This window comes from Megalobrama amblycephala, linkage group LG2 (assembly GCF_018812025.1).
Source record: "Megalobrama amblycephala isolate DHTTF-2021 linkage group LG2, ASM1881202v1, whole genome shotgun sequence".
Taxonomy (NCBI): Eukaryota; Metazoa; Chordata; class Actinopteri; order Cypriniformes; family Xenocyprididae; genus Megalobrama; species Megalobrama amblycephala.
In genome coordinates this window covers 31,306,899-31,561,171 of record NC_063045.1, presented here as the reverse complement: position 1 = coordinate 31,561,171, position 254,273 = coordinate 31,306,899, and the positions used below count along the sequence as shown (strand labels likewise).

The following is a 254,273-nucleotide window of genomic DNA, read 5'->3' as shown; positions in this document are numbered from 1 at the left end:
AAATGTCTTTGGACAAATATAGATTTGGGCTAAGCCCCTAATGTTTACAATGTCTGGCTCCGCCCCTGTCAGGTAACAAAACTGACAAAAAATAAAATCAATTATTTCACCCCAATGATACTAAGTAAACATGGACTGACATTGATTTTACGAAACATTTTCTCCGCGCATGCGCAAACTGAAATTTTTACAAAGTCTCACTCCAGCCAAAGTCCCAAAGTTGGCAACCCTGCTACTGTACTTTAAATTCAGACTTAAATACAGAGTAAATGTACAAATATTAATGTATATATTTTCCAAATTAACATTTCATATAACATAAAAATACAAACAAACAAGGTTAACTTGCTAAAGATATAAAACTAACATTACATAGTTTAACCATACATATTTTGGTCCAGTGTCCCGTCGTCGTCGGCAGTGAACGTGTTAAAACCCAATAGAAAGTCATAAAACTTTAAAATGCACACACAAACGTCAACTGTCAGCTGTCTGTCACACAGCCGCTAGCCATGTAACGACGCTCGGCTCACTGTTGCCATGTCAGGGATTGGGATACTTTTACACTTGTGCTGTGATTACGCTACTTTTGGGATGGTTTTGTTGCGCAGACCTGGCAACCCTCCACTCCAAAACCCCACCCCTTTCATGCACTTCGAAGTGCGCGGCCCCTGAATTGGGACACAGCTTCTGTTTTGATGGCCGTGTCTCATTCGAGACTTGGAAGTAAACACCCACTGCTATGATTGGGTAACAGTTTTGCATATTAAAATAATTTTCAACGTCCCCGCCATTATATATGTGGAATTATTTTGAAAACTTGAAAACCACTTGAGAAATGTATAAACATGTATACAATTTTCCCATCTCATGATTTTCCTTTTATAGGGTTTGGTCTATGTATTAATTCTCTCTTTTGAACTCTTTTAGTATTATTGTTTCAGGGTTGCATACTATGATTAACTAAAATCACATTGGTAGCATGTTTGGTATTGATGGACTCCAACTTTCATTTCCTATCTGGTAATATATGTTACATGTTGCTAACTCTGTGACACAATAGTATTATAAGAATCTAGAAGGTTCTTCTCTCATACATCCAATCCTATATCTTATGCTAATATCTAACTAGAGAACAAAGACTTGTAAAAAAGTTCCCTTAAGAGGGTGTGATATCTTCACTTTAAATTGACTGATCACAGGACCACAGCCCCCTTCTCTTATTTTACTGAAAAATGCTGATGTGAAGATGATGCTGTGCTAGAAGCTTCTAAGGAACCCTAAGCTTGTGCCAGACTTCGGCCTTGTCCTTCCATTCACCAAAGATCCTCTGAATCCAACTGGTTCTCTCTCAACAAATTGCATCAGGAAAGTTCAATTTAAATGGGCGAGACATGCAAGTATCAAACTTAGTCTCATTATTTGATACATTAAGTATTCTTACTCCCCTTTTAAAAAAAGGGTTTGTTAGAACTAAACTGATGGTTTGCTCAAGGCTGGTTGATCTGCTGAATTTCAAACAATGCAATAACTGTACTCTGCTTTAGCTCTCTCTTTCCCTTGGTAAATTGTATGCATGCATGTGTGTGAATGTTAGAGTAGTTTAAGTGTTTAGTCTAGTTAATAATGTCTTGTTCATGTTACACGTAAAGTTGTTCATGTTTCATGCTCATATATTGGAGTCCCTAATCATGCAGACCCTGACTACATGCTCTGAGTAGCACTGTTCAATAATAATGTTATTTCCCATAACCTGGAAATTAACATTTCTTAGAATTAATAAACAATTAACATTGTGTTCATTGGCCAAACAGGTTAATTGATTGTAATATAAATTTTTATTACATTATTATTACAAGTTAATTTTATTGACTGATCCAAATATTTATAATTAATTATAACTAATTATGATTAATTGTTCAAATTTCTTTTGAGGCAATTTGCTACAACAGCATGGTAATTAATCATCTTTATTTTTATTCCTTACATATTCGTAAGTTATTGTATTTTATTACATTATATTAGTGTTGAAACTAAGATGCTAAAGAATGGTATTTATCTTGTTACATAGTTGAAACATTTGCCAACAATGTCAAACCTTTATATGCTTTATAAGTCTTGGTTGTGGCAAATAAAGTTTAAGTACTTACCACAGTTATAACTGACAAATGATAACTTACAGTGTTACATGTAAACGGAATTATGAATGAATGACCATTGTTTGTCGCACTGTCATTCTTATACTCAGCGTTCATCTTTTTCAGTAAACTGAAAGTAAAGTGAGTACATATCAAACGATCTGTAACAAAGCAATAGTGACAAATGGTAAAAATATTCACACTTATGTGTTGTAACATTGCTGTCAGATCCAGTATAGTCGTCACTGCATCATCTTTTATTTTTAGTCTCTCTGAAAAGCCTGCGTCAAATTGTATCCTGTTTAAAAACAATTCTGCAGTATGAAGCAAACAAATGAACAGTATCCGTACTGATGTGACCTGGAACATTGAGATAAAAATAAAGTTCACCAATGCTTTCTTAATGTTAGGATCACAAGGAAGGCAATGCAAAGACGGTTTTCCCACAACTTATTACTTCAAAACATCTTGTAATCTTTATTGTTTTGTTGCTTTTGCTGAATTCTTTCACACTATGACATCATACTGATACAAAATCCAAAACGAGTCATTTTGGGAGCTTGGTTTTGTAAGGAACTCCTACAGCGGTTCAGACTGTAAGGTTTGCAGAGCGACTGTACATTTCTTGTCTATTACCACCCACTGCAACTTATACCAACGACGGAAATAAGCGCAGTTATAATAGCAAAATATGTGGGAGAGCGTTGCTATAGTGTGACAATATTGTATTGCAATAGGGAGCACATTAATGTTACTAAATCAAAATTAGTTAGCACATCATTTGTAATTGAAAGGGTTTAATGACAATATCTGATTAACCCTTTCGATCGTGAGTTTAAAATATTCTAACTGTCCCCCCAGAGTGAGTTTTTTTAAGGCGACCGTTATTTTAGAACGTTTGCCTTTAATGTTTCCATGGCGACGCGTCTTGCGTGTCACGAGCGCTGAACGCAGCAACAATAACACTGTATGACAGATGGATCGCTATTATTTAGTTTTTCCTTTTATATTTAAAATATTCGCAAAATTGCTTACCATGTCATCAACTATATGATATTCCGATTCTCAAATATGTGTAAGTGAGTGTGCTTTGTCGTTTTAAAACCTTTATAAATGATCTTTATCTTGATCTATAATGCGAGATGGGCGCCGCCATCTTAGTTTGCGCTGCAGTTCACAGAGTCCTGTCAGTCAGATTTACAGCAGGTGAATTCATCAATTTCTCCCGAAATATATGCAAGTAAGTGGCTGGTGAACTGGAAGAATAATAGAGTAAACTTTATAGTTACTTAGGCCCATTATGTGCGTCTGATATGAATAAATGTCGGCAAATTATATTTGTTATTGCTGCTTCCACTGATGTCGGACATCAGTGTGTATTTTATAAAACTCTTAATGTATTGTTTTAATGGTGCTTATGCATATTTAAATGTCTGAAACCTTAAAAGAAACATTATGTGGCTGAAAACGCTGCATAGCTGTGATATATGACAAGAGCTGCGCGCGTCCGTCTCGCAGCCAGAGCGCGAAAGCACAGTTTGAATCTGGCAGTTATGTGACGTCGCTGAACGTTCGAAATCCCATATGTGGGACCGTACGCCCAGGGGCACAGAAATAAAAATCCCATATGTGGGACCGTACCGCTCAAAGGGTTATGGTTACACTTAAAATAATTACAAAATAGATGTATGGGATGATAAAATCATATACCATTAATTGTACACAGCATGTATGTAAAAAGTTACCTGAAAGAGAGCAAGCGAGAGAGAGAGAGAGAGAGGGCAAGAGAGTGCCCAAGATCCAAAGATCCAAGAAAGAAGAGCAGAGTATCAAAGAGACCAGAGCAACAGTTACAATCTTCTTTTATCCCTTCCCTGACCATGTGACCAAAACTCAAATGTGAGACATTCAAACTGACCAATCAGAAGATTAAAACTTCCCCCACTGTACTAAAGGTGTGACCATTTGTAGACCCCCGATGTACACACATCTTGGCCTACAGGCCTTGATCACTATCAGCATCTTTGTGCCTTCCAAATGGCCCTTGTAGCAAGAGAGAGGGGGGTATGAAACAGTAAAGCAAAGGTCTTTGTTCATTTTAAAATACCTTTAGATATTTTCAATTCTTACAGTTTCAATAAAAGCTGTTTTTGGACTAACAAGGAAGTTTTGAATTCTGAAACTTACAGGATATTTTTATAGTAGGCCAACAATGACCCCTTTAAAGTCATTTTTATCCTTCCTGCCAAAATATGGTTTTAATGCCCCCAAATCTTGGAACTTCAAAATAAATTGTTCTGAATTTTCAAAAATTGTTTTTGAACTGAATTGAAAACTTATGAATTGTGACTTGAATCAAGTCTTTTTGTAAAACAAAGTGGCCTCATTTCAATGAGTACAGGAGAAGCATTTTGTCTGTCAGAGTGAACAGCTTGTGTTTGTTCAACTTGATTAGCAGCTGTTATAAGGAGCTTGAACTGCTCTTCTAAGACTACCAAGGTAATATATCTGAATTGTTACATGGGAAAAAAATAGCTATTTAGTGCAGTTTCTTTAAAGATGTTTATTACTGTGGGCATATGTTGGATTAAACCTATAGTTTAAAAAATGCTGTGCATTTTAAGATATCCTCTTTGGTAATAAATGAAAACCACTGGTCTGCAGCATTGATGTGTTCAGTAAATGCAAGCATCTGGTTTTCAATTAGTGGTTTTCAATCCTGGCCCTAGCCAGATGATGGAGCTCTCTCCTAACAAGCTGATGATCTGAATCAGGTGTGCTATGAGAGACAAAATATGCAGTGGTTCACCAGGACCAGGGGCCCGTTCTTCGTACGTCGCTTACTACATCCGAGATCAAATGACACATCCAAGATGATATCATCGTGCTAATCATGATCCGGCTAATTGGGTTCTTCGAACACACCTGTTGTGTATGATTAGTATCGCTGGATTGAGTTATCTGAGATAATTGCGCGTTCATGTGTTGGCTTAAAAGGGGATATGTATCGATAGTAGAAACATTGATCAGCAATGCAGCGATTGGCTGGAGTCAAGACGGCAACGTAATGACTTCATAGAATGAGAAAAGACACCTGACGAAAAACTTGACGAATTTCTAGACATTTATAAGGAAACAGCCAAGCGAATAAATGACAGAAGGACGACATAAATGTTAGATAAATGAAATGTGCACTATTTTTTTTTTTACATGATTACCCAATTATTTAGGCTATACTCACAATTTCTATTATTTGTACATTCAATTTTTTATTTCAATGTTGTAATTAGCAACTAATTTACCTTTGAAGCATATTTGACAGCATTAATTAAAGTTTCTTAAGGGTCAAGATCAAGTTATCTGCATCTCCTGCGCTTCATCAAGCCACTCCCATAATATATGTCGCGGTTCAAATGCACAAATGCATGTATGGCATAGACCTACATCATGTGTGTAAAACTCCAATAAAAAATATTACGTAATTATTCCCTCACGAATGAATCTCTCACAGAGTAAAACTGTCAGTGTCTATATTATGACACTACATGGCATTATAGTGTTATTTGCAAATTTATTTTTAAATCATTATTATTGTCCCTGGTTTACATTAGGGTACTCTTGTGGGAAAGTAGCAGAGGCTGGGACAGACTTTAAACATCACCTTCGCTTAAAAAGATGCAATCTAATCCTGTTTACATGAATGCTCCCGAGCAGGTTTGAGTTTACGGACCTGTTGCTATGACAGCAAGTCTAGGATGAGCTTCGAAGAACCAAACGATCCAAGATCATGCCAAATCGTCAACAATCAAATCCAGCTAGCTGAGTTAGCGACGTACGAAGAACGGGCCCCAGGAGTGAAAGCCACTGCTGTTGTCAAATACAGGACTACGAATGGATATTTTCGGATTATGCTACATAAAGTGTATGGATAACCCACACGAACAAATATGTCAGACCAGGGGCGTTTCCTCCGAGTTGGCAAGGGAGGCAGTGCCTCCTCAAAAAAATAGGATGAGAAAATAATCCATATTACATATAAAACAACATAAATATTACAAATTATGACATTAAAAAGAGCGCAAGTCACGCGTATTTCTTAAGGAACACTGCCCAACAGCAACACCCGCAGGTAAAGTTACACAGAGGAGTCATGCTTTACAGTCTATAGACCCCTTAAAAGTTTGTAAACATTGCAACGTTTCCTGGTGGGCAGGGCTTAGCTGGAGGCAAAAAGAGGTGCTGGACGCAATGTTGACAAGCGTCAGCTAGCATGTTTTAGGAGGGATTTATTAAACATGGATGCAGAAGAAGGTTCGGAACTGTCCGAATATGTACAAGTCACTGACTCTGTGGGACCGTGACAGCTATTTTTGTAAATTAACTTAAGTTTTGGGTATTTCCTAGACAACATATGAATTACTTTTGGGTGGTTCGGGTAATTTTGTCAAGGCTTATTGTCTAATGTAACCTAACGCTGGGCTAACTATGATTATGGCTAGAAATGTGGATTATTTTAAGAGACCATTCAAAGGATGGCACACACATCTATCGCTGTATGTTTGTTTAACATTTAAGCTAGCTAGTGCGCTGAAGGTTGGCTTTTCACCTATAAAACAGAAACTTGCTGATTTGTACTAGATAAAACCAACACACCATTACATATGCATCGATTATTTTACCTGATATGAAGTGTGCACTGTAAACACGAGCATTATTTATGATCATCTCCGTCCAGTCTGTATGCTGTATTGCATTCAACCACAATTGTCTTGATTTCTGTGAAGGAAAGTCTGCCGGGATCTGGTAAAACTTTAGTTTTGAATCAAAAGTGCTGTTCCTTCTATTCTGGCAGCCAAAAACACAAGAAGACGACATTTTAAAGTAAAAACCTCAAATTTTTAGCACGCCTGCTATGAGTTCTTCCTTATGTTTTGCCTCCAGCTAGAGCGGTGACGTCACAATGACGTAGGCGATTAAGAGGTCTATACATGGGTTTCAAAGACGTCACTTCCGCTATGCCCGCCGCCATATTTGGGACCGGTCACAGCTGCGCGCCCTGTTAAAGTCTATGGTGACAGCAGCTACAACTACCAGAGGAAGGCCAACAAAATGCTCTCAGAAAGTTCACAACAAGTTTACAATATATCTGGGATATGTGGTGCTGTTAGCCGTTTCAACAGTCGTCAGAACTACAAATTTATTTGATTTATTTGAAAATATTGTGAATTCTAGTTGCTGTGTTTCGGCGTGTTGTTACAGGATGAACAAATTCACGACACCAGCTGACTACATTACTTAGTTCAAGTACATGCGTGCATGATTTTGTGCAAATATAAGTTGTAATTTTACGTCTATCTTGTATAAATATATATGAATTACCCTATATAGGATGTGTCCCGTTGAGTAAATTAACCTTAGCAAAGCGCTTCAGTTTACCGGTGTTCATTCAGCGCGTGTAGCTCAAATAATAATACTGTTATCAAAATGAGATGATTTGAGAAAAAAAATCATGATCCTTATTATTAATCAAACTATGTGTTGATGAAAATAATACTAGAACAATATAAGAGCTAGGTATTAAAAATAATGCATTAATTTTCTAAAAGAAATATTAAAGTTTTAATATTACTGTGTAACGTAAAACATTTTAATGACTTAATCATTGCTGTTTGAGCTGCGCACGCTGAAGCTGAAGAGAATAAAAAAAAAAACCATAAACTGAAAGTTAATTAACTCAACGGAACACATCCTATATAAAATAATCCAGATATTAATACAAAATAAAAATAATATTACAACTATTTGCACAAAATCACGTACAGATGAACTTGAAGTAACGTCATTGAAACACCGAAACACAGCAAATAAGCCCAAATAATTCACAACGTTATTTTACAAGTAGCCTATATACGATTATAATATCATGTATAAGAAGAAGACAGTCCCAATCATATTAATGTTGTCTTACTTTTTGAGTGCTCGCGCTGAAGCTATAGATGATCATCAGCTCTGTGGGTTATTTACCTCAACGAAACACATCCTTTATGAGAATAATCAGATATAGCTACTTAATAAAATTATTACAAGTTTTACCTGCACAAAATGACGCGAATGCACAAGTGAAGTTTGAACAAGTTATGTAATCAATGTTTAACTCAGTCGACGCGCTCTTACCACAACAACACGCTGAAACAACAACACAGAGAATTCACAACATTTTATTACAGTCGTGTTTTCGTTATAATGTTATGTAAATTACAGTCCCAGCACAGCAGTTATTAATGTTGTGCATTGCTGTTTGGCTGCCAGTGGTGTGGTCCCTTCTGAATGAAGCCAATAATTCTGCCGATCTAACTCCTTTGGGATCAAATAAATTTGTAGTTCTGACGTCTGTTGAAACGGCTAACAGCACCAGATATCCCAGATATATTGTAAACTTGTTGTGAACCTTCTGAGAGCGTTTCTTTGGCCTTCCTCTGGTAGTTGTAGCTGCTGTCACCATAGACTTTAACAGGGCGCGCAGCTGTGACCGGTCCCAAATATGGCGGCGATAGAATACAGTGACGTCACATGAAACCCATCTATAGAGTCATGCCTCCCTTTCCTCTCATAGAAAACCATATAAAATCATCAGACCCCTGGCGTGCGGTGGGTTTTGTGGGAGAATGAATGGGGGAAAGTCACGTGAGAGGAGGCAATGTCTCCATCGCTATGATTGGATGTAATTGGTTATGATTGGATATGATTGGTTTGTGCGATAAATCCGATAAAAAGCATGATGACTGCGGGTTTTTTTAGTGCAATCAGCTTGGTGAAATTAAAAATACAATTCGTGTCTGTGACAGACGGTGTTAATGGAGCATGACTGATGATCCAAAATATCCTAGGTTGACAATTAAAAAGAAAAACCGCAATACACAAATAAAATAAATTGTTTAAATTATTATTGCCTTTAGTTATTATTTTGGAATGAATGTAGAAATGCTTAAAACACTTGATGCTTGATGAGATTGACTTGGTTTTGATAAATAGAACATTACAATTTTGTGTCAATTTTAAGAGTAATGCACATGAATAAAAAAAAAGTAAAAAACATAAAAAAAAATGTGCCTCCTCATTTCAGAACACCTCTGCATGCCACTGTGTCAGACAGACTGTAAAATGAGCCAGGGGTTGACAGCACATCAAAATGGAAACCAGTGAAGACTACAGGAACAGGGAAGGAGAAGTCATACAGGAAGTGCTGAGGCCTAAGGGCACACTGACTGCTTCGTCAAAAGCAGATACTGTAGATCATCTGTCATAAAAGCTCAATGGGAAACAAAGTCGCAGGAGTAAAACACCAGCTCACACAGCTGAATATCAGCAAGACAAACACAGCACCATAGTACAGAGAATTTCCACATTATCCATATGATAGTTGAAGAAAAAATGTGACATGTCAAAGTTGAATGATCTCTGACATAGGCACTACTAAACAAACTCAGACTGTAGCAGTAATAAAACAATTTTCTTATGAGAGCACATTAATGCTAATGCATTACAGGTTAAACAACTTTTCTTTGTTATTTGAGCTCACATGTGTATTTTACAATACAGTTCTAGTCCAAGAGATGACAAAAATAAAGCCCATGGGGTCATCCTTATGAATTAAATACATTTGTTGCAGGGTTGAGGTATTTTTGTAGGCCAAACCCCAGAAACAAACATTTCCGGTTCCATCATCCTGGAGTCAATCCTGGAGTTGTTTGTGTGTGTGTGTGTGTGTGTGTGTGTGTGTGTGTGTGTGTGTGTGTGTGTGTGTGTGTGTGTGTGTGTGTGTGTGTGTGTTGTTTTTTTGTTTGTATGTTTTGTTTGTGTGTTGTTTTTTTATATGAAGTTTTGGTTAAATGGGTTAGGACAAGCTCAAGATATTTTCACTTTGTATTGTACAAAAAAATACATCAGTAATACGCTCATGTGATTTTTTTTTTTTTTAAAGCTTTTACTTGTTAACAAGTGTCTACATACATATTGTCAGGTACATTAAATCTTATCACCAAGAACAAGTAGTCAACTTTTACATCCTTGTGCTTATAATTGTGAACTGTTCTAACTCAAACATTCAGGTAAAATGTTTTTTTGAATAATGATGGAAAGAGTTTATTGTAAACTTAATGACTGTGACAATGAAGTCTATTGAAGTTAATTTTGTGAAGATTGTCATGGTGAACAAAATGTGTAAGAATCATACCTCCAGTTTCACAGACAAGGCTTAAGCTAGTCCTAGACTAAAATGCATATTGTTGCTGTTTTAACTGAAAGCAACTTGCACTGACATATCTTAAAATATGTCAGTGCCATTGTTTTGTCTCAAGATGCAGTAATGTTTTTTTCTATGGCATGTTCATAAAAGCTACTTAAATGCACTAATTGAAGTAAGGCCTAAGCCTGGCTTAGTGTAAGCCCTGTTTGTGAAACTGGGCTATAAAGTTTTGTTAGTCTCAGACCTTATTTTCTGAAATAATCCAAAAGCCAATGGAAAAATCCTTTTGGGTTTTGTTGAGGGAACCAGGGTGATGCAAACTTATGGACTGGACTAAAAATATGTCATCACTGCAGCCCTCTATACACACTCTCACATCATTTCCATATGTTTTGAACATCATGTGAAACCATGTCAACTAGTAATGAGCATTTTTCAAACCTTGCTTCATGAAGCTTTGAAACATTTATGATTCTTTTGTTTTGAATTAGTGGACTGGAGTGTGTATTAATTAAACTTGATTTCAGCAAACGAGGCTTCATTATGTCATACTATTTTGAATCTTGGTTTGAATATGTTCATATGACCAGCCTGTGTAATCACTGACTGGCAAAAGCTTTTTTTTTTTTTCCTTTTTTTTTTTCAGTGGGCACAGATTTCTAAAAGGTTTACAAATCATTATGAATTTATGAATCTGTGAATACAATTAGCAAAACTGAGAGTTTACAAATCTGAAAGTACAGTTTGCAAAAATGAGAGTTAATAAATCTGTTGGCAAGAATTGTTGAAGTAAAGAAACAGTTTACAAATCTGTGAGTATCTGCTTACAAAATCATGTGTGCAGGACCCGTATGTATAAAAAGCAGCTCAGAGTAAAATATTAGTCTTAAGTGTGTCAAAATTCTAAGAATGGCGTAATTTTACTCTTTTTCCTAAAAATATTGAATAAGTGTGATTCATAAAGGTTCCTAAGTGTTAAGACTAGGTTTCAGCTTCTAAATTATTTAAGAGTGGTGGAGAGGTCTCCTAACCTAGTTAGGAGTAACAATATGGCAGCAGAGAGGAGAACACACTTTCCAATAAAAATATAAATGAATCAGTGGATTGACCTGAAATGATGAACAGGTGATGACTCGTTAATCAGAAACCATAGTAACAAATGAGGAGCAGGAAACTGGAACAAAGTAAAACAGGTAGTAGATCGAAACAAATGAAAACAAAACCAAAACAGGCAGTTTGTGACAATTATGTAATTGTTAAAATTCTTTTTGTAACTGACCTAGTGAGAAGCTGAATAACTTTAAATATATGTAATAAAATATGAAATTAATAATTAATAAATTTAATACATTTTAATAAATTTAATAACAGTGAATAAACTTTTTATAACTTTAAATGCAATAATGTATCCCACTCAACCAATCAATGCTCTAACTGTGGAAATAAAACTAGTAATTACATTTTTTGTAACTGGAAAAATGCAGCAGTGCACTGGTGATGACAGGTTTTAGAAAAACAAGTTTTAGAAAAACAAAAAAGCTCACACACAAAAAAAGACACACGTTGACTACAACATAATCAGTTTTTAATATTTCATTGGTCCTCTCGTTCATAATGTGTTCATAATTTCTTTATATTACAGCCTGGTCAAAAATAATGTCTGCACAATTTCATGTTTCATTTCTTTATCACAAATGAAACAATTGACTCCAAGCACAGCTACAATATGCTTACATCTTTAACACATTTAACACACAAATTAACGTTGAAGAAGTCAATTTTCCTAGGCTGGACATTACTTTTGGCCACTACACTATGCACTTAAAAAAAATCAAAAGTTGAGAAAACATAAAGGTTTAGGGCAACCAGCTGCAGGAGATTTTTAAATTCTCGACTTGTTATACAACAACAAGTTGACAAAACTCAAAAATCTCCTCCAGCTGGTTGCCTTAAACTTTTAAGTTTTCTCAACTTTAATTTTTTTGTGTGTGGCAGTTCATTGACTTTCCTACTGACTGTCAAACCATGTGGCAAATGCAAGCCACTTTTATGAGGATTGTGGGCTTTCCTGCAGTTATTGGAACTGTTGAAGGAACACATGTTCACATCATTGCTCCAACTAGATGAGGAGACATATATCAATAGAAAAAGATTCCACACAAATACAATAAATGATTGGTGTCGTGCTGCTGTCGACTTCATGCTTGCAGGCTCACTATTGACTGATTCAGAGGTTGAGGGCAGCCATTTTGAGTTGAAATAATTGTAGCCATTAGTTAAACACTTAAGTCAGCACTTAAGAATAAGTCTTAGACTTTACTAAAAGTTGCTTTTAGCTTCTTTATAAAAGTCTCCTACTCTTAGACAAGTCCTACTTGTAACTAAGAATTTTTTGACACTTAAGTCAAAGCTTAAGTCTATTCTTAAGAGCATTTCTGAGACGTTTTATACAAATGGGCCCAGATCTATAAAGAATTTATTCTTTATAGCCCTAGGAGTGAATGTGATTTTATAAAGTGCAACATGTTTCTGGATCAACATTGTTTATCCTGGAACAACATTTCAATCAACCAATCAGTTTGAGGACAAGTTTACAGTTTATGTAAAATTTAGGCTTACAACCACTTCTACAACAGTGTTATTCACCTATCATTTGCCTCTGATTTTAGGGAGAAGTTATGGGTAGGATTAGGTTTAGAGGTAGGGATAAGGTCAGGACTAAATTTTCAGACAGTAATGTTGTTCCAGGATCAACAAAATATGTTGATCCAGGAACATGTCTTACTTGGCAAAATCAGTGACCAGCACTATGGACACTCGGTATGTTCCCACAACAGCACCAGTAACTAAATACGTTTGCTTTTGTGTGATGCTACACCAAACCCGCTTTAAGAAAGCACAAAGCTGCGGTACACAGGAAGGAGACCAGAGGCCAGTTTTCTTCAGTGGCTGTCACTGGAAGAGAAGCTTCACTGTATGCAGAAAAAACTGCTTTTGTGGGGAAAAAGCTAATCATTTAATGTATTCACAGCCAATCAGCTAATATTTCTTATTAAACATTTATTTTGTACTGTTCTATTTTTAGACTTTACATTGAAAATGATGTTTTATAAGAGAAGTCACAGACAATTTTGCAAACAGGACGGCACTTCTCTTTTATTTCTATGGTTTCCACAGTGATTGTCACACAACTCCGACAAAAATTCAATAACGTAAAGGTTGTAATGCGATTTATCAAGGCACACGTGATCCATATTGACCATTCTGCTTTCTCCAATGGTAGAGCCGTGGAGGTTGGTATCACCCCATAATAAGAACATCTCTGGCTACATTCACATGAAATGTCAGTGTAACGCAGGCCTGCTGCCAAGGGTTGTGCAGTAAACTTCACTCCCCAGACTTCAAGAGCACTGGTGACTGACATTAAGGGCCGCAGGCTTTAGCACAATGCCGCCTCTCATGCTGGGTTTCAGTCTAAGACAACTGCCACTGGAACCACACAAAGCTATTGAATGGCTTCAGAAAATGTAGTTAGATGTAATTTAAAAATTGTATTTAGGGTGGATTTTGGTGTGTTTTTGCTATGAATTGTCAGGGTAGGAAAAAGATCTGCATGAAGAATTTTCATTTTTATGTGAACAGTTCCTTTAAGACTCTTAAAGTATCTTAGTATCTCTTTGTATCTACTTTAACACTGAGACTGAACTCTGAGAGTAACATATATGTATAGTAATGAGAGCTGTCAGGATAAAAAGGAAAACATGTTTTTTGTCTTTTTTCCCATTACAGTTACATTATAATAATGGTATGCATGAAGAATATTTGTTATCACTGTTATTGTATTGTAATATTTGTAAAATCACCATATTGATAGGGGAGGTGTGGGATTCTGCCATTAAAGTTCACATCTGCCTTCATTATATAGTGACCAGTGTGTCAGTGTCTTTTGTATTTTTGGTACAATATATTTTGATTTTGACAAGCATTTATTTAAATGGACTTTTGACTCAAAACCTTACATTTGTGACCTGTGTGACAATTAGTCTCTGTCTCCTCTCTCTAGATAAACAAATATTATGACCAACATTGCTTTTCTAAAAAGAAAAAATATATAGCTATACACTTAGATTTCATCTTAATGTCACAATACAAGGGCAATCTGCTTATGACTCAACTTCTCATTTGCCGGTTTGTGATCCTGCTGTAGTCTCCACCCCTGATCAGTACAAGAGATGGAGCGGGCAAATCTCGCGAATCCGGCTACTCTCGCGATGTCACCAAGCATCGCTGTCCTCCTGCTGCAGTGCGCGTATAAAGCAGCGAGACTCGCGGGCACGAAAGGAGGAGTTGCGGCAAGGTCGCGCAGCATCACGGCGTAAATTAGCCACGGAAATCTCAATTCACGGAGATTATCTGGGTCTTAAAGTCGTTGTGAGCGCACGTACCGGGCTGCGCGTCAAACTTGTCAGGAGTTTTTGACTGGACGTGTTGCTGTTCTCCATTTGCATCCGCATGTGCGCGTCGCGCTGCGGGTTCGGAGGGAAGCACGGCGCGTTATTTTAGTCTTCCTGCAGCATCAGTGTCTGCGTTCAGTCAAACCCATCGGCTTCTCTGCACTTTTAACGGACAGTATCAGCTTTTGGAAAGCTTTTTTGGCTCGTCATGTCGGCGTCACCTCCGCCCTTCGCCGCCCCGGGCGACTATCTGTCTGCACCCGAACCTGACGCGCTCAAACCCGCCGGTCCGACACCGAGCCAGAGCCGCTTTCAGGTGGATCTGGTGTCAGAATCCGCCGGGGACAGTCAGACTCTTGGCACCTCCGACTCATCCCCACCCGCGTACGCTGCCGAGCCGCCGTCCGACGGACTTCGGGATTCTGTAGCTGGCGGCGAGGAAGCCAAGGGCCGGTTTCGGGTTGTGAACTTTGCGGCCTCGAGTCCGGACGCCGCGCCGGCGGAGAGCGCACAGAATGGGGACACGGTGATGAGCGAAGGCAGCCTGCACTCCTCCACCGGCGGCCAGCAGCACCATCACTACGACACCCACACCAACACCTACTACCTCCGCACGTTCGGACACAACACCATCGACGCCGTGCCCAACATAGACTTCTACCGGCAGACCGCCGCTCCGCTAGGCGAGAAGCTCATTAGACCCACCCTCTCAGAACTGCACGACGAGCTCGACAAGGTACAGCTACACCGCACGTACTCCGGACACTAGTGGGTTAGTACCGAACACATAGGCAGACACTTGGTGGGTTGGTACTGAACACACATGCCGGGCACTTGTTTAGTGGGTTAGTACTGTACACCAATACAGACACTAGTTCAGTGGGTTTGCACTGAACACATGCCGGACACTAGTTTAGAACGGAACAAACATAATGGACACTGGTTTAGTGGGTTGGTACTGAACACGCATGCCGGACACTAGATTAGTGGATTGATACTAAACACATGCCAAGACACTAGTTTAGTGGATTAGTACTGAACACACATGCCAGGCGCTGGTTTAGTGGGTTAGTACTGAACGCACATGATTGGCACTAGTTTATTGCGTTGGTACTGAACACACATGCTGGGGTCTAGTTTAGTGGGTTAGTACTGAATGCACGTGATTGGCACTAGTTTATTGCGTTGGTACTGAACACACATGCCGGGGTCTAGCTGAGTGGGTTAGTACTGAACACACATGCCGGGTCTAGTTTAGTGGGTTAGTACTGAACGCACGTGATTGGCACTAATTTATTGCATTGGTACTGAACACACATGCCGGGGTCTAGTTTAGTGGGTTGGTACTTAACACGCACGCCGGGCCCTAGTGGGTTGGTACTGAACACACATGCTGGGTACTAGTTTAGTGGGTTGGTACTGAACACATGCTGTGCACTGGTTTATTGTGTTGGTACTGAACACACATTCTGGGCTCTATTTTAATGGGTTGGTACTGAACACGCATGCCGGGCACTAGTTTTGTGGGTTAGTACTGAACACGTATGTCAGATTCTAGTCACGTCGCTCCCAGTTTTGTATGAGGTACCGTATTTATAAAATGATGGCCAGTAAGACACGGTATCAAATTTAAATGTCTAATTTCTTCTGATATTTGATGAGATTGGTAAACACTAGGTTAAACACCGGGTCATATCAAATGTTTGACTTGGTGAGAAACGTTATAACACTTTACAGTGTCAACACGGACCATTGTGACCTTTGACTTGTGCGCGCAGTGACTGCAGTGCATATAAGGACAGTGATGATGGGAAATGTTATCTGAAGATCAGACTCTTCACTGTATCATTGTACATGTAGTTCACTGTTGTGAAAACACAAGGCCGAGCTGTTTACATTCTTACACTAGACTCAGAAGTGCTGAGAGTGTGTGTGTCTGTTGCTGTTAGTCTTCGTTTCTCTCGTGCAATGAGCCTGTTGTTGAGAAAGATTAAACGGCTTTGTTCTTGAAGTGATTTGTTTGCTATAACAGGTGTAAGTCTGTTTAAAAACCCCTTCATTTGACATGAACAGCAGATGTTGTGCTGTTGTGTCCGTGTTGGTCTCGCAGCCCTGAAACCCACTCTCTGTTTCCTCTGAATTGCCTGGCAGTTTTAGCCGGAGGCATGACGATTTAGGTCTCTGACGACACTGGCTATTATGACTTGGCAGCTTATCTAGTTTAGTGCATTTGTAACAAACTTTGATGCCAAGTTTTAGAAAAGCCTCTTTGAGATGAAGTACATGACGCACAAGTGTTTTAACAGTAGTTTCCACTCATTTGAGCTTTGCACCCGTTCCAAATGGAGTAAGAGAGTTCCTCTGAGTTAAGGATGAAGTTGAGCCATTGAATGATTTTCTTAGTTAAATAAATGGATGTGAAAGATGATGTGTGTGTGTGTGTGTGTGTGTGTGTGTCTATATAAAAAAAATATTAAAATAATGTCAAATGCAGCCTGGAAGAAGACATGTTTTCTGCTATGTTAGATGCATGTACTGCTTAGAAATGAATACTCTGACTGCACTTGTTTTCTATTGCAGTAGTAATTGTAATCATGAGACAGAACAAAGTTGCCTTCTAAAGTGAATCATGGATGTTTTTGAGAGCTGACTGAAATGGCAATTTAGTGTTGTTTGTGAACTCTGGCATCACTAGTACCAGTTCTCCTAGTGATGTGACGAAACCTCTATTGCTAAATATGAAACTGTGTTCTCCTGCATCATTTGTGCTCCAGACATGAATGATTCCTCAAATCATGTGTCTTAAGAGGTGTGCTGTTACTTCACTAAGGGTGTATTTACACGTGGTCACTTCATATGTCTCGAGCGATCACATCACTGTTTAAGCCTTCCAGTCTAGTCAGCACTGGTGGGAGAATGCAGTGCTCACCATCTTTATTCATGAAGGTGATTGGGCGACAAACAATTTTATTTGCAGTGGTTTGCGCATGTGCTTTGTGAGGGGAGGTGCTCTTCTCTAGCAGGCCTTATCTGTGAAGATGTGCGTTGCGATAGTGTTGTGGTATCTGGCTGGCTGGAGCCGTTATAACGTGTTTGCACACTTTTTTTTTTTTTTTTTTTTGTCAAATTTACATATGTAGTTTAAACAACCAGATCCCTTTACACTTAGTCATGTCTGGAAAGCATCTTAAACCACTTCTTGAAGTGCTTTGAGTGATCAAATTGTGTTTTGTAGGGCATTTATACCTGGGCCCAGTTGTTCAAAAGTAATCTGATTGGATTTCGACTATCAGATTGGATCAAATCTTGAAAATGAGTTGTTCAAAAAAAAGGGGGTTCTGAAATCGGAATAGATCACAAAATCCAATCTTTGTTTTGATCTGGATCAAATCGTCAGTTTGTGTTCAAAATATTTTAGTAAGACTGGGATAGCTTTGATCCAAAAATATCAGGATTATCCTGATTCCAGCAGAAGGGTGGATTACAGCAACAAAAATGTAATTTTAACACTGGTCAAAAAATACAACATTTGTATCATGTAATATATACATCATATATAATATAATATAATATAATATATTATATATAAAATATTTTTATTTTGCTCTTGATTAGTTTAACTGTTAAAGTAATAAAGTAGAAGTAGACATTAGGCTTCCTATTAAGCCTTTCAGTACAATAAATTAAAAAGAGCTTGGTGCCATAAAATAATCCCCCAAATGGCTGTCAATATCAAACAAAAATATTTAATTAAGTGTTTTTTTGTAATCGCTGTATATAAACTACATTGGCACAATTATCAGAGATTAACCAGTTCACGAGTTCACACTTGCAAATAAGTCAGATAAATAAATAGTATGCATATTTGGTGTGCTGTCTGAGGAGAGGGCTCCGAGCCAAACCCAGAGTACTCCCCCCATATTCTGGTTAAGGAAGATAACCAGGCGAGTATGAGATTTGGTTAGGAAGATAACCAGGCGAGTATGAGATTTGGTTAGGAAGATAACCAGGCGAGTATGAGATTTGGTTAGGAAGATAACCAGGCGAGTGTGAGATTTGGTTAGGAGGATAACCATGCGAGTGCTGAAAAATTTTGTTAATGAAACATCATTCAAAAGTTGTTTCTAACTGCATACCTTATTGAATGTATTTTTGTTTTTGTTGTGGGTCACATGAGAAGCTACAAAAGTTCTAAAGGCACATTGTGATGGGAGGAAAAATATGAGATGGAGGAAAAATTAATTTTAATGCTTTTGTGTACCCCCAAGAGACACTGTGCTCACTCTGAAAATGAGTTTTTTCGAATGAATGCAAAGTTTGTTGGGAAACGCAAAACTTTTGTGAGAGAATGCAAAAGCATTAGAGTATATAGATTTTCTCTCATTTCATATTTTTTTCCCCCATAACTATGCCCCTTAGAAGGGGTCTGATTGTGTGCTCTGAAAAAGTGTATCTGCATCAGGTTGATCCAGTCCTATTTTGCTTAAAAAAAAAAAAAAAAAAGGGTAAGCTGGATAGCAAAACATGGTATTTCAAAATCTAGACAATTCTGATCCAGATGAAACTTTCTAAACCACTGGACCCTGGTCCTTTTTTGTGAATGGATTGCTATCCAATCAGAGAAAAGAGCCAAGTGTAAACTCTAAGCTGCATTTACACTGTAAGTCTTAATGCACAGATCCAATCTTTTAACCAAATTTTTTGGCCTGCCTAATTACATTTACTTTAGACAACTATTATCTGATATTTGTGTTTACATTAATTCCCGCCCAAAATGATTGTCATAATCGCTTTACTACGCACATGGTAGACCCTCAGGTTTTGAATGGCTGTGCTATTAAAATTATTTATATATTCCATGTCAGGTGGCCATGATTATTTGCCAACATGTTCTGACTGAATGAATATAGACTGAAAAAGGGTAATTTTCATTTATTATCTATGACTAGTTAGACAATTCTGAAGTGAAATAAAGTAGCACGGTAAGATTACATTTATTTGAATGAATTTGAATATGAATGACGAGAGAGAGTATGAAGCTGGAAAGTTATCACCTCACTGCTGAGAAATATGTTTTCAGTAGTGAAGCTTATTTATAAAAGTCACCGAGCAGAGGTTGAAAACCAGCTGCTGAATGTGTGCGTGCGCAATTTCTTTCCTATAGGAAAAGACCTCTAGATATATAGACAAAGTTCCCACCCACCTCAATAAAAAAGCTGTGAGTTTTAGTACGAGCACATACATCACATCTGCTTCATAATACAACATTAAAATGATATCTTTTTATAGGCAAACGTGTCGCCCTCACCTTGTGGTGGCTTGGAATTCCAAGGGGAATCGGATATGCGTTTTTAGACGTAGGTCGGATGTCTAGATATTGGATATGTATCTGATTTAAAACCACATTTGGAAGTGGCTCGGATCTTCTGCGGATTTTTGTATTTACATGTGTGCAACAATTTCCAATCTGTGTCAGATGTGAGCAAAAAATCTGATATTTTTTTTGTGCCAGTGTAAATGCAGCCCAAGTGATCAGACATGCAATTTTTTGTCTCCACTTTCTGGAAGAGAAAACCAGTGAAAAGAACGTGTTGTAATTTGTCATGGCCCTGCAAGCTGATTAAAGCTCTTGTAATTGCACTGAATGTCTGTTGTCTGTTAGTTTGCTCTGTTTTTGTGTGGTTTGTGTAGCAGCTGTTAGTAAATCAACACTCCAGTGTTTTCTGCTGCTATAAATACATCTGTTCAGCTGTTTGTATTGTTGGGAATGGAGTTAAGCTGTGGGGAAACTTAAAAAGCTATTTTCTTCTGTTTGTCCAGTAATGGTTGTCAATTAATCATCTGTAATTCTGTCCAGGTAATCTGAGCAGAAGTCAAGTTTGTCATGTGAAGTGGCTGATGTTATTCCTCTGTTTGTCTGCTTTTTATCAAACCAGTGAGATGGATATTTAGATAAGTGTTTTGCCTTGAAATGTTATGTAAAGCGAACACTAGTAAAGTCATGTTAAAGTCGTCATGCTTTCAGATTGAAGCTTTTTCCTATTGAAGTTACACACTGGACAGCACTGTACAACAAATCCATGACTGAATGGAAAGTGTTTTATTGGCTGCTGGCAGTTAATTTAAACAGATATTGATGTGTGAGCCAGTGAGTCTTTTATGGCTGTCAAACGGATGCTGTCACGTTCGACACTCCAGTCCAGTTTTCCAGTGGTTTCTTTAACTGTTTCAATACTTCATTAGAGCAACACCAACATCCACCAAATCATTTGTTTATTTTGGCTTTGTTCAAAAACACTAAAACTGTTCAGCACTGCACGTTTTCGTAGTGTGACTGAAGTTCGATGGCCACACTGATTAAGGCAGCATGATATTGACCAGCGAGAAAGTCCTGTCAGGACTTATTTATTTACAGAGGTGTGACTGAGTGGAAATAGATGTTGAAATACTGATGCTGTAAGAGACGGACAAACAGAAAGACAAATTTAGTGTGAGAGGATTGTTGGAAATACGTGCCATTGACGATATTTCTGAAAATTGTTACCTTGCGTCTTGCACATATCGAGATACTTTCAAAGTGAAATGTCCAGTGAGAGGCACTAAAAGCGAGTTCAGTTTTATAATCCACAACAGATTTTATTTGCGTAGGTTGTTGTGCATGGCAGTTCTGAATTGAAATGTCTGGTAAGTGGCGCTAAAAGGTTAATCACCTTTGAAAATGACGTACCACTTACACTAAACCCTAAATGTACCCAAAAGTGTTACGAAAGCAAACGTATTTGCTTAAGCAACCATGCCTTGCTTTAACAATTTGTGCCTGTAATAATAATTTTCTGTGAAAAGAATTAAAATTTGTTGCTGTTTTACTTAGTGCTGCCACTAATGACTATTTATATCGATTAATCTAACGGCTATTTTATCGAATAATCGATTGATCTAAAAGACTAATTTCCAGCAAAAATCAATTTTTTTTTTTTTTTTTGGGGAAAAGAACATTTCATTTTAACTTGCAACTTTGGCATTCAGTAGTGTACCATAAAGTATAAATTTGATAATCATATTCAGGACACTCAGTAAGAGCTGCAGCCAGTTGTGGTGAGCAGTCCTCCTTTTGCAGGAATTCAGTCACACAACTTGGCAAACTCTTTTCATATTGTATATGAATAGTATTCATTACCTGTGTATATTATATATAAATTTGTAATTTTAAATGTTATTCATTATGTCATTTATGCCGTTATGTTATTATACCGCCAAGCAATGAAATGTCCTTAAAGGTGCCCTAGATTCAAAAATTGAATTTACCTCGGCATAGTTAAATAACAAGAGTTCAGTACATGGGAAAAGACATACAGTGAGTCTCACTCCATTGTTTCCTCCTCCTTATATAAATCTCATTTGTTTAAAAGACCTCCGAAGAACAGGCGAATCTCAACATGTTATGTAACAGTCGGGGTGTACGCCCCCAATATTTGCATATGCCAGCCCATGTTCCCAACATTATGAAAGGCATTAGACAAGGGCAGCCAGTAACGTCTGGATGTGCACAGCTGAATCAACAGACTAAGTAAGCAAGCAAGGACAATAGCAAAAAATGGCAGATGGAGCAATAATAACTGACATGATCCATGATAACATGATATTTTTAGTGATATTTGTAAATTGTCTTTCTAAATGTTTCGTTAGCATGTTGCTAATGTACTGTTAAATGTGGTTAAAGTTACCATCATTTATTACTGTATTCACGGAGACGAGAGCCGTCGCTATTTTCATTTTTAACACTTGCAGTGTGTATATTGCATAAACACAACTTCATTCTTTATAAATCTCTCCAACAGTGTAGCATTAGCCGTTAGCCACGGAGCATAGCCTCAAACTCATTCAGAATCAATGTAAACATCAAAATAAACACTGTACTTACGCGATTAGACATGCTGCAGGACGAACACTTTGTAAAGATCCATTTTGAGGGTTATATTAGCTGTGTGAACTTTTTTTTTTTTAATGTTGTTTAAGGCAAGCGCGAGCTCCTGGGGTGTGGAGCACGAGAATTAAAGGGCCACACACTCTGATTCGGCTCATTTCTAATTATGCCCCAAAATAGGCAGTTGTTAAATCTATGGGGTATTTTCAGCTGGAACTTCACAGACACATTCAGCGGACACGCCGCGCCGCTTTCATCTTTCCAAAGCGCTTGCGCTCCTGTGGCGTCCGTCATTACTATGCAACCATGATCTGCGCTCTCTTTGATGAAGCATCAGCAAAGGATAAATTGATTTCTAGCCCTTGCATTAGCTTTACTACTAGATGTATTAATGGAGAGAAAAAATAAAAACCCGCTTTGCACAGCTATTATCATCTGTTCGGCTGAGCTTTCGATGTTGTTACAGAAAGGGCGAAGCTGATCGGTTGGTTCTTGTTACACAAGCTGCGGTGGCTCGTGTTGCTTGCTGTGTGCCAGCCACCCACCAGCCGCCCACATTTGAAATAACGAACTTGCTCGCGCAAAAGACACGATATGTGAACATCCCCTTTAGCAGCTTAAAGGACAGTGGATTTAAACATTCCGCCTACAGAGGCTGAGGTAATTTAATGGACAGAAGCACTTATGGTGGCTTTGCCTTTACCGGCGGCCCATCATCGAGCTTGTGCTGCTGTGGTATGCCAACAAAACCAGAGTGTACAAACCACCTTTTTATTATCAGCTAATCTGAAGTACTTCAGACCCCTCGGCCTTTGAAAACTTTTGCTAACAAACTCATTTGACATAGCACTCGACTCCACTTCACCCGCCATCCTTGGAAACTTTGACGTTATGCGTGTAACATTAGCTCACACTAGTGGTGTGGAGGAAACTTGTTATTTTAGTCAATGCGTGAAAACGAAATTTAAAAGGTAAAATAATATAAAATGATCAGTCGATTTAAAAATATTGAAGTCGACTAATTATCAGCGTCGACACAGTCGATTATATCGACCAATCGCGGCAGGCCTAGTTTTACTGCATCTAATGTTCATTTCAGCTGAAAACTGAATTGGTATGTTGTAACGTGTATTGGTACATTATTTGATGAGAAATGGCGTGGAATATCTGTTAAACTGACACAGATCCAGCTCAGGGGTGGAAGTAGCCACATGTGGAAAGACTTTCGTTACGAAGGCAACTGTGGCCAGATGAGCTGAACATGTCTGATCCTGCTGTGAAGCCTCTCTGTGAATCAGGTGATTTGGTGTTACTTCTGAACACAAGCTGCTAAGAGTTTCAGTGATGTGTAACCTGTGGTGTCTGTGCGGGTGGCTGTCACTCGAGTGGGTGAACATCTGTAACCGTTAATTCCACTGCAGCACATTTAGAGCTCCATGATTCAGAATAAATTGAGAATCACTTTTGTTTCAAATCGAGATCATGATTTTCCCATGATTCTGAACGGACAACTAAATGAAATAACAAAATTTACTAGTCTATTTAAAATTGTTTAATTAGAATGAATTATTTAAAAAAAAAATTGAATTAATGATTCAATTACAGTTTGTCACTTGTCGCAAACTAGTGGCCTAACGATGTAATGATACAATCGTTCTATGAAGCGCCAAGTTACTTTCAAAAGGGCATCTGCTGTATTTTGTTCACTACCATAGACATCAGAGTTTATATCTGAAGTCCCGCAAAATAGAAATATCTAAAAATAAGATCAAAGAACAAATAAATTGTTCATCTATTGCACAAAAACAACAAGAACAACTATAACAAAATAAAAACTATTCAAAAGCGCAAGCCTAGGCAGAGTTTCTATTTATAACGTGTGTCTGCAGCATTGTGCAATGTAGCCAATCAGACATATGTGTTGATTTCTTGAATGCAATGGCCAATCAGATGCATTTAAGATAGTCCTCTGGCCGCTCAATGTCTGAGGTTTTGTTCAGTGCTGAATTCTGCATGCTGGCAAATCCTTTGATTATAACAAAGTGTAGACATTATGAAAGATTCATTGTGCAGTCAGCTTCAAAGATAATAATAACGGAGCTTTGGGAGATTGCGATGAACTGATATGACAGCCTTTTATGAATTATTAAGGGAGTGCACTTTGCGCGCATTTTGCCATGCCAAACCATGCACACAGAGGCCTATGCTTGCTTTTATGTTAAATTAACAGTGGTTTGTGAATTTTGTTGCTTTAATAACAAATAATTTATCGGGAGCGTTTATGCTGGAATGTGTAGGTTGTGGCTAGGAGACATGTAACTTCTATTTCTTCTAAATCTATTTATACTTTTATGTGGGCGGGAGCGGGACAAAACATGACTGTTGCGGATGGGAGTGGGAGAAGGTAACATATACTTTTGCGTATTTGTGAGAACGGGACTGAAAAATGGTTAATAGTTGATAAGAGAATCAGTGGGAAGGATATTTTTCATATATTTGTATAATTACAGAATCAACTATTAGTCTCAAAGTCTCAAAAACAATATTGATCCTTGTTTTATTTCTTTGTTTATCCCAATGCCTGCTTGCATCAGTTGATCTATGATAAGGTTTTTGGCATGTTAGATGCTGTATAACCAACAATTTCGCATTTTGTCCATGTGAGTTGCCATAGTTTCTACAAGCGAAACCCGGGGATAGCGCGGATATTACGTCATTGATAGGTGACAATGACAAGGGACGAGCCATTATTTAAAATTGGGATTTCTCTGGATTTACAAATCCTTGGGAACTTTTGGGATAATGCAAGTACACAGCTGCATGAAATATCACACTGCAAGTAGTTTTTGGATTTTATTACAAAAACCTTACAGATTGTGCCTTTTAAAGCATTTCTACAGTTGAAAAAACATGAGAAAAAAAACACTGCTGGATTATTATCATCAATGTTTTTGAAAAGGAACATCTAAAAAAGGAATATGACTTAACCCAATCATAGTCAATAATGTTGTCAATAATATTTTATTTGAGCTGAAAGTGAAGATTAAAGGTCCCGTTCTTCATGATCCCATGTTTCAAACTTTAGTTAGTGTGTAATGTTGTTGTTGTTATTAGAGTATAAATAAAATCTGTAAAATTTTAAAGCTCAAAGTTCAATTCCAAGCGAGATATTTTATTTAACAGAAGTCGCCTACATCGAACGGCTAGTTTGGACTACATCCCTCTACTTCCTTCTTTAATGACGTCACTAAAACAGTTTTTTGACTAACCTCCGCCCACAGGAATACACAAGAGTTGCGTTTGTCGAGTGTGTTTGTCGCCATGTCGTCGAAACGCTGTTATTTTCATCCCGCAGTCCAATCACCGGGTCTGATTCCGGCTCAAATTGATAGGGTAAAATTAAAAACATGTTTACAATAACACTGAGCGCGTGCATCTCCACGTTATGGTAAGAGGCGTGACCTTTCCGGGCAAGGAGCGCTAAGCTGCTGTCGAATCACAACACAGGAACCGCTGGCACAATCAGAACTCGTTACGTATTTCTGAAGGAGGGACTTCATAGAACAAGGAAGTCATCAGCCCGTTTTTATGACAGTGGAAACAGCGGTATACAGATAAGTAAATTATGTGAAAAATACTGTGTTTTTTTACACGCGAAACATGAACACATGTTATATTGCACACTATAAACACAATCAAAGCTTCAAAAAACCACGAAAAACGGGACCTTTAAATGAACAACGGTAAACTGTAGAGCTTTGCTAGAGGGTTAATAGATCAACCAAATGCATCCTATATGACATTAATCTGGTACAACATAAAAGTGATATTGGGTCATTCTGTGTCAAATCAGCCAAATTTCGGAAACTTCCCTGGCTCAAATTTTTTATTTTGTTAATATTATTTCTGCAGAAAGACAAACATAAATAGTAATGAAAGCCCAAATATTAAATGTCACAGATGTATTACTGAGTTGGTGTTAATTTCATCAGACGAGACGAGACGAAATATGTTCGACAACGACCTTTTTTTTTCATGACTAAGACGAGACGATGACAAGACTGCACCACTGTCCAAAAACGCTGACTAAGACTAAATTAACATGCATTATTGTTGATGAAAAAAGACGAGACGAAAATGTTTTGTAAAAACTAAGATAAAATCTCTCTTCATTTTCGTCTACAATCGTCTCTGCTTTTTCATCAGCTGTTACGCCTTTAAAATATTCAGAACGAGTTCGCGGCTTCTCGCTGTTGCTCAAGTTAAGCCTCGTTGAAGCCTTGTTTACACTGCATGCGTGTGCGGCTCGTTACGGCTCCGGCAAGGTGTTGTTCCGTCCTCTGCGCGATGTCAACTCAAACAAAGAAATTTCAAGTTTTTCAACTTCGAATCTCTTGTCGTCAGTTTCTAGTGATGTAAAATATGAGCGGGAGTTTACACAGGGTGATTATTTTGACTTTGTTTTGTATTTGAGCTGCGCGTCTTGGAGGCGAGGAGCCTATCTTTAGCGAAGCGGCGCGTCGAGCCGCTTCTGGGACGCTTCTCAAACGCACCGCGGCGCGGCTGGTGTAAACACAAGCATTGACTAGAGTGCCCGTGTATCAGCTCCGGTAGCCGCGTCGCAGCCGTAACGAGCCGCACACGCGTGCAGTGTAAACAAGGCTTTACAGGTCTCATACGCCTGTGGCTGCAACACGAAACTGCTGAACACACAACACCCAAAGCGAACACGAGTGACGAGCGACGACGACATGCTAGCTTTTGAATTGTGTTGGTTAAAATAAAATACTCTTCAGAACAGGTTAATCATTTGTGAATGTGTTTCCTAAATCAGAAATTGAAAACCAGACACGTTTAACATTTGCATTCAACAAAAATCTTTCAACATGTGTATTTTGTCAGGTAATTATGACATTTAACCAATGTTTGAGATATGTGAAACACTTTTTTTTACTGAAATGTTTATCAGTAATAATCTCAGTAATAATGTGTTATTTAAAAAAAAAAAGACTAGCCTACAATTTTTTGACTAAAACTAGACTAAAATTAAAAGACTTTTAGTCGACTAAAACTTGACTAAGATACCTTGAGTTTTCTTTTGACTAAAACTAGACTAAAATGACGAGACGTTTAGTCGACTAAAACTTGACTAACAAAAAAAGATATGTGAATGACTAAATATGACTAAAACTAACAAGGACATTTGGCACAAGACTAAGACTAAGACTAAATTAAAAATAGGTGATGAAATTAACACTATACTGAGTAATCCACTATTATGTAGAGGGGGGACAAAATGACAATTTTCACCTGAGATTTGGAGCCAACATACAGGGGGTGTAAAAATGAATTTATATTGATGAGATTGGTATGTCTATTAATAAAATCTGTTGATGCTGTAACTTAAAAAGGTACCTTTAATATCCTTTTTAGATTCTGGTTCTTAAACTTTAATTTTGGTATCTTCATTTTAAAGGCTGGTTTAATCCCAGAGATATGGAGATCTTAATGCGGATCTATGAGTAAATTGGTAAATTGTACACATTTTCAGTGGTCAAAAACCAAATTTTGGTCACTTTGCATACAGCTGATACTTTTTTTTATATCTGAAGAACAAATAATGTTAAAAATAGAAATGTATATATTTTTTCCCTTTATCAAAAGAATTCCATAAAACAACTCTCAGAGTACCAAAAATCTACTGAAAATGGTTTAGTTGAGGCACAATACACTTTGTATTTATAAGAATCTATATGTGAATCAGTTTTAGGGATATTTGGAAGAAGGAATAGTTCATTTTAACAGCTTCTGAAGCTACTAAGAGTTCAAATACACAGTATTGTAACTACACGTTACCGCATTGACATCCTTATATCTATTAGATTGAACCATGTAGTGCCTTAAAAATGAAGATTGAAATGAAGAAAAGTTTCATTAGAAAAAGAATCTAAAATGACATTAAGATATTTTTAACACTTCTTGAATTAAAGACATGTAAACTTTGAAAAACTGTTTGTTTTGGCACTCAGAGAGGTGTTGTTGTATTCAATTGTTTTGATAGAGGGAAACAAGATACATTTCTAGTTTTAGTGTTATTTATTCAGACATTCCTCTTTAAATGCAATGGGGCGGTTTCCCGGACAGGGTTTAAATTAAGACAGGATAGGCCTTAATCTAGAATAGTTAATCGTGTCTTAAAAAATGGCTTTCTGAAACACAGATTAAGAACAGATTACTAAAACCTGGACTATGGAGTCCTCAATTAAAATAAACTAGATTAAATTAAACCCAACTGTGCTAATCTGAATTGGCATGAGAGAGGTTGCCTAGAAAACCTGGAATGAACCAAGAAAAGCTTAAAATTGCATGGAACGGAGAAGCAAATCCAAGGAAAACCATGGCAGCAGAAGAAGACTGCAATAATAATAAAAAAAAAAACTTTACTAAACAAGAGACAGTTCTTTTAAAGCAAGCAAAATACATCAACTGTAGGGGAAAAAAGTGAAATGCCTGGAAATCTGTTTGTAATGAATTATATTTAAATAGATGAATTCTATAATAATCCTATGATTATTAATGCTTTTGTTTTGTCCTTTACATAGCAACAAACTAAACATAACTATTTACACATGTGATAATTGGTGGTGGCAGTCTAAACGGTTTGGTTTGATAGAAATTGATTTGGTAGAAATGGGCTGGTTTGAACCATTATTGTGGTTGCTTCATTATATAAAATAGACAATTCTTGTTAGCAGGTCCTCAACCCAAGCAAAAGCTCTACACTTTACCATAATGGTAATCTCCAAAAAATACAAACATAACAAAAACTTTTACATAATAGAACATTAAACAGTAAGAAGTCTCTCCATATTCTCATCTTTCTAAAAAATGCATAAAATAACACTTTTTCAAGATTTACTCTCCCACTTCAGCCCGGTGCAAAGCATTGATGGGAAGTGAAAGTCCTGTTTGATTGGGTTACTTGACTGAAATGCTATTTCAAAATGAAAACTTCAAGAGTTCTAGTAACATTTCAAGTCAATTTAACATGAAGCAATAACATTTGAACCAGAAACAATGGTGTTAAATCAAAATAAATTGTTTAAATAAAGTGAACAGCACCAAAACAAAAGAAAAAGAAATAATGTAATATAAAATATATAATATCATATAATATCATATAATATCATATAATATCATATATATTAGGGGTATGACGAGACTTGAGATTGAGTTGACGAGACAAGATTTTTACACACTATTTTTAAGAAATCCTCATTGGCAAAATACATGACTAGAAAAAATAATCTGCACGTGTATTTGAAATGTTTTAACTAATCATCTTGTAATGAATGTCATTTCAGTTCTACTTTCTGAGTATGAATTATCATATGCAGTAAAAGACAACAATACTCTAGTACTGTAAAAGGTCTGCCACTAACTCAACTGACTGACTTCTGTCCTGTATGATTTCAGTCTCTTCAGACCTTACTGTACATGATTTATGAGCTTCTACAACTTTTGACCTCCTAACTGAACTCCTTTCCACAAACTTATCATAGAAATAAAAACAGTATAAATAAAAATAGTAACACTTTACAATAAGGTCTCCATTTATTTACATTAATGTATTAACCAACATCAACTAACAATGAGCAATATATTTGCTACAGTATTTATTAATCTTTATGTTAGTTAATAAAAATAGTCATTCATTGTTAGTTCATGATAGTTCAGTGCATTAACTAATATTAACAAATTAAACCTTATTGTTTGTGCTTAATAAGATTAAGAGAAAACTGTTATTCATTTTTATGTTAACACTTTACAATAAGTGCAACCATAACTATAATAATAATAATAATAATAATAATAATAATAATAATAATAATAATAATAATAATAATAATAATAATAATAATAATTAATTATTGCACTCTCTCAATATTCAAAGTGCAAATAAGACCAAGTGTTTCTTTGATACAGAGTTAAGAGATGGTTACAACTACACTGCCCAGTCTAAAATAGCTTTCATATTGAGAGATATCTGTATTCAGCAGGGAGCTGCTTTCAAAATGCACGGTATTGAAATCGTGTTTGAATGCGCCCTCTCGTTTTCTTTCACTTTCGCGATCGCGCGTACTCTGTAAATATGGAGCGGCGGTGACCGTTATCCAACTGAATTAAATGTTTTTATTTAAATACAAAGCACTCATCCTAACCACTCTGTCATGGCAATATAACGAGACGACTTTTCGCCTCGATGAGAAATCTCGTCACATTTTAATCTCGCGAGATCTCGTGACACGATAGAAATAATATATATATATATATATATATATATATATATATATATATATATATATATATATATATATATATATATATATATATATATATATATATATATATATATATATGTATATATATGTATGTGTGTATGTGAAATACATGTGTCTTCTTTGAAATACAATGTTAATCTGAAGTTAAACCTGCCTCCTGGTAGGTTTAACTTAAACCTCAATTTAGTCCTGGAGTAGCTCTAGTCTTCCTCCAGGAAATCAGCTTATTAAACTCTGGACTAGACTAAGTCTAGGACTATTTTAAACCATGACAGAGAAAGCAGATTTCTGTTAATCTGTCTTAAAATGCCATTTTATTCCTGGACTAGGCTTAATCTCTGTCCGGGAAACCGCCCCAATAAGTATCAGCTGTGTGCAAAGTGAACCACATTTGGTTTTTGATCACTGAAAATGGGTAAAATTCAACAGTTTGAACATGGAGCTGCTTTGAGATCCCCTTATCTATTGGACTGAACTAAATAGGTTCCTGAAAATTAAGCGTGAGAATCTAATCTAGAAGGATATTAAGATATCTTGAATATTTTTAGAGTTACAGGCATGCAAACTTTGGAAAATTAATATTTATGGCACTCGGACAGACTGGTATGTTCAGGCAATTAAGGTTTTTTTTTTTTTTTTTTTTACCACTGAAAATGTGTACAATTTACTCATGGAGCCACATTAACATGTCCATATCTCTGGGACTGAACCATCAAGGACCTTTAAAATGAATATACCAAAAGGAAAGTTTATGAACCAGAATTTAAAAGGATGTTAAGATATCCTTAATACTTCTTGAGTTACAGGCATGCAAGCTTGAGGCAAAACACACAAGTACACCTACCAATATCTGTGTAAAAATAAAATGACAATGCTGCCATCTTTCTAAAGTCATTTTACATCCCTCTAATTTTGCTCCAAATCTCATTTTGACGCGCCCCCCCCCCCCCCCACACACACAAAATGGTAGATTACTCAAAATACATCTGTAACATTTAATATTTTGTTTCATCACTATTTATGTTTGTCTTTCTACAGAAAAAAAAAAAAAAAACATTTTTAAAGTCACATCAATCATCGTTTTCATGTTGATCATCACTATCACTGTACTCGCTGTCATGAGTACTTGTGCACATCCCTACTAAACATGTCCAAATGTTGTATTTTGGAAATGAGACCCAAGTATTGTGACCTGCAACTGGGGTCTTCTCCCCAAGATGGCCACAGATGTTAAATGTGCTCACATCTATTACATCAGTCACAGGTCCTTGTGGATTGTCAGGTTGTTGTTGTTGTTGTTGTTGTTGTTGTTGTTGTTGTTGTTGTTGTTGTTGTTGTTGTTGTTGTTGTTGTTGTTGTTGTTGTTGTTGTTGTTGTTGTTGTTGTTGTTGTTGTTGTTGTTGTTGTTGTTGTTGTTGTTGTTGTTGTTGTTGTTGTTGTTGTTGTTGTTGTTGTTGTTGTTGTTGTTGTTGTTGTTGTTGTTGTTGTTGTTGTTGTTGTTGTTGTTGTTGTTGTTGTTGTTGTTGTTGTTGTTGTTGTTGTTGTTGTTGTTGTTGTTGTTGTTGTTGTTGTTGTTGTTGTTGTTGTTGTTGTTGTTGTTGTTGTTGTTGTTGTTGTTGTTGTTGTTGTTGTTGTTGTTGTTGTTGTTGTTGTTGTTGTTGTTGTTGTTGTTGTTGTTGTTGTTGTTGTTGTTGTTGTTGTTGTTGTTGTTGTTGTTGTTGTTGTTGTTGTTGTTGTTGTTGTTGTTGTTGTTGTTGTTGTTGTTGTTGTTGTTGTTGTTGTTGTTGTTGTTGTTGTTGTTGTTGTTGTTGTTGTTGTTGTTGTTGTTGTTGTTGTTGTTGTTGTTGTTGTTGTTGTTGTTGTTGTTGTTGTTGTTGTTGTTGTTGTTGTTGTTGTTGTTGTTGTTGTTGTTGTGTTTTTAAATATGCTATTGTGACGTGATCTCATCACAGGTGATGTAGTAGTTTTGGTGTCAGTAGATGGGATGAGGCCAAAAACAACATATGAAATGGCACTCGTCCCCCGACACCTCCTGCAGCATCTCCATAGTGATGTTTGTCTCCTGAATGCCACTAATCTACATGTGTAATGAAGGCAGCGTCCCAGTGGACATGTTACCTTTATCACACCTGAGGTCAGTTTTTGTTTTGTTTTTTATAGTGAGTGAGCAGGTTTTGCCTGTAGTCACCACCATTAGCTTTATATAAAGGACCAGAATTTCTGCAACTAAAAAAAAAATATATATATTTTTTGCTTTCAACTGAAACTGCTTCAATTATTTCTTTTCCAGTGTTCATTTGTGTCTATTTACTTGTCTTTGTGTCCGTTTAAGAATGGTGATGTTGTGTTGTGATGATGATTTTCACCCCTAGTATGACGCCCTGCTAGATAAACGTGCCTGTGAGCGCTGCAGTATGGTCACAGTCTCTCTTTGAGTACTGCAGTATGGTGGCTGTCGTATGCTGACGCTGGCCGTCTGACGACTGTCACTATGTTTCTGCAGGCGACATCGATGAGGTCACATGTCTATCAGATCAATGTCTTCATCTGACGGCTCCAAACACACAGCAGCCTTCCCATCATACCTACCCTGTGCACACTATCATGTGTCTCTGCCGCAGCAGCCACGTGATCTGCATATTACAGTTCCTTCCTTTATTATTCTGAATGCATTCTTGTGCATGAAATATGCTTGTGGTCATGTGCACAGCAGATTAATTTTAACGATAACAATAACAGTACAGCATAAATGAGTACACCCCATCTGAACATAAAAATATATCTCTTAATGATCACTTACAGTTCATTTGAAGGGGGGGGGGTAGGTTTAAAGATATGTAAAGTGGGAGGAGTTGGATCTGGATCCAACCTTGCCCCCTGGATCTCGTGTTCTACAGTAAGGACCATCTCAGAGTATATTATATTATATTATATTATATTATATTATATTATATTATATTATATTATATTATATTATATTATATTATATTATATTATATTATATTATATTATATTATATTATATTATATTATATTATATTATATTATATTATATTATATTATATTATACATTGTAAGGACAAATAAAAATTAATTTAAAAAAGTAATCAAATCAGTTCATAAAGCTAACAATTTAGTTTAAAATGTAATCAAATGAGTTTATGTAATTAAATTAATAAGTAGGGTATACATTTTTACTGTGCAATGAAGACCTTTGAGTTTGTGTTTTGATAAATGGTATTATTTATTATCTCTATTAATCGAAGTACACTATTGTACAATAGTAATATTTATTTCACGTTATACCGAACTTTTATTTTGACAGGGTCTTGAAGACCTTTGACTTCCAGTGTAAATGATGCAACAATTTTTTTTTTTTTTTTTTTTTTTTTTTATAGATGCAAAAAATAGTTTTATCAAATTAAACTGTGAAATGTTCATAAAGTGACTCTAAGAGCAGCTCTGCAGATGAAGTTCATGTATAGTGAGTCAGACAGCAGATCATCACGAGCGTGCTTCAGTATGAGTAGCAGTAGACGAAACTGCGGCGATCATTCATACAGACTTCAGATTTTAATAGCATTCTTTTTTATCTTTAATATTCACAGACACTAGTCATTATCGATATGATTTATTGTAAAGCCCTAATTTTGATTTATTCATCCAAAAATTGCCAAATTCTGTGACGTTCAGCTTTATACAGTAAGTTCCATTTGTGACTAGATTTCATCCGTGTTTTCTGCATTGTGAAAATCAATCATATGGCTCCACGTGGTATTTGCAGTATTAAAGAGAGTTAGTTTTGTGAGTTATTTAATGTTGTGTTATAAAGTTGTTTCTATTAGTGTAAGAAAGGTATGCAGTTAATAGAAGTCTGCTCTCTATACAATCTACATAGCGCTTCATTGGCATTGAATATATACAGCAGCTGTTTCAGCTGCGCACTGGTATGGCGGTTTTTGAAAAATACATATCAGTCTCGAAATTGAAACCGGTTTACCACCCAGCACTATTATGTGTTTTATTAGACAGGTGAATCCAAGTTAAGTCAACCACCTTGTAATATGATATTCTAAAATCAATCCATCTTACTGCAATGTGCGACAAGTGTCTTGTACCAGCCACAGAGCGAACGCACAGAGTAACATTATAGCATAACTTTCAACACACTTAAATGTTTTTCAGTATGATTGTTTTGACCAAGTAAAACATTACCCCACAATTTTAATTCGTAAAATAAAGTCACCTGTATGAGTAGTAATTCAGTACTGGCAGGTATTTCATTAGAGTGAAGTGAAGTGAAATGAAATAATGTGAATTTAAGTGATCAAACATAACTGTAACAACAAAGTTCAAGTTTAGGGGAAGAGATAGGCATTAAACGTAACTTTAATCGTAATAAACATAAACAACAAAATGAAAGAAGCGGCAGCGGCCGACTGCAGCATATAAGCATAATAAAAACAGCATCATAAATTTCCCAGGATCTCAGCCCCACCCTGCTTCATACCACATTAGAGTTGTCAAAAGTACCGACTTCAGTACCTAGTCGATACTGAAATTTCAAAAATGTGACGCTTTGAGCGCTGTTGAGCGGATTCGTAAACGCCTCTGATTGGCCATTGTGTTGACGTGCTCATCGGATATGTCTGTGATTGGTTTCAATGATCAGAGCTGTAAAAATGTTGTAAATGGTCATTAATGACGCTCTTCACCAAGCGCTTACACAAATACACATGGGTGCGTTTGAAAGCAGGCATCTATCGTGGACCAGTCCGCTGATACACGTCTGCTTTCAAACGCTGCCGCTTTCAAAATGCTTTCAAATTCAAACACTTCCATGTGTTTTCAAACACTGCCGTGCATTGATCATTGTAGCCAATCACAGACATATCCGATGAGCGCGTCAACACAATGGCCAATCAGAGGCCATTGTGTGTGGGGTTAATGATCACAATATGTTTTTTGCACAAATGGTCTCAACCCTATGGCCTTTTTAAGAATACAGCACAATTTTATAATTTACTGTATTTTCCAGAAAATAAGTTGCACCTGAGTGCAGGGCCATAGCCAGGGTTTTATAATTACCAAGGTCCCAGTGATGGATGGATAGATGGATGGATGGATTGGTCAAACGAACACGAAACATCAGCACCTGCCATTTTTAAAAAGATGTGTACGCAGCCTGTATATTTACTCCACAAACTAATTCTACAAACGTGAAAAACACTGATAGATGGACCTCTCAACCTTATGCTAAGGAGAAAATCCAGCACGACTTTGAGCGGACCAAGCGAAACATGAATATGTATTTCTGCTCAGCTAGCCACATCAACCACATGGCAAAATCAAATAATTTTTCATATACTTTTTGTATAAAAGTTCTATCAAATAACGTATTAGACGGGACTGTTAAACAGATCGTAACCTAATGAAGAGGGAGAATGCGAGCACAATGTGGCTGAGCTATTCTCATTGCCATCAAAATAAGTCACAACAAGCGCATTTCACGTCACTTCAGAGTTCCTACTGCTGCTGCAATTGCGACCAGGAAAATGGCGCTGGGGAACATCAGTTCTCAGCGATCCACCCTGGTGGCTAGTTAATATAACTAAGTTCCTAGAACAACATGGTGTGAAAGCCACTTTTATTATTACATGCTTGTTTTTATTTTTTTTAAATTATTATTATTATTATTATTTTTTTTTAAAAAGAGGAAACCAAACCAATGTATAGTTGAAATTGAGGCTTAATGATATAGAAAAGCAATAAAAAAAAATCAAAGTTTTTATTTTTATTTTATTTTTACATAAAAATATGGCACGCACTTCAAACAATGGTATAAAGCTATTTAAAACGTCATTCAATGTAATTGTCATAATTGTAATTATTAATTGCAATTACTATTTCAATTGACAATTATGATTTTTTTTTTGTCATTGTGCAGCCCTACTTTGGCTACTATAGGTACTGTGTGGAAAAGCAACCATGGATTTCACTGCTGAGATTCTGTCTTAAGCCCTATTCGGACGGGATTAGTTTAACATGGGGAGGCGGGAGTAAAGTAATTATTACCAGAGCTTCTCTGTGATTTTAGTCCCGTCCGAATGTGCCATCTCAGTAATCATTACGGACAATGTCAGTAAAGATTACGGCGACTTTTACCTTCTGTAAAAAGGTCCGGAAAAATTACCTCAGGTAATACTAATCCAGTTCGTATAGACCCGCTGTAAATATGTACGGTAAAATTCTGCCATTTCCTGTTTAAAAGTAGTTTTCTGCACATTTTTCAAGCATGGAAGCACTTGAAGAAACATTCATTTGTGTTGTAGGTGGTGGGACAAGTCTGTGGCAAACCTCTTTTTTTCTCTTATTTTCTGCATACCATTCAGATCAAAAAGAAGATCGAAGCAATTGTCAGAGGCACAAAACAAATTTTATCTTTAGCTAAGTGCCTATTACCATCATAATCCAATCAGAATTTAATTAATAAATTGGACCTAACTGTTATTTATAACAGTTGTATATAGTTTATATATATTTAGATATGTGTTTTCGCACATTGTATCAGGAAGCAACGTATACCCACATGACGACAGGGAGGTGACGGCAGTGCATAAATCGAGTTACCCCTCCCACTTCTGCTAGTTTTACTGAGATGTCTTTTCCCGTGCGAATTGGCCAATTAATATTACAGACATCCTGAGGTAAAATTGCATTACCCCACCTCCCCATGTAAAACTAATCCCGTCCGAATAGGGCTTTACTGTGTGAAAATAAAATATTCTTGCTTGGCATTTTCCTGCTCTTTTCTCAGCCAAAATCTCTTCTGATGAAATACAAGCTCAAGTGAAGTGCTGAATATTTCAGGGACCTTTTTTATTATTATTTAAAAAAAAAAAAAAAAAAATCTGTATTTTGCTGCTATTTCTACTAATAAATAAATCGCCTCACAATTCTCTCCCAAGTGGTTCCATTGTTGGCAGCATTAAAGAGGACAATATGATGCTATTTGAATTGGTCATTATTTTGTTTATTGGGTGTACTAGATATAAGGGTTCTTATATAGCTGTGTGATTTTAGTGTATTTCTTTCCTTCACAGCAGTGTGTTTTCTTTCCTCCCTAAAAGCCCAAACTTAACTTCCAAAACATCTAGATCAGTGATTGTCGTAAAATACAGTTTACTGTTTCTAAACTGCAGGACGTGTTCTATAATAAAAAAAGAGTTATTAAAACTGCTTTAAGTTGCGAAAGAAATGCTGTTCTCCAAGCAGCTTTCTGTGCACGAGCACCGAGAGTACTGGAACACAGAGGCAAAGTGAACTTATTTATGTCAAAATGCCCGGCTTGGTGAGTATTCGCTTAAACGCCGTCGGTTATGTCTTAAATGAACATAAACTGCTTTTACATTTGATTACTTTGTTAATAAAGACTGTTCTGTTATTTTTATTTATTTCACAGGAATACTTTTTTTTTTTTTTTTTCTCCTAATCACCTCTGTTGCACATAGAGTTTATAGAGTTTAGAGTTTAGAGAATAGAGTTTTCAATTCATGATACTTTCTCATCTCAATTTTTTTTTTTTATATACTTGGCCTACTATTCTTAATTTATTTATTTCGCTGATTAGTATCGTGATCGTATCAGCCAACATTGCTTCCAGTAATCTGTAATGAGCCCCAAAAATTCTGATAGGTGCACTCTTTGTAGATTTAGTAGGATTAATCTATATTTGACCCAGTGCGTTGTGATTGGCCAAACACCAGTCATGTATTGGAAATTATGGCTGCACAATTTATCGTGAATAAATCACACGCAATTTGGCAAAGGCTGTGATTATTTAATGCGCAGCTTGTCAGAGCTGTATGGCTCTGATCATACTCCATCTGAAAGCCAGAGTGCACTCTTGCACAGAAACTCTAAATATGCCCTGCAGTAGAAGATAACACGCATTATATCGCTGTAACTGAATAAACAGAAGTTTTAAATGCTTTGATTAATCATGACTAATAAACACACAACTGCCTTGTTCTGTGTAAGAAGCCACATCTCACAGAAGGATGCTCAACTGTCGTTATGCAGTGAGTTTGGAGTAAAAACATGTTATTAAATGTTGTCTTTTGTTGGACAAGATGTTAATAAATGCTTCTCATATCTGGAAAGATGTTTGACGCGTGTTGCTTTATGTACATTATAAGCGATTGTAACTCTCATTGCTTTCAGATGGATTAGCATTTAGAGCCATACTTCATTGACAAGCTGCTCATAAAAAAAATAATAGCATTTGCGATTTCATAATCGCACTAAGAATCGCGTTTAAGTTCAATGTTATTTTTCGTATTGTGCGATAAATTGTGCAGCCCTATTGGAAATGTAACACTAGGGGTGTGACAAAATATTTACCTCACAAGACCAGATGAGACACGAGAAAATTCATGACTGGAAAAATAGTCTGCAAGTGCGTTTTTTTTTTTTTTTTTTTTTTTTTTTTTTTTTTTTTTTTTTTTTCTTCTTTTTTAAATGTTTTAACTAAACATCTTGTAAATGTCATTTTAGTTCTACTTTCTGAATTGTGAATTGTGTAAGAACTCACATAAACCATATATTGTCATATTTGTTTGTTTATTAATGTTTAATCAATCAAAGCATTTCAATCTTCTGTTTATTTAGCTACAGCAGTAGTGTGATGCCCATAGGGATTTACTCAAATGACGTGCATTATCTTTCTTTGAATTATCGGTAACACTTTACAATAAGGTTCATTAGTTTACATTAGTTAACTACATTAGTTAACTTTGCAGATATTATGCATAAACGGGTACATTACATACTAATGGAAAAGGAAAACATTAAAAAGTATCATATGACCTCTTTAAGCCTGAAAATGATTCACTGGTCTGTGAAACAATTTACGTTTACAGTTTCAACTAAAAACATAAATGCGTTTTGGCATTTACATGACATTGGCATTTTGGAGGCTTGAAAATGCAAACTTTTAAAAAACGATTTCAAAGTGCAAGTTTTTGAAAACGATACTGTTATTGTCTCAGTGTAAACTACAAAAACACAAATTTGTAAAAAAAAAAAAAAAAAATGTCATGAGTATTATGTGTTCAGTCTATAGGCAGTCTAAGTGACATCACCATTTATTGGCCTGGCATGAATAATGCAGCATTTTTAGTTATTTTCTCTGATCCATGTGAACAGGGACTGTTTTTAGTATATATTTGTCATTTTAATATTTAATATTGTCATGTTTATTTGGTAATACAAAAATTAAATCTAAAATACAAACATGTTATTTATTGGGCCTTCACAAAGGTCTAAACCAGTGAGTGTTGCACTTTATAGAACCTTTAATTTGACTAAGTGTCTATACAGAAGTTAGTTTTCATATGAAAGCTCTGAACAATATCTTTACAGTCACAGGTACTTGTGCTGTTAGAGTTGATTTTCAGCTTTTTTTGTTGTTGTTGTTAATTTTTAAAGCTCTTTCCCAGCCCTACTGAAAATGCCACATTCTCCTCAAACCAATGTTTCCATCAAGCTTTTAACAGATCTCTTACTGAAATGTAATACTCCATTTATTTATTTATTCCCCCCCCCCCATCTCTTATGAATGAATTCTGGGAGATGAGCCCTGGCGCTTAATGTGGCTTGCTGAATGAGCTGAAATGGCCGCTGTGGGTTTGCTGGGGGCTTTTCAATCGTTTTCAGTTACAGTTGTGATCAGGCCCGAGTAGATCCAGCAACAATGAGCTGCTTTGTTGAATGAGATGAGCTTACCTCGCATGGCACTGAACTGTTCCATTCACATTTATACATCCAGCCACCAGGAGGAAGGTGGAGAGAACTTTGCCATCTGTAATTTTCAATGCTCTTTTTTTTTTTTTTTTTTTTTTTTAAGATTCAAATAGTGGAATCAAAGCTTAAAGGTGGGCTCAGTATTATTTCAAATACACTGCTTGGAAGTTAGTCGGGCCGATACCGACAACAAATGTGTAACCAATCAGCATTAGGGGCATATGACGGTCGAGGAGAGAGAACGAGCTAGAGGGAGATTTGAAAAATAAGAAAAAAAAAACTGCAGAACGAGAGATGGGACATAATACAAAAGAGCTCAAAAGAATATCACTAGAATGAAGATTTATAGTGGGCAAGCACTTTAGGAACCGCATTTATATTAGAAAAGCTTCCTTGTTGTTCGTTCATTATCTGCACTTTATTTTTCATGAAACATTTTGTTGCGCATCAGCTGTGATAAACAGACATCCACGTGCATTGTGTGCGTTAAAGTTAAACAGTTAAACTACTGCACACTGACGCCTGCTAGAGAATGAGGTGTTTAGCGTCAGTGGTAGTGTATTCGCCTTGCGTGCCAGTAGCAATCAGGCTGGGGTTCAAGACCGACTTGGAGCAGGGTGGGTAGGATTGGAGTGTGAGTTTTGGAAGCGGAGCAATGAAGAGAGGGGTGAGTTTTTTTGGGTTGATTTCAAATATTAACGGTGTTCAACAACGAATTTTAGAAACTGAATTTTGAGAAACCCTACAGCATGCAACGTCAACTGGCGGCCCGCGGGCCAAATCTGGCCCGCCAGAGATTTCCATCCGGCCCCCAGAATAATACTGAATTCAGGAATAGCCTTGTAAGAGGAAAAAGTTTAGGGCTGGTCCGAATACCATTTTTTGATGAACATCGACTATTCGAAGCTTCGGAGAGAGGGCTGAACATATTTTTCTCTCTAATAAAGGCAGGAATCTGTGTCTGTATATCCGTTTGCATTTTTATTATTTCGAGAACCGTTCATCCAATCGACTTCACAGGGGAGTGCAGTGTCGCATTTGGTGCAATATAGATGGACACGCGAGACGCGACACATTCAGAATTAATAAACTTTTAGTAAACTACAGTTAGAGCAGCGCGAGCGGGAAGCGGCGCACCTCAAATCGGGCAGGGCTTATGCTCCGAGAACGGACACTGCACTAGTGATATAAAACGCACACACACAGGTCTGTTAAATTAAGCAATACTTTTAAGGTAGTCTAATAATTTTCTGACTAACAAATTGACACAGAAATGTAAACAAAGAAAAACGAAATTAAGTTAAATTAAAAACGAGATTAATTTAGATTGATAATAACAGGTAAAAATGCTAATACATTTTGTCTATTATTCTATTTTCCACAATGTCAAAGCAACAAAACACAAGCTCAGACATGCACAAACTCCGCTGTTCTGCGCTCTAGCCAGAGAACACTCCCGTTGCTGGAACACGCGTCGGTTCTATTTCTAGCATGCACGCGTTTTCTGCGTGGCTCGAGCGCGCCTGAGACGCGTGTCTCAGTGTGCAAACTCCAACCTGTTAAATATGGGAGCCGAAATAAAAACGGACACGCCACGCAGCTGAGTCGCTCACGCAGCCAGTGTGTCTCCGGCCTTATTCAAGGGGGAATGAGAACCGTTTTTTATTTTTAATCTAACGAAACAAAAAGCCTTCTGAAAAGTAGCTTGTGCCATAGCCTGCCTTCAGTCAAGAATGACGATAAACGCGTTCTCTCATTGAACATCTTTTATTGTTTCACGTGCTCATTTTTTCACAAATGTCAAAATTTTCCTTGCCTGGGATTTGCGCACAATTGCGTGACAGTGATGGACAGCTTGAAAGCCTCACAAATATGAAGCCTAAAATATCGCTATCGGCCCCCTGGTGGCTTGCTGCAGTACAGGTAATATGTAAAAAATAACATAAATTTGGAATTAGAATTAGTATATCAAATAATAACATACAGTATTAGGATACAATTCGAATTTTATTTTATATTACGAGTATCTGGCCCTTACAGTGTCTGCAGTGAAAAATTCTGGCCCTTGGACAAATATAGTTGATGACCCCTGCCCTACAGGTATCTTTACCATGGTTCAAAACGCAATGCATAGCACATTAAAATAATTTAAATTAGAATATGACAAATTGCATTAGTATCAAATCGGGCAGATGCATTGCTGGTGGTCAAATTATTAACGTGGCGTTAAACGTTAAATAATCTCACCCTTAAATAGGCAAAAATTTCATATGTTTGTGAACATACATAGGCTACCTGAAAAAGAAGGGCTTTTTTCTTTTTCGCTTCTCATCGCCAGACAGCTGTTGTCTTTTCCCGGGCATAGTTGTCAAAAGTTGTCAGCCAACAGCAAATACAAGTTGGGGCGGGGCTCGCGTGCGTGCGGGAATGAATGATTGTGTCGTGGAGGGAGGGCGTCTGAACTCGACAAAGCTGACCTGGACCTGATATTTAAGTTTTTTTTTTTATTTTTGTTTTTTTTTATTTTTGTTTTTGTTTTTTCCCAGTAAATATATTTGTTTGACAGGGAAGCTGTGCGCAAACAGGAATATATATTCATTTATTAAAAAAAAAAAAAAAAAAAAAAAAAAAAAAAAAAAGCAACCCAGAAAAAAAGGGCACTTGGGGAAAAAGGGCAGTTGCTCAAGCCCCTTTTTATGTCTATGTTTGCACTTGCCTGCCTGTGTATCTGCATCTAACAGTTTATTGATCATATGTTTCTTCTCCCTTTTAAATTCCAGTTATTGTGCGTGTTACGCCAATTTATAGTCCCTGTGTTGTGCGATCTTACAGTATGTAACCAGTATGATGACATCGTTCAGAAACAGCAATGAACTCCAGCAAGATAAAGTCATTTTATGCACAGCTCTTTATCTACATATTAAGTATTATAATGGGTATATATAATATAATTCAGTGTTTATTTAAAGGGAACCCTGGGTATTAAGACTTTTATGGCCTAATATTAAGGAAATATGTAATAGAAAACCCATGAAAGATTTGTTATTTAAAAAAATCCATATTGTTTTATACATATTTTGGACAGTGGGGCCGCCATTATTTTAGGTGCACAGGACATTCTGCGTCGATGACATCATATGGTTGTACTCGGTCAGGGATGGACAGTATTTATGATAATCAATATTCAAATACATATTTCAAATACAAAATAGTATTTTGTAATTTGTATTTGATAAGGTTGATAAATGGCTTTGTATTTTGTATCAAAATACTTTAGTGTTTTGTATTTTTGTAGTTTTAAAATACTGTAAAATACTTTGTAAGAAGTCTACATGATGACATCATAAAAATGCAGCCTCTGATTGGTTCTACTCAGTGGTTTGCCCAGACTTGAGTTCAGAACAGATGTTAAATTTTGGTGTTTGTTTTAGTAGCCTAGGCTAAATAGTTTACCAATTTACATAATGTTCTTGAAAACTATTATACCGAGCAGCAGCCCCCTATATTTATGATTAACAATCAATTGATTAATTAGTTATAAACTAGTTGCTTTGAATACAGGAGCCATCAGTTGTCTTCTAATGAATGACTTGTTTGTCATTGAGTCAGTGTTGCTGATCCAAAGTAGGCCCTTCGTTACCAAACATCAAATAACTAAATTAGGATACAATTATAAGTAATTTGCAAACTGTTAAAAATTGAACTGTTGGTTGCTTCATCTGTTAAATCCACAATATGTTTCGCTGCAAGAGGTCGCTTATTCAGTCACTTATCCTTGATTTTGTGGAATCATGGGATGTGTTGTTTTCATGTCTACAGACAGTGGAAAAGAATTGGGATGGGACTCGGGCAGAAATCATCATGTTCATGGATGAGATTATTTACGTTACTGTAGTATGAAGCAGAGCAGTGCGAGTGATGTTGGAGCTGAACAAAACCGCTGAAGAGATTGCTAATGATAGATGAGCGCGACACGCGTCTCGAGAGCAGTGAAACTTTTAATATGCCACAGTCGCCATTTCCGCTTTTTTTTTGGTCTAGCGTATGTGGGGTAATGCAGAGCTGTTTATCATATTAGATACATTTGTGTGTTGAAAGTTATGATGATACTCTGTGTGTTCGCTTGGCTGCTGCTATGAAACACTTGTTGCACACTGCAGTAAGCTAGATCGATATTAGTCATGGTAAAACATGGTACTCGCGGTAAATCAAGAAAACGAAATTTAAACAAGAAGCTATATAACATGAGGAATATAATGCGTCGTTGATGTTTTCATGGATTCTACAAAATAAAATGAAATCTAGGGTATTATGTAATTGATAGGCGATGCACGGACATGCTCCGTGTCCTGGTTAAAATTGCATATTTCTCTGGATTTAAACATTCTTGGAAACATTTGGAATAATGTAAGTACACAAGTCAACAAAATGTATAACACTGTTCTAGTGGTTTTTGGATATTTTAATCCAAAAATCCTACTGTACATGTTAACTGGTTGCATATGTTAGATTTATTGATTGACTCAAATAGGATCAAATAGGCCAATTGATGGAAGGTTTGTGAAGAAATTTCATGCTCCCTTGTAAAAGACATTTTTGTAACACAATAGGATCATCTGTAAAAATGTACTTCAGATTTCTTGTCAAATCTATTTGTACAGTCAATCGCAATGCACTTTCGCATTTTAGATGTGTGTTGTTTTTTTTGCGGCATTCACGATGAAAACCAATACTGCCACTCAGTGGGCGTAACCGCAGTCACTCTGGCCGATGCTGACATCATGTGCATACCCTCTATACTCAACTCAAACAATCCTTTTTGTGTTTATTCCTTATACTTGTCAAACAAGTTTAACAGACTGGTAATGTCAACAAATTCAACATATTATTTATCAGTTTTTTGCAATAATAATGAACAATTGTTTTGAAGGAAATCAATTCTGCTTTCTCTGGGAGAATTTGGGACCTCTCCTGGCTTATTATATCTATAGCAGTGGAAAATATCCTCTCAGAAGGGGTAGAAGATGCTTGAACACAGGTAAGATCCCGACAGGTTAATCAGAATTATTTTTTTTAAATCGGTGTGAATGATTTATAAAGACTTGATTCATTACTGGATAAATCAATGTTTTTGAACAAATCTCTTGAATGAATGATTTAGTGACAGATACAAAGACAAATTAAGTCACTTGTCGCCACCTAGTGGCGTAACAATGTAGTTGATCCAATCATTATTTGAAGTGATTTTCAAAAGGTGATTTACTCTACTTTGATCACTACTGTAGACATCATTATCTCAGTACTTCTGTGATCATTTGAATATTTGTAACAGAAATAACAATACTGTGTGATTGAAAAGACTGTTTGTGAAGCTGTTTCATACATAACTGCTCTCTGTGAAGTATTGCCCACACGTCACACCAGAACCATTTTCGTAACCGAAACGTATGATTTTCGCACTCTTCCAGTATTTTTCAAAAAACACCACCAGTTCTGGATAAAAAAAGATTCTTCGCCAACCCTAATAATGACTGTTGTCAAACCCGACAGAAAATTCCTCCATCTGGTATTTGTCAGAATAACAGGTAGTCCTACCCTAACTTGCGTGATTGGTTGGGACAGAAAGTTCATGTGCCAGGCCACACAATTTCCATTTATTCCTTTAGCAGATACTTTTATCCAATACAACTTAGAAATGAGGTACTTCACAAGTAATTTGTCATACAAAAAGATCAGCAGGTGTCATTAAGCCAGGATAGTAGAATTTCATCTGGAGAAAACCTCCTGAAATGTGTCAATGTGATTGTGTAATGTTTTGTGTGGCTTTGTTTCCATTGTGGAGTTGATGGTAAATTGAAAAAGAAAAAAAAAAAACTTTAGGGCTTTACAATCTGTGTAAACGTCAACTGGTACACACAGAGACGTAACATCTAAGTAGCCAGGTGTGGGTGTTCTGCTGTGAAATACAGTAATATCACACTGGCATTGAGCCCTCCGGCCACCATTTTTATTTAAAAGGTTATCCCCCCCAGAAAGTGTGGTAGTAGCTTGATAGATAAACATCCACAGGAAGTCAGCACATTTCTCAAAGTGCACACGTGTGGCAGATCTGAGAGTCGTACTGCTTCTGTTGTGCGTTCATGTGATGTAACGGTATGCTGATCACTTACTACAGGCGGTGTATGCGTATGTGTGTATGATCTTATTGTGCGCTAGCAGACGCCAGTAATAATGTTTCCTGAGCACACGACTCTCACTCTGTGCCTCTGTACAACCTGAACTGTTTGCCAGGTTCTGGACTGCAGCCGTGCTTTTTAAGGGGGGTAACCAAAGTGCTCTCTTCCTGTTTAGAGTGGTTTTTGGCTTATTCCCATGTCAGGCCGAAAGTACATGTGCGATTTAAACGGTAATGAAATGGGTAAAACAGCGACCCATTCACCACAAACTAATTGAAACTGTGGTGGGATTGTTTTCCATGATGCATTTGGGGTTGCATGGGTAAAATGTGGCTTCTGTTTACCCTGGTTAATTATGATATTTACTTTAAGATCAGTCCATCAGCATCCCTCCCTGAGAAAACAACACTGTTTATCTCAGAAGCATTTGAGAACATCAGAGCGCAATATCCTGTTCATTTCCATGGCGAGAGTGTTTGGAAGTACAGTATGTAACGGTCCCTTCAGAGCTTATCCCGTGGCCACATAAGCGATTCATGCTGAAGACACGAGACTGCGGACACTAGTATGTTCCATGCCAAAGCTTAGTGTGAATAGAAAAACTGGTGAGACTTATCGTGAGCTGTGTGTTTGGTGTAAATGTCCCGGAGTGCCTGTCATAGAGAAGTAGTTTAATTTGTTTTAGTTTGCCTAGTGGATCTTGGTGTACTGAACAGACTTGGCATGGATTATGTTAACACATGAATTGTGTTGTAATTCACACACAGCTTTTATAAGCGTAGCATAAAATGGATAAAACCCCAGAAAACTAGACTGTAATAACACTTAAGGTAACATATTACAATCAATTTATGTTAACTTGACTAAAAGCTTAAATACTTTTTTCATCTAATTAGTAACAGGCAGTCTATTAAATTGAAAAACACAAGGCAACTAAAGACTGTTGAACATTTTAGCAATTTCAGGAGCTTCCTAATTCTTTCATGGGCATTATTTTGCCTCTTAAAACTAGAAGCAATATTACCCTTATAGGCATGTATATTAAATCCAAGTAACAATGAACACGCAATGATCAACTGATGTTAATTCAGCAAAAATATGAACTCTGAATTCTGAGCTTAAATTAAAACCAAAAAAAAAAAAAAAAAAAAAGACCGCGCATCTCCGCTTCCTTCCACTGTAGAAAAATTAAGCCATAATCTCCCAGTAGCCTAATGGTCGTTGCCTATTACTTTGTTCGGAGACCGAGTCTGTGCAGTATTGATCCTGAGGTGAAGCCGTGGCATCAAGGTCCAACCCACACTCCTGCTTGCGCAGACTCATTCGCAAGCACAGCTGTCAGTCATTCCTTGCACACCTTTTTTTTATAACATCAAATAACTAAAACCAAACTTACTGGGGAAACGAACACAAGAACATAAGTCTGCTTGATAAGAACTACCTAAAATGATGGAAACCATCTTTGGAAAAAAAATGATTTGAAGTGTAGTTGGATTTTTTATTTATTTTTTTTTTTTTAAAGTTTGGCTCGTATCCCATTTGATTACATTGAGAGGGCGAATTTATGACTTGTACTGAAGCCAGCCACCAATTAAGGGGGCTACCGAAATGCTTTGGCTTCACTTTTCAGGACATGTGCCGTGTGGCACAATTGTTTACCATGTAATTTTTTGAAGCTGCAATGCATGCTGGGAACTTACACAATATTGTGCAAAAAATTGTTCAGATTGCTCAATTTGTAAAGTTAGGACAACATTTGGGAAGTTTTAAGACCAAGTAAGATCTAGAAACATGTTTAGTGTATCTTTAGTTCACACAAAATAATATACTGACTCCTAATAAAAAAATATTTTTTTTAGCTAGTTGGTTTTTTTTTTTTTTTTTTACATTTTAACTTATTGCTATTGGCAACAGCTTTTGCAACTAATCAACTATGTAAGGGTATACATTAGGGATGCACTGAAATGAAAATTCTTGACACGAGATCTCGTCACACCCCTATTATTTAATGTACACGTGAGTGGGGTCAAGTTAAACATTTTATTAAATATTTCTTGCAGGATTTCACTGAACATATCAGACAACGAGGGTGTGCATGCCCCTCATCTGGTGCAGAAAGACGAGTCTTTTTTTCTGAGCTCTGATCTCCTTCTCCTGCGCTGGGTGCTGTTCCGTCTCCATTTCCATGCAGGTTCTTGGCATCCATCGTGGCCTGGATCATTTCTCGTGCGTGCTGCTTTATTTCCGCATCAAAGTAATGGTCTTTATAACGTGGATCAAGTACTGTCGCGATGAAGTGCAGAGGATCCGAATAGATCTCAGTGAAACGTGTGCTGACAGACTCTAAGAGTGTACTTTTCATTGTTTTCACTCCGTGGTCCGTCTCAACCACTTTGCTTAGGAGACGCTTTAGTGCTGCGATTAAAGGAATAACGCCCGCTACAGATGCATCAGAGGAGCTGATCTCGCGGTTTCTGTTTGCGTCATCACAACATTTCGGCCGTATTGTTTCGGTGATAAGTCTTTCGGCCGAAAACTGAAAATGCACTTTTGGGCCATTTTCGGCCGAAATTTTTCAGTGGCCGAATATTCGGTGCATCCCTAGTATACGTACACCTGACCAAAGTTCAATCTTCACTGCAAATGCTCTATTATTGGCATTGGAGTTCATTGAAACTTCTTCACAAAATATATTTTTTAATAATAACAGTAACTGGGAATGTAGCAAAGCATTGCCTCTCTGGAGTTTGGTGTCAATGTCTGATATGAGCTTCTAAGATTAAAGCAGGTCTATGTTTGGTAGATTTCACATCACACAGAAAGAAGGAAGAGAGATGTTATAAAAATGCACTACCGGTCAAAAGGTTTTGAACGGTAAGATTTTTTTTTTTTTTTTTTTTTAATGTTTTTAAAAGTCTCTTCTACTCAACAAGGCTTCATTTATTCGAAAGCTTTTGCAACTTTATAAATGTCTATAATTTTGATCAATTTAATGCAGCCTTGCTTAATAAAAGTATTAATTTCTTTAATTTCTTTCCAAAAAAAAAAAACTCTTACTGACCCCAAACTTTTGAATGGTAGTGATAATGTTACAAAAGCTTTCTATTTCAGGTAAATGCTGTTCTTTTGAACTTTCTATTCATCAAATAATCCTGGGAAAAAAAAAAAAAAAAAAAAGTTAATGTTGAAAACTGTTTTCAACATTGATAATAATAATAAATGTTTCTTGAGCAGCAAATCGGCATATTAGAATGATTTCTGAAGGATCATGTGACAATGAAGACTGGAGTAATGATGCTGAAAATACAGCTTTGCCAACACAGAAATAAATTGCATTTTAAAATATATTCAAATAGAAAACAGTTATTTTAAATTGTAAAAATATTTCACAACATTACTGTTTTTGCTGTATTTTGGATCAAATAAATGAAGACTTGGTAAGCAGAAGAGGTTTCTTTTAAAAACATTAAAAAAAAAAAATCTTCACGACGATGCCTTTTAATACCAAGATGATAATTGGCTCATTTTCCCATGAATGTATTATTATTTTTTAATATTTTTATTGCTGTTATTTTGGTTGTTGTTGTTGTTGTTGTTGTTGTTGTTGTTGTTGTTGTTGTTGTTGTTGTTGTTGTTGTTGTTGTTGTTGTTGTTGTTGTTGTTGTTGTTGTTGTTGTTGTTGTTGTTGTTGTTGTTGTTGTTGTTGTTGTTGTTGTTGTTGTTGTTGTTGTTGTTGTTGTTGTTGTTGTTGTTGTTGTAATAATAACAACAATAACAATAATAACAATATCAACAATAATAACAACAAAAATGGTTATTATTATTGTTATTATTGTTGTTATTATTATTATTATTATTATTATTATTATTAACAACAATAATGACAATAATAACTATTATTATTATTAGCAATATTCTATTCGCAAATTGTCAAGAGTGCTTGTTATATATATATTTTTTGAGCCAAGGTGAAAACAGCATCATTGTTCGTAAGCATTTTTTGTTGTTTCCATAGCACATTAACAAAACATTTTGACAATAATAACAATACAATTAAAAAGTACAATTATTAATAATGTTATTATTACTAAAATTTATGTAGGCCTAATAACAGTCTTTAGGTCCAAATACAGCACACTAATCATTCATAAATCAAAGAAGCTTTAGACACTAAAAAACAAAACTTGTTTAACAAGAAATATTGATTCCTCTCATTTTTTCACTATCATTAATGTATAGTCCACAAAATAAATATTAAGCCAATAAATTAAAATAGTTTATTCTGTTATTAGTATATGTTGAGGTAGATTCAGCTCTTGTTGTGTCTGAGAGAATTAATGTGTTGTGCTGCGTCAGATGCCAAAAGCTCTGTCTGTTTTTAATGAGTAAATTAATAATCGAATAAGTAAACTATTGCACTCCTGCGTGCGATAATATTGTGTATCGGCGATCTCACAGGCTGATGATAGAATGACATGACTGTGGAGCATATCGGCTAACACTAGTGTGGTGGGTCTGTGAGCTGTTGTCATCAGCTGTGGAGCTGTTCCCTGTTGTTTTAGTTTTGTGCCGGTGTGCAGACACCACAGCCACAATGAAGCCAATACATAGTGATGTCAGCAAACTCACTGTATCAATCAAATACATGATCATTGAGAATTTGACCCAGAGACTGCATTTTATTTTTTTTATTGGATGTGTACACAATGTTACATTTTGAGAGTAATGACCACTTTATAAATGTGGGAATTAATAGCCCAACGGGAGTCACTCACACTTTTCCTACCTTGTGATGATTGATTGACTCTAATAAACATAGTAATGTTTTGCTGATTTGCTATAAAAAAACAACAAAAAACATGGATGCCTAAAGTTCAACAAATGTTGGCTATTTTTTTTCATTGTAAACTGCAGTTGACAGGAGAGCTGTTTTATTTTCTTTAAGCCTCTGTGCTCTCTCTGTGAAGCGTGACATAGGGGCCACTGCTAGAACGCAGGGCCAGTGATTTGTTAGAACAGCACCTGGAGGTGAGAGATGCATGCTTTAGATTTCATCCAGATTAACAACTTAACTATTCACTACGGTTTGTTCATACAGATTTAATGTAGATGTGGTTCAGTCTACTTGAAAAGGTAATAAATCAATTGCATAATAAATTAGACTGAATTTTGTAACTATCACAAGCATGTCCAAAATGACTTATTTAATGTTGTTTTACATAGACTAATTCTAATTCTAATTCTAATCTAATGGTTGTAATCTCTTGATTTTCATTTCAGTAAACACCAGGTTAGTTAGGGCAGAACTTGACAAATTACAGCTCATGAGGTGTTTAGAGTTATTAGACATGGTATAGGTCTCGGTTAGGTCACTATGATGTAAAAATGTCTCTCTTTACTTTTTAAATTCACGTCCCTGGTCTTGAATGATTAATCAGTTCATGTTATATCACACTTCATAAGTTACAACTTGTTTACAGCTGTTTTTTTTCGCCTGACATTAAATCACCTTATCTTAAAAGACATTGAATTGTATGCTATACTTTTTGTGGTTTTCATTGAATATCCTGTTTCTCTCATCACATTATGAAAGTGTGTGACAAAATAATAAATCAGAATTCTTTCATCGGTTCCACAGCGGTTCAACACACAGAAGATGCAATCTGTATTGGTATGTATTAGAGCTGCACTGGTCATGGCTAAAAGAATCATGATCTCAATTCAAACACCCGCTTATTTCTAAACGACAACGATTTGGCTATTAAATGTCTACGAAACATTATTAATTCAACTTAATAAAATATATATTTTTTACATATAATGTAGCGTTTAACATTTTGTTAGAACTTAGTAAATAACATGTTATTTAGTTTAGTTGTCTGTTCAGAATCACGGAAGAATTGTGATCTCTGTTTTAAACAAAAAAACAAAAAAGATTCTCAATTTATCCAGAATCGTGCAGCTCTAGTATGTATGAAAGTTAGTTGAGCAGGACTGTTGTCTTGGAGGACAGTGCTGGGGTGTGTGTGTGTGTGTTGTCTAGTCTTTCATGTGCCCCTCACTGAGCCTCGCTGATTCATGACGAGCTGTTGAAAAGCTCTAAAGCTCAAACAAAGCAGCGTTTTCATTTCCTGCCCGTATCCCCCTCTAAAACCCCGTGCCGCTGCCGCTGAACTCCTGTTGGACGCTGTACTCGTATTGATAGATTGGTCAAGTGACGCCCCGGTGCCCTTGCCACATGCCACAGGTACATCACAGATGTATACTTGATAGGGGTGTAACAGTTTTCTGTAAAAAAAAAAAAAAAAAAAAAAAAAAAATTAACCGTACCGTTCTCCACCCACAGTTTGGCACGCACTGACGATGCATATATAATATGGTTTGTTGAAAATGAAAATGCGTAAAACAGACAAATGGAGTTTGACTAATGTCTCTGTCGATGGATATGCATTCTGGCTTCCCAATATGTTACAACAGAGATGATCAAAAAAATGTGGACAGAACAGTCACTCTTTGTATAACCTTGTTCAATAGGAGTGCTGTATGCTCTAATATGACCAGTCATTTATGCCATCGTCACCTGGGGTCCACACTGAGACGGTGTTTTTGTCCTGCGAAAATGGAGCTTTTTGAAAACGCACTCTAAGTGAACGTAAACAGTCGAGAAAGACAATGCATGTGTGCAGTATTGGTGTACTGGATCAGTGCTTTGTCTTAAAGTGACAGAAGGCTAATATTCCTGCTGTCTGTGTTTTTAATGTTAATCAAACAAAAAAGACAAGGAAATCACTCGCTGCTCTTGACTGAATAGCTTTTGTAACTTTTAATAATGATTAAACTTTAATTTATACATTGAGCATTATATGCAATGTTATTTTACATTTGATTACTTTATTCAATTTCTGTACCTGAAATGTACTGTTAGATACCTAAATAACCTAAAAATCACTGTTTATATTATTTGTATCCTTGCTCTATTGTATTTATTTGTGCTGTTGCTTGTAGTTTGATTATTTGTTCTTATTCTTTTCTTTTATTTTGACAGCAGTCCTTTTTCCCCTGAACATAGCACATACTGAACCGTACCAAAACAGTGACCCTAAACCGTGATAAAAACCGAACCGTGGGTAATCTGAACCGTTACACCCCTAATAATTGATGCAAACTTTCCGTTCAGTCTGACTTAATAACCAACTGATGTGTGCTGTGGCTTTCTCCCAATAGTTTGTTTTCCAACTGTGCTCAAAAAATGGTTACAGCCTTGCTTCTGAGTGTTTTTCTTGCTCTACCTGGACAATTCTGAGTTGATGTTGTCTATCAGAAATTTTTATTTTCATCATTTAGCCTTTATTAAAATGTATACTCAGTTTTTACAGTAGTAACAGCTAATGCATAGTTGCCAATTAACTTCTCCTAACTTGGTTGAGATGTGGAGAGAGACTGTGGAGTGAAGTCTCTTGTATATGCATCTTGCATAAAACGGCAGACCTTTTTTCCTTGTCCAGTTCACATGCCTTGTCGATATATTGATTGTCCACTTTTCCTTCCCATATTTAATGCTGAGGGTGTATAACATAGTGGACACATTTACAGGCTGCTCCAGAACAGTTACAACATTGACTTGCTAAAGTGATCTAGATTAGCATTCTTACTATGCACCCTGTTAAGTGATTCTGCTGTGAATTAGGTCACATTATTTGCTGTCATTATTAGTTGTAGAATGGTGTTTTGATTATCATTACCAACATTATCTTTTATTGATAGTGTTATTCGTCAAGAGTTAAAGGTTGTGGTGATTTTATGTGGACGTGAAAAATGTTTAATTCAGTATGTCCTGAAGCCCAAGTCATTACATGTGTAATACAGTATGTCCTGAAGCTGTTGGCCATCAATAATCACCACTCAATGTTACCCATATGAATCCCATCAACACGCACTCATTTGGTCAAGGACAAGTAAGAGGACGTAAGCTTCACATGCCCTTCCAGCTGGAATGAATATCCTAAAGAAATGTGCTGGTGTGGAGTGAAGAGAGAGAGACCCGAATCTAATCCCACATCTGATCATTCTGTTGGGAGTTTTATCATCGCTGATGATATGAGAGATTCTCCCTGTACTGTAGTCTTTAGAACGGAACACTCCCATTGAACCTCATCTAATGGATGTCAATACGGCCCCCGGCTCTTGCATTTGCATCGAATTGATGTTTGCTTTTTCCACAAACTAGTCAAAACCAAAGCTTTATGTTTGCTAGTGCTTTGTGCTGGGACAGGATGTTGTAAACTTCACACATTGTCATTGTAAAGTCTCCCCCGCCTTTGTGTGGATGTCCATGCAGGGTCATTTATATCCCAGGATCTGTAATGGGGCAGCTGCCTTCGTCATGGCATTGTTTCTGTGGAGGAGGGACACTTCCTGTGTTTGACCTTTCACAAACACAAGGATAACTGTGTTGCGGTGAATATATGTTATGGTTTATCTAGTCTTGAAGTCATGAGTATTTTTATGTTTACAGTTCATTTTCATTTGGATCAGTGCAACTTATACATAATTATATCTTCTTTAGACAACAGTATTATGAACCCTATGACATGAGAAAAACTTTTCTTGAAGGTAGCAGTACCAAAATGTTACCATATTTTCAAATATTTTCATCTCCATTTTTATAATGAAAATTATATGATATTGGACGATAAGTGGTCTGTGTTTGAAAATCGCCCCCTATATCCTCATTCACTATTCCCTACATTTACTCCACTAATATAGTCCACATGAAGTAGTGAATAAAAATGAATTCGGACACTGGGTGCGCTGGAAGGGCTGCTGATTTTGCTTAGTTTGAGCTTGCTGTTTAACAATCATTTGAAACTTGGCAAACTGGTAGCTCCAGTATTAATGAAGATTTATCTTGAATTCTGTCATGGAAACTAACACACATAAACCTTAATTAAACAATTTAATAAAGCAGTTCTTTTTTTTTTTTTTTTTTTTTTTTTTTTTTTAAAGACGTTTTTCAAAAAGTGTATATAATTGTTACCTAAATGTTTGATCATGCAGTGCATTTTTGTTTTTCCAATGGGGCAATAGCTTACACACAGCACAAGCTACAGGAATTACAGTAATAATCTTTAAATTAAATTAATAAATTGAATTAAGGTAAGGTAGCTCTCCAGGAGCAGGGTTGGAGACCTTTGGTCTAGAGCAGTGGTTCTCAAACTTGTTTGGTCACATCCCTCTTTAAACCTTTAAAAAAAAATCTACCCCCCCCCCTTTTATTTAAATTGAAAAACACCTGCAATAGTTTCACTTTTTAATGTCATCAAATTATTGAAAAATAACTTTTAGTGAAAGTACATGAGGACATTTAATGAACATTAAAAAAAAAAAAAATCGCGCAATATATCTCCTTTCTTACAGTATCGTAATATATTGCAATATCGCATCATAACCCCTGTATCGTGACGCATATCGTATCACCAGATTCTTGGCAATACACATCCCTAATAATCAATGGCTGCAGTGAGCTCTTTTGACAGCGCCTGCATCACGGCAGCGGAGCGGTGCGTTCACTATAGAGTACCTCAGGTATGACGTGTTTTTTAGCATTTTAGGACTTCCATCGCTTGTGGGTTATAACCAGCTTCATTTTTTTAAATTTTTTTTTATAACCTTTGTGTCTTAAACGGCGGTTGCTAACAAATTTCTAAAAGGGACTACTTCCTTTGGCGGGGACTTTAGATGTCATCATGACAAATGGGACATTTGGACAGCATTTCTCATGAAAAAGTGGATAAGTATTCATACACAGCACAGATCATAATCAACGAGCGTGTTTTTTTTTTTTTTTTTTTTTTTTTTTTTTATAGTTTTTTTTAAAATAAAGTTTGAGGAAGGTTGGTGGTGGTGACATTGAACCGCGAACATGGTGTGCTATAGTCCGTTTATAGCCTACTGTTAGCTTTTTATATGTGACGACTTTATTTAGGCTTCAAAATGTATAAATGTTGTGTTAACTTGTAAAGATTATCTTGACGTGTAAGTGTCATAACCCTTTGTTAAACACACAGCTTATTTTTTGCAATTTTCCAAAAGTCTATTTGAAAAATGCATAGGCCTTCGATCGAGGGAACCCGTGCGCCGCTAACTTCCGGATTGGCCTACAAAAACACGTCATCCCTGAGGTACTCTATAGCAGCTTGTGATGCCATCTGCTGAACAGGTGCTTTTCTATGTCTGGCTTGTCACCATCTGAACAAGTCAACAAACTGAAGAAGAACGATTCAGTGGAATTGCCGTTTAGTGCTGCTTTATAAAGGCAGAGCGCCAACCGCTATTCACGCGCTTGAATGCCATTGCAATTGCTGTTTTCTGTTTTGATTTTGTTTGTTTTCTGCTGATCTCCCGCCCCCCCCCCCCCCCCGCGCCCCGCCCCCCGCAGTACTTGTGCACCCCCCTCTAGAGCGATTCATCAGTGTATTCCATAGAAAAGTCTTCACAATTAAATGTATTAATGCTTGTATTTATCTGTGATTGCAGGAGCCTTTTGAGGATGGGTTTGCTAACGGTGAAGAGTTGACCCCTGCTGAGGAGGCCGCGGCTAAAGAGGCGTCCGAGTCTAAAGGAGTGGTGAAGTTCGGATGGATCAAAGGAGTGCTGGTAAGGACTTGCCTTAAGATGAGTTATCAAGTCAAACACCAAAGTAGAAGTCAGTCGAGTTGTAGATGTATGAAACTTTGGAAATAGAGCATCATTTGACTTGTGAATTATGGCAGCCACTCAAAATCAAAGAAAGGAATGTGGGTGATGAGTGAGATTTTTCTTCTGTGGGTGATAATTGGTCTTTCTATTAGTTTGCTATATCTGCTGCCTGTAGAGACTCATATTAGAGGCTGAATGTTAAATTGTTGTGCTGTTGTACTGTTTACTATGCTAATGCTCTCAACAAGCTGTGGCTTTGCTCAGTACAGACTCTCTGACATGAGTGGGGGGTTATTTGAATCCAGTAAAAGCTTTATGGTTCACAGATCAGCTCTGCTTCTTGTCTCTTGGTCAATATTTTGACAGGTCTTCCTTGTCCTTGAAATTGTCCTCATTTTCACCTTCCCAGTCTTAACATTTGACACCAAACAGCTTCTCATAGTGTCGACAAGTGAAAATTCATTTTCATCCAAAGTGTCTTTCAAACCACGACAGGAATTCATTCAATGTTTGAAAACGTTATGTGTTCAAATGTGTTTAGAGGATTGTTTCGGGTTCTCACTCGACAGCCTTTGCTGTGTAATGTCCATAACCTCAGAAAAAAAATTTAAACTCTTCCCTCAATTAAAAATAATAATAAAAAAAAATAAAAAAAATTGTAGGTAGAGTAAGGCACTTACAGTGAAAGTACATTACAGTTTGTGCTGTTTACTATCACCACAAGACTTAAAAATTGTTCACATGAGACTAGTGTGAAAGAATCACATACTGATCTGTGTAAAGTTATATATAATCTCTGAACTTTGCTGTCAAGACAAAGACAAAACCTTGGCATGATACACCAGAAAGGGACATTATGTACGTAGAGCAAACGCACCCACAGATACAAGAATCCTTACAGTAAGAATCCTTAAATTAGGTTAATAAATTAAATTAAAGCAACACGTAACCAGAAGTTTATTCACCTAGGACGGCAGGCACGCCACTAAAAGATAGATTCATTTAGATCAGGGGTGGGGAACGTTGATCCTGGAGGGCCATTGTCCTGCAGTTTAGCTAATTAAACACCTGAAGCTAATCAAAGTCTTCAGGATTACTAAAGTTACAGGCCGGTGAGGTTTTTTTTTTTTTTTTTTTCAGGGTTGGGGACAATGGCCCTCCAGGATCTACGTTCCCCACCCCTGATTTAGATAAAGATAGAGATATATAAAGATAGAAAATTTAGATGCTTTACAGATTAAAATAAACCACTTTAATATAAAATATTTGTGCTTTTAAAGCCTCTGGAGGTCTGGGAAGGTTTATTTCTCCTTTAAGGGTATTACTGCAACAGTGATAACTCTTTTCTGTTGTAATGGACATGACACCACACATGCTGTCGATAGACCTTAACCCGCAGCTTTCCTTCAAACATGGATGGGTTCCTGTCCAGAGGTCATTGGTCCCGGTGAATGTCATCGCCGGGCCGTGGCGAGATTTGAGAAACGGCTTTGGTCGTTGATGTTTTTGTCAGCATGAGTCTAAACTGCATCCTTCCTCTGTGCAGGTGCGCTGCATGTTAAACATATGGGGTGTGATGCTCTTCATTCGAATGACATGGATCGTGGGCCAGGCTGGAATTGGTAGGTTTGACTTTGGTCGGCCATGTGAATTAGCACTTCAATTCACAAGCAAACTCTTGTGTTTTCCATCGAGCTGCTGTCATTTCTCATGCACATGCTGAATGTTGCTGTGAGGCGCTATGAGAGGTCTGCTGTCATTTTACTGACACCGTACCAAAGAACACTGGAAATATACTGAATATGAAGCCGGACAAACAGCTAGTGTTTAGTGCTATCTTTGATTAAAGATGAGTCGGTAGAGATGTTCACTGTCATTTCACATTTTTATTTCCACAGCGTACTCCTGCATCATTGTTATTATGGCAACTGTTGTGACTACCATCACGGGCTGCTCGACTTCTGCGATTGCAACCAATGGCTTTGTACGAGGAGGTAATTTATAAAAAAAAAAAAAAAAAAAAATGAAATGTGCATTTACACTGCGCAAATTTAAATCATAGATAATTCAGTTATACCACAGGGACCCTTTGAATGGATTTTTGTTTGGATTAAGTTATTCACCATGTGCAAAATGATAGCCTATAAATTTTAATCTTCATTTTGAGCTCCAGTCCTTCTTTATCAGATACCCCTATGGCCAGGAACACCATCTAATCTATCATGACACAATGTGAATTTAATGCTTATATTTCTGTAAACATCCAAATATTGATAATCAATAATTTACTAATTATTTACCCAAATTATAAGAGGGTTGACATGTTAAGCTCATCTTTGGACAGATGACACTTCTTCGGACACAACATCACAAAAATTATGGAAAAGAGGAGACTTTTTCTTGTCCTTGCAATGTTCACATTTTGTTGTTTGTGTTCTGGAGTAGTATGTTCAATAAAAGATAGTTATGATTTTCAGTAAAGCAGAGGAAGCATCAGCTTGGCATGCTACGAATATGCCTGGCCTACAGAAAAGTGCAGTTTGTTTAATCTATCTAATATGGTGTTGTTCATACTATAAAATAGAGATGGTAGAAAATATTCTCTCTTTCTAATGATTCTGGATCGATTCTGAGCTTAGTTATTAATCACAGATGCGCAGCGGCACTGCGTGTGCTGCTTTTCCCCTGGTTTCACTGACAAGGCTTAAGATAGTCCCAGACTAAAATAAATATTTGAGCTGTCTTAACTGAAAGCAACTTGCACTGACATGTGCCATTGTTTTGTCTCAAGATGCACACCATTAATGTTTTTTTTCTAAAACACGTTTATAAAAGCTACTTAGCTGTCCTAATTAAACTAAGGCCTAATCCTGGCTTAATCTAAGTTTAATCTAATAATATATTATTCGAGGTGCCTAAAGATTCTTAAAAAATAAGCTTAAAAGCTTAAAAAGAGCTTAAAAAATAATTGCATATTAAATCGCAATCGATATTGGTAAAAATAATCGCAATTATTTTCCAAAATCGTTCAGGCCTACTATGTACCCTGCTGAAAAATCCAGCATTGCAAAACATACCTTGTTTTTTGTATGCTGGGACCTGCATTGGATGCTGGATGCTGGTTTGCTGGTCCCAGCATAGGAAGCAGGAGTGCTGGTGGACCAGCTACAACCAGCTCAGTTTTGCTTGAGAACAGCTTGACTATGCTGGTCACACTGTACATTCCTAAATGGGTTAACATCCTTATTTGCATATTTGTGGTGTCACTGATTGGACAAACGCAGAATGCAATATGCTTGCATAAAGGCTCTAGCATTGCTCCGGAGCAGGGTTTCATAACCCCAGGTAAAAAGTGGTGCTAACCCCACTTCTAAATTAGAGGGGTACAATGTTCCCTTATCTGGGGTTAAAAGCAGGGTTTAGAACGATGATAACCTAGGGTCAAGTGTAATGTGAAAAGTCCTTTATTGTTCCTCAGGTCTTCAGAGCTGAGTTTTTCCTCATTTTGGTGGTCTTTTTTTGAGCTCCTGGCTAATTGTCTCTAATGTAATTATTTTCACTAAGACTCCTTCACTAAGTCTGAGTGCATGAGTGTGACGACACACCTAACTGTTCTGGCATTAAAGTAACGACAGAAGAAGGTACAGTAAGGTAAACGGCAAATCGCTTCCAATTCTCACAGCATGTGGGGAAATTCAATAGTGTTTTGAGATCTCAGTGTTTTTCTGTCAGGTGATCAAGCAGTTCATTGGCAGTCTGGAAGTCAGAAATGGATAGTTGACCCACTCTGTAGGCCTCCATCTGAGAGACAGGGCTGATGGCACTAGATAACATTTTTGTTTCAGTGTGTAAGTGAAATCAATATTTTTCCATGAGCACCTCAGGCATTAGTTATTAACCCAGTCATGGGAGGGTGTGTATTTGTAGGATTGGGTTTGTTTGAGATGCTCATGGATATTTAGCTGTCACTGTCACTCATAGATATTTAGCTGTCACATTTTCCCACACTCACAGGACATAATATTTACTTTTTGACATATTTCCTTTTTCAGCATTGTATGCAGATTTTTCTAATTTTATGTATGTGCTAATGCTCTCTGCCACTGAGGTGAGTAGCCGTTAATCTGAGATTAGGCCTAATCGTCCCTGGTATTCTAGTAATTTATTAAACACCCTCCCCCACACACTCTTTCATAAATAAGATCTATCTTAAATGCTCACTCAAGTCTTTGCTCATACTCAATCTGTGCTTTTTCATAGGGGTGGGAATCTTTTGGAATCTCACAATTCGTTTACAATTGATTCTTGGGGTTATGATTCAATTTAAAAATTGATTCTCAATTTTGAATTGAATTTCGATTCACTGTATGCATAGATTTGATTTTAGATTTGATTCTAATCTATAAAAATATATGAAAAAAAAAAAACTGTTTCCCCCAGTTGATTTATATTAAATACAACTCATCTGTTATTAAACTCACAAGTAATTAAAGTTTAAAGTTTTGTTGAATTATTATTTTTCAATCTCATGTTATTGTTTTACTTCAAGCAATTTATAATGCCTAAATTTTATTATCTATTAACTAGTCTCATCTTAACTATTTTATTCATAATAAATTACATTTCCTGCCTTTTAAGTTTTAGGGTATTGGTAATACTAGTTTTATTGTTTATATTTGTTTCCCTGGTACCATGTATGTTTATTATATTGCGTTTTTAAGGGGCTTGTTTTGCTTTTTTCTGTGATATCTGGCAACCCTTCACCTGGAGCTTTAATGAAGAGAGGGAAGAGTTCAGAAGTGAATAAAAGGAGAGCAGCAGTATGCAAACTGAACAGAAGCTACTGTTAGTGGAGTTATTTAATAAGGTAGTTTAAATTATACATGGCTTGTAACTGCATTTTTATTTTAGCCAGTGGAGAATGAGATACCGCCACTGCTCAGCCTTTCATATTCGCCTCTCACGGCGTGAGCACTCAAGTGTCTTTTTCATCATTAAATGACCGAACACTAATTGGAACCAGATGATAATCACACATTTTAGAGTTATACATTATTTAAGTCTCTCTCTCTCTCTCTCTCTCTCTCTCTCTCTCTCTCTCTCTCTCTCTCTCTCTCTCTCTCTCTCTCTCTCTCTCTCTCTCTCTCTCTCTCTCTCTCTCTCTCTCTCTCTCTCTCTCTCTCTCTCTCTCTCTCTCTCTCTCTCTCTCTCTTTCTTTCACTTCTAAAAAAAAAATTATAGATTTGGTTTTAATATGGCAAGTTGTTTTAAACAAAGCTGAGAGTACTACTATTATTGGTAACTGAACCCATTATGATCTTATCCATAGGGGTACCTCAGAGTTTGGTTCTGGGTCTCCTCTTCTTCTCAGTTTATACTACAAAAAACACAAGGGGAGTGCTAGAATTAGACAATTGTGGAAGTCTGTGTAGCATTTGTCAGAGTTTTGGGGGCACAGATTGTAGGCAAAGTTGCCAAATGATGCTGGATGAAATAAAATAAAGAATTAAATAAGCAATTTATGTTGGGCCTAGCACTGAACTTGATGACTTTGTGCAAGTGTTTATGTGCACCTATTCATGAAATCATAATGTTATGATTTTCAGAATATTTTGAAAATTCTCCTAATGCAAAGGATAACCAATAAGTCAACATTAAATTGTGTCTTCTGAAAGTTGATCTGTTTTAATCTTTTCTTCAGGTGGAGCATATTACTTAATATCTCGAAGTTTGGGCCCAGAGTTTGGAGGCTCCATTGGTCTGATTTTTGCCTTTGCCAATGCTGTGGCCGTAGCCATGTACGTCGTGGGCTTTGCGGAAACTGTTGTTGAGCTACTCATAGTAAGAGATACAATTATATTCTGTCATATATTGCTCATAATTTATTGCTTTAATATGATGGTGTATAGAATGGTAGATAAAATAATCATATGTGTTTGTGTCTTTAGAATTCTGGAGCACTCATGTTTGATCAAATTAATGATGTCAGAATCATTGGAACCATTACGGTCATCCTGCTTCTTGGCATTTCAGTGGCTGGAATGGAATGGGAGGCCAAGGCAGGAAATTTATTGTGTATTTATTGTGTATTTTCTCTGAAAATTAGCCAGTGCTGACCATTTTAATTCATGATTTGTCAACATGATTTTGTTTCATAGGCTCAGATTTTTCTCTTGGTCATTTTGATCACTGCCATTTTCAATTACTTTATTGGCTCCTTCATCCCTGTTGAGTCCAAGGAGAAATTTGGCTTCTTCAGCTATGACAGTAAGAATACGCACTTAAATTAATCTAGACCAGTGGTTCTCAACTGGTTTGTCGTGGCTCATCATTCACATTGTTTTTATATAACGTAACTACATAATTATCTAACCTTTTTAGCTGGCATCTTGGCGGATAACTTTGGCCCAGACTTTCGAGGAGAAACATTTTTCTCAGTTTTTTCCATCTTCTTCCCGGCGGCCACAGGCATTTTGGCTGGTGCCAACATCTCAGGAGATCTAGCAGTTAGTGTTGCCATTAATGTCCTCACCACATATTTATTGTTCGTCACATACACAGTTCATCACTGACAAGGATCACTGTAAATGTTTAATTTCTCTAAGGACCCTCAAATGGCCATCCCAAAAGGAACACTTTTGGCTATTCTCATAACGGGCCTCGTGTACATTGGCGTGGCCATTTCTGCAGGTAAACCTGCTATATTTCTGTTAGAAATATATATCATATGAAGTACTACTGTATCAGTTTTTTTCTGATATATTAATTGATTTGTTGAAAGGTGCTTGCATCGTGCGGGATGCTACAGGTTTTGAGAGCAACATTACTCTCAGTGGTATTGTAAACTGCACTGATGCGGCCTGTAAGTTCGGCTATGACTTCACTTCCTGCAGACCTACGGTTGAGGGAGAAAAGTCTTCCTGCAAGTTTGGCCTTCACAATGATTTCCAGGTACATCATCAACAGCAGACATGGCCTTTTCTACATTATCACTCTGTTCCAAATCCTAGTGATTTCCCAGAGTAGCATTTTAAGGCCTTGTAGATGTACTGATGTTGCAAAGTCTGTTCCACATGGTAGACAGCAGACTTTGGCCAAAATTAGTGCTCTATGTGTTAGCGTTAAAAATCACTTAGAGGGTTCTATTTCAGTAAGGACATAAACCGCATTTGAGACTCAACACATTAAGATTTGGAACAGAAAGACACTGAAAGGATTGTGAATTAAGGATTGGTGACTGAATGTCTTGTGCTGTAGGTCATGAGTGTGGTGTCGGGCTTCAGTCCCCTCATCACAGCGGGGATCTTCTCTGCGACCCTCTCCTCTGCCCTGGCGTCTCTCGTCAGTGCCCCAAAAGTGTTCCAGGTGAGTGTCTTATCTGCTGCTTCATCGACTCATCTTCGACTCATCTTCATGAAGTCTATCTTGACTTAACAGTAGTGTGTGTTAGCATTAGTATAAGTACAGTTGAGTGGTTTCACTCCAGCGCTTGAATGAGCTCAGTAATGTTGGAACTTGTCTTGCTGATTTGATAGATTTTTCTATTTCCCTCAGGCTTTATGCAAAGACAATATCTATCCTGGAATCACTGTTTTTGGGAAGGGCTACGGCAAGAACAACGAGCCCTTGCGAGGATATCTACTCACCTTTGCCATTGCCTTGGCCTTCATTCTCATTGGTAGGCAGAAATCAACTAATCAAACTGTTTTATTCATCAAAGATGATGTCACCTCACTCTGAAATGAACATGTTTTTCATTTCTCCAGCGGAGTTGAACGTCATCGCCCCAATCATTTCCAATTTCTTCCTGGCATCATACGCTCTCATCAACTTTTCTGTGTTTCACGCGTCACTGGCTAATTCCCCCGGTAAGACATTCTTCCATTTGTACGAGTTGGAAAACTGAACCAGTTGAGTTATGAATTCATGTTGTAGACATGCTGGGTCATGTCTCCACAGACACCAGAGTGTTCAAATATCATTAGTGTCAGTATGGTACATCTCAACCTCTAACACATGTGAGGAATTTTGCTTTGGTTTGTTATGTGCAGAGTAGATTTTAATATCTGTCATTTTCCATGAATGAGTTAAAGAAGGGGACTTGAAACTGACAGTTTTGTTATTTCAATAAAGGGTCAGTGAAATTAGGTGCATAAAGGCCCTTACCTATTTCATAATCACCACAGACCAGTGGTAGTTCGAAGGTGTTAAACAGCCGGAGGTAATTTTTCTGGTTTCTGCTTTGGCAAGAACTTTTTGGCCTGACTTTTGTTTAAAATGTCACACCAGTTTCAGTTTGTTCTTTGATTTTGCCAGAACTGTATAATGGCTTTAACATTCAAATGTTGATCGACCTCAGAAACTCAATGTTTTTTTGTTTTTTGTTTTGTTTTTTTTATATTAGCATATATTTGAAACTGTTACTAAATTATTGTCTATAAAACCTTGATTTATGTGATTTATCATTATTTGCAATAAATATTAAATAACTGCATGAATGAAGTCCTAGGTAAAATGAGTTTTCAGATTTAGCCTTAGTTAGATCTAATGTGACCATATCCAAAAGATTAACAGTAATTAACTTTAGCAGAAGGGTAGAACGATTGAGCTGGATAAATGCAGTCACTACCACAATTTGTAAAAATGGAGAAAATGCAGTGATATGGTCTTTTCATCAGGGGCTTCTCACAGTGTTTAAAAAACTTTGCAAAGTTCCTATGTAAGGAGATGTTTTTGTTGTACTGTAGAGAGTTTTCATTCTTACAGGTGTGTTACTCAACTTTTATATCTGAATGAAAATGAAAGTCTTTTCATTTCTGAATGGCATCATGTAATTGACTGTATTTCTTGTTTTTGAGGATATAATTTTACACATTTCTTTATTCTTTGTGTAAAGAGGTTTGTTTTTCCCTCAATACCAAAGCTCTAGAAGACCAACAGGTAGATATCTTCACTTCTGACACTATATAGTCTCTGCACACAATTGCATGAACATAAAGGGTACGTGTAGATTTCCCACGACACATTTCACAGATGCCATGTAAAAAGCTTTTGTACCCTTTATGTCATGTAGTTTCTGTAGCATTACAAGGTAATCGTGACTCCACTAAATCCCATTACTCTAGTATGTGTCCTGTGTTCAAGAAACCTTCCTAGTTATGGTAACCTCTCATATACGTATCCTAACTGGTGCTAACTTCATTTAATCAATTCTGTTTTCATGCTTTTATAAAACTGTGACATTTCAACTGTATAAACCGTTATGTCTTGACGTGACTGATTTGTATTGTAAAGACTCATAGAACATTGAGAGGCTTTGACACTGTTAACAACCTCGTATGAAATGTCTTGAACAGATCCCATGTCCTCGTGGGCATGAGGACAGCCGGCAGATTCTGGACACTGTTCAGAGATACACGCCGTCCCTTCCCCACTTTCACTAGCAGCTCACAGTTGTCCTATCACACACCCGTGTGCCATTGTTTGTGTCCCATACTGTTACCTAATGTAGCAGAATGGCACAGTTAGCACATTCGTACCACAAAGAACTATTGTTGGTTTTAGCCCAACTATTTGTTCCAATATGTTGGCTCCAGTTGATGGTTGTAATAAGGGTATTTTGACCTTTTACCATGTTGCCAAATCCTAACCCATACTACTGCAGGTACCCTATATTTTGACTGGAGATCTCTAAGTGTATGTTTGTTGGGCAGGATGGAGGCCGAGTTTCAAGTACTACAACATGTGGGTGTCTCTTGCTGGGGCAAGCCTATGTTGTGTCGTCATGTTTATCATCAACTGGTGGGCGGCCCTCTTGACCAACGTCATTGTCTTATCCCTCTACATCTATGTCAGCTACAAGAAACCAGGTGAACATATTCAAGCATCAGTCATATGTTCTTCAGCACAGAAATATTCTAACTAATGCTTCCACGGGTTAATGGGGTTCTTGTTTTGCGAAATTGGCTCTTTATGAAATTGTTGCGGTCTTACAGATGTGAACTGGGGTTCGTCCACTCAAGCTCTGACATATCATCAGGCCCTGACACACAGTTTACAGCTGTGCGGAGTAGCTGACCACATCAAAACCTACAGGTAATAGAGCCTCTGTGTGGCTGTGTGTTTCATGTTTGTTCAACCTGTAATTACTCAAAAACTTTATAAATCACTTATTTCTATAATGTTTCAGATGATTTTTTCCCCTTTTGATTTAGTTTCCTACTGGAAGGCTTGTTCAAATGATCTTGACTCGTTTATGTGCTGGATGCATTCATTATCACACTGAATGTATTTAGGGCTGTTGGTGCTTTAAGGCTGGAATAAACTACATGACTTTTAAAATCTGAAGAGATTTTAAAACTCTAGTTATCGTGCACTTGCTGACTTTGGTTACAAATGAACCAGTGCTTCACAAACCTGTCCTGGGACTCCCACCACTGCACTTTTTTGATGTCTCCCTTATCTAACACGCATTTGATTTAACCAGCTCATTAGTAGAAATTGATTTGAAATCCGTTTGTGTGTAAATGTACATTTTTTTTTTTTTTTTTTTTTTTTTTTTTTTTTTTTTTTACCAACATTTTCCACTTCTAATACTATTACTATTGTAGTAATTAAATATTTGCTTAGTTTTCAATATCCCAGGACAGGTTTGAGAAGCACTGAACTAAACGAGTCACACCCAACCAGAATTTAGGGTCATGTTCTGAACATAACAAACTCATGCTCAGTATTCCAAAGAGATCCATCATAAGATCCATGTGCTTAAGCTCTAGAGATGATGTTTAAGAAGACATGGAGCATATCATCTGATTTAATGTACTTTGTAATCATTATCATTACAAAGCAGTAATGATAAATATAATAAAGTTGATAGCAAAAAAAAAAAAAAAAGAACCGTTTCTAAAACCATTTCAAAGAAATTTTGCTGTGTACCACTTAATTCCATCCAGAGGCTGGCTGTGACCTACCAAATGGTTTTACGCATCGATTAACTGAGCTGAATACTAGTTTGATAGCAAGTTTATATATTGAGTTGATTTTAGTGAGCAGTTAATAATGATCTGTCCCCTAAACCAAGTCATCATATTTACATTTTTTTATATGGACTCAAAAGAAAAGACGCAAGGTAAATGACAAAACTCAGTTAATTGCTGTACATAACATTTGTAAAAATGCAATGCGCATATAATGAATTATTAACTTTACGTTTTTAGATGAAAATTGTCAGCAGTACTGTAGTATCTGGGGTGCTCCAGTAATAAGTGGAGGACAAGTGGAGGATAATAATTCCAAATAATCCTGCACCATGATGAAGCTTTGAATTAAGGCAATATTAAATATTTAAATGTTTAATTCAAAGTATATCTTATGGATAATTTATTCTAATGGGGCCTGTTTGATTTTAATTTACCCCTAAACATTAACTATTCCATTAACTATCAAAAATGTACTAACATATACAGTAATTAATGTGTCCGTTATTCACGCATGAATCTATATGACTCCAGTCATAGGTACGGTTAGCGTTTCACTGTTCTCTTGACAAGTTTATGCTTTGACTAACCATTTTTCATCAAAATCATCTTGAAAATTGTAATCATTGATTGTTATACAAAGTGTCTTTTTTTTCTTTTTCTTTTTTAAATGTTATCAAAATATGTAAAATGATTGAGTGTCTAAGACATGCATGAAAAATCAGAATGGAATTGATTGAGGAAAAAAATAATGTAATAGTGTTTTGTTTCATTAGTTAGTTCATTAGTTCTCTAGATTTACTGTGAGGACTGTGATCTTTAGTGCAACGTCTTCTGATCAGACACCAGATGAAGATGCTTTTGTGTATGTGCTCAGACTGAAATCACATGTTGAGAGCAGAGAAGTGCTACTCGATCCTCCTGGGTCAGAGATTACCGTATTTCTGACAGTACCTTCAAATCAAATGCTTTACCCTCTACATAATCCTGTTTTATTCTTAACATTTTTGCTTTGAAGCTCTCTAATCTGAGCTGGTTTGTTCTGCTCTTGACTGGACTGATGACCCTCGAGGTCATGAGAATGTTATGCACTGCACACTGTGCTGCTTTTGCTTGATGAGTTTATGGCGTTTGTACGTAGCTGTCGAGTGTTCTGTGGATCCTGCAGTGTCTGATGTTTAGATGACATGTGCAGGTGTTGTGTGTCTCTTCTAGGCCACAGTGTCTGGTGATGACTGGAGCTCCAAACTCACGTCCGGCTATTCTTCATCTGGTCCATGCCTTCACCAAGAACGTGGGTCTGATGGTGTGCGGTCATGTGCGCATTGTGAGTACCTCAACACTCGTCCTGTTTTCCTACTGTAACATCTTATATTTGTCAATAAATGGAAGACGTTATGTGTGTTGTTTTAGGAGCATGTAGATTGTTGTGCAGTCAGTGTTTGAATGTGCTTATTGAAAAATTTAATATTTTTTTTTTATATAATACAGTAATATTATTGATTTGACTGCACTGGCACTATTGGATGAGAACTGAACTGAGCTGGACGATGACATCACTGTTTTCTATAGAGCTGCTTTATAGATGAATTAAATTCATTTCATAATTGATCTTTACACAGTTATTGAACTGAATGAATCAACACTGGACTTTTTAGAGCTGCTTTACAGCTGAATTGAACTCAGCTTGCTTGTTTGATGATTATTTTCCTGTTTAACCTTGTGAAGCTGCTTTGAAAAAGTCTCTATTGTATAAAGCACTGCAGTATATAAATAAAGGTGTCTTGATTTAAGGTTCCTTTGGTGTGAATTCAACTTGTCTCTTTCTTTTTGTTTCTGTGCTTGTTCAGAGTTCTCGGCGGCCCAACTTCAAAGAGCTGAACAGTGATATGGTACGCTACCAGAGGTGGCTCCTTAATAACAAGTCCAAGGCATTTTACACACCCGTGGTGGCTGAAGACCTTCGTCAAGGAACCCAGTACCTGCTGCAGGTGTGTGTAATATGTCTTGATTTCTGAGGGTTTTTTTTATTGCCCTATTCACAAAATATTTGTTTAATACTTGCTTATAAAATGTTGCTCACTGCTTCTCCTACAAATTTTGTCCAGTCTTTACCAAAGTTGGCTCACATCATCTGCATGTCAATCCTCACAAAATTACTGCATTTTTAGCGTTTTTGTTGGTCAGAAGCTCATTTGCACCAATTGGCCTAAAATTGGGCTTTTTATATACCCGTCTTTCTCTACATTATTGGACATGCTAACTGTGGCCGTAAATCAAAAAGACTAAATAAACATACCAAATGTTTTATTAAAAAATGCAAAATGTTTGAGAATTGGGGTATAGGAAATGTCATGAGCTCAGTGTAAAAACATTTTTTGCCTATGGAATGTCCTAATAATGAGAAGAGTACCAAAGTGTGTATGTGTGTTTTACAGGCTGCTGGACTGGGTAGATTGAGGCCCAACACTCTGGTACTTGGTTTCAAAAACGATTGGTGTATTGGAGATATAAAGGATGTTGAGACCTACATAAACATAATACAGTGAGTTTAATTTTCTTTTTTGAAATCAATCCACTAATAATAATTATCTTCTTGAATTAGTGTCATCAGCTTCTACTATGCTAATACAGTGATACAAGTGGTTTGTTTGCCTGAAATCTGGTTTCTTGAGTTTTTTTTTTTTTTTCTTTCTGCGGTAGAGAAAGAAATAGATGCAAAAAATGCAAAACGGCTTGTCACTGAGGCAGCTGTACCATCAAAGATACTTGCTGTCAGAAATGTTTGTACACATAGTAGTTCCTTCAAGTGGACCACACCAGTGATGAGCTGTTGCAAGCCTAACAGCACAATGTTTTAACTTTTTTTTTTCTTTTTTTTTTTTTCTGACATTCAGTTTGAGTCATGAATGTTTTTTTTTTTTTTTTTTTGAGGTGCACTTATGTATTTCTAGTGTATGTACATCTCATGAATGTCTGGTAGATGTTTGACCAAATGCAGCTTTGAAGTAAATGGTTTGGGTCTTCCTCCTGTGAGACATTAACGCTTGTTTATTTATATGTGTGTGTGTGTGTAGTGATGCGTTTGATTTTCAGTATGGTGTTGTCATTCTAAGACTACGAGAGGGACTTGATATTTCTCACATTCAAGGCCAAGGTACAGTGCTGTACATTTAGTAACTACATTACATTAACCAGTTACTTTTAAAAATAAGCATATTTTGACAAATGCTTCTGTTTAGTGCTGTTGCGTTATCATGAAGACAGCCTCTGTTAGCTTCAGGAAAATGTGTAATCAGCAGTTCACTAGCTATGAACTACACAAGTAGGATATTCTGTTCCTATGAGAGGGAATGTAAAGGAAAGTATATTATATATCTTTAAAACCTTTAAAACATTGAGATGCAGAGCGTGATGTATATAGCTAGACATGCATGATAGGCCTTTAGTGTTTGTGTGGATGAAATTGTCCATGTAATGAGGTCATTTTCAGTTAACTTGCCATTCACGCTTAATTTGAATTTGCCTTGACCTCAAAGCTGAACTTTCCATTGTCTCTAAAGATGATTCTTCAGGTATGAAGGATGTGGTGGTTTCGGTTGACGTGAGTAAAGACTCGGATGGAGACTCGTCCAAACCCTCCTCCAAGGCCACCAGTGTTCAGAACAGCCCAGCTGTCCAGAAAGGTTGGCACTTTTACATTTCCATATGTTCATGAAGAAGCTCTTGTTTTGAAGTTTTACATTATTTGCACTTGTTCTTCACAGAGTTATGTGTATCCTTTAAATAATCTTCTGTTCTAGAAAATGCTGAAAGCGAAAACGCAGATGAGTTTATTTCCCAGGAGTTTTGTAAAATGTTCCACTTCGGCAGTAGTTGCTGAGAGTGGAAGTCATATGTTGACCTTCTGATCCATCATGTCCCTTTGGGGCCAGTTCTCATCAAAAGCATTTCACATCCCAGTTCATCCACACTCCATGTGTTTTCTGAAATGTTTCCCCCCTACAACACAACAACAACAAAAAAAAAGTGTTCTCAGAAGTGTCCAGGCTGGGAAAAGTGCGAGTGTTTACACGGCTCATGTTTGTAGGTTGTCTATGATAAATTACATGGAGGTCTGAAGTATTGGCCCTCTCAGCACCATCTGACATCGGAGGGCTCTCTGAAGGCTGAGAAAATATGCATAAAAAACAAATATAGCTGCAAGCGGCGATCAAAAGGGGTCAAGCAGATGAGAGAACTTGAGAAAATGACCAGAATTGCCAAATATGAAAGTGCTTTTTTTTTTTTAAAGATGTGCAGCTTCATTGATCGCATGCATTGAGGATTTTAGTGAAGGAGAATTTGCTGAAATTTGGCCAGTCACCAGATGTCCATGTGTACCTATTTTCCTGAATGTGCATTCACAAAAATGTTCTGATCTAGACCACACCTAAAGAGTTCATTGGCTTGTATTTGCCAAATTTCTAAGACAACACTGACAACATAAATTGGTTTCTAAATGCACATTCGATTTGAGTCAAATAAAATTATTTTATTTTTAGTTATTAAAAAATAAATAAATAAAAAATCCTTTCACCTAAAATGGCATTAAACTTAAAGTAAACCCATACACAAAACAACCTGCCCCCAAAACCCACAAAATCACATGAAAATGTCACATAATTTGTTAAAAAACAAAAAAACAATTCATCAATGCAGAACACGCACAGTAATAAGTACACAGTAAGTGACACCATAACATATCCTAGATAGAGAATGAATGCAAACACACGTAGAAACACATACAGTGGGTACGGAAAGCATTCAGACCCCCTTAAATTTTTCACTCTTTGTTATATTGCAGCCATTTGCTGAAATCATTTCATTTTTTTTTTCCTCATTAATGTACACACAGCACCCCATATTGACAGAAAAACACAGAATTGTTGACATTTTTGCAGATTTATTAAAAAAGAACAACTGAAATATCACATGGTCCTAAGTATTCAGACCCTTTGCTCAGTATTTAGAAGCACCCTTTTGATCTAATACAGCCATGAGTCTTTTTGGGAAAGATGCAACAAGTTTTTCACACCTGGATATGGGGATCCTCTGCCATTCCTCCTTGCAGATCCTCTCCAGTTCTGTCAGGTTGGATGGTAAACGTTGGTGGACAGCCATTTTTAGGTCTCTCCAGAGATGCTCAATTGGGTTTAAGTCAGGGCTCTGGCTGGGCCATTCAAGAACAGTCACAGAGTTGTTGTGAAGCCACTCCTTCGTTATTTTAGCTGTGTGCTTAGGGTCATTGTCTTGTTGGAAGGTAAACCTTCGGCCCAGTCTGAGGTCCTGAGCACTCTGGAGAAGGTTTTCGTCCAGGATATCCCTGTACTTGGCCGCATTCATCTTTTCCTCGATTGCAACCAGTCGTCCTGTCCCTGCAGCTGAAAAACGCCCCCACAGCATGATGATGCCACCACCATGCCTCACTGTTGGGACTGTATTGGACAGGTGATGAGCAGTGCCTGGTTTTCTCCACACATACCGCTTAGAATTAAGGCCAAAAAGTTCTATCTTGGTCTCATCAGACCAGAGAATCTTATTTCTCACCATCTTGGAGTCCTTCAGGTGTTTTTTAGCAAACTCCATGCAGGCTTTCATGTGTCTTGCACTGAGGAGAGGCTTCCGTCGGTCCACTCTGCCATAAAGCCCCGACTGGTGGAGGGCTGCAGTGATGGTTGACTTTCTACAACTTTCTCCCATCTCCCTACTGCATCTCTGGAGCTCAGCCACAGTGATCTTTGGGTTCTTCTTTACCTCTCTCACCAAGGCTCTTCTCCCCCGATAGCTCAGTTTGGCCGGACGGCCAGCTCTAGGAAGGGTTCTGGTCGTCCCAAACGTCTTACATTTAAGGATTATGGAGGCCACTGTACTCTTAGGAACCTTAACCTTTTTTTGTAACCTTGGCCAGATCTGTGCCTTGCCACAATTCTGTCTCTGAGCTCTTCAGGCAGTTCCTTTGACCTCATGATTCTCATTTGCTCTGACATGCACTGTGAGCTGTAAGGTCTTATATAGACAGGTGTGTGGCTTTCCTAATCAAGTCCAATCAGTAGCAGCTGGACTCAAATGAAGGTGTAGAACCATCTCAAGGATGATCAGAAGAAATGGACAGCACCTGAGTTAAATATATGAGTGTCACAGCAAAGGGTCTGAATACTTAGGACCATGTGATATTTCAGTTTTTCTTTTTTAATAAATCTGCAAAAATGTCAACAATTCTGTGTTTTTCTGTCAATATGGGGTACTGTGTGTACATTGAGGAAAAAAATTAACTTATTTTATATATTTTATAATGTCTAAACAAATCTAAATGAAAAACCTGTGGAAAGATGTATGCCAATGTGTAAATGGTAAATGATCCATTGAGTAGCCATCTGGTGGCTAACAAGTTTCTTATTTTAAATTTAAAAGTGTTCGTTTTCCAGTAGATGGCAGCAGTCTTTTACTAAACCATGGCACATTTTTCATGCTATCACCATGAATGAAATTGAGATTTTGTTGTTCTTTAAATTGAATTTTACATAAAATGTTACTGTTACAAATTGAGGCAAATAAAAAATAAAAAACATAAATCCCCTAAAACTGCACAACTGTACAAAACATTAATGAAGAAAGTCGTATTAAAAAAATTACATTTTGTTACATATTTTAACTGTCTGGGGCGACCATGAACGTTCCAAGTGTACACCCCAAACTAACAGCGCAAAAGGACTGGATTTCGCTTTTCAGAGCACCGCCTTTAGGGCCCTATAAAATCAGCTTGATTTTTTTTTATTTTTATTTTATTTATTTATTTATTTTTTTTTCCAAAATTCTTGCCGCTGTCAGTGTGAAGGCCCAAATCACTCCCTGAGCCCTTATAATGCTGCGTAGACTTTTGGGTAATAGTCCACTGTGCATACCAGCGTGGCCTCACGAACACCACCTCAATCATAATTGACTAAATCGAGCCACAGAATCATCACGAAAGCTGCTCAAGATCTGGATGGCAAACTGCATGGCCCTCTTGGTTATCCTGTCAACTCATGCATATGAAAGTGTGATGTCATCACTGGGTTTTAATGGATCTGTTTATGATGAGGATAGAACTTTTGAGGTTTCCTCAGCAGGTGACCTGCCTCACGCTCATGTAATAAACTGCAGCAGAACAAATGTCTCTTTGTTTGACTGACGCACATGTTTCCCATTGCAGCAGTAGCAGACTTTAACCCTCTCATGTTTTTTCTAAACATTATCCAGATGAGGATGATGATGGCAAAGCTCACACTCAGCCACTGTTGAAGAAAGGCAGGATGTTTCTCATTCTCATTCTTTGCTCGTTCTGTCTCAGACTTGCATGCACATTTTCTTTGCAACATTTTAGGACATGCTGCTTTGAGTGTTTTCTGGTGGTGTGGCCTCTGACCTTCACATCTAGATGTGTTAGTGTTTCAGCTCCAATGATGTCACTTCCTGTCTGTGTTCTAATACTTGGTGTCTTCCTGCAGGGTTGCTTCTCTCTCCCACTGAAGAGTTTGCTTCAGTCTCTTTCCCTTCTTCTGTCTGCTTATGAATTAATCTGATCATTTCATTTAATGTATTATTTTTGTCTGTCTTGTTCTGGAGTCTGAGCATGTGTTTGTGCCTTCCAGATAAAAAGAGCCCAACGCTTCCTCTGAATGTGGCTGATCAGCGGCTGTTGGATGCCAGTCAGCAGTTCCAGCAGAAACAGGGGAAAGGCACGGTCGATGTGTGGTGGCTCTTTGATGATGGGGGTGAGTTTAAAAACATTTGCAAACTTACAATTTTGATGAATCATGAAATCTGACATTTGGCCACAATATGGTTTGATTTATATTGGAACGATTCATTGTATTTTTCAAAATATGTTGGAAAAACAAATAGAACAAGGAGACAATATACAACATTGAGAAAATATCATTATGCTGTGTGTAGTCTGTGCTGTCACAGTATACCTACTATGGCTACTTGCATACCAAAGTTGCCTCTTTTTGGAAGTGAAAGTGAATGTTATTGCTGAGTAAACTTAACCTGGGAAAGTTGCTTATCTTTCTTTCTGGAATATCTCCAGGGGCCTGTACCATGATGGTAGTTGAACAAACTCAGGGTTATAGGATTAGTTTCGAGTTGACAAAACCAAACCACTCCAATCCGGCTTTGTTGGTACCATGATGCTGATCATCAACTTTCTCTGTCAACTCAGGCTTTGATCCTGAGTTTGTGGAGCGCGTGCACATGAATCCGTGACATCAGTGGTGAACAGCCAATCACATGCCTTACAACAGAGAAACTGTGATTCACTTCTCGTGAGAGAGCCAGCGTGATTCAAAACTCTTTTGCTGAAGATTAAGAGATTGAAGAAAATGAAATGAAAAGTATTTAAATGCATTAATACTGAAAAAAAAAAAAATCTTGCTCTATCAGTGCAAGTGAAACTTGTGAAGTTAATTTATTTAGTCGATAATAGAGATAGAGAGACATGTAAGGTCACATGTAGTTATATTTAAAGTTTATTTTCAGCTTATTTATATTCCATATGATCTGTATATTAATATTCATTGAGATTAAATAATTAATAATTGTTAAAGTAAAATCACTTGTGTAATGGAATGATTTTATGATTTATATAATAATTCAAAGTAATTGTCATTAAAACCAGACAATTTCATCATTAAATATTTGTTTTTACTACATAATGACCTTTAATTTGGAGGAAGAGAAACTGAGGGAGTGACTTTATTGTGTTGGATGTGTCAGTGTCTCAGCTTACATCTGATTGACCCAAATTCGGTTTGAGATCTCTAATCCAGAACATAACCTGCCCTGGAGCAGTTTAGCCGTGGAGTGTGAGTTACTATGGTGATGAACACCGCTAAAAGTCAAGTTACTTTCATGGTACCTAAAACCCAGGATTGGTGCAAACTAATCTGAAATTTACCTAGCTAGCCAGCTAATCCGGCTTCATGGTACAGGCCCCAGGGCTGCCAGTAGGAACAAGCGAGATTAAGAGAGACAAAAATAATATGTCAGATCTTCACTTGTCCTGCCAAACTTTTTACTGGCTTGACCAAAAAAAGAAAAAGAAAAATAGTTATTGTTTTTGATTTGACCCATGCAATTGACCCTTCGCAAAGACCCACCCCCCTTAGTTACTGTTGCTTTGTCCGACAAGCCGTGGTGCTGTCATGCCACACACAGTGAAAAATACATCGCAGAGCAAAGAGGATACTGACAACAGGTCGACAGACAAGACAGAGCAGGTTACTTGTGATATTAAACAAAGTCCCAGCTTTCAAACTGTGTAGTTATTAAAAAAATTCAAACAATAAAAAACGTTTTGTGACTCTTTAATGTGTCGTGACCATGGTCATGACAGATTGCTGTAATGCCTCAGCTCAAGAGGCTCGATCATCTCTTCCTACTTAGTCCATTTATAGCTTCAAATAAACATGAATGAACATGAGAATGAATGTTGTTTCAAACGTGGAAAGACGTCAATATACACAATTTTTCAAGTTTAACTCCACCGAGGTTAATCTTCGAACTACTTGCTGTTTTGTCGGACAAAACAGCGGATGTGGCGTTCTGATTGGTTAGATCGCTTGTCAATCAAACTCCCGGCGAAGGGTCAATTGCTGTTTCCATGACATTAGGAACAGACTGCAATTACAGACTTGTAATTAAAAGCTGCCGCCATGTTAAAATGATAAAATCATTTTGGTAATGAGTAGAGCAAAGAGTAATTTAGTAATTTAAAGCAGTACTATTCACAACAAGGTACGAGAAACCTAAAAACGATGTGACCAAATATGACCAAAATTCATATGAGAATATGAGACATTCGTAATTTAATTTCATGATAATGATATTACGTTTTTATGTGTGTTTTACAGTTTATACATGTAAAAAGTCTCAGTACTCAGCCGGTGTGTTACAGGCAGTTCTGTGTGCGCACTTTGGATGTGCACAAAAAAAAAAAAAAAAAAAAAAACCTGTCAGACAGCATATGAGAACCAAATTGAATTCTCCTTTGCTTGAGCAGTTGAGAATCACTTGATCATTCAAACTGACAAGACTTTGTGAAATAACCTTTGTGTGACAGTACCAGACCAGTGACATTCTGGCAACTCTGCTGAGTGTCTTTGACATTGGCCCTGTGCCAACGAGCAATGCTTAGTATTGAGTCCTGTTTGTATCTTGGTGATAAAAATGGATGTTTATGGATGTACTTTAATGCTAATTCATTAAAAATATATATTAGTAAATTGTATTATTCATATTAAAGTACGTGAGGTGACGCTCACTCATGCTTGGAGCCAGTGGCTGTTCTGTACACAAGCATCGCTATCTTGAACTTGATGTGAGGAGCCTCTGGCAGCCAGTGAAGCAGTAATGGCCGGCATGGCTTGTGATCTTTTGGGCTCATTGAAGACCAAATGTGCAGCTGTGGTTTGATGCCACATACAGGAAGTGTTGGCTAAAAGAGCTTTGCAGCAGTAGTCCAGTCTAGAAATGACAAGAGCCTGGATGAGTTGTTGCATGCTCAGATGGGAAGGGCCAGACAGGGCTTCCTGTTTTACAAGGCAAATCTGTATGAATCATACTGTATTGTCGCATCTTGTCTTCCTTTCCTATTTAACCATTTAGAGCCACTTTATTACTGTAAAGGCAATGTCATGTCTTGTTGATTTTCACACGCAGTCATTGCACAAGCACATACTTGTCATGACAGCAGTAAAGTGGCTTTGCAGCATTTCATTCACACACAAACACTGACAGGTTTGACATGAGCTCAGATTTGTAAGGCAGCAGTACAAGCCTTTCCTTGAGGAACTGCACATCTAAAGCAAAAGAGAAACGTCCCTTTTTTAGGTTACTGTTTTAAAGATAATTTTGTAAAATCAAAATTTTCAATGAACCACAAACAATTATTGCACATGTACCTGTGGAGACACTAACACCTTAAGACACGAACAGTTTACAGGCGGTAGACAATTAAAGTCACAGTAACTTTGGACAGAAGAAAAAGATATCCAGTGTCCCTGATCACCTGTGTGAACATGCTACAGTCTTGCTGCAGGAGGCATGAGGACTGCAGTTGGTGAACAGAGCAATAAACTGCAATGCAAGTAATTTAAGACAGTGCCACAGGGAGACCGTAAAGACAGCTGGTCGTCCTTGAAGTGCCAAACTACATGTAAACGTGCCCCCCCCATACACGTTTAAGATCTTGCAAGTGTCTTGGAGTAAGAGTGCAGGAACATCGCAACGAAAACTAGCAGATCTGCTGCAGTCCAAGAGGACAAGATTCACTGTAGGACTTAAAGGGTTAGTTCACCCAAAAATGAAAATTGTGATTTATTACTCACCCTTGTGTCATTCCACACCCGTAAGACCGAGGTGAAATCCGAGAGGTATATGACTCTTCCATAGATGGCAATATAACCACCATTAAAAAAAAACCCCTAAAATCATTGTGGTTCACGTGAGCAAGCACGACGCATGCGTGTGATGCTGATACAGGAGCTGGCCAATACTGAGCCAGCATGAGGGTGAATAATAAAGACAATTTTAATTTTTGGGTGAACTAACCCTTTAAAGCAGCTTCTGCCACACCAGATACTGATCGCTACTTTTCATATTGACCCCTTGATCAGGGTCTCATTATTCCATTTCTGTTCATCAAATGTCTGTGAAATTTGTTCAGTTTATGTCTGTTGTTGAGTCTTTTTATGTTCATACACATTAACACATTTGCTGGAAATAAGTATAATTTATACTAAAGCAACTGCAATACATCCTCTTCTGCCAGAACAAGTTTACTCTAGTGTGCAATCTCATGTAATTCGTCTGTTTCAGGTCTGACTCTGCTGATCCCCTATCTGATCGCCAACAAGAAAAAATGGAAGGACTGTAAGATCCGCGTGTTCATCGGTGGAAAGATCAACAGGATCGACCATGACCGCAGAGCGTGCGTACTTGAAGCTTCAATAATGCATATAAAATAATGCTGTAAAGACACTTAAAATAAAGACACTTCATTTATATATCAGAATCACAAATGAATATAATGTGCTTTCCTTTTTTGTATTTTCTTTTTTATAGCAGAACAGTCCACATGCATGACACAAATTAACTATAAGAATATGCTTTTCTAAAAATATTTAGACAACCCCCCCCCCCCCCCCATTTCACAGATGTCAGGTCTAGTCCTGTAGAGTTGAGATCACACGGACTAGTGAAAGCAGGACCATGAATCATATTAGTACACCATGTTTCTTTTTGCATAAAGCACATGCTCCGTGGCACACGCTTTGTTTCTTTGAATGCACATGGAGGGTGTGTGTGTGTGTGTGTGTGTGTGTGTGTGTGTGTGTGTGTGTGTGAGAGACAAATGTTTCCCATTGTCCTCTGCAGCTGCTGCCAGTGCCTTTGTTAGCTATAATTAGACGTGTTCCAGCGGCAAGGTCTTCATAGAAACCGTGAGCGGTCTTTCACTGACATGTTCATCTGCACATGTGTAGATTAATTTTCATGGATTTGTTGAATCTGCAAGAACTGTCCTGACACACTGCATCACAAGTAAAAGTACAGTCAGAAAATGTTATAAAACTCATTCTCTCTACCTTCGCATGTAACCTTTCAGGAGTGTTTGAAGAACTATCTGAGCTGCAAGGAAGCAGTGGCAATATTGTGTGCATTATTTATTTTTGCCTGATAAATATGTGATGAGACTTTGTTGTTCTTTCCTTAGCATGGCCACATTGCTCAGCAAGTTCAGGATCGATTTCTCTGACATCACTGTCTTGGGCGACATCAACACAAAGCCCAAGTCAGAGGGGTATGAACTATATAACACTTATCATAAAACATCTCATTTCATAAGCTCTGCTGTATTATTCCTCGACTGCTTCACCGTTAATTGCTTTTTGTTTTTGTGAAATGTGTAATTGCAACTGCATTTGAGGGCTGGTTTTGTATTTGGGGTGTTGATATTTTAATAGCTAAAAGCAAGGGAAAATCCATTCAGCAGTGCATTGATTTTATTTTAGTTTTTTTAATGATTCTGAATTGATCCATGAAAAATCTGAATATACTGTTTAATTTCTAATTAATTTAACTGTAGTTGGTGGAAACAAAATGCCATGTTCTGCCAATTATTATTACAACAACAACAACAACAACAACAACAACAAAACAACAACCCTTGAGCAAGTATCAAAACTTCCATAAACTTCAGAAAAGGCGTATGAACTATGATGCATGAATGTCTATTACTACGCACTGCATCAGTTTGTTTGTTTGTTACTGTTTGTTGAGTCAGGCTCATCTGTCACAGATCATAGTTTAAAAAAAAAAAAACTGATTTTATAATTGTTGAAATCATTTACTGCATTTTGTTTGACATAAGAGTAATCAGAAAAAATCAGATTCATGGATCCGTTTTAAAATTGGTTTGTGATTCCCTATACAAATTGGCACATTTCTGAGACCTAAAGTTCCACTTCAGCTTTCACAATGCCAACCTTGTGTGTTTGTCGTTCAGTTTGACAGAGTTTGCTCAAATGATTGAGCCTTATAAACTGAGAGAAGATGACATGGAGCAGGAAGCTGCTGAGAAGCTAAAGAGCGACGAACCCTGGAGAATCACAGACAATGAGCTGGAGCTCTACAAAGCCAAGGTTTCAACACACACCTGCTGTCATAAAGCACATTTAATGACAACAAATTAGATAATTGATCAAAGCAGAGATAGTGAAAAATGTAGTGACACCCAAAGCACAGCATGTGACAACACGGCATATAAATTTGTTTGTAAGCAGCGGTTACAGTAAGTCACAATTATTTCTGTAGCTCATTTAAAAACAACAGCAATTTAATAAACAAAAAAACAACACTGCTACACTCACATAGGCTGGAAAGAATCAGATTTAAAAAATTACATTTTGGAAGAGGACCTGAAGTGGAGCGGTAGATTATTCCTAAAGTCCTGTTCACACAAAGACGATATCAATTAAGTTTTAATAATCATCCTAATTCTATAGAACAGGGAATAGGGAAGGACGTTTTCACCCACTGGTACAGACTCTAATATAGTTATCATTCTTGGTGTGAATGGAACTAGATCACCAAAAAATGAAAATTCATTTATTTACACACCTTCATGTCATTCTAAACTCTCAGACTTTGGTTAAGTTTCAAAACATTGTTAATGAAACCTGAGGTTTCCGTCCCTCTATTGAAAGTCCTGGTAACCAAAGCTTAAAAGATCCAAAATGGTTATAAAAGTGTCATAAAATGAATCCATATGAATCAAGCTGTATAATCTAAGTCTTGTGAAGTGATATGATCACTTTATGTGATAAACAGATTTAATTTAGTCTTTTATACACATACCTAGAGTGAATCATGTGGTATGGCTGCTGTATCTTTGTCTCAAATGTAGTTTTTTCTTGCTAAATTGAGTCATAGTGGGCCTCATTTATAAAGTGTGCGTGCGTACGCACAGATTTGATCTTAGAGTGTGTGTACGGTTAAATCCACGTCAACGCTCACATTTATAAAAACAGACCCTGACATGGCGCTAAGCACTTTTCCACGTCAAAGACCGAGCAGATGTGCATTTCCTTGTCAGATGACTGCAGGTTTTTGGATATCTAAGATATTCTTGCAACTCGCCATTCTAAATTGAAGGATTTGGACGATGACTGGTGATATTTTATCTGTATATGACATTAATTAGGTGTCGTTTACAACGTGGAGAACTGAAACCATTCAGCTGCGCTCAAGTTCAAGATCATTTGCGATTTATAGATTTCACACGTACGCTCGTTTTCTATGAATCACACGTATGCACATCTGAGAAATGATTGTAAGATCAAATTTAGGATGGTTTCTGTGCAACATTTTATAAATGAGGCCCAGTGCATCTACACATCATTTATTCTATTTAAGTTTACTTTCAAATTCTTATTTGAAGTGTTTTTCTTAGATACTGTAACTTCAGTCTTCCTGCTGATTGTTTTGTTTTTCCTCAGAGTAACCGTCAGATCAGGCTGAACGAGCTGTTGAAGGAGCACTCAAGCACAGCCAACCTCATTGTCATGTAAGTTACAAATGAGAACGTTTCAATGATTTATAAATACGGTCACTTGCCGCCACCTACTGGCATAGTGATTTAACCTGCAATGAGGAAGAAAAAACACAAGACAAGCGGAGTGATACATTGAAAAGTCCCAGTGCTGTTGTACTGTTATATCAGCACTATGCACTCGACCAATCAGATTGAAGAGCCGTAACTAAACTACGTTTCCACTCTATCTGTGCTGAGTTTGAAGTTGCAGTGCCATTCACATAAATGTTTCAAAAACAGCTGTAAATACAAAAGGAGAAAATGAATGGTTATTCGAGAGACTCGTGCATCAGTGCCAGTTTCACCCATGGTCATGATCATGTTTTTTTGAAAGATTTCCTTTTCGTTATTAGGCAGCACTAATATTGTGTGTGTTTGTCCTGCAATAGGAGCATGCCTCTGGCCAGGAAAGGAGCCGTCTCCAGCGCTCTCTATATGGCCTGGCTGGACACATTATCCAAAGACCTGCCGCCCATCCTGTTAGTGCGTGGGAACCATCAGAGCGTCCTCACGTTCTACTCGTAAAAAGCTCACAGAAACGTCTGCCCACAAGAGCACACACGTAATGAGTACAGCACATCTGACTGATGATGATGATGATGATGATGACGATGATGATGACAGTGATGACGAATGATGCTGATAGACGCTTCTCAACAAAGCTGAAACAAACGATGTTCCAGAGCGGTTCTTCCTTCCACGCCGCAGAGGTCAACAGGAAAGATAAACGTTTACTGGTTTATATTGTCTTCAGCTCAAAGGTTTCTGAGCACACATTGTTACACTGATTGTTGTTATCATTGTTATTATTATTATGACTGTCACAACTTTTTGAGTTGTGGATTTTTTTTTTTTTTCTCTTTCTTACTTTTTAATTTGCTCTTTGATGAAGCAATAATCACCTCATTTCTTATTTTCTCACTTTGAAGAAAAACACGATTCTTTGCAACACTTTTATAGCCTTGTGAATGTGCCTTCCTGTGCAATCATATTAAATTCTTAAACTTTTCCCTGACTGCTGATTTATAACAGATTTAGACTGCTTGTTTTTCTTGGGTTTTATATGTAAATCTTCCTTGATTTGATTACGTTATAATGCAAGTGGACTGAGGACTTCACTGCGCAGCATTTGAAAATACTTTTTCGCTTTTTTGTAGTCAGGTTTTAGTCTTCTGTTTCTTTTTCTTCAAAGTTTTCGTCTTCCTTTAAGCATTGAATGAGTTGTGGAGTTTTTGCTCAGCACCCCTCCATGTTCTTGTTACAATGATAGACCTGAACTACGGGGTGATTACAATCATCTTTCAAGTAGTCTAATGTAAAAAGTCAGAACTTTAACAAAACTATATTAGTTTTCCCTTGTGTACAGTTGAACAGTTTTTGGTTTGACAAAGAGAGAGACTAATGGATGAGTGCTGTATGAAGGAAGAAAAAAAAAAAGGCGTCAGATACTTTCAAACAAACAATGAACCAAATAAGAGCAAAGCCCTGGAATCACAGATTCTGCTACAGAGAAGACCTTTGCCTTAACAGATGAAGTGATGATTGTTGTTTTTACTTGTTGTCTTCAAGCCATACTGGCTAGTTATAGATGATAGATAGACAAATGCCTGAATGAGAATGTAATCAGAAAGCTCTCCCATCTTTACACTTTCCTAGTTTTATAAAGCAGTCTGGAATTTTTCCCTGATAAAAACCTGCTCATTTGACCGAACGGTTTTCGCTTTCAAACACGACCGTCCCTCTCACATGTCAAGGTTGGACTGTTACTGTAACCAACTGAAGCTGGGTCTTCCCTTCCTTTCCTTTCAATCTGCTTTCATTGGTCAGTGCGTTTCTGCGGTTAAAGGCCTTAATCGGAGATCCCAAGATAGAAGTTGTAAGAATGTTTTCTGCGTTGAATGAAACTGATTTACTCCTCTATGCAGATGGACTGCGTGCGACTCATTGAAATAGTGTAATCTAAACTCAGGATTGAGTGCCGGGTTCATCTTTAATGTTGGAGACGTCTGACGTCGAGAAGACTGATGTGGATTTCAGTCTGTCCTGTTCCTGAATGTTATTTGTTTGTCCGGTTGGGTCTTGTGATTGAATGCTGGGATGTGACCAGATAATTGTTGTATGGCTCATCATGCCTTAGTTTAAAGGAGTAAATAACTAAAGTGGTGGTCAGTTAGTGAAATGGGTACCCGTTTGCATGACCATCACATTAGCTGCAGTCCAGCTGAATATGAAGCGTTCAGGTCTTGAATTGAATTTGGTTCCTAACACTATTCTGGGTTTTCTAATCATTTGCAGGCGCCGTGTGTTGTGCTATTGCAGGTTCTGTGTGTGTTATATTCATGCAATTCACAGCCCTGCCATTTACCTGAGAAATATTCCATGTGACAAAGTTAGAATAAATATATTCGTATTTATAGTTCTCAATATAAACTAGTATTTAAAAGTACTTAAATGTGTGTGCACCGCATGTTTTAATTTGAAGTGGGTGAATTTAGTGAAGCTGACGGTACAGTCTTACCTGTTGAAAATCTGTTGCGTGTTTGTTTGGGTGAACGAGTGCTGTACAGCCACACCAACGTACAATGACAAAATCACCAATTCAACTATTACCTGTTATCTTGAATGATTAAGACACTTGCATATTATATTTAGATATAAAAAAGAAAGCGGGAAAGTGTGTCACAATCATATAATGTGTGTTTCTCACTGATGTAGAAATGCATCTTGTTGCAGCTGTAGATTACCATAACATGAGGTGCTTTAAAAGTGCCTCTCAAAGGTTCCACTGGTGTTTTCTGTAGATGAAGACTTTTTTTGTGCCCTTGGCATTTCACGTCCTGCAGAATGTGTTGCCAAAGTCTGTTTTCTCATTAGCTTATTGTGTGGAAATGAGTTCACATCAAGGTCAACGAGTTCCAGCTCTAGTTCACACTATACTTCCTTATTAACTTGTAAATATCTTTTAGCCTAACCAGATTAATCAAAGAGTGGAATAATAGCAAATTAATATGGTGAAAAATATTTATTTTGTTTTTTTTCTTTATTTTGTTACAGTAGTTTTAAGATTTTTCTTTTTTGGGTTTAGTCTGCAAATTCTCATCTTTGGTCTCTTTTTCAATGTTTGGTCACATTTATATCTTTTATATGCCTTTTAAAGAAATGCTCTGTTGACCAGTGGTTTGAGTTTCCTGCTAAACCATGAGGGTGGATCTGATTGTGTTGGAACAGTAATGTTTTGATATACTGTACTGTTATTTGTCACATGCTTTTTTCTAACATTTTAACGGTTAAGGGTATCAATGCTTTGTACATCTTTATTGCAATATATAAAAATAAAGTGAAATGATAATCAGTTGTTGCATTCTATTTCTGTTGGTGCATCTGTTGACAATCCTTTTTCCACTGTGTGCTTGAGCACCAGATCCTGGACCTAAATTAACATTTTCAACCTCAGGTACTCCATAGAGACAAAAAAAAATAAATAAATAAAATAATCTCATGGCACTCTATCTCTGCAGTTAAACTGATAATCTTAAATGCTGTCTTTTATATGCATCATTTAAAAAAGACCGAGTCAGTCAAAAGGGGTCTGATGCATCTTGACTGGTTGTTTAATGCATGTATCAAACTGGTGCTATGTTAAGAGTTAATGAGGCAAGACAATCTATGCCCAGTAGAATTTACAGTGTAATCTGCTTTATGCTATTTATAGTAGACAGTTATTTGTAGTTAAACAAAACATGTTACAATGATCTCCAGTCAACCATATTAGACTCAATCACTACAATTGAGAAGAATGAACTATTTTGAGAGAGAGATCATCAGCAGAGTTCGTTCAAAATGTGAGATATATATATATATATATATATATATATATATATATATATATATAGATAAATAAATATAAAATCCACATAATAGCCTTTAACTGCTATGCAAATTCCATACATATAGTGGGATTTTCTGCATCTACTGTATAAAAATAGAAAATATGTCCCCACATAGGCCCCCTGAAGTTGCATAAGACTGTGTGCTTGTATACATGCTTTATAAAGACAGCTGTGTACAATATCATGGGCATTATGTAAACATTTTATGTGAACACCTCAGGTTAGAAATTCAAAAGGCTTAAAAACAATGTTTTATTCAATTCAAAAAATGACAAATGTTTTCTGTGAGGCTTAGCAGACATTTTTATATGAAGCTAATCATATTGTCTGTGTTTTGATCAGTGGTCACATATTCAGACAATCACAATACTACTTTAAGCATCTTAGAGAGCAATTAGCTTATGGTCAGACATGTTCAGACACTCTACTGAACTGTAATGTGGAGTGTCATGTGCAGGTCTGAAGCAGGTCGCTCATCTCTGTCTGTGTCAAAGAGAGCAGAGCTTCTGATCTGCAGTATGTAGTGTCTCATTGAGGACGTCCTGTGTGTGCTGTGCAGGTAACTGACACCTGCACGCTGTCTGATTTGGAAGAATCCATCATGGTTGCCAGCTGTGATGGTGTACATGACATTCTGGATGAGGGGTCTGACAGCAGGCAGCAGCTCCAGTATGGCTGCTTTGGGTTTGAGTTGTGAGCGATTGAGAAATAACTTCAGTGGCTGATCCACATCCACACTGGCCAGACTAACTGCATCCTGTATGAACAAAAGAATATTATATTACAGTTATCAGGTTCAGTGAACGGACATCCACAACATTAATTTAGAAGAGAAATGAAACTACCAGTTCTACACATTTTTAATGAAATGCTCTTATTTTTTCTCATGTCTTTTACCAGTGTGAAGTTTGAAGTATGTCTTCTGACACTTTTCTTCTGGTGTCCATTTGTTTTGCAGCCGTAGCAGGTTTTATGAGAAAGAGCGTTTTCTTCTGATCCAAGCCCATCACCCCCAAAACCAGCAGCAGATACACAATGCCTGCAGGAACAGTCACTCATTCAATATCACTAATGGAAATATAAGACACAAAAAAATGGTGGCTAAATGTATTTCTACCCATGTCATTTACACATTTACAGTTATGTATTTAGCAGACACTTTTATCCAAAGCAACTTAAAAATAAAAAAAGAGGAACAATAGCAATTTGTCAAAGAGCCAACAATATTCATAATATACAATGCCTGGTTTGGCAACTACAACGAGGAAGACTGTTTTCCCACTGTCTGAGTGGGTTGCATGGTGAGAAACTAAAGGATCAAGAACTATTTAAATGTTTTTCATGACAATTTTCTTTCTGAAGTCCCATTATTACTGTCAAAACAAAACAGTTCTTTTCCCTGTAATGCATCAATGATGATCTTTTGTATTATACAAAATAGTATAATAATCAGTAAAAGCGTGAAATAAATTTTTTTAGCAAATATTCAGATATGTTTTGAGCAGGTTTCATTAGAATTGCCCAAAAGTTGCTCAAAAAATACATGGTTTAATAAATTGTATTATATATTACAGTGAAATCCATATTACCTGTCCACTATTCAACTATAACTTGTCTTTTTTAAATATTACACATGACTGTAGTTTGACTGCTGATATGATTCAACTGTAACACTATTTCATGCACATCTCACCCCTGTCCTGCTCTGTAATATCCTGCAGGACATCCGCACACAAATCCACCCTGTGTGTTTGAGCATCCGTATCTGCAGGGGCTCGTGGAGGACACGCACTCATCCACATCTTCACAACTCGTGGACACGGGGTCAAAGGTGAAGCCAGATGGACAGCCACACTTAAAACTGCCCAACGTGTTAAAACAGGAAGCTGAACCACAGTTGCCAGGGTTCAAGCACTCATTGTCATCTGCATTACAGAAAAGGCTCGTAACATGTGTACACTGTAATCATGTGCAATTCAATAAGAATCAAACCTGCCTCTCCCATGTGAGGACCATGGGCTCAATGTGTCTGAAGCACATATGCTAACCACATGACTTCATCAATCGCAAGCCCAAAAATGTAAAAGAAACACCAATGATGGGGAGGGTGATGTATTCCTTTGTTGATGTATTCAGAAAAGTGTGTTGTGTGTGGCAAATGTCCCTAGAAGTAAAACCTTTAATATATTTTTTTTTTGGTCCTCATGAGCAAAACATCTTATAAATCAATTTTTTGGGAAAATGTAAAAAAAAAAGTTTCCTGCGAAGGTAGGTTAAGAAAGAAAGAACCAAACCCAACGATATTTTGTGTGTGTGTGTGTGTGTGTGTGTGTGTGTGTGTGTGTGTGTGTGTGTGTCTGTGTCTGTGTGTGTCTGTGTGTGTGTGTGTGTGTGTCTGTGTGTGTGTGTGTGTGTGTGTGTGTGTGTGTGTGTGTGTGTGTGTGTGTGTGTGTGTCTGTGTGTGTGTGTGTGTGTGTGTGTGTGTGTGTGTGTGTGTGTGTGTGTGTGTGTGTGTGTGTCTGTGTGTGTGTGTGTGTGTGTGTGTGTGTACTAACCCACACACTGGTTCCACTCCTGGTGTTGTGTATATCCCTGTGGACAGCTGCAATGGAAACCACCTGCAACATTCTGACAACCAAACTGACACCTGTGATCACGTGCACACTCATCTATATCTGAGAGAGAGAAACAGCAGAGTCAATAACAGCATTATTGAGCATTATTCATGCATTTCACATAGTATAGTACAGTGCCCCCCCAAAAAAGTATGCTGGCAAGCATGAGTCTTCCCACAGACCACCTTTTCAAGGTTTGGAAAACAGCGTTCATATCATCCAAACAAACATATCATTCAAAAGAAGCTTATGAGTGCACCTTCAGGATTACTAGAAAGCTACAGGTAGGTGAGTTTGATCAGGGTTGGAGCTAAGCTCTGCAGGAAAGTGGATCTAGAGGGTCAGAGTTGCCCCGCCATGGATTAGGATAGGAGTCATATGACTACAGTAATACAGTCATATACAGAGAACATCACGTACAGAGACTTGTACAGTGACTGACTGGATCCAGTGCTAGTCAAGTTGTCCACAGAAGGAACTCTTGGCTTGGCATTTGTAAACAAGAGAAATCTGTCCATAAAGGCTGAAAAGGATAAATAGCATTTTCTTGATCTGCCTGTTTGATCCCAAGAGCCTGTTTAGATAGGCTGTGGATGTGATGCAACAATGATTTGAACCGAAGAGGAGACAACAGGAAGCTTTTAAGTTATTTGTTCCTCACAGATCCCCCATACCTATAAAGCCACAATCCAGGCAGCACCGACAAGAGGTCAGACATCGAGTCCAAAGAGAACTATATTTTCAGGATCAGAAAGGATCCTTTGAAAGGATACAGATTCCATTAAGATATGCGGGATGCAACAGCGAGCATCATATGTCTGCGTTTTGTTCGTGTGCGTATTTGCACTGTAAAAATGCATGACTTTTCTGTAGTAATCTGGGTGTCTGTGATATAAAATACACACATAAGGTGCTTGAAAAGACCTTTCAAATCCCTGTTTGAATATGATTTACACTTGGGACTACCTCGATTGAAATTAACCTGAGAGCTCTCTGGTTACACCAGAAGGTTACCCTGGAGGAAGTAGATACTAGAAGTGAAAGGTGTTGTCTACATCCCATAGTGAGATGGCAAACACGTCAACAAAGTAAACCTTGGGTTATGTTTGTAACCTCTCACCAAAAGATGCAATAGTGATCTTCTCGGAAGAGCTGTAATTGTATGCCATTTTGGGCCTGTGGATTGCTGTAATAGAGCCATTGTGTGCTGTTATTGAAACAAACACATGTAGAGTCAATTATTGCTAGACTCAATATTAAAGAACCAGGTGATTATCCTTCTGTCTCTACTGTTCCCACATCACTGGTTCTGAACTCTGATGACATTTTTTCATATTAAATGAATGACACCTAAAGTTTATAAGCACCACAGATACCACAGATGCTGACCTGGCTGTCAATGCCAGTATCCACATCTGAATTTATAAAAAATCTGTCTATTTATAGCACAAAATTTGGCTAAGACGGCACTTTGATTTTTTTTAATTTTTGTACCATTGTACAACTTTTGTCCATGCAGGTTATACCAGTAGGGTGTTATAAGTAGTTATGAGTGATTCACTGAATCATTCACTCAACACAAAGATTAATTTAGAAATGAAATGCCAACACTGTGTGTTGCTTGGAGATGCAACAGTTGATTCTGCTTTGGCTTAATTTGGAATCAGTTTATCTGAAATGTCAGATACTCAATATCATATTCTTGTTTATACAACTCTAAATATTAAATTGTTATAGTAGTAATTAATAAAGCAGTGCACATTTTTAACTGTGAAAGATGACATGAAAAGCCATTTGCAACCCCTTTTTCTTCTGTAATGTGACATGTCAAGAGTGAAATAGAATATTCAGTGAGGGTAAAAAATGTAGGATGGGACTTCATTCTAAACGTGATGACTTTTATTCAGAGACTACAACATTTCAATCATATACACAAACACAGAGCCGTACCATCACAGTTGAGACCGAGAGAGTCCAGTCTGAAGCCCTTTGGACACTCACAGCTGAAGCTTCCCACTGAATTCAGACAGATGCCCCGCAGGCCACATGGACTCAGCTCTGACAAACATTCATTAATATCTGAGCGAAGACAGAAAGAATCATCTTACCATTGAAAATCACAGGAGGTAACACACACTTGACTGACATACTGATTTTTACTTAATTTACTATGATCATAAACACATACAAGGAAACAAAGTTCACAAGTGTAATATTTGCAAACACTACTTGTGTTTTTGTTAAGTAATGGAGCGTTTCCTTCTTCTGTTGAATTCTAAACATGCATTTCACCTCTGCAGGCCGTATGATGTTGGCTGAAGCCTGCTGGACACTTGCAGGTAAATCCACCAATGGTGTTGACACATGAGAACTGGCAGTTGTGTTGTCTGCTCTGACATTCATCTACATCTATAAATAAAAAAAAAAAAAAAAAAAAAAAAAAAATCAAATCAAACTACTGCTTTTACTCTGATATGGTGAGATGTCCTTGAGATGTCTGACTGCCTTTTAAGAGTCTAAAAAGTCTTACTATGATGGTCAGTAAATATTTTGTGACTGACTATTCTGTCATCAACTAACAATTTACTCCTCAAATTACACCACATGTTCTCTATTACACTCCACACATCCTGGATCAGGCTTTTGTCCTTCAAAGTCGTCCCCTATAGCGCTATATGCAATACAGATTGTTTCAAAGCAGATTCAAATTAAGCTGTAAAGAAGCTCTAAATAAGCCAATATCGTATTATATACAGCTCAAGTTAGTTCAATGTTGATTCAGTTCATCAATTGTGCATAAATACTGTATATACTGCACAATGAACAAGCAAAAGACACAAGATTTTAGGTTTTATATTTTTCCCATCCACGTAGTTTGGCGTCTAAATGGCTAATCATTTCATGGCTTGAGTGTAGAGTTGCAAAAAATATTGGAAGCACATTTCTAACACACTTGAGATAAATATGATTTTGTAAGTCATCAAGTCACCTTTATAGCACTTTATACAATACAGATTGTTTTAAAGCAGCTTTACAGTGATAACAAGAAAATAATGATCAATGATGCAAACAGAGTTCAATTCAACTGTAAAGCAGCTTCTAAAAAAGACAGTGTCATTGTTCAGCTGAAGTCCTTTCAGTGTTGATTCAGTTCTGTTCAATATGATTGTGTAAAGAGATCATTAAATATAAAATGAGTTCATTTCAGCTATATAGCAGCTCTGTAGAAAACAGTGATGTAATCGTCCAGCTCAGTTCTCATCTGATAGTGTCAGTGCAGTCAAGTCAATAATATTGCCGAATATTAAGTGTCCCCAACTAAGCAAATCAAAACAATGTGTTTGTTGTTCAGATCTATAAAGAAAAAATAAATAATGACACACCAAAGCAGAAATGAACAATTACTTCAAACTGAACAGAACTAAACTCAGGAAAAAAAGTGAAATCATTGGTTAGAACTTTTGTATGACTTGCATGGAATACTTCTGAGATCAGTGCCCAAAAGCAAGACTCCTCACCTTTACATGTCCTGCTGTCATCCTGCAGCATGTAACCGCGGGGACAGGAACACGCATAGCTGCCCTCCGTGTTCTTACATATGAAGTTACAGGGTTTTGGGGACATACCACATTCATCAACATCTGACAGAAACACAATTACACAACCATGATCTCAAGGAATAGCAAAATATAATACTTCTACACCACCTGAGTCATCAGGTGGATTTAAAAGACTGACAGTTATAAAGCAGTGCTGAGTGTTTGTGGCCTACCGACACATGAGGTTCCTGCAGTTGAGGCAATGTATCCTGGTTTGCAGTGGCATCTGTAAGAGCCCACGGTGTTGATACACACGCCGTTGACACAAACTCCTGGAATCAGCTTACACTCATCTATATCTGTGGACAGACAAAGAGGTTTACTGACAATTTAAGTCTTAAAAGGATACCCATCATTTGATAATAGGGATTTCTGACATTTGTTTCTCTGTTTCTGCTGTTGTCTGACACTAAAATCAATAATCAAAGAATAATCTCCTTTCATTTCAGGTCTTAAGAGTTTAATTTAATGAGCTAATGACCTGACCTGCCTCCAAGGTGCTGTGTATTTCTTTGGGTTTTCTCAGTTTTAAGTTTAAAGGTACCGTTCTTCATGATCCCATGTTTCAAACTTTAGTTAGTGTGTAATGTTGTTGTTAGAGTATAAATAAAATCTGTAAAATTTTAAAGCTCAAAGTTCAATGCCAAGCGAGATATTTTATTTAACAGAAGTCGCCTACATCGAACGGCCAGTTTGGACTACATCCCTCTACTTCCTTCTTTAATGACGTCACTAAAACAGTTTTTTGACTAACCTCCGCCCACAGGAATACACAAAAAAGGGGGCGTGGTCTTGTTGCGCTCCCACGGAGAAGAGCAAGTTGCGTTTGTAGAGTGTGTTTGTCGCCATGTCGTCGAAACGCTGTTATTTTCATCCTGCAGTCCAATCACCTTTGTTTGGCCTTCCCAGGGACGCTGTACTTAGAGATCAATGGTTACAATTTATGTTTAACTCGGTTCCCGAAAATTATAATCCACATGTAAAACTATGTGCAGCACATTTTGCTGAGGACAGCTTCCTCAATCTCAATCAGTTTAATGCCGGATTCGCACAAAGATTATTCTTGAAAGATGGAGCAGAAGCTGCTGTCGAATCACAACACAGGAACCGCTGGCACAATCAGAACTCGTTACGTATTTCTGAAGGAGGGACTTCATAGAACAAGGAAGTCATCAGCCCGTTTTTATGACAGTGGAAACAGTGGTATACAGATAAGTAAATTATGTGAAAAATACTGTTTTTTTTTACACGCGAAACATGAACACATGTTATATTGCACACTATAAACAATCAAAGCTTCAAAAAAAACACAAAAAACGGGACCTTTAAAGTCTTTAAATCTTTAAAGACACCACTGGTAAGGCCTGTGACACACCAACCAACTGGATTTAATCTTTGGGTCACTGCTTCTAAATCTGTTTTTGTAAAGCTGGTGGTCATCAATGTGATTTTCTGCACCTGTTCCGTCAGTGGCATAGCCATGGCCATATGGGCAGAGTTTCTTGTAGCTGGCAGTGGAAGGCAGAGGGCAGAGCTCACACTGCTCCCCCCAGCCACGGCCTCTGTTACAACAGCACTGAGACCTGCTGACAGGAACACGACTGCTGGAGGACATCTGACACATGGTGTGCAGAACTTCAGTGAAACAAAAGCCTTTCCTGTAATCTGAGAGTCAAACATCAGAACACGAATCAATTCACATCATAATAGAGACTTAATGTACAATATTACAAAGTAAACACCTATCCAGTGGCGTAGCGCATATTGCTGGGACCAAATGTAGAGAACACTAATATTTCATTTGCATGATAAAGTTTTCATAATACACAACACTTTAAATCTAGGGATGGTCAGGGCTGTTGGTTTTACAGAGAGGATGCTTTTTGCCATTATTTTCAATACACCTCAATCCGAGCCCTGCATAACTTTACATATAGAGTCGAGAAAGAGGTTTTACCGAGACATTGCTTGGCTGTAGAGTCAGTTTTGAACCCAGTGCCACATTCGCATGTGTAACTGCCGACAGTGTTCACACATCGGCCGTTCTCACAAACCCCAGGCTGAGTCAAGCATTCATTTTCATCTGTAAAGTGGAAAAAGATTAAGATGAATGAGAATGAGTAAGAGAAACATTCTTTGGTTACACTAGTGGTGTACACTAGTGGAATAAGTTGACATGTAGTTGCAAATTTACTTATAGTGTGCAGAAAGTCCAATGTAGTCCCCTCAGGAGAAATCAATTGTGTGCTTTGTATGGTGGGTAAACACGCTACTGGTTGTGAGCATGATATTGGATTTGTACTTGAATATGAGTAAAGCAGATCGATGAGTACTATAATACTATGATTTCAGACATACTGTTTTTACTGCCGTACTGTTTTTCGCATACTATATAGTAGAGAAATAGGCATATTCAGAAGGAGCGGGACACTTTCTTTGTTTCTAGAATGAATCAGCCGTTTAAACAAATTGCCTCAATGACTCACTCATTAAGACAGTGACTGGCTGCATTCTACTGGTGGTTGTAGTTTCATATTCAAAAATGATAGTTATTTAAATGTATTTACACTGCAAAAAATTTTTTAGATGCAGCTTCTAACAGCCTACAGCCCCGATCGGCCTGACAGGGGCGCTACAGCGGTGAAAAATACAAAATCGTTCATAATTCCTAAAATATTAGGCATAGGTTCGAGTGTGAAATTTCCTGGCGAAAATTTCAGGTATTTTGGATTTTTTGAAAAACCTACTTTTGCGAACTGGTCCTAGGTTTTTGGCCAGATCGGAACCAAACCAGTGCAGCAAGATTCTCTGGAGTCTGATTATCAATATTTATCAAAAAAAAAGTTGAAATTTCGATTCACAGTCTCTAAGGGCCGTCAAAACTCGTGAATGGAATGAGATATTTTCATCAAACTCAGTACACATTTTAGAGGGTGCGGCAACTGGCCGTTTGGTGGTGCTATAACATTGAAATAACTGTGCCTAAATGCCTATAACTATGCAACCATAAATCTCTTTGTCCAAGGTGCCAAGACTACTTTTGAGGATATTCGTGTGTCTCAAACCATGGCTGGCAGCAGCCAATGAAGTTTAAGCAGCTATCAGACAAGGTTAACATAGGCCGATCAGAATGAAACACGCTGGGCCTGTTTGACTTGCGGCCCTAGAGGCCTGTGAGAAATTCGAAATAAATTGTCCACCGGGGGGTGCCTTTGTGTTTTTCAAGAGCGTAAAGGATTTCATATCCCAAGAAGCTTATCTTGACAAAATCCCAGAAAATATAAACATTTTTGTCAATATTCCACACCACCTAGTTTCTCATATCTTTACGTTCAGATTTAACATAATATTTTTTAAGAGTGTTTGTAAAAGTAAATAGCACTGCAGATCAGTTTAATGACAAACTTCTATGAATAGATGGTCTCAGATTTTACCTTGACACACATCATCATTCATCCTGCGGATCATCCCAGCCGGACAAACACACATGAAGGTGCCGATTAAGTTGTTACACTCCATTCCTCTGGAGTCACAGTTATGAAGATCCTCTGCACACTCATCTACATCTGAACACAGAGAAGCTCAACATCACAAATGCTTGAATACTTTTAAAACAATAATTCATACACATATCCTGAGCCTGCAGCCGCTAAGGCTTGGAAAGTTTTACGCCAAACTCATTGATTATTGATAATATGTCATACCCTGACACATGCGTCCATCCTCCCGTAGAGTGTAACCAGACGGACAGCTGCATTCATATGCCCCGAAAGTGTTAATGCAGCGAAATGCACAGAGCAGAGGATTCTGACCACATTCATTCACATCTGGACAATCAGTAATGACACACAATCAGTAAAGATGGACACAAAAACATCCTATATGAATGCTCCCTCAAATCGATATCAGACAGATAATTTGATGAAAGATTACTGTAGGCCAGTGATCATGTGTGATAATAATCATCAATCTTTGAGTGCATCTGAAGCTGGTTTAATAAATATGCTACATTAGATGTTCTGGTGTTTGTCAGCTAACCTTCACAGCTCATCATTGGTCCAGGCTCAAATCCCTCCTCACACAGACACTCAAAAGATCCAATCACATTTGAGCATGTGCCGTTTCCACACGGGTTTTCCACTGAACACTCATCAATATCTGCACACACACACAGAGAACAGAAAGCTGTTGGCTAAACATGTTGAAAAGTTGACAATAATAGATGATGATTACCCAGTTGAGATACAGATTTAAAGGATCAGAAAAATCTGTTTATCCAATCCAGGTCTAATTCACATAACCTCACGCCAACACGGGGAGAACATACAAACTCCACACAGAAAGCCGAACCAGGGACCTTCTTGTTGCGAGCTGGCAGTGCCACCCACTGAGCCACCTCAAAATGTCAAGCTAATATCAAAGGGGAAACTGTTGTGGAAAAAGTGTTCTTATCTTTGCAAAAATATCACTCTAATCACAGATCTCCAGATGCCAAAACTTAAGCCGCTTTTCCACCGGCCAAGCAGTTCTAAGAAAGGTTCAAAGTTATATTTCCACTTGAGCTTGCCTCGGCACGGCACGATTACAAACCGTTGCCGGCCTCGAAAAAAATGGCTGGTAGAATGCATGTAGTGACACAGGATTGGACACTTGTCTGTTGCCTGGCTACCAGTTTCTCAGTAGCTGGCCGAGCACACTATTGGAGCGAAGTAGCCTAAAGTTAATATAATTATAAGAAATATCTGATCATCCTCTATAACACGGTCACATTTACATCTCATATTGTGTGTAAACTCTTGCATTACCGAGGCAATGACTGACATATTTGTATGACATTCCAAAAAGCCCCACAATGGAAAATGAAACCATATCTGTACCCGCTGGGCCAGATCAGCACAGAATGGAACAATTAAGCAATGAGAACAGTTTGGCCAAATGGTGGAAATGTGGCTTTAGACTTTATTGATGGAGACAACAAAGCTAAGATGCCTGCAGAACATCTGACCATCCTAGTCACAGCTTCCACTTTTACGTAGTTCATAACCAATTATCTCAGTCACAGGTGCTCTTTTTGGATCATCTTCAAACTCTTGCTACAGTTATTTCACTATCTTCTTGCTTTCTCTGTAAGGGTGGCAGACTGCCAACTAGTCTATTTTTTGATAACATATGTCAAAACATCATCTGCATATACAAACCCATTTCCAGAAAAGTTGTGACATTTTGTAAAATGCAATAAAATCAAGAATCTTTTATTTGTTAAAAATAAAGTACAAAGAAAATATTTCTGATGTTTCCACAGACCAAATTAATTGTATTTTGTAAATAAATATATATATATATATATATATATATATATATATATATATATATATATATATATATATATATATAAATATAAAGATTTTGATGGCTGCAACACACTCCAAAAAAGTTGGGACAGAGACAAAATAAAAGTGAAAAGGATACAGAATATCCAAGTTAAACTGTCTTAAAACAGATTGGGTATAAAAGGAGCATCTCTGTCTTTGCAAGCAAAGATGGGTATTGGCTCACCACTTTGTGCCAAAATTTCATAAGAGAATTGTCAAACAATTCAAAATCACATTTCTCAATGCAAGATTGCAAAGAATTTAGGTCTTTCAGCATCAAGCATACATAATATTGTGTAATCTGGATTCACGGAATCCAGAAAATTGTAATGGTTGTGTAGGGCAAGGCTGGAGACCTCCGTAGAATGTGCGTGACCTTCGAGCCCTCAGATGACATTACATGAGAAACCACTTATGCTACTGTGTTTGCCACATGGTTTCGGAAATACTTTGGAAAATCTTTGTCACTTAACATAGTCTGCCACTACACCAAAAAATGCAACTTGAATCTCTGTTACACAAAAAGAAAACTATTCATCTGTTCAATACAGAGATGGCGCAGAGTTCTCTTGGCCCGAGCTCATCTCAGATGGTCTAAAAGACCATGATAAGTCCATGTTTCAGCTTGTTTTTGGGAAAAATGGACATCGAGTTCTCAGTCCCAAAGACAAAAGTGACCATCCAGACTTTCATCAGCGATAGATCCAAAAGCAAACATCGTAGTGGTATGGGGTGCATCAGTGCAAACAGCGTGGATGACTTGCATATGTGTGAAGTTACCACTGACGTGGAGGCAAATATAGGAATTGTACAGAGACCTATACTGCCTGATGGCATCTTGATAGATGACATCTTTCCTGGGAAGCAAGACAATGGCAGGCTTCATTCAGCATGTGCTGCATAAGAGTGGTTTCTACACCAGAATGTTGAGCAGCAAGATTGAGCAGAAATTCCACTTGGAAAAATTCAACAATTAGTATCCTCAATTCCCAAACAATTAAAAAGTGTAATAAAAAGGAAAGTTGTTGTGACACAGTAGCAAACATGCCTCTGTCCCACCTTTTTTGGAGTCAATATCAAAATTTGAGTTGGTCAGTGAAAACATTGGAAATATTTTCTTTGTACTTTTGTCAGTAAATGTTAAAGAGATTAAATTAAATCACAGATTCATGATTTTATTGCATTTTACAAAAAGTTCCAACTTTTCTGAAAATGGGGTTGTATTATTTTTTATATTTGAAGTAATTACTCAGTGTGTTTGTCTCACTATTTTTTTTTTTTTTTAAAGAAACATTTATCAAGAGAAAATGTTGAAGGCCATGTACCAAAAGAACAACTTAATATCATTGTTCAGGTCCAAGTTCATGGCAAGTTCAGCTGCCATGAGAAATGTGAGAAATACAAAGTATAAATCAAAGAAGCCTGAAATCATGGTTTCATTCATATCATTGTGTAGGCTATTCTACAAACATATCTTAAATGTCTAATAAAATATACAATAAAAAATGCTGCTGAGCCCCATGAAGGGGTCTGCAAACTCACAGTAAATTGCAGTCACAAAGCAACCTGAAGTCATACATTTTCAAAAAGAGTTTCTGGTGAGCAGAGTACAACTTTATGCCGATAATGAGCAGTGACTATCAACAGGAATGCAGGTAGTAATCTGTCAGTAAAAGACACTGCAGCTGAGTAGAAACCAACAGAACAGAGACTCTGTGACCTCAGGTGGTATAATCACTGTTAGAGTGAACAGGGTTGAGACAATAGAGATATTTCAATTGTTGGAAAAGAAGATACTTTGCAAAATGTCTCAATGTTTATTTGTAAATACAATGGAGTATAAAAGTCAATGATAACAAACTGTTAAATGTCCTCTTTTGTGTTCTGCAGAAGAAAGTTATAAATGATGTTTCATTAACAAAGTTCGGGAGAAGCACGTTCAAATGATCTATCCAATCAACTCGTCATCAGCAATTACGACATCTATCCTATTAGCATGAGAGAAAGCCTATATATACTCAGTCGACTCACCTACTTTCCTCGACAGTTTTCAGCATCCCTCCACCACCCTGACTACTTATTCTTGGCTTGTTCCTACATACAGCCAGGAATACGGGGGAGTACTCTGTGTTCTGGCCAAAAACCGAGCTTGGAGCCCTTTCCTCGGACAGCACGCCAAATACATTTATTCTATCTGACTTGATTATAAGTGTGAACTCATGAAACAATAAATGATGACAGAATGTTAATTTCTGGGTGAATAAAAATGTTCAAAACGGTCCTTGAACACATAATTCATATTTGGAGTGCAATACATTCACTTTTGAAGTAAAACGGTTTTGTGGAAGGTTACATTTCAGCATTCTCTTACCATCACAACGTGTTCCTGTGTAGTCGAGCGTGTATCCCGCGGGACACTCGCAGCGGAAGGAGCCGTCCATGTTGATGCAGCGGCCGTTCACACAGACCTCTGGATTCTCCACACACTCATTTAAGTCTGAGACACAGCGATACAGCATGTGACAAATGTGACATGGTCAATCTGTACAGCTTCATTTTGTACATAATCATTTTTGTGCATTTTGTGTTTTTAATGATTTTTTGGTATCAGACAATCAATGCATTAAGTAAGATATTGCATTATTTTAATAATATTAATTTACAACCAATTGCTACACCATCTTTTGAGCCTACAAGAATCAAAACACGTATTGTCACAGTACCTACACGTGTGTCCCCAACACCAGGAATGATCCCATGGCCAAATGGACACAGATCCTGAAATGCAGCTGTGAACGCACACAACACGAAACCATGAGAATGATTTTGGGTTCCGCCGCTAAGGTGATGTAGCAAATGATGAAGGTGATGAGAGCTCTGGTACCATCCTGTTCTTTAGGGCACAGCTCACAGGGGTCACCCCAGCCCTCTTTGGCCATGACACTACAGCAGCACTTGGCTTTGCTGGTGTTGAATGCCTGCGGGACAGAGCACTTGCCGTTCTCAAAGCGTGTGAAACAGAAGCTCTCTCTAGTGTCTGACACAACAAACAGCATAAGAATTATGTAAGGAATGACAATGCTTTATTTCAAGACATTTTCATGTTTTTATCCTTAAAATACTAAAACTACTTCTTACACACCTTGTTTAGAAACAATGTCATTTTAGAACAAAAGCTACTGTATGCAGTTATTAGAGAGAGAGCATGAGTGAATTGCCTGTCACTCAGCAGAGTCAGGGAAAATGTTAGTTTAACTTCAAAAACCATCACTACTGAAAATATAATGCAACTTTTTTGAGTACAGAAAATATTGAATTAAATAGCGAGACAGGGTTAAAATTCTGCATGTGCAAGTGAGCGCATGTGTTAGTTTCTGCGTATGGCTCATTGCAATACAGCAATGGTTTGTCTAACCATCATATTTTAATTTAATTTTCTTACTTTCTTGACAATTTTTATAATTAAACTGCACATTTCCACTGATTGTAAAGTTTGAGATAGAAAATGGCAAATCAAATGCATGGGATAAATTGTTGGTTGGAGGTGTTGAAGTTATATGGAACTGTAAAGCAGTCAAGAAATGGAACTAAATTAATTAATTAATAAACACCTCTTAATCTTTGTCTGTCAGCCAATCAGAATCAAGCATTCCAGAGAATTGCATTTTCTTTCACAAGGCTAACTATAAGTAGCTCTGCAAATATATGTCAACTTATTCTACTAACCCAAACCCTGACACCGAACCCTAACCCAACAGTCTACTACAGGTCCCTACAGGTCTACTACAGCCTAACAATTCTATAGACAATCGAAAGAAAAGTGTAATCTAAATTTTATAGGCTTTATAAATTCTAAAATGAATTCAAAGGCAAACAACAACAATAGTTTAGTGCAGTCAGTTTCAGTAATGTGTAATCAGGTCATATTCTTCATAGTCCTAATCGGCTTTATTTTCTTAATGCAAAAAAAAAAATTCTTTTTTTTTCTTCTGTTGTTGGTAAAATATGAACCAGACATTTTCACCTGTTTAAGTTCAGTCAGACAAAAATGGTTATGATGAATTACCGTAACATCTGCGTCTATCTTCTGACAGCACAAATCCATGTTTACACACGCACTCAAAGCTGCCCAGACTGTTGAAACAGGAGCCATACGCACAGATGCCGGGCTCTTCTGAACACTCGTTCACATCTGATATACACACACACACACACACACACACACACACACACACACACACACACACACACACACACACACACATAATGTACTGTATTTACATACTATCTACTGGAAAAAAAGTTTAAATGATTTAATGTGTTGCATTTTGTTCCAAACCTGTATGAATATATCTCTTACAATGCACAGAAAAGAAGAAATTGTGAATATGCTTTTAAAAAAGAACACAAAACACCATAAAAGTATCATACATATGACTTCTGTAATCATACAATAGTCATTGAGTTAGTTGAAGAACCAGATCATGGACTCAGATTGTGGATCAAGATCTGAGAATAATTTGTTCATGAAACAGATGTCACTATTTTTTACATGAACTCACATGAACATGCCAAGGAAAGCTATGGAAGATTTTCAGTGAATTTTGGCCTGTTCTCACAAAGAGAAATACTTAGGGACCACAAATACAGGGATCACATTTTCTATATATTTATTTTAGAGTGCTTTTCCCCCCCAACTCCACAAAACAAAGAAAGTTATACAAAGTCATAAGAACAAGAGAGTGAGGTAAATATTTCCCATTTTTTTCATAAACTAATGATATCCAGACTAGTAAAACTGTTAATGCATAGTAGAATAAAACAGAATTGCATAGATTACACAACAAAACCCTGTGCAATGTCACTTAAATATCATTACCCATAGTATGAACTTAATTCAACAAAAAGTAAGTCCACCTTCCATTACTGGGGTTCACATCTTGCACATTTTGTTCAGTACTTCAATATGTATGTTCAGACTCAATCCTCCTCATGAAGGATACCAGTGTTTCTGGAGAGATGTCCTGCCATTCCTTAGGAGCACTTCACTGGAGGTTGTGTTGCTCTACCTTTCTCTTTAGAAAAAAAAAAAACAATCTACAGGTGTTCCATTGGATTCACGTTATACATTGTACTCGAGCGATTTAGATGCGCAATTTCTAGGGCAACATCTCCTACTCTGAGTAGTGATAATTTGGCTCATTTTATTTCCCCTGATTACTGCTGAAATTATGTTTCCACTCATGTTTAGTTGGTCACTGATCTTCCTGTCTCTGTCCCAGAATTCAGACACAGCCAATAGGTATTAGACCCATTTTTTTTCACAGGTGATTTTACTAACATGGTGTTTTTCACAGGTGATTTTACTAACATTTTACTAACATGTTCATGCATTGGAGAGGTGATACAATGTTGAATCATTTGACATTTTAGTGATATTGCACAGGGGTGAAATCTCTTGTTGGGCATTTGAAACAGTACTCTTACCTACACAGTGCTCATTGTGAACAATATACCCATCAGGACAGACACATCTGAAAGAACCATCCAGATTCAGACAAGTTCCAGGAGCACATATGCCAGGAATCATGATACACTCATTAACATCTGCATTTATTAAAAGACAAAACAGACAGTTATGATATTGTCATAGGACTCTCATCTGTCAACAAATCCTAGAACAAAATAATAGTGTGCAGTTATACTTATTATCTATATTGTTATGATTTGTCAGCATATTTGTTTATTTCAAATTAACAAAATTGGTAGATAGTCTCAGATGGATACTTCAATCTAAGCACTGCTGGGCAGTAACTGATTGTATGTCATCTGGATTATGTAATCACAAAAATTAAGTACTTGTAATTAGATTATAGACAAGTTAGGTTTTTTTTTTTTATTTTTTTTATTAAATGATTACATATTATTTACACAATGGCAGTAAACACCTCTCACCTACAATATTTACTTGAATCACCCCTGAGATTTTAAGTTGATATTTCAATAATTTAACAACACATTCAAACATTATGGTTCTCTGATGTCAGTTAATGATCACATGACATGCAGGTAAACAAATAAATCATTTAATCTTTTTTTCATTTCTTTTTTTCAAAATCATTTTTATTTTTATTTTGTTTTTATTTTTAATTAGTTTATTTGAATTTTCATTTTACATTTTTAAAATGTAACTATCAGCTATTTATTAAACCCCCTGCAGTTCCTTCACCCCGGTTTGGGAAACCCTTACATAATTACCTATACAGGTCTTGCCGTCAAGACTGAGTTCATAACCCTCTCTACAGAGGCACTGGAAGGACCCTACGTTATTAACACACCGGCCGTTCCTGCAGAGCTGAGAGTGAAAAACTACACACTCGTCAATATCTAGAGAAGCAATGAGAACAGAAGATATTTCATCAGCATCTTTAACTACAAGCTGACCGTATTTCAAAAACATGCAATGAGAATAGCTTTAGATAGTGAGATAGCTTTAGATAGTTACTACACAAATGAAAAAATAAATAAATACATAAAATAAGGAATTGAGGGTAGGTATATATGGTCAAATGTACAAACCTAATCTACAGTAAACATGTTTAAGGGAACAACATATTTACCTGTACAGTAGTTATTACTAGTGAGATCAAATCCTTGATGACAGATACAGTTAAAAGAGCCAATAGAGTTTTTACATGTGCCATTCCCACATGGCTGATGTGAACACTCATTAACATCTACGGGAGATAAAAACACATGCTGATTGCTTTGGTAAAATACAGCACCTCTGATGAGGAGAAGATCTGATTCAGAGTTTTAATGACATGCCTCATAAGGGGACACTGTATGAACACAGCATCCAGGGGCCTTCTGAACACTGGTCCTAATGGAGTAGATATGATGGAGATTAAAGAGGTCTTACCTACACACATCCTGCGGTTTAGTGTGGCTGTAAAGCCGGTGTGACACACACACTCGTATCCTCCTGGAATGTCCACACAGTCACCATGACGACACACACTGGGCGTCTCCACACACTCATTCCGGTCTTTATGGAAGCACAGGAATGAGAGACTCAAATCACTGGGTTTTATTACTTAGTTAATCCAAACATCCACAATTCTTTTAAGATAAATTGCATAATTAACAGTGATTTGGAAATGACGAGAGGGAGCAGAACAGACATAACACATAGTCTTCCAGATAATATTTTCTAATTTGTGTTTTAATAGGGTGAAATCATTTCATACAAACTCATGCACAACCAACATGACAGTGGTAATGTCTATAGTGGTGGTGGTGGTGGCAGCTCACCAGCGCAGGCCCCGTCAGGTGTGAGTCTATACCCATCAGCACATTCACACTGATAGCCGCCCGGACGGTTGATGCAGTCTGCATTTCTCTGACACACATGCTCTGCACTGCTGCATTCGTCAATGTCTGAACACACACACACACACATATATCAAAAAACACAGAGGGTCTCCTTCAATAACCATACGCATGTTAAAAGTGTTACTGTAAATGTTATGCCTTTCATCAAATTTGGAGTACTTCAATTAATAATTGTGTGACCTCTGTTGCCGACATTAAGTAATTTGTAGGTTGTTTGCCTTTTACCTGTGAGAAGGTAGGTATAATTAGGCTTTCTAGTAGAAACAATCTTTCTGACGAAATTTTTTGCCCCATATATACACAGGTGGACCTTGTTATTTCTTTAATTTTGTTCTTTTAGATACATGCGTATATGTATGAATGCCCGCTGTGTCACCAGAAGAATTCTTTCTTCTTGTGTTACAGAAATAAACAGTGCATGAAAGGCAGCTCCTTGTGTCTGCCCATTGATTTGAATGCCGTCAGATAAGGAGTGTTACATGTGAGCACACATTTGTGCATGAAATCTGCATACAAACATTTTCACAAACAAATCATGACTCTTCATTAACTTTATGAAATGAAGGAACACAGAAATCGCATACTCTGGGTGGCTTTATTAATGTGTTACAGTTTTTCTCAATCAATTTTTGACACATTTCTCCAAAGTAATATAACTGCTCTCAAAACAGTTAACACAGTGTTCTAAACACACTCTTACTTTTGCCAAACAGTTCAACTTTACTGCAAAATAAAACACAGTTTTTTTCTATTAATGCATTTATTAAAAGTAAACACTAACATCAAAACTACAGCCGTATGTATATATATATATATATATAATATATATATATATATATATATATATATATATATATATATATATATATATATATATATATTTTATATAATATATATATATATATATATATATATATATATATATATATATATATATATATATATATATATATATATATATATATATATAGAGTAATGTTGCATTATCAGGCTTAATGTTACTACCTTATCAATTCATATAAAGCAGCCATATTTGCAGTTGAGCCACCCTGACATTTGAGAATATACAAATTGCTGTGCAAAAATGTTCAATTATCTCAACTGCTTTAAAACTATATATTTATAAAACTTTGTTTAGATTTAAATTCAAACATAAAATTATGCCAATGTATTTTATTTTGAAGTTCTTAAATAAAACAACACTACACCAATGCACTCCACCCACTTCTTCTCCTCTCCTCCTTTTTTACACCCTCCTCTCTCCTCATATGATCTCCCTCTATCTGTTCCACTCTTCCTTTCCTTCTCATTACACCCCTTCCTCTACCCACACCAACACTTTTACACTTACACCTCTATATTTTCCCCTTCTCTTGCATATTCTTATTCTTTTCTTGCTCTTTGTATACTTTCCCTTTCATATTTTTCCTGTTACATTATGCAACTGTGATAAATGCGTAAACAGATAGGAAAACTGAATTTCCAGTGTTGTCTGTATTATTAAACAAGCAGTTATCATTTTGGGGCCAACTGAAAACATACCAAGTGTATTTGATAATATGACAAATTCCAGAGTTTTGTTTATTGTGTTTGGACAAATGATACATAAATGTTTGTGAATTGTGTAAAGCCATTAAAAAAAGCTGTGATATTTTTTTCCTGAAATATTAAAGTTTTGGTTGGATGTATTAACTATTATAAAAACATTTGAGAAATTTGTGCATAGTGTTTTGAGAAAATGATTCACATGATTTGCAATTTGTGTGATATGAATGAAAACATACAATCTGTTTAGGACAATTACAAAGTGTTCAGATAACTGTGTTTGAGAACAGTGATCCGAGTTTGGAGAAATGTATCAAATCGATTGAGAAAAACTGTGAGACTGGTTTTGAGGATGGGGGGGTCAGTCATTTAGAATACTCAATTTTGTAACATTAGAACAAGGTTATGAACAAATTCATGTGCATGCATGTGTGGGCTGTGAATTGGCAAATTTTTGAGAGAGAAATTTTCTTCATGCATTTAAATACAAATAATCCACACAATTATTGGTGAATGAGACCCACTGTGAGTACTGTAATATTTGACAGCCAAAAAAATGACTGTTTTGACATATCAATTCACAAGGAATAATATATAATAATTAGTCAAGTTTTTACATTGACCCTTCACCTTAATTCACCACTGGCTTTCAATTAAACTTAGCTGCCAATGCATTGGAATGGCGAAAAAAAATTAAATTAGTGCTATCTGACTAGAGAAAAAAAGAGGAAAAGGCTGTTGTCTTCCCAAATAGGTAGGAAAACTTCATCATCCATAATGCACTGGGTATGTTTCTATCCAAGGCCACTCTCACAAGTTTGCTATGGATACACTTACCAGAGTCAAATATACCACCATGCTTTAGTAGGAAATACTAAGATTTTTTTTTATTTCAGGAGGGTAAAGGAAAGAAGAATGTGTAATTTCCTGACTCAGAATAGGCCATACAAGGCTAAATAATACTATGTATATAATAACTGCGGTGTCCAAGACAAGTTCAGTCGTTCCCTGCCGTGGCACGGCGCGGTTGAATTCGTTCCCCATATGCAGTACGAGTGAAGTATCGAAAGGGAACGTACTCGGTTACTAACGTAATCTTGGTTCCCTGAGATACAGAGCGAGTACTGCGTTACTAGCCGTACCACGAGGCTGCGGCTTCAGAGCCGTCGCTTCAGTCGAATGACGTGAAATCCCATGACGAAATGCCCGCTTATATAGATATAAGCCCCACCCGTTTTGGCTGTTCTGTCAGCAAAACTCCTTCATGTGCAGGTAAGAAAGATGTTGCCATAGTGTTCCACTTTTAAGTGTGGACATAGTACAATACAATTTTCAGTGATAAACCTACCCTTACAGTAACTAAATAACCTCCTGTCGAACCGACTGTCTGTGGGCAGGGATAAAAAAAATGTGGAAGTATAATCTGTAGCCTTCATGAAAGCCCTGGAGTTGGCGTAAGTTGGATTTTTGCTAACAAATAGGAAATTCTGGATCCAGGTAAAGAGTAAACATTATTCATTTACATATACTACCAACATTGCAAGCAGGTTAAAAAAAAATCTGTGAACTTGCACTTTAAGCTGCCACCAGGGCCGGCCTGTGGCATAGGCGACATAGGCAGTTGCCTAGGACGCAAAATGACTGGGGGGCATGGCGGGTGCCATGGCGGGTGCCTAGGGCACCAACAGAGCCTGGGCCGGCCCTGGCTGCCACACTAAATAAGCCCAGTAGTTATAAAGATTTAAGGGCGCCACTCACACAACGACTTTGACATAATTTTTGCAAAAACTTGTTCTGTGTGAACGGCCCCTTACAGAGAAAGTAGCCATCAAACCTTCACAGATGAGCAGCAGGTCATTATAAATGAAGCCTGAGGGACACTCGCAGTGGAAACTGCCCATGTGGTTTATACACACACCATGAGCACAGACGCCTGGGATTTCATGACATTCATCAATATCTGAAAAGATCAGAACAAAACCATTAAACATTATGCTAAAACTATTTCTGCCATTTCTACTGAAATTTCACTTACTGCAAAATTTTGTCTTTACCTTTTGGTTTTCCAGTTTCAAAATCAATCCTGAATCCGGTCACACTGCCACAAAGACTTCTATAGTCACCTAAAATAACAGAGGGTACAAGTAGTGCGTCTTCTTTGTGGCACATTTACATATCAACTTCTGCATAAGAAAATAGAAGATGGTCACTGTTTTTCCTCCCTCATGGAAGTTTTCATGGAATTCTTGCCAAACATGAGTAGACTGTAAAAGATAATGATCACACTGCCTCTGACTTCTTGTTGTGTCGAAAGACTTCTCAAGAGTCAAATCACCTTTGAGCTCATCCACGACAACTTTGCGTTAAATAAACTTTCCCTGTTGTCTTTCAAAAGGGAATTGGTGGATCTCTGGACTATGCTGACATCAACATTTATGCTGTAGTGTATGCTGTAGTTTAGGTGTATTTTATTAATGGCTGGAATTTGTTTTAGTGGCCCCCTCATTTTAAGAAGGGACCCACCAAAAATACACCACTGGTTCAATTATTAGCACACAGAAATGTTTTTGTACGGGCTTAGCTATAGTTTGGGAACACAACTGTCCCCAGAAGTGATTTGAATCTGACAAATATTTCTGCATTATGCATTTAACTCTAATTCCACAAATTAGGGAACATGACTAACGCTGTGAGAGCCTGAAGAGAATCACAGCATTTTATTAGCAGATACCACTTTAATACTAATTTTGGGGCTCTAGTCTTGCAGATTGGTGAGCGCTCTGGAGCAGGTTTTCAATTTATTGGTCTTTTCAAGGTCTTCAGAGGTCATCATTCCTGCATAAAATTCTCATAGCATCCGCTACTGATTGATAAGGAAGAGAAACTCTATAGGGACATTTAGGAATGTCAAGAAATGAAAATGATTAATGCAAAGTAGTATTGCTTTTTGAAGATTAGGGTTTGTGTTGTGTGTCTTTAAAACAATATACTGCAAGTATGTGTGTCCTCATGTTGAAATTACAGTTACAGTAAGTGAATGTGCGTGCTCACCTGTGCCAGGGCTCGGACAGGCCTGGCATGGTTTGTTCCAGGCTTTTCCCACATTGTAGGCACAGCAGCACAATCTCTGTGTGGTGTTAAATTTGAGCTGGTGTTCACAGGTACTTCCACTGTAGTTACGGTAACACAGACGTTTCCTCATATCTAAAACAACACACAGTCCTACAAATTTAGTAGTTTGCCTTTTTCAAAAAATATAGTCACTAAATAAAGTACACTAATCCGCATGTGTAGAGCAAAACACATTTAAAATGTAAATAAACTCTATTAATTACTATTAAAACGAGTGGTGCCCAATCATGTTCCTAGAGATATACAGTGCATTCGGAAAGTATTCACAGCGCTTCACTTTTTCCAGTTTATGTTACAGCCTTATTCCAAAAAGGATTAAATTCATTATTTTCCTCAAAATTATACAAACAATACCCCATAATGACAACGTGAAAGAAGTTTGTTTGTAATCTTTGCAAAAAAAAAAAAAAAAAAAAAAAAAAAAAAAAAAATCACATGTACATAAGTATTCACAGCCTTTGCGCAATACTTTGTTTAAGCACCTTTGGCACCAATTACAGCCTCAAGTCTTTTCAAGTATGATGCTACAAGCTTGGCACACCTATTTGTTCTCCCATTCTTCTTTGCAGGACCTCTCAAGCTCCATCAAGTTGGATGAGGAGCGTCAGTGCACAGCCATTTTCAGATCTCTCCAGAGATGTTCAATCAGGTTCAAGTCTGGGTTCTGGCTTTGCCACTCAAGGACATTCACAGAGTTGTCCCTTAGCCACTCCTTTGTTATCGTGGCTGTGTGCTTAGGGTCGTTGTCCTGTTGGTGTTGGAAGATGAACCTTCACCCCAGTCTGAGGTCCAGAGCAACCTGCTCTAGAGTTTCATCAAGGATGTCTCTGTATTGCTGCATTCATCTTTCCCTCAATCCTGACTAGTCTCGCAGTTCCTGCTGCTGAAAAACATCCCCACAGAATGATGCTGCCACCACCATGCTTCACTGTAGGGATGGTACTGGCCAGGTGATGAGCAGTGCCTGGTTTCCTCCAGACATGACGTTTGCTATTCAGGCCAAAGAGTTCAATATTTGGTTCATCAGACCAGAGAATTTTGTTTCTCATGGTCTGAGGGTCCTCCAGGCAGGCTGTCATGTGCCTTTTACTGAGGTGTGGCTTCCGTCTGGCCACTCTACCGTACAGGCCTGAATGATGGAGTGCTTCAGAGATGGTTGTTCTTCTAGAAGGTTCTCCTCTCTCCACAGAGAAACGCTGGAGCTCTGTCTCTGTCTGACTATTGGGTTCTTGGTCACCTCCATGACTAAGGCCCTTCTCCCCTGATCGCTCAGTTTGGCCGGGCGGCCCGCTCTAGGAAGAGTCCTGGTGGTTCCAAATTTCTTCCATTTACAGATGATGGAGCCCACTGTGCTCACTGGGACCTTCAATGCTGCAGAAATTTTTGGTTCTGTACCCTTCCCCAGATCTGTGCCTCAATACAATCCTGTCTCAGCGGTCTACAGACAATTCCTTGGACTTCACGGCTTGGTTTGTGCTCTGACATGCACTGTTAACTGTGGAACCTTATATAGACAGGTGTGTGCCTTTCCAAATCATGTCCAATCAACTGAATTTACCACAGGTGAACTCCAATCAAGTTGTAGAAACATCTGATAAATGGAAACAGGATGCACCTGAGCTCAATTTTGAGTGTCATGGCAAAGGTTGTGAATACTTATGTACATGTGATTTTTTTCGTTTTTTATTTTTTGCAAAGATTTGAAACATACTGCTTTCACGTTGTCATTATGGGGTATTGTTTGTAGAATTTCGAGGAAAATAATGAATTTAATCTCTTTTGGAATAAGGATGTAACATAACAAAATGTGGAAAAAGTGAAGCGCTGTGAATACTTTCCGGATGCACTGTACCCATTTGCAGAGTTTAGATACAATCCTGATCCAAAACACATGTCTGTAATTATCAAGTTCTCCTGAAGATCTTAATTAGCTGGTTCAGATGTGTTTTATCAGGGATGGAGCTGAACTTTGTAGGAAGGTGGATCTACAGGAGCAGGATTGGGAACCCCTGTATTAAACTAATTAACGACTGTGCTGTCTGCATCAAAAACAGATTCAGTTATTTCTACACCACTAACACACGCACCCATGCAGCTGTGTCCTCCGCTCACTTGCATGTAATCCTGTGGACAGACACATGTGTAGTTTCCCAGTGTGTTGTAGCAGGTGCCCGGACCACAAACCCCTGAACTGAGCACACATTCATCAATATCTGAAAAACACACCTTATAGTCAAACTCACCTTTCTGAGGATCTCTCAGTTGAAAAGGAGTATTTTTAAGCATAGAAACGCTACCTCACCCTCACAGATATGGCTGTCTGTGTTGAGGTAGTATCCAGACGGGCAATCGCACTGGAAACTTCCAAATGTATTGATGCAGTTTCCACCCTGGCACAGGCCGGGCAGCTCCTGACATTCATCAATATCTGAAACAAGCAGAAAACAAACAGAAACACAACCCAAAGTTCTAAATACCCTTTATTTTTCAGGTTTAGAAATTCTGTTATACACACAAAATGTGGATTATTAGTCTGCATAAATTAGGTCAAACGGAAACTGGTAAGTCAAGTCAAGTCAAGTCACCCTTATTTATATAGCGCTTTTTACAATGCAGATTGTGTCAAAGCAGCTTTACATTGATAATTGGTATATAATTTTCCTTTTAAAGAATAGTGTCAATGCAGGCAGATCAAAAGCACTGTTGAATAAATGTCAAGAATACTTTCCATAACACCCGATGTACTTGTTACATGATAAGAAGAATAGCTTCTATGCTCATATTAGTCTCTCTGCAATAATGTTTTAAAAAACAAATATGCGCCTAATATTTTTATTATATAGTAACCATTTAAAAATACTATACTATGAATAAAGTCACTTTACTGTGTGTCATGTCTAAGAACACCCTTTAAAATTGACTGTAATCACAAAATAGTACAGGAACTATTACCTTATTGCTTATGTATTTTCTATAACTTCACAGGAAATAATAAGCTGTTATAGAGAGTACGTTCAGCGATGTATAGTGATGGTTTTATAAAGGGTTGATTACCTTCCAGGATGATGGTGATGGGGTTGGGTTTGAACCCCTCTCCTCCAGGACACAGTGTGTTATACTCCGCTAGAGACACATGATATGGTCATCAGCCAACTTTAACCTTCATATTCATCAATTTTTTTTAATATGCTAAGACGATATGAAAGAACTTATGAATTTTGTCACAAAAAAAGATACTGAATTATACTGAAAGTGTCTAGAATAACTACATAATTACAGAATAAATGATAAAAATTAAATAAAAGTAGTTTAAAGATCTGCCTTTAATGACTTTAAATTATTGTATTGTAATATTGAAGTATTGTAAAACAGAAGAATTGTCATTGGGCTCCAGCATCCCTGCGAACCTGCAGACGATAAAGCCATTTGGAGAATGGATTGTCATGTTAAGAATTTAACAACTGCAGTATTGATATATTGCAGTACTGGAGTATAAAGATTGAATTTAATGAAGTGTTGTAGTATGTAAGTATTGGAGTATCATTATATTGAGGTAACAATGTACTGTTGTACTGCACTATTGCAGTATTAAACTATGGAAATATATATACTATTGAAGCATTGATGTAAGCATTGATAGTATTATAGTATTGAAATTACTAAGGTAATGTAGAATTGTTAGCTTTAAGTTATTACAATAGTATGAAGGATTGAAATATGTCCTGCACACCAGCTGTAACTTTTCATTCCTTAAGTGCCTAGATATGTTTTTCAGAACATGTTCATATTTTAAATGATTTCACCCCTGCAGTAGTAATGTATAGTAGTACTGAATTATTGCAGTATGAAAGTTCTGACATATTGTTCCGCTGTATAAAGCGGACAAAGGAAATAAGAGTTTTTAAGAGACACTACTCTGAAAAGCTGAAGTTTTCAGAACAGTTTTCAGCCAATAACCCTGCATATGTGTGGAAAGCCATCACCAGCTACAAGACACCATTCCCCCAGCACTGTGGCAAATCAACAACTGGCTGAAGACCTGAATGTGTTTTACTGCAGGTTTGAAAATAACAGTCTCACACCCCATACCTGCTCTAACAGTCTTGCCACACAACCATTAACACCCCTCCCCCTTCCCTCCCCCCTACTGCTTGCCTGTGAGGAGGATGTATGCCGGCTCTTCAGAAAACAGAATATAAGGAAAGCCAAAGGCCCAGACGGTGTCTCACCAGCCTGTGCTGCCACGCTATCATCCATCTTTACACTGATCTTCAACAGTTCACAGGAGCTGTATGAAGCCCCCACCCTGCGTCAAATGCTCCTCTATCATCCCTCTACCCAAAAAACCAAAAATCACAGGACTAATGGTGCTTTTCCACTGCGTGGTACGACTCGGCGCAGCACAGCTTTGCTCACTTTGCTTTTCCAATACAGTTTAGTACCACTTCAAAGTGGGTGGGATTTAGGGCTGCCCTTTAATAGTTGACAAACGTTAGTTGACAAGAGGCTTAGTTGACCAAAATGTTATTAGTCGTTTACAGTGTTTGGAGTAACGCATTACAAAAGTAATTATATTACAGTAATATATTACTTTTTGCTGTAACGCAGTAATGTAATGCATTACTAATACAGTTTGGGTAATATTATACTCGTTACAATCTCAGTAACGCACGTTACAACAATGTATTTTAACCCGAAATTAAGTGGTTTTAGTTTTATTTTTTACCAACACCGCAAGACATTCCAGCAACAGAGAAAAAAATCTGTGGGTAAAATAGTATCTCTTTCCTGCTGCTGAAATTCAATGGTTGAGATGACTGCAAAGATGGATTCTGCGTTTGTTAGATGGACATAGCTACTCCAATTATTTTCAGAGAAAGGGACAAGAACATAATTGTCAAGTGCAATATTGCAATCAATGTGCGGTACTGAGGGAACTTTTTAAAAATAGCACTTGAAAAAACACCTGGACCTGTGCCAAGCTAACACTAAATAACTGAGAGAGCTTCAGGTTCAGAAAAGAGAAAGAATGCACCGGACGAGAGCATGGGCAAGACAAAGCAACAGATGCAGAAATATCAGTGAGCTGCGAGCGCACATACACGGTTTCTTTGCGCATCAATAATAACGGACTCGCACATGCCTAATGTACGACTGATGTCACTGTAATCATCTTTACCTTCATTACAATTGTCATCAAAACTTTATTAGCGACACAGATTTTCTTTTTCCGACTGAGAGATGTAGTTTGCATATACTATGTTACTGATGCGGTTGGATGTTTTGAGCCGCCGTTCAGTCTGTATTTCACACAGTGCGTGAGCTTTTCCGAAACAATCGCAGAATATGCAGAGAGGTGGTGTTTGTTTAATATTTAATTTAACGTATTAATAATACAATTAATTAATTATATTACTATATTTAAATTAGTTTTAAGTTATCTCCAAGCCCCTCCGGAGGATCACTCATGTATAATGATAATTACTTTCAAATGACAGTAGCTAGTAATATATAATGTATTACATTTTGGAAGTAACTTGCCCAACTCTGTTCATCGACCTCATTCATCTACCTCAAATATGGCTTATCTTCTGAAACATGTTAGTAGCAACCTACATGGCCGCTCGCTTTAACGTTAACCTAGAAAAATGTGGTCTATTCAAGTGTTTGTGCGGAGTGTGAAAGCTGAATAGTAGCGCGCTGCATGATGGCTAACATAGAGGAGCCGGTGTGAGCACTTGCACTTGAAATTCTGTCATTTTTGGTCATGCAGATAAGAGTAATACATCTTTTTTTATATGTGCGCTTGAATGCTGATTAGGCTATGTAGGCATTAAATGCTCTTTATTATGATTTATATGGTTTATTAATAAACATGAGATTAGTTGACTAATCCCTTAAAAATTAATGACTACTAGTTGACCAGAAAAATCTTTAGACTGTAGTCGAGGACAGTCCTAGTATGATTATAAACTGATCGTTATAGTTGCGGCGCCACGTTGTCTACTGACTACCGACCACTTTCCACTGTGTGGTACGACTCGGCTCAGCATGGCACGGCTTATCTCACTTTGCTCGGTTTGCTTTTCCACTGCAGTTTAGTACCACTTCAAAGTGGGTGGGATTACTGACCACGATACAGCCATTTCTTATTTCTAGTTCCGTGAGATGGTCGTTTAAAGCAAGTCGTTTAAAAAAGTTGTGTGAACAAATGAGACTGCGGTGGCTTTTGCTGACTATTTAAATCTAAGCAGGTTGGGTGTCTCATGTCACAAATCCAATGATGCTGGTAGTGACGATTCTGACCATTCAGTGACCTGCAGTGTTTACACGTCACATTTTAGTATCGGTACGGCTTTGTTTGAGGTGGTACTATTTAAGCGGGCTATACCGAGCTGTACCATGCAGTGGAAAAGCGCCATAAATACTACAGGCCAGTTACTTTGACGTCTGCAGTCATGAAGTCAAGTCAAGTCAAGTCACCTTCATTTATATAGCGCTTTTTACAATGCAGATTGTGTCAAAGCAGCTTTACATTGATAATTGGTATATAATTTTTCCTTTTAAAGAATAGTGTCAATGCAGGCAGATCAAAAGCACTGTTGAATAAATGTCAAGGATACTGTTGAATATCAAATGTCAAGTCAAATTAAATTAAATTAGGGCTGCACGATTAATCGTATTTTATCACGATAACGATATCTGCTTCTCTCGATTGATTTTAAATAATCGTCACGATATTGGCCCACTCTATGAAAATGAACATAATTTGAAAATATTGGAAGTAATATTAGGAATTTCGCTGTTTTATCTTTTGAAGTTCCTAAAGGTTTTACCAGTTTTCATAATGTTGATCAGCTAGAAATGATTTTTCTTTGCTTTACGAATTTGCCGGGCAATTTGAATCTGGTTTGTCTTATTGCAAACGAATTGTGTTGCTTTAAAATCTAATGTGAATACATATTACAAAGCGCTCACCAAAACCATGTTTTGTATTGATTTACCATCTAACGAAGTTATCATAGTTGGTTAAATTTAAGTCTTTGTTGCCACCTACAGGCCTTTTGGGTGAAGTGTAGGTTGGTAAAGAACTTGCAAAATAGCCATAGTTACATTACTCTTTTGATAGAATAAACATGATTAATAATCGTGATTATAATTTTGAGGAAACTGTGGCACTGGCTGTCATGTCAATGATGTCTTCACAATGGATGATCTAGTCGACTCGATCTCTGCTGATACAGGGCTGCGTTGGGGTCGTGTCAAGGCACCGGTCCTCGGTCTCATCTGGAAACGGCCCCGAATCCGGTTGGCTACGGTAAACCTCGGGATAAACAGAAAGACTAATATTAGCGTAGATGCCATTCTTTTTCTGATGTAACAAGTACATCTGGTGTTATAGGAAGTGTTCCCGGTTCCGGCTAAACTAATTAATGCAGCCTAATAATCCTTTAACGGATTTGAAAATATAAATATATAATGTGTTATGTGTATGCCAGGTTAAAGAGATGCGTTTTTAGTCTAGATTTAAACTGACAGAGTGTGTCTGCATCCCGAACAATGCTAGGAAGGTTGTTCCACAGTTTAGGTGCCAAATAGGAGAAGGATCTGCCGCCTTCAGTTGATTTCGATATTCTATGTATTATCAGCTGGCCTGAATTCTGAGATCGCAATAAACGTGAAGGACTATAATGCATTAAGAGCTCGCTTAGGTACTGGGGGGCTAAACCATTTAGTGCTTTGTAAGTAATTAGCAAGATTTTAAAATCTATACGATGTTTAACAGGAAGCCAATGCAGTGACGACAGAACTGGGCTAATATGGTCATACTTCCTAGTTCTAGTAAGGACTCTAGCTGCTGCATTTTGTACGAGCTGTAGTTTATTTATCAAGCGGGAGGAACAACCACCCAGTAGAGCGTTACAGTAGTCTAACCTTGAGGTCATGAACGCATGAACTAACTGTTCTGCATTCTTCATTGAGAGCATATGTCGTAGTTTAGATATATTTTTAAGATGGAAGAAAGCGGTTTTACAGATGCTAGTAACATGGCCTTCAAATGAAAGATTGGTATCAAAGAGCACACCCAGGTTCCTAACTGACGACGAAGACTTAACAGTGCAGCCATCAAGTGTTAGACAATATTCTAGGTTATTACGTGAAGAAGTTTTTGGTCCAAAAATTAGAATCTCTGTTTTTTCTGAATTTAGTAGTAGGAAATTACTGGTCATCCAGTTTTTTATATCAGCTATGCATTCTGTTAATTTTGTGAATTGGTAAGTTTCGTCAGGGCATGAAGAAATATAGAGCTGAGTATCATCAGCGTAACAATGAAAACTAACGCCATGCTTCCTAATGATATCTCCCAAGGGTAGCATGTACAGAGTGAAAAGCAATGGTCCTAGTACTGAGCCTTGCGGTACTCCATATTTAACTTGTGATCGATATAATATCTCATCGTTTACTACTACAAACTGATAACGGTCAGATAAGTATGATTTGTCATATGATGAAGTCATTTGAGAGATTGATGATGGCCCACCTGAAGGACATTACTGGCCCCTTGCTAAACCCTCTTTAGTTTGCTTATCGGGCAAATAAGTCCGTAGATGATTCTGTCAACATGGGACTGCGCTACATTGTGTAACATCTGGACAAACCAGGGACTTATGCAAGGATCCTTTTAGTGGACTTCTGCTCAGCTTTCAACAACATCATTCCAGATATCCTCCTGACTAAACTAACCCAGCTCTCTGTATCCGCCTCCATCTGTCAATGAATCATCAACTTTCTGACAGACAGGCAGCAGCTAGTGAGGCTGGAAAAAATTCACATCCAACACCTGAACCATCAGCACTGGTGCTCCTCAGGGTTCTGTTCTCTCCTCATTGATCTTCTCCCTCTACACGAATAACTGTACTACAAAAGACTCCTCTGTTAAGCTCCTGAAGTTTGCAGATAACACTAAAGTCATCAGCTTCATCCACAACGGTAATGAGTCTGCATACAGACAAGAGGTTGGACAAATGGCTGTCTGGTGCAGTCAGGAGCTGAACAACCTGGAGCTGAACACGCTCAAAACAGCATAGATGATAGTGGACTCCAGGAGAAACACCCCAAGACACCCCCCACTCACTATCATGAACAATACTGTGGAAGCAGTGGAGTCATTCAGGTTCCTGGGCACCACCATCTCTCAGGAACTGAAGTGGGACATTCACATAGACCCCATTAGCCGCATTTCCACTGTCGGGCCAAAGGCGAGCGTGCTAGTCGAGTTTCCACTGTCACTTCTGGGGCTTGATCAGGCCTCATCGGGGCTTCCTCAGGGCAAATGGCCAGGGTTGTTTGGCCCGCCAAATAAACTTGGTCCAAAGCAGGCCAACTGGGGCTTGAGGAATGGTCATGAATAGAGACAGAGTCAGGAGATGGTCAACACCGCTGCCCTGTTCCTAGGCTACCAGCTAACTTCAACATTTAAGACATCTGAAACAATTTTCAGCTCAAAATTCACTTTCAGACACCAGTGAGTGTTTGAAATATTTTCCTTGCGATCCGATGGGGATTCTGATCACCGTATGAGGCAGAAATATACTTATATGCAATGCTAAAGCCTACTTATGCTTAACCATTGCGACAATAAATACACACGCTTATGGAAAATACCAGAGACTGCTTGAGGAATGTAGACAACTTGCTTTAATGTTTTATCTGTCTCTTCCGTGTGCCTTTGTTGATACTGGACTAATGCATTGCATCTGCATATCTGTCATACACTCCGGTTAACTTGCATAACTCATAACTATTTTCTGCTTGTGAGCTCCCTCTGTTGCTCTGGCTGAAAGGATAACAGTATAGAGAGAATGAGAGATCATTCAAACATCCTCGGATTGCAATCTTAACATAATTTCGAGGAAAATTTATAGAAATGCTCAGAAATGTGATGTAAACATATGATATTTTATCAATATATTTCTAAATGTGTAAGCCTTTGGATTTAAAAGCCTTAATGGAGTTGTCTTCTGCATTCTTATGATCGTAAATGGAAGCAGGTGCAACTGGATAGGTATGTGTTCTCTTTTTATGTGAATATAAATATCATTTTGATTCAGCATAATTGATGTGCACTCCTGACACAAATGAATAATTTACCGTTACTGTAACATTTTTTATTGTAAAACATTGGTCAAATATTGATGTTGGAATCTTAAGTCTTTAAGTAAAGATAGATCAAACGTTTGTTTCTGTCATGCTCATTTTGCGATCTAGCTAGTTTTCAGTTAGCTGGTGAAATGGTGAGGTCTTCTGACATTGTTCTATTGAGGCGTGTTAAGGGCAGGTTTTAGGGAAGTGCTGCGGGGCTACTGGCCCGACAGTGGAAATGCAACTTGATTTTGGCCTCGTTGCTTGAGGTCCGAGGCTATTGGCCTAGCACAGCATTGTTAGCCCTGGCTCGCACTGGCCCGACAATGGAAATGTGGCTATTGTGAAAAAAGCCCAGCAGAGGTAGTACTTCCTTCTACACCTCTGGCAGATTGAAATTCTTCAGTTGACGATGACACAGTTTTACTCAGCTGTTAGTCGGTTCTGTGCACTTCTATAATAGTCTGGTTTGGGTGAGCCAGCAAATCAGACATAAGACTATAACAGACTGTTAGAACAGCAGAGAATAACTGGTGTGCACCTCGCCAAACTCCAGCATTTTTCCATCTTCAGAGTGAATAAACGAGCAGGTAACATCACCACAGGCCACAGCCTGTTTGCACTTCTGCCCTCAGGCAGACACTACAGATCTCTGTGCACTAGAACAGTATTCTTCAACCCTGCTCCTGGAGACCCAATGTCCTGCAAAGTTTATTTCCAACCTGCTTTAGCACAGCTGCATGTGATTTTCAAGCGATCCTGAAAAGCTTGATAAGCTGGTTCAGGTATGTTTGATTAGGGTTGGAGCTAAATTGTAGGACCGTGGGTCCCCAGGAGCAGGGTTGAAGACCTCTACACTACAACATCTAGGCATAAAATCAGGTCTTCTGAAAATCTACGTCTTCTGATCTAGAGGTATATTACTGTAGTGAACAGCACCTTCTAGGGCCCAGTTTATGGCCGGGCCCCTCTCTGTCCGTAACAGTGGACAAAGGTTTGCTACATTTTGATTGGATCTCGGTGGACTAACACAAACAAACTGTCCTACGTAAGAGGGTAAGAAGAAGACCTCTTGTACCAAGCCTGGGAAGGACAAGGCTTCTCATTGGTCCACAGGCAGTTACTGCCCTTCACCCATCTAAACACTACTTCCTAAGGTTGGCCAGAGACTGCCATAAAAATTCCTCGGGACCTTAGCAGCAATGGGTGAAACAAAGAGAGATCACAAAGATCCATCCGAATCCATTCAAAACTATGTTTGAAAACCTTAGAACTGATGCAAACTACACATCCATTTCATATTTATTCACAGAAATAAGTATTCTCAGTGACAGCTATTTGTAGTGAAACCTCTGATGCAAAATCAGCTGTTAATGTACAATTGAATGACAGTCCAATCTTTTTCCATCATGTTTAGTCTCTATTTGTATAGAATATTGCCAAAGGTATTCTGGTGGTGGTTCGGAAAGTGAGAAATGCATTGGTAAACTTTAAAGACACTGTAAAGACTTCCAACTTTGTGCTTTATGCAAATGAGTTCCACAGGGGAGAGAAGGGTGGGCCACACTGTGTGTGTCCCCTCTGATGCCAGCAGCCAATCACAGCACTCGAATGGAGAAGCGCCAAAATGCAATCTCCTCCTCATCGGAAAGGGATAAAGGTACCCTTTCTACAGACACTCCTTGTTCTGAGTCTGTCCGTCAAAGGGGATAGACATTAACAGATAGACCGTTCTGAGTCCCGGCTTGCGAAGCTGAGACACAACAGATACATCGTTCTGAGTCTGCCCTGCGAAGGGAGAAGACATAACAGATATACCGTTCTGAGCCTCTGGTCCATCCAGAAGAGACAACAACAGATCCCGTGATCTGAGCCTACAGCTTGTGAGGCAGCAACAGAGACGACCATGTTCTGAGCCTCTAGCTTGTGAGGAAAGAGACATCAACTAACACTACGTTCAGAGTTTCCGTCCAGCGAGACAGTAACGACATCTGCAACAAGGTTAAGCTCAGGAGAGCAAACCTTCACTTCAAGGTACCTTCGTCTGCGTGTTCCAGATTGTTAAGGACCTTCTGCACCTACACCAGGGCCTCATCTGCGTGTTCCAGATTTTAGGACCCTTTGGTGCTCCAGGAGATCAGCATCCCACAGAGCTTCGTGTTCAAGACTGTTGAAACAGATTCTGGCTCCTCTCCCCACTGCACTGTCGCCCAGCACAACCAGTGGAAGACGTCACCGTCATCGAACTCGACCAAGTGGAACGTAAATATCACTTAACCAAACCTCTTTCCAGAGACCTTGGCATTGTTGTATATTATCAGTATATAATTTCCTAATTTCCATTAGATGTAATATAGCTGATGTTAGTTAATAACAAATAACCTTCCGTTTATTTGTTTGGTGCATAATAGGGTTCTCCACCTTATTATTTTTAGAGAAACTTTATCTTTCCATAAGATAGCGTAACTCTTCCATAGCCACACCCAACTTAATCACTTGTATTCTATGTAGCTTATGCACTTTATTCCTTTATCATTCATGGTATTCATTCAGTAGTTGTGTTAGTTATTCTTGTTTATCTTTTTGTTAATAAAATTTATTTTATTACACTTGTGTCTTCCTTGTGCTGATAATACAGAAAAGGTTCTACAAGTTAGCAATATCACCAATCTTTCAGATAAATCAGCTGACCACTTTACATTAATTCTAAATGCATGAAAGCCCCTGTTAGGAGTGTTCTCATACTGCCAAGGTAACAGACCTTGACTGGTGCCCTGAACTAGGGAAAAAGGGGGAAGTGGTCATCTGATGTACTCATAACCACACCTTAAGAGACGTGTGTCCAAAAATCACAACGTCAGCGGTGACTTGAGTACCAATCCCTATTTTACTTTGTGTCCTTTGATGGACAAACTAAAAATCACTACATTACTTTTATTTATTTACATTACATTACTATTATTATCATTATTATTATTATTTTCTTAATCTTACTTATTTACTTAGTACTTACTTACTTAGTGACTTTCTATCCTCTTGTATTATATATGTATGTATGTATGGATGGATGGATGTACCCAGAACTACTGGAAAACCACAACAACTTCCATGTGTGTTTGCGCACACTTCGCGAATAAAGCTCATTCTGATTCTGGTATAATTTGTCATTTTGAAGTACTGTAGTGTTAAACAATTGAGTATTATTGTAGAGTTTCTTACAGGTGTTGAACGGAGGGCAAAGGTCACATGGGTTACCCCATGCCCGTCCTTTAGAACAGCAGCATGACGAACGACTGACTCCAAACCCCACCTCACCGCTACAGGCCAGCCCACCACGTCTAGGATATGCCACCTCCAGAAAACAGTTCCCTATTCGCGTGTCTGCCACATGGAAAGAAACCATGTGTATTTTTATGGATGATGACAGAACACTTCAATAAGGGAAGGATGCAAGATATACAGTGAATACATTACATCGTTCTGCATGATGCAGAGTTGCTAATGATAGCATCAGCACTATTATTTTTGTGATGGCATTATTGTTCAGGTTAAATTTAATAATCAGTTTAATCTTACCAACGCAGCCAATTCCAGTGGGGTTGAGCTCAAAGTCAATGGGACAGTTGCACTGGTACGAGCCGACTGTGTTCTCGCAGTGACCATTAACACAGCTGATGGGATCAAGACACTCGTCCATGTCTGCTATCACAACAACACAGAAACGGTCACTGTTTGAGGTGAAGAACAGCTGTTGATGTGTTACTGTAGGGTAACAGCATGTTTACCTGTGCAGTTTCCACCTGTCCTGTCCAGCTCATACCCCTTATCACAAATACAGCGAAACATTCCTGGAATATTCTGACATGTGCCAAACACACAGATGTTCTGGAAGGAACACTCGTCTATATCTGCAACATACACACTTGATTCACAATAATTATAACATTCATTTACAAGGACTGATTACATAAAAGAATCATAAAAGGTAGTCCATTTGACTCTTAATTAAAGTCACCATGAAATGTAAATTGACAATTCTTTTTTTCTATTGAATGTTGCAGTCTTTATTATAAATGATTTATCCCTGCACATCATTATTTTTAAAAAATTCAAATGCAATCGTAATGTTTAATCAAAAATGTTAATCTCCCCTCCCCCTTGAATCGGCGTCTGTTCTCTTCATGATGTGTGTCTCAGTGGAAGACAAGACTAAATATCCTACTCAACTGACTGCAAACTAACATTCAGATCTGCCTCCATTTAGTTAGCAGCACCCAACTTCCTACGATCGATTGATTGCCAATTCCCAAGGATGAAATTAAGTACGCCCTACATTATTTTCTTATTCCAGAAGCTGTTTCACTTGGATATACGTCACAATAGAAGAAAAGATTATTGCTTCCATTTCATGCTGACTTTAAGCACTTCATACAATATGGATTGTTTCAAAGCAGCTTTACAATCATAAACAGGAAAATAATGATCAATGATGCAAACAGAATTCAATTCTGCTTGTAAAGCAGCTCTAAAATGAAAACAGTGTCATTGTTCAGCTGCAGTCAGTTCAGTTTTGATTCAGTTTAGTTCAATAACTGTATAAAGATAATCAAATCAGAAATATGAAGTTCACTTGTTACCTGCAATTGTTACCTTAATGAAAAACTTTTTTTATTACCTGATTTAACTTATAAAAATAATTTTGTTGGTATAAATTAATGTATTTATTAAGGTGTAATGTATTTATTCAATGATGCCAAATAATATTTCTGAATGAAACCAGTTAATTTAGATATTACCATTTTTAAGTAATCAATTTTTCAGTGTGCATCGGAAGGCCAAATGTTCTGTGAATAACAACTTCAAGTTTAGTTGGTTCCTCACACAAAAATCACATTTTTATACTTTTTTACAGTTTTGAAGCTCAACTGCATCCATGCCCATTCAACCTGCAATCAGCAAAACCTTTCCTTTTGTGTTCCATGAAAGAAAGAAAGTAATTTTAATTTGAGACAACATGAAAGTAAGTAAATGACAGAATTGTCTTTTTTGGGTGATCCCTTGTCTGTCCACAATACACAAATAGCAGTAACTGACTTTGACAACTACATTTCAGTTCTGTGATATGCAGCTAAATTACAGTCAATCAGTAGAATATATTATTGCAGTCTGTGTGTGTAGATAAGCGCACCTCGACAGGTCTTGCTGTTCGGAGTGTGTGTGAAGCCCATCTCACATTCACAGCGATAGCTGCCGGGAACATTGAGACACTGGCCATTTTCACACAGATCCACATCTTCAGCACACTCGTCCATATCTGCAGGACATCAAGACACCAGTGAATGATGTATGATGGAAGTATGTTGGTGTGGATGAACCAGAAGATTGAACAGACAGACGAATGATGAATGATGGACCTGAGCAGGTAAATCCGTCACCAGTAAAGCCGTCTGAACATTCACAGCGATACGAGCCTGCTGTGTTCACACACTCGGCATCAGCACTGCAGATGTTAGTCCTGTTCACGCACTCATCCACATCTACACATTAAATACATATTAAACTCATACATATTAAACTCATAATTTAAAACATTATTAGATAACAAGGTTTGTTGTTGTGCCCAAACTGTGCCCTGTCTTTTCTCTCTCTCTCTGTCCCTCTCTGTAGTAGTCACCTGACTTCAATAATCAGTGCCTTGTTATGATTGGATGATGGGAGGGGGAAGGAGAGTATTTAAACTTTTTTCTTTTGCTTGATTTTGTAAATAAAGATTATTTTTCTTTTGTGAAATATAATGTGGTTATTGTTGTGAAACCATTCTGGGGCTGGAGACAGTTTCATGCTGTTGCACACTCATTCACCACCATTCATTTTGCTGTTTCTAAACTTTCCAAAACTATATGCACTTCTTTCTTCTGTGGAAAATAAAATATTTTGAGAAATGTCAAACTGTTTTTTGTTCATACAATGGTCACTCTTTAAAATATCCTTTAGAAAGAAAGATGTCACACAGGTTTGGAATGACAAGAGGGTGAGTAAATGATAAAGTCTAAATTCCTACAAACTGCTGACAGCTGGTTGGAATGACGTGATGATTGAAGGATCATTTGAAAGTGCTCCTCCTGAATTTTGTTAATAAAACATCATTAAATAGATGCTGCCTTATTGGAACATTACTTGTCCCTGTCCATAAAGCCCTCCCTCCCTAACCCTGCCCATTAAACTCTTTATTCCCACTATTAAATACCCGTAAGGCACTTTATTTCCACTTTTCTAATATTTTTTCATTTTTATTTAAAATAAACACCTCTCCAAGCTGAAATGCTATGGGGGAAAAAAGAAGAAGAATGAGTTTGGAAAAAGGAGGATTCGAACTCGGGTCAGTCACGTCAAAAGCTAACGCCACCCGCCTTACTCTCCACGACACTGATACTGTCATCAACGGGTTTTCTTTTGTAATTTTATCTAGCTCAATCAGACATTTGTGGGCGGAGTTAGTGTAAATAACCTCTGCCAACAGGGCAGGTTGTTTGCACCTGGTGTAAATAGACACTCCAGAAAAGATTTTTCAAAGCTTTTGCGTTTTCCCTTGCGTTCCTCGCATTCCTCACTACACTTCTGCTTTCTTGTGAAGTTTCTTGGGGAATGCAGACCTTTTGTGAATGAATGTAAACACATTGAAATATAATTCTCCCTCGCATCTCATCTTACCTTCATCATGTCCCCTTTACGTGCTTTGTATTTCTTCAGACCTCTTCATTTTACTGCTTTATAAGCTTTGTAATACTTCTACCTATTGGAAGTATTTTTCTCAGGGGCTACTTTAACTTTTACTCTATTCATTTCCCATTCAGGTATCTTTAGTTTTAGTCATGATGATTGGGTACTTTATACAACAGAGATTTTCTTAAACACTGTTTCTAGCTTACAATAATTGTGTACAACCATAAAGAGGTTAAAATTAAACTGTGTATTTCTGATTTAGAAAATGAATAGAGAAAAGGTAGTAAAGGTTAAATTACAACATTCATCATAAAAGATCATAAAACGATCATAAAACTCTTTGTATCTGTGCTTTGCAGTGAGTACCACAGTTAAGAGAGTTTTAAGCATTTTGCTAGCATTATAAATCAGTAACATGGATAAGTTACACAGCCACATTCAGTTTACACACCTTTCTAGCCCAGTAACTGGGTAAATCATGAATAACACGCACCAGCACATTTGACTCCATCACCAGACCACCCGTCCTGGCAGGAGCAGCGGTAAAGTCCTGCTGTGTTGACACAGGTGGCGTGTGTGTCACAGTTATGAGTGTTCATCTCACACTCATTAACATCTGTATCAAAGCATAAGAGATTGCATGCCAATACATATACAATTAACAAACTATTACAAAGCTCTGTGCATTGTGGAGTATTTACATACATTGACAGTATAATTTTAAGTTTTTTATAATACTGAGTATGAAGTACACGTCACATGCGTTACATGTTTCTGATGTGTTTTTTGGATCATGCAGGTCTCACCGGTGCAACCAGAGGTTCCTTTCTTCACAGCGTAACCCATCTCACAATGACAGATGTAAAAACCCTTGGTGTTCTCACACTCCCCAAACATACAGATGTTGCTGTTGAGTTCACACTCATTCACATCTGCAAGCATCAAACAAAAGTCCCATGCGAACATATTTGATTCACCAACAGATTCAAGACAGACCCAATACAGACAGACTTGATACATCTGGTTAGATATGCATCACATTCTTGTAACTTTTAAAACATGGGTAATTAACACAGATGTTGACTTATTTTTGCTCTTATTTGTTTTATATACAATCTTGAGAGATGTACTGTAAGTAAAATTAATGTCCCATGAAGAACACATACTCTCTGTCACACACAGCAAATGATCTCTGCAGACAGTTATTCTAGATGTGTGAGTTGAATTATATACAAATGAGCAAACAAAGTTAAAAACTCCTTCTAAAAATACATCTCTGTTTAAGAATTATACTGATGCATACCGATGCATGTCCTCGTGTCTGCAGAAGTCACGAATCCTTCAAAACACAGACAATGATATGTTCCAGGGACATTAATGCACTGACCACCTTCACAGATGCCAACATCCTCTTCACATTCATTCACATCTAGAGAGACACAGAGACACAGACAGAGAATTGAGAATTGGGAAGGTGAGTCTATGTACAGTGTACAGTATGTTCCACAATATTCAGATGTGTTTGAAAATTACAGATGTTAAATGAGGCTTCTGTAGATACAGAAAAGGTCAACAGTGTTTTGTCAGGTTTGGTAGTAAAGCAGCAGATGTTTAGAATGCACCTGCACATGTCCGTTGGTCTGGCGTCAGAGCGTAACCCTGACCACAGCTGCAGAAGTAGCTTCCCTCTGAATTACTACAGTACAGCTCACATCCTCCATTCTCTATCGTACACTCATCTATGTCTGAAGAATACAAATGTCATCAAAACAGACATTTGTGTTAGAGATGTAGGAAAATTCAGTAATAGCTGACAAGCAATTACATACACAACTGTTCAAAAGACTGGGATCAGTAAGATTCTTTTTGCAAGAAATTAATACTTGTATTCAACAAGGGGTGCATTAAATCAATCACAACTGACAATAAAGACAATTATAATATTACAAAAGACTTCTATTTCATATGAATGCTATTCTTTTGAACTGTATATTCATGAAAGAATACTGTATCATGTTTCCACAAAAATATGAAGCAGCACAACTGTTTTCAACACTGATAATAATCAGAAATGTTTCTTGAGTATCAAATCATCATATTAGAATGATTTCTGAAGGATCATGTGACACTGAAGACTGGAGTAATGGTGCTGAAAATTCAGCTTTGATCACAGGAATAAATTACATTTTACAATATATTCGCATAAAAAAACTATTAAATTAAAATACTAATATTTCCACAATGTTCCTGTACAGTATTTTTGATAAAAATAAATGCAGCATTGGTCAGCAGAAGAGATTTCTTACAAGAGAATTAATAGCCACTTTGGTTTCATTTACTCCTCTTTTCATTAATCTATCTACAGCATCCATAGACACAAAATAGTTGTTGGACAGAGGCATAGAAAATTACTAAATGAACAGATAAAATGGAGAGTTTGAAGCTTTGAAGATCATTAAAAGCTACTCTAATCTAAAGTTCTGACCTGTGCACTCTTTCCTATCAGGTGTTGTCTGGTAACCAGAGTTGCAGGAGCACTGGTAGGTCCCCACCACATTCACACACCTGCCGTTATGACACAACGTGCTACTCAGATCACACTCATTCACATCTGCAGACAAACAGATCCATCAGAAGAATCAGGTCAAAACAAAATATATATTTAGTTAAAAGGTCTCCGTTAATTTCAAGAAGTTGTCTGTGTACAATAATCAGTATAATCGAGCTGAGAAATGGTAAAGAGTTCTGTGCATTATTCTACTGATAAAAAAAGAGTGGGATACAGCACATAGAAATTATATGATTTAGTTCTCACCTTCACAGGCACTGCCATCCACAGACAGCTGATGACCCGGTGGACACACACACTTGTAGCTGCCATCAGTGTTTTCACAAGTGCCTCCATTGCACAGTGAGAGGTTTCTTTCACACTCATCAATATCTACAGCATTACAAACACACACATACTGTACACATCATAATTATTGTTATTCCCATAATCATGGCTCAATGAACTCATGGGAATGAAAAGACTTGAAGGGTTAGTTCACCCAAAAATGAAAACTCTTTCATTAATTACTCAGCCTTGTGTCGTTCCAAACCTGTAAGACTTCTGTTCATTTTCAGAACACAAATGAAGATCTTTTTAATGACATCTGACAGCATTCTGTCCCTCCATAGACTGCCTTTGCAACTTGATCTTTGATGCTTCAAAAAGTTCATAAAGAGACTGGAAAACTAATCCATATGAATCGAGCGGTTTAGTCCAAATTTTCTGAAGAAACGTACTCGGTTACTAACGTAACCTCGGTTCCCTGAGATACGGAACGAGTACTGCGTATGGGGAAAAGTCTCCCTTTTTCCCCGTCACTGAAGCCTTTTTCAATAACGCAGTGTAACTGCATCGTCATTGGTTCACTCATGAGAAGTTGTTGAACCAATAGCGGCGCGGCATAGCTGCGCGGCCTATGGCGACAAAGCGTGCGAATATTCCCGCCGAAAGGGGCGGGGTTTAGTGCTATAAAAGAGGGCGTTTCGCCATAGGATTCCAGGCCAATCGACGACCTTGAAGCCACAGCCTCGTGGCACGGCAAGTAACGCAGTACTCGTTCCGTATCTCAGGGAACCCAGGTTACGTTAGTAACTGAGTACGTTCCCTTTCGATACTTCACTCGTACTGCGTATGGGGAACGAATTCAACCGCGCCGTGCCACGGCAGGGAACGACTGGACATGTTTGGGACGCCTAGGGGGGTCCACGAAACTAATGAGAAGGCCGAAGCCGTCGAACCCAAGTTACACTACAAGAGGAGATTACTCCTGAACCGGTTTGAGGCGGGGCTCGAAGAGGCCGCTGCATCACACCGATAGGACCCGAGCTTGTAAAGTCGGAACGTCCAACTGGTAAAATCTGACAAAGGTGGATGGCGAGGACCAGCCGGCCACCTCACAGATGTCTTTGATAGAAACTCCACTGGACCAGGCCCATGAAGAGGCCATACTCCTAGTGGAGTGAGCTCTAACTCCTATGGGGCATTCTGAACCCATGGAGGAGTAACAAAGAGCTATGGCGTCGACAATCCAACGCGAGAGGCGTTGCTTTGAGACCGGAGACCCTTTGGTGCGGCCGCCAAAGCAAACAAAGAGCTGATCTGATAGCCGAAAGGGCTGTGATCGCTCTACATAAGTTCTCAATGCCCTAACAGGGCAGAGCAACTCCAGCTCTTGCTCTTCTGACGAGACAGGGAGCGCAGAGAGGGAGATGACCTGTGCTCTGAACGGGGTCGAGAGCACCTTGGGGACGTAGCCATGCCTGGGTTTCAATACGACTTTAGAGTCGTTGGGCCCAAATTCAAGGCAAGCAGGGCTCACAGAGAGGGCCTGCAGATCGCCGACACGTTTTACCGATGTTAAAGCCAGTAGCAGAGCGGTCTTAAGCGTCAGGGGCTTGAGGTCAGCTGAGCACAGCGGCTCAAAGGGATGCCCTTTGAGAGCCCTAAGGACCATAGATAGGTCCCAGGTGGGAACAGTGAGCGGGCGAGGAGGATTCAATCGCCTAGCACCCCTCAAGAAACGCACCACTAGGCCGTTTCTCCCCACCGACTGGCCAGCGATAGGAGAGTGAAACGCTGCGATGGCTGCTACGTAAACTTTGAGCGTTGAAGGTGCTCGCCCTGAATTCAAACGCTCTTGGAGAAAAGACAGTATCAGAGATACGTCACACTCCGCTGGAACTATGTTGCGTGCAGAGCACCAATCAACAAAGATTGACCATTTCTGGGCATAGAGACGTCTCGTAGACGGAGCTCTCGCCTGAGAGATGGTGTTCAACACGTCCCCGGGGAGGTTAACCGGCTCCCGTCGAGGGACCATAAGTGCAGAGCCCAAAGTTCTGGCTGTGGGTGCCAAATTGTCCTGTTCGCCTGAGAGAGAAGGTCTCGTCTCAGAGGAATGGGCCACGGGGCTCTCGTGGAGAGCCTGAACAGCTCTGAGGACCAAACCTGGCTCCTCCAGAGTGGGGCCACCAGGAGGACTCTGTGCTCGTCTTCCTTGATTCGTCTGATAACCTGAGGAATCAGAGCGATCAGGGGGAATGTGTAAAGAAGGGTGCTGGGCCAATGGTGGGCCAGCGCGTCGTCCTTCCTCGAGAAATAAGTTGGGCAATGAGAATTGTCTTCTGAGGCGAAGAGGTCGACCTCTGCCTTCCCGAAGAATTCCCATATTGTGAGAACCGTCTGGGGGTGGAGCGTCCACTCGTCTGAGGGAACATTGCTCCGAGACAACCAATCTGGGAGCAGATATGCTTTCCCAGGAATGTGTGTCGCCCTGAGCGACAGAAACCTGGGTAGAGCCCATTCCAGAAGACGCTTCGCCAGTGTGCATAAGCGGCTGGACAAAAGACCTCCCTGGTGATTTATGTATGACACCACGGTCATGCTGTCCGATTGGACTAGGACGTGGCGTCCCGTCAGGTGAGCCTGAAAGAAGTGAAGGGCACGTATCACTGCCAGCATCTCTAGGCAGTTGATATGAAGATGGCTCTCCTCGTGTGACCACGAGCCGAAGGCCGGTCTGCCCTCTCAAAGAGCGCCCCAACCCGAGTTGGATGCGTCCGTCGAGAGCACCGTCCTTCGCGACGCCGCCTGAAGGGGTACGCCACGCTTGAACCACTCGGGGTTCAACCAGGGCTTCAGGGCTGATAGACAGGCCTGATTGACCTTGAGACAGAAGCGGCCATGCCGCCAGGCGTGGGGGGGAACCCGAAACTTCAGCCAGTACTGCAGAGGCCGCATCCGAAGAAGGCCGAGCTGTAGAACTGGGGAGGCGGAAGCCATCAGCCCTAATAGCCTCTGGAAAGACTTCAGAGGAAGGTAGGCTTTGTTTGTGACGGAAGCCGCGAGCTGCTGAATGGCCAGAGCGCGCTCTGGCGAGACTACTGCCGTCATGCGGACAGAGTCGAAAACCGCTCCCAGGAACGAAATGCGTTGGCTGGGAAGCAGCGAGCTCTTGGATAGGTTGACCCTGAGTCCCACGCATTCTAGATGGCTGAGGAGCACAGATCTGTGAAGTTCTAGCTCTGCTCGCGAGTGGGCCAGAATGAGCCAATCGTCGAGATAATTCAGAACACGGATTCCCATCTGTCTGAGTGGGGAAAGAGCCGCATTCATGCACTTGGTAAAAATGCGAGGAGCCAGGGACAGCCCGAAGGGTAGGACTGTGTATTGGTAAGCCACACCCTCGAAGGCGAATCTCAAGAACCGCCTGTGGTGGGGGGCTATCTGGATGTGAAAGTAGGCATCTTTCAGGTCCAGTGAGCAGAACCAGTCCTCGTGACAAATCTGTGCGAGGATCTGCTTCAGCGTCAGCATCTTGAACTTCCGTCTCATGAGGGAGCGGTTCAGGATCCTGAGATCTAAGATGGGTCTGAGACCACCATCTTTCTTGGGGACCAGAAAGTAACGGCTGTAAAAGCCTGACTCGCTCTCTGGAGGAGAGACTATTTCTATAGCCCCTTTCCTGAGCAGCGCCAAGACTTCGGTTCGGAGAACGTGAGTGTTGTCCGAAATCACCGAAGTTTGAACCCGGATGTGAACGAGGCGGAGGGGAAACTGCGCAAAGGAGCTTTGGGGGTGATTTCCCCGTCCTCTTCCTTCCTCTTAAATCAGGATGACTTGGGCGTCACAGGGTCCAGCGCAATCTTGGGCCGGGGTCCCTGGCGTCTCGGGAAGGAGCGTCTGGCAGAGCGAGAGCGCTGGCGTTGCTCCTTTGGCGGTGCTGCCTGGGAGGCAGAGGGGGCAGGCTTGCTCTGCTGAGCCGGCGCAGGCCTGGGTCGGCTTGAAGCAGATGCGGAGCTGGAGCGTTTTGGCAGGAAGTGTCTCATGGCCTGAGACGACTTCTGCGCTGCGGTGAATCACTTGGTGAGACCCTCTACCGATGGCCCAAAGAGACCGGAAGGCGAGACAGGGGCATCTAAAAAGGCCATCTTATCCGCATCCTTGATCTCAGTCAAGTTGAGCCATAAGTGGCGCTCTAAAACCACCAGGCTGGCCATGGACCTTCCAATGGCCTGGGCTGTGGCCTTCGTGGCTTGCAGGGCTAGGTCAGTGGCGCTGCGGAGGTCCCTGAAGGTGGGTGCATCAAAGCCGGACTCGTCCATAGAGCGGAGAAGCTTGGCTTGAAACACTTGGAAAATGGCCATAGTGTGGAGCGCCGAGGCAGCTTGGCCTGCGGAGGCGTAGGCTCGCGAAGCCAGGGTGGAGGTAGTCCTGCAGGGCTTTGAAGGAAGGGCCCCCTTAGATTTCCAGCCCACAGCCGTGGGAGGACAGAGGTGAGCTGCCACTGCTTCATCCAGGGGCGGCGGGTGCTCATAGCCCTTTTCTTCAGCACCGTCCACAGTCGTGAGGGCTGAACGGTGCGTGGTGTGCAGGCGGGCAGAGTAAGGAGCGCGCCATGACTTGGTCAGCTCCTCGTGTACCTCGGGGAAGAACGGGGCAGCACTTTGACGAGGGGCCTGGCGTCTTCCCGGCAGGAACCACTCATCTAGGCGGCTCCGTGACGGCTCTTCCGGCGGAGCCCAATCCAGGTCTAGCTCCTCCACAGCTTTTGAGAGGACGCGGAGAAGTTCGGCGTCCATGCCCGAGCAGTGTTCAATGGGCTCCAGCGGAGGCGGGGGGGCGGGGTCGTCCGACTCGCCAGCCCAGCCTTCTGCTTCGGAAGCTGCGAGAGACATGGATTCATCTAGCGGCTCTTCATCCGATCCACCGAATGAGACGAGGTCACTTGCATGTACTGAGGGTGGGAGAATCTGACAGGCGACCGCTCTCTGGTGGGAGAGGGCGAGGCACGCGGGGGCTGGGCCGACGTGAGCTCGCTCAACTCCGCGCGCTGGGTTGCTCTACCCCGCTGTCTCTTCCTCGCAGGCACGCGGCGGGACTGCCTCCGGCAAAGAAAGCAACCCGCGAGCGCAGAGAGGCCAGACTCATGCACTCGCAGTGCAGGCATGAAGCGTCGGTGAGCGCGGCTTCCGCATGGGGCTTACCCAGGCATCCAACGCACTCATCGTGTCCATAGTTGTCCTGCAGAGGGGCTCTGCAGGTGTCACAGGAGTGACGCGGCATTTGAAGCAACGCCGGCGCTGTGAAAACGGTGATTGGGGGGCTCTTTTAGAGGGGCGAGGACCGCGGAAGCTCTTTTAGAGCGGACGAATCCGCTAGGAATGCTCTTAGAGCGGTATAGAACCGCGAGGAAAACGCTCTCAGAGGGGGCGCCGGATGGCGGCAGGAGGCGGCAGGAGACGGCTGAGGCGGCGGCCGGAACAGGAAGCAGGCGGCGGGCGTCTTGAAGACGGCACTCGGGGCAGTAGTCCACGAGGGCGCCGGCGCTGTAGTAGTCCGGCGGCTCAGCTGGGTCCGCTGCGGGGCCTCTTCAACGGCGGCGAGAGCTGCTTCTTCCAGCTATGCCGCGCCGCCATTGGTTCAACAACTTCTCATGAGTGAACCAATGACGATGCAGTTACACTGCGTTATTGAAAAAGGCTTCAGTGACGGGGAAAAAGGGAGACTTTTCCCCATACGCAGTACGAGTGAAGTATCGAAAGGGAACTCAATTGCTTTTTATGATGAAGAGATTTAATTTAGGCTTTTATTCACATATAAAACTTTATCAGCAAACATAAACAGATGCTCAACCGAACACGAATGACGCATAAGTACAAACCTCTTCCGGAAGCTCAAACATGCTATGCAACACATGAGAATAAACCTCAATGGTTATGCAGCATGTTTGAGCTTCCGTAAGTGGTTTGTTCTCATGCGTCATTCAGAATGCTGTCAGATTTCATCAAAAAGTTCTTCATTTGTGTTCTGAAGTTGAACGGAAGTCTTACGAGTTTTGGAACGACATGAGGGTGAGTAATTAATGACAGAATTTTCATTTTGGGATGAACTAACTAACTAACTAAAGGGAATCCACCCAGAGTCAAAAGTATTATCATCCTACTGGACAACTTTCAAGGACACATCCCCAGACCTCCTGTTATGCCCTATTAAATCTTGATTTGCTTTTTGGGCTACTATAATAGGTTTTCATGCCTGAATGTTCAATAAACACAATTTTTTCCCATATTTGACATTGCTGCAGCTCCTCGCTCCCCCAGTATGTCAGTAACGCTCTGTTTAGTTCCTGTTACTATGAAGCTCAAGCACTTCGAGCATGTTTGGGAAATGTCATGCCCGTTACCATAACCATAATTTTCAACTCACTACTAACTCAACCAGGCCCTGCCCCTTTATTCTCCTTATGCTTTGGTTGGCAATTATTTAAATGAGGAATATCGTGATGTGTTTGTTCCTTGAAGAAAACCCATGACTACAATGGAGGCGCTTCTGGGAGTTCAGAAACAGTGTGCATTGATATAGAAACTCTCTTTCAAGTGACTCTGTGCTTTGGAACTTTGCAAAGCTTTTTCATGCTCAAACAGCACACTTAAGAAAGATGAACATGGAAAAAAGCATAACAGCCCTAGTAATAAAAAAAAAAAAAAAAAAAAAAAAAAACTACACCAAAATCTATTTTAAATACATTTATTTCATACTAAGTATACTTCAAATCAATATGTAATTTGTCACCGCTAGAGCTCACCTATTCAAAACAAAGGCATAGCTTCATGATGCCGAGTTTGAGCGCGAAATCTTGGGAGTTGTCGTCTTCACCTCACAGCAGACGGAAAAGAATTTGACGGGACTCGGGCAGAAATCATGTTCATGGATGAGATTATTAATGTTACTGTCGTATGAAGCAGAGCACGGCCGAGTGCTGTGAGACTGGAACGAGGCCGCTGGAGCGGTTGCTAAGGAGAGACGAGCGCGACATGAGGCTCAAGAGCAGCAGAACTTTCATTATGCCACAGTCGCCGCTTCCGCTTCTTCCGGTCAAGCATATGTCATACAAATCTATGAATTTTGAACGATCGCTAGAAAATATAAACATCAATTATTAATCATACTTACAGGTTGAGATTCAGAAGAGCAAGTCCAAATAAACTAGGCATTGATCAATATTTTAAGACCAAGCATTTTGTGAATCCTGCGTTAAACTCCCCGAGGTTTGAGAAGCAGTCATCAGTAAAATGATGGGAACACAACAAAAGATTGTATTGCTGTGGTATTGTTGAAAAAATTAATTTTCCCTGGCGTCTGCATGCGTAATAAGTGGGTGGGCAATATGCTAATGTTATGTTGTGATGTCACAACGAAACGGCTTGAGATTGGTTTTACAAATGACTCGTTTAATTGACTCAGAGTTGACTCTTACGTTTGAGAGACAATAACTTTATATATATGGTGCACTTTCAGATTTAAAACTTTGCAGGATGTTTTCATTCATTTAGAGGTATGTTACACACTACATGAAAGGTAATTTTCAAAAATCCATAATATATATATGCCTATAGCCTATATAAAGTTCAGTCATTCATGTGACTGGAAAGAAAGTGAAACTTTGTTTTTCCGCTGATCACGTGTTTCTTTGAAAACAATAGACGCTCTGGCATGGAGCTTCATGAGAAATTGCACTGCGTACTCGATACATGCTTTGAAGCTTCAGTGTCATATGCAACATCACAAGCACTTGGGTTCTTCAACTTGCCTTAAGTTGGACTCCTTACGTGTATGATCTTTGTATAACATAACTGCAAAACATTTAAATATTAATATTAAATATTTAAATATTTTAGGCTAAGCCCCGTCTGTGAAACCGGGACTAAGTATACCAGTTTAGTAAACCAAAAGTACAATTGAAGGATTTTTTTTTAATTTAGCACATAATTATGTAAATGTATTTGAAGTATACTTAGCATAAAATAAATATATTTCAAATACAAAAAAACAAAACAAAAAAAACTTGTTGAAACCAAGCTGGAAAACAACCAACCTTTTATTTTCTGCACATTGTGACATGTTTTTTTCCCCTTTTGAGTATAATAATTGCTACATCAGGCTTTTATTGTTCATATAGAATGATAGGAGAATCTGGCCTTTTTCTTGCTAAAAACGTGTAAACTATCAATCAGATAACAGAAGGCATGTAGTAGAGTGAATGGTTTATGCAAAAAAATAAAATAAATAAATAAATAAAAAACATGATATGACCCGTTTAATGTATTAACACAGAAAACTTAGCACAGTAAAAAAAAAAAAAAAAAAAAAAAAAATCTATTAAATAGTGGAAAGCGAAGAGTAAACTGATTTTAATGAAGTGTCACTCACCCATGCAGTTCTTCATCATCATAAATCCACTCTCATAGCCAGGGAAACAATCGCACTGAAAACTGCCCAGTGAATTCATACACATGCCATGACCACAAACATCAGGAGAGATCTTACACTCGTCAATATCTGTGAAAATTCACATACACACTCAGATCTTGTAAAGAAACACATTAAATGCTATATCATTTTCAGCTGAATGTATTTACAGAAACTCAAAGGGTAGCACAAACATTCATCTGAAAATTATGTAACATATTCATATACAGTTTATATCCATGTGTCATACAGGGCAGCACATTTTTTTCCAATTTTTTTGAAGAATGCAACTCAGGAGACTGTGGTAGCAAAACACCCAATTTCTATTGTAAACCATTACTGTCCTCATAAAAATGTCAAATCATTTCTCCAGTCATTCTTTACTGATGAAAATAATTTGGTTTTTGTCTTCACAGACACTCAGTATCACCTGTGCAGTTTTGCTCATTGGTATCCAGTGCAAACCCACTGTCGCAACGACATCTGAAGCTTCCAATGGTGTTCCGACATTTTCCATGAATACAGATGCTTTGGAAAACTTTACACTCATTTATATCTGACAAAGAGGGAATTGCATAAACTTCATTACTTAAACATATGAACTTTAAACAGCATATATGAGCTTTATAAGAATAGACATAACAGTGAAAGCTAAATACTCAAGAGCAAATATATTTATTTGACCTTTATAAACAGCTCTGCCAGTGAGCATGTCGCCTTTGTTGGCGAAGCCTGGTCCTCTTGGGCACAGAGCGTCAAACTGCCGTGTGCCAGGCTCAGGGCATAAGTCACAATCTTTGCCCCAGGCTAAACCTACTGTACAGCAACACACATCCATACGGAACCGTCCTGGTACCGGCTGCGTACACATGTCTTCATCGTAGGTTAGGAAACAGGGTTCTGAACGAACATCTGGAGAAGAAAAATAGAAGAAACATTTCTTTCCAACACTTCCCATCATTTGGTGATTAATTTTTTTAAATGACGGCACAGATAAAGCATGGACTAAATAGTACAAAACAATCACTAATGGCTGATGTATTTCTACTGCCACACAGTACACCATCATACTGACCAGCCACAATCCATATCAACATGATTCAAAGACATGTTAGAGATTAAAGGGATCCTTCACTCAAAATTAAAAACTTGTCATTTACTTACCATCACAATCATCATTCCAAAACCCATAAGACTTTGGTTTATCTTCGGATGACACAAATTAAGATTTTTTTTAACATTCTCCTCAGTTGAAAGTACATACAACCAAAATTTTCAAGCTTCAAAAACTTTATCAAGACAATGTAAAAGTAATACATATGAATCAAATGGTTAAATAATTAAAGTCTTCTGAAGTGACAGGAATGTTTTACATGATGAACAGATTTCATTAAGGCATTCATTCACATAAACAGAAGCTTACCTGGTGTAACCTCGGTTACCTTTAGAGGGAACACACCACTGCGTCATGGTGTTGATGCTATGGGAACACGTCTGAAGCACATGTAAAACACGGCAATCTTCTTTGGCTGAAATCAATACTATAGCATCACATGAAGCGCCTGTGCATGTAAAAGGGTGCCTGCATTAGACGTCATCAGATTTTTTGTCTTCAGGAGGCAAATTGATCAAATGTAAGACTAGAATCTGTTGGAGATCGTTCAACTCTTGAGGGAGTTGGAGCTGCACTCATTGTGATGCATTCACGGTAAGAGCTTTTGTTCCCTTTCAAAGGCTACACTCTAAGCTGCGCTTTATTCAGTGCTATGGGAATGTCTTTTAGTCGTGACCAGCTGTGAATATATGTGTAAAACAACGTAAATGAAATTGACTTATATTTATAGCCTTGCGTGACGTCATTGGAATGCGTCGTAGCGAGGCTATAATTAGATGATCCACCTGTGCATCAGCAGGTCTTTTGTCTTCAGAGACCATACTGTGAAGTGTGTGTGTGAAGCAGCTCTGCTCAAACTCTTTCCTTCCTTCATTACTTTGTTAGGAGTTAGTTTTTACAGGCAGTGTGCAGAACTTTCTCTCCCTTTGTTCCTTTTTCAACTCTGTCTGACAAGTGAAAAGTGAACACACATATATGATATATTTGAGAGAAAGTCATCGCTGAACAAAGCAAACGGTGTGTGTCTCCGTGTTCGCGGTCCATCTCCGAGTCGGACACACACCAGTATTGTTTTGTTTGGGGAAGAGCATGCTGCCCTTGCGTTGTAACAGGGCGAGTGCGAGCATTGTGAATGTTCACAGTTAAAGTGCTTCGCATTCGCTTTGCTTATTTCAAAAGGGCAGCACCCACAATGTGTTCGCGTGGCTCGCGTGGCGATCTGGCTGAGGAGCGAGAGACGGGTGCTCCGGCACTTCTTCGGCTCGGGCAGAGGACAATTAGTGTTTTCCATTGGAATGGAATATGAGTTTGTCCGTCTCTGAGCGTTCCTCCTGTGATGATAAAGCGAAAGTGAACTGCTCTGGGCGGTCATTCAACAGTGACACAAGCAGACCCCAAACATTTCTAATATAAATGTGTTTTGTACCCGTGACGTCGACTCGATCGACTATCGCGGGTGCAAAGGCACGTGTTTATATGATGCTGCCTCAGATCGGAGAGACGCTTGCATGCTATCTCTCCCCTGGGGGCGCATCATCAGAGGCGTTTCACAGCGAGTCGGGCTGGTACTGCGCTGTACACAATGGCTGTGTTACAGGCATATCAGACTGATCTATGAAAGTTTTAAGCACAGCCTTTCATTCAGACCGTGTTTACTTGTCTGGTAATTGGCTGCATTTAATTCTGAGGAATTTATCAAGTGAAATGGCCTTATAATATATGATATATAATATGCATATATAAGCAAAATAAATAGGTTCTCCATGACGTTAACTCGTTCATGGGTAAAACCTTATTTTTCAATGTCAATTTATTTAACTATCGTGGTTGCAAGGGCGTGTGATTTAAACAATGATGCTCCAGTTTGAAGAGACGCTTGCGAGCTATCTCTTATCTGGAGCTCATAGTCACTTAAAGAGACAGCACTTCCCACCAAGCTATGCATAATAACATCCATACTGGTGGGAAGGTGTTTTGATCAGTGTATCAGACTGGTACTGCTGCACACTATGGCAGTGTTGCAGGTGGACCAGGCTGACCTGCTAAGAAGGCTGTGGCGAGTTGTGCTTCCCCTTATAAATCTAGGGACCAGCTCGTCACGTTCAGCAGCCTCATAATATCTAACACCCGCCCCTTCTCAATATCTTCACATAAACCCTCCTTCCCCGCCACCTCTGGAGCAGCGGCGGGCAGCGGTTTTCAGTGACATGTTAGGTGTTCCGTTGATTTCTGTAACATATCAGGACGTGGAACATCTAACATCCCCTCAAAGGAAGTATCAAAATTAGTGCCCATTTCAGAGAAACTGGCAGCATGGAAACTACTGCCAGGGGTGTCTGTGTGGGTTCTAAAGACAGTAGAATTAGGATACAGAATCCAATTTATTTGTCGTCCTCCGCGTTTCAACGGTGTGGTCTCCACTACCGTGAAGCCGGGGCAAGCGACTTTACTGTCATAAGAACTGCAATCTCTGCTGGAGAAAGGGGCCATAGAGCATGTTCCCCCTCTAGAGAGAGAGTCAAGTTACTACAGCAGATACTTCTTAGTTCCCAAGAAGGACTGGGGGCTGCGTCCAATCTTAGATCTTCGAGGCTTAAACCGTTCAGTCAAAGCTCTCGAGTTCAAGATGTTAACCGTAAAAATGATCGTGTCGCAAATCCAACATCACGATTGGTTTGTCACGATCGATCACAAGGACGCATATTTTCACATAGAAATATTGCCACAACACAGGAGGTTCCTGAAGTTCGCTTTCGGGGGCAAAGCTTACCAATATCGGGTTCTTCCATTCGGCCTAGCCTTTGAACTACATAGACGACTGGCTAATACTAACACAGTCACAAGAGATGGCGTTACAACACAGGTGTCGTACTAGCCCATCTAGTTTCTCTAGGGTTGAGATTAAACGAGAGGAAAGTGTTCTCTGTCCTACCCAGAGAACGACATATTTAGGGGTCATATGGGATTCGACCATGATGCGGGCACGATTGTCTCCCGCTCGAGTCGAGACCATTCTAACCACCCTGAACAATGTCAGGCTAGGCCAAGATTGCACTGTTCTGCAGTATCAAGAAATGTTAAGTCTCATGGCATCAGCGTCCTCGGTGATTCCTATGGGCCTCTTGCACATGAGACGTGGCTCAGAGCCGAGAGGTATTGTCTAGGCAATGCTCTACGGTAAATAAGGGCAAGGGCACGCCTTGAGTGCTTTGTGCCCTATCTAAAATTCATGTTTATGGTAAGTCACGCGCTAATGCTTTGTGCACTTTCTAAAATCTATGTTTATGGTAAGGGTTACGCGCTGCGGCTTCGTTCCCTTTCTATGTGGCTCAGACCTCGGTTCTTCACCGTGGGTCCCACTCTAGGTGCGTTGATGTTGCAAGATGCCAACAACAGACGCTTCCTGTACGGGCTGGGGAGCGGCCTTAGGTGGCCGTCCAGTCCAAAGGGATATGGTGAGATCATCATCTCGATTGGCACATCAATTGCCTCGAATTGATGGCTGTATTTCTGGCCCTGAAGTACTTCCTCCACCAGTTAAGGGGTTACCATATCCTAGTGCGGGTGGACATTACTGCGGTAGCCTCTAATATGAATCGCCAGGGTGACCTGCATTGCAACGTCTAGACAGGCTAGTGCAGCGCGTTCTGCTCTGGGCTCAGGACAAGTTCCTGTCCCTCATGGCGATTTATATCCCCAGATATCTGTCCAGACAGAGCATACCGATGGGGGAGTAGAAACTCCACCCGAGGTAGTTAAATCTGGTAAAGATTTTATGAAACAAATGGACCTCTTCGCCCCAACAGGCAGCGCAATGTCCACTCCATTTCTTTTGGAGTCACCCAGCTTCCCCTGGGTCTGGATGTGATGAGCATATGTGGCCCAGAATGTGCCTGTATGCGTTTACTCCGGTTTCTGTGCTCCCTGGAGTTCTAGCCAAATTTCGCCAACAAGTGACTTGCCTCTTTCTGATAGCGCCACGTTGGCTGAATTGAATATGGTTCTCAGAGATAATATCTCTCCTCGAAGGCTCACCTTGGGCGATACCGAGCAGGAGGGACCTTCTGTCTCAGGCGCAGGGGACAATATTTCATCCCCGGCCAGAGATGTGGAATCTTCATGTTTGGCCCCTGAGGGGAACCAACAGAGGGACACAGGGCTTTCACCTGAAGTTATCGAGACTATTTTAAATGCTAGAGCTCCCTCCACTAGAGCAAGTTATACCAACAAATGGGGTGTCTTTGAAAGATGGTGTACTGCACACAATGCAGATCCAGTAAACTGCCAAACTGCTACAGTTCTGGACTTCCTGCAGGGAAAATTATCGACAGGTACATGCCCCGCCACTCTCAGGGTTTATGTAGCTGCTCTCTCGGCTTGCCACGCTCTGATTGACGGGGTGCCTTTTGGGCAAGCATGTCCTGCTCTCTCGCTTCATTCGAGGAGCTAGGCGGCTTTAGCCTCCTTCTAGAACCAGGATCCCTTCATGGGACCTAGCAATAGTCCTAGAGGGCCTGGTTGAGACCCCCTTTGAACCGTTAGAGTCAGTTTCTGACAAGCTGTTAACTCTAAAATGGTTTTTCTTATGGCTATAACTTCTCTCAAAAGAATTGGGGATTTGCAGGCTCTGTCCAACGTGCCATCCTGCTTAGACTTTGCCCCAGGAATGGTGAAAGCTATTTTGCATCCTCATCCTGACTATCTGCCTAAGGTTCCTTTCTCGAACTTGCATCTGGTCACTTTTGAAGCCTTCTGCCCTCCGCCGTTCCCAACGCCAGATCAGGAGAGACTTCACAGACTGTGTCCAATTCGTGCTCTTCAGACTTATGTCCACCGCACCAGCCAGTGGCGTAAGTCAGAGCAACTGTTTGTTTGTCATGGCTGCCATAACAGGGGTGCAGCCGCCACGAAACAGACCATGTCACTTTGGGTGAGAGATGCTATTGCCGTGGTTAGGGCTGCACGATTAATCGCATGCTTTTGTCATGCGTGTCTCGTCAGTAAAGCCGGTTCTGTGATTAGCGGTAAATGTCCATCACCTGCTTTCAAATGGAGAGGCACTTAATATACAGAGCCGTAGTTCGCGGACAAGCTACGCAATATCGCGTTCGTAATCGAAAGCGATTCATCTGCGATTATGAACACGATATTGCGTAGCTTGTCCGCGAACTACGGCTCTGTATATTAAGTGCCACTCCATTTGAAAGCAGGTGATGGACATTTACCGCTAATCACAGAACCGGCTTTACTGATGAGACACGCATGACAATCTCGTGCAATTAATCGTGCAGCCCTAGCCGTGGTCATACTTCGCCAACAGGCATCAGGGCTCATTCCACCAGGGGAGTTGCCTCTTCTAGAGCTTTGGCGGGGGGCGCCCCCTTACAAAATGTTTGTGATGCGGCAGGTTAGTCCTCTCCGCACACATTCATAAGGTTTTATAGTTTGGATGTTCATGTTACTCCGGGCTCTCATGTCCTTGAGTCGACATCGCAAGCCAGTGTCTGAGACTCTCTGTGCTTGTGACACACTTCACAGCCAGGGGGTCCGGACACACAGTGCGGCGGCGTGGGTATTCTCATTCCCATAGCGCTGAATAAAGCGCAGCTTAGAAAGGGAACGCCTCGGGTTACTTCACTGTAACCCTGTTCCCTGAAAAGGCGGGAACGAGAAGCTGCGCTTCTTTGCCACACTGAGATGTCCCTGGACTGCTCTTCAGACAAAATATCTGCTGATGCACAGGTGGATCATCTAATTATAGCCTCGCTATGACGCATTCCAATGACGTCATTCACAGAGTTGTTCCATAGCCACTCCTTTGTTATCTTGGCTGTGTGCTTAAGGTCGTTGCCCTGTTGGAGGGTGAACCTTCACCCCAGTCTGAAGTCCAGAGCGCTCTGGAGCAGGTTTTCATCAAGGATGTCTCTGTACATTGCTGCATTCATCTTTCCTTTGATCCTGACTAGTCTCCCAGTTCCTGCCACTGAAAAACATCCCCACAGCATAATGCTGCCACCACCATGCTTCACTGTAGGGATGGTATTGGCCAGGTGATAAGAGGTGCCTGGTGTCTTCCCAACATGACGTTTGCTATTCAGGCCAAAGGGTTCAATCTTTGTTTCATCAGACCAGAGAATTTTGTTTCTCATGGTCTGAGAGTCCTCCAGATGGGCTGCCATGTGCCTTTTACTGAGGAGTGGCTTCCGTCTGGCCACTCTACCATACAGGCCTGATTGGTGGAGTGCTGCAGAGATGGATGTTCTTCTGGAAGGTTCTCCTCTCTCCACAGAGAAATGCTGGAGCTCTGTCAGAGTGACCATCGGGTTCTTGGTCACCTCCCTGACTAAGGCCCTTCTCCCACAATGGCTCAGTTTGGCCGAGCGGCCTGCTCTAGGAAGAGTCCTGGTGGTTCCAAACTTCATCCATTTATGGATAATGGAGGGCACTGTGCTCATTGGGACCTTCAATGCTGCAGAAATTTTTCTGTACCCTTCCCCAGATCTGTGCCTTGATACAATCCTGTCTTTGAGGTCTACAGACAATTCCTTAACTGTGGGACCTTATATAGACAGGTGTGTGCCTTTCCAAATCATGTCCAATCAACTGAATTTACCACAGGTGAACTCCAATCAAGTTGTAGAAACATCTCAAGGATGATCAGTGGAAACAGGATGTACCTGAAGATTTTGAGTGTCATGGCAAAGGCTGTGAATACTTATGTACATGTGATTTTTTCATTTTTTATTTTTAATAATTTTCCAAAAAAACTTCTTTCACGTTGTCATTATGGGGTATTGTTTGTAGAATTTTGAGGAAAATAATGAATTTAATCCCTTTTGGAACAAGGCTGTAACGTAACAAAATGTGAAAAAAAAGTGAAGCACTGTGAATACTTTCCAGATGCACTGTATGCTGTAAAGTAGATTAGGCTGGATGTGCTGAGAGGTTCTCGCCTACCCCCTTCTGTAAAGTCGCTTCCTAAGTGAAAACGAATGTAAGAGCTGGATGAATGAGAGTTATCTGGGCAGGCATTCCTGTTCTCATTCTCTCATTTTGTCCCCCTCCCCAACTGTTATTGGGGATTTAAGCAGGATTATGCTCCCCTATGTAAGGGTGGCTTCCTGTAACAAGTGGTGCTTCCAGTAATAGAGTAAGCGTTGCAGAGTTTTTACTCCGGATTCCTCTGCTGTTTAATTTATGACTAAGCATATTATTGGGACAGTGGTGACTATGTTAGTGGATTTCCCTAGACAGCTCTGCTCCTGAGCTCTAGGCAGGTGCCTGTCCTGCTCTTGGGACTTTGGCTACCTGTGGTGGAGTTTCCCCTGCTAAAATACAGGTAAATTAAGTATTGACACATGTAGCTCTGGGGTTTTCCCTAGCACCTGTTGTCACTGATTTTTAGGGAATGAGGCCATTGTATAACCGCATAAGATGCACCTGGTGGTGTTGGATGCACAACTCCAGATTTGGAACAGAAGAGTTATGTCAAGCTCACTATGATTGTGCACAGTTTGCAGCTTAGCTGTAGTAGGCATTCCCTCAGCATGGTGTAGTTGGTATTAATGTTCCCATGGCACAGTGTTGAGTTCCCTCAAAAGGGAACGTCTTAAGGTTAACCCCGGTTCCCCAAGAAAGGAACGAGACAGTGCATCACATTGTCATGCCTCGGGCATGCCTGCATGTCTTCTTCAGGCAATTAAGCTGATGACGTCTAATGCAGACTCCCTTTTATACGATCTGGTGCTCCATGTCATGTCATAGTATTGTCGTTGGCCAATCAAGATTGTCGTTTTTACACATGCTTAAGACACCGGTCACGCCAGGATGCATTCACATAGTGTCAAAACCATGATGCAGTGTCACGGTTACTCGGTAACCCTCATTCCCTGAAGGAGGGGAACAGAGACATTACGTCAGAACTGAACTGATGAAATTGGGATCTCGCCTGAGCCAATGGATCCAATCACGCACTCCACCCCGCGTAGCGCGTATGTAAGGAAGAGTGCATGCAATCACACATTCAGGTTTGACCCGGCCGATTTTATTTTGATTTCAATTCAGATTCTGAAGAGACTAGTCTGAGGGAAATTGGAAGACTTTGATTGAAAAGGCACGGTCACCCCTCAACTTCAATCTGGATCTCGGGACCATCAACACTCTTTGCTCAGAAGACCTCAGAGATCTAACAGATGTATTTGGGTTTAAAAGATCACAGAGATATTCAGGAGCTGTTCCACTCAGAGCTTTAAAAACAAACAGTAAAATTTTAAACTCGATTCTGTAACCAGCAACCAGTGCAAAGAGCATAATACAGGGGAGATATGATTAAATTTGCGGGTGCCAGTCAGAAGTCTGGCAGCTGCATTTTGAACCATCTGAAGTTGATTTACATTTGATTGACTTATTTCAATACAAAGGGAATTGCAATAATCAAGCCGTGATGACACAAATGCATAGATCACTCTCTCAAACTCTTGAAATGATAAAAAAAACTCTTGGCTTTTGATAGCAATTTTAATTGGAAGAAACTGGATTTGACTACAGAATTTATCTGTTTATCGAATTTGAGTGCAGAATCGAAAGTAGCACCCAAATTTTTCACAGACAGTTTTCTGTAGAAGTCCAGGGGCCGTATTCACAAAACATTTTATCTTACCACTAAGAGTTTTCCTAAATGGCAGTAAAAGTTATTAGTTAAAGGTGCCCTTGATTCAAAAATTGAATTTACCTTGGCATAGTTAAATAACAAGAGTTCAGTACATGGAAAAGACATACAGTGAGTCTCAAACCCCATCGTTCCCTCCTTCTTATATAAATCTCATTTGTTTAAACGACCTCCGAAGAACAGGCGAATCTCAACATAACACCAACTGTTACGTAACAGTCAGGGTGTACGCCCCAATATTTGCATAATGTCAGCCCATGATGTTCCCAACATTATAAAAGGCATTAGACAAGGGCAGCCAGTTAACGTCTGGAGCTGCACACAGCCGAATCATCAGACTAGGTAAGCAAGAACAACAGTGAAAAATGGCAGATGGAGCAATAATAACTGACATAATCCATGATAGCATGATATTTTTACTGATATTTGTAAATTGTCTTTCTAAAAGTTTCGTTAGCATGTTGCAAATGTACTGTTAAATGAGGTTAAAGTTACCATCGTTTCTTACTGTATTCACAGAGACAAGAGACGTCGCTATTTTCATTTTTTAAACACTTGCAGTCTGTATAATGCATAAACACAACTTCATTCTTTATAAATCTCTCCAACAGTGTAGCATTAGCCGTTAGCCACAGAGCATATAGCCTCAAACTCATACAGAATCAAACGTAAACATCAAAATAAATACTTTACTCACATAATTCGAAGCATGCATGCAGCATGCATGACGAACATCTTGTAAAGATCCATTTGAGGGTTATATTAGCTGTGTGAACTTTGTAAATGTGCTGTAATATAGTCGACAGCTGGTGTGGCAGGCAGCACGCGATTTAAGGGGGCGGCGCCGAGTGTAAATCAGTGCATTGTTAATGATGCCCCAAAATAGGCAGTTAAAAAAAAATTAATTAAAAAAAAAAATCTATGGGGTATTTTGAGCTGAAACTTCACAGACACATTCAGGAGACACCTTAGACTTATATTACATCTTGTGAAAGAACGTTCTTGGGCACCTTTAAGAGTTTTCTCTTAAAGGTGCCCTAGATTATGTTTTTAAAAGATTTTTTTTAATTAATTTTTTTAACTGCCTATTTTGGGGCATCATTATAAACGCGCCGATTTTATGCTGCGGCCCCTTTAAATCCCGTGCTCTCCGCCCAGAGCTCGCGCTTGCCTTAAACAGTGCCTTAAAGTTTACACAGCTAATATAACCCTCAAAATGGATCTTTACAAAGTGTTCGTCATGCATGCGGCATGCATGCGTCGGATTATGTGAGTATTGTATAGTGTTATATTGTTTACTTCTGATTTTCAATGAGTTTGATAGTGCTCCGTGGCTAATGGGTAATGCTACACTGTTGGAGAAATTTATAAAGAATGAAGTTGTGTTTATGCATTATACAGACTGCAAGTGTTTAAAAATGAAAATAGCGAAGGCTCTCTTGTCTCCGTGAATACAGTAATAACCGATGGTAACTTTAACCACATTTAACAGTACATTAGCAACATGCTAACGAAACATTTAGAAAGACAGTTTACAAATATCACTAAAAATATCATGTTATCATGGATCATGTCAGTTATTATTGCTCCATCTGCCATTTTTCGCTATTGTTCTTGCTTGCTTACCTAGTCTGATGATTTGGTTGTGCACATCCAGACGTTAATACTGGCTACCCTTGTCTAATGCCTTTCATAATGTTGGAAACGTGGGCTGGAATATGCAAATATTGGGGGCGTACACCCTGACTGTTACGTAACAGTCGGTGTTATGTTGAGATTCGCCTGTTCTTCGGAGGTCTTTTAAACAAATGAGATTTACATAAGAAGGAGGAAACAATGGAGTTTGAGACTCACTGTATGTCATTTCCATGTACTGAACTCTTGTTATTTAACTATGCCAAGATAAATTCAATTTTTCATTCGAGGGCACCTTTAAAACCTATTCACAAAGCTGCTGAGACCAACTTTTACTAAGGAGTAGAGAGAGGTCTTTAGTAAGGGCGGGGTTGACCTCGTTGCTATGGACTAATCACAGAGTGATTGGCTAATGGGGGAGGAGTCTCTGTCATCTATTTAATCATAGAAATATAGTAGAATGAGGTATCATGTTGCCATATTCAAATAAAGGTTTTAAAAATACAAAATGTTGCCATATTCAAATAAATGTTACTTATGTGTTACTGGATCTTACGTATTCAGTGATCCTAAGCCTCCGGACCTGGGGCCAAATTTACAAAACATCTTAAAGCTAAAAGTAGCTCCTAACTTGCCGATTTAGGTCAGTCCTAATTTTAAGAGTCCTAAATTTTTGCTCTAAGAGTATTTCACAAAGCATTTTATCACTAAAACTAGCTCCTAAGTCTGTGAAACGTTAGGAGTAGTCAAGAGGACTCCTAAGACACTAAGACCAAATCACAAACAGTCCAAATCCACCTAAAGACACTTAACACCATTGAGGGAATAGCGACAGAGTCTTAGGTGCTGAACTTTTTCTTCATAAATGTAATACATTTTGATTTATATATTTGAATCTACGATGAGACGCCAAAAATAAATCTTTAACAAATAAATAAATATTGTCTGATTACCTGTGGCAATGGTTTTCATGAGTTCACATTTACAAATGATTGAATAGAGCAAAAAAAATAAAAATATGCTAATTTGGTGTTAATATTTGGTGTGCTGTCCAATGGGATCGAGGAATTTAGTCCAAACCCAGAGTTCTCCCTGTATTGTTTCTGAGTAGTGGTTAAGTGATTATAAAAAAAAAAAATATTTATGGTTAAACCACACAAGATCAGAAAGATTTAGAAAGAACCAGATCAGAAAATATATTTCAGGGCATTAAAGCCAATAAAAAAAACTGATGGAGTGATAGTGGCTATGGTGAAGGTGAATGACTATGACAAAGAGCTGGGGCCAGCTGATACTCCAGCGTGACTCACCCACACAGAGACGTCCAGTGACATCCAGTGTAAGACTCTCTGGACACTGACATTTAAAGGAACCTCTAGTGTTCACACACTGTCCATTATGACACACACCAGGAAACACCTCACACTCATTCACATCTACACAGAGAAAGAGCAACAGAGAAATGCATTGTGATTAACTAGGTAAGCTTAACAAGACAAAAATCAGAGATTTTACAGTTTGTCAGTCACTTCAATATGACAGAGTAACCTTCACAGGAAGCCCCTCTTGGCCGAGCAAATCCTTGTTCACATACAGGATCTGTGAATATAAATAATAGTATTCATGAAATAATACAACAGAAAAAAGATACATATAAAATAAACAGTGCTTTTTTAGGTAGGTTTAACAGTTTTCAGGTACAGAAATAAAGTAAACAAATGTAAAATACCACTTCCTTATTGTAACAGACTTTATTATGATTAATCTTCTAATTTGTTTCTGACTCTTATTTTGACTTGTTTTGTAGTCTACAGAGCTATACAGGTAATGAAAGGGAGAGCACATAGTTTTGTTTAGCTCTTATGGTGATTTTTTTGGAGTGAAAATGGACGCAATAAACTTAATAAAACATCAGTAAAGTTTTGGCCATCATTCGGATTTGGTCCACTACACTTATGAAAGTTGCAAAAGTTCTTTAGTCAAGAATAGTGTGTGATCTTTTGTTATTTGATTAACATTAAAACGCATACAGCAGTGCTAGGATTATGCAACCGACATTATACAGCTCAGTGCTGTCACGCAGTTAATTAAATAAACCATCGATTTTTTATATCGGCCTTTGTCCTGCTATAGCCGATATGCCGATGGTTGTAAATTGAGCAAAAATCGTCCTATAAATATTGGCAGCTGATAAATCTCTAGTAAAAAGATTTATTAAAATCAAATTATTAAACATTTTTATTTAACTTTTGATTAAAGGTGCAATATGTAAGATTTCTGTCCGCTAGAGGTTGCTAGAGGCCTATTCAAAACGAAGGCGTAGCTTGATGGGACATGTGGTCTTCACATCACAGCCGGTGGAAACAATCGGGATAGGACTCAGGAACAAATCATGTTCATGGATGAGATTATTAACGTTACTGTAGTATGAAGCAGAGCAGGACCGACTGTTGTGGGAGCTGAACGAGGCCACTGGAGCGACTGCGCAACACACACTGCAAGCAGCGGAAATTTTATTATGCCACAGTCGCCGGCGCTGCTTCCGCTTTTCCGGTCATGAGTATGAGTTAACACAGCTCTGTTTAACATATTAAATATATTTGAGTGTGTTGAAAATGATGTTATATCGTTACTCTGTGCGTTTGCTCGGCGGCTGCTGTGAGACACTTGTTTGAGACACACTGCAGTAAGCTAGATCGATTTTAGAATATCATAATAAATGCTGGATGGCTTGCATTGATAAATGGCATGCAATTAATTTTTAAAACATATTGTATGATGGAGAAAATTCTGTATTACTGTTACTAAAAATAAAGCTGCATCTGATTATGCTATGTTAGCTACTTGACAAAATAGTGTTTTTCTCTGAGGCATGGTAAAGCATGGTACTCGCAAAAAAACAAAACAAGAAAATTAGATTTAAGCAATAAGACTAAACATGTTGGGCTATATAACAACAATTAGTTGTCTGTCTATAAACGTAACCAAACAGTCTATTAAAACATGTAATATATTAAAGCGTCTTTGGTGTTTTACAAATTAAAAACCAAGGGTAACGCAGGTATGACACAACTGACAGGAGACTCCTCACATGTACCGGAGCCTTGGTTAAAATAGCAATTTTCTCACGATTTACAAATAGTTGGAAACATTTGGGATATTGTAAGTACTCAAGTGAACAAAATATATAACACTGGCCTAGTGGTTTTTGGATATTTTACTGCAAAAATCTTACATATTGACCTTTAATCAAAGAATCCCCAAAAAAGTATCACAGCTTTCACAATAATATCAAGCATTAACTATTTTCAACATTGATAATAATAAGAAATATAGCTGCAAGCAGCAATTACGGGGCCAAGCACAAAAACAGCACAAGAAGCCAGCCAACATGGCTGGGAGCATCAGACCAACTGCAACAGTGAGCAATTAAAGACCTATTAAGATTATTTTAGGCAAAAGAACTGAAAATATACTGTCAAAAGTAAGGATTTACTGGTTCATCACTTTTGACCAATAGGTGGCGCTGTGTCCAAATTGTGGTATGGTCAGAGTGAAGTGACAATGACACTTGCAAATTTTGGTGTCAATATGTCAAAGCATTGCAGAGATACAGCTTCAAGAGTAGGTTTTGCATCATGCGTCAAATTCGTTGCTCCGGTATATGAAAACGGTTTGATGTATCGACTTGAAATCCAAATCTTTTTGTTGGCATGGTCTGAAGATGATACGGTTAGATTTTGGTGAAAATCGGAGCAGCAGTCTAGGAGGAGTTCGAAAAAGTAGGTTTTTAAAGAAAAACAATATGGCGGACAGGAAGTTCAGCCGACTATGGCAAATTTGATATCTATGTTCTCAGCATGACCCTGTCCTCTAACTGTGTGCCAAATTTCACAACTTTCCTGCAAGCGGTTCTATGGGTTACCATAGACTTCCAGAGCAGAAGAAGAAGAAGAATAAAGAAAAAGAAAAAGAACGCCAACAGATACAATAGGTGCCTACGCACCTTCGGTGCTTGGCCCCTAAATATTTATTGAGCACCAAATCAGCATAAATATTAGAATGTAAATATCATATATTAGAATGACATCTTTTTGGTTATTTTCTTTTTTATTAAATTTTCAAAACAGAAATAAAAATAGACGACAACAAACAACATAAAATCAAGGAATAGATACTTTCAGCACTGCTTATAAAATATTAAAAGTATTCATATGACATACTAATACCAATAAGAAATTGAGTACAAAGCACTTTGAAATATGCCTTATCGCCCTGTGAACTGGTCACAAACAGATTTTGCAACCATATTAGAATGATTTCAGAAGGATCATGTGACACTGAAGATTGGAGTAATGGCTGCTGAAAATTCAGCTTTGATCGCAATAATAAATTATATTTTAAAGTGCCCCATTATGCTTTTTCGAATATTACCTTTCATGCAGCGTGTAATATGGCTGTTTGTGAATGTAAAAGGTCTGCAAAGTTTAAAAGACTAAAGAAGTGATTCTGAACTGCCTGAAATGTAATTCCAGTCTGACTTGTCTCGCTTAAAAACACTCACATTTTTTTTGTTTGTTTGTTTTGTGTGTTTATTTTTTATATATTATATTATATTATATGTTGCTACTTGTTGTATATGTGTATATGCAAATTTTGGCTGCTTATTCGGGCCAGTACACTCCTCTAAAAGAGATTTTTAATGTCAGTGACCTTTTCCTGGTTAAATAAAGATATTGACTTCCTGCACAATTTATTTTAAATTATAATAGTATTTCACTGTACATTACTGTATTTTTGATCAAATAAATGCAGCCTTGGTGAACATGAGACATTTTTCAAAAACATTAAAAAAAAACGTACCGACCTCAAACTTTTTAACGGTAAAGTCTAGTACACTACAGTAGTACTAAGTAGCGTGTGCTTCTAGAACTCTGTACAGTAAGCAGTAGTGTTTTCATACCGGTTTGGCATGGTTCACATGGGCTGCCCCAGGCTTTTCCCAGCGTGGCACAGCACTGTGACCTCAGTGTAGCTCCATTAATGTTCACTTCACAGCGGCCGTCCCGGAGGGTCAACCAGCACGAGCCCTTCAGGCTGTCTGTGGAAATAAACCTCCATGAGCACAATCAAAGTACTTACACAATAACAGAAAAGAAAAAGAACACAGTATGGAGTCTTTTTGAATATTGAGAAACATGTAAATAAATTAAAATACATTTCTTTTAAATTTGTGTTTTTCCCAAACATATGTTAATGATGAAATTAAAATCTTCTTGAGGTGTGTGTGCATGATTTAACATGTACATTTACCAACACATAAAAGTCCAGTGGAGTCCAGTTTACTTCCTAGTGAGCACTCACAGGAGAAGGAACCCACACTGTTCTTACAGACTCCATTAACACACGGGCCGCTCGCACACTCATTCACGTCTGGAAACAGATCACTAAAAGGTTGGACAATCTGAAAGGTTATATGATCTGACTAATGAGAGAAAAGTGCTAGAATATTAAAGATAAAAAGATGTACACTAGTAACTTGATGAAGTCTCTTCTCTTCACCAAGGCTGCATTTATTTGATCAAAAATGTGAAGAGTAATGTTGTGAAATATTATTACAATTTAAAAGAACTGTTTTCTATGTGAATATATTGTAAAATGTAATTTATTCTATATATAACATTTCTGATTATTATCAATGTTGAAAACAGTTGTGCTGCTTCATATTTTTGTGGAAGCCATGATACATTACTATTCAAAAGTTTGGGGTAAATTTCTTTTAAAGAAATTAATACTTATTATAATCCTAATTTCAACAAGGGTGCATTAAATTGATCAAAAGTGACAGTAAACATTTAGAAAGTTGCAAATGATTTCTGTTTCAAATAAATGTTCATTTCACAGTTTCCACAGAAATATGAAGCAGCACAACTATTTTTAACATTGATAATAATCAGAAATGTTTCTTGAGCATCAAATCATATTAGAATGATTTCTGAAGGATCATGTGACACTGAAGACTGGAGTAATGATGCTGAAAATTCAGCTTTGATCACAGGAATAAATTACATTTTACAATACATATTTAAATAGAAGTTATGAGAACAGTTATTTTAATTGTAATAATATTTCACAATATTAATGTTTTACTGTATTTTTTTAATGAAATAAATGCAGCCTTAGTGAGCAGAAGAGACGTCTTTCAAACACATTAAAATATCATTAAAAAAAAAAAAAAAAAAAAAAAAAAAAAAACTACCGCTGATCTACTTCACCTAACATGTTAGGGCATGTAAGGCCTGTCTCATTTCAGGTGGAATACTGTAAACACCTGTCTCTGGAATTTACATCATGTTTCTACAAACATAGGGAAACTGCAATGAAAAAACTGAAGCGACAAGAACCTGAGTCACCTGGGGTCTCATTTATAAAACTGTGCGTAGGATCCCTACTAAAAGTGTACGTACGCGCAAAAGCTAGATTCTGCGTACGCACAAAAAAAAATCAGATTTATAAAACCATGCGTACGCCAGAACCTGCGCACAAATCCCTTTATAAATCCCAGTCAGCGGAAGATTGTGCGTACGTGCATCTCCACCCTGTCTCCTCCCCGAAATCACCATATATGGAGCTTACGACGCCTAGTTTTACTATGCATAACCTCATCTGCATATCATTTCCATACATGTTCCCATCCACGTGACATTCACGGTTAACACCGTCAAAGGTACAAGACATTGGAAAATACTAGATATGGACTATAAATGCAATTTGTGCCACACATTATATTGATAAAGATCATCCAATATCCTCTTTATGTTTTAGAATAAATATATCAAAATATCCATAAAAACAAAATTGTATAAAATATTTCAGATAAAGGTTTTAGAATAGAGTTGATTCATTCATTTCCACTGGCCAGATAGTATTTTAATAGTTTTAAACAATTCAAATCAAATTTATGCAGTTTTGCTGATAAGGTGAACATATCTTTTAGGAAGTTTATAGGCTATTTTTAGTGGAAACAGATCGGCCTACCTATTTATTGCAGTGTAATTGTCTGAAACGGCGCGTCACTGACAAAGTATTTTAAAAAGAAAACATGCAAATCTTACCGTTTTCCTCAAATGATATCCTTCAAATAGTAATTGTTTGAAGATCCTTCACACAACATCAACACCTCCTGCAGCTGTGGTTGTACAGTAAGATATTATTGTAACTGGACAACGGACAGTTCGACCACCGAATCCAGCAGTGTCTTCCATAATATCCAAGTTAAGTGTGCATCACTGATCGTCATTCTCGAAAAAATATTTTGTCATAACATCTGCAGTTTAGTTTAAAGAGGAATTATTGTGTTTCAGCGCTCCTCGCTGTCATTAAAACAGCGTGTCACTGGAAAAGTGATCGAAAGTAGCACATCTACTATCTCAATTCATATCACTTTTGTCTCCAGAATGTGCGTACGCACAGCTCAAAGTTTGCTTAAAGGTGCGCACATTCTCCCGTCAAGTTTGTTTTTATAGATCACAACCTTTGCGTGGGAACTGGCGTACGCACGTTTCCATCCCCGTTCTGTGCGTACGCACGCTTTATAAATGAGACCCCTGGTCATTTAAGAGGCTGCTAAATCAGTTGTAACTGACCCTCACACGTCTCTGTGTCGTGTCTGAAGTTGTATCCGTCTGGGCAGGTGCAGCTGTAGCTGCCGGGAACATTCCGGCACAGGCCGTTATCACAGAGGAGACTGTTCATTACACATTCATCAATATCTGCAAACACAGATGGCTGGGTCATGAGACACATCAGATAACATCTGACTCCTTTAATTCCACATCATAATATATCTTCTTTTTTTGTTGTTGTTTACACTGTACAGCAATATCCTTTAGGGAACTACAAACTACAGTGTAGACAATTTACATCAATTTGCATTAAATAGAAATTTATCCAGTCAAATGAGAAGCAAAAAACTGTATGAACTCAAGTTGTGTAGTGCACTGTCAGAAAGGTCTCATTGGAGTAACTCATCTGTGAATAATACAGGTCAACTGACCCAGACAGTTTCTGCCAGTCTGGTCACTTTCATAGCCGCTGTTACAGACACAGTGGAAAGTTCCTCTGAGATTCTCACACACTCCATTTGAGCATATATCAGGATCCAGAGCACACTCATTAATGTCTGCCTCACAAAGAAATACAACATAGCATGAAGTTAATTTAAATAATTTAAAAGGTAAAATGACACTTTCATATTTCACAATGTGAGAAATGGAGAAGTCTGTCTTGTAGTGAAAACAAAGTGTTACATGAGGTTATGACAACATACTGAATACAGAATTGCAATGTGAATTAACAACATGTTACAATAATTCTATTGGAATACAGGTTGGAAGACTTAAAATCTGAACAGGTATTATAACACTGAGCATCGTACACTTGCTGAATTTTTTAATGGTTCCAGAGAAAAATTGGGCTTTATTACACAAAACGACTGAGGATCACACACTACCAGACATCAAGTCATTCCAAACACAAAAACTCATGCAGAAACATGTGCCTTGTTGCTAGGAGATGCATGACAAATGACAAGAATATGCATTCTAAAATCAGCTCAATGCTTGATTTCTTCCAACTGGATGACAGTGTTATTTTTAGTGTATCATTGAGATACTATTATAGTTTTTGTTAATATTTTGAATTAGATTTTATTTTTACATTTTGCATTTTTGTTAGTTAAAGTTTTAGTGTCATTTTATTAGTTTTAGGGTTTTTTAAATATGCATGTATTTTTTATTCATTTTTATTGCAATTTTAGTTTGTTAATTTAGTACATCAAATTAAGGTAAATAAAAATGAGAAACGCTGCCTTGACAACTAGCTGAAATAAGTTTTTTTTTATTATTATATTTTATTTTATTTCAGTTAACATTTAATAGTGTTTTTATGGTTTTAGTTTTAGTTACTCGCTACACGATTTCTCCCAAAGTCTTCGGACTTTTGGCAACTCGTCCAGACTGTAAATCGGCTTAAAAAGTTACGTAATTAATTCCAACCATTAGCCTATCACTGTTTGTAGGATAAAACATGAAGCATGACATTAGAATTACCTTTGCCATCAGCAGAAAATCCAACACCGCTCGCACACAGGGCCTGAAACTCAACTAGAACAGCGAGAGAACACCACATGACAGCAGTGTACAATACCTTATTATCTGTGTGAAATTATAACATGCTTTACAGATTTTGTTTAATCAGACTAACACTTATGAATGCATTAGCTTGAATAAACTGCATCTGACAAGTTTTGCGAAAAAAGTCCCCCTTCCCCTCCTCAGAAAAACTCACATATTTATTATAGGAAAATATAGCAGCTACAAGATAAATGACAGGAACAGTAGATCATAATCTTCATTAAATATTCAAGTAAAAAAGACATGATTGGAATACATTTGGGAGACATTTATGGAATACATGCTAGACAGCAAACAGAACCATTTATTAATTATGATTCATTTGTTTATAGATCCTTTACTTAAGCAGAGCTGGTCTTAGCAGCGGTTAATTTCCAAATGTTTTTAATTTTGGTTTGGTTCTCCTCCTAAAATTCTCTCATTAAGAGTAACAGTGCATGAAAATCAACAGCCAGAAAGGAAGAAATAAGATCCATGTTTAGAAAACCTGTAAACTGTTGTGTTGAGGTTGTGCTTCACTTCTATATGCCACAACACACATCTTTGAAGACTCTATACTTCTTCAAAACTTGAGTTCTACACTGGACATTCATATCTATCCCAGTCTCACACCATGTTTAACCAATGTCTTCACATCAGAAATGTGAAGAAACAAGCTGCAAGTCTGAAACATACTCAACATATCTCTTCAGGCCTGTACAACTATACTGTACCAAACAGTACAATTTCCAAAAATAAAAAAATAACTAACAACATGTTAATTAGAACACTAATCAGTATAATCAGTGTAACAGGGTAACAAATACCTGAGTTTTTGCCAGGGCAGGGATGGCACGGCTCACCAAAGGCATAGTCAGGGTTGGCACAGCAGCACTGTGACTTGGTGACAGCTCGCTGGAAGGGCCGTAAACATAAGACTCTTTTTACAGCTCCATAACAGGTGCTGCGCATGTGTGTGTCTGCAACAGAAATATGTGAGGAATACAGTCAAAACTATACCTCACTGCTACAGGAAACACAACAGGAACAAAAAAAAAAAAAAAAAAAAAAAAAAAAAATGCAGCTACAGAAAACAAAACTACAGAGTTCAACATATACTCAACATATCAAATCCTTGCGAGGTATTTTATGCAATTTTTAGGTAAATGCTGCAGTTCATCATATTGCGTTTTTCTAGTTTTATTAGTTCAATATAGTGTAATTTTACCTGTTGTCCTAATCGAATCCAAGTTTGGGTGTCCGATAAATACAATACAAGATAAACGCAAACTGGCAACAAATTGAGATATAGTTAAATTTCTATTTATTTATTTCTATTTACAATGCCTCATGAATATGTATCTTCATATTTACTTGTAAAGATTAATTTCTATAGCTTTGATTGATTTTAAAGAGTGATTTTGGCTGCCTCTGAGCAGTTGAATTAAATATGCAAGAACATAATGTAAGTGTTTAAAATTCATGTGCATGGTTCAATTGAAAATTGCCCCCTTTGACTTGGTATTAATACTGATAAGCTGAATGTACAAGGCAAACTGTTTGCTTAACCACAATGTTAACAACAACATTGAAGTAAGAGTTTATCTATCAATCAGATGTGCATTAAAGTTACATTTGCCATAGCAACAGTAGCCACCTGTCACATTTATTTTCAGAATTGTCATTAGATGGCAGAAAATAAAAAACTAGCATTTTATTTAAAGTAAAAATATAAAGTTGTAAAGATAATTGTAAAGATATCTGCAAACATAGCACCACAGTTTAAAAATATCTTATATCTGAATAGCAAGTCTGATCCAATGCTTGCATTTTTTGAGATTACTGGCTGATTTCTGCAACGGAACGAAAGAAACTTCATGTTTGTATGTGTCTGACAGTTCAGTTAAGCTTGACAAACTTCAAAACTTGACGGCAAAATATCATATGGCAACAAGGCTTCTCATCGCAGTGATTTGATAGGCTATTTGGGCTGTCACTCATTTATCTGTCATAAGATCAGTTACCATATTGTCCCACAAAGAGCACATGAATTCTTACACATGAAAATAGACTGCACAAATAAATTTGTACACTTTATTTGAGATTTTAATGAGTCAGACTATCTGGACAATATATTATTGTGCATGCAAGTGTGCAAGTTTAACTAGCTCTTACCTACACATATGCGGCCACTTACTCCTACAGTAAGACCAGCAAAACACTCACACCTGAAAGAGCCCTGTGTGTTTACACACCTCCCATTCATACACACACCTGGAGTCTGGCACTCATCGATATCTGTGAGAGACACACACATTAACAAAAAACCCAACTCTATTCACAAATATTCAAATGTAAGCACACATTACAAACTAAATCTGACAAACAAATGATTCATTTTAGTCATTTTTACAGTAATGTTATTTTTAGAAATGGGAAAGGGAGTTGACCTGTACAGTATCGGCCACTGGAGTTGAGGGTGAATCCAGGATTACATACACATTTAAAGCTGCCGTCTTCATTAATGCACATTCCGTTAAGGCACATGTTTGTGGCGACACATTCATCATTATCTAATTGAAAATAAAGGAAACTCCTTACTGTAGGGACTAATGCAGATAATCCACATTCTAACCTGATATAACTGCCCATCCTGTTATGTTATTCATGTTATGTTCATTTGGCCTTGGGCTAATCTAACGTAATTGCTGTATTATAGCAAAAATATTTGTGTGTGTGTGCGTGTGTAAAATGATTACATTTAAATGCTATGAACTGAAAAGGGCTGACTATGTCGTGGTTAGTGTCTTACCTATGCAGTTTCTCCCATCAGGTGTGAGCTTGAATCCTGCGTTACAGATGCACTGAAAACTGCCCTCTGTATTCAGACAGCGGCCGTTCTTACACAGCACCCCATTCTGAATACATTCGTCAATGTCTACAAACAATATCATCACAGAAGTGAATACAGCTTCACCATATAGCCAAACATATAATACCTAGAGTAGACTATTCATTTTGTTCCCGTGGGACCAAAACCAGCAGCAGTCCATAAGGTAGAAAAATATCCAGGCTTAAATTGGACTGTGTTAGGAATTGCAAAATTCTCGAGGACAGAAATGTTCTTAGACAATAGAGGTGACATGAGATGGACCAAAGACAGTGGTGTAAAAAAAAAAAAACTGTAAAGTCTTATCACATTTGAATTTACAAAAGTCCAGTCGAGGCATGAGTTCATCTGAGAGATCTGAATTAAGCAAGAGCGCCCTTGGTTGAAATATAATTGGCTAAGTACTATGAATGAAGGCCAGTATCACTGACACCATTACTGCAAGTGATGTCTCTATTAAATTGACCTTTTTTCTCATTTTCTGTGGAAAAAAAGGGTAATTATAGCCATTCAACATGACAGTGAAATTGAAAGCCATAAGCTTAAAACAGTCTTTACATAAACCCATTTAGCTGTGCCTTTAATAGTGTGTTGTATATAGTGTATAAAGTAATATAGTGATGTTTCTGTGTCAATATCAGCTATCTCTGTTTATATGAGTTGTCAGTTCATTTTTTTTCCAGTTTAAGTTTATTTTGTGTATTAATTTTCACGATTACTAAGAAAATTATTAAATTTATTTAAAACATTTGGTATCAATATTTGTATTTGAGGACCGGTCCTCTCGATATAACGTCAGTATTGCAAGTATTTACACTTATTTCTGCACTTACACTTAATGCATGTCTTAATCGTTGAGACAAGCATGTTACTGACAGTAAAACAGGCATCTAGATGGAGCTTGAAACTAAGCTTGACAAGCATGCGGAAGGTGAGCGTGGCTGATCATAGGATACATGCGGACCCAGGGCTCTACAGTGCGACCATTTCAGTCGCATTTGCGACAGAAAATTACTGTGAAAAAATATTTAGGAGCACCAGTGCAACTGACCTGATCAGGCCTGGTTCTACGGGGGTGCTAGAGGGTGCAAAACAGGCCAAACATATTTTGAAAATGCACCAGTGCGTATGTGTGTTTCCAGTCTGGAGAGTGCTGAGAGATTACATGTTGTTTCAGTTGAGCAATGTAGCCAATCACAGACATATCTGATGATTTTTCAACACCATGGCCAAACAGAGGCATTTAAGTTACACCGCTCAAAACGCTGGAGTTTGTTCAGTGCTGAGTTACGAATCCTCTCATTATAACAAACACAGTACAGACACGATGTAAATAAAAGATTCATTGTGCAGTGTAGACAACTTCATTAATTATAACAAAAGTTTGTGAGATCTAAGACGAGTGACAGCTTTGTTAACGATTATAAAGGTTTTCCTATGTAATATTGCTTTTATACAACAATTCAATAAACATGAAGTTAATATTAAGTGAGTGACTTACATTTTAGGAACAGTATTGTCAGATTTTGCTCTATTCAACAAAAATAGTTTCAAACAAATTGAACCGCTGCGCATCTCTGAGCAAACATAGTTGTTTCGTTAATGAATGAATCTGAGTTTTTAAACAAATCTAGTGAGTCATTGATTCAATGACCCAGTCATATATATATTTGAACGAATGAATGAATGATTCGTTGACAAAGACAGTAACTTGCCGCCCCCTACTGGCGGTTTTAGTTTCATTTTTAAAGTATCATTTCAGTTAATGCTTAAATCATTTAAAGGTCCCATTCTTCGTGATCCCATGTTTCCAACTTTAGTTAGTGTGTAATGTTGTTGTTAGAGTATAAATAAAATCTGTAAAATTTTAAAGCTCAAAGTTCAATGCCAAGCGAGATATTTTATTTAACAGAAATAGCCTACAACGAATGGCCTGTTTGGACTACATCCCTCTACTTCCTTCTTTAATGACGTCACTAAAACTGTGTTTTGACTAACCTCCGCCCACAGGAATACACAAAAAAGGGGGCGTGGTCTTGTTGCGCTCCCACGGAGAAGAGCAAGAGTTGCGTTTGTAAAGTGTGTTTGTCGCCATGTCATCGAAACGCTGTTATTTTCATCCCGCAGTCCAATCACCTTTGTTTGGCCTTCCCAGGGACGCTGTACTTAGAAATCAGTGGTTACAATTTATGTTTAACTCGGTTCCCGAAAATTATAATCCACATGTTAAACTACGTGCAGCACATTTTACTGAGGACAGCTTCCTCAATCTCAGTCAGTTTAATGCCGGATTCGCACAAAGATTATTTTTGAAAGATGGAGCAGTTCCCCCTTTGTCTGGAGAAGGCGTTGTTTGTGGACCACAACCGGTAAGTGTATTTTATTATTTACGTTGGTGCGTTTAACAGTTTCTGTAACTTATCACACAAAGGGCAACGCTGTTTAGCTTTGTTAACTAGATGGCAATTGAAACTTATCCGACCAAAACTTTTAAAAAGTGTAGTAATTCAACCGGACACCATCGATTGTTTGTGTTTGTTATGATCAGTTTAAATTATTTGTTGATTATATCTGTTGTTTACTGTTTAACCACATGCTGGTTTAGCTGCAGCCACGCGAATCATTGTTCTATGTTTAGGCCTATGTAACGTTACCTACTGTAAATAAACAGCTTACCATTGTGACACATCCTGCAAAAGACGTGTTTGCACAGGTTCTACTCGATCCTCTTCATCCATGTTCTCCGGGTCTGATTCCGGCTCAAATTGATAAGGTAAAATTAAAGACATGTTTACGATAACACTGAGCGCGTGCATCTCCACGTTATGGTAAGAGGCGTGACTTTTCCGGGCACGGAGCGCTCAGAGCTGTCGAATCACAACACAGGAACCGCTGGCACAATGAGAACTTGTTACGTATTTCTGAAGGAGGGACTTCATAGAACAAGGAAGTCATCAGCCCGTTTTTATGACAGTGGAAACAGCGGTATACAGATAAGTAAATTATGTGAAAAATACTGTTTTTTTTTTACACGCGAAACATGAACACATGTTATATTGCACACTATAAACACAATCAAAGCTTCAAAAAACCACGAAGAACGGGACCTTTAATATTTATTCAAATTTGCAAAATATTCTTCAAAATATGTATTCAAAAGTTTCTATTTAAAACATCAATTTATGAATTTAAATGCATTCATGCCACTTCTGAGCCTCATTAAACAGTCTGTAAATATAGCTAAATGGCACCTCTGCAGTGCAAAGATGAATTTTGTTGATACATTATTTGATTGGTAACTTATTGTATTTTATTTTACTTATTGTTACTTTGTTGATGTAAATAAAATATGAACTTCTACATGATGTTTGTGATATAACTGACCAATAATGTTTGTGATATAATGGACCGATATTAGAGAAATATTGGATCACAGTGAACTCACACTAAACTAACAGAATGAGAGTTTAACACAATTATATCACTGTGGTCTCACATGGTGAACTCACAGTATGAGCACATGAGTGTGCTGTGACCTCACATTTTGACCATAGTATGAGCACACAGTGAGTGCGCTGTGAGGTTACACTTTTAGCTTGCTGTAACCTCACATTGTGACCACATCATGAGTATCCCGGGAGCTCATGGTGAAATCACTGTGAGATCAAATTGTTGACTGGGTGATCATATATTGAAATGCTAACCAAAGTATGGCAATAAAGGGGGAAAAAAACAGATGCTGTGTTAATTGGGTTAAATATTTTTAACGTGTTAAACAAAAAAATATTCATCACAGAAATTAACACATTCTTTTTGACAGCCCTGATTATAACGGACCTTGTTGCAAAAAAGTGCAGCTGTGAGATCACGATGACCTGAACTAAGTGATTATAAAGGCGCACTTTGCATGCTTGATATAATCCATTCAGATTTGAATAAACATTTTGTTTTATCATGCTGCTAGGAGTTCCAATGGCTACGTACATGCTGTAAAATTTCAGGAGTGACATCTGCATTTAAATGTGGTATTTGCTCTCTAAATGTATATTATATATCTATATATGTATATATCTAAATATATCTCTAAATTAATAAACGGGTTTATTCTCACCAATGCAGGTCTGTTTTCCTGGAACTCTGAGAAAGCCTGTGTGGCATCTGCAGTAGAAGGAACCAGGAGTGTTGATACAGTGTCCATTACTGCAGGGTTCAAACACACACTCATCTACATCTGAGCAGAAAACACACAACACTTACATAAGTCAGTGAAAGTCATTGCTTTAGTTAGTTGATTGTTGCCCATATTTTCTTTTGTGGCTCTTTGAGATGTCAGTTCAGATTCTGGACCATTTATAATTTTTTTGGTACTGACTGAGCAACTGAACACAATTCATTAAATGTTTGATTTTGAGTTAAAGACAATGATAGAATTTGATTTGTAGACAAATAGCCCATAGTATTGAGGCGAAATTACCTGAGCACTCTCCTCTGTTGTCCTCTCTGTATCCGGTGTTACAGTCACAACGGTAGTCAGACCCCATGGCTACACAGCGTCCATTTAGACACAGATCTGGAAACAGGCGACACCTGTTCATGGTCTCATTTACACTAACTGCAAAAAAAAAAAAAAAAAAACCTCATCAGAGCCTCATAAGCAGCTTGAAAACAGATTGTTTGGTAAATTATTTATTTTGTTTGCATGGAATCAAATAAAAGTTTGCAATAATTAAGATATTTCTATTAATTTTGTAAGAAGTCTCTTATGCTCACCAAGGCTGTGTTTATTTGAAAATACAGTAAAAGCAGTAATATTGTGGAATTGTTACATGTCATGTCTCTGTCTGCCCCTGTGACCTAGTTTCCCCGTTCTGTTAATTAGTTCATTTGATTCACCTGTGCCTTGTTAATTATCCTGTCACCTAGTTTAGTTCCTTTGTTAGTCCTTTGTATATATACCCTGTGTTTCTAGTCTTGTGTTGTCCGGTATCGTTTGTGTTAAGTTGGTGTATGTTCCTTTGGATTCCTGTTTCTCCACAAGTAAAGACTTATATTCACTTTATCTCCTCGTCGTGTGCTTTGTATACCAGCAACCGTAACAGGAATATTGTAGATTATAGATATATATTACAGATTTCTAGTTAGCAGCAAATCAGCATATTAGAATGATTTCTGAAGGATCATGTGACTCTGAAGACTGGAGTAATGATGCTGAAAGTTCAGCTTTGATCACAGGAATAAATTACATTTTACAATATATTCACATAGAAAACATTATTACTTTAAATTGTAATAATATTTCACATTATTACTGCTTTTATTGTATTTTGATCAAATAAATGCATCCTTAGTGAGCATAAGGACTTCTAAAACATTAAAAAATAATTATTTCAAACTTTTATTATAAATTATTTATTTTATTATTTAATTTATTTATTATTATTTTTTTTGCTCAGTAATTTTTTTTTAAGCCAGAAAGACTTATTCTTGGTTATAAGATTTTGCTCACCAAAACCAGGTTGTTGTGTTTTAAATCTATTATCATTCCCTGGGATCTGAGGTATTTGGGAAATTTGAAGAGTCTGGTGAATCTGAGGTATCATATGCCCATTGTCATTAAGTGGGTGAAGTATCTGGTCATTAGTGGTAGGATTGAAGCTGCTGCGGTGTTGAGGGTTCATATCAGGATCATCTTTCCTATAACCACTCAGAGCAGAGCCCACCAGACAGATGCTGACGTATTCATCTGTAGGGAACAGAAAAAAGAGAGACTGTCAGCAGCGATTGAAGTATCACAGTGTCATGTCATGCTCCCGGTCACAGAGGTAGGTCTTATGACTATCACGGCCCACAAACCAGCGCTCCCAAGTCCGGTGGTCTCAGTGCTCCCAAGTGCAGTGGTCCCAAATCTGATGGTTATTCCTTTGGCCTCAGCACTTCCTGTGATGGCTACCATAATTTTGTGCGTCTGGGCTGCTTACACTTCCCCGAGGTGACGGCACTCACAGCAGCTCCCCTTGAGGCAGCAGTGTCCTCTGCAGCTTCCCCCAAGGTGGCGTAGTCCACAGCAGCAAAGGAGGCTGTTTATGAATTCACTGTGTCCCATTTCATGGCCAAGAACGCTGTCTTTGAACTCACTGTGCCTCATACCACAGCCATGAAGTCCAAGTTTGAAATCTGTGCTCTGTCATGGTCACAGAGGCCGTCCCTGAACTCAATGTTGCTCCAAGCCACACAACAGAAGCCAATCACAGGTGCTCTGTCACAATCAAGTCAAGTCAAGTCAACTTTATTTATATAGCGCTTTTTACAATGCAGATTGTCAAAGCAGCTTTACAGTGATAACTGGTATATAATTTTGGCTGCACAGCAGCTCTTAAAGAAAATGGTGTCAATGCAGGCAGATCAAAGCACTGTTGAATATCTAATGTCAAGTGTCCCCAACTAAGCAAGCCAAAGGCGACAGCGGCAAGGAACCCAAACTCCAGGTGGCAAACAGGTGGCAAAATGGAGAAAAAAAACCTTGGGAGAAATGAGGCTTAAACGGGTGGCCAGTTCTCCTTTGGCGAACAGTGCTTTATTACAATTCAGGTAGCTATCATAAGTCCGATAGGATCGCAACATTCAAAGAATTTATTCCAGTTCCATCCAGTTGGGGATCGTATTCATCACGCTGGTATGGACAGTTTGTTGAGGAACTGTGCCACTGGCTGTCATGTCGATGAGGCCTTCACAGTGGATGATATTGTTGACTCAATCTCTGCTGATACTTCAGGGCTGCGTTGTGGTCGTGTCAAGGCGCAGGTCCTCGATCTCACCTGGATACGGCCCGGATCCGGTTGACTACGGTAAACCTCAGGATAAACAGAGAGACTAATATTAGCGTAGATGCCATTCTTCTTCTGATGTAATGAGTACATCTAGTGTTATAGGAAGTGTTCCCGGTTCCGGCTGACCTAATTTATGCAGCTTAACAATCTTTTAATGGATTTGAAAATATAATTTGATAATGTGTTATGTGTATGCCAGGTTACAGAGATGTGTTTTTAGTCTAGATTTAAACTGACAGAGTGTGTCTGCTTCCCAAACAATGCTAGGAAGATTGTTCCAGAGTTTAGGTGCCAAATAGGAGAAGGATCTGCCTGCGGTTGATTTTGATATTCTAGGTATTATCAGCTGCCCTGAATTCTGAGATCACAATAGACATGAAGGACTATAATGCATTAAGAGCTCGCTCAGGTACTGGGGAGCTAAACCATTTAGTGCTTTGTAAGCAATTAGCAAGATTTTAAAACCTATACGATGTTTAACAGGAAGCCAATGCAGTGTTAACAGAACTGGGCTAATATGGTCATACTTTCTAGATCTAGTAAGAACTCTAGCTGCTGCATTTTGTACGAGCTGTAGATTATTTATCAAGCGAGCGGAACAACCACCCAGTAGAGTGTTACAGTAATCTAGCCTTGAGGTCATGAACGCATGAACTAACTGTACTGCATTTTTCATTGAGAGCATATGTCGTAGTTTAGATATATTTTTAAGATTGAAGAATGCGGTTTTACAGATGCTAGAAACATGGCCTTCAAATGAAAGATTGGTATCAAAGAGCACACCCAGGTTCCTAACTGATGACGAAGACTTAACAGTACAGCCTTCGTCGTCAGTTAGGAACCTGGGTGTGCTCTTTGATACCAATCTTTCATTTGTAGGCCATGTGAGCCACCTTTTGGTATCCGTCTCTGCTAGCTCCACCATGTCTGCCTGATTCTCCATGGTCTTGGTCACTGCTCCACGTCCCAGGCCAGCCACCATGTCATGCTCCAGGCTTACTACCATTACATGGGCTTTGCCCCATCCCCCCATCAAGAGAGCCTCCAGAATATGTCTAGCTATCCCGATCATTCTTTTCCACACTCCTCCCCATATGGGGCATTAAATGTCCAAGTGCAGACTTGATTCTGCAATAATCCTTTCTACTCTGACTGTTGATTTGAAATTCTTTGACTGCTTCGATGAAATTCGTCCCCATCAGAACGAAAGTGCTTCACTGGTCCTCTGATGGCCAAGAAGCGATGCAAAGCACAAATAAAGCTTTATGCTGATAGGGACTCCACAACTTCCAAGTGAACTGCTCTGGTCTTCAAGCAACTGAATATGACATCAAGACCTGTGTGTGTGAAAGATGGATCTACAGAAACCCTATCTGTAGGCAAAGTCGACATCTTCTGTCTCTCCATTCTACAAACCCGATTCCAAAAAAGTTGGGACAACTTTTGTACAAATTGTGAATAAAAACAGAATGCAATGATGTGGAAGTTTCAAATTTCAATATTTTATGCAAAATAAAACATTGATGACATATCAAATGTTTAAACTGAGAAAATGTATAATTTTAAGGGAAAAATAAGTTGATTTTAAATTTCATGGCATCAACACATCTCAAAAAAGTTGGGACAAGGCCATGTTTACCACTGTGTGGCATCCCCTCTTCTTTTTATAACAGTCTGCACACGTCTGGGGACTGAGGAGACAAGTTGCTCAAGTTTAGGAATAGGAATGTTGTCCCATTCTTGTCTAAAACAGGCTTCTAGTTGCTCAACTGTCTTAGGTCTTCTTTGTCGCATCTTCCTCTTTATGATGCGCCAAATGTTTTCTATGGGTGAAAGATCTGGACTGCAGGCTGGCCATTTCAGTCCCCGGATCCTTTTTCTACACAGCCATGATGTTGTAATTGATGCAGTATGTGGTCTGGCATTGTCATGTTGGAAAATGCAAGGTCTTCCCTGAAAGAGACGACGTCTGGATGGAAGCATATGTTGTTCTAGAACTTGGATATACTTTTCAGCATTGATGGCCTTTCCAGATGTGTAAGCTGCCCATGCCACACGCACTCATGCAACCCCATACCATCAGAGGTGCAGGCTTCTGAACTGAGCGCTGATAACAACTTGGGTTGTCCTTGTCCTCTTTAGTCCGGATGACATGGCGTCCCAGTTTTCCAAAAAGAACTTCAAATTTTGATTCGTCTGACCACAGAACAGTTTTCCATTTTGCCACAGTCCATTTTAAATGAGCCTTGGCCCAGAGAAAACGCCTGCGCTGCTGGATCATGTTTAGATATGGCTTCTTTTTTAACCTATAGAGTTTTAGCCAGCAACAGCGAATGGCACGGTGGATTGTGTTCACCGACAATGTTTTCTGGAAGTATTCCTTAGCCCATGTTGTGATTTCCATTACAGTAGCATACCTGTATGTGATGCAGTGCCATCTAAGGGCCCGAAGATCACTGGCATCCAGTATGGTTTTCCGGTCTTGACCCTTACGCACAGAGATTGTTCCAGATTCTCTGAATCTTTGGATGATATTATGCACTGTAGATGATGATCACTTCAAACTCTTTGCAATTTTTCTTTGAGAAACTCCTTTCTGATATTGCTCTACTATTTTTCACCACAGCATTGGGGGAATTGGTGATCCTCTGCCCATCTTGACTTCTGAGAGACACTGCCACTCTGAGAGGCTCTTTTTATACCCAATCATGTTGTCAATTGACCTAATAAGTTGCAAATTGATCCTCCAGCTGTTCCTTATATGTACATTTAACTTTTCCAGCCTCTTATTGCTACCTGTCCCAACTTTTTTAGAATGTGTAGCTCTCATGAAATCCAAAATGAGCCAATATTTGGCATGACATTTCAAAATTTCTCACTTTTAACATTTGATATGATATCTATATTCTATTGTGAATAAAATATAAGTTTATGAGATTTGTAAATTATTGCATTCCTTTTTCATTCACAATTTGTACAGTGTCCCAACTTTTTTGGAATTGGGTTTGTACCTCTCAGCTTCTTGCATAGCACACATTTGTGGATGATATTTGAAACAAATCTTTTGCCACTGACGATCCGCAATCCAGCACTACGTATAGTACTCAGAGTAAAATGACGGCCTTGATGAGCCACTTAACTCGATAAATGCTGAATTAAAAGACCAGTCACGTGATGGTTGGGAGGGACTATCAAGGGATGCTTCTCTGGATCTGAGATGTCAGCATGGTGAATGTAACCCCTAACTCTTAACAGACCTTCCTCGTCCACAAAGAGAACAAGTCTCAGGAGTGTGCTACGCTCTCAAATTCCTCTCTGTACACTTCTCGCTGTTTAGATTTGATTATAGTCAACTTAGCTTGTGATATCTCTACATGAGGTTTTTGTACACAGATGCCACTTTCGACATAGATTGTTAGGAAGAGATTGTGAGAATGATTGTGCAATGTAAGGATAGTGACAGCCCTCACCAAGGATCTCCAGCTTGAGAAATGTTTGAATCTGCTTGAGCCTATTAACTGCTCTTTAATTTTAGTTGCCAGTGTGTTCACTTGAGGGCAAATTTCAACATCCTCTTCTGCTTTGACAAGTCCATATGACTCCTCTAGCAAGCGGGCTGCTGTCACAAACCTAGTGGCATGATCTGCTGTTCTGTTCAGAACAGACATAATGCCATTGACTAGGTTCTATGGCTTTTCTGATATGCGCAACTCTATTAGCCACGTATAGAATCGTATGTAGAATCCGCGGGTTACATTGTGAATTGTAACCGAGCACTATGCAACTGTCAGTATAAAAGTGGATCTCTGTGTCGATTTCTTCCTTTATGAGTTACATCAACTCGACAGCAAGCACCGCTGCACATAACTCCAGGCGCAGAACAGTATGTGCTGGAAAAGGCGTCAACTTGGATTTTGTAATTTTTTTCCATTACAAACCCCACATGAACATATCCGTTTGAATCTATTACTACACTATGGCAGCAATAGCTAAAGTAGAAGTGTCTGAGCAGATGCACAGCTCTCGAAGCTGAGCTCTGCACAGTGAGGTTGGGACATGAGATTGTGGTATTTACAATAGATCGAGCTCAACTAGAGATGAAGTCCATGAATTCCATGGATCTCTTTTGTCTGACAGAAGAACAGTGTCCCAATCCTGTTGTATAGTTGAAAGTTCTCTCACTCAGCTTTGCCTTGCATAGTGATTGGACAGACAAAGCCGAGAGGTTCCAAGTTATACCAAGGCTGCGTTGGAGAGATATTGGGTCTTTATAGAAATCTAGGACTTTGATATCTTTGGCTCTCTCTCTAGACAGAAAAGCTTCCATCACCAATGCACTGTTGGAGGCCACTTTAAGCAGATTCAAGCTTGACTTCGATAGCATTGTTTGTGTGCACTTTAAGAGATCAATGGCTTCTCTTTCAGTAGGGACAGATGTGATGCCATCGTCAACATAGAAGTTGTGTAACACAAAGTCTTTAGCATCCATTCTGCGCTCTGCTTCACTACGTTCTGCTGCTCGTCTTAAGGCATATATAGCAACCGCTAACGAAGGACTATTGTCAAAGACATGTACGGTCATTCTGTAATCAATTATCTCCTTTTGTGCACAGTTGTCTTTGTGCCAAAGGAAGCAAAGATAGTTGTGATGCTGCTCTTTTACTTTGAAACAATAGAACATGTTCTATGTCCGCCATCACAGCTACTTTCTCCATACAGAAGCGCAACAGCACACCCAAAAGGGTATTGTTGAGGTCAGGCCTGCTCATCAAAACATCGAGGGAGACCCCTTCACACTGTGCACTCGAATCAAAGACCGCCCAAATTTTGTCAGGTTTGTGGGGGTGTTAAACTCCGAAGAATGGCAAATACCAACATTCTTCCCCTGATTACAAGGGTGGAGAGGGTTCTGCTTGCTCATTTTCTATCACCTTCTGCATAAAACCAAAATGTGTTTTCATATTTGGTTTCTTTGAAAGAGTGCACTGTAATGACTTCAGTCTTTGCATAGCTTGCTCTCTTTTGTTTGGGAGTTGCATTCTTGAAGAGTGGAATGGAAGCGGCAGCTCCCAGTGTTTATCCTCATCAAGGTACACCTCTTTGTCCATAATGTCTAGAAAGACATTATCCTCAACAGATAAAGCAGCTTTATCATCCTGTAGAGATCTGAAGAACACATTCTCCTTTAAGTCCTTTGTGTAGCTCTCGCTAGTTTTTGAACACTTGAAAGAACATGGTTTGAAGGGTAAATACAACAAAAGAGGTGACTCACCCCGTTCTATGACGTTGATGCCATTTGTGCATGGAGAAAAGAATGAAGTTTGTCCATTTGGAAGTATGTTGGTCTTTTAAGCATTCACGCTGGACTGATGATGAGTCCCATTCAGGCAAACGTCTCCCACTATCACTCAGCCCAGGTCTAAGTGCCAGGTCTCAACTTTGCTATTGAGACAGCATGAAATATGAACTAAAATGTGCTTTTAATATACTATCTCTGTATTTAAAAAATGTATTTAGTTACCACTTGTAGTACACTATGGGTTCAAATGTACTATAAGTAGTATCTAAATACATTTTGGGGATCCTCTGCCATTCCTCCTTGCAGATCCTCTCCAGTTCTGTCAGGTTGGATCGTAAACATTGGTGGACAGCCATTTTTAGGTCTCTCCAGAGATGCTCAATTGGGTTTAAGTCAGGGCTCCTTCATTATTTTAGCTGTGTGCTTAGGGTCATTGTCTTGTTGGAAGGTAAACCTTCGGCCCAGTCTGAGGTCCTGAGCACTCTGGAGAAAGTTTTCGTCCAGGATATCCCTGTACTTGGCCACATTCATCTTTCCCTCGATTGCAACCAATCGTCCTGTCCCTGCAGCTGAAAAACACCCCCACAGCATGATGCTGCCACCACCATGCTTCACTGTTGGGACTGTATTGGACAGGTGATGAGCAGTGCCTGGTTTTCTCCACACATACCGCTTAGAATTAAGGCAAAAAAGTTCTATCTTGGTCTCATCAGACCAGAGAATCTTATTTCTCACCAACTTTGAGTCCTTCAGGTGTTTTTTTAGCAAACTCCATGCGGGCTTTCATGTGTCTTGCACTGAGGAGAGGCTTCCGTCGGGCCACTCTGCCATAAAGCCCCGACTGGTGGAGGGCTGCAGTGATGGTTGACTTCCTACAACTTTCTCCCATCTCCCAACTGCATCTCTGGAGCTCAGCCACAGTGATCTTTGGGTTCTTCTTTACCTCTCTCACCAAGGCTCTTCTCCCCCGATAGCTCAGTTTGGCTGGACGGCCAGCTCTAGGAAGGGTTCTGGTCGTCCCAAACGTCTTCCATTTAAGGATTATGGAGGCCACTCTGCTCTTAGGAACCTTAAGTGCAGCAGAAATGTTTTTGTAACCTTGGCCAGATCTGTGCCTTGCCACAATTCTGTCTCTGAGCTCTTCAGGCAGTTCCTTTGACCTCATGATTCTTATTTGCTCTGACATGCACTGTGAGCTGTAAGGTCTTATATAGACAGGTGTGTGGCTTTCCTAATCAAGTCCAATCAGTATAATCAAACACAGCTGGACTCAAATGAAGGTGTAGAACCATCTCAAGGATGATCAGAAGAAATGGACAGCACCTAAGTTAAATATATGAGTGTCACAGCAAAGGGTCTGAATACTTAGGACCATGTGATATTTCAGTTTTTCTTTTTTAATAAATCTGCAAAAATGTCAACAATTCTGTGTTTTTCTGGGGTGCTGTGTGTACATTAATGAGGAAAAAAAAAAGAACTTAAATGATTTTAGCAAATGGCTGCAATATAACAAAGAGTGAAAAATTTAAGGGGGTCTGAATACTTTCAGTACCCACTGTATATAAGCTCGTAATGATGATTGACAAGACTGAATGTTTAGGCTCCTCCCAAACCTACGTTTGGAACTATATTTCAATCTGAATGGTTAATGGTAAAATAAACTTGGCTTGCTGTCCTCGAAGGAGGCTCGTAATCAAGGATCGGCTTGAGCTCGAGTTAAACCCCCAAAAAGATACTTACAAGGACAACAACTGGGCAGTCAACTAAGAGTAGTTCAAAAATATAAGTACAGAAGACTTAAAGGATTTAATCCCTCTCCCCCCCCAAAGATGAGCAGAATATTTTTTGCTGTTGCCGTATTGGGGGAAAAAATAAGGCAGCTTGTGTGGTGAATTTCCTGTGGGAGCTAAAAGAGAAAACAAAAGGCTCCTGCAGGAACAGAGAGAGAAATCACTGCTGGGGTAGTGAAGGGATACTTTTCTGTCCCTACAGATGATCAGTTGGAGAACTGCTTCAAGAGTGGAGGCTGAAATCACTGCTGTAGCAGTGAGAAATAAGTTTAGAGAGCAGTGGAGGAGATATCTTTGCTGTGGTAGATAGAAATAAAGTTTTGGTCTGAAAGCTGATGTGAGAGCGCTGACCGAGATCACTGCTGTGGCAGTGGGGAATAAAGGTTTAGTCTAAATACTGTTGCAAGAGCGGTGGCTGAAATCACTGCTGTGGCAATGGGGAATAAAGTTTTAGTCTGAAGACTGTTGCGAGAGTGGTGGGCGAAATCACTGCTGCGGCAATGGGGAATAAAATTTTAGTCTGAAGACTGTTGAGAGAGAGGTGGCCAAAATCACTGCTGCGGCAGTGGAGAATAAGGTTTTAGTCTGAAGGCTGTTGAGAGAGCTGTGGCTAGAATCACTGCTGCTGCAGTGGGGAATAAAGTTTTAGTCTGAAACCTGATGCTGGGGTGATGGCCAAAATCACTGCTGTGTCAGTTGGGAATAGAGAGCGCAGGTCAAAATACATGCTGTGGTAGTAAAATTCAATTCAATTCACATTTATTTGTATAGCGCTTTTCACAATACATATTGTTCCAAAGCAGCTTTACAGAAATTCAAGTATCTGCATTACAATTTAGTGCGATCTGATTTAGGTCACTGTGTCGAAGTAATATATTTCAGAAATGTACATATACAAATCACACAGTTATCTAAAAATGTATTAATTTATGCCAGAAACAATGGGCTCGTTAAATTAATAATTATAATCTGTGAAAAATAATTACAATATATGGAAAATTTAGCATTGGTGTTTGCTAAAAGATTATTTTTAATGAGGGGAGAAATCACTGCTGTGGCAGTGAGAAATAAAAGTCTTACTGGAGAGCCTAAAGGGAAACCCATGCTAGGTAGTCTTGCACCACTTGAATGGAGATAGGCTGATGGAACTTTTAAGGTGGAGGTGGAATCCTGCAATTGCAGAGGAAAGGAGGAGAGCAGGTGAAGTTATTGATTCATGCGTTACAGGTACTCAGCAACTACTTCGTTGAATAGGTAATTGATGAGATTGAGTATGTGTGACGGGTTTGAACTGAAGTCTGTTTGGAAAGTGTTTTGGAACAATGTTTCAAAAGAGTTGGGAGTATTATTGTTGTTGAAGAAGAGGGCATCAGCAGGAAATTAAAATTTTTGGAACTTCTGTGGCCTAAAAATAAGAAAAAATAGACTGGTTAAGTTGGAGGGATTTGAATGGTTGAAAAAATTGAATGGCTGCTCATTAACTGATCTGTTTTGCTATGCTTGATATTGTGGATGGTGTCGCTGTATAATACTTGGAGATTGGAAAAAGACAAATGGATCTGCGAGTTGGATCGAATTTAGAATTGCAAGTAGATTCAGAGCATCTGAAACATCTGAAGAACGTGAGGATGAATAGAGTGTTGATGTAACGAAGCGGGACTCAGGCAAGGATCCAATTGCAAGCTTTTATTATAAAAGAGCATGGTCATACAGGCAGGGTCAAACAGGAGCAGACAGGTATAACAAGGGACAGGCAGAATCGTGGTCAGGATAACGGCAGTAGATCGGGGCAGGCAGAAATCACTCACAAGGTCAGGAAACAATACACAGTCCAAAGGCAGGTGGCAGAGAATCATAAATGGGTAACAGACAGGATCGGTAACAGACAGGCAGACAGGATAATAACGCTCGGAATTGTACACTGGGTGAAACAAGACTTCACAATGAGGTGGTGTGTGAGTGAGTCTTAAATAGTCCAGATAATAAGCTACAGCTGTATGTGGCAAATGATGATTGGTGTGGAGAGTGCATGTGACTGGCAGAGAGGATTATGGGAATTGTAGTCCAGGAACTGACAGGAATCGTGACATAACACCCCCCTTCCGGAAGGTGCAGGTCCAGGAACTCGGGCAGCCATGGTGGGTCAGGTGCCACAGGCAGCCACGGCGGGTCAGGTGCCACGGGCAGCCACGGCAGGTCCGGAGTGTCGGCCAGCCATGGTGGGTCAGGAGTGTCTGGCAGCCACGACGGGTCAGAGGCCGTGGGCGGCCATAGCAGTTCGAGAGCCTTGGGACACCAAGGCGGGAAAGGAGAGTTGTGCAGCAACGGCAGGTCAGGTGGCTCAGGCAGCCACGGCAGGTCAGGAGTGTCGGGAAGCCACGGCAGGTCAGGTGGCTCGGGCAGCCACGGCAGGTCAGGAGTGTCGGGAAGCCACGGCAGGTCAAGTGGCTCGGGCAGCCACAGCAGGTCAGGTGCCGTGGGAAGCCGCAATCTTGTCTGTAGACAATGGCGGAGTGACCATCTTGTCCGTAGACACCAGCGGACTTGAGTGCGTTGCAACCGGCGAACTTAAGTGCGTTGCAACCGGCGAACTTAAGTGCGTTGCAACCGGCGAGCTTGCGTGCGAAGCGGCCGGCGGAGGCTTTGGGATGCCAGCTGCACATGCTGAAGTCAGTGGAGGATCGTTCACACTGGATAACAATCCTCTCCGCTCTCGGACAGGTTCAGAGACGTGACATGACTCTAGAAGGTTAGCGGAGATGTAGCGGGGTTCTGGAAGATCAGCGGAGACTTGACTTGGCTCTGGAAGATCAACAGAGATGTGATGTTGCTCTGGAAGATTAGCGGAGACGTGACGTGGCTCTAGAAGATCAGCGGAGACGTGACATGGCTCTGGGCGATCAGTGGAGACGTGACGTGGCTCTGGGCGATCAGCGGAGACGTGACGTGGCTCTGAGCGATCAGCGGAGACGTGACGTGACTCTGGAAGATCAGCTGAGACATGACTTGGCTCATGGAGATCAACTGTGACTTGACTTGGTTCAGGATGATCAGTGCTGACTTGACTTGGTGTTATTATTATGGTGGCCGCCATTTTGTGAGTGTCCTCTGGCGCGGCAGCCATTACCCAACTAGACGAGGTGTCGCATTCCTCCGCGACACCCACAGTAAACGGAGAGCCAACAGTCAACAAAGCATAATCCATAAAGCTACTAATTGAACTCGGTCCCTCTTGTCTTAGTGTGTTCTGGAGAGGTTGGTTAATGCCATCACAGAAAAAGTCTATCAGTGCACAGTCAGGCAAATCTGAATAATACGCAATGTCCAAATAATCCTTAATATAATCCTCCAATGAATTTGGTCCCTGCTTCAGCCATAACAACAGTTGTGCACTGTTCCTACCAGGCCATGGTACCTCAGGAAAGCTGCTGGATCTTTGTGGTGGTGAAGTCTTCTGTAATGAAGTGGACTCAGGCAGGGATCCAATTGCAAGCTTTTATTATAAAAGAGCGTGGTCATACAGGCAGGGTCAAACAGGAGCAGACAGGTATAACAAGGGACAGGCAGAATCGTGGTCAGGATAACGGCAGTAGATCGGAGCAGGCAGAAATCACTCACAAGGTCAGGAAACAATACACAGTCCAAAGGCAGGTGGCAGAGAATTGTAAACGGGTAACAGACAGGCAGACAGGATAATAACGCTCGGAATTGTACACTGGGTGAAACAAGACTTCGCAATGAGGTGGTGTGTGAGTGAGTATTAAATAGTCCAGATAATAAGCTACAGCTGTATGTGGCAAATGATGACTGGTGTGGACAGTGCATGTGACTGGCAGAGAGGATTATGGGAAGTGTAGTCCAGGATCTGACAGGAATCGTGACAGTTGATTGTTCTGGTGACGTTTGACCTTTGGAGGCCCATTGTAGTGGCCGTGAAAAGTGAAGGGAGAAATCTCTGCTGCAGCAGTTAAGTAGCACAGTTTAACACTCTGGAGTCTGAGGTATCGCCAGCGATACCACCACGTTTTTTTTCTTACCAGTGTGAAAGAGACTCAAAATACTGCACATACATACATAAAATGTTGCACATACAATTAAGAGTTATACACCATTTTAATCTGTGGAATATATTCTTTTATCTGTGTACACTCAGAGTAACAACAAAATGTTGTACTTTTTGCAAAATAAAGAAAACTAACATGATGCGTGATCTCTCGTCTCCCTCTGAATAGAAAATTGACAAACATATGAGAATCCATCAATATTTCTCCAAATGTGCGTGCTTTTAAGCTAAAAGCCTATATGAAATGCCATAGAGGTAACATAATTGTTCAGACACTTTGCATCACACAAATACATTATATTTTAAAGTATATAATAGAATACTATTATTTTAAATTGTAATAATATTTCACAGTATTGCTGTTTTTTCTGTATGTTTGATATACACCACATGATCACAGAGGGTTTTTTCACAGCCTACCTGACTGAAAGAGCTCATTATTATGCAAGTCATTTCAGGTCATTATTATGTGATTCTTTTGTCTTCTCAGGTGAGAATCACCCATTATTCATGACGATTCACGCCTCCACGCATACTGTGTTTCTTGACCAAAGATGTTTTAGAAAATTTAAATCTCTCTATTGTTTTATATGAAAGAGTAGTCAGCATAATGTTTACATAATTTTGAAGCAAAAACTCTAGTCTACAACCTCCAATACCCAGAAGTCTTGTGAACACAGATTTAATATTATTTTTTTAGCCTTATTTCAGTGACTTAAGTTTTTCGTTTTTTCAATAACCACGCATAAACGTTATTCCTTCAAAAACACAAACATGTACATACATGTTCCTCACATATTATGGTAGCCTAGTTTGTGCTGAATACAGTGTAATGACACTTTTGTCATTAATATGTTTATGAACAACTGAAAAAAGCACAAATGTCAGGGCATGTCAAAACTTCTCCAGGCCCCAAATCAGCCTCAGACTCCAGGGGGTTAATCAAAAATCTGTGTATGTAATGGTAATGTAACAGCTGAGATATCAGGTAATGATGATACAGGTTGCTTTAAGTATATTTCTTCATAGCATTAGATGTTGTACTGCTGCTGTCTGTCTTGTCAAACGTGTTTGTTAAAAATGAACGCGTTGGTGATGTAGATGTGGCATTATGAAGATAGCTTTTTAGATTTCAATCACGAGCCGAACTTTTGTAGCATCGCAGCATGCGGCCAGCTTGTAGTGCAGATGCGGTTTACTTAGCCCGAACTGAGCAGTCCATCTTTAGAAATAGAACAATGTGGTAGCACTGATTTACTCATGCCGTTTTTGTATATACTGTCTAAAAGGGGAGATCACAAATTATTATTATAATTAGTTACATTTATTTTGGATTGTTTTCCTCGAATCATGTTTATTTATTGCACAAAGCAATGGTGACATCAGCATGGAAATATTTACACAGTGGTTTAAGAACATTAATAAATATCATGTTGTGGACTTAATACGAAATTAACATGAGAGGCTCTCTCTCTTGCAATTTCGATGTAGCTGGCACATGTAAGACATAAACGAACAATTTGTCACAATCTGTCAGAAGCAGCAGCCATGACGATTAAGATTTGTACAGAAGCATCTGATGACCAAACCAGCAGAAGTTCCATAGCGGTGTTGTGGGTCGGGGTTGGTGCTAGAGCAGCTGTAAAGAGGGTGTAAGATGGCATTTGAGTTGATGTAGTGGATAGCTAGTGAAGGGTAGAGCAGAGACAGGCACTGTTTGTGGAGGCAGCCTCACGCTAGGTTTAGTGCTACTGAAAGGAACGTTATAGGAAGAAAGGAAAAGCCAGAGCAGTTCCTTGTTGCGGAGGCAACCTCACACTAAGGGCCACTCCAGAGATGGCTGGGAAGAAGGCAGGAGGAAAATGGAGAGGAGCGGAGATGGATGTGTTTGGGCAAGGTCAAGTAAATCAGCAGTGGGAAGGAGAGTGAAGACTTGGTCAAGGAAATCCTGTTCACATTTGGCAGCCATATTTACGATGTCGCCAGGCAGCTTTTTTGTACATTCAAGAAGAAGTCCTATATATTTGAATGAGGAAGATCCTGAAATTGCAAAAATTGCAAGCATATTTAAATAACACGTTTAAATTCGGCAACAAATCTGATATGAACTATCCCAAAAATATTGTTTCTTATGCTCAAATAGTGTTAAAAAGCTTATTTTGGGCTAGACGAACCAATGAGCAAATGCAGTTCACGTGTCTCAGAACACTGTCTTTTTGTATAGCAACCAGAGCTTGGCAGCTGCAGTGACACAATGACTTTACCAATTGTTTTTTATTCCTATGCCTTTGCAATTTCTACCATTCATAAGTAATATGAGTGCACCATCTTTATATATCTAAAGAATCATGGCCACCTGTTTGAACAGGCAAAAGAAGGGGTGTCATTTTAAAACTTAGAATCTTAGCTTTACAGTGAATATAGAGAATATGACCAACTTTTTAAAAACAGCTTTAAATTTGCTAATGTATAAAAAAATGCTCATATTTTCATGGCATGAAAAGAAAAACAATGACCATTTTACTTGAAAATATGATCTGTAAAAACACTCAACAGATGGTCTTGTTGTGTTATGTCTAGTTTGAGAAGATCTTAACAAGCAGAATAGAAGAAGCATACTTGTTTTAATAAGAGAAATCTACCGAGTTTTTGTAGATAAATGCCACATACGCAAATGAAAACAGTGTACATGTTAGGCTTTGTGCCACGTTTTAGTTCATAAATCAAAACATTAGTAAAGCACAGTAATTTGCATAAATATTTTAGGGCAGTTGATCTTGATTCAAACAAGCCTATCCACAATATTACGCGATGCATAGACTTACTGGATCCGATCCCATTGCAAAGATGGTGCAGTGCTGAAAACATATTTTTGGAAAACATTGTCTAATCCACTGATGAAGAGTAATTAGAAGGTGAAGTGAAATTACTTAGAGTTAACGAAAGCTATCATGAGCTTTGTAATGTTTGGAGTGGATATCATAACAGTTCATTCATAAAAAAAACTTAGATCTTTTACCTTCGTGCTGTGTGTGGAAATAAAACCTGGAAGACAGAACGCAACGAGCGGCCCATGAGGTCTATCATAGCTTTACCATTTAGGCATGAAATCATTAAAATCATCAGGTTAAAATACTTGGAAGAGACAGGAAGCACAAGGAGCGACGGACCAATAGGCCAGTTTGCAAATTGAGGAAAAAGAGAACTGGGATTTTGTCTTTTTGTCTTTCGTGGAAATTGGAAGTTCGCTGCGGCAAATCACTTGACTAAATGAAAGCAGCTGAGCTGGGGTGCACGAATGCCTAGCTGAGGGCAGGAGGAGCTGCCTGAACAAATTTGCAGGAGGATGCCGAGGATGACATGCTCATATTCCCTTGTTATGTGCGGAAGGGGAACCAGAGGTAGACGATCCTAGTGTAACTTGAAAACGGAAGAGTATTCTGCAGAACACTCTTTGTTGAAGGTAAATTGCAGCTGGAGCTCGTCAGGTTGGGACATGCATTCAAACGACGGGGTGGGGCCAAATGCTGGAAGAATTGTTGCTAGGATGATGCAGTGACTGCTGCTTATATACGCTCGTAATGATGATTGACAGGACTGAATGTTTAGGCTCCTCCTGAACCTACGTTTGGAACTACATTAAATCTTGTTTTCTTGATTTACCACAAGTACCATGTTTCACCATGCCTAATATCGATCTAGCTTACTGCAGCGTGCAACAAGTGTCTCATAGCAGCTGCCGAGCAAACGCACAGAGTAGCATTTGTAGAGTTGAAAATATCTAAAGATATTTTAAAACGAACAAAGACATTTGCTTTACTGTTTCAACACCCTCTCTCTTGCTATAAGGGCCATTTGGAAGGCTCAAAGGTGTTGATAGTGATCAAGCCCTGTAGGCCAAGATGTGTGTACATGGGGGTCTACAAATGGTCACACCTTTAGTATACTGGGGGAAGTTTTAATCTTCTGATTGGTCAGTTTGAATGTCTCATATTTGGGTTTTAGTCACATGGTAAAGGAAGGGATAAAAGAAGATTGTAACTATTGCTCTGGCTCTTTTTGATTCTTGGCCTTTCTTGGGCACTCTCTGGCCCCCTCTCTCTCTCTTTATTTTTCTCTTTCACTCTATCTCTCCGGTAACTTTTTTCATACATGCTGTGTACGATTAATGCTATATGATTTTATCATCTCATACATCTATTTTGTAATTATTTTAAGTGTAACCATAATAAGATATTGTCATTAAACCCTTTAAATTACAAATTATGTGCTAACTAGTTTTGATTTAGTATTAACATTAATGTGCTCCCTATTGCAATACGATATTGTCACACTATAGCAACGCTCTCCCACATATTTTGCTATTATAACTGCGCTTATTTCCGTCATTGGTATAAGTAGCAGTGGGTGGTAATAGACAAGAAATGTACAGTTTTCTACCATCTTACTGATAAAGTTTCTTTAGTCGCTCAGCAAACCTTACAGCCTGAACCCCTGTAGGAGTTCCACCCTTACAGATGGTGCCGAAACCCTTGCAGTGAGTTTTCTGAAATCTACTTTGATCGGTCGTCAGAATGAGGACATTTTTTCACAGTTGATCTTGTGAATGGATTAAAGTTGACCTTCTCACCAAGGAATGGGTAAGTCTTTTTTAATTGTTTAATGGTATGATATTCAGATCTCCTCAGGGATGGAAGGGAAAATTTCTGGAAAGAGTGACGTATTGTTTGCTTTATGGAGCAAAAACGTTGAGCCTACCTTGTGCAAACTTAAGAAACAATATATTGAGCTTAAATGTTCAGATGATGAAATGCTCAAATGGTGGGACATAATTGGCAAACACCAAAAGAAATCAAAACGTGGTGAAATAATTGAGGCTTTAAACTTCATAAGTTGTACACGGCTGCGTGATGTGACCACACATCTATTTTCAAGTATACAAACCCGATTCATGCAATGATGTGGAAGTTTCAAATTTCAATATTTTATTCAGAATATAACATAGATGACATATCAAATGTTTAAACTGAGAAAATGTATCATTTTAAGGGAAAAATAAGTTGATTTTAAATTTCATGGCATCAACACATCTCAAAAAAGTTGGGACAAGGCCATGTTTACCACTGTGTGGCATCCCCTCTTCTTTTTATAACAGTCTGCAAACGTCTGGGGACTGAGGAGACAAGTTGCTCAAGTTTAGGAATAGGAATGTTGTCCCATTCTTGTCTAATACAGGCTTCTAGTTGCTCAACTGTCTTAGGTCTTCTTTGTCGCATCTTCCTCTTTATGATGTGCCAAATGTTTTCTATGGGTGAAAGATCTGGACTGCAGGCTGGCCATTTCAGTACCCAGATCCTTCTTCTACGCAGCCATGATGTTATAATTGATGCAGTATGTGGTCTGGCATTGTCATGTTGGAAAATGCAAGGTCTTCTCTGAAAGAGACAATGTCTGGATGGGAGCATACGTTGTTCTAGAACTTGGATATACCTTTCAGCATTGATGGTGCCTTTCCAGATGTGTAAGCTGCCCATGCCACACGCACTCATGCAACCCCATACCATCAGAGATGCTGGCTTCTGAACTGAGCACTGATAACAACTTGGGTTGTCCTTATCCTCTTTAGTCCGGATGACATGGCATCCCAGTTTTCCAAAAAGAACTTCAAATTTTGATTCTTCTGACCACAGAACAGTTTTCCATTTTGTCACAATCTATTTTAAATGATCCTTGGCCCAGAGAAAATGCCTGCGCTTCTGGATCATGTTTAGATATGGCTTCTTTTCTGACCTATAGAGTTTTAGCCAACAACGGCGAATGGCCACCGTGTTCACCGACAATGTTTTCTGGAAGTATTCCTGAGCCCATGTTGTGATTTCCATTACAGTAGCATTCCTGTATGTGATGCAGTGCTGTCTAAGGGCCCAAAGATCACGGGCATTCCAGTAATTCCATCCAGTTTTCCGGCCTTGACCCTTAAGCACAGAGATTGTTCCAGATTCTCTGAATCTTTGGATGATATTATGCACTGTAGATGATGAACTACAGTGCATAATATGAGCAGAGGATAGTGCAAAACAAAACACCAGTCAAGAATTAAAAGTCTAAAACAGAAATGTTGGAGCATTTCAATATAAAAGAAGAGTAGCTTTATAATATAAGTTATTATAGTTTATAAAGCTCACTGAATCCCAGAGATCATGCGGCTCAGAATCTTATTCGTCTGGTTTCTCCTCACTGGATTTGTTCTGCTGTCCTTATTCCAACCGGTTTCACCTACACTCTGGTACACTGCAGCGGAACTTTATCAACTCCGGCTCGGGCTTCTGTCCTCTCCGCCACCAGCTCGAGTTCTGCACCCGGATATTTTTCTATTCTGCACCCGGATATTTTTCTGCGGCTCAGAATCTTATTCGTCTGGTTTCTCCTCACTGGATTTGTTCTGCTGTCCTTATTCCAACCGGTTTCACCTATACTCTGGTACACTGCAGCGGAACTGTATCAACTCCGGCTCGGGCTTCTGTCCTCTCCGCCACCAGCTCGAGTTCCGCACCCGGATATTTTTCGACTCCCAAGTCGTAAAAATGCCCATAGGGGATCCACTCGAAGCTTCAACAGAGACAACACGAACCCGATACCATCACAGTGGTCTTCCTGCCGTCGCCCCGCTAGAAAGGCCGGCGTACGGACTGTGGACCCAGGCAGGCTAGCACCAGACGCAGCGAATGTGGCGTCTCCATAGGGCTGCTCAACGTTCGCTTACTCACCAACAAGGCCTCTCTTGTTTATGATCTGGTGAACGATCATAACCTGGACTTTTTGTGCCTGACTAAGACGTGGCAACGACCGCAGGACTTCGCCAAGCTCAACCTGGCAACTCCACCTGGGTTTGTTTACGTCTGTCAACCTCGTGCCTCTGGACGTGGGGGTGGCCTCGCAATACTTTACAACGAGAAATACAAGGTATCCCCACTCCCAGTCAGCAATCACCAATCCTTTGAATCCTCTGCCATACAAATCTCTGGATCTTTTCCCACCATTTTAGCCGCCATCTACAGACCACCGAAACCAAACCCAAACTTTTTTAATGAATTCTCGGATTTTACTACCACCTTATGCTCCCTGGCACCAAACATCATACTGCTGGGAGATTTTAATATACATATGGACAATTTGAACAACACTCTCACTAAAGAGTTTTCCTCCTGTCTGGACAGTATTGGACTACAACAACATATGGACTCTCCCACACACTCAAAAGGACACATTATCGATCTCATCTGTTGATCGGGCATAACTCCAAAAAAACTGTACAGCGTTTGACATCTGCTTCTCAGACCATTCCACTTTTTAAAACTAATATATCCTGCTCCATCACATTCAGAAATATCAAAAATATTGATCCATCTACTCTCTCCTCTGCAATCGACAGCCTCCACAGAAAGACCTCTTAACCTCCCCAGATGACCTGGTATCTCACTACAATAATGGACTCCATCACCTCTTTGACAACCTGGCACCGCTGAAAACTCGGACCTTCACCCGCACTGCACCCTGGTACACTCCCGAACTCCACCAACTAAAAGCTATAGGGCGCCATCTCAAACGTCTTTCAAGGAAAACCGGACTCACTATTCATAAAGACATGTACAATGAACACCATCTGAAATATAAACTAGCTATATCGAATGCCAAAACTTTCTATTATACCTCTCTGATCCAAACAGCTGAAGGAAACACACGGACTTTGTTCTCCACACTCAACCACATTATACAGCCCCCATGCACTGTCCCCTCTCATATGTACTCCACCGCCAACTGCAATAGATTTATGAACTTTTTTACATCTAAAATAGAAAACATTCACAAACAATTGTCATTTCCTTGCTCTTCCGTCGACTGTAAATTTTGCCTCCCTTCAATCACACCCCCCCATCATCACTCTCCTCTTTTAAATTACCCACCATCAATGATATTATGTCCATCATCCAAAAATCAAAATCATCCACTTGCAAACTCGACCCGCTCCCTACAACCCTGGTTAAACTCTGTCTCCCTTCTCTGTCCCCCCTCATCACTGAAATTATACTCCCTTACCTCTGGTTCTGTTCCATCACCCCTCAAAACTGCAATAATTACTCCCATTCTCAAAAAAACCTGGTGCTGATCCAAATAATCTCAACAATTATGAGCAATTTCAATCTGGTTTCCGTCCACTCCACAGCACCGAAACAGCCCTAGTTAAAATCACCAACGACCTTCTGATTGCAGCAGACTCCGGACTATTCACAATACTTATCCTCCTTGACCTAACCGCAGCCTTCGACACAATCTCACATCACATCGTCCTCAAACGTCTACTCTCCATTGGCATCAATAACACAGCCCTGTCCTGGTTCTCATCCTACTTGTCAGACTGCACACAGTTTGTTCAGTTAAAGAATTTTCACTCCGAAACTTCCCCAGTCAAAAGTGGTGTGCCCCAGGGCTCTGACCAGGGGCCCCTCCTCTTTATCATTTACCTTCTCCCCCTGGGCAATATTTTCAGGAAGTTTGGTATCAACTTCCACTGCTACACGGATGACACCCAGCTCTAACTTTCCTCCAAACTGACCGCTTCACTCCTTCCCTCATCCCTCCTTGACTGTCTCCAAGAAATTAAAATATGGTTTTCCCACAACTTTCTCCAACTTAACGACAATAAAACGGAATTTCTCATTATTGCCACAAAGTCCACTCTCTCAAAGACCAACAGTTTCCCTTTAATGATCAACAACTCCTCCATCTACCCCTCCCCTCAGGTCAAGAGTCTGGGTGTCATCCTTGACAGCACTCTTTCCTTCACAGCTCACATAAACAACATCACCCGGTCCACCCATTACCATCTCCGCAACATCAACCGCCTCCGTCCCTCTCTCACCTCCAACAGTACTGCCATACTGGTTAATGCACTTGTCACATCCCGATTAGACTATTGCAATTCACTCCTCCACGGTTTACCACAAAAATCCCCCCATAACTCCAACTTGTTCAGAACTCAGCTGCCCGTATCATCTCCAGAACCCCATCCACACAACACATCACCCCTGTTCTCAAGCAACTCCACTGGCTCCCCGTCCGCTACCGAACTGATTTTAAAATTCTGTTTTTAACATTCAAAGCCCTTTACAACCTGGCCCCCTCCTACATCACAAACCTCATTCACATACATACACCTTCCCATACCCTTCGTTCTTCTTCAGCCACCCTCCTGTCCACTCCATCTGCCCGTCTGTCCACGATGGGACTTAGAGCCTTCAGCTGCTCCACTCCCCGACTCTGGAACACTCTCCCACAACACATCTGTACTATAACATCTCTGGTTACCTTCAAATCACATCTAAAAACCCACTTGTTCACAATAGCATACAATACCTGACACCCATCACTATTATGATCTCACTTTGTTTTATTTCAATCTATATTTATGTTATTGATTGATATTTTACTCTTGAGAGTTGTGTTTGATTGTAAGGCGACCTTGAGGGTCCTGAAAGGCGCCTAAGAAATAAAATGTATTATTATTATTATTATTATTATTATTATTATTATTATTATGATAACTTCAAACTCTTTGCAATTTTTCTCTGAGAAACCCCTTTCTGATATTGCTCTACTATTTTTTGCCACAGCATTGGGGGAATTGGTGATCCTCTGCCCATCTTGACTTCTGAAAGACTCTGCCACTCTGAGAGGCTCTTTTTATACCCAATCATGTTGCCAATTGGCCTAATAAGTTGCAAATTGGTCCTCCAGCTGTTCCTTATATGTACATTTAACTTTTCCGGCCTCTTATTGCTACCTGTCCCAACTTTTTTGGAATGTGTAGCTCTCATGAAATCCAAAATGAGCCAATATTTGGCATGACATTTCAAAATGTCTCATTTTCAACATTTGATATGTTATCTATATTCTATTGTGAATAAAATATAAGTTTATGAGATTTGTAAATTATTGCATTCCTTTTTCATTCACAATTTGTACAGTGTCCCAACTTTTTTGGAATCGGGTTTGTAGATGCTAAATGTAAAGAAGTGCATTCTAAAAATGCAGAGGCACAAAAGAATTAACCCTCAGGGGTCTGAGGATTTTTGGGGCCCTGGAGAAGTTTTGACATGCCCTGACATTTGTGCTTTTTTCAGTTGTTCATAAACATATTAACACTCTGAGGTCTGAGGGTATCGCGGGCGATACCACCGTGGTTTTTTTCTTATCAGTGTGAAAGAGACTCAAAATACTCCGTCAATGTTGCACATACAATTAAGAGTTATACACCATTTTAATCTGTGGAATATCTTCTTTCATTTGTGTACACTCAGAGTAAAAAGAAAATGTTGTGCTTTTTGTAAAATAAAGAAAACTAACATGATGCGTGATCTCTCGTCTCCCTCTAAACGAACTCCAATCTGATAGTTCTTAGAAAATGAACTGTAACTTAGTGAATACTAATGACAAAAAAATTACACTTATGTCTAAAAAAACGTTAAGATGTCAGGTTTTAAAACATAAGTCAAATCGAAAACAAACCTTCTGTGTTTATGTAATCTGTATGAAAAGAGAGCCATGTCAGAAATCCGTGATTCAGCTCATTATCCGCTAATGCGGCCACGCCCACGGAGCGAGCACTATTCAGACGCAAATTCAGTCAATACATGCATACATCGTCTCAATCATGTATTTATTGTCTTCAAAAGTGTTTTGAATAGCCATATTTAGCAATCTCTTGCCTCTGTTAGTTCCTTGATTGTCACATGATTTGCCTCTTCTTTTACTGAGGCATTTGTGGACAAAAGGGGCAGAGCGCCCTCCGGCTGAAGTATGAATTAAAAACACAGCATCCAGCGCTCATAATGATGACAATAAATATAGAATAATAAATATTACTCCTCTGTATAGAAAATTGATATAAACATATGAGAATCCATCAATATTTCTCCAAATGTGTATGCTTTTAAGCATATTAAGAAATTATGGTCAATATAAGATTTTAAGAGTCAAAATGTGAAGCTTGAGTCTTAGATCTTTTTAATGATGTATAGTTTGTCAACTGCACATCAACATTTAGGTTCTATAATATAACAAATATAGTAGCCTATATGAAATGCCCTAGAGGTAGGAATGTTCAGACGCGTTGCATCACAGAAATACATTATATTTTAAAGTATATTAAAATAGAAAACCATTATTTGGTTAGAGACTTGAGACTTCTTTTAAAAACATTATAATGGCAATGTGTTCAATCTTTTGACTGGTAGTGTAATTTAACATAGGCCTATACACAATTTTCTTCATATCATGTGCAATAATACGTGCATGCATGGGATCACAAAAATCATGTTTTTTTTTTGTCCTGAGTGGACTTTAATCCTGTTATCAGCATGATCACAGAGGGTTTTTTCACAGCCTACCTGACTGAAAGGCCTCATTAATATGCAAGTCATTTCAGGTCATTATTATTCAATTCTTTTGTCTTCTCAGGTGAGAATCACCCATTATACATGAGGATTCACGCCTCCATGCATACTGTGTTTCTTGACCAAAAGTGTCTTAGAAAATTTAAATCTCTCTATTGTTTTATATGAAGGAGTAGGCAGCATAATTTTTTACATAATTCTGAAGCAAAAACTCTGGTCTACAACCTCCAATACCCAGAAGTCTTATGAACACATATTTAATATACATTTTTTGGCCTTATTTCAGTGACTTAAGTTTTTTGTTTTTTCAATAACCACGCATAAACATTATTCCTTCAAAAATACAAACATGTACGTACATGTTCCTCACATATTATTGTAGCCTAATACAGTGTTTGTGCTGAATACAGTGTAATGACACTTTTGTCATTTATATGTTTATGAACAACTGAAAAAAGCACAAATGTCAGGGCATGTCAAAACTTCCCCAAGCCCCAAATCAGCCTCAGACTCCAGAGGGTTAATGACAAAAGTGTCATTACAATGTATTCAGCACAAACTAGGCTACAATAATATGTGAGGAACATGTATGTACATGTTTGTGTTTCACTGAAATAAGGCCAAAAAATATATATTAAAACTGTGTTCACAAGGATTCTGGGTATTGGAGGTTGTAGACTAGAGTTTTTGCTTCAGAATGAAGTAAAAATGATCCTTCCTACTCCTTCATATAAAACAATAGAGAGATTTAAATTTTCTAAGACACTTTTGGTCAAGAAACACAGTATGCGTGGAGGCGTGAATCGTCATGAATATTGGATGATTCTCACCTGAGAAGACAAAAGAATTGAATAATAATGACCTGAAATGACTTGCATATTAATGAGGCCTTTCAATCAGGTAGGCTGTGAAAAAACCCTTCATGCTGATAACAGGATTAAAGTCCACTCAGGACAAAAAAAACATGATTTTTGTGATCTCATGCATGCACGTATTATTGCACATGATATGAAGAAAATTTTGTATAGGCCTATGTTAAATTACAGTACCAGTCAAAAGACCTCTAGGGCATTTCATATAGGCTACTATATTTGTTATATTATAGAGCCTAAATGTTGATGTGCAGTTGACAAACTATACATCATTAAAAAGATCTAAGACTCAAGCTTCACATTTTGACTCTTAAAATCTTATATTGACCATAATTTCTTAATATGCTTAAAAGCATACACATTTGGAGAAATACTGATGGATTCTCATATGTTTATATCAATTTTCTATACAGAGGAGTAATATTTATTATTCTATATTTATTGTCATCATTATGAGCGCTGGATGCTGTGTTTTTAATTCATACTTGCAGCCGGAGGGCGCTCTGCCCCTTTTGTCCACAAATGCCTCAGTAAAAGAAGAGGCATATCATGTGACAATCAAGGAACTAACAGAGGCAAGAGATCGCTAAATATGGCTATTCAAAACACTTTTGAAGACAATAAATACACGATTGAGATGATGTATGCATGTATTGACTGAATTTGCGTCTGAATAGCGCTTGCTCCGTGGGCGTGGCCGCATTAGCGGATAATGAGCTGAATCACAGACTTCTGACATGGCTCTCTTTTCATACAGATTACATAAACACAGAAGGTTTGTTTTCGATTTGACTTGCATGTTTTAAAACCTGACATCTTAACGTTTTTTTAGACATAAGTGTAATTTTTTTGTGATCAGTATTCACTAAGTTACAGTTCATTTTCTGAGAACTATCAGATTGGAGTTCGTTCAGAGGGAGACGAGAGATCACGCATCATGTTAGTTTTCTTTATTTTACAAAAAGCACAACATTTTCTTTTTGCTCTGAGTGTACACAAATGAAAGAAGATATTCCACAGATTAAAATGGTGTATAACTCTTAATTGTATGTGCAACATTGACGGAGTATTTTGAGTCTCTTTCACACTGATAAGAAAAAAACCACGGTGGTATCGCCGGCGATACCCTCAGACCTCAGAGTGTTAAAGATTCAGGATCTTCAAACACATTTAGATAATTTACTAGCTGAACAGTTAGCTCTGACTGAAAAGTGTAAAAAAATACAAGGAAACCATTGCAGATCTCAAGGGTAAGCTAAATGCTCAAAAGTCTCCCAAAACGTGTAACAGCGATGGGACTAAAAAGCATGTTCACTTCTTAGATGCTCTAATGAATCTGGAATGTTTTGTTCAGAGGCCACTGCTCAAGAAAGTGTGCCTATTTCAGTTCTTAAGGTGATGCAGGACCGTAATAGCGCAGAGTCATGTACCAGAACGCATGGTGTTCAAGCATTAGAGAGTCATGAAAACCCTCAAACTTCAGGAGAACACAGTAAACAACCCTATGGCAAAGAGAACAGGTTCCCTTTCGTGGGAACTATCGACGCTACGTCGAATGACATGATGGGAACCCTCTCTATGATTGCGTCGTGAAGCACCTCTGTATCCAACCAATGATGAGACGGAGACGTCAGAGGTGGGTGACAGACCAGGAAACTATAAAGCATACCCAGAACAAAGAACGCTAGCTTCTGTTGTCTTCAGCAAGCACTCTCTGGATCTTGTGTGTCTTATTTGGTGTTGTTTGTCCTGTTATATTGCAGTGATCTCTTCGTCTGAGGACAAGAGTTTCAAGCACACACGAGACACGAAAAATAATGGTGGATAAGCAGCAATTCATTAAGTGTGTGCCTCCTTGCACTCGATTTATCTCGGGTGGGGACACACACGAGATGTGTGTTGTTTGCATGGGAGTTGAGCATGCACAGGCAGCTCTCGAGGGGGCTGTCTGTGTACATTGCGAATGGCTCACTCCCAGAGTGTTAAGATCTCTTTGACAACGCAGTGTTCCCCGCAGATCAGGTCCCGCTGCTGCCGAGGCACAGCGGAAGCTGCAATCGTGGGGATCACAAATGGATCTGACAGAGGGGGGAGAGACGGGCCCAGCCTTATCTCTCTCCTTACCTGCCAGACCCAGTGTCTCTCCTCTGGCAGTGGAAGCACGCGATGTGGTTTCTTCCTCCCGGAGAGAGGCACCGCCACTCAACATATCTTCCTCCGAGGAGTTTGACATGGTGAGCGTCAAGACTGGAGATGAGGATCTGCTGGAGGTGGTGACCAGGGCAGTCGATAAGCTAAAAATAGACTGGCCCGCGGAGAGAAGCGAGAACAAACCAAAGAGCAAGCTTGATGAGCGCTTTCTCCCTGCACAGTCACTACCCCAGCGTCGGGGTCTGCCGTTCTTTCCCGACCTCCACACCGAGGTGTCGAGGTCATGGAATAGACCAGTCCAATATCGTGTTTTCAGCCCCCAGACGTCAACATATAGTAATATCATGGGGCTGAAGCACTACGGCTATGGGGCGGTGCCTCGGGTTGAAGAGAGGCTCGCGAGCTAGCTCTCGCCCGAGTCTGCATCGTCCCTCAAGACCCCGACACTGCCCACTAAGCCTTTAAAGACAACACCGGGCTTGGTGGGCAAGGCTTATTCGGCAGCAGGTCAGGCTGCAGCTTGCCTTCATACAATGTCAATTTTGCAAGCTTGCAGACTGATCTGCTGGGGGAAATTGATGAAAGCGGGGATGCGACATTTGAGACCGTACAGGAGCTTAGAAAAGCGACAGATCTAGCTCTCCGGGCCACCAAAGAGACGGCCAAGTCAATCGGCCGCTCTATGGCCACGGAGCCTTCTGGGGGTAAGGCGGATCTGAGGACCATCATTATTTCCCAGAAGGCTACAAAGAAAAAGTCCTGAAGCCAGCCGTCCGGGACTTACAGGGGCAGCCCCCTCCGGAGGGGTTCGGGTAATAAAAAACCTGGTATGGTCAAAAAACACCAGAGGCCAGTCTCGAGAGACTGGTTCCCTTAGTAGAATTTATGGAAAAATGGAAACTTCTCCCGAATATTTCGAAATGGGTGCTGCTCATAATAGAACAGGGTTACAAAATACAGTTGACCGCCCAGGTTCAATGGGGTCCTTCCCACAGTGGTGACCCCAGAGCAGTCTCTGGTTATGGAACAAGAGGTTATGACGCTTTTGCAAAAAGGAGCTATAGAAAGGGTTCCTCCTCCCAGCAAAATGTCAGGCTTCTACAGCCGCTACTTCATTGTTCCAAAGAAGTATGGAGGGTTGTGTCCGATCATAGATTTATGTGTGTTAAATCGATCTGTATGAAAGTTAAAGTTCAAAATGCTCACACTCAAACAGATTATCCCACAAATCAGGTCCGAGGACTGTTTTGTGGCGATAGACCTGAAAGACGCATACTTTCATGTATCCATCCATCCTTCTCACAGGAAGTTCCTCAGGTTTGCTTTCAGGGGCGAAGCTTACCAATACAGGGTTCTTCCTTTCGGCCTATCGCTATCACCCCGCACGTTCACAAAGTGCGTGGATGCAGCTCTGGCTCTGCTGAGACTCCAGGGCATCCGCGTACTGAACTATATCGATGACTGGTTGATACTAGCTCAAACAGAACAGTTGGCAGTTCAACATCGAGATGTCTGTATGCATTTCCCCTGGACTTGCTGCTCCCGGGAGTTCTGGGAAAATCAATCAATCTTGTCTCTTAAAAGGATAGGAGATTTACAAGCACTGTTGGTTGCTCCTTCGTGTCTGGAATTTGCGCCTGGTATGGTCAAGGCTTTCCGGCACACTAGACCTGGCTACGTGCCAAAGGTCCCCACCAACGTCCCGGGTCCTATCATACTCCAGGCTTACTGTCCTCCTCCTTTTGAAAATCCGGATCAGGAGAAACGCAATCTGCTTTGCCCCGTTAGGGCTTTAGATGCATACGTCCACAGAGCTGCCCTGTGGTGGAAAACAGACCAGTTGTTTGTATGTTATGGGTCCCCTAAGAAGGGGGGCCCAGCATCTAAGCAGAGGATGAGCAAGTGGGTGGTCGAGGCCATCTCTCTTGCCTACGAAGCATCTGGACAGCCGTGTCCTCTAGCTGTCCGTGCTCATTCCACCAGGGGTATGGCGGCTTCTAAAGCATTAATGTCAGGAGTGTCATTGAATTATATATGTGATGCAGCTGGATGGTCATCCCAGCACACATTCATCAGGTTTTACAACCTAGACGTAAGTTCTACTCCGGGTTCCTCAGTCCTGTCCACAAGATCACAGACAGGTACTCGGTGATACGGCGTAGTTGGGACAGCGTTCCCATCACGTCATTCGACGTAGCATCGATAGTTCCCACGAAAGGGAACGTCTCGGGTTACTGGTGTAACCCTTGTTCCCTGAGTAAGGGAACGAGACGCTACGTCACGTTACCATACCCCCAGCATGCCTGAGTGTCTTGCTTCAGCCATAATCCAGAAGCTAGCGTTATTTGTTCTGGGTATGCGTTATAGTTTCCTGGTCCGTGACATCACCTGCCTCTGACGTCTCGTCTCATCATTGGTTGGATACAGAGGTGCTTCACGACGCAATCATACAGAGGGTTCCCATCACGTCATTTGACGTAGCTCAGGGAACAAGGGTTACAAGGGTTACACCAGTAACCCGAGACGTTTTGCAGTTCCTGTCAGAAAACAGGCCATACAGAGGAAAAATGCTGGTCACTGGGTAGGAGTAGACCTCCACCTTATTTTCAGAAAAATAGGAAACCACGTTTTAAGAACAAAGATCAGTGCTCATTTGCAGGTAAAACTCTAAGTGAGTTAACTGCATTGTTCATGCAAGGCCTCCAGCTATTGCCTTCACTTGCTAGTGGATTAGCAGCCCAATAGCAATGATCCTGTTTATATTTTCAAATTTGTAATTGTGATAAACACATTGTGCACATAGAACACACATTAAAGTAGTTTTTCATACTATATGTACACATAGACTAGCTGAGTTTATTCCTTAAACCACAAGATTGCTTTACTGCAAGTGTTGTACGAAACACTTAGGCTTAACACTCACACCGCACGCGTCAGCAGAGCGTAAGCAGCACATATTTTTTTCGGAGCCAATGTTAACAGATGAGAGCATTCACACCACACGCAGAGGCTGCGCAGCAGCGCGTTGCAGGAGCAGAGCAGAAGCAGCAGTGCCGCGATCGTTTCAGCGCTGGGTCTATTTTTGCTGCGCTGCTAACGCTCAATTAAAGTGAAAGTACATCTCTCCTTCTGTTATTCGTCAGTTACGGCGCAAGGTCGCGCCTTGCCAGAGGGAGATGTTCTGTCACCATTATGTTCAGTTTAGTTTTGTTCATGGACTTTTAGTTTGTATTTCTTCAGTTCCTGTGTTCCTTTGTTTGATTTTTCCGCCACTCATCTGTTACCATGGACAATAACTATCATCACAGCTGGTTGTCATTTAGCTCAACACCATTGTGTATTTAAAGGATTAGTTCACTTTCAACTGAAAATTACCCCAAGCTTTACTCAACCTCAAGCCATCCTAGCTGTATATGACTTTCTTATTTCTGATGAACAAAATTGTAGATATATTAATAAATATCCTGATGCATCCGAGCTTTATAATGGCAGTGAGCGATACCAACGAGTATGAAGCTGAAGAAACTGCATCCATCCACATCCATCCATCATAAACATATTCCACACGGCTCCGGGGGTTAACACTCAGAAGTCAGGAAAAGTTTTGCTGGATTTTTTTTTCACATAGCAGCAAAATCAACTTAAAATAATCTTTCATTTTTTGTCATAGAGACAGAAGTAATATATCAATTGAAACTATAGAATGTCTTTTATTTGTGTTCACTCACAGTAAAAACTAAATGTTGTGCTTTTTGCAAAATAAAGAAAACTAACATGACACGTGACCTGTCATCTCTCTCTGAATGAAGTCCAATCTGATACTCCCTCAGAAAATGAACTGTAACTTAGTAAATACTTATCTTTTATACTTAAATACCTAAACTAAATACTTATCTTTTATACTTTTATACTTAAAATACCTAAAAAGTATTTCTTACCTAAATACTTAGGTTTTAAATCATGTAAGTCAAATCGAAAACAAATATTCTCTGTTTATGTAATCTGTTTGAAAAGAGAGCGATGTCAGTCATTCACGACTCAGCTCATTATCCACTAATGCGGCAACGCCCACAAAGCGAGCACGCTATTCAGACGCAAATTCTGAGGCGATACATGCAACAGAGAGTGAACGCCCGCATCAGCTCAGAAAACACATCAAGCTTAGTCATTTTCATGTACTTTTCATCATTTTGAGATGCGCTCAGGAATAATTCTAAAAGGATTTACCTCAGAGGAAGAGCATGACTGGATTAAATTCCATTTCGTGGATCAACGTGATCAAGCCGAGGATTGTATGTCGTGCCATGGTAAGTTTTTTTATCCCTAAATTCTTTGTGGTAGGTGCATTAAAGGTGAATATAACAGAGATGAATCGTCAGACAGGCACAACTGTGACAGGTTGTCGTTAAGATGGTGAATTTAACAATAAATGATTGCCAGGTGGATGTATATACTGGTGACAGGTCAAGTTGAAGGCACATATGCAGTATAACGGTGTCCTGCCACAGAAAGATTTTACCCCAGCTTGGAAATTGCCAGATGTGATGGTTATCTTCCCCTGTATAAGTTTGAGCATCAGTAGCCATGAGTCGCATTGAAGTGATGTCATCTCCCTCTCTTCGATTGATTGGCTAGAGGAGGAGTTGTCAATCTAGAACTAGTGGACCAATAGTGACGCTTAATGAACGCTAATTTACATGAAATTCGAACTGCAACATTTGGAAACGCAAAAGCGGAACATGGAAAGAAGAGCAAAGAGAAAAACAGCAGAAGCGTACAAAAGAGTAAAATATGAGCAGAAAATGTAAGAGAGCACAAAGTAAAGAGTAATAAAAGCAAGGAAAACAACTTTTAAGAACACATAAACAAGTTTAAGATTTGTGCAATATAATTTTTAATGTGTTTAAAGTTTTGATTCATGCTTGTTATTTTTTTTAAATGCGCTTTTAATTTTTCGATTCACGCTTATTGTATTTCGATCTGTGACCACATTCTTTGCCATTCTGATCATTTTGCATTATTTTTTTAAGTGTGTGTTATATATTTTTACATGTGTTTTTAAATTTTTGATTCACACATATTATTTTTTGATCCATGACCGCAATACTTTAGGCAGGAATCCCCATACAGGGTCTTAATCTCCTCAGGTCTGAATCACAGCATTATGCATGAAGATTCATGCCTCTTCGCATATGGCCTGTGTAAACAAAAAGTGTCTTAGAAATTTTAAATCAATACAATGTTTTATGTGTCCGAGTAGGCAGGATAATTTCCACATCATTTTGAAGCAAAAACTCTGCTGAATACAGTGTAATGAGACTTTTGTCATTAATATGTTTATAAACAACTGAAAAAAGCACAAATGTCAGGGCATGTCAAAACTACACCAGGACCCCAAAGGGTTAATAAAGGTCTTCTGAAGCGAATCAATACATTTATGTAAAAAAAAATATCCATAAGTTATGAAGTAAAATATCTAGCTTCTGCCAGACCGCTTTCTGTATTCAAGTTAAGAGAGAAAACGGAACTGGCGTTGAGTCAGTTAAGCTTTTTCCGTAAATTGAATAGCCATGTGGAATATGTTTATGATGGATGGATGTGGATGGATGCAGTTTCTTCAGCTTCATACTCGTTGGTTTGCCCCTATACCCTCATTCACTATTTCCTACATTGCTCCACTAATATAGTCCTCTTGAAGGAGTGAATGAAAACAAGTAAGTGAATTCAGACACTGAGTGATCCAGAAGGGCGGCTGCTTTTGCATAGTTTGTGCTTGCTGTTTAAAAATCATTTGAAACTTAACGAACTGGCAGCACCAGTAGTAATGAAAAAAAATGTACCTTTAATTCTGTCATGAAAACTAGCATGTATAAACCTTAATTAAACAACTTAATAATCAAGTAAAAATTAATTTATACCTGTAAGATATTTTGCTGTAGCCACACTGGGAAGTGGATGGATGGATGATTCAGCTGTGGGCGGCATCCTCTGGTCAGATGCGGGAATTCATTCGGCACACGGCGCGACTCTCACATTGCATTATGGGTATTCTCTAGCCATTGAGTGTGCACTCGTTATCGCGCCGCATTTGAAAGAGTGCACTGGGGATTGAATGAGTGCACTTAGTAACATCCACTATGGCTTTGGACATCACTACAAATGGCTGCCCCCTCAAATAGTGACCTATTTAAGGGTATAGGGAGCGATTTCGGACACAGCCTTAGTCTTTGTCTGGTCACGTTTACGTTATGGTGTGTTTATCAGTCTTTATTGGATTACCTTGCCTGTTTGGATTAAACTTCGTATTGGATTTTTATCTTTCTGACTCTTTGTCTGTTTGTTTGATACGCACACACCTAAGAGTATGACAGCTATTCTATAGCATACATTATGTGCAAATATCATTAAAATATAAACATGTCAAATCATTAAATTAAAAATTAAAAGTTTAAACTAAATGTTAACTGGTACAAGAAAGAAGTACACAAAAAAAATAGCAAATAATAAAATAATAAATAAAAATAAATAGCAAAATCAGTATGATATGAGCCTATATGAAGGTGTGTATTAATCACCTGATCCTGGTACAGGACACATTTGAAGAGCTGTTCTTTGACTCCAGCAGCGGCCACGGTCACAACAGCACTGGATTTTACTGAAGCGTCCTCTGATTTCCTGAGCACAGCGTCCATTCACAACTGACGCAAAACAGACGCCCGTGTGCTGGTCTGAAAAACACACAAACACACACTTATGCACAATGAGAGAAAAACATTTAGTCCAAAATACTGAAGATGCATAAATGAAAAACAGATTGTAAAGGTGCTTCATGAAACGTTCATATTCGTTTGAACATTTGAGCCCCTGGTTATGAACAAATTGAAAACTGGTAAAACCATATTTTCCACTTCAAGGTAATATGCTAAATTAAAGTCTCTATTACATATGTGTGTCTGCCCTTCATTTACGCATATAGTGAAGTACATAGAAGGCTGTTAAGATACTTTGTAGTAGCATGAGTACCTCTGGATAATCCTGCAATTATTGGTGGATTGTAACTGTATTAACCAACACTACACACAGGTATAAGTATAAACTGTATCTATGGAACAGGAAATTGCTTTGAACTGTAGCATTCCATAACATCTGCGCTTATGGATGCGGTTTGTACATGTGCTTTCATTAAAATCAAAGGATACTCTAAGAATTCCTCAGACATGATAGAGAGACAGACGGATCCACACATGCTCTGGCACTGATCTGCTGCATAAAGGAGGTCACAGAGTTCCCCTCTCTTTACTTCCTCTGCCCATATACCCTCTATAACAGAAGCAGGTCTGATGTGGCCTTTGTTCTCTTTCATTTGCAACTCTTTTTTTTTTAAATTTCTTCTAGATATCTCACTATGGGCAGAAACAAAAATAACACCACATCAGTGTTATTCTTGTTCCCTGTGTCCCTGTGAAGATATCGAAAGCAGTCCTCAGCAAAACATGGTTGGTTTGTTGTTAACAGTTTACAGACTACTCTGTTAAGCCCAAAGTATACTTCCCTTTTCGTCTTTCTGCTCCATCTTGGGTGACATTATTTTTGTCATCAGCACAGTCCACTGATACACTATTTGCATGCAGCCTGATGAACAACTGCGCATATGCAAGTGACTGAATGCTCAAATAGAGGCATCCATCCACGCTATCTGTCAATACTTTATATTTCAAAAGGTTTGCACATTTAACTGTTTTCATGCCTGCCAAATGTCTAATGAGAAGGAAACCTTTTCTTGCCTAAGGCTATTGCCTTTCAGTAAGAGTGTGATGGTGCAGAGTGGGAGAACACATCATTTCAGTAAAGCCCTATTGCATCTGATGAATGAATGACAGAATGCATATGTGTATATGGTGTATTTTCTCTCTGTCTGGAAAGCTGCATGGCTAATTACAGATTGAGGTCTTAAAAACGCTGTGATGTCTGCCTGAACACAGAATTCACCACATGCCTCAACAAGCAGCTTTCACTCTGCAGTGGTTGCCCACTGAAGCTAAGCAGGGTTGAGCCTGGTCATTACCTGGATGGCAGACTAGTCTGATGCTGGAAGAGGTGCTAGTAAGGCCAAGTGTTCATCCTGTGGTCTATGTGGGTCCTAACACCCCAATATAGCGATGGCACTATACTGTTAAAAAGCACTGTCCTTTAGATGAGATTAAACCAAGGTCCTGACTCCCTGTGGTCATAAAAAAAAAAAAAAAAAAAAAACAGAATGTCTTTTTCCGTCTTTTCCGCCCATTGGCCTCCCAATCAGATGCCCCCTCATATTTTTCCCAGTGTGAGTCGTCAGCTCCACTACAATTTGGAGGCCCGGGTACACTTCATTTTCCATGTCCCACTCCGTCTCATGCACAGTTGAGCTCGCAAGCCTTTCAAAGATACTCATTTGCTCGTGAGCGCGGAAAGACGCGTTCAGCGCCTGCACACTATCTAGTGGACTTTTCAAGCTCTCAATTCACTCGCATGTGCGCTGTTGTACGCGCACCGTCCGTGGTCACAAAAATTCGGCTGCAGGCGGCCACTGTTCAGAGAGTCAAAGCTAGTCAACAGTCTAGTAAACATTGGCAACCTCTTTTAAGTCTTGACTATGCCAATGAACATGGCATTATGTGAAAGATTTTTTTTCTTGGTTGTGCCGACTAAAAACAAACACTGAGAAACACCATGAGACAGGAGAGAGTCAGACATTGCAGTACTGAACACTGAATGGTCCATGCATGTGGATTTGGATTAAACAGTAAATCGCTTTGATGCAGTGCCTGGTGCATGCAGTTTATTCCTCTTAAAATTACATAAATTATTAAATAAATGAGTAAATAAACAAGTAACAAGCAAACTTAAACTTGCTTGCGTAAAATGTCTGCGAATAATTTGCTGATGCAGGTACAAAAAGACTTTTTTTTCTTGACCCCCCCAACTCGTGAGTCAAATGTCGCTCATGCCCTCCCCTTCCATATGTAAAGCTTTTTGAGTGTTGAGAAAACCGCTATATATAAATGTAATGAATTATTATTAATTAACAAGTGCTGCATAAAGCTGTACAAAGCACACACACCATATACAATAGTCATTTTGAAAAGGGGTTTCAAAGTCTTTAGTATAAAGCTGGTAACAGTCCAATCAGCACTTACATTTATACAGGACAGAAGAGTCAATCGCTGTCTAACTCACCAAGGCAGCGTGTCCGGTCTACAGATGGCACGTATCCAGGAGGACACACACAGGAGAAACTGCCCGCTGAATTAATGCAGCGTCCGCCATCACACACATGCTGGATGATGGAGCATTCATCCACATCTGAGGGATTTTATTGCAGTATAAACTGAAATAGACTTTACTTAGAATTATCAAGTCAAGCTAGTTTATTGTTGTTTTGGTCCTGCATGGCAGGGAAAGAAAAAAAATACAGTGAACAGCTGTACATGAGAAGAGTGTATTTAATGAAAGGGATCAGCTAGAATGTGTGTGCTGATAAAGAGACATTTCTCCTGGAGTTCAATTATAACCTCCTGGTCACAAAATACCTGTCATTTCCTGTGTTATCATCAGTGGGTCATGATCAGACAATTACAGTTTGGTTTTATGAATTCTATATAGTCTGGATTGTATGCTGCAGTCTCTTCTTTAGTTAAGCATGCTATTATTCTCCTTTTGTCATGGTTTCTGATATAAAATAAACATACTAACAGTATGTTACTCACCCTCACACTTCAGCGAGCTCATGTGCTGCTGGTAACCCGCTGGACACTGGCACTGATATGAACCCACTGTGTTGATGCACCTTCCTCCTTTACACAGGTCAGGCACAAACTTACATTCATCAACATCTGGCCAAAGAGAAAACATTGTACACTTAATGTTCCAGCAATTACCTTAAAATAATTTTCTCATGAAGTGTAGAAAATGAGTTTGCAAAAGGCAGGCTGCAGTCTAGAGTAGACTGATAATCAAGACACTGTTGTTTTTAAAAGAGTTACATTTATCATGTCACACAGTGAGATGGGTAAATCCAAAATCAAATCAATGATACTTAGAGCTGCACGATTCTGGATAAATTGAGAATTATGATTTTTTTGTTTCAAAAAGAGATCACAATTTTCCCATGATTCTGAACAGACAACTAAATAAAATACCATGTAATTTACTAGATGTTCTGAAAAAATTCAAATTTCTGCAATTAATTTGAAAGAATTATTTTTAAAAAAAATGGTTTGAATGTGTGATTCAATGAGTCACTCATGTAATCGATACAATCATTTTTTTGAAACACCAAGTTACTTTCAAAAGGTGATTTGCTGTATTTTGATTTCTTCCAAGGACATCAGTGTTTATATATGTATATATATATTTATCCCAGTACTTCTGTGATCATTTGAATATTTGTAACACAGACTGTGTGGTTGAAAAGACTGTTAGCTCTTTAATACATAGAGGGTAACATGGGGTAAAATGGGGCAAAACAGTTTTGACATTAATTGATCTAATTTTATGTCTCTAATCTATGACATTGTTTTATGTTGAATATCAAAGTTCCCTTTCGAAAGGGAACTCGTGCTGCATCCCCTAGGGGTCGCTATGGGGAATGCCTCTGGCATGACTGGTGTCTGAAGCATGAATCTAAACAAGCCTATGACGTGACCACTGGTGCAACCGTGGGTATAAAAGGGCACCTGTGAAATACGTCATCCTCTTTCTTGTCTTCAGGAGACTGAATGTTTGTACATGAGAAATGAGGGGCACACGCATTTAGCTCCTGAGGAAGCTGAATGCACACATTGCGTGGGTCATTGAGAGGAAAAGCTCCATTCATCAATGTTTTTGGATTTGTGGAGTAAAAGTTATAGTTTTATTTTGAAGTAAAAAGAGAAAATTAGAGATTTAATAGACAGAGGCAAATTGTTGTCATTTAGGAATGAGATCACGTGGGTGTCTGAATCGAGATCGCAATCTTTTAAAGATTGAAAGTGACTTCTGTGTGAACTGTGCTTAATACATTGCTACACTATTGACAATAGACAACAGACCTCTTTTGCCTACAAAATTTTGCTGATGAGACTGCACCTTCACTCATTAAAGCACCACCTACTGGCAAATGTATGTGTTTACTGGCATTATAATGAATGGGAGAAAATGGAAGTTAAACAGCTTGTGTCAAGACTAGAAAAGGGTCGAGTCTGTGTTTTCATGGTCTTTATCTCATCATGGACTCTGGAGATTGTGGACTTGCACTTAAAAGGGATAGTTCACCCAAAAATGAAAATTTGATGTTTATTTGCTTAACCCCAGCGCATCCAAGATGTAGGTGACTTTGTTTCTTCAGTAGGACACAAATGATGATTTTTAACTCCAACCGCTGCCGTCTGTCAGTCAAATAACAGGAGTGAATGGGAACTTGGATCAATAAGAGTCAAAAAACCTTGCACAGACAAATCCATATTAAACCCTGCAGCTCGTGATGAAACATTGATGTCCTAAGACACGAAACGATCGGTTTGTATGAGAAACCGAACAGTATTTATATAATTTTTTTGCTCTAAAACACCACTATGTCTAACTGCGTTCAGCATTCACTTAGTGAGGTCTGATCGCGCTCTGACAACGACAGTGACATAGTGGTGTTTTAGAGGTAAAAAATGATATAAATACTGTTCGGTTTCTCACACAAAAACGATCGTTTTGTGTCTTAGGACATCAATGTGTCGTCACGAGCCGCAGGGTTTAATTTGGATTTGTCTATGCAAGGTTTTTCGACTCTTATTGATCCAAGTTCCCATTCACTCCCATTATTCGGCTGACAGACGGCAACGGTTGGAGTTAAAAATCATCATTTGTGTTCTATTGAAGAATAAAAGTAACCTACATCTTGGATGCGCTGGGGGTAAGCAGATAAACATCAAATTTTCATTTTTGGGTGAACTATCCCTTTAACCTTTCTTTTGGCCTTGGCCTTCACTCAAAGCTTACCCTGTTCAGGGGCCTCATTTATAAAACATGTGCACTAAAAAAACAACGTTCATATTAACAAAAATAGTCTTTGGCATGTAAAAGTGCTTAACACCATGTCAGGTTCTAACCAGGCATGTGCACTATTTTGTAGAGTACTGCAGGTATTTGGATATCTAAGGAATTCTTGCTGCTCACCATTCTCAAGTATCATTTTCAAAAACTTGCACTTTGAAACCCATCATGTCATGTAAATGAATGGCCAAAACAGATCAAGTGTTTTCCATTTTTAGTTAACAAGTTAACAAAACAGAACATAAGTGTTGTTTTTAGTCCATATCCGTGACAAAGTCATGGACACGGTTATTTTTGCGGCTGATCTTATTGCATATACATTTGTAGGAACTTAACTTTCAAATGCAAAAATTATGGGAGTAGAGTATTTAAAGGTTTGCGGTAGTTTGCGGTAATCAGCTTTGTGGTAGTCAGCTGTGATAGTTGCTGTAGGAGGAGGAACCGCAGAAAACAGAGAGCATGTGATAGAAGGGAGAGAATTTTCTCCACTTATGTTCATTTATTTGGAATGCCAGTGGAAGACGTTATCCGAACATATCATTGGCCAAGCAATTTTTTTTAATTTGCTGCGCCTGTGTTGTTAGTAGTTCTTATCAGCGGCACTCCTTGTTTGTGACCCTATGCTAATTTGTGCTGCTATTGGTAGATTGCGTTGGTCATTATGTAAATGAGCTGCTGCGTCTGTCTTCTTTAATTTGCTCATCGTCAGTAGATCAGCCACAGAACTTCACACTCCCATCGACACTTTTATGGAATTGTAGTCTCATGCTCATCTTTAAGCTAAAGTATGTGATTTCTGTGCTACCAGCACCACAAAACAATTCCAAAAATATATACAGTACAGTCCAAAAGTTTGGAACCACTAAGATTTTTTATGTTTTTAAAAGAAAAGTCTGCTCACCAAGGCTACATTTATTTAATTAAAAATACAGTAAAAAACAGTAATATTGTGAAATATTATTACAATTTAAAATAACTGTGTACTATTTAAATATATTTGACAAAGTAATTTATTCCTGTGATGCAAAGCTGAATTTTCAGCATCGTTACTCCAGTCTTCAGTGTCACATGATCCTTCAGAAATCATTCTAATATGCTGATTTGCTGCTCAATAAACATTTATGATTATTTTCAATGTTGAAAACAGTTGGTGTACTTTTTTTTCAGGATTCCTTGATGAATAGAAAGTTCAAAAGAACAACATTTATCTGAAATACAAAGCTTCTGTAGCATTATACACTACCGTTCAAAAGTCTGGGGTCAATAAGAATTTTTTATTTTATTTTTTTGAAAAGAAATTAAAGAAATGAATACTTTTATTCAGCAAGGATGCATTAAATCAATAAAAAGTGGCAGTAAAGACATTTATAATGTTACAAAAGATTAGATTTCAGATAAACACTGTTCTTTTGAACTTTCTATTCATCAAATAATCCTGAAAAAAATATTGTACACAAATATTTTGTACAATTGTACACATTAAATGTTTCTTGAGCAGCAGATCAGCATATTAGAATGATTTCTGAAGGATCATGTGACACTGAAGACTGGAGTAATGATGCTGAAAATTCAGCTTTGCCATCACAGGAATAAATTACGTTGTGAAATATATTCAAATAGAAAACAGTTATTTTAAATTGTAATAATATTTCATAATATTACTGTTTTTTACTGTATTTTTAATTAAATAAATGTAGCCTTGGTGAGCAGATGAAACTTCTTTTAAAAACATTAAAAATCTTAGTGGTTCCAAACTTTTGGACTGTACTGTATGTGTTTTCAACCTGCCCTTCTCATATTTCTCAGTAGGATTAATTACTTGTGTTGTAGAATTTCTTATTTTCAAGTCACTTTTGATAAAAAAAAAGTGTCAGCTAAATGATTAACTCTAAGTATGTAAGGTAAGTAAGGTATTTTTTGAAAGATCACTAAAATTCCATGCTGAAAGTATAAATGCATAAATAACTTTTACAAAGCAATTGACATTGATACAGTACTGTACTTTACGCACTTTAATAATGTAATAAAATCAGTGCTGACCTTGGCAGGCTCCTGTGCGGGTGTTTGGGATGAACCCTCTGCTGCAGGACAAGCTGAGAGGTAGGCACAGCTCACACGTGTGACCCCATGCTTGACCCACTGTGGCACAGCACAGTGCCTTACTGCATACAAATCCACTGCTCTGACCTGCACACTTCCTGTCGCGGACCTGGATGAAGCACGGGCCTGTTCGGTAATCTGATATATCAATAAAAATCAGAATCACAATAACATGTTATTCACCAGGCAAGTATGATTAGTGGACAAAAATTATTAGTTTTCTCTTAATGACAGAATCTAGAAATGCTGTAATGCTGTTGTACATATGTCTGCGATGATGATGAAACATACAGCTGATAGACAAAGAGACAGAAAGCATTAAGAAAATGTATGCCTCAGTATACATAAAGAAAGCTCATCAACACAAATGTATAAATATTTAACTAATACAGTTATTTCTTCACATAGTAATTGTCAGCAGACAGAAGGAGACAACACAGGTAATACAGTTCACAAAGGTTTATTTTGGCAGGTGACAGAGAGCGGGAGAAAAAACAGGTCAGTAAATTGAATAATGACAGGTTGAATGAACTTAGCTTGAAGATAACAGTCTCTTTGTATTTGTAGATGCTGGTAACTGGCAGTCTGAAGAATAGCAGATGATCTGGAGTGAAGACGAGGGATAACAAAGGACGATGAAGTTGAGGAATCTCAATCGTGAGACAAACAGTTAAGAAGTCAGGAAAGTTGAGCTGTAGTGATCAACAAGACCAGATGAAGGTGAAGGGATGTGTGACTGCTTCTGAACTGTGTGCTGATGAGCCGGTGCAAGTGTGCTGGATTAGTATTCAGGTGAGGCTGATCGAGTGGGTGGAGCTAACAGGTCTGGTGTTGAAGATGGAGTTGCCTCCGTGACAGTAATAAGAATTAGATTTTTTTTTTTTTTTTTACATTTCAGTGATGAGAATAGTCCTTATAGCACTTGTCATGAAAATATGGTGACAATGCAAGCAAATTTTAATGATCGTAAAATCTCTTAGGCAAGTAATAATTACTTAACCATGGCAACTAATAAAACTATTATTCCACCTGATATACAGTAGGTCCCAATGAAGTGGACGAGATAGGAGATTGCAATTTTCTGAAGTTGATTTTGAAGTTGATATATAGAACAAAGAAAACAGCCAGCCAGGTATTAATGGGAAGCATAAGTATAGCATGAACACACAACATTTGTGCATTTAGAATTTGCAGACTGATTGTTTACCATCTCCAGAAGAATTTTAATGACCTATATTGATCCTCTACAAAAGGAACAAATAAACATGTTTCATATAATGATGTTTAAAAGAGCCTCAGCAAAGCAGCAGCACATGGAAGCCGTCTGGAGAGAGAATGACTCAGGTAGTCTGAGCTGTCCTGTGCAGCTTGACATGTGTTCTGCATTACACAACCATGAGCTTTCATTTACCATGAGCCCTTGTGCCAACTCCTACACATCCTGAAAAAAAGGGTAAAAAAAAACTTTGTCCTCATTGTCTCTTTCCTTAGCATGTTGCAGGGTTACGATTCCATTTGAATCTTATTTTAATTTTTCATATGATGCTTTACAATCACAACACAAGGACACATCCAGCATTTAATTTGATTTCAAAACCCCTGTAAATTGTCACAGATGGGTGAAATAAAGTTAAGCGAAGGATGAAAGCAGTTAAAAGGTTTATTTACAATGAACTCAAGAACTAAGCACACAAACAGAACATCCAATGTAAATGTGACGAGAACTGACAATGAACAGAAGGAAACACAGAGCTTAAATACACTGAACAAACCAATCAACTAAATGAACATCGGGTGCAAACGATAATCAAACAATGAGTAACCTAGAAGACTAAATAGAAACTAGAAACTGGAACAAAGGAAACACATAAAACAGGACATAACCCTGACATAAATACCATTTCAGTTAATTTATTTTATAGTCAAGTCACCTTTATTTATATAGCGCTTTTTACAATGCAGATTGTGTCAAAGCAGCTTTACAGAGATAACTGGTATATAATTTTGGCTGCACAGCAGCTCTTAAAGAAAATGGTGTCAATGCAGGCAGATCAAAACACTGTTGAATATCAAATCTCAAGTGTCCCCAACTAAGCAAGTCAAAGGCGACAGTGGCAAGGAACCCAAACTCCAACAGGTGACATCAGGTGGCAAATAGGTGTTAAAATGAAGAAAAAACCTTGGGAGAAACCCAATACCTTTATACTTAAGGCTTAGTCGGGGGGGCAGTTCTTCTCTGGCGAACAGTGATTTGTTACGATTCAGGTAGCTATCATAAGTCCGATGGGATTGCAACATTCAAAGTATTTATTCCAGTTCCATCCAATAGAGGATCGTATTGATCACACCGGTATGGACGGTTATAGATATACATACGTACGTCTATAATTCAGACAATGAGTTTTTTAATGGGTTTATTCTACTATGAAACTTTAAGTTCTTTAGGTTTATTAACAATAAATAACTTTTGATATTTTGAGAGGCTGTAAGCACATATTTAGATGGACACTCATTGTCTACAGCTCTCTTGTAAACATGATTTGCTGAACATTCAGCAGTAACCTTATCAAATTATGTGGTAAAAAAAAATCAATATAAATAAAAATAACATTTTCCCTGAAATTGTCAAGTACAAAGGGCCCCAAAAATGACACACACATACATGTACAATAAGAGTATGCTGTAAAAGACACACCTGAGATTTGAAAAAAACGTCTTGTCTTATCTTATCAATGAGGGTTATCTAATAAACCATGTCTGGAAAATGTATCTGTCACAGTGTGGCTGCAGAAAAGGAACACTGAAGTAGAGTTGTAACAGTACAACGTACAATTATCATTGAACACGTACAATTATCATATCATATAAAAAATAAATCAGATGCAGAATCTCACCTGCCATAAGCAACGCCTTTCCACTTGACTGCTTAAAGCCCAATTTATACTTCTACATGGAGTGTACGTAGCCAACGCCATCGTGAGCATTTATGCTTCTACATTCTGTCTGTATTGCTTTGCAATTTCACAGCCGAAACGCTAGTTGGCGGTGGGGTTTCTATGTTCCACTGTGTTGAGTTTCTGTGCTGATGTTTTGAGTTTAGGCACCAATGTTTTGAATTTAGGCTAATACAAACAATAGCAACTGAAACTGAGCGGATCATTTTGGAGTTGGAGCTGATCGATGTTGAAAAACAGTTACTTTTAGTTAATTACTAAAACTAAAATGTAGAAACGAGCCAACCAATCACATATCTTGCAGTCTGCGTCGTCACGATCTGTAGTTACATTTTTTTGGGAGGTGTGCATCAGGTTATAAAAAGAATAAATTGGGCTTTAGACACTCAACTTGCTTCACCCCCACACGTACATTGTAGCTCGAGGGAATCCCAGAATCCAGTCATGAAAATGAAATTTAAAGTATAACACAAATGTCACGTAAAATGCACAAAGTGATGGATGGATGAATACATCAAAAGTAGAGCTATACAATGAATCAAATCGTGACATAGTCTGTGAATATTGAAGTGCAAAAAGACAGTTATATAAATATATAATCTGCTTGTTCTGTGTGTCTCTGTGTGAATGAGCTGCGCTGTTTCGTCTACTACATACTCAAGTACGTGTGGCGCTCATGGTGTTTTCAGCGTCTGCTAATATATTTGTAATAAATCATAAAAAGTAAAATGAATTTTCTGAATAAAATACTGTGGCAAGCAGGACGAGGCAGAGGGCCATGAGAACGGGGTGAGGCTGGTGGCACAAGTGTTAATGAGTGTCACCTGTGAGCCACACCAGTCTTGAGTTTCTCACTCTCGTCGCTCTTCCTTTTATGCTCCCAAAGCTCCTCTGTGAGAAACTCGAGAGTGGTGCAGCCCGCAGGCACCTTTCTCATGGCCCTCGGCATCGTACTGCTTGCCACAAATACATTTCACAGGACTCTATTCTTAACAATTTTAATAAATTATTAATGATAAAAATAAGTTGCTAATCTAATCCATAATTAGTTATTTTAATATATTAGACATGTTTTTGATATTTGAAATTTGAATAAACAAAAACAAATAGTTTTAAGTTCCCTTTCAGTCGGTTACGTTCGACGTACATCAGTAGTGACCGACGAATTGGGATATCGCAAGAGAGCCCTATCGGCTTCGAGTGAACTAAAATAAGCCAATGGAATTGGCATGCAATATTTGCATAATGTGCACCGCGCCCGCCAGGTGGGTATAAATAATGAAGCGAATGCAATCGCACACGCTTCGGAGCCAACCTTAGACTGAGAGTGACTTCTCAAGCCTTTGAAGAGCCGTTTCTACATGTGTTGGTGTGAAGGCACATTACAGCAAAGCCACAAGCTTTCCAGAGGCAGCCCTCGAGCTATTTATACAGCTCTCAACTGCTGTTTTCACAGCATCATTTGCCCTGTTGGTTTGCGATTTGGGCCAGTTCCTCTGTACGTGTGACTCAGGGAGTGGTGTACCTGCAGTCACATCATGGCTGTTTACGTGTCTTTACGAAGGTTACGGAGGTGGCCGTTGTTCTGCTCAAGGAACAGGGCGTTCGCATTTATCAACTACCTCGATGACTGGCTCATTCTGGCTAGCTCGCGGGAGCAGTTGTGCGAACACAGGGACATGGTGTTAGCTCACCTCAGCCGCTTGGGTCTTCGGGTCAACTGGGACAAGAGCAAACTCACCCCCGGGCAGAGGATCTCTTATCTTGATATGGAACTGGACTCGGTTGCCCAGACAGCGTGCCTCACCGAGGAGCCCTTCATTCCTGCGGGCAGGAGTTCCCCTCGAACAAGTGTCCAGGCATGCTGTGGTATACACAGATGCTTCTGCCACCGGATGGGGTGCCACGTACAACGGACATGCAGTATTAGGTCTGTGGATGGGGCCTCAACTGCATTGGCATGTCAATTGCCTCGAGTTGCTAGTAGCACACCTTGAACTGGGCCGCTTCAAGGAGCTGTTGACAGACAAGCACGTGCTGGTCTGCTCGGACAGCACTGCGGCCCTTGCATACATCAGCCATCAGGGTGGTCTACGCTCCCATCGCATGTCACAACTCAACCGCCATCTCTTGCTATGGAGTCAGAAGCATCTGAGGTAGTTTCATGCCATTCATGTTCCAGGCGTGCTCAATCGTGCAGCCAACGAGCTCTTACGGCAGCCTCTGCTTCCGGGCAAATGGAGACTCCATCCCCAGGTGGTCCAGCTGATTTGGCAGCGCTTCGGGGCCACACAGGTAGATCTGTTTGCCTCCCCGGACACAGCCCATTGCCAGTTGTTCTATTCCCTGACACACCCTGGCCCCGGGGCCTGCGCAAATATGCGTTTCCCATAGTGAGCCTTCTCGCACAGTTCCTGTGCAAAGTCAGGGAGGACGAGGTCTTGCTAGTGGCTCCGTATCAGCCCACTCAGACCTGGTTTTCGGATCTGACGCTCCTCGCGACAGCACCTCCTTGGCCCATTCCTCTGAGGAAGGACCTTCTGACTCAGAGATGGGGCACCCTCTGGCACCCGCGTCCCAGCCTGTGGAAACTCCATGTCTGGTCTCTGGAGGTTCTAAGTGATCTCCCCCAGTCAGTTGTAGACACTGTCACTTCCGCTAGAGCTCCTTCTACGAGGAACCTCTATGCATTGAAGTGGAACCTGTTTGTTGAATGGTGTTCCTCCCACCGAGAGGACCCCCGATCATGTTCGGTCAGGTCTGTGCTTTCCTTCCTGCAAGAGGGCTTGGAGCAAAGGCTGTCTCCCTCCACCCTCAAGGTGTCTGTTGCCGCTATTGCCGCACATCATGATGCAGATGAAGGTAAGTCGTTGGGGAAGTAAGACCTGATCGTCAGGTTCCTGAGGAGGGGTGAGGAGACTGAATCCACCTCACCTTTCCTCTATACCCTCTTGGGATATCTCCCTGGTACTTACATCTCTCCGGGGTCATCCCTTCGAGCCTTTGCAGTCAGTGGAGTTAAAAGTACTGTCACTTAAGACCGTCCTCCTGGTTGCATTGGCCTCTGTGAAGAGGGTAGGGGACCTGCACGCATTTTTGGTTGACAAATCGTGCCTGGATTTCAGGCCCGGTGACTTACACGTTATCCTGAGACCCCGGCCTGGATATGTGCCCAAGGTTCCTACCACTCCCTTCAGAGATAAGGTAGTGAACCTGCAAGCGCTGCCTTCGGAGGAGGCAGACCCAGCCCTGGCTTTGCTCTGTCCCGTCCGCGCTCTGCGCCTGTACATGGATAGAACGCAAAGCTTTAGGACCTCAGATCAGCTCTTTGTCTGTTACGGAGGCCAGCAGAAAGGAAAGCCTGTCTCCAAGCAGAGGATGGCCCACTGGATAGTGGACGCCATCGCCTTGGCTTATCAGTCCCAAGGCGTGCCTTGCTAGCTCGGGTTAAGAGCTCACTCCACTAGAGGAGTTGCCTCTTCCTGGGCACTGGCGCATGGCACCTCACTGACAGATATCTGTAGAGCTGCGGGCTGGGCGACACCCAATACATTCGCTAGATTCTATAGCCTTCATGTGGAACCAGTATCTTCCCGTGTACTCGCTTCCAGAAGTCGGTAAACACGAAGAACCCGTTCTAGTGTCGGCTTGCAATGCCACCCCCCCCCCAAAAATGCAAAATGGTAAATACATGTGGCAAAAGTTAAACACAACTACAACACAGTTGTCATCCTTTAAACACAATGACTCAAAATTATTCACACTTATTTCTAATGATGTGATCAAATCAACTGTATAAAATATAGGTCAGTTCAGAGTGCACAAGTGACACAGGTGCTGAATGATGATACCAACAATAGATGGAAACAATCTAAAAAGTAGAGGAGGAAGAGTATGTGTAAGAGGATGATGAGGAGAAAGAGCAAGGGGTGTGGAGACAAGGCTGTCAAGGCTGGATCCGGCACAGGTTTTTCCCTTTGCTTGGCAAGAGACGACATTGCCTGTGATGTGGAAAATGTCCTCAACAATATTCAACAATATTATTGATCTGATAGTACTGACATTATAGGATGAGAACTTAACTAAGCTAGCCTAGATGATGACATCACTGTTTTCTGCAGAACTGCTTTATAGAGGAAAATAATTACAGTAATTTACATAATAATTGATGGTCTTTACAATGTAAGTGAATCAACACTGAACTGACTTCAGCTGAACAATGACACTATTTTCTTTTAGAGCTGTACAGCCAAAATGAACCCTCTTTGCATTACTGATCATCATGTACCTGTTATCACTGTAAAGCTGCTTTGACTATACTATACTATACTATACTAGACTAGACTAGATTAGTATCTGTGTAGTATAAATTGCAATTGAAATAAAGGTGACTTGACTTGATTTAGGCCGGACCCAACATGAAGACGTGATGCTGAAGCAGAATGAATCTCTCACTGACTCTGAACTTTGTTTTTTGTGTGTGTGTGTGTGTGTGTGTATACTGTATCATGCTTTTCATTTAGAGTTTTCTTTGACCTTTTAGTCATTTGCATTTAGACTGCTGTATGTTTGCAGTATGTAAGTACTGTATATACAGACATTCAATACTATATAATATTGAATATAATACTGTACTTGCAGTACATACAGTATACTTTAAATTCACATTACTTGTGATTTCAATACATTTTGTGTAATGGCAAAATGTGTTTACTGTGTTACAATATACTTTTTTTCTGTAACCTCATGTTCTGGATGTTGTGTTTTCCATTTTTTAATGTAGTGTCTAATGAATGATCTGTAGTGTTTTTATATTGTTTAATGTGTGTATGATCTGAAAGCTTTGTTTGATTTTGCCATAAGAGTCAGAGGTTTTGTGAAATTAGTTTGAAGATTGGATTTGTGTTTAATGTTTTGAGAAAATGAGTGATGGTTTCAAGAAATTTGTTTTAGCAATTGTGAAATACTGTATTATCATTCTGTTGATAATAATAATAAATGATTGTTTAATACCGGTTATCATCATAAGATGTTTATCTTACCATGAAAATTTCATACTGTTACAACCCTACATTGAAGTGTGGATCTAGGTGCAAACGGTATATTTATAAACACAAAAAAACTATGGAACACAGAAGCACAGGAAAAACCACAGGAGCACCAAACCTTCCATTGACAAGAACAGACAAAGGGTTGAACCAAACAGGTATAAATAGACAGGATAAATGATGGATCAAACAAGATACAGGTGGGACTAATCAATGAACCAATGAGTAACTATAGGAATAAATGACACTGGGACTAAACACAGCCAAGGTAACTAAAGACAAAGAACCAAAACTACACAAAAGATATGTGAAAGTATCTGGCAAAGAAACCTCACAAGGGATCATAAAGCCACACCGGACGAGAAGTGCCACACTCCGTCACACTAATGCAAAATGCAATGTATCTACCAGCCTAGGGTGAAGTCAGTATACAATAATCTGAGAAAAATATAATGTAATTTAATGGAAAATTGCTGTATGTGAGTGGGAAGGCAGGATTATGAACAGCCTCTGAAGTTGTAGCTGGGAGCCGCTGACAGTCAGTGTGTGTTCACTCATAGAAAATAATGAAATTTTGTTTCAATTTTAGGACGCTCTGTGACTGATGTGCAACCCTCAGCTACAGCACTAAAAATAACCCATTCAATATGCTTTATGAAACTAGTGTTGTCAAATGTACCGGTACTTCGGTACCAAGTTGGTACTGAAATTTTGAAAATGTGATGATTCTAGCATTTCTGTAGTTCCGGGAGTACAGAGTAACCGGTATATTCGGTACCCACTGATAGGGCTGTGCCAGTATTTTACGTGAATATGACACGAGTGAAGCACAAAGCTTTGTTTACAGAAGAAATAGGCTAATAGGTTAGCAATTAAATGTGACATCGCAGCCATGGAATCATTTTGGTTCATGCCGAATAAGAGAGGTACGTCAGTCCATACTTTTAAGCTGTGTCGGCTTTATTGTATTATTTTTTGCGAATCGCGATCTGGTCACCCATTTAGCAGAAAATTTAACAATATTCCATTAGTTATTCCACTGAACATGGAATCTCTGTTTCTTTTCCCAAATCTTCACTCACGCAGGGGATTATAAACGTTTCTTCCTCTTATTCGCTTTTAATTAGGCCTATTATATTCACATTCTTCACTGTGGTAAAGTAGAAAAACACCATAGGACAGAAACCTTTTGGCTTGCACGTCAATTTCTATTTAACACAGTCTGTGCTTGTTATTAGGCCTAGACTTTATAAGGCGTGTCAAGTTTATTTGTATACTGCGTTTCACACACGCCGGTGATTTTTAGTTTCGCTTTCTCTGGCAGAGCAAATTCAAACATAGCCTGAATGTCTAAAGATAAAACTAACTCTTCAGACCTTTTACAAGTGTCAGTTGCTTGTAACATCAGGAGATAACATGAAGATATTATTAAAGAGAAACTATCTCCTTCCTGCTCGTGTCCCACATCCCTCTCAAAGCGCAGAGCGGCTATATATGACGCATCTTTGTGTGGAAATAAAAAACGAATGTTTTTTAGAATAATACTTAACTTTCTTATTATTTAGGTCAGTGGTTCTCAAACCTGTCCTGGGGACCCCCCACCACTGCACATTTTGCATGTGGTCTCCCTCATCTAACACACCCATTTCAACTCTTGCAGTCTCTACTAATTAGCTGATGACTTGAATCAGGTGTGTTAGATGAGGGTGACATGCAAAATGTGCAGTGGTGGGGGGTCCCCAGGACAGGTTTGAGAACCACTGATTTAGGTTACCATTATTTACTGATATTTATTTCATAGTTTTACAGGCTGTAGTGTGTTTCACTGAAGGAATAGCTAAAATAAACACACGTGTCCGTTTCAAAATGGATGTTTGAGCATTTGTTTATTTATTTTTTTATATTTCAAAATTTATTTCACTGAGGTATATATACACACACAAACATACACACACGCTCCAAATATTTATCTGTATGATAACAATCATATTTAATGTGTTTTTAGAAATAGGCTAATTAAGTAAAATAGTAAAATAGTTCAAACAGATTTTTCTGTGGTACTGAAATTGGTACCGAGAACCGTAAAATTTTACTGGTATTGGTACCGACTACTGGAATTTTGGTACCGTGACAACACTATATGAAACAATGAAAAAGAAACTTTGAAGAAAACACTGACCACTAAATTTGTCACTAAAAAGAATAATAAATTAACAGAGCGGATGAAGGGTTATTTCAGTGAAAACTGAAACGAAACTGAACGAAAAAAAAAAAAATCCAAAGCTTTACCATACACATTGAAATGTTTGGCACTGAAATGTACTAGTATGCAGAAATTAACATTAAGTAAGATTAATAAATGCTGCAAGATTCATGTTAACGATGCATCCAACAAATCTAACCTTATTGTAAATTACCAAATATTCCCTAATGCATAACTTATGTTTATGTCAGGAGTTATGATTAATTGTGCCAATAGATTATTGTATTCATTGCCTTTAATGAACATGTTAAGTTAACAATAGGGATGGGTATCGTTAAGGATTTAACGGTATTACTACTTACCGATACTGCTTATCGATCCGGTACTTTAACGGTATTCTTATCGGTACTTTTTGTTATATATATATTATATATATATTTATATATAGAGAGAGAGAGCTGAATTAACTTTGCTTTATATTATATAGTGTCTGGCATTTTTGGTGTTTTATATAAGATACAGTAAGAACATGAACAAAGAAACAAACTGCCAAATACAATAAAACAAAGACACAAATGAAATAAAGTGCTTTTATTTGTCATTGTAAGTAATATAGGCCTATAAGTAATATAGGCCTAGCCTATAAAAGAAATCTAAGTAACCAAATGTAAAGTAACACTGCATGGTTTTCACAGTATAAATTAATAGATTAACTCTTATTAAAGCTAACTATATTCAGAAGAAGTGCTGTGAGTGATTTTCTCTTTGCATTTTGTTGTTTGATTAACACTGATGGCATAATTGTCAGAAGGTGACTGCTGTCACTTTAAGACAATATATTAACACACATCGGATTTTCTCCCAGCTGTTCATGTACACTTCCGATATAAACTGCATTTATGTAGCTAAACACACTCCAATCCGGTCATTTTAACATACTATTGTGTGTATTTAATCTTTTGGACGTGCACCTGAAGCCAAACGTGTAATTTGTTTGTCTATTTGCAATCCGTTTTGAAGCGCGCGCCGCAATTCAGCCTGAGGAACAGCGTCTCTTGCGCGGATTATTGTGCTTTCAACGTTTTAAACGTTGATAATAATTTTCAAACATTTACTGCAATTTAGCAACAGTAAAGACTGCATTTTACAACAATCACCGACTGTGCTGATTCTTACCTTAAGTTTGAGTTTAGGGAGGAACGAACGCGCGCAGCTGTGAAGAGAATGAAGATGTGCCAGACGAAACGTGTGCCAGTTTTTAATAGTTTTACCTCAGATATCTTCTTTCTGATGATCCTTGAAAGCCAACATCAAAATCAAAAATAAAATTAGCTTAATATCAAAGCACACGCCTAAAGTGTATGCAGACGTTTAGTTTTTTAGTTCTCTCCTCAATCGTCACCATTAGGCTAAACAGGGCTTTCATGTGAGCGGCTGCGCGCGCTGTAGCTTCTCTGCGTGAGCGCGATCTCTCTTCTTGCGAAAGCAAAAATGCATCATAGACAAATGTCCTAATATTATTGCATATAGAAACAGCTGGCGACTCTGGCGAGATAGAATCTGCAAGATAATGTCTATATAGCAATAATAAATGCACGTGTATTTTCTTCATAATTTCTCCAGTACCGATAGCAGAACCGTTAACGTCAGAGCTTATCGATACACCGGTCTTTCAAAATTTAGCCCCGGGGTCAATTTAATACCGGGTTTCGGTACCCATCCCTAGTTAACAACACTAGTTTTTGAATGTGTGCACAAATATGCTGCTGCCAATAAGTTTTGTGATTGGTTGTTCTTACCTCTCTCACACTGCGGCCCAGTGAAGCCGTATACACACGCACAGCGGTTTGGTCCAATGCAGCGTCCACCATTCTGACAGGTCTTCTCACAGACAGCTGAAACAAAACCACCTGCATTAAAACTGTTTCAATAGTGGGACTGCTTTGTGTTAAGACTCTGTCTTTCATATGCATCTGAATGTAACAAATCATACGTTTGATCCTCTTAAAGGGTTATTTCACCCAAAAATGAAAATTCTCTCATTAATTACTCACCCTCATATCTTTCCAAACCCATAAGCCCTTCATTCATCTTCAGAACACAAATTAAGATATTTTTTATGAAATCCGAAGCTCTTTGACTCCTCCATAGACAGCAATTTAATTACCACTGTCAAGGCCCAGAAAGGTACTAAAGACATTGTTAATATAATGAGTTGCTGTTCTGACATCGAACATGGAAGTGCTGCACTGTGCTTACTATGTCAGTTGCATATGAGACTGACATGGAAGAGAAGAGATTGTTGAATAAAGCCGTTATTTTTGTTTTTGCACACAAAAAGCATTCTCATTGCTTCATAAAATTAAGGTTAAACCACTGTAGTCACACTATTTTAACAATGCCTTTAGTACCTTTCTGGGCCTTGACAGTGGTAAATAAATTGCTGTCTATGGACGAGTCAGAGAGCTCTCAGATTTCATCAAAATTATCTTAAAGTCTCCCTGTAGTCAATTATTTTATCCCTTAAAACTCATCTTTAATCACCAAAATGACATATTTAAAAAAAATTCAAGTGAAAAAAAATGTCTTCATGCCTTACAATAGCCTGAATGCAACTCTACACCCTTACCTCATTTAATATACACGGATCAATGAATATGTAAATGAATAAAGCCAGCTCGGAGAGTCTACTGTTGCTGTAGTGATGAGAAATTTGTTGTTTGTGTTGTAGATATTTAAGAAAAAAGCTTGCTTCGCTTCATATATTCAGTTTAACAGCTGTGCAACTGAAATGCTCACATATTTTCTGAAGCTTAAATTGTGTTTTAAATTGTGAATTGGTAAAACACCTTTGCAAAACGGTCTGAATCCACTTCCATTTGTTTGGACTGCTCTCTCACTGAATCACCTGAAGCGATTTCTCAGTAAATCAGACAGTATCAAGAGAACAAGCAGCCATTTTCCTCTGTGAACATGCGCCAAATGGATGTTTGACAATTTCGTTGCTTTTTGGAGTTTTCAGATTTAAAAAAACATTCAGATGAAATCCTGCAGGCGCCCATGCCTTATTCGTAGGCTACATGAAATAGTGCAGATTTCCAGTATATTTACTTGAACTTATCAGGTAGGCTAATATCTATGGTTTGATCCATTCCAGAGGCAGCCAAAATTCCACACTGACTGACATAAGCACATGAATCACGGTCACACGCACATGCTCAGAGCAATATTGTTTTAGCTATGTTTTGTAGTATTAAAATATTTCGAAGGACAAAAACATGAACTTTATTGGCTTTACTTCAAGTCAGCTGTCACTTTACTTTGGCGCAAGCCCCTATGCGCTTGCACCATGGCTCGCACACTTGGCACAGCCCTTGCGACTGTCATTAATTAATATGAATTAATTTAGGCTAATTAGCCTTTTGCTTGACTACGTTATCAAACAGCTGATAATGTGTTGCTAATGTTACACACACCGTTCCTGTTCTTCATCTGTCAGACAGCAGCCTTCTAACAATCAGTATCCTTACAAATGCTTTGAACAACTCAGAACGTCAGTGGAAAAAGGCATATAGTTCATCATAACATTGTAATAGACTCGCTATATTGCTAAATCTACACAATTTTTCATATCAACAGAAAATATACCGGGATAACCTGGTTTCTCTCGAGACTTTCCTGCTTCAGAGCAGTCATAGTTAATGATATGCTAAAGCCTGCCGGCAGGTTGTTGTGATTGGTTACAAGGTAGTCTGTGAGGTCACAAACACCCACGATTTCAAACCGAGGGTTTTAGACTGTCTTTGTTTACTGCAGTTTCAAACATAAAATACTCAGCAATGGTGCTGACTTATGAATTTGCACATGGTGTGTCTTAAAGAATATTAAAAACACCACACAGACATATAAAAACATTAAAAACTTGATTTTCACCAAAGGGGGTCTTTAAATTGTGTTCCGAAGATGATTGTGGGTTTAGAACGACATGAGGTTGAGAAATTAATGACAGAATTTTCTTTTTTGGGTGAACTAACTCTTTAAGATCTACAGGTCACACACATTCTTCACATAAAAGACAAAATATATGACCTGCCCTACATGATTTGATGATGAAAGTGGACTAATTGCCATTAGGTCAGGTATTAGTGCCTGACGTCCTATGTGAAAAACATTTAAATCATCTTAATCTGAAAGTCAAGAACACTGACTTATAACTGAACAGTGATAATGACTGGCTTACTACAGGCCTGCTGTTAAGACCGGTACTGTCCAGACAGGTTATTGTTGCTCATCTTGCATTTCAAAACCTTGGCAAAAGGTCATGGCTTTAGAACCAGAATCAAAGAAACTTTAAGTGCTAGCTGAGTGCCAAACAGACAAGAGCCAAGAGCTTTGGCCTGCCCTCTATAGTCTATGAGCAAAGCCTTGAACTCCTACAGAAACGGCTGCTTCTCTGGATGATTTACATCTGCTGCAACCATGGAAAACCTGCAGAGGTCTGTGCTGATTATAGGAGTTTATGACAGAGCAGGACACCTGCAGATCCTTCAAAACATGATTGCTAGTTTGTATGCATTCCATTGAGAAAAATACAGGTAGGCTTTGAGCACTGTGAACATTAGCTGAACCTCAGTCTACGGAGTAAGGAGTGACTATGTTCCTGTACAACAAGTCCTCAATTCAGTTGTTAACTAATTCCTAGCCAGCATGTTACAGTACAAACACCTAGATGGGCTTCTTGCTCCTGTATATAATCAAAACAAGTACAGTGTGTTAGTAGTGCAGATAAATGTGCTGTCTTTATTTCAAATCAAACTTGATTTGAAATGTGTCAGACTTGATCTTTGAAGCATTGTTGTAATATGACTGATGATCGTTTCAAGGACTGAGAGGTTGGTTGATTTGGGCAAGTGGGGATGTCACTGAACTGAACTTTAGCAGGACCTGGAAGACTTTAGCAAATATGTGATAGAGAATTTATGTGGAATGAAAACAAGCCAATCATTAGCATTCAGAGGACATAAGAAGAGAGCAGGTTGTCCAGAGAGGAGGCAATTGCAGTAATCATGCCGCAAGATGTCTGGGGTCTGGACAAGAAACTGAGTAGTACAATTACCAGAAATGGGCTGATGTTGTGAAGCATTAAGGAGTAGGAACAAAGGTAATCCAAATAAGAACTGGTCATCTTGGGCAGTGCTTCTCAAACCTGTCCTGGAAGCCCCCACACACCTGATTTACCTCACCAGCTCAATAGTAGAGGCTGCAAGACTTGAACTGGGTGTATCTTACAAAGGAAACAATCAAAAATGTGCAGTAGTGGGGGTCCCCAGGACAGATTTGAGAAGCACTGGTGTGCTTGATTAGGGAGACAAGCAGAGGGAAATGTGCAGTGCTGGGTTACTACAGGACCAGAGCTGGGAAGCACTGTTCTAGTAGGAGCCTGAGAAGAAACTCTAGATTATTCAGGAAAGTGCCATGAGCACCAGTTGACACCAATGATAAAATCCAATATATGGAGGTGGATGTATTCCATATGAATGGGGAGATTTGTAAGAGGCAAGATACCGACTGTCCAAGACTCCAAGAGACTGTGACACTATGAACCTTATTCCTGACGAGCCTATTGCGTTTTGAATTATGGGTGGCACTTCCGGTTTGGGGAACTTCCATTCGAAAAGACTGAAAGGAATCATTTCAAATCAAAAGGTTGCCCTACAAATAAAGCTTATCCATCAGTTTGACTGAATGAGCTGTCAATTTTCCTTCATGTTTTATTTTCAGACATAGTCAGAATAACATGGCCTACCACTTTGTGGCTGAGTTGCTGTTGTTCCCAATTGCTTCCACTTTGTTATGATACCACTAACTGTTGACCGTGGAATATTTAGTAGTGAGGAAATTTCACAAATGGACTTATTGCACAGGTGGAAACCTATCATGGTACCACACTTGAATTCACTGAGCTCCTGAGAGTGACCCATTCTTTCACAAATGTTTGTAGAAACAGTCTGCATGCCTAGGTGCTTTATTTTATACACCTGTGGCCATGGAAGTGATTGGAACACCTGAATTCAAAGATTTGGTGGGGTGTACCAATACTTTTGGCAATATAGTGTATGTTACATAATACAGATATATATATATATATATATATATATATATATATATATATATATATATTTAACCCATCCGTTATTGCTGTGGAAAGAATCACGCTTTTGGTGTTATTCATGGTCTGTTGAAAGTACTTTGTTGATGCTTTTACACTTTTTAATATCATTTTAATGTTCAATCGTTGAAAGGTGTGTAGAATAATGTCATCTCATTGTACCCATTTAAAAAAAAAAGTATTATTGCATTTATAGAGCAAGCTGTTTACAGCTTAATGGAAGTTACACTCATAATTCGCACAATTATGAATTGAAAAAAAGGTAAGATCCAAGTGCAAATATTTAAAGGGCAAACCACACAGCATAAATTCAAAAGACAGAAGAGGATGAGAAGAGAACAAGAATACTTAAAATTGCAGTGCACTTTTCAAGGAAACTATGGATATTAAAACAGGAAGTGTGAAGAATACCATGGGTTCATCATAGTTCAGTATTCTGGTGAGGGCACCACTGGGCTCAAATGCTAAACATAAACCTGAAATAGAAGCAGCAGAGGTGGCAGTGTCTTTAGGTGTATCAGTTGGAGTCATCAAGTGAAGAAATACCATTTGTGACAAGTCGAAAAAGGTCTGTTTTTCTTTACAAACCGGTAGGTATAGAGAGCCCCTGGTTTAAGAGATCTGCAGAGGTTAGAGTAGGACAGATGATACTGGATGGTTTTTAGTAGACTCTATTGAAATGATGGACAGGGATAAGTGACAACATGTTGAGTCTTGAATGTGTGCAGTTTGGAAAGCATCAAGTACTATGCAGGCTCAGGCCACAAACACAAAGTATACTCACGCTGACCACAAAAGCTTCCTGTATATCCCTTTAGACACTGGCAATGGTCATCTTCACACACCCCTCCATTCATACATCTGATATTGCATTGTTGGGCTTTAACAAGAAAAGAGAGAGGGAGACAGAAATACTTTATAGTCACATGTTATGACTGGTTAGAACTGTTTTATATGCCATGTGTACTTCACTGCTTTTTCTATAGTCTTATTGTATTTCTTTATCTTCCGAAATCTACTTTGAATAGAAATTTGTTAAATATACAGTACAAAAAAATTCTGTATAATATAACAAATAATGTATAAAACATACATGATTTGGTGGCACAGGTTGGGGCTATCTGGCCACCAGGACATGTGCACATGTTGGGTCTGGAGCAGAAACCATCACCACAGCTGTTCCGGCAAATAGCTGCGATACAGAGCATGTGGTAATATTAACAGAAAATGTCACTGGAATGAAGTAACTTGAGTGTTTAAAGGCTCTCTTATTTAGTTTAAACTGTAAGAACTTTTGTAGACTTATGACAGAAACAAAGTCAATCTGGTCAGTAAAAAGTTGAAGCTGTTAATGTTGTTTGTGGAGTTGTTTAAAGTGCTCCTTATAGATTTTTGAAAATTACCTTTCATGTAGTGTGTAACATAGCTCTAAGTGAATGAAAACATCCTGCAAAGTTTTAAATCTGAAAGTGCACCGTATATAAAGTTATTGTCTCTCAAAAGTAAGAATCGACTCTGAGTCAATTAAACTAAGTCGTTTGTAAAACGAATCCTTAGCCGTTTCGTTGTGATGTCACAACGAAACATTAACATATTGCCCACTTATTGCGTGTGCAGACGCCAGGGAAATTCTTTTTTTTTTTCAATAGCAGTACAATCTTTTGTTTTGTTCCTGTCATTTTACTGACGACTGCTTCTCAAACCTCAGGGAGTTTAACGCAGGAATTAACAAAATGCTTGGTCTTAAAATATGCATAAATACCCAGTTTAATTGGACCAGCTTGCTCCTCTGAATCTGAACCTGTATGTATGATTAATAATTGATGTTTATATTTTCTAGCGATCGAAATTTGTAGTTTTGTATGTTATGTTGTGTAATGCACACCCTTAGTCTCCTGCTAACCGGCTAACTCACATTTCTGTGTTTCTATTCAGATGTGGGTCCAATATTGTCTAAAAATGTGTCGATTAATGCAGCTTATCTGTCTTATTACTTGGAGTAATGATCAAGGATAGAGCACGACGTTTGTTTACAGAGTGTAATGCATTATCAGCTATTCGCGTTTGTGCTCGGCTAACGTGGGAGTTTACAACATACCCGTGGTCCGGTTCGCTTACATAACTGTGAAACAAACAGTTTTTTTCCTCTAAGTTTTTATTATTACAGTAGAGTGGAGCTCTATCTGTATTTTACTAGGATGTTAAGATGCGTTGTAATGTCAAACAATGACCATGCCATTTTTTACTTTGCTAATAGTTATGACAAAAAAGTCTTTGTGCACATCTGGCCTAAATGTTGTTAGAGGTTTTCAGCTTCGCTTGGCATTCTGATACAGCTCCCTCAGTTGCACCTACATAAAGTATAACAGTAACGCTGCTATCACATCTTATCAATAACACAAACTAAGGTGACACTTACCATAGACAAACGTCGTACTCCATTCGGGATTGCAAATCAGTTTCTTGTTGATCGATTACTTCAGACGTTTCATCGTCGGGCTCGAATTGATATGGTAAAATCGATGCTATCTTTTCTGTCCATACATTGTATACATTGTGCGCAACAGACGGTGCGCGCAGTAGACTAATAATAAAGGATTAGGCCATCTGACCAATCAGAGCAGTGTAAGCTCACGGAAAGAAGGGGTTTAGAGAAACTGATGCTTTGAACTGCTTCATACGAATCGTTTACGAGGTGAAATCCATTGAGGTGAAATTAAATGTATATTATGAGAAAACGAAAGTGTTTTTTGACCATGCATGCATGTAAACCTGTTGTAGGAGACTCCCAAAACAATATTAGGAACCTTTAAAAAGGCATAATAGGGGTATTTTAATCATATTCTGCTGAGATCTTAAAAGATTTATGGCCCGATTAAATGGGGCAAATTAGCGTGAGAGCGCAATTCCACAAATGTGCCGATGGGAGTGGCAAGTTTTGCGCGTGATCTAGCCTACTGTTGATGCACAAATTAAAGAACACAGAAGCAGTCAAATCATTTACATAATGACCAACGTAATCTACCAACAGCAGTGCAAATTAGCGTTGAAGTAGTTCTAGTGCAAGTATATAACAATTAGTTCAAACTTTGGTCTGTGGAGGGCAGTAATACTCTTAGTAGCGTCTACACCGATGGAATTCTAATAGAGAAGAAGAAGAAAAAAGCTAGTTCAAGACGAGCGTCTATGGTTAAACGTATATAATTTTTAATTTTGTTTTTTAGAAAATGACCGAACGTTTCACTAGATAAGACCCTTATTCCTCGTCTGGTATCGTTTAAAGCCTTTTGAAGCTGCACTGAAACTGTAATTTTGACCTTCAACCATTTAGGGTCAATTGAAGTAACCTATAAAGAGAATAATCCCGGAATGTTTTCATCAAAAACCTTAATTTCTTTTCGACTGAAGAAAGAAGGACATGGACATCTTGGATGACATGAGGGTGAGTAAATTATCAGGAAATTTTTATTTGAAAGTGGACTAATCCTATAAGACATGCTTTTTCAGCACTAATTTTGCACTTCAGTAAATCCAGACAGTAGTTTTTTAACGCCAAAAGAGGGGCTGTGCTGGTGCAAGCTGTTAGTAAATCTGGCCCTTAATGTCTTCTTTTAATCTTCAGTTGATTTCATCTAAGGCTATGGCTGAAGTTACTTTCTGCTTGTCTCTTTTTTTTTTTCTGTTCTTGTTGTTCCTCTTTCCTTCAGTGAATCTGCTTGTAAACAGCAGGTGTTCATCACTATGCTCAATTTTTAATTAATCACTTAATTATCTCATAACTGCAACACTGTGTCTGTTAATTTCACTCTTTGCGGTGTGGACACATGAACACTGAACAGTATTCATTTAACACTGATGATATTGTTGTGGGATTAAAGGTGTACAATAAAAGACACCGCAAAACATATTTAACAGTAATAAAATTGGGTAGGGTACATTTACACAACAACAATGTCCTAAAAACAGTGTTTAAAAAAAAAAGTTTTTCATGTACGGACAACAATGTTGTCACAACGATCCCTGTTCTCATTACATGGATCTGCAAAAATGTTTTAAAAAATGCTGTATTATGCTGGTGGGCCAGTAATTTGATGTCACTTTGTAAAGAAACACTACACGCCTATAGACTAACACGCATGCGTGAGACGTCACCATTTTCACTGAGACAATAATGGTACAGTTTTTAAAAAACTTGCATTTTGAAACCCATTTTCAAAAGTTTTCCATTTTTTGTTGAAAACTGTGCCATATAAACAGCCCCTATATTTGAGCAAACTGAAGAAAAACATGAATATATGGGCAACTCTGCTGCCAGCAAATAAAAAGTAAAATTACTGTGAAATAAAAAAACAGCTATGCAAAATAGTTTAATTTACTAAAAGAAACAATTTAACTTTACTCAGATGTTAGTAAAAGTTCATTGCACTTAATAGAAAAAAGTAAATCTTGAAATTAAATGTTTATTTTATGTGTTTTAAACATAAATGGAACTGTAAATTAACAGTAAACTAGTGGCAACCCCTACTGCCAGATTTGTGTCTAAGCAAGTGATAAAAAATGTTTTCTTAATTTCTACAAGGCATAAAATAAGCTTTAATTCATTATATACTTCCTAGAATTTTTTTATTAGAATAAATCTAAAGCATAAGGCAATGAAATCCAAAAGCACACTCATTGAACCTAGAGACAGTGTGAGGAACATCTGGACTCTGACTTACGCACAACACACTGGTTCCCCCCGGGTAGAGTCTTCCAGCCTGGACAGCAGTAGGACTGCAGACGAGATCCACACACATTAGGTCTGCAAAAAACAATGATGAGCTTCAAGATCAAATTGACCTGCATAATAAATGTACAAGGAAACCTATGAGACAAAGCAACCGAAGAAATCTGCACACACAAACAATAAGAGCTTGTCTAAAAGTTCACAGTTAAACTGTTCATATATGATACATGTTTCTGTAATAAAACTGCATTCACTCAGAACTCACTCAGAACAGCCCACATATCACAGCCTTATACTAATAAAAGCAGCATTAGTTTGATGTGTGTGTGTGTGTGTGTGTGTGTGTGTGTGTGTGTGTGTGAGACTCACCCTCTCAGGGACTCTTGTTTTTCTCGTCTCTGGGATCCATCCATATGAACAGTCGCTTTTCCATAAATTCCTGAGATATTCCCCATTAAAATTCCCAGTAGAGCAACAAATCCAACTAAACACCTCAGATCCCCTTGAGATGACATGATAGATCCAGTGAACCTTTACAATCAGTTAGTCCAAGAGATGAATGGAAAACATAACAGATCCCTTTTTAATTGATATGTAAAGTTGTACGATAAAGAGCTGAAATGAAGTGCAGGAGGAAAGCATGGATGAAGGAGGATCCCACACATTTCGTCAGGGTAGCTTATAAAATCGTGACGCCAGCAGCGGGCTATCAGATCTACCTATTCTGCAATTCACGCGCGAAACGTGAGGATACGTGAGAAAATGTGTGGATGAAAATTATTTTTTAAATTTGCACAAAATCAGGGTGCGATTGCCGAGGGATTTCCCTGCTTCTGAATTCCCTCTCTCTCTCTCTTTCCTATCGTTTATAAATAGCAGGTCAACGGTTTTACTATCTATTGCCGTCCTGGACATGAGGCGATACTATCTATATCAGCACAATGCACTGTCACTGCGTCATGAGATCAAAAACTGATTTCCGTTTTAACTATTGTGTTAAGCTTTAGCATAATGACTTATCTCGTTCACAATAAAAGGACGGTAACTACCGTATAACGATAACGATGTAGTTCTAAAAATCGTTCTAAAGAGTATCTATAAAAAATCGTTCTATAAAAGAGTAGCAGTCAGATACACACTAATTGTCGTGTCGCGCGCGCAGCATCCAGTATTTACAATATCGGCGATTACAATGGGTTCTTGTCTTTTGTCGTGCACCTCGCGTCCAGTGGGTGATAGCTGCGCAGATCCTGCAGCACCCCCACTTCCTGCGGTACTGACTATAACGACAACGTCACAGTGGAACTAGTTTGAATCATAGACAATAAATGGTTGGAATCACTTTCAGCACAAACTCGTTTGAGATGAGCAAAATCTGCGCAGAACCGATCACCGGTGATCACCGCGAGATGCATGCCGGTTAGAAATGTGTCAGAGTGTGGACCTTGCTCTGATGTCATGCCGACGTGTGTCAAAAACTCTCGCGACAGAAAAGTGGCCTCATCAGATTAGGAATGGAGAAATGAAGCCTCTTGAATCTTTGAAGCTTTTCTCTAAATGTTTCCGGGAAAGATTGAAGCATGTGGAGTGTAGAAAACAGCGCCATCTTGTGGCAGGTATAATTTACAGCAGCCATAATTTACAGCAGCCATAAACCCGAGAGTGCAGCTCTGTTGTTTCATCCATTAAGTACAAATAAAAGCCTGGCAATGCTAAATGTCCAGTTTTCTGATAATATAATTCACATATTAAAGTGTGGCAATACATTAAATGTAACAATTATAATAATATTAATTAATTTATAATAATACCAACAGAGTTGTCTGATGCAAGTAAATGGTGCTCTAATTATTTTATGGTTTTTATACTGCTTATATGGCAGAATCAGGGATGGGCAGTATTTATGATACATGTATTTCAAATACGTATTTCAAATACAAAATAGTATTTTGTAATTTGTATTTGATAGGGTTGATGAAAATGGCTTTGTATTTTGTATCAAAATACTTTAGTGTTTTGTATTTTTGTAGTTTTAAAATACTGTAAAATACTTTGTAAGTCTACATGATGACTTCATAAAAATGCAACCTCTGATTGGTGCTTACTCAGTGGTTTCCCCAGACTTGTTCAGAACAGATGTTAAGATTTGGTGTTCATTTTAGTAGCCTTGGCTAAATAGTTTACCAATTTACATGATGTTCTTGAAAACTATTGTACCGAGCAGCAGCCCCCTATATTTATGATTAACAATCAATTGATTAATTAGTTAGAAACTAGTTGCTATGAATACAGGAGCCATCAGTTGTCTTCTTATGAATGACTTGTTTGTCATTGAGTCAGTGTTGCTGATGCAAAGTAGGCCCTTCATTACCAAACACCAAGTAACTAAATTAGGATACAATTATTAGTCATTTGCAAACTGTTGGTTACTTTAAAACGAACCTTCATCTGGAAGTTCACAGGGATATGTCAATTTTCGCCGCTAGAGGTCAGTTATTCAGTCGCTTATCCTTGATTTTCTGGAATCATGGGAGGTGTTGTCTTCACGTCTACAGCCAGTGGAAAAGAATCGGGATGGGACTCAGGCAGAAATCATGTTCACGGATGAGATTATTAATGTAACTGTAGTATGAAGCCAAGCAGGGCGAGTGCTGTTGGAGCTGAACAAGACTGCTGGAGAGACTGCTAATGAGAGACAAAAGCGACCCACGTCTCGAGAGCAGTGGAACTTTTATTATGCCGCATTCGCTGTTTTCGCTTTTTTTTGGTCTAGCGTATGTGGGGTAATGCGGCACTGTTTATCATATTAGATACATATGTGTGTTGAAAGTTGTTTATAATGCTACTCTTTGCGTTCACTTGGCGGCTGCTATGAGACACTTATTGCACACTGCAGAAAGCTTGATCGATATTAGTCATGGTAAAACATGGTACTTGCGGTAAATCAAGAAAACGTGATTTAAACAAGTAGCTATATAACATGATTAGTTTTCAGTCAATGAATGAATCCAAAGAGTTCCTCATCTGTCTAATAAAACATAATATGTTTTATTAGACAGATGAGGAATATAATGTGTCTTTGGTCTTTCCATGGTTTCTACAAAATAAATCGAGGGTAACGTGGGTATGATGTAATTGATAGGCGACACACGGACACGGTCTGTGTCCTGGTTAAAATTGCATATTTCTCTGGATTTAAACATTCTTGGAAACATTTGGGATAAAGTAAGTACACAAGTCAACAAAATATATAACATTGTTCTTGTGGTTTTTGGATATTTTAATCCAAAAATCCTATTGTACATATTGTGCCTTTAACTGGTTGCATATGTTATTGGTTGACTCAGGCAGACAAAAGCTGGTGCTATCAAACATTGTTTACTTAATCAACTGAGTCAGTGTAATGGTGAATAGATCAAATAGCCCAGTTGATGGAATGTTTGTGAAGAAATTTCATGCTCCTTTGTAAAAGTATTTTTTAGTATTTTTAAAATACAAAAATACATTTTTTATTTTAATACATGATGTGGCTGCTGTATTTTGTAGTTTATTTTGATACATTAAATTAAGGTATTTGGTATTTTATTTTAAAATACATTTATGTATTTTTGCCCAACCCTGGGCAGAATATATGATCATGTAATATATGCTATAGGCTTATATATATAAATCTTAGTGTAAATGGACTTTATATTCCATAAACCCATAGAGAACTGGTCTGGTTTCAAATATTCCAACACGCAAAGTGAAGCATTCACGTGACTGGAAAGAAAGTGAGGCCACAGACTGTATATTATAGGGAGATGAGAGGTCTGTATTAGTGTTAATTTTGACAGCAAATTTTTATTTAATTTTAGTCATAGTCTTTTGACTAAAATGCCATTTAGTTTTAGTAATATTTTAGTCATCGGAAATTGTTTTAGTTTTAGTCTACTTTTAGTCGACAAAATATCATAAAGATTTTAGTCGACTAAATCTACAGTAGATTTAATCAACTAAAATCTAATTTAGTTAAATTGTAATGCATTAAGTAAGCATTTCTCTAACAATACACAGATCCAATACACTGATATACATCTGATATTCTCCAAACTGTTTATGTTCACTAAAGACAACCAATTGTACTTTACTCGCCAAAGCGGACGGTTTTTGACCATTCAAGTGCAAAAAGACACGAAAGAGAGCTCAATTCCAATTTCTGTTTTAGTTTCTTATTTATATATCTTATAGTTTTTTTGTTTCTTATTTAAGTACATCAGGTTAAGCTAAAGCTTAGAAACTAGATGAAATAAAATAAGTTTCCTTTTTTTTTTTTTTTTCAGTTAACGTTTATTTCAAGTGAAGATTTTGAAGATTTTTTTATGGTTTTAGGCTTAGTTAACTATAATAACCCTTATACTTGTAAAATATATTGAAAAATGTATCAAATAATGTTCTTAGTCTTTCCTACCTGTGACAGAAGATACAGTAGTTTACTATGAATTATATGAATAATAGGAATTAAATAAAAAACAGTTTATTGTTTAAACAAAATAACAATAATGACCAGGAAAAAATAATTATAAACCATCCCGAAATACACCGTGACTCATTCTGAAATGTCTGCAGTCTGCACTGTAGCAGGCTGCTCATTTAAAGCTGCAGTCCGCGATTTCTGGCCCTCTAGTGGTTAATGAACAGAACTGCACACGTCTTGCGGAAGAACATTGTAGCCGGAGCTACTTTTTTCTGTGTATGTCTATGGCGAGTCACGCAGTTACTGTGATACTCTGCGGCAGGTCCTACCAGTCCAGTCTGAAATAGTCTGAATATAGACACTTATTATAAGTGTACCATAATGATTCAGGGTAAGACAAAAACACAGTTTGGAAAATGGATTCATGTTGTACATTCTCATTATATATGTTTTGTAAATTTTGAACACAAAAAAAGTTATGGACAGCAGCTATAAGTTGAGATGAGGGAGATAAAATATGCATTCTTACAACCATCTAAAACATATTACCATATAAACATTGTGTTGTAAGCATTGTCAAAATTCATCAACATTAGCTTATAAGCAATCTCTTGGCATAAAGGTGCACTATTCGTTAATTGCGGAGCAGTCTGTAATGCTGCTGGGTGAGCCTGTAAAGCGCGCAACAGCGCCGGGTTTCCCGCGGTTAGATCAGCACGTTACACTTCAAATGTGAGCATCTTCCACACAGGACAGCAGTCCTGACTGGATATCTTCCCAAATCGTCCCTCTATATCATTTTCGTCTTGTTTTTATTCGTTGACGAAAATTAGAGTAGATTTTTGGCATAGTTGTAGTCATTCAATATGGATTTTTATTTAGTCATCGTCTCGTTTTCGTCCATGAAAAAATGTAGTTGACAAAAATTATGACGAAAATTATTCATCAACTAAATTAACACTGGTCTGTATACCATTGGAGAAAGCATAACGGCTAACTTAATCAAGTGCGGCACCTCTCAGCCTCTTGTGTAATGGCAGTGACATCAGTGCCCGCCATTCAAAACTCCATCCCTGCATACTGCCTATGCGTATCGCCAGAGCCAGAGCATTAGCATTAGCCGTTACGCTTTTTTGGCTAAAGGTTGCAGGCTTGCTTTCCAGTGGCTTTGGTGAGGCTTCGTTTTTCATTAATCACGTGTTTCTCTGAAAACAATACACGCTCCAGCATGGAGCTTCATGATAAATTGCGCTGCATACTCAATACATGCTTTGAAGCTCCAGTGTCATATGTGACATCACTACGTCGGATAACACAGTTGCTCTCCACCGACTTGGGTACACACTAAAATCTTTAAAATCTTATACGTTTTTTATAATGTGAGACACCACAAACATGAGGACAAAAAAAAAAAAATCCTAGATTTAACCATTATGCTCCTGCAGTGTGTGGTGTGCTGTGATGTGACAAAGACAATACACACACATGAACAGATTTTCAACCAGAGTCCCGACTGTGAACATGGGAAATCTCGCAAAAATTCTCGAGACTTCAGTATAAACATTTGCGGATGATAGGCAGGAAGAAATTGTGATTAAAGTGTTTGGAATGATTTTGGTATGTTTTACAGGATACTTTGTATAAACACTTGTGCTGTTGCCACAAGTCGACAATCTGATCCTTCATCTCTGCTGTCCAAATCCATTTAACTTTGTGCTGACTTGCACGATGGGAAACGACTTGCTGATGACACAGCTTAATGCTCATTGGTTTAAACAGCCGTGATGCAGGGTGGTCAAGGTGGTGTCGTAGAGGACGGATGGGTAATTTATAGTTATGGTGGTTGTAGTAGTGATGTGATTAATCAGTTTATTTTAATTCTTCATATATACTTTACTGTCTTCTATGTGAAAATTTTGCATTGATGTGCATCGACTTTTGCTAAATGGGAAGCAAGAGACATGGTTTTTCGAAAGCTATGGATGTTGAGATTGGCACCGAAGTTGAACTAGTCTCTGACACTTGCCTGAGCAACAGGTTCACTGTGCTTGCTGACCCTCCTGCATCAGGTGATATGAAACATGATTTCAATCTTTGTTTAGCAACGCCTTTTCCAGCGACTCCTGCAAAAAGTCCTCCCTCTAAAAAATCTAAAAAGAAGTCTGATACAAGTGGGAATATCGCCAACATTTTGAATGCCATTCAAGCACTGTCTGTAAAACAAGATGCTACTTTCCAAAAGATAATCTCCATCGAGAACGTCTCAGGTTACAGATGTAACCCTGGTTCCCTGAGTAGGGAACGAGACGCTGCGTGGTAACGCATTGGGAACCTTCTGCGTGATGTCGTCACTGAAGCACTCATGTATCTAACCAATCGCGTAGCGAGACGTCAGAGACGGGTGACGTCACGGACCAGGAAACTATAAAGCATACCCGGATGCAGAGCACGCTAGCTTCTGGATAAGTCTGAAACAAGTGCTCGCAAGTATGCAGGGGGTACGGCAAGAGACGCAGCGTCTTGTTCCCTACTCAGGGAACCAGGGTTACATCTGTAACCTGAGACGTTCCCTTTCGTGGGAACTATCGACGCTGCGTGGTAACGCATTGGGAACGCTATCCCAACTGTGCTGTAGCGGCAAATACTTGCCAAGTTATCTTGACAGAACTGATGACCCCGGAGTGGAGCCGACATCAAGGTTATAAAACCTCACAAATGTGTGCTGGCATGACCAACCAGCTGCATCACAGATGTCACTGATGGAGACACCTGACATCAAAGCTTTTGATGCCGCCATACCCCTCGTAGAATGGGCACAAACATTTAAAGGAGAAGGCTGTCCGGCCGCATCATATGCAAGTGTGATGGCCTCGACCACCCACTTGCTCATCCTCTGCTTGGATGCAGGGCCCCCCTTCTTAGGGGACCCATAGCAAACAAATAGCTGATCAGTTTTACGCCACAGGGCAGCTCTGTGGACGTTAGTATCCAAAGCCCTTACAGGGCAGAGCAGAGTCTTTCCTGATCCGAAGATTTAAAAGGAGGAGGATAGAAGGCCTGGAGCACGATGGGACCTGGAACATGGGTAGGGACCTTAGGGACATAGCCAGGTCTAGGATGCAGGAATGCTTTCACCATTCCTGGAGCGAACTCAAGATATGAAGGAGCAACTGACAGTGCTTGTAAGTCTCCTATCCTTTTCAGAGAAGTGATAGCGAGTAAAAAGATAGTCTTTAGAGTGAGGAACCTCTCAGGAACCTCCTCTAGTGGTTCAAAGGGCGCCTCGGCCAACTCTTGTAAAACCACGGCCAAGTCCCAGGCCGGAACCCTTGTGCGCACTGGAGGCCTCAACCTCAGCGTGCCACGGAGGAAGCGAGTGACCAGGGGGTCTCGACCCACTGAGAGGCCACCCTCAAGAGGAATGTGAAAGGCAGAGATAGCCGCAACATAAACCTTCAATGTTGAAGGGGATAAGCCCTCCGAGAACTTTTCTTGGAGAAATGTAAGCACGTGGCTAATAGAAGCGTGGACAGGGTCCACATTAATGCGTCTGCACCAGGCAGAAAACAAATTCCACTTATATGAATAAAGCTTCCTCGTGGCGGGAGCTCTGGAGTTTAATATGGTTTCCACAACCTTGGTTGGGAGACCAGCATCTATGAACCTGGCCCCCTCAGAGGCCAGGCCCATAGCTTCCATAATTCTGGGCGGGGATGTATTATCAGACCGCCCGCTTGTGACAGGAGGTCCTGTCTGAGGGGAAGCTCCATTGGGGAGCCGTCTAATAGGGACACTAGGTCCGAGAACCATATTCTGGTTGGCCAAAAGGGGGCCACCAGTATTAGGCTGACCCCCTCCCGGCGTACTTTCTCCAGAACTCCCGGGAGCAAGGCGATCGGGAGAAATGCGTACAGACGCCGCCTCGGCCACGTCTGTACCATGGCATCCAGCCCCAGAGGTGCTGGATGGGTGAGGGAGTACCAGAGCGGGCACTGGGTTGATTCTCCCGAAGCAAAGAGGTCGACTTCTGCGCAACCGAAATTTTCCCACAGGAGATCCACCACTTCTGGATGGAGTCTCCACTCCCCGGGCCTCGGGCCCTGCCTCGACAGGGCGTCCGCTCCCATATTTTGGCGCCCCAGGATGTAAGCTGCTCTCAGGGAGAGAGAGCAGGAGGATCTGACGGGCCAAGTAATAAAGTTGGCGAGACCGCAAACCCCCCTGATGATTTATATAGGCGACCACAGCAGTGTTGTCCGTGCGGACCAACACATGATGGCCTCTCAGGTCTGGGAGAAAGTGTTTTAATGCCAAGAACACCGCCATCATCTCCAGTCGATTTATGTGCCAGGAGAGCTGATGGACCTCCCATAAGCCCTGAGCTGGGCGACCACTCATGATCGCCCCCCCCCAGCCCGTGAGAGAAGCATCTGTCGTAAGCATTACGCGACGACCAGAAGTCCCCAGCACGGGTCCCTGGGACAGGAACCAGGGATCTTTCCACATGACCAGAGCACGAAGGCATCGTCGTGAGACTTTGATCATGCGAAAAGGATTTCCCCTCGGGGAAAATCCCCTGGTCCTGAGCCACCACTGTAAGGGTCTCATGTGCAGAAGGCCAAAAGGTATCACGTTGGACGCAGCTGCCATCATACCCAACAGTCTCTGGAACTGTTTTACAGTGAGTGACTGGCCTAGTTTCACCCCTTTCACGGCCGCTAGAATGGCACTCACACGAGCGGGAGACAGATGTGCCCGCATCGTGGTGGAGTCCTAAACTACATCCAGATAAGTGATAGTTTGAGCCGGAACTAGCACACTCTTTTTGGCGTTGAGCCTCAACCCAAGCCTCTCCATGTGACGCAGAACAACATCTCGATGCTGGACTGCCAGTTGCTCTGACTGAGCTAAAATCAACCAATCGTCTATGTAATTCAGTACGCGGATGCCCTGAAGCCTCAGCGGGGCCAGTGCCGCATCCACGCACTTCGTGAATGTGCGGGGTGATAACGATAGGCCAAACGGAAGAACCCTGTATTGGTAAGCTTCGCCCCCGAAAGCAAACCTGAGGAACTTCCTGTGAGAAGGATGGATGGACACATGAAAGTATGCATCTTTCAGGTCTATCGCCACAAACCAGTCCTCGGACCTGATCTGTGTGACAATCTGTTTGAGTGTAAGCATCTTGAACTTGAGCTTCTGGATTGAGCGATTTAACACGCGTAAGTCAAATTTATTTGTATAGCGCTTTTTACAATTGGTAATTGTTTCAAAGCAGCTTTACATATTAGAAGCACAGAAAAAAGAGAAGTGGTTAAAAATAAGCTGTACAAGCAAGCGTGGTAATATGTAACATATACAAGATGGTGCTACATTAAGCCAATGTCGGCTGACTCCCAGGGGTGGAAAAAACCCCCTAGGAGAAAAACCCAGCGTGCTAACACTGGGAAAAAAGTCCTAGGAGGGAAAAAACCCCTTGGAAGATATATATAATATATGTAAATGGATATGGAAATCAAAATCTGAATTATACATTTTTATTATAGAGATTAAAAATAGATTATATATAAATATATGTAAGCGGATACGGAGATTTAAAAATCTGAATTATAGATGCAGCCAGAACTGGATCTGTAGGCCCATTGTCTCCTGGGCTACGTTGTAGTCAGGTCCAGACAGAGGTTCTCCATCTGATCTGGATACGGCCTGGATCCAGCACCCGGCAAACCTCAGGATAAGCAGAGAGACTGATATTAGCGTAGATGCCATTCTTATTCTGATGTACAGGTATATCTAGTGTTATAGGAAATGTTCTCGGTTCCGGCCGACCTAATTATTGCAGCGTAACAATCCTTTAACGGATTTGAAAAATGTTAATGTATTGATAATGTGTTATGTGTATGCAAGAGCAAAGAGATGTGTTTTTAGTCTAGATTTAAACTGACAGAGTGTGTCTGCTTCCCGAACAATGCTAGGAAGATTGTTCCAGAGTTTAGGTGCTAAATAGGAAAAGGATCTGCCGCCTTCAGTTGATTTTGATATTCTGGGTATTATCAACTGGCCTGAATTCTGAGATCGCAATAGACGTGAAGGACTATAATGCACCAAGAGCTCGCTTAGATATTGGGGAGCTAAACCATTTAGAGCTTTATAAGTAAGTAGCAAGATTTTAAAATCTATACGATGTTTAATAGGGAGCCAATGTAATGTTCACAGAACTGGGCTAATATGGTCATACTTTCTGGTTCTAGTAAGAACTCTAGCTGCCGCATTTTGGACCAACTGTAGTCTGTTTAAAAGGCGAGCAGAACAACCACCCAGTAGAGCGTTACAGTAATCTAGTCTTGAGGTCATGAATGCATGAACCAACTGTTCCGCATTTGTCATTGAGAGCATATGTCGTAATTTAGATATATTTTTTAGATGGAAGAAGGCGGTTTTACAGATACTAGAAACATGACTTTCAAATGAAAGATTGGTATCAAAGAGCACACCCAGGTTCCTAACTGAAGACGAAGATTTAATGGAGCCCCCCTCAAGTGTTAGAGAGTATTCAAGGTTTTTTCGTGAGGAAGTTTTTGGTCCAAAGATTAGGATATCAGTTTTTTCTGAATTTAATAATAAGAAATTTCTTGTCATCCAGTTTTTAATGTCAGCTATGCATTCTGTTAGTTTTGTGAATTTGTAGGTTTCGTCAGGGAGCGAGGAAATATAGAGCTGAGTATCGTCAGCGTAGCAGTGAAAACTAACACCATGCTTCCTAATTATCTCTCCTAAGGGCAGCATGTACAGAGTGAAAAGCAACGGTCCTAGTACTGAGCCTTGTGGTACTCCATATTGAACTTGTGATCGATACGACATCTCTTCATTAACTACTACAGACTGATAACGGTCAGATAAGTATGATTTGAACCATGCCAAAGCAATTCCACTAATGCCAATATAGTTTTCAAGTCTTTTTAAAAGAATGTTGTGATCGATAGTGTCAAAAGCAGCACTGAGATCTAATAACACTAATAGAGAAATACAGCCACGATCGGATGATAAGAGTAGATCGTTTGTAACTCTAACGAGAGCAGTCTCAGTACTATGGTATGGTCTAAATCCTGACTGGAAATCCTCACAGATTCCATTTCTTTCTAAAAAGGAGCACAGTTGTGTTGAAACTGCCTTTTCTAGTATCTTTGACAGAAAAGGTAGATTCGAGATTGGCCTGTAATTTACTAAATCTCTCGGATCTAGTTGAGGTTTTTTAATAAGAGGTTTAATAATAGCCTGCTTAAAAGTTTTTGGCACGTATCCTAGTGTTAAAGATGAATTAATTATATCAAGAAGTGGACCTACGACCTCTGGAAGCATTTCTTTCAGTAGTTTAGTCGGCATTGGGTCTAACATACATGTTGTTGATTTTGATGATTTGATAAGTTTAGATAATTCTTCCTCTCCTATAGCGGCGAATGATTCTAGTTTTACCTCAGGGACACTACAGTGCACTGTCTGAAGCGAAACTGTAGACGGTTGCATGTTTATAATTTTCTCTCTAATATTGTCAATCTTGCAAGTAAAGAAGTTCATAAAGTCATTACTGCTGTGCTCTTTGGAAACGTCAGCAGTTGAATCTCTGTTTCTAGTTAATTTAGCCACTGTGTCAAATAAATACCTAGGATTATGTTTGTTTTCTATTAAGAGATTTGAAAAATAAGTAGATCTAGCATTTCTTATAGCCGTTCTGTACTCAATCATTTTTTCTTTCCACGAAAGGCGAAAAACTTCTAGTTTTGTTTTCTTCCAACTACGTTCAGCTTTTCTCACAGCTCGTTTTAGAGCCCGAGTGTGCTCATCATACCACGGCGTTGGGTTAGTTTCCTTAATCTTCTTTAGATGTAAAGGAGCGACTGCATCTAATGTGCTGGAAAAGAGAGAGCCAATAGTTTCTGTTGCAGCATCGAGTTCTTCTAAGTTGTCAGGTATACTAAGGCGATGAAACTGCTCGGGGAGATTATTTATAAAGCAATCTTTAGTGGTAGAAGTGATGGTTCTACCATATTTATGGCTGGGTGGTGGTTTTGTAGCCTTGGCTAACTGTATTATACACGAGACTAAATAATGATCTGATATATCATCGCTCTGCTGTAGAATTTCAACAGCATCAATATCAATTCCATGCGACATTATTAGATCTAAGGTATGATTACGACAATGAGTGGGTCCTGACACGTGTTGTCTAACTCCAATAGAGTTTAAAATGTCTGCAAATGCCAATCCAAATGCGTCTTTATTATTATCTACATGGATATTAAAATCACCAACAACAAGGACTTTATCCGCAGCCAGTACTAACTCTGATAGAAAATCAGCAAATTCTTTGATAAAGTCAGTATGGTGCCTTGGTGGCCTGTATACAGTAGCCAGCACAAATGTCAACTTACATAATGTTACATAAAGCACCATCACTTCAAAGGAATTATATTTGAAATTCTTTTGAATGATTCTGAATATATTACTATAAATTACAGCAACACCTCCCCCTTTGCCTTTCTGTCGAGGATTGTGTCGATAGTCATAACCTTGAGGACTAGACTCATTTAAAATAATGTAATCGTCTGGTTTTAGCCAGGTGTCTATCAAACACAGCAAGTCTAGTTTATTGTCTGTGATAATTTCATTTACAATAAGTGCTTTTGAAGAAATAGATCTAATATTCAGTAACCCAAGCTTTATCATTTGTTTATCTGATTTATCTGTGATTTTCATTTTTTGAACATCAATAAAATTTTTACCCTTAAAAGGTTTCGGAAGTTTTTTGTATTTACTAGTTCGAGGTACAGACACAGTCTCTATGTGATAATATCTAGGTGAAAGAGTTTCTATGTGCTGTGAATTATCTGAGTTCTGTGACGTGAGGCGGCTAGCAGATGGTCGGTTTAGCCAGTTTGTCTGCGTCCTGATCTGGGCCCTGGTTTGTCATGTTTCAGCTCTAAGACTATTTGCCAAATTTCTAGATAGAAGAGCAGCACCATCCCGGGAGGGATGAATACCATCTCTTTTCAACAGATCAGGTCTGCCCCAAAAGCTTTTCCAATTGTCTATGAAACCTATATTATTCTGCGGACACCACTTAGACAGCCAGTGATGATAACCTGCTAACTATCTCATCACTCCGACGAACAGGAAGAGGGCCAGAACAAATTACTTCTGCTGACATTGAATTTGCGAGTTCACACACCTCTTTAATGTTAATTTTAGTGATCTCCGACTGGCGAAGTCGAACATCATTTGTGCCAACGTGGATAATGATTTTAGAATATTTACGTTTAGCATTAGCCAGTACTTTTAAATTTGCTTTGATGTCAGGTGCTCTGGCCCCCGGCAAACATGTGACTATGGTGGCTGGTGTCTCTATTTTCACGCTCCGTGTAATAGAATCGCCAATAACTAGGGCACTTTCAACAGGATTCTCAGTGTGTGCGTCACTGAGTGGGGAGAACCTGTTTGATGTTCTAATCGGAACGGAAGAATGGTGTTTGTTCTTGCCACTATGCCGCCTCACAGTCACCCAGTTAGCCTGCTGCGTGGCTTCTACAACCGGAACCGAATGTGCAGTGTTTACTAGGCTAGTCGCATCCAAAGCAGTATCTAAGGCCCTTTCATTCTCACTATCCTCAATTAAAGTTTGGATGCGTGTCTCTAATTCTGAGATTCTCTCTGTCAGCCTGACAATATCCCTGCATTTATCACATGTGTAAGTCTCACTGCTGACAGAAAGAGCTAAGCTGTACATGTTGCATTTAATACACATGATAATCGTCGGACATGACTGACCGTGTTTTTGTAGAGTAGTCTGACTCCCCTCGCCGTCCGAAAAACTGCATTGCACACGGGACTCGCTAGCTGGATGTCTCGGTCGCTTGCAGGTGCCTGGGGCAAGGGACGCTGTACCTCACGGTGGATCTATGAATGCCGGGCAGCAAAGTCTCCACAGCTTCCCGATCTGGCGAGGACAGATCAGAATAACATACATCGGATAAATCCGCCATTAGATTGACAAGGAAGGTTAGTTTAGAGGAAAAAAATAGACGGTAGCTAGCAGGCTAGCGGGCTATGGCTGACACTAGGTGATTACGCTGGTAGATTACTAGTAATAAATCGTTCAGTTTAGTAATACTATGCAATAGGTTAAGTAATCTAGTGAAAAACAAGAAAGTTATATTATGTGAATAGGAATAAAGAGAAGGATTTAGGATAAACTCCACGAAGCTCCGAGCGTAGGTCAGACAGCAGGCAGCAGCGTTGAGCAGCGTTGAACCAGAAGTATGTCAGTCAATCTATGTAAATCTATGATAGGACGTAGTCCTCCATCGTAGTCCTCCATCCTTCTTCGGAACAATGAAGTAACGGCTGTAAAAACCTGACAGCTTGCTGGGAGGAGAAACCCTTTCTATAGCTCCTTTTTGCAAGAGTGTCATAACCTCTTGTTCCATAACCAGAGACTGCTCGGGGGTCACCACTGTGGGAAGGACCCCGTTGAATCTGGGCGGGCGAGACCCGAACTGTATTCTGTAACCCTTTTCTATCATGAGCAGTACCCAATTCGATATGTTTGGAAGGAGTTTCCACTCTGCCAAAAAATCTACTAAGGGAACCAGTCTCTCGAGACTGGCCTCTGGTGTTTTTTGTGCACTTGACTCAGTGCTCTGACGCGGCGCGCCGGCAGATGATAACCGAATCAAGTGGCCGACCCTCCTCGAAGGGCCGGCGGGGACCGCCGTGCCCTGACGCATACTGGGTGGCAGGGTTGACGGACTGATCCCCTGAGGGTGCCGAAGGGGAGCGGGGTTTAGATGTAATTTTCCCCGGCTTCCTTCGGAGGGGGCCACCCTCATTGGGTCCTGACCCACAGATATCAGGACCGCTTTGAAGCCTTCCGAGCGATAATAACAGCCCGCAGGTCCGTTTTGCCCATGGAAGGCTTCTTCTGAGCGGACCGACCCGATCCCCAAGCTGTTTGCGGGGGAGCGCGGGTGGCCACGCTCACTTTTTGTTGCGCTCTGTGGTGCGCTGAGGAGCTCGTGGATGGCCGAGGCTGCTCCCGCTCAGCAGCCTCGGGGGGATCATAGAGCGGCGGGGGATGAACCTCTGGAACGCCGCTGACTGTTTTTTAGCCTCCTGGAACCTCTCGACTACTGTATTGACAGCGTCGCCGAAGAGGCCCGCAGGGGACAGCGGCGCGTCCATAAGGGCAGCTTTGTCTCGCTCCCTTTTGTCCGAGAGGTTCAGCCACAAATGTCTCTCCGTGGCCACCAAGGCTGCCATAGACCGGCCGATTTCTTTGGCCGTCTCTTTGGTGGCACGGAGAGCCAGGTCAGTTGCCATCCTGATCTCCTGGATACATTCAAATGTGGCCTCCCCGCTCTCATCAATCTCCCCCAGCAGGTCTGCTTGATAGGCTTGGAGCAGCGACATAGTATGTAGGCATGCCGCCGCCTGACCTGCTGCCGTATATGCTTTGCCTACCAAGCTTGAAGTAGTTCTTAGTGGCTTGGTGGGCAGTGTCGGGGCTTTTAGCGATGACGCCGACTCGGGTGAGAGATAGCCCGCGAGCGTCTCTTCAACCCGGGGGCATCGCCGCATAACCGTGCTGTCTCAGCCCCCACTATATTACTATAGACAGATGTTTGGGGGCTGAATACACGATGTTGCACGGGCCTCCTCCACGACCTCGACACCTCAGTGTGAAGGTCCGTGAAGAAAGGCAAACCCCGACGCTGGGGTAGCGACCGCTCTGCTGGCCAATCGATTTTTAATTTGGCAACAGCCCTGGTCACTACCTCCAGGAGCTCCTCATATGCTGGGGAAGAGGATGGCGGGTCCTCTTCCCCAGTCTCGACGCTCACCACATCAACCTCCTCGGAGGAAGAGAGATGAAGCGCCGGTGCCTCTCTCTGGGGGGAAGAAACCGCTACGCGTGCTTCCGCCGCCTGAGAAGAGACACTGGGGCTGGCGGGTAAAGGGCGAGATAAGGCTGGGCCCGTCTCAACCCCCTCCGCCAGCTCCATTTGCGAACCCCACGACAACAGCCAGCGCTGCGCCTCAGCAGCAGCAGGACCCGACCCGCGAGGAACGCTCGCCGAGGCACCCTCCTCGAAGAGTGCCCGACGAGATCTCAACACTCTGAGGGTTAATTTTTCGCAATGCACACAGACAGCTCCCTCGAGAGCTGCCTGGGCATGCTCAACCCCCAGACAAACGACACACATGTCGTGTGTGTCCCCATCCGGGATGTATCTAGGACAGGGATGCACACATTTTCTGTATTGTTTCTCCGCCATTATATGTGTCTTAATAATGTGTGGTGTACTGCAGCTCTTGTCCTCAGACGAAGAGTTTTTGTCTTTTTAGATAATAAGGAGACAAACAACACCAAATAAGACAGACAAGATAACATAGAGCGCTTTGTTGAAGACACAGAAGCTAGCGTGCTCTGCATCCAGGTATGCTTTATAGTTTCCTGGTCCGTGACGTCACCCGTCTCTGACGTCTCGCTACGCGATTGGTTAGATACATGAGTGCTTCAGTGACGACATCACGCAGAAGGTTCCCAATGCGTTACCACGCAGCATCGATAGTTCCCACAAAAGGGAACTCAACTGATACTACAAAGAAAGCCATTGACAACCTGTCTGTGGTGGTGCAGAAGCTTGTTTCTGATGTTAAAGAGCACTCGGAGAAGATGTGCAGAATTGCAAGAGACATTACGGAGCTTCAATCTTCAGACAAGGATGTCAAATCTCGGATTGAGCAACTTGAGCAGTACAGTCGGTGTTGGTGTTTAAAGGTGCACAGGGTTCCTGAAACCAAAAATTAGGATCTGCGTCGATTGTTAAGAATATTCTCAAACATGTGGCATCTGACATCTCTGGTAAGCTCAACGACGCACTTGACGTGATGTACTGAGTCAGGAGATGGAACCAGGATGGCGCTCATCGAAACATCATCATAAGATTTTCTATCTGATCACTCCGAGACACCGTTTGGAAGGCTGCAAAGGATAGTGCATATCTGAAAGAGTCTCGTCTACGCATTTCAGAAGCATTGATTCCTGCAGATTCTGCTGCGAGAGCGAAGTTATGGCCAGTTGTTAAAAAGGCAAGAAAGGAGGGTAAGAAGGCATCCTTCTCAGGTCCTTTTGCATTCATTGATGGTCAGAAAATTTAGGCCAAATAAACCTCAGACTGAACTTTTTGTGGTTACTGAGCTTGTGAGGTTTAAGGAAACTGTTTCCTGTGATCCCTCAGTTTCAATAATGCACTTTAATTTTTTTTTTTTTTCTGTCATGTAGAAGACATTACTGATTGATCACCACCTACCCTGTTTAAGGACAAGAAGTCAACTTCTTTAGCCAAAGTAGGTTGTCGTGTTTACCAGCTGTTTAGCTGGTTTTTGTTGCACTGCATTTAGTGTTAACTGTTCATGTATTCTTTTGAGTTTTCTTCTTTTAGTTTAGCCTCTCTTAAAGCTGCAGTCTGTAAGTTTTACTTCTTTGTCGCATCTCTGTTTAAAACCTGGAATTGCAGTTGTTTGCGAAATTATCATCTTTACGTGGGTTGTGCCTCGGCATGACACCTCAGCGCAGATGAATCTAATGTTTGCTGTCAGTCACCGCACCGGTGTGGATGCTGTACTTCGGAATAACAGATTGTAGTCTTGAAGTATGACCAAAGTAAGAATTTTTCAATGGAAAATGTCATCTGAACAAGTAACATGTCTGCCACTTTTGTTCTGACCCACTGTGGGAAAAAAAGCATTACAATAAATTGCACTGCCAGTGGTTATTAAATGTAACAATCGCTTACCTCGGATCACGTCAAACCATGCAAATTATTATTATTGTTATACTTTGTTCTCAAATTGTTAATGTTATCAACATCAGCATTGCATAACTATGTGTATTTAGTGTGTATTTGTCACAGACACGCCAGGCTCTTCATTCAGCCAATCACGTCGCACTCCCTCACCAGAGTTCTGATCACACGCACCTGACACTCATCACCATCCCAATCAGCAGCACTCAGTCATTGTCCGGTCTTGTCACCTGATGGAGTTTGGGTTCCTTGCCGCTGTCGCCTTTGGCTTGCTTAGTTGGGGACACTTGACATTTGATATTCAATAGTATTCTTGACATTTATTCAACAGTGCTTCTGATCTGCCTGCATTGACACTATTATTTAAGAGCTGCTGTGCAGCCAAATTATGTACCAGCTATCAATGTAAAGCTGCTTTGACACAATCTGCATTGTAAAAAGCGCTATATAAATAAAGGTGACTTGACTTGACTTGTTAACTACTTACCTGTCTCCAGCGTGTTTCCTAGATCCCCAGTGTTCTCCAGTCCTCTGTGAGTGTCTCTGTGTGTCTTCAGTACCATGTCTATCTGCTGTCCTCGTATCCTGGAGAGAAGACCAAGTCAAGTATCACTGTCTTGATAATAATCTGACTAGAACTTTATCTGCCATCACTCACCTGCTCACTGCTCTGGTTGTCTCAAATAAACATCGTAAACTGTACCTGTATCTCTGACCTCCTCTGTATGTAACAGAAGATCGGACCAACACCGCTGAACAACCACGATGAGCACTGCAGATCCATTTCAAGACCTGGTAACAGCACTTCGTTGCACTCTCACCAGTTCATCCACACCAGCACCACCAGCGAGCACTTCCGCATTCCACGCTACATCTTCTTCGCCGTCTGTGATCGCCAGTCCCATGGCCAAACCGGCGCCCTTCTCTGGCTCGGCGGAGGATTGCAATGGATTCATCTTGCAAAGTTCGCTGGTTTTGGAGATGCAACCACACTTATACCCTGACGATAAAGCGAAAGTCGCTTTCATGATTCAACAACTAGGCGATAAAGCACTCCGCTGGGCAGAACCCCTTTGGACTCTGAACAGTCCCGTCATGCAATCACTCAAGTTTTATTAATCACTTCAAGGAAGTCTTTGGAAAGCCATCATGGGATTCATCCATAGGTGAGAGACTATGCAATTTGAAGCAAGGTGCCCTGTCTGTTTCTGATTATGCCTTACAGTTCAGAACCCTAGCGGCAGCGAGTGGTTGGAACGAACAAGCCCTCATCTCCAGATATCATCAAGGTCTGGATCCACTTGTGCGGTTGCATCTCGCTGCATACGAGGATACCATCGGACTCAAGAAGTTCATCCAACTCTCTATAAGATTCTCCACTCGTATGCAGCTGTGCATCAAAGAGCACCAAAACCAGCAACTGTTCCCATCCTTCCTCCACCAGCCCGAATCCGTCAGCTCCCCAGAACCAGCCAGCAACGAAATGCAGATCGACAGATCACGTCTTTCACCAGCTGAGCAACAGAGGAGGCTGACCCAGGGTCTTTGTTTGTATTGTGGCCATCCTGGGCATTTCAGAGCTGAATGCCCCACTCTTCCAGTGCGAACTATGGTGAGTGTCATTCTGCCTACGTTAAATCATCAAAATCCACTCACTATTATCGGCAACTTTACTGCTGCTGATGTTTGTATTCCAGTTAATGCCTTCATCGTCTCTGGGTCAGCTGGAAATTTCATCTCCGGAGCCCTCTTTCACCAGCTCAATCTCAAGACCGTCAGTTCGCCGAATGTTTACCAGATCCATGCAGTAACTGGTCGTCCTCTCCGTCAAGTACGTCACATGGTGGGACCTCTTATCCTACAGATTGGCGTTCTTCATCAAGAGGAGATTCATCTGCTGGTTCTGGAGGATTCAACATCTGACATGATTCTGGGGCGCCCATGGTTAGAGCAGCATGATCCTATCATCTCCTGGCGGACAGGGGATGTCCTTAAGTGGGGTAACCAGTTTTTTCCTGGATGTTTTCCTGGATGTCTTGTGTCAAGTCGAGTTTCAAGGAATCCTAGCTCAAAGAAGATCCAAGTCTGTGTCACGTCCATTGAGAGTCCATTGGAAAAACGTTCCATTGACATTCCTGACTGTTACTCCCACTTCAGTGACGTCTTCTGTCCGAAGAAGGCCTGCAAGCTGCCTCCCCATCGGCCATGGGACTGTGCAATAGATCTCATCCCCGGTGAGCCAGTGCCCAGTGGAAAGTTCTGAAGATCCTGAGCCCATCCTTCCAGTGAATCTCATTGTCAGTCCCATAACCTGGTCAGAAGAAGCACTGCCCGAGTCTAATGCCTCCACCAACACTCCACAGGGTTGCCCCCCAGGTTTGCTATATATCCCACGGACACAACGCATTCCCATCATCCACTCCTCACACTCGTCGCTGGGCGCTGGGCACTGGCCACCCAGGTGTCAATGAAACCCTCTCGTTGCTTAAACAGCGCTTCTGGTGGCCCAATATGGCAGCGGATGTCAGGAGGTATGTTAAGGGGTGTGTGCCATATGTGCCATATCTAAGAGCCCCCATCATCTTCCCACCGGGAAACTACAACCTCTGCTCATTCCAACTCGCCCGTGGTCACATCTAGGAGTGGACTTCATCACAGATCTCCCTGTCTCCAATGGACATCCCTGCATGATGGTTGTGGTTGACAGATTCTCTAAGTCATGCAGATTGATGCCTCTCCCAGGACTTCCCACAGTGATGGTCACAGCTGAACCTCTCTTCAATCACGTTTTCAGATACTTTGGATTGCCTGAGGATATAGTATCTGACAGAGGACCACAATTCACTTCCCATGCCTGGAAGTCTTTCTTCAAACTCCTAGATGTGACCATCAGCCTCTCATCTGGATACCATCCCCAGACGAACGGGCAGACGGAGTGGAAGATACAGGAGATTGGCCGTTTCCTGCGTACCTTCTGTCACGGCCACCAGGACTCCTGGAGCCAGTTCCTGGGCTGGGCCGAGTACGCCCAGAACTCCCTCCGTCAACCCACCACTGGTCTCACCCTTTTCCAGCACGTACTCGGCTATCAGCCCCCACTGTTCCCCTGGGATGGGGAACCATCAGATGTCCCGGCAGTGGATTACTGGTTCCGGGAGAGCGAGAGGGTCTGGGACTCAGCGCATCTCCAACTCCAACGGGCCCTCAGGAGACACAGATTAACAGCAGATCTACGCCGTTCCCAAGCACCCGTATATCAGCCTGGAGATAAGGTCTGGTTATCCACTAGAGACATCCGGATGCGTCTCCCTTGCAATTGTATTAATGATGATTTTAAGCAACTTTGTGATTCTGTTATCGTATTTGGTTGCGTACGTAACTTCGGTTCCCTGAGATACGGGAACGAGTACTGTGTATGGGGAAAAGCTCCTTTTTTCCTCCTCACTGAAGCCTTTTTCAATAGCGCAGTGTAACTGCACATCTATTGGTTCAAAGGAATGAAACTCTTTGAATCAATGATGGCGCGGCGTAGTCTCGCAGGCCTATGGCAAAACAGCGCGCCAACGAGCCCGCCAAAACAGGCGTGGCTTATAGCTATATAAGCAGACGTTTCGCCATAGAACTCAGTTTATTTCGACTGAAGCGACGACACTGAGCCGCAGTGTCGTGGCACGGCATAAAACGCAGTACTCATTCCCATATCTCAGGGAACCGAGGTTACGTACGAAACCGAGTACGTTCCCTTTCGATACTTTCAGTCATACTGCGTATGTGGAACGAATACAATCACGCCGTGCCACGGCAGGGAACGACAGGAATATATCTTGGGCGCCTAGGGGCCCAACGGATACGTGAAGGGCCAAGGCCGTCGTGTCACACTGAGAGGACCCAAGCATGCAAGGTAGGGATATCCAAGTTGTAGAATCTGACAAAAGTGGACGGCAAGGACCAGCCGGCCACCTCACAGATGTCTTTGAGTGAAACACCACTAGACCACGCCCATGAAGAGGCCATACCTCTAGTGGAGTGTGCTCTTACTCTTATGGGGCAATCCAGGCCCATAGAGGAGTAACATAGAGCGATCGCGTCAACTATCCAACGCGAGAGGCGTTGCTTTGAGACCGCAGACCCTTTGGTGTGGCCACCAAAGCAGACAAAGAGCTGGTCAGACTGCCTAAACGGCTCAGACCGCTCCACATAGGTCCTTAACGCTCTGACAGGGCAGAGAAATTCCACCTCTCGCTCGTCCGAGGAAGGAGGTAGCGCCGAGAGGGAAATGACCTGTGCTCTGAACGGAGTCAAGAGCACATTAGGGACGTAGCCATGCCTGGGTTTCAGAACGACTTTGGAGTTGTTGGGCCCGAACTCAAGGCATGCAGGGCTCACAGAGAGGGCCTGCAGGTCACCAACGCATTTGACCGGTGCTAGCGCTAGTAGCAGAGCGGTTTTAAGCATCAAGGGCCGGAGGTCAGCTGACCGCAGCGGTTCAAAGGGAGGACCTTTGAGGGCTGCAAGGACCGTGGAACGGTCCCAGGTGGGAATGGTGAGTGGTCTAGGGGAATTCATCCGCCTAGCACCTCTCTAGAATGCACAATGAGGCCATTTCTTCCCACTGGCTGGCCAGCAATGGGAGCGTGGAACGCTCCGATGGCTGCTACGTATACCTTGAGCGTGGAGGGGGTGAGACCTCTGTCCAGCCGCTCTTGGAGGAAAGACAGTATCTGAGATACGTCACTCTCCACTGGGTCAACATTGTGTGCTGAGCACCAGTCAATGAAGAGCGACCACTTCTGGGCGTAGAGGCGCCTCATAGATGGAGCTCTAGCCTGAGAGATGGTGTGTAGTATGTTCCTGGGGAGGCTTATCAGCTCCCATCGAGGAACCAGAGGTGCAGAGCCCACAGTTCTGGCTGGGGGTACCAGATTGTTCTGTTCGCCTGAGAGAGGAGGTCCCGTCTCAGGGGAATTGGCCATGGGGCTTTCGTGGAAAGCCTGAACAGCTCCGAAGACCAGATTTGGGTTCTCCAGAGTGGGGCCACCAGGAGGACTCTGTGCCCATCTTCCCTGATTCGCCTGATGATGTAAGGGATCATCGTGATTGGGGGAAAGGC

The 254,273-nt window shown here is 39.4% G+C and overlaps 2 protein-coding genes across 9 annotated transcripts; one reads left to right on the top strand and one right to left on the bottom strand.

Moving 5' to 3' along the window:
* The first annotated feature begins 14,636 nt into the window (after positions 1-14,636).
* On the top strand, positions 14,637-87,283 carry slc12a2 (solute carrier family 12 member 2). Of its 2 annotated transcripts, XM_048170347.1 has the most exons (27): positions 14,637-15,573; positions 57,619-57,738; positions 59,327-59,402; positions 59,679-59,774; positions 63,482-63,621; positions 63,729-63,839; positions 63,939-64,047; positions 64,162-64,286; positions 64,386-64,470; positions 64,562-64,731; positions 65,038-65,145; positions 65,335-65,458; positions 65,547-65,648; positions 67,494-67,649; positions 67,776-67,875; positions 69,972-70,083; positions 70,607-70,747; positions 71,195-71,301; positions 71,834-71,913; positions 72,320-72,442; positions 76,038-76,085; positions 76,430-76,552; positions 80,658-80,769; positions 81,553-81,639; positions 82,345-82,480; positions 83,837-83,904; positions 84,321-87,283. In XM_048170347.1, exons 1-27 carry the CDS (start codon positions 15,046-15,048, stop codon positions 84,454-84,456), a joined length of 3,423 nt encoding a protein of 1,140 aa, XP_048026304.1. In that variant the 5' UTR covers positions 14,637-15,045; the 3' UTR covers positions 84,457-87,283. The 2 variants fall into 2 exon arrangements, with proteins under 2 accessions (XP_048026304.1, XP_048026312.1); XM_048170355.1 differs by lacking the exon at positions 76,038-76,085.
* Positions 87,284-88,059: 776 nt separating this feature from the next.
* On the bottom strand, positions 88,060-232,279 carry LOC125255244 (fibrillin-2). 7 transcript variants are annotated; one of them, XM_048170296.1, is made up of 65 exons: positions 231,215-232,276; positions 230,838-230,920; positions 227,213-227,311; positions 226,904-226,999; positions 221,750-221,845; positions 209,686-209,883; positions 205,329-205,454; positions 204,799-204,924; positions 202,158-202,310; positions 168,634-168,870; positions 167,602-167,739; positions 167,239-167,358; positions 163,050-163,175; positions 162,688-162,810; positions 162,413-162,535; positions 161,065-161,217; positions 160,175-160,228; positions 159,121-159,246; positions 158,711-158,836; positions 156,378-156,497; positions 156,028-156,165; positions 152,613-152,663; positions 152,375-152,500; positions 140,332-140,559; positions 140,078-140,203; positions 139,609-139,737; positions 131,161-131,286; positions 130,831-130,956; positions 129,968-130,090; positions 129,649-129,774; positions 129,152-129,277; positions 128,839-128,961; positions 127,037-127,159; positions 126,811-126,936; positions 125,408-125,530; positions 125,199-125,321; positions 124,842-125,003; positions 114,534-114,602; positions 113,782-113,907; positions 113,567-113,692; positions 111,399-111,551; positions 110,402-110,470; positions 110,182-110,307; positions 106,722-106,847; positions 106,330-106,455; positions 106,028-106,144; positions 105,666-105,794; positions 104,895-105,014; positions 103,474-103,599; positions 102,292-102,444; positions 102,131-102,196; positions 101,779-101,904; positions 98,074-98,193; positions 97,740-97,862; positions 97,470-97,601; positions 95,993-96,118; positions 95,494-95,700; positions 94,209-94,334; positions 93,955-94,077; positions 92,729-92,845; positions 92,387-92,515; positions 90,377-90,496; positions 89,515-89,746; positions 88,719-88,860; positions 88,060-88,578 (listed from the first exon to the last, which is right to left on the bottom strand). In XM_048170296.1, exons 1-65 carry the CDS (start codon positions 231,358-231,360, stop codon positions 88,246-88,248), a joined length of 8,562 nt encoding a protein of 2,853 aa, XP_048026253.1. In that variant the 5' UTR covers positions 231,361-232,276; the 3' UTR covers positions 88,060-88,245. The 7 variants fall into 7 exon arrangements, with proteins under 7 accessions (XP_048026253.1, XP_048026278.1, XP_048026267.1 ...); XM_048170325.1 differs by having other exon boundaries at positions 88,397-88,578; positions 89,515-89,682; positions 231,215-232,279; XM_048170321.1 differs by lacking the exon at positions 168,634-168,870 and having other exon boundaries at positions 231,215-232,275.
* Positions 232,280-254,273: the final 21,994 nt, after the last annotated feature.

Coding starts and splice junctions, on each gene's coding strand:
- slc12a2 (XM_048170347.1), top strand. CDS start 15,046: ATGTCGGCGTCACCTCCGCCCTTCGCCGCCCCGGGCGACTATCTGTCT. Junction 64,471..64,561: donor TGGCGTGGCCATTTCTGCAG/GTAAACCTGCTA, acceptor ATTTGTTGAAAG/GTGCTTGCATCGTGCGGGAT. Junction 80,770..81,552: donor ATCGACCATGACCGCAGAGC/GTGCGTACTTGA, acceptor TTCTTTCCTTAG/CATGGCCACATTGCTCAGCA.
- LOC125255244 (XM_048170296.1), bottom strand. CDS start 231,360: ATGTCATCTCAAGGGGATCTGAGGTGTTTAGTTGGATTTGTTGCTCTA. Junction 221,846..226,903: donor AGGAAGCTTTTGTGGTCAGC/GTGAGTATACTT, acceptor GTTTTGTTTCAG/CTGTCTGTGAGAAGACCTGT. Junction 162,536..162,687: donor CAGTGGCCGATACTGTACAG/GTCAACTCCCTT, acceptor TGTCTCTCACAG/ATATCGATGAGTGCCAGACT.